General features: G+C 35.6%; 11 protein-coding genes across 28 annotated transcripts in view; 5 read left to right on the top strand and 6 right to left on the bottom strand.

The window, feature by feature from the left end:
- The window catches only part of LOC135688310 (MKRN2 opposite strand protein), an 18,111-nt gene extending 14,971 nt beyond the window's left edge, over positions 1 to 3,140 (top strand). For 2 of the 3 annotated variants that reach the window (XM_089114153.1, XM_089114154.1), the window contains one exon: positions 1,129 to 3,140. The gene's annotated coding sequence lies outside the window, so the exon portion shown is untranslated. The other variant, XM_065205116.2, reaches the window with a different exon arrangement.
- A 2,679-nt stretch (positions 3,141 to 5,819) lies between these two features.
- On the top strand, positions 5,820 to 29,478 carry LOC135688308 (uncharacterized). Of its 5 annotated transcripts, XM_065205108.2 has the most exons (8): positions 5,829 to 6,338; positions 14,484 to 14,583; positions 18,371 to 18,536; positions 20,885 to 21,824; positions 25,437 to 25,748; positions 26,848 to 26,935; positions 27,291 to 27,442; positions 28,282 to 29,478. In XM_065205108.2, exons 4-8 carry the CDS (start codon positions 20,896 to 20,898, stop codon positions 28,421 to 28,423), a joined length of 1,623 nt encoding a protein of 540 aa, XP_065061180.2. In that variant the 5' UTR covers positions 5,829 to 6,338; positions 14,484 to 14,583; positions 18,371 to 18,536; positions 20,885 to 20,895; the 3' UTR covers positions 28,424 to 29,478. The 5 variants fall into 5 exon arrangements, with proteins under 5 accessions (XP_065061186.2, XP_065061180.2, XP_088970277.1 ...); XM_065205114.2 differs by lacking the exon at positions 18,371 to 18,536 and having other exon boundaries at positions 5,820 to 6,338; XM_089114151.1 differs by having other exon boundaries at positions 14,484 to 18,536.
- Positions 29,479 to 32,765: 3,287 nt separating this feature from the next.
- On the bottom strand, positions 32,766 to 44,135 carry LOC135688309 (uncharacterized). Its single transcript, XM_065205115.2, has 14 exons — positions 44,032 to 44,135; positions 42,202 to 42,326; positions 41,590 to 41,654; positions 40,684 to 40,787; positions 39,983 to 40,009; positions 39,241 to 39,460; positions 38,512 to 38,619; positions 37,335 to 37,445; positions 36,786 to 36,879; positions 36,207 to 36,391; positions 35,899 to 35,942; positions 35,478 to 35,542; positions 34,652 to 34,736; positions 32,766 to 34,161 (listed from the first exon to the last, which is right to left on the bottom strand). The coding sequence occupies exons 2-14, from the start codon at positions 42,291 to 42,293 to the stop codon at positions 34,129 to 34,131; spliced, it is 1,233 nt and encodes a 410-aa protein (XP_065061187.2). The 5' UTR covers positions 42,294 to 42,326; positions 44,032 to 44,135; the 3' UTR covers positions 32,766 to 34,128.
- Positions 44,136 to 54,841: 10,706 nt separating this feature from the next.
- On the bottom strand, positions 54,842 to 85,533 carry LOC135688246 (uncharacterized). Of its 2 annotated transcripts, none has more exons than XM_065205019.2 (5): positions 85,323 to 85,533; positions 59,751 to 59,991; positions 58,585 to 58,749; positions 57,832 to 57,928; positions 54,842 to 57,009 (listed from the first exon to the last, which is right to left on the bottom strand). In XM_065205019.2, exons 2-5 carry the CDS (start codon positions 59,987 to 59,989, stop codon positions 56,656 to 56,658), a joined length of 855 nt encoding a protein of 284 aa, XP_065061091.1. In that variant the 5' UTR covers positions 59,990 to 59,991; positions 85,323 to 85,533; the 3' UTR covers positions 54,842 to 56,655. The 2 variants fall into 2 exon arrangements, with proteins under 2 accessions (XP_065061091.1, XP_065061092.1); XM_065205020.2 differs by lacking the exon at positions 85,323 to 85,533 and adding an exon at positions 63,169 to 63,474 and having other exon boundaries at positions 59,751 to 59,989.
- On the top strand, positions 69,741 to 116,149 carry LOC135688242 (DNA ligase 3). Of its 8 annotated transcripts, none has more exons than XM_065205009.2 (25): positions 69,741 to 69,854; positions 72,874 to 73,002; positions 73,863 to 73,969; positions 76,630 to 76,674; positions 79,464 to 79,550; positions 79,779 to 79,858; positions 90,249 to 90,326; positions 91,903 to 92,065; positions 95,757 to 95,846; positions 98,266 to 98,331; positions 98,814 to 98,882; positions 99,575 to 99,717; positions 101,872 to 101,959; positions 102,245 to 102,322; positions 102,568 to 102,603; positions 103,466 to 103,553; positions 103,924 to 104,066; positions 105,171 to 105,245; positions 105,500 to 105,646; positions 106,085 to 106,115; positions 107,264 to 107,445; positions 108,316 to 108,480; positions 108,867 to 108,952; positions 109,628 to 109,694; positions 110,738 to 116,149. In XM_065205009.2, exons 2-25 carry the CDS (start codon positions 72,876 to 72,878, stop codon positions 110,849 to 110,851), a joined length of 2,355 nt encoding a protein of 784 aa, XP_065061081.2. In that variant the 5' UTR covers positions 69,741 to 69,854; positions 72,874 to 72,875; the 3' UTR covers positions 110,852 to 116,149. The 8 variants fall into 8 exon arrangements, with proteins under 8 accessions (XP_065061081.2, XP_065061080.2, XP_065061078.2 ...); XM_065205008.2 differs by having other exon boundaries at positions 107,261 to 107,445; positions 108,319 to 108,480; XM_065205006.2 differs by having other exon boundaries at positions 107,261 to 107,445.
- Positions 116,150 to 116,913: 764 nt separating this feature from the next.
- On the bottom strand, positions 116,914 to 128,213 carry LOC135688241 (leucine-rich repeat serine/threonine-protein kinase 2-like). Of its 2 annotated transcripts, XM_089114114.1 has the most exons (8): positions 127,779 to 128,213; positions 126,506 to 126,906; positions 125,742 to 126,144; positions 124,184 to 124,820; positions 123,451 to 123,643; positions 122,157 to 122,546; positions 120,698 to 120,982; positions 116,914 to 119,969 (listed from the first exon to the last, which is right to left on the bottom strand). In XM_089114114.1, exons 2-8 carry the CDS (start codon positions 126,903 to 126,905, stop codon positions 116,914 to 116,916), a joined length of 5,364 nt encoding a protein of 1,787 aa, XP_088970240.1. In that variant the 5' UTR covers position 126,906; positions 127,779 to 128,213. The 2 variants fall into 2 exon arrangements, with proteins under 2 accessions (XP_088970240.1, XP_088970241.1); XM_089114115.1 differs by lacking the exon at positions 127,779 to 128,213 and having other exon boundaries at positions 126,506 to 127,750.
- LOC135688247 (neo-calmodulin) lies at positions 123,096 to 170,677 on the top strand. The gene is made up of 7 exons (XM_065205021.2): positions 123,096 to 123,221; positions 131,647 to 131,808; positions 164,101 to 164,204; positions 166,718 to 166,751; positions 168,248 to 168,391; positions 168,651 to 168,893; positions 169,686 to 170,677. The coding sequence occupies exons 3-7, from the start codon at positions 164,202 to 164,204 to the stop codon at positions 169,715 to 169,717; spliced, it is 456 nt and encodes a 151-aa protein (XP_065061093.2). The 5' UTR covers positions 123,096 to 123,221; positions 131,647 to 131,808; positions 164,101 to 164,201; the 3' UTR covers positions 169,718 to 170,677.
- On the bottom strand, positions 132,627 to 150,401 carry LOC135688245 (transmembrane protein 26). Its single transcript, XM_065205018.2, has 6 exons — positions 150,266 to 150,401; positions 139,273 to 140,472; positions 138,181 to 138,292; positions 137,281 to 137,443; positions 136,010 to 136,206; positions 132,627 to 134,713 (listed from the first exon to the last, which is right to left on the bottom strand). The coding sequence occupies exons 2-6, from the start codon at positions 139,464 to 139,466 to the stop codon at positions 134,075 to 134,077; spliced, it is 1,305 nt and encodes a 434-aa protein (XP_065061090.2). The 5' UTR covers positions 139,467 to 140,472; positions 150,266 to 150,401; the 3' UTR covers positions 132,627 to 134,074.
- LOC135688243 (uncharacterized) lies at positions 150,551 to 159,913 on the bottom strand. Its single transcript, XM_065205016.2, has 6 exons — positions 158,623 to 159,913; positions 157,173 to 157,350; positions 156,578 to 156,758; positions 156,132 to 156,280; positions 155,321 to 155,638; positions 150,551 to 154,641 (listed from the first exon to the last, which is right to left on the bottom strand). The coding sequence occupies exons 1-6, from the start codon at positions 158,928 to 158,930 to the stop codon at positions 154,111 to 154,113; spliced, it is 1,665 nt and encodes a 554-aa protein (XP_065061088.2). The 5' UTR covers positions 158,931 to 159,913; the 3' UTR covers positions 150,551 to 154,110.
- Positions 170,678 to 174,164: 3,487 nt separating the features above from the next.
- On the top strand, positions 174,165 to 186,840 carry LOC135688244 (uncharacterized). The gene is made up of 10 exons (XM_065205017.2): positions 174,165 to 174,324; positions 177,037 to 177,286; positions 178,447 to 178,642; positions 179,280 to 179,440; positions 180,916 to 180,996; positions 181,340 to 181,428; positions 181,869 to 182,139; positions 183,095 to 183,229; positions 184,506 to 184,680; positions 185,422 to 186,840. Exons 1-10 carry the CDS (start codon positions 174,199 to 174,201, stop codon positions 185,585 to 185,587), a joined length of 1,650 nt encoding a protein of 549 aa, XP_065061089.2. The 5' UTR covers positions 174,165 to 174,198; the 3' UTR covers positions 185,588 to 186,840.
- A 20,265-nt stretch (positions 186,841 to 207,105) lies between these two features.
- On the bottom strand, positions 207,106 to 217,466 carry LOC135688146 (uncharacterized). 3 transcript variants are annotated; one of them, XM_065204869.2, is made up of 7 exons: positions 217,275 to 217,466; positions 214,682 to 214,719; positions 212,155 to 212,328; positions 210,443 to 210,496; positions 210,006 to 210,170; positions 209,188 to 209,301; positions 207,106 to 208,096 (listed from the first exon to the last, which is right to left on the bottom strand). In XM_065204869.2, the coding sequence occupies exons 2-7, from the start codon at positions 214,691 to 214,693 to the stop codon at positions 208,073 to 208,075; spliced, it is 543 nt and encodes a 180-aa protein (XP_065060941.2). In that variant the 5' UTR covers positions 214,694 to 214,719; positions 217,275 to 217,466; the 3' UTR covers positions 207,106 to 208,072. The 3 variants fall into 3 exon arrangements, with proteins under 3 accessions (XP_065060941.2, XP_065060938.2, XP_065060940.2); XM_065204866.2 differs by having other exon boundaries at positions 210,006 to 210,173; positions 217,275 to 217,462; XM_065204868.2 differs by lacking the exon at positions 217,275 to 217,466 and adding an exon at positions 216,796 to 217,239 and having other exon boundaries at positions 210,006 to 210,173.
- Between the last annotated feature and the right edge of the window lie 1,015 nt (positions 217,467 to 218,481).

Raw genomic sequence — 218,481 nt, 5'->3', positions numbered from 1 at the left:
ACTCAGTTATCATCTATCAATTGAAGAAGGACATGGAATAGAGTTGACTGATTTGATGTGAACTTGCAATGATTAAATATTGGCGCACGTAACCTTAAATCACCCTCTCGAACAAACTAACACCCCCCGTAGTAAGCACTTCTTTGATTAAGGGCTTCGTCAAAAATTTCTACTTCCCCATCAACATGGCTGATCGTATAGCAAGTTTTTTTGCGATGGAATACACGCCTCTTCTTGCGTTAAAGGAAAGAAAGAAAGTAAAAACGCGTGTTGTTTACCGGCTGTGCGAAAAAAAAATCAAATTAGAAATTCCCTTTCCTTATTAACGTGTATTTCACGAAAATAAGATTGGTGGTCACTTCATATTATTGTCTTTGTTCGTTGCTATATTTTCATATTAAATATATTTTCTTATTCAATATATTCATTTAAAGTGTTTGTTAGAATTATACTTTGTTAGAAATAGCTGAAAAAGTTATTGAGAACTAGAAAGGAAGTCAAAGAAAAAGATAATTTACAACGAAAATGGAACACAGAAATTATTTGTTAAGGTTTTTTCAATAACGTTCAATTTATTGGTATATTATTTAGCTAACAAATATCCACTCACATGCGAGAATATGGTTTGAAAAGGAAATAATTCAGAGCCTGTCGCTGTGGAGGTGCTTGCCTGAAAGAGTTATTATCGAGGAAGTGAGCTCCTTCCCAGCACTGAGGAAGTTAGCTTAGTTTGAATGGAAATAAATGGATTCTGTTGGGTCAAATCGAGGTCTTTGTCAGCTCTGCAGAAGGACTTGACTGTTTTCAAAGTGACAGTTTTGTAGCAAAAACGGCAGTAATCCCTTCATGTTAGTTTCATTGTCTGGTCAAAAAGAATTATTTTTTCCAATGACTACTTTTCTTAACAGCATTCCAGAGCTTTTTTCATCTCTTAAGGTAGCTTATCATTTAATCCAAAGACTTAAGATATTTGTGTCCCAACCTTGTGTCCTGTTTTATAAATTAGGCAGTTTATCTTGAAGTTATTTGGTCTTAATCGGACGCAAAATTTCATTTCTCGACATTGCCTTATATCATCAGTTTTATTGTTTGATTCTGTTTACTTATTTTTGTCACAACACCTAACAGGTCAGATGGCTCTTCTGCATAATTTTCAAGCTGATGACACTGAGTGGATTTAGGCCTGTTTATTTGTGGTTCAGAAGATACTTTTGCAGTTTGTATTTACTGTAGTGTAACTATCAGAAACAAGCAAGTTGTTTAATATAATACATTGTGAATGACTTTTTACCAGCGTGAGTCGCAAAAACGCTCATCCTGTCCCTGACTAGCTTTTTAGTTTCTGGCCTGCCTTTTCGTCTCGCTGCACAATAAAGAGGGAACCTTTCCTGTCCCAGTATAGAGAAACTACTTCCTTTCCTCGCTGCCTTTTGAAGCATCCCTAAAGTTGCCTCTCGATGGACAGCAGGCAACCGTCCAAATCATTGGTCAATAACGAAGTCACCTCTTCCTCTAGGCACTTGGCCATTTAGCATCTGGTCCCCCTCTGGACGAGTCCTATTGCGTTAAATATTTAGATAATTCCCTTTTTTTAGCGAGGTAATATTCCTCCCACCTTAACTACTCAGCCAGTTCGTCTTTGGGCCTAATTGTTGTTCATCCTATGAATTCTCTTTTTACGTTGTCTGGCAAGGTGATTCTAGCAAAGTCGTGTATTTACCATGCCCCACGTTTGGTGCTTAATTTTAGAAGTTAGCCATAAAATTAGCTTCCTTTCAGAAAAATCTTCTTAAATCTTGAAACAGACTCGAAACTAATTTGCTGGACAAATGCAATTTGTTCGACGAAACCTCAAAATTAACAGTCATCTCTATATTACACAGACCACCACAGTTGCTGTTCCAGTATGGCGCTGAGACAACAGCTTTTCAATGCGTCGTTGATAAGATTTTAAGAGACTTCATATTGACCGAATTAGAAATAATCGCTTTGCTTGCAGGCTTCGGTTTTTTATTGGAAATACCCAGTTTGAAGTTAAGCCCTCAAACGCCATATTATGTTGAGAATAATTTCCTTTCTTATGAGCAATTGACTCGAGATTTCTATTTCAAGAGCGACAATATATGATTTAAATTTAAAGGTTAACATGTTGTGCTCAGTGGTTGGCTCTTCTCAGTCAGTCTGGAAATTGGTGATTTAGCTGCAAAATGCACTTAAAATTCCAGTTTGTCTGCAATATTTTAATATATTTGCAATTAATTATATATGATGTTTCGTTGTTTTTTTGGAGCCTGAGTTCTTAAATTTCAAATTGCAACGAAATACTTTACTGTTTCCTCTCAATTTTGTCATGAAATTTCAATAATGAAATTCTTCACGGGCTTTTAACAGAACAACGCATTATAATTTTTTATGCACACTGTTAAGTGTCAACATATTAGAAACTGCTTCTAACTAAGTGTTATTTTGTTTATTTTAATACTTTTTAACTTTGTATTCTTAATAGCACATTATGTTTTACGAATAAAAGCAGCTTGTCCATAGTTTTTTTTTTGTATTTATCAATATACAATTATTTTGAGAAAAAGCTTTAGTAGGTAAACCGTCGAAGCTTGGCTAGACTTGACGTTGAAGCGCAATTTAGTCGGCTCGGAGTTGGCTTGTCTCAGAAAAGCTAAACACCATATTCAAAATGTAATACTTTTTGTAATGTGTAAGGAAAAATGTCATGTATGATAGAGATTTCTCATTTCAAGGACTCTCGTTTCCAGGACTCTTTTTTCGTTTCTTGGACTCTAATTTCCAGGTCTCTTTGTTTCCCCGATTCTCATTTCCAGGTCTCTTGTCTCGAGGTGTCTCGTTTCCAGGACTCTTGTTTCTAGGACTCCTGTTTCCAGGACAATTTGCTTCCAAGACTATCGTTCGTTCCCAGGACACTTTGATTCAACGACTCTCATTTCCAAGCCTCTCATCTCAAGGTGTATCGTTTTCAGGACTCTCTTACAGTTGTCCCGATCTCTATGGTAAACTCTCAGATCGTTAGCACGATTCCACAAAGTGATTTGGTTTTAACACAACCCGTGTCTCGTCAACCTAATCGTTCTCAAATTTCCCAGCCAATCTTTTACAATTTTGATTTCTTTCAGTTACTCAGTCGCTAACCTTTTCGGTTGAAAGACTTAAAATATATCCCTGAAAGAATATGTGAGTACTAATTGCTTTCTACTTTTATAAGTTATTTGTACACTGATATTTTTGCCTTCTTCGCTGTTTTTTATCACGCTTGCTCTGCACGTGACAATTTTAAACGTAATTCTGTTTTACATCGGATCTTGATCGTAAAAATCACACATGCACATCAATGTGTGAAAGTGACCCATCTTCATATGGTATGAAATAGAAGCAGGACCTGATCGTTTAATCTAAATGGCGATTTGATTTTGGAGACGTTGAATGTTCTACCTAAACTTATCAAGGCAAACACGCAAATGGTTTGGTCTGTTTTCATACCCACCCAGCATTATTGTCAAGCTTCTTTAACTCTAGTTGCTCCAGATCTTGACCTACTATTCAAAATGTGCAAATGTTTGTCTGAATGATCTTGGACAAGAGCGCTTCTTTCTATTAATTGGCAATATTTACTGCCCCCCCTGTTGCCAAGGGTTGGAGCATGTGAAAGTGGCAGATGTACGCAGATTTCCAGTGCTGTGTACTACCCACTTTTTCTTATAACTCCATTTTATACAATATTTTCTTATTGATTTTACTCTGATCCAAAGCTTTCTTATGTATCTCAAGTTTAGCACCTTTCCCCATTTGGCCAATTCCCCCGTTTTTACAACCCTGTCTTCCATGTCAATAATATGGTTATAGAATTCCGTTTTAACGAATTAATCACAATTAAACTGAAATATTATTGCTGCATGTACAGAGGTTTTTTAAAACTTCAAGCATTTTTTGAGACGTATGCAATGGGTTTGCACACAGTTATGAAACTCATGACAATTTTAATTTCGTAAACTGCTTATAAAACTTGAGGAAGATAGGACATTTTGTTGCAGAAAGCCAGACAAACTTGAGCAAAGAAAATCGGTTACGTAAAAGAGCAACAAAGTTTACCTGAAATTAAATTTTGTATCATATTTAAAGAGTAAATTTAATATCATAAATAGCCTCACCCCAAGAAAGGGTATCTCTTTATAACATAAAAAATTTGAAATTTATACGATAAGCAAATGCATTTATTAAAAATCTCTTTCTTGGTTTATTTTGATGGTATGATCTGAAATTCAGAGCTTACTTTGTTACGCCAAACGCTTGTACAAAATTTTGTACGAAATAGAAGTGTCAAAGGGACCGTATCATCTCTGTAGCAAAATGGTGACATGATAAAGCTTAATTTTGATCCCACAGTCTAAGGGGACATCATGAATGTGTAAATTGATTAAAATCCTTTGCAAAAAAACTGTCACGCGATTTTTCTCTTTGTACTTTGAGATTGGTTCTTGAATCTATGAACCAGGTCATTTAACAGTTATAAATTAGTGAAACCCGGGTCTCTCCCTCGTCTTTCAGGTTCTTCGTCGCCTCTTCTCCGCATCGAGGCTCGCTGTGCATGCTCATTACATTCTGACTAAATATCCTATTGGATATTCCAACTCGCTTTTGATAGCAATAAATCAAAAAAAAGTTTCCCACCCCTACACGCCCATTCCCATCTAATTGGGATTTAAGTGATCCAAATTCATAATTTCTTAAAACAGATTTTTGAGACGTCATCACTTGAAAACTCTATTGTAGATTCTCATCCCATTATCAGAACTCATCTTGACATAATTGTCTTCGTTAAATACGCTGATATTCGTTGGCATATTGCCACATATTGCATCTTTCAATTTCAATCTATTTTAGTTAAAATAAAGTCAGCTTAATGCCGTATTTACTTTGTTGATTGCTCATAGTGCGATACGGTTTTACTAGCAAACAGAAATGACCCCTGCGCAGTCGCTGCTTAGTTTGTTTGGCGAAATTTCTACTTCTAGAGCACTGCTCAAAAGCAGTAGCTGTGTAGCAGGACGAGTTTCTTTAGAGGCCATTGAAATTTGAGCTAGCTAAAAAAAGGAAATCAACGACGCATGTTTCTACTTGCAAAAACGTCGTCCTTAAGTGATGGCCTCATAAAAATACATTTTTAGAATTTTTGAACTTCAATCAAATAACCTGAAAAAGAATGATAGAATATCTTTTTATATGTTAAATCAGCTGAATTTGTTGCAAATTGGCATGGCCACAAGAACAAAGACTATTTTCCTATCAAATCAGTGTGATTTTTGTTAAAATTTGAAAAACCAAGGCAAAAACAACCGTAATACGTAAGCTTGGTTTTTCCCTTTCAACGAGTGTTGTTCCAGGTTATGTGGTCAGAATTAAGAAATTATAAACACAGATTATCGTGACATCGGTGATAAGAACCCTCCCGACTCATCTTGGCGCGTGGATAAAACCAGACATATCAAAAGGGACTGATTGGTCAAAATGAATATGGTAATAAAAAGAGACAAATGAAAGCCAAGGGTTGTGATTTGGGCTAAACATATTGATACATGTCTCAGTAAAATCAAAGTAGAAGTAGCGTTGTTATATAAAGCGTTCTCTTTTCATTTTCATTCGAATTATGGCACTTTCAAGGTCGAGGGGCATATCACTCCAGGAAAATCCTGCGCTCCTTTGGCAAAAATCCTTATGTTTTCGAGAAAAATCCCTCAAAGATTCCTAAAAAGCTGATGTTTCTAAAAATCTTGTACGCTGTTTGGGAAGAGTGATACTCTCCTTGGTTAAGATCACCCAATTTTCGCTTATTGAGTAGTAAGTACTGTTATCACAGTGTTGACTAGGAAGTTTCAGAAAAAATCGATATGTTTTGGCAGCTTATTTTGGTAAAAGGTAGCTTGCAAAATTGTCTCAAGCACAAAAGAGACAAATAAAGTTTGTTTTTTGGTAGCATCAAGGGGGATCTTGCCCGATCTCGAAACATTGATTTATTTCATCGTTCTTTTGGTATACTTCATATCCCGTGGCTCTGCTTCACCTTCTTCTTGGTGGGACGTAATCCTACTCTTTAGAAATTCGACCTAATCCGTAAATGAACTATGATGAGCCTCTTGGTTAAGATCTGCAGCCGGTGGTGTTGGGTAGAGCGCAGAATTTAATAGGCCAGTATATTTAAAGCTACAATGTTAACAAGACATTGTCTATGCTCAGTGAAAGAGGTCTCCAGAAATTTCTAAAAATCTATTGCATTGTTAAGAAAGCTGAAATAAAGTAAGAAGCACTCACAAGTAAGAGTTCCTATTTTGCTTTTTAGCTTTATGTTCGGAAGCTCCAAATCAAATGTCGCTTTAGCGTATATTTCGTTTTGATATTTTTTATTTGCAAATCTAGTGGCATAGACAAGGACAGTGGGGAGTTTCGTTTGGGTATACCAGAATATTAGTGCAGTGGGAGGCAAATGATGGAATTTGTAGTTAGAGAGGAAGTTGGCTCTCCCTATTTGGGAAGCCAGCGAACTTTAGTTAATAGTTAACATTTTACCTCATTGTTTTGCACAGAGACTCTGACCTGATGATCAGGAGCGTCGTGGTTTTTAGGGGGAAGGGGAAGCTTAACTAGCATACTGACAAGAGGCCTATCTCATTTTTTATTGACATGATTCGAAGTATGGCAATGTCGAGATCACCAATTTGGAGTTTATTGACAATCATTGTTGTCACTTGTTGAGTATGAGGTTTCAGAGAGGGTTGATAAGTAGCTTATTTTGATAAAAGACAGCTCAAATACAAAACTTAAAAGTAAAAATTGTAACTTTTTGGTATTATTAAAAGGATTGATTCCTTTTCTGAACCCCAATACTACCTTGCAAAGCTATAATATATATTTTGTTATTTGCTGCTAAAAGTAGACAATAATCGATGCTTTATTGACAGAGTGCTTTTGTTATTGTTTTGTGTATTACTACTTTAGTAATAGTTATGTCATATTCAACAATATTTTATAACTTTATATAACTGTTAATTAGTTATTGAAAACAGCTTTCGCGAGTGTTATTTAGAAAAGCATTAGTTTGTGAAAGCGTGTCAAGTTGGCCTTAAGGATCGATTCAATGGAATGGTAAAACGTTTCATTCAAACAAAAATTTGCAAAAAAGTTAGATAAGATACATAACAATGAAATTATCTTAAATAAATAAAGCTTTTGTTTTCTACTTTTTCAGTTTCCTTTTGAAATAACAGATGATTGTGAAAATTGTTTCGTTGGTTTCTGACTCTTGTCGTGGTAAAGTAATTGTGTTAGGTATTGATTGAGAGAACAGAGAAATAAAGTTTTGAAACTGCCGCTTGGTTGGGAAAGATGTCACTTTGTGGGATTTTAAGAGCAGAAAAAGACTCTGGGGTGCCTGTGTAAGCATAGTCAATAGAAGCTATGATGTAAGAGTAAGAAAGTAAGGTCGTTTACGAAAAGAGGCTTAAGAAAGAGCGTTGGGTATTTAGAAAGTCACGTGATTAGATCAATGTTGCTGTAGTAAGAAGAGATTGTTTTTTGAAGTCAAGTTGAAGTCAAAGTTAAAAAGGAAGTTGGGAAAAACCTCAAGTTTCTGCTTTCATGCACCTTTTAATTTTAGCGTGCAAATGTGGTACCAGCTCGTAAGAAAAAACAAAAAAAATCTTGAGGAAAACTATCGCCTCATTTCTCTCCTCCCAATCTTTAGCAAAAATTTTGAGAAACCTATCTATGTGGCTTGTACTCCTTTTAGAAGGAGAAAATCTACTAAACCCCCACCAATCTGGATTCCGTTCAGGCGATTCAGCAATAAATCAACTTCTCTCCATAACTCATTCAATTCACGAAGCTTTTGACTGTGGTCCTACTTTAGAAGTACGTTCTGTCTATCTTGACATCTCGAAAGCATTTGACAGGGTCTGGCATGAAGGGCTAATCTATAAAGTTAGGAGATGTGATGTTTCGGAAAATCTGCTGCTACTCTTTCAAAGTTTCTTGTCAAGCAGTAAACAAAGAACTCTATTAAATGGCCTGACTTTACTCTGGGGCAATGCTGCTGCCGGCGTTCCGCAGGGCTCAATTTTGGGTCCCCTACTTTTTCTAATATACATAAATTATCTAACACAGAACTTGAGGTGTAGGGTGAAACTTTCTGCGGATGATGCATCACTTTTTGCGATCTTACAAGATCTCAATGTAGCTGCTAGTGACTTAAACCATGACTTAGATCTTAGAACATCATTGGCACACGATTGAAGAATGACATCCAATCCGGATCCCCGAAAACAAGCTGTCAAATTAACATTTTCAAGGAAATGTAAGGAAATAGACCATCCTGTGATCCTCTTAAACGAAACACTCACAATAACAGTTGTACAGCATAAACACTTGGCCATAATACTTGATTCTAAACTTTCTTTCTCAGCACACATACAAAGGCTACAGCTTATTCTAGAAAAGCGATTGGAATGTTGAAGTTTACGTAAAAATATTTGACTAGAAGTACGTTGAATAACTTGTTTAAATTGAGCGTTGTTCAGTTAACGGTCAAGGTCGTCGAAGATAGATGCGAGGTATCCATGACTCTGTCTGGCATGAAATCTCTTCTTAATCAGATCCACCTCTCTATGCAAATATCAGCCGACCAAAGTGAATGGAGTTCTCTAAATGAAGACATGGTTATTCCACATAATAGTGTGGTTATGCTATCTGGCTGCCTTTGTCTTCGTTGTTAGATTCAGAAATACACAGGCCTGGTTCAAATGTCGCACTACTCATGTGCCGAACCTAACTCTGTTTGGAGCGACACTTGAGTATGTTTATCGCGACTCCCGTTTCAAACGTCGAACTTAATTATGTCGCGCAAAATGGTTTTAGGATTGTTACATGAAGTATCTTGGTTAAAGCGCGCAATCTCAGATATTTGTTTGAAACGCATGCGCCCTCCAAGAAAGAAATGAATTCTGGGAAGGAAAAAAATTAAATTTGATTATGCATTGAGTTCGGTACATGACAAGTTCGACGCTTGAAACCGTGCCGTGCCGGAGTCGTGCAGCTCAGCAAGCTCTGCCGATCCAAACTAGTCTGCCGCTCCTAACTCAATCTGCCGTACCAAATTGATTCAAACGTCGCGCCCCTCATGTACTTAATTCTTAAGTTAGGTTCGGCACATGAGAAGCGTGACGTTTGAATCAGGCCATACTATCTATTGTATACGTCATATTTTCAGATTGAAAACTCAGTCCAGGTTTCCTGCAAGTAAAACATTTAATCAATTCAAAATGGAGAATTTACCCCTTAATCTAGTTGGGATTTAATTGCACCATCTTTCAGCTGCCTCAAGCAAAGCCAACAGATATCAGTTCCTTTTGGTCAACCCTCGCCTTTCAATTTTGTCCTAGTATCATGAAAATCTAAACGTTGCCCAGGTGCATTGGCTAGCTGTTCCCTGAGACTTTCCTTGGGAATAAAGCAGACCTTCCTTGCTTGGGTGTTTTAGTAAAGAGATGTCCTGTGGACGTGGCTAAGGGATATTGCGTTGCATGTGTTACAACAGAATTTTATATGAAAATTATTCTAATAATTGGACATACAGTATGTTCTTGACACTGGTTTATGACGAGGATCACTAGAAACACCCTGAAACAATGGTTTAATTTTCCAGGATTTCCAACGACGAATCCGGTATATTAATTTGCGGTAGAAATTTAATCCACGATTTAAAACTGGACAGGCTGCATTTTGTGTCAGGTTCCAGAAAACTAAATCTAAACCCTTCTCCATTTTTATTGTAACCAAAAGGAATTTTCATTCAATCGTTTTTAGCTAGACATTGCAACTTGATAGGCACTGATCTTCAATTTTCAGGGAGATATTAACGAAGAATATTATTTCTTAGGCCTACCTAATGCCGAGCAAAGCTTGTTATTTCGTACTAGGCTCATAAAAATACTCTGTTTCTTGTGGCTGCATGGAAACACTAGGCCAAGTTGTAAACGAATTTCAACCGTTCCAAACGGCATCGCCCCTTTCTAACCCATCGTGGCCTTTTATGGACATTGTGCCCTAAAGACAACGTGGCCTAAAGACAACGCTGAAGAAAACTCAAATTTGACATATAATGTTTGATCATAAAATCATTTCAACAAAGAAAACCTTCTTGTGATCGTTTTGATTTTCGAGGAGCGCGTATTTCAATAAGCTTTTTCCCCCTGGAAAACTTGAGCGTGAAATCCCCGTTTTCGAAGAATCGAAAAGGCAGCCATATATCATCATCAGGTATCGTCTTCTATCAGAAGGTTGGCTACCATGACCCTCCAACTATCCTAAAATCTGAGTTTGGTTTGTTGTCATAGTCATAGATAAAACTAAGACATATATATAAATGTTCAAAGTTAGTGACCGAAAAACATGAACTGGTTCGCTAAATTCATCTTCGAGGCATTGACAACAACCACTTTCAAGATCTCAGAAAACTTCTGAATGGGAGAAGCTCTTGCCTTTATTAGGAACAATGGAGGCCTTCACGTGACCAATATCTTAGAGAAATCTTACAAAACTCCAAACTTGTTTGATTGTCGTCGTGATGTGTCTTTGGGCTTGTTTATCACTGTGATGTAATTGAAATCTAATTGAGGCTGATTTATAGCCATGATAACGCGGTAATGTAATAAACCTGGACGACAAAAGACGAAGAACCACCTACACGTTTAAACCAATCTGATTTCAAACACACCAGCTCTTTTAACGGGGCACGATAGTCGTAGCAAAGAGTCATTAGTAGATGCAGTGTTATTTCTCGTGTTTTGGTGTCGGATTACTTGTCTGAAGGTGGAGACATCAAATTGCAGATCGATGTAGTTTATGCTATGTAAGTCATGCTTTGATGTACATCAAAGTGTTTTTTTCAATAATTACTTGTTTGTTATAAATACTTTCGTTATAAGAGCAAACTCTTTAGAAACCATAGAAGATATTAACATTAATGATAGAAATTAGCAGAAAAAAGTATAGTAGAAAAGGCTGCATTCTTGAACCAATATGCGAAAAATCTTAATTCGAAGTGCATCGCCTTCGTGTGTCAGAAGCTTCCGGAATAATCACTGTTTTGAGGATTTTTTACCAAAATTCTCAGCGAGTCTCCAGTCCCCTAAGCCCCACCTAGTAAGCGCCTATGATGGCTACTTGACTTACGAGAACCCCGTGAGAGAGGTTCTTTCGTTCATAGTTCTGAGATTTGGTTCAATGACTTTGTTTTATATTATATTCTCCAGCCAAAAGTTATATACCTTAAGTAAACATTTTGAAATAGCCACTTGACGTTGTTTTTTTGACAATATCTTAGAAATGTAAACACCTTTTTGTGAACTATTTGATAGTCACAAGCTAATAAACCTTTCCAATTTTAATGTAATTGGTAAATAATTGCTGTCTTTTCAAAGTTTTGCCGTTGCCGCTATTAAACATCGTCACGACTTCTGTTCTTTTATTTTTGCGTGTTAAAACGTTCAGATTAACATATTACATCACTATTTGCTTCCTAATCTTTCTGGTTTTTTATTTAGGGACGAATTTTAGAGTTGGTCTTTTCGCTTTGATTGACCTGTTTAGAAATAGATTCGAGGCTATCTGTTACTTTAAATCGTGCACAATTGGTATTTTTGACTATGTACAGTTAGTGACTAAGTTAATGCTCCTTTTGTGTGTTAATTGCTGTATAAATTGCGATCTGACGCCTATAAAATAAGCCAACTAAGGTGTGGTTTAGGCTTGACACGCGAATTCAGGGCCCTCGCCATGGGCGGGGGGCCATGGCTCCCACTTTTTTCGTAAGCAATAATGTTTCCAGAGTTTTGAAGCATCCAAGTTCGACTTATAGAACCTGGCTCCTCCCCCTTGAAATTCGTGGCGTGGGCCCTGGAATTTCCTCTCAATGAAATTTGCAGTCGTGTGCCATCTCTAGACTCGAGACTTCTATCTTTTGGGTAAGGATGATTTCGACTTGAAGCCACTTGACTCCATTTAGTCTTGTATACCATGACATATTCCTTGAAGAATTTCTGCCAATGATATTGCTTGAATGAAAGATAAAGGGTTTCATATAAGATAAGAGTAATGGCATTTCAAATTTATCAGTGACTATTTGCGAAATAATTTTGCAGATGTAAGAGAAAAGTCGAAGGCACATAGAAGCATTTGCAATGACCATCTGATATTGCTGCCTCCCTTCGAATGATTTTATGTGATTCACAAGCTGGCGAAGTTTCATCCAATTTGAAAATCTTCTATCATCCTATTTTCATAAAAGTTACTGACCAATAGTGATGTGATCGCCCATTTTGAAAATTTTCAACTGTTGCCAGGAAAATCGTAGGGAGCCTCACACTATTGGAATATTTTCTAATTTTTTCAATGCTGTTCAGCTGTTTGATGTAAAAGATTATCATTAAAGCACTACTCACAGCGGATCTTTTAATTGCTTGTATAAGGTGCTCTTTCGCAAAACTATGCGCCTATTGTTTCAGCACAAGATCATTGTAGTTGATGCATCTTGATCTCGGTGAAAAGATTAAGATATACAAAAGTCTATTTGAATAAAAAAGTGATTGATGTATCACAAGGTTCAGCTTTTGGGCCTCTGCAGTTTAAAATATACTCCAATGATTCCATATTTGTGAAAAATGCCAAGCTTTGCAAATAAAGGCGTTACAAAACACGTACAGTTTTATATCAATATTTTAAGTGATTTCTATGAAATAAAGTGACATAAAATGCTGACACAACGGAAGAAACGTTGTATGGTACAATATCGAGAACTGAATAATGAATAGACAACTAGTGAAATCATATTATGTTCAACTAATGTCCCCTTCATGTGACTATGCAATAAGATTTAAACCTTTTTCAGAAAAGGGCTTTGCGAATAGCTAACAAGATATGAGATCAGGTTTTGGTGTTACTTGGAGACAATTCTCTTTCAATCTACGCAAGGAATTAACTATTGCTTATGTCTGGAATCCTGCAGACGAATCATGGCCCTAATCTAAGCTTCATGGAAAAGAAATATTCCATGTAAGTTACGAGGCTCCACGCACTACGGGGCTTAGCAAAGATATGATTGATCTAGGCTACATTTTACAATGTCAGGAACTGGGTCAGATGTTCACTCTTGTTTTAAAGCGAAAATCATAGTATCGATGGAGATGTAATTCAGTTTTGAAATATGTAGGTTACTTATCATAGCATTTGTTGCAAACTTGAATACGTCTGGGGTCAGTATAGCTGTTCGTTTTCTTTTTGCTAATTAATACTGAAACTGATGAAGCATTCCAATTCAAAAATTTTTATGTTTTATTTGTTTTTTGAGCACTTTTATTATTGTATCATTAAGTATTCGTAATCTTGGAGCACGTTAATTGGTCATGTTTTAAATTATTAAGAAATGCTGAATACATTTCCATGTTTAGCCTCAAGTGGTTCACCGAAAATATCTCTGAAACTGTTCTTTCCAAAATTTTCTTCGTTAGAATATTGTTTAGTTGTGGGTGTTGTGGAGGAATTAACACAATTCTGCGAGCTGTTTCTTCAACTAGTGAGTTAAACCCATGCCAACCCATGTTTCTTATCCGAATATGAGTTTATTGGAAACATTTAACTTCGAATGCAATGGCCAGGGTTCTTCTGGAAAACGACACATAAAGCTATTTCTGTAATTTTATTAAAGTTTGAACAATTTTTTTGCGGTACAGAATTTGAAAATGGCTTTGAAAAAAGCAAACATTTTACAACATACTAAAAGCTTTTTCGTCTGACACTCCTCAGAGCATAAAACGTCAGAATAGGTTCCGAAAAAACACGATGGAAAAATATATACCCAGTTGTGGATCGAAATAGGCCAATCAGAAAAACGCAAGCACAAGACCGGTATAGTTGACCAATCAGTGCCGCGAGCCTAAAGAAAAATTACCAATGGAGTCCAAGAGAGAAAACGAACTCCTATGTTGTAAAATGTTTGCTTTTTTCAAAGCCATTTATTAAAGTTGTTTCTTAAACCAGACGCCATTTTTAATTAACCTTTAGTGTCGCTACAATGAAACCCTCTGCTGAGGATAAAGGCCAAGGACCTGTAAATGTTGTGTAAGTCGTGATTTCGATACTCGTACGGTTGTGGTTTTCGACCAGGCTCCATTCCTTCTTCCATGCAAGCGCCACTTTAATCCGCTGCTGATACAAGCATCGCGGATGGATTGCCTATACCACAATGCTTTGTGATTTTGCTGTTGTGATGGCGACTGCCGGATGCTGCGGTGTATGTTGTAGAATCCGCTAAGAGCTTTTGGTTTATTTGAAATATTGTTGTCAGACCTAGAGAATTCTTCAATTTGCTTCCAGAATATTCGCTTTTACTGCTTTTCTTCATTCCCTAGCTGGACAGAAAGAGCCATTTCGCACATATCGAATCAAGAGGAACAATTTTGGCGGTAAAGACCCAAGGAGTTGTGAAAAGGAGGCTGTTGTCTTGGAGACGTAAGTCTGTAAAAAATGAGCCAATATTTTATTTCCTATTAATTCTTATTGTTTCACCTTTTTCCGAAATCTAATATTGAGTCGTTTGTCATGCTCCGGAAAATTCACCAGGTAAGAAACTTTTTCCTTTGGTTTCTATGTTCAGTTCAACTGCAAATGTCAATTTTCTATTCTCATTGATTTTTAAAGGTTATATTGGACCTAATGATGATGTTCACCTTAATCATATATTTTGTTCCTCTGGCATTCCCTTTGAGTCGATTGATACCTATTTCACTCTGCGTTTTCTTTACGATGCTGCGCTGTTTCTGTTTTTCGATGTCCTTCAATGTGGACGTGGACAGGAAAGGATCAAGAAGAAATTTTATTGTTTTGCAAGCCAGCTAGGGTCTTGGAGCACTTAAGATCTCTCTTAAGAAGGCAGGGTACGACTAAGTTTAGGAGACTGGAGGAAAGCCTCATTTCATTTTAGTATTTTATCGGTGTCCTGTGAAAATCTCTGAGATTGCCTCCAGATATTCCCACGGTTTACGCCCAAATATACCATGCAGATTTTGAGCTGTTTCCAACTTTCCAAATAGCGGGACTACACTTGGGCCAGAGCTACCCATTTCTTCGAATGTCTCCCTTCATTCCGTGGTTCTCCAAGAGCGAATCCTTTTTTATAGTTAGAGATGCGCCTTATTTCGGATTGAATTTGAGTTGTTTCCAACTTTACTTTAATGAAAGAATCCCCATGTAAACATATACTAAGGTAATTTGTGTCAACAGGCATAATTATACAGCAAAAGCTAAACCTACCTTGATGTAGTTCTCGGTGATCAAGAATGTTTATCATTCTTTCATCCAAAATTTCCAGAACATTCCTATATTTGGTCTTAATCTCGAATTCCTCCATGCGTATACGAAACATGAGGCTCAAATTTCTGAAAAAAATAAAAAACATTTAAGAAAAAGAAAAACAAATAAAGAAAGACACCGAAAATTGATATTTTTTAATGTTTACAAACACAAATGAATCACTTCTATAAAGCAAAGTGTTTTTAAAATCGAACTTTCAAATACAGAAATCTAAATGTCCTATTTAGAAACAATAAAGACACATTCGACGCTTAGATTGCAAAAATTTAAGGAACACCGAGGCACAACTCGTTTGCTTTATATAAAAAACGTGTAGCTGTCGACCCCTTGAAAGCACACATTTTGTCCCATTGCACAGTTTTTTATAAGAATACCTAATTTTTTGCCGAACCTCAATATTCTCAATTTTTTTAATTTTGAGCGTAAGATTATTCTTAAATTATTCTTAAGCGACACAAGGTGCAATTGAGTCTCATTATAGTGTTAATAGCTCCAAGTCCTGATATGTCTATTCTAAAACATATAGCGTGAAACTCGCATTTGATTTGCTTTCTCAAATACAACTCAGATAAACAAAAACTTTAATTGTTGATTAAGCTTTAGCCTTGCATTATTCTTGACTTCGTAACTTTCAGCAATTTTGAGCCTTAATATTCTTATAAATGAAAGTGTGTACACGCGCACTGCGTTTTCCAGCAAAGCGTCACAAATGCGACAGGAGTGTATAATAGTCCAAAACATCAAATTCAACTGTATAGGCAGCATGGAGACCACTGAGGAATTTTCAAACACAGATTTGTATTGTGGTCTTGAGGAGAAATCTGAGTGACGCCTTATTGGTTGTTTCCACCAGCAATATTCTCGTTGTCATGACAAATTAAGGCCTTCTATCCCACATTGTCAGAACGTGTAATCCAGGTGGAAAGCCAATGTAAATTGGACACAATCACATAGAGCCCTGTTCCTTGAATGGCGCCATTCTTTCTGTGAATCAGATATAATTGAGAAAGTTTGAACGTTTAGCCTCGTTTTGATATATTTTTCGCAAGCGGGTTGTGCCCAGGCCTCCAGATGTGCTCTCTCGGGTCACTGATTTTCCGACAGTCGGAGTCTTCAAGTAAAATTCCAAAATCTTCTTCTTCTTTCTCTAGACGAACTCTCTTTTGTCTCAAATTTTGGACTTGTTTTGTTAGAATTCGTCCTCATATAAGAAAACGAAACTGAGTCATTAAGTTTTTAATAATAACCACAATTTTCGAACCAAAGCTTTAATGTTCCGTCGCTGATTTGTTTCATCGCTGATTTTTTCAATGTTTGAAATTAAAATTTTTGAAATAAATTTTTCAATCACAAGGTTCCCCACTGATTTTTATTTTTTAACTTCGTTTGTCTGTCGCCAGTTTGGAAGAAAACAATATCACATGATCTGATATTTGTGCCAAAAATTCTTTATCTTTGTGACGTGGTATCCGCATAATGTTTTCGCTATCCCTTGTAAACAAAGACTTGTCTATATTGCCCCGTAGAAAATGGGTCGGCCATCCAGTTTACTCCAGGGGGTTGGAGAACGGCATTGCTTGTTATGTTTCAATATTTCAGCATAGCATAGAAATTGCCATTTAATTGCTGCTAGTATTTTAATCACCGAAGTTTAGATTGTTATGAGTTTTATAATAGATCACACATCACGAAGGTACAACGTTTGCCCAAAATTTGACCATGGTCCCTGCCCGTGTCGTTTGGATTATCCCTGTTGGTTTCTAGTTCGGGACAATAGTGGGTTTAAGTGGGGGGTGTGGCGAAAAAAGGGAGGGGGGTTGAACTGGGACGCTTTCCTATCTGCTTCTCTAGTTTGCCCGTGAATTGCCCTTGCTTTGCTGTACCCCACTTCATGCCCCAATCTGTTGTTGTTTCCCACGAATTCTATTTTAATAATGTTCTCCATATCATCTCCTTCAAATTGTGCTCTTCCCGCAATCTTTGTTAACAGAAAAGAATGAAGGATAATTATCATCTTTAAATGTCCACAAAAAACAAGACTATATGAAACCATACTGTGGTTTTATCATACTGATCCTTTGATAGAGACCAGCTTTAGTTTCAGTTTTATTTTGCTCTTATCACATGGATTTCTGTACACGGGGGTTTGTTGTGAAATACTATACCATTCAAATGAAACGAAAGGAAATCATCGAATCGCCATTTCGTAGTTTGAAATGAATTAACATAACCAGAATTTAGAAGATTTTTAACATTTACACAAAGAGCGACCTATCTTTCAGTCTTGTTTCATTTGCACTCGTTTTCAAGGTTGATCGAAACCCAATATCATGTAAATTTATTTAATTTACTTCTGCTTGAAAAACAGGAAAAAAACCTTTTCTCGGTGTTCACAGTAAACTCTTTTTGTATTAACAGTATTCAGTAAATTCGAATTCAGCTGACTGTTATTAATTTTTTCGAAAATCTGAGGCTGGATTGTTCTTGATTTGTTTTTAAATTATTTGGGTGTGAGCAGTGCGATTGCTAGCTTTTTCGCTCTAGTGAGGTGTTCAGGACTCATTTGCCAACAAAGTGAGTGAGACAACCTTTATTCGCTGACAAATTTGGATATTAACTGAAAAAGCACCCACACATCGTTAAAAATCCTCGATTTGGAGAAAAACCGATGTTCAAAATTGCATTTTGCAGAAGCTCAGCCTCGGCTTGTTCTTAATTTGTTCTCAATTTTTGACCAATTCTGAGGCTCGTGTTCTTATAAAATTGTTTTTACAAAAAGAAAAGATTGAATTGTTTAAAAACCTTATTTGTAGTCTTGTGAATTTTAATCTACCATTAGCTACTTTGTTTGACATCGATACACCTGTAAATTATTCACCATGCTGTCCCCCGTCCTTGTGCGTGATATACACCCATTCCATTAAAGGTAAGTCTTGAAACGGCCCTCTCAGCCATCACTCAGTCAAAGCTATTGAATTCTCTCCTGTCTCATTGCAAACCAACCCAATCAAACTGTGGCCTCGAAAACAGATCCGCCGGTTGTAGCTTAGGGACTTTGGTACTTGCACTTCGAAAGATTGATTCCAGACATCGTGAGTATGTTTAAGTTTTATTTAGGCCGAATAGTAAACGCTGTCGTAATTGATATAAAAACTTATCTGTTATTTTGGTATGACGGAAGTTTTAAAATTTATTCGAAAGTTATTATACAAAACCATGTTTAGCTAGGCGTTCGCGGCGGGGCCAAGCTTTGGTTCTGCAAATTGTAGCCACATAACCGATTATAATCTAAAGCTCACCCTCTAATGTTTTGTAATTCTTGACACTAAATAAGTCATTTTTTGTCACCTATCAAGTCAAGATATTGATTGCACTTTGGTTTGCGAAAATTTTCGGTCAGTTTTTAACAGAACCATGTTTTTGGCCTAACATATAGTAGAAACAGAGAAATTGTCTAGGTTTGGCAAAATGGTGATGACTTGTAGCTGACACATGTCAATGGTATGGCATTTATTTTGGACAATGCCAATAAAGTAGTGACGGAAGGAAATTGCGTATTTTGATTAATTTCCCAGCAAATTGCGTCAGTGTTTCATGTTTTCGTGGCTGACTAGCTGTGAGTGGAATTTACCGAGGGGCAAATCCCTCCATGAAAATCTCGTACACCTTTCGCGGAAATCCTATCGTTTTATCTGAAAATCCATAGAAATCCTTTTGTGTCTGTGAAAATCCTGTACGCTATATTTAGTGAGTTGCCCCACGGAATTGACTGAGCTGTTTTTATCCGCTGAGAACGTACATCTTTCCCAAGACTTTGAAGATGCCTCTTTGAATAGTTGATAAACCCCGTTGATTAGGATGATTTATCACCAAGCTGAGTTTCCATTCCCCGGTCATGGCCTCTTGTTCCCAGCCTCTTTTCGTGCCGGGAAAATTGTGATTGCATATGGAGGAAAGCAATCGTCCTTTTATGAATAGACTCGGTCAATCAGTTTCACAGAAAAACAAACTTTACCTGCAGTTTCTTTATTTTCATTAGCATAATTATAATGTTGTGAAATCAATAAATGTTTCGAACGCTTCATAGCTGGTGTTTGCAGGCATGTCGCTTATTGTAACGGGGAGCGGTTATTGATTTTTTTCGTACAAAATTATTGAGAGTAACCTGGCAAAATTCAACACTGTTATAAAGAATAATTTCGTGTTCCACTAAAAGGAAAACACAACACTAAACAAAATGACACGACACGATACGATACGATATGTCATTGTAAAGCACCACACATCTTTCCACAACAAAGCTATTGAAATCGACACGACTTTATAATGCAACCCAACACGACACGAAACAATGCAACACAACACGACGCGACACAACCCAACATGATGCAATACAACACAACACCGGGCAACGTAACAAAACACCACAAAACTTAACACATCATCACGTAACATAATACAACACCACAAAACGTAACAACACCATGCAGTGCAACGCAACACAATGGAATGCAGCAAAACGGAATGCAACGCAACACAATGCAACGCAACGCAACAAAACCCGTCGCAACACGAAACACTCGGACCAAGACTCGACTAAACCGCAAAAACTTTCACGCTTTTGACAAATTAGACAAAAAAATGTTTTTTTTTCAATTTCTTTGTTGTTAACAAATCAGAGCATATGTTTCGTCCCCAGACCAACCATGCAACTAAAATGTCTTTCCAAGCTGTCATGAACCGCTTAAGCCGTTTCCATTTTGCCTTCAGCGACACAAGATAACAAAATCAAAAAATCATTACTGACCTTTATGATAGGAAATTATTTAATGGAAGTTTTCCCGCCCTGTTCAAATGTGGTAAATGATCTCTCATTCCACAAGCCTCAAAATGACACAGAAAGAAACAGATAACCTTTCCAAGATTATTTTTTAGTCAATTTTTGTTCATGAAATGACCACAGCTATTCGTGTCATGACAGTGCTTCATACTATCCCCCGTCCCTAAATAAATTTTCCTCAAGTGTCTTTTGCCACTCTTTATGCTCTTTACTGTATAGCTTACAATCATGTTCACGTTTTCTTATTTTGTATTAAACGCTTGCTGTAATTTGAGATTTATTGTTCATTTGTTATGAAAGCAGTTTGTGTTGGCTATGGGCCATTTCGGCCTACAAGCCTTACATGAAAAATATACTTCTTAAAGTTGACAGGTAATGGCAGGGCGTCGCGTTTCATAATGTAAACAGAAAATCATTTTATGAATTTCTTGGTGGTATTATAGAATTCATGATTTTTATGATTGTTCTTGCTGCAGATGGAATTTCCAGCAGCTCTATGTTTGCAGGTGTTCGGTAGCTCTGGCAGCCATTTTTTTATTACTTACCCCACATGCCTACTACATCAAATTTTAACCTCCAAAGTTTTTTGTGTTTGTTTAGATCGGGGAAATATGGATGAGAATGGGTACAATGATGAAAATGAGTCTGGAATGCCACGTCTTAGGACAAAAAGCGAGACACTGGCAGAGCTGCGCCGCAAAGAGAATGGGCAGAAACGAGAAGTGACGAAAGTTGACTACACTTCTCACTTGAAAAAAACGGAGAAACCTGAAAACGTGTTACGTGAAAAAAAGAAAAGTAATGACACCCCAAATTATCTGCAACATTTGCGAAAGACTGACACAGGTGTATCAACCCAGCCAGAGTATATAAGGCTGGCCAAAAATGCTGAAGCCGAAGGAAAACAAAGCGGGAAGAGAGTCAATGCAGAGGATTTGATAAACATGGCATTCAAAAAGGCTGCAGACGCAGAAGAGAGAGATCCTGCGAATAGGCGCGGAATGGCCAACAAATCAGCTGGATCACAAAAAGCAACAAACGCTGTTGGTTCTTTCGAAGGTATCAAAGTTACAAGTGATACGAAAGAGGATTACAGATCCGCTTTAAAACAACATGTGCAGGTCGAGAAGAAAGCAGCTGCAAAGAAACAAGATGAAAAGCCAAGCTGGGCTAATGTTACCCCCAAAAAAATACTTGATGCAGATATCATGTCGAAATCCAAGGAGGTGAAGCAAGAAAAGCCAGAATGGGCGCAGTTTGTGCGAGGCACCAAGAAAAATATCCTTGGGCTGGAACATTCGAAATCAACAGAAAAATCTCAAGCACCGGAATGGGCCGACCTAGCAAATAAAACTGATCGAAAAAGACTGATCCAGCTTGAAAGCAAGAAATCCACTAATTCAGAAGCTCAACCCGAGTGGGCTGGGAAAGCGCGTGACCCGAAAGAAATCCTTCGTGTAGAGCTAAAAACGAGCAAGAAATCAACTGGAGAGGAGTCACCTGATTACAAGGGTGTGCTTCGAAGAGGGTCTAGAAAAGAGTAAGGACACTTGCTTATAAAGAGACTCTCTAAGCTTAGTGCAGCTTTTCCTGATTATTTCTGGAAATCTAAAATTTTAGGTAGAGCTTTCGTCAAATCTGATATAGTCCTACCTTTCTCTCAATCAACGGTCATGAAATGAGATTTATTTAGAAATCAATAGAGTTTCTCCAATCATCAAGAAGTTCTTCATAATTGTAAACGGTTTGTCATAACCGCCTTGGCGATTTCTTTGAATGAAACCCTCAGTTAAGAATGATGGGTAAAAATGACGCCCTTAAGAAAATTGTGCGTCGTTAAGTGAGTTTTTATAAACAGAATATTCGCAGAAATTCTTCTGCTATTGTCGCTCAGAAAGGATTTATTTTCCTGTTAAAATCAAGGATATTTCAGACTCTTAGTCAAAGCTTTGGAAAATGATGATTCGAAACTGCTGTTGAATCTCAGTGTACTTTTAAACTATCAGGAAAGAGGCGTATAGCAAATTCATCTTACCAGGCTCAATTGTACTCATGTTCTCGATGTTTTTTTGCCAAGGTGTTATAACAAACAAATGTTCACAGTGCAAATTTTTTCTTATGCATCTTGTGTCTAATGCCATATCAGGAATAGCAATTGTTGTAATTTAGTTTCAGTTCATTTGCATATTATTCATAAAAATCCAATTTATCAAAACAGTTGTTATTCGAAAACAATATTGCTATTTCTTATTTGCGTAAGTCTTTTAATTTTTCGTGACTGATTTCTGCTTTTTTGCGGTAAGCTGTCTCCATTTCTTGGGCACCGACAACCCCCAATATTTCTGTGAGTTCAAATCTTGTATCTGAAACTGTTTCTTAAAATTTAGGAAAGAAATGTATTGTTACCTATAATACATGCTCTTGTAACAACATACTGTCAAAATGCAATGTTTTAATTTCCATTACGATGTTCAAATCTAAATTAGTAGTTCCTTCAGACTTCCAGGCAGCGAATCTAAAGATCTTTAGATTACTTTATGGATCTCGCTAGTTAGTTGCTAAAATATTTCTATAAGACACTGCAACAAAGTCTGTATATTTGCGTGAATGTAACTCCAAGTTTGATTTTTTGTAAACAATAATTGGTGTTTCCTATTCTTCTGTCACGTGGACGCCAAATGATGTGAGATCACTACTGCGAAGTATGGTTCTTTGACTTTTCATTTTTATCTTGAAAAACAATTTTACCTAAAGGCCCTGTTTGAGGGTATGCTAGTCATTGACTTCCCTTGAAATCTTGAAGGTTTTATTAGTGTGCCCATTGACAGGAATCTATTCAGCATTAATTTTGTACCCACTTCATCAAGCACTCAAAACTCCACAGGCTATCCCACTAGGCCCATTCCACTTTGAGTGCACATTTAAGGCATTTTCGATCAAAGATTGCCTTCATAGAACCTTGTGGTAAACGGCCTTCCATTATTTACTGTACAATTTCCATTCTATCACTAATTGGACCAATGGTCGGTCAATGCATTTTCTATCTATCGTTAAAAGCTCTCCATCTTTAAAAGCTTTCTATCGCTAAAAATCGTTTCTATCGTTTCTATCATTTTCTATCAATTCTCCCTCTTTTTACAACATGACTATTGATAATAATGGGCCTCAGTCTCTTCTACGAGTTTGTGCTGATGTGATCTCTGTAATTTTCATGTGCACTAATTGGGGGCTCCCTCTATCCATATTCGTGGGCGCAGCGGAAGGTGAACGTTCATGGGGAGGGGGGTTAGTATGGATCTTGCCTGAATTTTGTTGCCCGAATTGAGATAGAATTGTCCGAATGGGTGTGAAATTCGACAAACTTTTCAAGATTGAAGGGGGATGTAGCCCCCAGCTTCATGCCTCCGACGCCTATGTTTAAATGTGGCACAAATCATTCTTTCCTTCCTCGATGGACTCTTCTGCTTCGAAGTTCTCCGTTTATTGAGTTCTTGAACGAAACCGTGAGACAATGTCTGTGTTCCATGCATCTAGGCTAAAGGTGTCAATAAGTCATGCATCTAGGCTAAAGGTTTCAATGAGTCTTCTTACGACTTCTGAAAATACATTTTGAATCGGTGACGTCACAATAAGAAATTTTCTACGCTAATATAGAGGTATTAGTTGTTTGTGGCAGTGTATGTTTTTTGTTGAAATGATATCTTGTCGTATGGGTTTGCTCTTTTATATTGCTTCTGTGTGCTAGCTGATGTTCTGGCCATTCCAAGCTCACTTTGCAGTTCTTTTGATGACGTATTAGGGGTTTTCGACTACCTTGGTCCCAGACTTCTGTTCCCAATGTTAATGATTTGCCTTTATTTCAGAAATACAACTGTTGCATTTTCTTTTTAAAACAGCTTCAAAACCATGTACCAATCTGTCATAATTTGTTGTGAGTTATTTTCACAGAAGATATTGGACATTCATAGATAAAAAAATTAGGCTTGACCCCAATTGGTCGCATTTAAGCTTGAGATCAAACTTCATTATTCCAATGTTTTGAAGCATTTTAGAAAAGCTATATTTCTGATCAGTTTTCTCTGGTCAGTTTTCTCTTCTTTTTATGCACAAATATGTCATTAGATATTCCTGACTTCATCTGTTCAGCTTTTTCTCATGAAATCTTAAAGTCATTTTAAACCATTTTCCATTAAATTAAGCTGTATGATAGATTTTAGACACTTTGTAATCATAATCAACTTTCTAGAAAGATAAATTTAGTTTAAGACATACTTCTAGAAAATTTGACCGAACAGAATATCTGACCGTGCAAATTAGTTTAGAAATCTTCAATTTTCTTCTCTTACCCTTATGACGTAGTAAGATTCCTGTGAAAGATTGCATTTTCTCTGTTGAAAGAAAATCAATTCTATTTTTCCATGTCTTGCAGCATTAGCGCAGACAGTTAACGTGTTCCAAAAAGAAAATATTCAAATCCTACAAAGCTGTCCTTTTCTGTCTTTTCTGTCATAAAAATTTTGCAAGGAAAACTGTCTCGATAACAATAAAGTTTAGCACAAGTAATGCTTTTCTACCTTTCGTTAGTATAAAGAAATGATAATAATTTTTAATGCAGACATATGCCTGCATAGATATTTTCAAACTTCAACACTCTTTACGAGTTTGGTGTTGCTGAGTTTCAAAAGTTTTCCCAGTTCCATTTCTTTCTGTCTCATTCTTGAATTCACTAGTCAGCACTCTTCTTAGCTGTTACGGATAACCCAACTTCCTGAAACACTGTAAATTTTTGCTGAGTTAACTTTTCTCAGTAAATGATAAACCACAAATTCCCTCTCAGCCTCTTTTTTCGGGACCATTTAAAATGACGTAGAAAGACTACAACTGGGGTATTTTTGTTAATTTATAATGACAGAATTTGACTAAAGCCTTAACTGCCAGGAATGTACTAAATTTAGTGTGAAATTTATGGGAAATTTCAGTGATTTCCGTCAATGATTCCGAGTTGCACGCATTGCACGATTTGTGTTTGGGTTAAAAAATTCTTTCCCAAAATGGAGACAGCTTGCCACGCAGTTTTTTTGTTAATTAACCAACTCAAGTTTTTCCTTCTGTATGCTTATCATTTTACGTGAAGTATCTCTTCTGTATGCAGGTCGATAACGTTTGGCGAACTGCAAAAAGCTCTTGGGGAGGAAGAAGAAGACAGAAGCATGGGTTGGAAACTTATTGATAGGCTCATGCTATTGGATATCCCTGAACAATCAAAATCAGATAATCTGAATACAATTCATGAAGATTTCTTCGATCAAAATGCGAATGAAGTGAACAAGAGGTCGAATCAAAATGGCCACGATAAGGAAAATGGCGTCAATTCTGACGACGTTTTTGATGAAAAACCGATTCGAAGAAAATCCTCAAGCTTCTATCAGCAAGGACGTCGAAAGTCCAGTGTAGCTAGATTCTCGTAAGTCATATTATTTAAATAAGCTTATAGATATTGATTTTTGCCTATAAATTGAGTCTAAATTAAAGAAACTTTGCAAAAGTGGTTCAGCACAAAAGGAGTTTGATTGTTTTTCAAATGAGCACAAGACCTTACAGCTACGGCCGGAAACAAAAATATATACCTAGTTTGAAATTGAAGTATCACATAAATCACTTCATTAACTTTAATTAAAGCCTTCAAGAAAAGAAGATTCAACCAGTTAGCTAGTTCTCTATTTTGATAGCTCAGTTTGAATAAAGTACCTTAATAGTACCTAACGATAAATAGACGGATTTATTTGTCATGATGCTCTGATCGCCTTCTGAGTAACGTCCGTAAAGTGAGGCAGTAGCGAAAAAGAGTAGCAATAATAATCATTATAATTCATTTTAGTCCAAGGCCAGAACACCATTCCCCCCCTCCCCCCTCCTAGAGCCTGCTTAATGTTAGACTGCTTACAACGTAATACTTAAAGAACAAATTAAAAACAATCCAGCAGCAAATTTTCGAAACGACTCAAGAACAGCCAGCATGACCTTAAATTTATTGGTGCTTAGGAAAAAGGTATAGCTCGAAGATGTAACGTTTTACGACAAAGTGTGGGCCTAACAAAGTGTTAGGATAAATGACGTCATAAGCTGATTTTCATTGGTGAAGAAATGATGAAGAACAGTGTCTTTTAGTTCGTATTGTTTTTTTCATTATGAGAAAACAGCATAAAGCGTTTGGACCCCTTTTAAGTTTAGCAAATTCATCTGAAATACATTTTCTTCGCATTTTCCCTGAAAAATGTTTGAAAAATGCAAATTTTGAAAAATACACTTGTTTGATCGAGCGTATCCGAGAAACAGGAGATCAAACCCCAAAAATTGGTGGTAACACTTGATCAACATGCAAATTTGTAATTTTCGCCCAGAACTACATTAGAAAAAGTTGGTGTCGTAAATTCACCGCCCGGGTGACAATAGCCCCCCCCCCCCCCCTCCAGCCTTTGGACTATTATGTATTCATTGCTTCTGTACAATGCTTTGTGGTGCTGTCAACAAGAGTTGTTATTGTTGTAATTTTCTTTGATTAGGTTGGCCTTAGCTCTGCCTGTCAACCTCAGGCGCGAGGTGAGCACAATGCTGATGGACTGGGCGCAGGAAATAATGAAGGACTATGAGGTATCGTTTTTTCTTGCAATAATCCGCGAGAAATATAGAATTACATTTGTTAGAAGTTGATTCCATAATAAATATTGATGTTAGCAAAAAAGTACAACCCTTCTCTTCTTTCCTTCCTCCTCCTTGAGTGGCTTTGGTTTTTGTGCACCAAATACTGCTTGTACGCCTGTTGGATTCTATCTTTCACAGTTTTAGTGCCGACTTTATAAACCCTTTTGTTATATTTTATTACGCATCTACTATCTAAGATCAATATCAATCTCAAAACAATCAGTTTTCTACCTTACACTTTCTGAATATTTCCGTCAAAACTATAATGTTTTTGATGATCACACGAGACCTTATTTCTTTATAGAACTCTCCAGTAAATGACTTCACGTCTTCCTGGGATGATGGGCAAGCGTTTTGCAACATTATGCATTACTACGAGGATGACAAGGTTCCTGTCAACAAGTTAAACTCTTCGTCGAAAAGAGCAAATTTGATGGTGGCTTTCCAAGTTGCAAGGTATGTATGACGCAGCACATTCTAATGGCCTTGATATGCACATTAAACCTGCTTACCCTCGTATAGAGTTCATTTTAGATGGTGGCAGCCTCGTAAAATTCCAATAGCAGCCTCCTTATCAGTCCATTTCGTTCTTTATTCCCTGCCTTCTGTTATGTGTTCAAATGTGAACTTTTGAAACCTACTCTCATGCAGCATATGGAATGTATTTGTTCCAATTGCTTCGCTCTGCCTTTTACACAAAATTTATTTCTATTTCACTAGTTCTTTTGTTTATAGAACCAAAGAGATGTGTTTAGGTTTAACTTCACGTTGGATATTAGACAAGGCCTAAATCAATTTTTTTGTCAACAAATCAAAGCTATTTTAATTGTAACGGCCCAATTTTCCATTTTGGCATACTAAAAATGCACCATTTATCATTATTTTTTTTCTAAATGGCAAGAATCGTGCAATTGTCTCTTTTGAGAAGCAAACAAGACATGAGCTGAAATTTCAAAGACTTTTATCTAGGTTTCAAGCCTATTGCAGAGAAAAAATATCTTTTGGAAACGTAATGTAATTTCAATCTTAGCTGAGCTCAAACAAAACAAAGCTAGGTTTTCAAGAGGCTGATATTCTAAGAGGGATGAAGGAGCAAATGTTATGTCCACAGACTAGAGTTTTTGTAGAAAATCTCAAAGATTTTGTTTTTGTGTGTCACAATTTTCAGTTGTTGTGATTGATAGATATGCCAAGCCAGAATTTGTTTCATTTAATTATGTAAAGTATGGCTATCCCTATTAAAAAGATGATGCAATAGTTATCACATGGTCTGATACATATTTACCTCACGCTAGCGATGCTGGGATATCTCTGCCAGTCACCGTTGATGAAATGATGAAAAGCAAAGTCCCGGATGCTCACAAAGTGTTCGATGTCCTGCATGAGATATACTCGCATTATCATGGGCCACTCGTTGAATGGGGAGTGTTGGGTTGAAATATAAACAGATTGGATTTCCACAACGATAAACGATATTACATAGAGTCTGTGTGTATGAGATCAAAGAATATAATTGCTGGTAGAATATTGTATTATAGGCGTAAACAGTTGTAATATCTTCGTCTTATAAAAATATGTTGGCCAATTCATTGGCACGTCCAAGAACAAAAGCGCATGCACTTTGCAATAATTCAACTGCAATGGAGAGATTAATACTCGAAGTAGAAAGAGACTGGTGCCTTTCGATCCAAATAAGCAGTGAGTTGAGAGCATTTTTAGAGCAAAAATTAGCAAAGATGTGAAAGTATCAAGTATTGCCAGTGCTGAGGTCTGTCCTCATAGCTAATTTGATCTTAGTTATTTCTAGCACCTTTTTAAAATGAGGAAATAATTTGAGTCAGGTCAACACTGTTGTCTCTCATCGGGTTTTCTGTAGCCAAAACGAGGTTTCGAAAGCCAAAACGAGGTTTCGAAAGCCAAAACGAGGTTTCGAAAACCAAAACTATAGGTTGAGTGAGATTTTCCCTGTCATAAGTGTAAGATTTTAGTACGACTTTGTTATATCGCGGTAACGTTTTCATCGCTGGAATCTTCACTTCACATAACAGATAGGGTTGCCATATTGGGGACTGGGTGAATGTGGTATACATTATGTGAAGCAAAACGTTTCTTGCTTAAAATTCATCCAACCTTCGGTTTCAGTTGTTGTCTATGACTGCAGCTGGGATTTGCATCTAAGTTTGAGAAGCTAAATTTGAGTAGCTGTGATATTAATCCTTATGCCTCGACGTACGTTAGTGATGTTTTAAGAAAACGATTTTCTTTTGCAACAAGTAACGTTAATTCCGATTGTATGGGCTAATTTGCATTAACCAGTAGCAAATTTTACGTATATCTATTTTCGTAGGGGAAAAATATATTTATGGTAAGTTGGTGTTGTTTTAATTGCATCATTAGTGTAGATATAATGTCAGATTTTGTTAATTTAGTTTCTGACATGTATTGTTGCTCAGAGATAAAAAAGTTCAAAACAAACTTTCCGTGAGTATTTACCCAGGCTTTTCTGTTGACTTGATTTTCTTGAAGAAATCTTTTAGTGCCAGAATGAGAACGATTCGGCGTTGAAATCAGGGCTCAGCCGGAACTAACGCCCTGTTTATACTGCCCCACTTTCCCTTCTTTCTTTATTTTGGATATCAAGAACTCCTTTACGCACTGCTCCGTTTTCTGTAGAAAAATCGCAAAAATGTATCCACTTTGTTGAGCTCGATGTGACCACCTTCACATAAATGAATATTTTTCTCTCCGTACGAAAATGGACCAGCGTGAATCGGTCCTTGTAGTTCGTGCTAGTTTTCATAGTGCAAAGGGAGAAAAAGGGAACCGCCCACTTTCAAAGCTTTACATCTGGGAGTTTGGCTGTCCTTTAGGATTTGGGAATCGCACTGCAGCTGCATCATTAATTTAAAAAAGAAACCAACCCTTGGCCCAGTGGGATTGCCTTGCACGCCCCCTTGGGTCTTACAAGTATCCTTTATTTCTTCAATGAATAGGATGCAGTCATTTTCGCAATGTTGCTCTTGGTTGAGCGTTGCCTTTTAAGAAAGTCAAAGCCTTCACTACAGAAGACCCTTTCTTGGCTTTCAAGATGGCAGCCCGTAAACTATTTGAACGTAACTTGGTGATTGAAGAGATTTTATTTCGGATATCATCGGGAATTTCGCATAAAAGCTGTAAGTTTGTTTTTGTTTTTTATACGTAACCAAGAAATGCTCTAATAAGGCGTTCATATGGCCTTGTCAACGCCAGAAACATAAGTACGAAGTGTTTAACCTCTGGCGAAGATTAAAACGAATTCATAAATGGCGCATTGGCTTTGGGAATACTCGTGATTAGAAACAGATAGCGCCTTGTCTGTCCTTAGTTCTGGAATTGTATTATTATGAAGAGTATTATCAGTGCCAGATACAGAGTTTCACCGTTGAAGATTAAATTTGTGTTTTATGCAGTGGCGTTTCTACTGTGGGCTAGGGGGGCCCCAGAAATTTTCTTTGCCCCCTCCCCCCATTTTTTCAAAAGTTTCTATCAAAAATGAAATTTTTTCTTCGAAAGCTGTTCAATCGTTTTTCGACTTTGTTTGGTTGCTGTCTTTATTTTTTCAATGCGATCTTTATTGCATTTATTTAACAAACTAGGGGCTCCGATAAGCGTTTTGGTTTGTAACCAAGGTGGACATTTATGAAATTTTGGCTCCTTTCTGTAGTTACCAAAAAAGTTCATTCTTGACAATCATTTAAATTTTATATTTGTTATTGATCACGAAGATACCCCTCTTTGGGTGAGGTGCGCAAGGTAAGCCCAAACCAAGATTCTCCGCATTCCATTGAAAATTCTTTTCGCTCTGGAACTCAGCGCAGAGAAATATCAATACCATCCCAGTATACCTTGACAATCTACAATTGCTTATTGAAGTTCTATGATTTGAATTTCTGTGTAACAGAATGATATGCTTGATCTCATGGAGGTTGGATATAGGACATAATTACTACGGAGAAATTTTACCAATCGACTTCACAAAGCTATTAGCCTTTAATTTTTAGAAGTATAGTTCTTCTGTTGAAATTCTAATGTTCAAGATGTATTATTGTTAAACAAATAAAAATCAGTGGAATAACATACAAAAGATGTTTTCAGTTAAAGAGCAAAGGGTCCCGAACCTCTAGGGGCCCCCAGCAACAATTTACCTTTGTTTTTTTTCTAGGGGACGTAGCTGCCCGTTCCGCCACTAATAAAACTATTTGACATAATGATAACAGCCCTGATAGAGCTGTACCAAGGACATACTTATCTATGGGGAGCTAAGAACCGGTGCCTTGTACCCGGGGGGGGGGGGGGGGGGTACTCTCATTAAGGCCTGACAGGGGGGTCCAGTCCGTTTGAGGGTCTTACCAAATGGCCCATTTTTGATGATAACTGAACTGCTCAGTTTAGCTTGCGATTTGTTATAGATAATGAACAAGATTTATCTTTTCCGAAACAAAAACAATCAATTATGAAGAAGTTTTTCAAAAAAGAAACCAGGGGAGCACAAAGAAATGGATGCTACCAGGGAAATAATTTCGGTTTTTATGCTACCGTTTGATGGTTTTTGTCAAATATACTACCATTTGAGGATAATTCTTTAAAATGTTAGCGTTGGTCCTCTTTGACCCTGACCGGACCCCCTGTCGGGCCATAATGGGAGTAACCCCCCGGGGGCCTTGTAGCTATTTTGAGCCACCACGCTTTACATTCTACTAGTTTGCAAAGTAATGGCTGGCGTTGGCCCCTATAGCTGAAAGTTTGGCCCCCGACTAGCCCCAGAAATATAAGGCTTAATCCGCCACTGGTTTTATGTCCGTGGAGCCTGAGTCTTACATGCCACCTGCACACAGTTTCATTAGATCAAGAGCATCGTACTCCTAAAAAGTGTCACTTGGCTTACGGATTGTGGTATTTGGTCAAAGGGCGAATGTTTTTACTAAGTGGTGTCATCTAAGCTTGTACTGGGCATGTTCCTTACTACTTGCCGTCATATAAAATGGGACAAATATAAAAAAATAAACGAACAGACATAAAAGGAGCCAAATATTGAAAAGGAAAAATAAAGAAAGGGCCAAATTATAAAAGGACAAATAGAGGAAGACCTGAAATAAAGGGACAAATATAGCAAGGGCCAACAATGAAAAGGGACAAATATAGAAAGGGACAAATATGAAAAGGGACATATATAGAAGGGGCCAAAGATGAAAAGGGTGAAAGATAGAAAGGGCAAAATTTAAAAAAGGGACAAATATAGAAAGGAACAAAAATAGAAAGGGATAAATATGAAAGAGGTCAAAATTTAAAAGAGACAAATATAGAAAGGTACAAATCTACAAAGGGAAACAAATAAGAAGGGGTAAATATAGAGGGACATATATAAATAGGGACAGAACAACGGCAAAACGAATGATTCTGTGCCTTTCCAAAGGCTCGCCTCGAAATTAACATACGTACTCCTGAAATAGCGGTTAAAAATATTGGCTCGTTACTGGGGGGAAACGGGGGCAACAAACCTCAATTGGGAATGGGCTTGAGAAATGACCCCGACAATCAGGTACTTTGCATAGGAAATAACAGAGAAAAGGCCACCCTCGCAAGCAACCCGGAAAATTCCTTTTGATTACCCTGCCGCTCAAAACAACTCACTCAAAACTGCGGCCTCAAAAAACGAAACGAAACGAAAAAACGTGTCAGTCAATTCATTTACCTGTCTTTTGGGCAAATATAAGTACTCCTACAAGCAAGACTAGCCAAGAAAAGATATCATTTTTATTATCAACGCAACAAACACTTATTAAACAGATACGCAATAAAACAGAAACGCTTTTAGATTAAAAAATATCTTAGCAATAATCAGTCAATACAAAAATGGTACGAAATAAAAACAGTTCCAATATGGAAAATAGCTATTTTACAATTCTTATTATCTATAATTCTGCAAGTTACACCAGCAAAGAAAATACGGCGTTTTATGATCAACCCAACAAAACATTCATGAAATGAAACAAAAAGCTTTTCGCAACAGAACTTTGGAGTATATATACTAGAGAATTTAAAAATATCTTCGTCATAATAAGCAAATACAAAACTTGTACAAAATAATTCGAATACCAATATGGCAGTTCTCTTCAACCTAAAATACCAATATGGACGTTATTTCAAAGCCCTTGTGAACCTTTTATTATCATTCAAGTCTAAATCGCTCTCCAAAATTGAACAAATTTTTGAGGAATAATAGTCACCTCTTTAAAAGACAGATATAGTGGTTTTATGAACCATTACTTTTCTTACTGTGATAAAGATAATTTCAATGTAACTTTTAAAACACAAGCAATCTAAAAGGAACCCAAGGAAAGTCGATATTGCTATACCTATATCATACTGTTAGATTTTATGCTTAGTGTAATGTAATTAAACGAATGCAGTAATTTAGACGTTTGTCTGTTATAGGCACAATAATATATTCTATCTTGATTTCTTCGGTGCAAATTATATGAGCATAGTAGATTTACAGTATTATTTCAGACACTCCATCATAAATTCTAACACTATTTTATGGATGATTCGCAGCGAGTTGTTCGAAGATGCCCCTTAAGACTCCCACGAGGACCTGCGAATATGTTCGGATCCGCGAATAGAGATTGTTCAAATGGGTAATGCAGTAGCATAACGGAGGCATCTGGGGCGCTAAAGAAAAAACGGAGACGGAGCCCCTATCTAGGGAGTACAAGAATGTCCCATTCAAGACTATAAAGCGTGTCAAACACAAAAGCAAGATGTAAAAAATGATACTTTTCTTGATAGCTAGCGGGAGATGCGTTAAGCAAGAACTAATAAAGTTTTAGAAAACATGAGCAAAGTCTTAAAATCCCCGTTTTCCCCTTATCCCCGTTATGCCACTGCTAAAAGGAGCTGTATGTGAAGGGCTTTAGCTTCAAACTGGGCAGTAGTTTCGCAGTTATGTATGTTCATAGCAAATATCGTTATAATATCTATCCAAATAGAAATATTTACAAGCATGCGTAGTCTAATAATTTTGAATCTCAATTAATTTTTTTAAAAATACAAACACAAACTATTTAAAAATAAAAGTTGTGAAAATATTGTAATTTTTTCCTTTAATTTTCTTGCTTTTTCTTCTCCTTCTCGCTCTAAAAGACAAAAAAACGAAACCCGGATAAAAAGATTGAAAAGAATTGAACAATTTACGTTTCAATATTTAGTATAATTATTGCAAAGGAATCTGATATCAACAAAAAAAATTTCCATTAGTTTTACTTTCACAGCAACTTAACTTACATTCACTAGCACAAACTTCAAACCAAACATTAAACAAAAAAGCAAACATTTAATTTAAATAGCCCCCTCCGTTCTTCTTAAAATTTGACGCTTTGAAGTATACTTTTATAATCGCTAGTACATCTCTCAAGTTCAGTTCCCTCTGAGTAATAAATGCATTCATTTGGATGGTTTTCTATAGACATCAATCCAGCATTTTGTGCTAAGAATTTGCCACACATAAAATGGTTCCTCGCGAAGCAAGTTGGCTTACGTCTACCTAGCCTACCTTAAAGCAATATAAATACGGTTACAATGAAACTTTCTATGATTTGTCAATAAAGAATGTATGAAAGAGCTTACACTTCGCTGGCTGTTCGTTGGCGTATCAATACCATTTTCTATCGGCCACGATGATACGATCTCTTTCGGGCCCTCGATTAGAGTGCTGGAATAAAATTTGTTCATAATAATGGATTGGTTTCAAACAAACGTGGATAGTATTTTAACCATAAGAACGGGTTTTATAGCGCAAAGAATAATAGGGATCCTAGGGGGGGGGGGGAGCTGGAATAAAATTTCCTTTCTTTCACAAAATTGTTCATAATAATGAATTGGTTTCAAACAAACGTGTATAGTATTTTAACCATAAAAACGGGTTAACGGGTTTTCTAGCGCAAAGAATAATAGGGTGGGGGGGGGGGGGTGGGGCTGGATAACGATCCAGGAGTTGCACTTTATGTTCATAAACTACTTGCAGAGTCAAAAACTAATATTCAGATATAGATAAACGCCATTCAGTTATAAAGATATTTTTTTAATTGATTGAAAATGGTACTTAAATTCTTGAATTTGAAGATCTGCTGAAATGATTTGGACAAATATAGTAATCAAATGGAGAAGTCTGCCAGCGTAGTCATAAAAAGAAATAAGTTGAAGGAAACAGAAGGAAGGGGGGGGAATAATATCAAAGGAAATAAATATTATTATAATATTAATACATTAATACAATTAACAGACAAAGAAAAGTAAAATGTACGAGAAAAAAAGGAGACGGAAAGAGTAGGTTGGTGGAAACCAAAGAGACGATGGTGAAAAAGAAAATGAAGAAAAGGAAAAAACATTTTTTAAATTGAAAAAAAATTGGAAAAACAACCACGACAGATTAATAAAGAAATAATGCACATACATGTAGGGATCATCACCAAGCACCGTCTTTAGTCCTTCAAATTTTTTCTTTGAAGATGTTTTAATCTAGGAAGTGAGTATCAGCTTTAGAGACATGAAATCTAGTACTTTAAAGGCTACATTGCATAAGCATAACATTCATTATAGCATAAAAATATCTCCAAACTTATGACAAAAGACTTAAAAAGCTGTTGACGTCCGTATTTTCAGGCTAAGGCTAAGAACAGTATTACAGGAGGCAAAGTGTACCTAAATTTTCTTGGGTTGCATTAAAAAGGCAGCAAACATGTATTATAACAAATAATATATTACTTTTTCACAAATTTTTTATAATTGTTTTAACGCCTAAAAAAGCTCACAGCACCACGATCAAACTTCAAGCGTTGCTTGTTCATCAAAAAGAATATAAAAATACAACATACCATGAGAAAATAAGGCCCAGAACCAGAAGGTTGCTTCGTATGAACTGAAATGGGAGCAAAAAGTGCTACGATGAGAATTTCATTCCTAAATAGATAAATATATATCAGTATAGAATGCATTTATGTTACAAGGGTATGTTGCTTTGGTATCTTGGGTACAGGGCAGCTTGGATACAGGGCAATTGACAAAAAAGCTATTTCTTTATAACGTATAGAGACAGACTTTTGCTTGAGCTTCTTGTTGGATCCCACAATTGTCTCGTTACTACCTTAATAATATCACAAAGAACTAATAACAGATACCATACCTAGACACTTCTTTTTACAAGGGCATCTTTTCTTTTCTTCTTCTGATGATGAAAGATCACGTCTCGATGACCTTTGTTTCTCCTCTTGTCTCAATTTTTTTGCCTTCCGTTCTAGCGTGGTCCTGTCTCGGCCAGGGCAGGCACATATTCGAACACCGATGGTGCGCCTTCCTAGTACCTCTCCACTGTTATAGACAAAACACATACATTATTCTTATATTAGTATAGAACAAAGATAATCCAAAAAGTCATTAAGATTATTCTACAATATCGCAATGTACTTTCTAAAATGAAGATTCTACAACGTGAATTATAGATAAAACAGACTGAAAAAATAAAAGATCACATTTAAATGTCGACAAAGCAACCCCAAATAATAAAAAATTCGAAAATTCTCTAGTTAAATGTATGACGTTTGACAAGACAATGTTTAGGGTTTACTTTATCTCCAGTTAAACATGTTTTTTATCAAAATTCTGAAATTCATAAGTTAGGATGATGGTGGATGCATGAACAAATATAAAAAATTCTGACCTTGAGACAAATTTGACATTATAGATAAACAAGGAATAAACTCACTCTTGTTCCAATGAAAATATTGCTTCAATTTCTTTTCTGAAGCAAGAAGAGAAGCATTGGAAATTGAGAATCTCGCACTGATAATCGACGCCAGCTGCAAACAGAAAAAGGTTAATATAATATTGATAAACAATAACTTAGAAAGTCAGATTATATTTTTGATGCGTTTGATTATGGTCTTGGCTTGTTCTATTTATCAATCATATTATCAATCAGTCAGATCAGATGAGGCATTTATACTATCTTCAAAGGTTCTTAATAACAATACATTGAAACTTCCATAATTTTACTGCCTTATATAACTGATGATTTTCTGCTCCACAATTAAGCACAGTTTATTCCTTTAATCTCTCGGTAGAACAACTGCTTTAATAAACCCAACATTTTACAATTTAGGCAAACAGTTTGCTTTTTCATTCGTGGCATCACTGAACTGTGTGTAATGTTTAAAACCACGGTATCAGACCACTCACCTGAATATTTCGATTTGCTAGCAGCTTAAAACTGCTGAGAATTATAAGAAAATAGATTGGAATTAAGCAGAGGTACCTTGGCAAGGCAGCAACGGGAAACGCACGGAATGCCGTTCGGTATTTGGGCAAACCCCATATGCAGCATTTCGACCATGGCATTGCAATACGTGTGCAAAGTTTTGGTTTCCTGTCAAAAAGAAGTTAGGACTTGAGAGATGTCTTCTGAGCAATACATGGGCTGTGACACAGGTTGGAAAGTGAAGGGGGGGGGGGGTGGGCATGGGAAAACAAACTCCCATACAGGGGCGCACACTTGTAAAGTATTGGTGGGAGCAAGCTTATTATAAGATGACGTCACATTTTCTCATTGTTTTAAAGGATTTTGAGAAAAGATCTATTATTTTGCAAAAAAGTGGGGGTGGGGGCCGGTAATAGTTATCGGGTAATGACTTGACACATAAAAACCTGTGTCACAGTCCGATCCTGCACAAGGCATTTTCTACGTACACATGCTTAATATGTCATGTAATTATGATCCTTATTTCAAAATCATTTAAGAGAAGAATGTAAACTGGGAGGTCTCGTCTTGATATATACTACAAAATTTGTTTTTATAAATGCTCGACTTTGGATTCGGATATAAGACCAGAATTTAAGACGACATGTACCTTGTCATGAGTGATATTGAATTTATGACGACATGAGATAAACAAGTACAGGGCATTTGATTGGACCAGCCACTCGGATATTAGCCGAAAAAATGTGAAAATTGTATCAAAACTACAAGTATGGCGTTAAATGGTGCTCAAAAATGTCGTAGAATACAACTTGGGGTTATTTTCCAACTGAGGTCGTACATTTGAATAATACAATGTCAATAACAGAAGTCATGACAAGTTCATATCTCTTTCAATTTTTTGCGATACTTTGTCAGTCCCCTTTCCCCCGTGAAATAACTAACGCGTTCGTTATGGGAAAGTGTCAGGAATCTCATAACGACGCTGATTACGAGGAAAATTCATAAAATGACAGAGTTAACTTTGTCCTTCTTTAAGCACAGGAGTTACTATTTTTTAAATGAAGATAATTCTATCATGCGTATGCTTTGATTGTAAAAATAGAGCCTACATGGTGTTTTGAGATATTTTTTCAATTCTGTTTTATGGATCTTTTACACGTAGCTCTTCGCTGTTGTAATCAAAGCTTTTTATAATACGGGAGATATCCTAGGCATAAATGGAATAGAGCCGCACCTTTCTTTCGAAGTTCATCGGCGTGCTTTGGGCATGTAAGAAGTATGTCTGTGTCACTGTTCTTACTGACAAGAATAGCACGAATGTACGCTCCTCTTGGTACATTACCTGAAATAAACAAATTCACTGTTTGAAAAAGTAATATTTCAACTTAGCAGAAAAAACTGTAAATCGTATTTAATCGTGAGAAACCATTTTGCTTTAGAAAAAGCACCTGTAAGATTTTAGAATGTTTTTATGGGTACTTGTAGCACATGTCAACAACACTAGTCATCCATTTTCTTATCTAAATTTTCAATCTATTGACAAATATCCAGAAAGATCTAGGCCTTCAACAAAATAACTCTAAAAACTGTGAACTTATCGTAGTCTGCTGAATAGGACTCATAGTTAATCGTGTATTTCATCGTTAATAGCAATAGTTAACAAAGTAACTGCTTCAAATAATTGCACTTTATTAAAAAAGAAAACTTGGGAATGTTATGGAGTTGACTTGTCTGTTGTTAAATTTTCTAAAAAAATCGAAAACATATAAAAAACCAGAAAAGCAAAAACCTAAAACCAATTTACGACTGTCATAAATGTACTGTGATTAAAATAGAGAATTCCTTATTTCTGTTTTATGTAACGCTAACTAACTAAAGTACTTATCGATAATATAAGCTAACTAGCAGCTTCTAGTATTTTAGCAGAGATTATATTATGAAAAAAACAGCAAAAAACACATGCCTTTTGTTTTGAATTTCACCGGAACACCGATGCCTACTTGACAAAAAAGTTTTGACAGCGATTCCGAGTAGGTCCAAGGGATGGACTTGGAGATCGTTCCAGACTCGTCAAACTTTAGACAAAAGTCGTAAATCCCACTGTAGTCCACACGACTCGGATTAGCTGGCACCTTATTGTGTCTTTCGAAGCTGTACGTCCTTGTTAACGCAGGAAGCATTTGCTGAAATATGACAAAATTTGTTCATGTAAATATCCTTCAAACGGTTACCTTAGTATTGTTTAAGCCTTAATTCGTAACATACCAGTTATATCACACTAAAACGAAATTGTCACCTTTAGAAATTGGTAATGAGGTGCATATAAATACACTGTTCACCATAAATAGGAGGACAAAAAAGAGAAAATGACATCAACTTAAAGCTCGGAGGAAAAACTCAATGTCCTCGGCCTACATTAGCCCTGTGTACAGTTATGGCTCAGAAAATAACATTTATTTGTTATTGCTCTTTGGTGTATAGAAAAGAATGGTTTAAAATTGCAAATCCGAGTTTTAAGCTCAAAGTGGCCATCATTCGCAAATTGTTCAGACTCAACATCTTTCACGACATTTAGTTTTAGTTTATCACCTCATCAATTTTAGTTAATTTCATTCGTTACTTTTCAAGTCTATTTTCTATCAAAATTCTTATTCCGTCTGATATGTGAAAAAGTAAGATGATTTTGGAAACAAAAAATATGATACCTGAAACCCTTGGGCACATGGAGGAAACTGAAAATATAATGTACGATTAATATTTGATGGACAGTTTGTTATCTTACTTCTCACAAGAACAGCATACATGGAAAATAGGCAGGATGAGTGAAAAAGATCAAAATAAAAATATCGTCATAAGCTATAAAATGGAGACGTGATCAAGCTAGTGTTTATGAAATAGTTATGATTTCACAAGTTACAAGGTGGCACTAGAAAATGTTTCTGGTTGCCCTGGTGATGATTTGAAAGGATTTAATAACTTCAGGTAATCCATAACCTAATATTTTAAAAATTTTCTAATATCATTTTTGGAAGTTACAAACTTGGGATGCACAGTCTGTCTTTACCTTTCACAGTTTGGAAATCAAACAGGTATTGATGAAAAATCCTTAATCATAATCAGTTGATTCATTTGGAATATTCTGCATTCAAACCTTCTGAAAAAGTATTTGATGCATCAAAAATACCACTACCTTTGGCTAACTTAAAGACTCATTGCTAACAGTGGGCCTTTGCGAGCGTGGCGACGGTCCAAACAATGGCAGTAATTGATTTTATACAGTCTAAAAATGCATTATGGGATGCTTACGTAGCGCAATGGCTCATTGTTAGCAATGAGTCTTTAAAGGTCCCTAAATGCCTGGAATAAAATAGCAATGGTTGCTATCACATGAAAAAGGCTGACATACATTGTAGACCGAGAAAGGCATTGATTCAGGCGTAGGCTGGGGTGTAAGTTGGGCTGTAGGTTTGGATTCGATTTGTAGTATTGTTTCATGACTGACAGCCGTCTCTGCAAATGAAAGCAATAACATGATCAAAAGAGAAATTGAAAAAGTTTTTCTAAAACAACCAGCAAGCAAATGACATGTTAGAGTGCATATGTCGCATTAACAGTTGGCTAATAAACAAAAGCGTTTGGAGTGGAATTTCATTGTTTTGAGACTTTCCATTTCTTCTTCTTGAATTTTTACTGCCGTTAAAATTTACCCTCGATTCCATTCTTTGTACTAAACAATAGGGAAAATTGTATTGCATTAGCCAATCATGTTCACACATATGCTCTTAAAGATCAAGCAAAAAGCTTGCTTATCTAGTCTTTCATTACAGGTATAATATATTTACACTATAACAGCTTTTCTGTGAGCAATGATAAACAAAACAGAAAGTGCAAGTTGAATTTGGGCTAAATTATTTTTCTATTTCTGAACTTTTATAAGTGATAAAGAATTCTTTATTTAATTTACATGATCAAGATTTCATTATAAGGCATCATAGACACATTATACAGTGACTTGGGACATAAAAGTTTTAGGCCACCTCCCCAACCCATATGCACCAGACTTTCCTAAATTTTTGCACTTTAAATTTTTCAAAAATCTTTTGACTTGGGTAGATGTTGAATCTATTTTGCAAAATAAGTTAGAAAATATCTTTTCCAGGCCTAACTTTAGCAGCAAATTTTGCTTACATATAATGAATTATTGAATGTTAACTTGTTCAATCAGTATTCAAAAGCTTTCCTGTTCTTCCTTAAATTCACGTTAAATGATTAACAACAAGTTGCTCTAGAAAAGCTCAAATATGGAACAAACCTTCAGTCTTCACTGTCCCATTACAGCCATTTTCAAATCGCACATTTGGATGAAAGATGCTGTCTCTATAGAACAAACAAGAGCATGTTAGAAGACAATGACACCCTGTTTACAAAGGGCCAAAACTGAAGGATGGCAATCCTGATTCTCAAAAATGTCTTGTGTAAATGCTTCTTCAGGATTTTCTCCAGTCCATCCCATATTGGAGGCGAATTAGGATCTATGTAAACACAACTTGATCAAGATCATGATCCTACAGGATTGCCATCCCAAACCCAATTTATAAATTATTGCTCTTTGTAAACAGATTATTCAACATCAAGCAAGGGCAAATGACAGAATACATATTAAATAGTTTTTTCCTTTGACATATGGTTTTTAGCTGTCTTTGTTTTTATGCTGTCTATATAAATTTTGTTTCTTATTTTCTTACATATTCTATTCAATATATATATATCAATATCTATAAATACCAATAATTTTTGAAAATGGTACCAAGTTGATGATTTTAACTCATTAATGACTGTAATAGATAAAAAATCGGCTAATGTTCATCATGAAATAGAAAAGGCACCACTTTTATAAGTATTATCCTTCAAAATCGAAAAGTACCCTCTCATCTGATCTCCAAGTCCATTCACTAGCATATCAAAGGCATCATCACTCAAAGGTGCCTCTGTTTCTTGGCTATAGGTTCGCTCCATGGTACATATACAATATCTGTTACCAGGAACAAGCTGAAAAACATCAATTTAAAAACCTTAAATAGATTATTACATTTAAATGATTTGTTTCCAAAATGCATAGATGAGTGGATGAGTAGATCTTGTAAAACAAGGAAAATTCTGTCTCAACAGAAGTTCTTTTCCTCAATGTAATTTCTAGTACCCTTGTATTCAGTACAGTGAGATTACTTCACAATAAAACATCAAATCCAAATTTGTAATAGAAGACCAAGGAAAAGGTTCCTCTGACCAAAATATTTGCATATTTAGCTATATCCTCAAACATGGACTTTTCATCAATTTCGAATAAACACTAGCTCTTGTCTGTATCAGATCCCCCTAAAAAAGCTGAGTATGCCATATTAACTTTACACACAAACACACACAACAGCATCAGTACAGGGGCAGATCTAACAAAAATCATGGATGGAGCAAAAAATAAAGGGGTTGTAGGCCATGCCCCTTGGATCAATTAGTGTGCCAGGCCTTAGGGCCATGCTTTTCCGCTCTTGGATCTGAATGTTTTCCAAAGCTTTATCAGTAAAAACGACTAGCAAAACATGGTCTGGATAATCTAGTTTGCCAAAATTTGAGACCCCAGATTGGCAATCAGAATTTAGACAACTTTGATGTGCAAAGCATTTATACAGCATTGTTTTATTCATCCATATGGTAGTTTCCTTGCCGTTGACAGCCTAATGAGTTAGCAAGAAAAGAAGAGAATCAACAGGATAAAACCCTAACCACAGTATTCTAATACACCTTGGCAATAGAAACCATAAGGCCCTTTATAGTTCTTTATACTTAAGGAGTATGGCCTGAGCAACAACAGTCTAGAAATGATTTGACATATAAATTCACCTTTTTTTCCTTTAGAAACCTCAAAATTTATGCTAAATCTATTTTCAAAGCCCATTTCAGAGTGAAATCTAGTTGCAATGCCTTGAATGGCATTAATCAAACCAATCATAAAGCAATTGTTTGGAAATCTGGTTTGGCTATCTAGCACTTCATTAAGCAAATTTGCTTCAATTGTAGCAAAATCTAGTGATCTGACTGGTTTATGTGATAATGACATATGTCAGCTTGAGCATTATTGCCAAGCCCCTATTCCAGATCAATAGGTGTTAATGAAAAAGAATATTGTTCAGTCACCAAAACAGAAAATGATTTTGAAGTGATAGCATACTTGCTCAAACTTTTCAAAAAACTGGTGACACAACATTATGATTTTTAAAACGTGGCCCTTTCCTCTTTTATCTTCCCATTCTTGCAGGAAATTTATGCATGACTCTAGTCTGGTAGCGAAAAGGAAAATCTTTTTTCATGCCCTGTTGAAAATACTAACTGTAGAATTTGAATAGGCACCCAGTGCTAAGCATTTAAACTGAGTTTCAGTCAGATGTTCCAAAATCGTGAATCGATTATTAGGCTCAGAAAGTTCGTTTAAAACGGGGAAACTGAAAATTCCGAGAAGATCGGTTGAAGATACCTTGGCATTAGACTTAGAGGAGAGAATTAGGGAAGGACAAGTGATCAGAAACACTTACAGAATTAGGGGAGTTTAGTGCCCAAAATTTTGCATCCTTGGCAATTATGGGACTAAACATTTACTAAACATACAAAATGCCGTAAACGCAAGGCCTAACTTATTTATGAGTCAGATGCCTTAATAATCTCAATACTTTAATAAAATATATTTAAACAGACTACTTACTAGTAGCGGCAAGTAGATAAAGCACTGATTTGACTTGTATGTATGTATTGTATTCAAGTTGTTGTTGGATTCAAAACTGAGGAACGTGACAAGAGTGTGGTTATGAGCATGCGCAGCCTCGTCCTCAACAATAATGTAAACATAGAAATGACATCATCTTTGAAATATCCAGCTACACTTTCAGCACTATCAAAGCCCAATTTAAGTTGTGTATTTTTATTCAAGATTTTAAAGTCATAACATAGAACAATGCGGTTGTATATCCCATATTACGTATTTAGTAGAAACAAAAAGGAACCGACAACATTCGGTTGGTTTTTAACAGCACGTATTGAAATTTTAGGGGTTTTGGGGGCTCGAGCCCACAAAGTACTTTTTTATTATCCTTTTCTCAAAAGTTAGGTGATAACTTTTGCCATAGATATAATGCTGATTTAGCTTGAGTTTTGCTTAGAATAGAGAAATAATTAATGGGCAGTTTCATTTAGAGGCTTATCATTCCACAATTTCTGGTTCGCTTTTGGCAAATCCTTTCTTGACAAAATTCCCTAAAAGTCAAAAATTCTGTTGTTCTTAAAATATTGCATACGCTGCTTTGAAAGCGTTATGCACCCCTCGGATTTTGTAATTTCTAAGGGGCCCTTTACATGAGACCCGAAATGAACTCATGCCGGCATGAGTTCGTGCCGGTGTCATATGCGTTTCTGCATGGGCATGCGTTTCTGCATGGGCTGAGACACATATGCGTTTCAAATGTTAAAGTGTAATGGCGGACATGGAGGGCCTAGCTGTGGGGTACACAACGCGCACATCCAATATAAACAATACAAAACGAAATCAAAGTTCTAGTAAAATTAACTAAATATCAAATACTCAAATGAATGAACCTCTTGACATGATAAACTCAGAAAATGAAATTACAATCATGCTATTGATAAGATGAACAACTACCATCCGCTTAGCCCATGCAGAAACGCATAGAGAATTTCAGTGTTATGCGTTTCTGCATGGGGTATCTAAAATCAAAACACGATCGAATTTCATCGCAAATTAATGTTTACTAGCAAGAAATGATTGCAACAACCTGATATAGGTCAAATTTTTCCATGCAAGTAGCATTTTTGAATTTTTTATCATTTTTTGTAGTTTGCCTTAGGCCCATGCAGAAACGCATAGAGAATTTCAGTGCTATGCGTTTCTGCATGGGGTATCTAAAATCAAAACACCATCAAATTTCATCGCAGATTAATGTTTACTAGCAAGAAATGATTGCAACAACCTGATATAGGTCAAATTTTTCCATGCAAGTAGCATTTTTGAATTTTTTATCATTTTTTGTAGTTTGCCTTAGGCCCATGCAGAAACGCATAGAGAATTTCAGTGCTATGCGTTTCTGCATGGGGCATCTAAAATCAAAACACCATCAAATTTCATCGCAAATTAATGTTTACTAGCAAGAAATGATTGCAACAACCTGATATAGGTCAAATTTTTCCATGCAAGTAGCATTTTTGAATTTTTTATCATTTTTTGTAGTTTGCCTTAGGCCCATGCAGAAACGCATAGAGAATTTCAGTGCTATGCGTTTCTGCATGGGGCATCTAAAATCAAAACACCATCAAATTTCATCGCAAATTAATGTTTACTAGCAAGAAATGATTGCAACAATCTGATATAGGTCAAACTTTTCCATGCAAGTAGCAATTTTGAATTTTTATCATTTTTTGTAGTTTGCCTTAGGCCCATGCAGAAACGCATAGAGAATTTCAGTGTTATGCGTTTCTGCATGGGGCATCTAAAATCAAAACACCATCGAATTTCATCGCAAATTAATGTTTACTAGCAAGAAATGATTGCAACAACCTTATATAGGTCAAACTTTTCCATGCAAGTAGCATTTTTGAATTTTTTATCATTTTTTGTAGTTTGCCTTAGGCCCATGCAGAAACGCATAGAGAATTTCAGTGTTATGCGTTTCTGCATGGGGCATCTAAAATCAAAACACCATCGAATTTCATCGCAAATTAATGTTTACTAGCAAGAAATGATTGCAACAACCTGATATAGGTCAAACTTTTCCATGCAAGTAGCATTTTTGAATTTTTTATCATTTTTTGTAGTTTGCCTTAGGCCCATGCAGAAACGCATAGAGAATTTCAGTATTATGCGTTTCTGCATGGGGCATCTAAAATCAAAACGACATCTAATTTCACCGCAAAAGCATGTTAACTAACAAGAAACGATTGTGAGAATTTGATCTAGGTCCAACATTTCCATGCAAGTATCATTTCTTAATTTTTATCATTTTTTGTAGTTTGCCTTAGGCCCATGCAGAAACGCATATGGAATTTCAGTGTTATGCGTTTCTGCATGGGGCATATAACGAGAGGGACGGATGTCTGATTGCAAAACACCATGGACAATCATCGTGAAAAAATATTGATAACAGAGGTTGGATTAATTAGCCTGATTCGATTTAAGTTACGACACAAGTTGCATTTAGTATTTGAAATTTTTAGTTTTCCCTCTATTTTAAATATATGTTTTCGCAATCATCAGCTCGCATAAAAATTGAAATTAAGTAATTTTCACCGAAAAGCAATATTGGTATTTTTATGGAAATCCCTGTTCGACCATTTTGCATCAACTGCTGCATCCCATATTTCTGTAACCCTAAACCTTTTGGCAGTATTAAAAATGTTTGGAGAATTTGTTTTTGCCAGGGATGGCACTATCGAAAAAGTTTTAATGTATTGAAGTTTATGCCTTACATTATTTCTGACAAAAGATATGCCAGTTTTTCAAAAGGAAAAATATAAATAATCGCACAAATTTAGAAAATCTTTTAGAGGCAAAGCAGCCTATCAATGCAGGCTTTTAATACGTTTTGAATAGAGATATATGAGAGGGTTAAACAATGCAAATACCTTATACGGAAAGAGCTTTTTGCAATTAAACATTTTAAAGTCTTCGAAGCATCTCTTCCTGTTCTTTCTAAGGACACTTGCAAGACTTGATGGGGATAATGTCGTTGGGTTAATAAAATGAGGGGCCCACGAGACTTGACCTTGGAAAAATTATAAAAACCATGCCCTTTCAAACACTAAATGTTGTATGTCTTGGTGTTTCTTAACGGTTTAGACTCAAAGATTAGTGATGTTTCTGCTGGTTTAATTTGTGCTTGAATTGGTAAAATTTTCTGTTCCCTTTTAGGTTATTGATAATAATAAGATTCTGAAAGAGGAAAACTTGAATAACTGAAGAGTGCTTTTCATGAGGGTTTTCTATTGAATTTACTATTAAAATTCATTAAGTGTTCCAGAGAATTTCAGCTGAACATCAGGGTAGCATTTTTTAATGAGCTTAGTAATGTTTTTCTTAATGCCGAGGCTATAGTTTCCTAAAAATGGTAAAAAGAACAAGAGAAGCTATTTATTACTGTCAAGGTTAGAGGTTTTGGTAGTAGGTTTAAACTTTTTGTCAAGAAAGACATGGATTAACTTATCAATTCGTATTCAGACGCCTAAACCTAATTTATTTATCTTTAAAGATCGTCACCCTCCACTTTTGTGCTCTAACGTTATTTACAAGTTTACGTTTAGTGGCTGCAGCGCCACTTATTATGGTAAAACATCTCGAAATCTCATGATTCGATGTAGAGAGCACTTGGGAAGGCAGCGCTATAAAATTTTCAAAAAAGCAAATTTGCTTTAGCCCATTACAGAAACATCTACAATTACAAGAACCGCCCTCCTCCCAGGGCCAAATCGAGTATTAATGGTACTTGGAAAAATAGTGCCTCCAAATTGATTCAAAAAGCTGCCACTGGGAGAGGCCAAAATAGAAGAGTGATTAACAGAGTCGTGGCGAGGCAGGCCTTGTTAGAGAAGGGGGGGGGGGGGGGTTGTTGCCTAAAAAATTTTCTGAGTGAAAAGAAATTCCAGCAGTAAAGAAATTTCGAAATTACTTGAAGATGGCCTGGTTTTTTCGATTTGGTACCAACAAGAAATATTGAAACCTTCGCGGGAATGTCATCAGGGAGGGATTTCAGCGGCAATGATTGGGGGGTGTTTGATTGGATTTTGGTGCCACACATTTCATGTAACTGGAAAATGATGGAGAGGCCCATTTTAGAAATAAAACTTCTCTCTTCAAGGTTAAGAAGTTAGGAAGATAAAAAAGTAAAATTGTTCCATTATTTTCTCGCTATTGACTACCAAAAATAGTTTTAACCGAATCAAAACAAAACTTACCAAAGGACACACAAATATTGGGGGGTGGCGCACCTCCTACAGCCCCGTCCTGATAAATATGTCCCTGAATATCATATTAACCAACGAAGTAACAATCAATGCTGATTCTTTATTGATCTCTGAAGACGTAGGGCTCTGAACTACATACAATATTTCTTCCATTGAACTGATTTTCCCCTGAAAATTACTATAAAACTACTATTGGGGGGCTGTGACAACCCAAACCCCACAACCTTTGTTCGAGACACCTTCAGTGATAAGAAGAATAAGGCATCAATCTGAATAAGAAATCGAGCTTTAAAAACATGTCCAACTGTTCTGTAAAACATCTAGTCATGCTTTAACTCGTATTTCAATTTTCATGGAGCCTGAGAAACTAAAACCGTTGATGTCTCAGATTGGCTTGGGTGTTTCGAGAAAGAAATTTGAACTATAAGATAAACTGAATTTAAGAGAGGGGCTTATAATAGCATAGATTTATGATGCTTCTAGCTTTGAACAATTATTCGAAACTGATAGCTCTTTAAGCGTTCATAAATTGAGCCTGTATTTGCTTTTGGTAGACGTCTACAAAACAAGATCACATATATGTTTTAGCTTCATAAAGCTAGCTTTGGTGGAAAAAGTTCCTTACAATCTAACGTCTCTTGATGAACTACAATTGTCAACTTGCCTTGGAATCAATATCAAACGATCATTTTTTTAGAAAAAAGTACGAGAAACACTATGACCAGAGTCGAAAAACTCAGACTCTCTTTAGATATTCAAAATATAAATTTATAAAAGCCCATAAATGTAAAGCTTGCAAAAGCAGATAGTGTAAGATATTTTATTCAAATTTTGGTTTGTTTATTGTAACAAGTATTTCACTAATTTTAATAGTAAATGTTTTCAATAGTAAATTTTATATTTTTGTAAGTGATTGGTAAGCATTTTCAGCCTTATTTATTTGCAAACCTTAAAATATTACTGAAAATAGAGCTGTGGAGGATGTAAATCAACTACTACTGGTTTACTTTTTTATCAGAATGGTAGGAATTCTATACCATCTGTGATTTATTCAAAAATTGCCCAGAATTTGATTCCTTGACCTGTGTAACAAGTTTATCTGGTTCTTTAGCCAAAAGAATAGTCGTATATCAGCAACTAATTTTATATCGTCGGCTTTGAATTATGGGAATCATTTAGGGGAAGCTCTTTGTGTAAATCTGCATAATTTTATCCGTGTAACGCATGATATTATCACATATTCTTCGCTTTATGTTAGCTAGTTGCTGTTTTCTAACTAACAAGTCTAATCTTGTTATTAAGGTTTTGTGGCGATGGTTTTGTGGCGATGGATCATTTCACAAACCTTTATTGAAAGTTGTTAGGAAACGCACATCCGTTGAAACACATTTGTGTCCTGTCTAACGCATATGCGCTTCACGCCATTCACAGCTAGGCCCTGCATGTCCGCCATTACACTGTAACACTTGAAACGCATATGCGTCTCGGCCCATACAGAAACGCATGCCCATGCAGAAACGCATAGTACACCGGCATGAAAATTCGGTGAAATTTGCTCGCCGTTACATGAAACCCGACATGAAACTGTCGAATTCTTTCGCATGATATTCACGTGACTTCGTGCTTCTCAAAAAAGAGCGGGAAAGTTTGAGAGTAAATTTTTAAAATGGCGGCAGAGGATCCAAGGAAACTTCTTTTGATCACAGTCCTCAATTATCTAGTTTTTACAACTGGTTGCATTTCGCTACAATGCCAAATGCTTCTAGCTATACAGGTATTCTTGCAACAGCAAGAAATTAAGGAAAAGTTAAGAGCTGCGGTTGAAGATAAAAATAGCGCCCTTTGCCGATACAGAGCCATGAGAAATAGATTTTTGAGGAAAAAAAGACGACAATGGAAAAAGCCTGGTCGCACAAGTGCATGGTGGTTAAATGTCTGGGATGGAATTTTAAGCGATGGAGAATGGCATGTTAACTTTAGAATGTCAAGGGAATTTTTTCAGACTTGTTGTCAGAATTTAGGCCATACATTTCACCAAATCCAAATGCAGCATTTGTGCAACGGAGGCGATTTTATCACTGATTCCCCCCGATATGAAAAACTGATCTGTTTACACGACACTTTCGTGCCGGCATGAAACTTCATGCCGGCACGAAAAGGCGACATGAGATTTTCGTGCCGGCATGAAAACTCATGCCGGCATGAGTTTCATTTCGGTCAACGCCATGTAATCACAACAGTAGCTCAGACCAGCACCCGACATGAAACTCGTGCCGGCATGAAAACTCGTGCCGGCATGAGTTTCGTTTCGGGTCTCATGTAAAGGGCCCCTAAGACATGCCTTCCAGAAAAAGAAAAGTCGTCCAGTTTTGCAAATAAATTCCCAGGGATAAATTTCAGTCAGTTTTTGTGACAAAGTCCCATTGAAAACGATCTGACATATTTGTTCTTTGGTAACACATTAGCAGGGAAGCATGGTAGGAATTCATATCAACATACAGTAGTTAATCAAAACGGGCAACTATTTGCTTAGGACTTTCTAGAGACAGTTGTAGAGTTGAAATGGAATTTCAATTCCTAAAACTAATCCCATTCTGCATATGTTGTCAAAATGAAATGATTGGTTTTGCAACCAGTTATGGTTAAACTAATCTGGTTTTAATACTACTTGCAAAATTAACCTTTGCTTGTCCTTGCTTTGCCGTCTTCTACGTGTGCGGTATTTAACAAAAACTGCTTATCTTGGACATTTAAAGTTCAAATCGTAGTTAATGTTTTTACTGAGTTCAGCTTACGCTAAACAAAAAGTGGCACGCATCTTGTGTAAAAGCAAAATACACCCGGTGGGACATCTCACACTATCAAATCAAGTGTAGGATAATTGTGTCTGAGGGTCTAAACTGACCTTTATCTTTGATACTTGATTCCAATTTGATTCCTCTTCTCTTCGAAACCAAGGGTAATTTATACTCTTTTTCCTGAAATCAAATAGTTGATATAAGGCCAAACAAAGAAAAATCAGAAACTTTGTTAAGATTCCCATGTCATACATCTTTTTTTCTATTTTCTATTTCCTAAATATGTGACAAAATTGAACCCCTTTTTCAGAGATATTGAAGACACGGGTGCTTACACTTGACAATGAGAGAGTACCCGCCGGGAAAATACAATGCAATGACCACGGATTTAGAACCTTGATCTAAGTTATTATTTCAAAATTGTATTGAAGACTTTACAATAATTCATTTGGCTCTTGGCTTTTAGCTTGTTGAGCCTCCTCCTCCTCTTTCAAATTTTTGTATATTTGACATTTTTATCCTAAAAAAATGGGTCACCCTTAAACAGAAGCTGTTATCTAAGGAAGCCTTCCTATGAAAATCCTCCTTGCATGATAAAGGCAAAGCACTTGAATGTAAAAGAAGCATAATACAATGCACCATGAAAACAAAAGGCTCAAGGGTGAATAGCTCTTTTTCAAACTATAAAGAGAGAATGCAATCTAATAAATTGTTTTGCCCAATCAGTGATATTTTCCAAGGCTCCTAATATAGTTTCATTAAACATGCTTGCAACAACTGAAGTATATTCTTTGCTTTTCAAATCTATTGCCACCAAAAAGTAATCAGATGTTTGGAGCCTATATCCTATCTCTATAACTAATCGACATTTATATCGTGTTGTATTTGTATTGTATTTGTTTCTACTTAGCATCAGAAGGTAGTTTTTAGGACACTTGGAAGCTTATACCTATCGAGCAGTGTCCTGAAGCTTCCTCTCGATATGACGACACCTCGTGATTCCTACGCCTGGAATTGCGAAGAGATCTCCTTGTTCCGGGTAAAAGTTTGGTCACGCCAAGGACTCGAACCATGAACCCTTCGGTCTGTAATCAGCACCGATAACAACTGAGCCATCGACATTTATCACTTTTTTAAAAACTGTATCCTAAAAAGGACACAATATAAGAAAACAGTCGGGACGGTAGGAACCCGTTTACAATTGAGTAGAAAAACAGAATTAATTTTGTGCCTGGTTGTTTGCAATGACTTCTTGCATAACTTCTAAAATTTTTAGGGCTTTTCTTACTGTTTACTGTGGCATAGGTTTGGTTCAGAAGCAGACAAAATAAATAAAGGAGGCTGTTTTTCTTGGGATGGAAATTTTTCTCCAAATAAAAAAGTCTTGGGACGATTTTTATCGATTTGAACAGTTTTTTGGCGGTACAGAACTTGAAAATGCCTGAGTAGTCAATATGATGTAAAATGTTTGCTTTTTTCAAAGCCATGTTATTGATTTCTGAGAACAGTGACCCCAACCCCAAGTGGCATCTACAGGAAAATAAAGAGCATGAAATATTCTTGAGTTCCAAGATACACGAACAATGGGTCCTTCACTTTCTGATGTAGCCACTCCAGTCTATATCAGTTTCTTTGACTTTTAACCACGATTATCTAAGCGATTACGATTGAATATATGTTATTCAGAGAACATTTTACTTAAGCAGATATGAATTGCAAGCCATGGTAACTATGAAAATTACATATCTCCTTCCATCCCTCATGATATATCCTATTTAGGAAAATAAGAACTTTAAAATTGAACATTGAATTTTTATATAACAACAAAGTTAAATGGCATAATGCCAAAAAATCATGGAATTGTATTTCTTTTATATGATATGAGTCAATCAAGGCCCACTGTTATGTAACGTTAGAGCTCGAATCTGTATAACCCAAACATCAAATTATTGTTGATGAAGCATTAAAAATATTAAAACATGCACATAAAAAAAGAATGGAACGGGAAGGATCAGATAAAACTATTATTGCTTTACTGTCTTTAAAGCTTTTGCGCAGCGGCGTAACGCAGTTTGGGGCACCTTAGTCCGATAACTGAGGGTGCCAAGATATTTTTACATCCCTGCTTTTTAAACCTTGCTCAAGTTAAGCTTGTTTTGTAAAGTTCCAAAAGTTCTTTGACTGAATCATATAAGTCAGTTCATCTCTAGTTAACAGAACAATCATCATCTTACATCTTGCTGCACTGATTAATGCAATAGCTACACCAAAGGATTGGACCTTCTAGCAGACCGCAGATAATGGCCTCGTTTCAGAAAGTGCAAGGAAGTGCAAGAAAGAAGCTGTTAATTTTAAAAGAAGGAAACAGGCACCGCGAAGCAGGGGGGCTGGGGGGGGGCTTTAGCAAATTTTTGCAAAAAACGCCAAATATTAAGTATCGAACTACCAGAAAAGCCTCTTTTTATACGGTTTTAGTCCCCCACTTTTTGAGACCCCCCACTTTTCTCAACGCTCCGCGTTGTCTGGGAAAGGAGGAAACACAGTAAGGACTGCAACCATTTTATTATTAAGAATTTGATATTTAACATTTAGCATCTAAGAACGTAAAGGTGGAAAATCATGTTCCTATGTTTGAGTTGACAGGGCCAAAAGTGGATTTCGTTAAATATGATTGGAGATATGATTGGTCTAAGGAACATTGAAACACTGATAGTCTTTGCTACCTTATCTGGGGTGCATTACAGATTATGGTTTGTGGCGAAGTCCAGCAAATTGTTATTGTAGATAAAAGCAGTTTACGATGTTGAAGTACTCGTAAAAGGGTATCATCAAAATATCCATGGATATTTAAACATGCTCTAGAATGAATTCCTGAACTAAAACACTTAACTGTTGGAAAACCTTTAAAAACTTTGGTTCGATGACGGAACGATGACAAAATGTCTAGAGAAGAAACCGAAAACCAATTCGTAATGAGAAAGGCCAATAGAGTAATTTCTAGACAGTCTCCACAAGACGGCTATGTTTAAAGAAGTTTGAGTTGTTTCTTTCTGAGACCATCAGTATTTCTGAAGAGACATGGATCATCTCCCGAATGAAGTGAAAGATGACTGTATTGACAATACTGGGTAAAGTTCTCTCCATGGCTTTTAAACCATGGTTAACCTGTAGTTTGTTACTTTTAAACAGGGAACTGAATGGGTAACAAATAAATAGGGAGGAGGAATATGAATTTTATTCTGCAAGCACTAACATAAGCAAGAATGCAGATATTTTAATAAAGACAAAATGCCTTGGTGGAAATTTCAGAAATACTGGATAATGATTATAACCTCAAAGTAACCAGCTGGGCGAGCTTAAAGGGGATAGAATTCTCATGACCAAAGAAAACACGATGAACAGTTACCGCAAGACATACCATCAATTCTTTTGACAAAATCTTCGCTTAATTCACGTTGCTTCCCCGCAGACCTAAATTGTATCGATTAAAAGATCCATCATGTTTTAGATAAAAACTTTTCAATTAGCAAAACAATAAGATCAACTTATTCAATTCATTTGCTTGACCTAACGGCGAGGCAATCAATCCGCTTACACGGATATTTGTTTCGTTTTCCAATCACTCTTTGATTCTGCCTAACCCTGATGGTTTGTCAATCCAAGGACAGACGATAACATCAATGTAAAATGAGAAGGATATCAGACAAAATTAGCAAAAATGTCCAGATTTGATGAAGGAAATGAAAACCATTATCGGTTGTTAAAATATCTGGAAATTATACATCAGTTCGTTCTCAAGATTACCAACCATCTGTGTCTTTCTATAAAAACCTTTCTAATTAGAGAAAAAAATGCAACTGTTTCGTAATAGACAACTTCAAGGTTCTCTTATCCTCAACTCAATAACTGACTTACAAAAAATCCATCGTCTGCTACCATTTTTTGCGAATCAAGCAGTTAAATTAGGAACATTGATACTTAGGAAAATTAATGCTTGATTTATAAAACTAATTCTATGTACATACAGTTGTGTACCAGGGGATACAGAACAAATCCGAAGGAGGGGCAAGTGATCACAAAGAGTGCCAATGCCAATAAATCGGCGACGAAGATAGATTATTTATTTCGTTTGGATATATATAATGTACACTTCTTAATAACTGAACGAGAACTGTACTGTATAAATGTCATGAACGCCGTTTTCAATAATAAGTTCACTGCAAAATGATCTACGGTTAACTCAGGAACTGACAAAACAACTCTGACTGGATAAAAATAGACTTGCGATTAATCTAGATGAAGGAATTCCGAGGCAAAGCTAATTAAGACAGCCAAACGTCGCCTGATGATAAAAGGCCTGGACATATTTTTGGTAACAAGAGAATAAATGTTATAGAATAAAAGTCAGTCAATATATGTTCCTAAAACTGAAGCTTAGACTGAATGTATCAATCTCCACATCAAGCCCCATTCCCAAAGTTTCCCTTGTCAACCATTATCAAAAGCTTTTTTGCAATTCTATTTATCAAAAAACTAAAAAGACTCATTATTAACAATAAGCCATTGCACTGTGCATGCATCCCATAATGCATTTCAGGCAATCGTGAATAAATTTTGGTCGATCCGTGGAAGTTTACCGCCATTGTTAGGATCGGCGCCTGGATAATTTGCCAAGCATGCAAATGGTTGGTTATCAGGCTAGCAAAAGCTCGTTGTTAGCAAAAAGTCTCTAACAGTCTAGAGAAGATGACTCTTACTTGTAGTTTATAACTGTGAGAAAATATGAACTTTATTTCATTACAGATTTCCAGATAGTCAAAGTATATTGTACAAAGCAGAATTAAATACAGAAGGATTTACAAATTTCGCTGAGGTTATGAAGCTTGCATAAATCTTTAATGGAATACAAAAACGTCACTATAGCTGTAAATAAATTAGACTGCAGTATTTCTATCGAATGTGTCCCAACTTACGTTCTTTAGACAAGCTTTTGAGTCTTCGACAGAGTGACAGAGGGCAATTTACCCCTAGATACCCCAGATATGCATAAAGAGCGTTAGATAAATTCTCTTAAATGTCTTAATGTCTCAAAAACAACACAATTTAGTTTACAATGTAATTTCAGTATATCTTTGAATCTTGTTGCTCAAGGAAACACGAAAATATAGTTATCGTCTTCGATTTTTGCTTTTAACATAAATCAGCCAATGTTACTACGATAGGGCTTGCTTACATAGGGGTAGCTAGTACGGGGATACCCACATAAATAAGAAGGGGGAAGATAGCTACTTTTATGTTTCTATTTCATATAGTAACGGCATAGTTGTATAACATACATATTCGGATGTAATAAAGCACTTTAAAACACGTCTCTTTGCAATAGCCTAGTCCGTACATACTCACGATGAACTCTACAATAGCTGGCCCAGTGACAACGTTCGCAATAATGATTTATTTGCTTTGCAGGAAAAATAAAAGTTGCAGGCCGTTTGAAACGTTCATTCAATGCATGAACAACAATCTGAGAATGATTCTAGAATATCAAATCCAAGGTTAAACTTTATTCAAGTGAAGCAAAATGAAGGAATTCGAAACTGGGTGTCGTTGAAAGTTTTATGTTTGAATTCACCGGTAGTCTCATTGCTCCAGGTTGCCTCCTTCATGATTGGTCCAGCATTTGTCACATGGAATAGCTTGACAGGGACATAGTTGCCATTGAATGTATGTGTCGCGTAAATGTAAATCGCATCATAGCCCTCTCCTTGATTGTGGAATCCCTGAAACCAATGCCATCGGTCAGCCTCAACTCCGTTAACAGTCTCGGTTCCATCGTATGAATAATAGAGTGGAATTTGAAACGGTCCTAATGGCAGCGGTGTTAACTTTTCACATGTCCGTGTTATCCAATTTATCTCATACTGAAAAAAATATGATGCGAAAATAATCAATCTAAATTCAACAACAGATGCAGGAACATTTTAAAGAGATGATTTAGATAATATTTGAAGGTCTCCTCGAGCCTTCTCCACTCTCTTCTGATAAAGCCAATTTCATGACAGGCGAAGAGTAATTTTGCATATGTTCAATTAAGAGAGGATGCATTAAGTCAACTGAACGATTAAGCAACCAGTGCTTTTTTATCATGAATACAAATGCATATTACCTTCTGGAGAAAGTTGGAAGAAACAAGAACGAATAAAAGGTACACAATACAAATTTACAGACCTTAGATCAATGTCAAAAATATTTTCAGCTTTTGAAGGATAGCTTTCCATTTGACTACTCTTTTATTTTTGCCTGCTTGAATTCAGAGCCTACAAAGGGTCTCTAAAAGGAGCTTTTAAGAAAAGATAAAAGGTCTATGGGAAATGCTGGAATAGTTTAAAGCTTGGGCGTGATGACCCACCGGGAGTCGGTAAATTTCCTGGTAGGCCCCTTAAAACTTTTTTATGTGAGCCCCTTGGATTTTTCTTCCCTTTAAGCTTTTATGATTTGTAACATCAGATTTGCGAGAAAAAACTAGTGAAATAAAGTCCTACGCTGCCTCCGCGACACTCATTATCATGATTTTCCCGGCCCATGAATATTCCTACCACGCCCCTGGTATAATGTGATGTGGATGATATGAAAAAATTCATAGCTCTTTAAGATATCGCTAATAAGTAATTTTTTAATTTTAGTCGCGAGAAGACAGAAGTGGCTAAATTCATATGCTGGGTTAGATCGTCCTATTACCATACCTGTGCAACGCCTGAGAAAATCAGCATTGTCGTGTCGATTCCATCTGAACCCAAAATATCCTCCCGGAATCTTCCATTGGCCTTTGTGTCTTGATACCTATAACCGTAAACAATTAGGAATTAGGAAAGCTCTTTGGAACCTTGTGAGAAAATATGAACCTATTAAATCCACAACTGGGTATATTTTTCATCGTGTTCTTTCGGACTCTTATTCTGACGTTTTATGCGCTGAGCAGTGTCAAACGAAAAAGCTTTTAGTATGTCGTGAAATGTTTGCTTTTTTCAAAGCCATTTTCAAGTTCTGTACCGCCAAAAATTTTTCACTATCATTTTTGCACCCCATGTACACGCTCTAACTTCCAATGGAAGAAGGGAATGGCCTTTGATACTAAACTTTATGCTAGACTAGACAACATATCCATGCAACATTACATGTGTTTAGGGGCTTAGGAACAAAAGCTTTAGTCAGGATTGTAAAAAAGAATCTACGCCATGCCTAGAAATTTCTAGCAATTCCTGGTTAAAGGGCAAATCCTGTTTAAGATTGATTAAGCCTTGTTTCACTAACGTTAAACAAATAATTATAAGCTAAGAACGTAAAATGCATATTTATCACCGATATTAATTACCATAAAATAAAATATGAAATAAATTGAATGAAAAACTGAAACAATGAAACACCTCTAATGAAAGGTAGAAAAAGTCACAAACATAAAATCAATATTTTAAAATGAATTTTCGTGAAATGCAAACCTGATGCCTGAAAATGTTGTGGTGACGCATCCCATTGGATTACATGTTTGCTTTTCGCCTGTATATGTCATTAAGTAGGATGTTGGAAACTTCGGCGGAACTTCGAATGGTTGACATGGGTTTTCAAGGCTCTCTGGACAAGCAGGCCCATCGAAGCAGGCACATCTAAGGAAAAATTTAAGTTAGAATTTGAGACATTATCATTGAGAGGTGTGCGAGGATGGCTCAGTTGTTAGCGGCGCTGACTACAGACCCAAGGGCTCGAGTCCCTGACATGACCAAACTTTCACCCAGAGTGGGGAGAGTCGCCAGCTCTCTGTAATTCCAGGCGCAGGAATCACGAGGTGTGGTCACATCGAAAGGAAGGACCAGGACACTGCTCGATAAGCATAAGCTTCTCAGTGTCCTAAAAACTACCTTCGGATGCTAGGTAGCAACAAATACAATTACAATACAAATATATTATCATTGAACTACGAATTATTAGTTATCATTTAAATCTTCTAATAAAATTTTGTCTTTTTACACGAATCAGGTTTCAAACCGACCCATTTCTTGTTTAAAAAATTGTTTTTTTACCAACCCGCAAAATATCCTTAGAATTTTACAGACCACTACTGTGTCCAGTCCACAGTAACGATTTTGTCACCTGAGATAGCGATTTTGCATTTTTTACCATAAAAATCATCAGTCTACACTTAAGTTTAAATATTAAGTTTGATATATTAACCTTAATCGCATGAATAAGTAATCAAGGATTTAATCTGTTTCCTGCATCACTATTCCTGCATCACATCACTTATTCAGTCACAAGAAATCAGAAATTCCAATCGCTGGCGATAAACGGTGAAGTAAGAAACTGTTAATTCCCTATGCATGTCGGGAAACTCGGCTAGCCGGGAAACTCGCCTCCATGTAAACAGGCCCTTAATAACAGCCGAAAAGTACTGGATAATCAGGGCAACTCACTCCATGGAAATCTTGTATACCTTGGGTCGAAACTCCATTGTTTTATCAGAACTGAATATCCTTCTGTTTTCATGGAAATCTCGTGCGTTATTTGCAAGAGTAATTCCCCTTCGCTTGATTAACATTAGGCCTGATGAGGCAGACAGTTGAGATATTTGATTTTTGGCACCAATCTATGATGTAATTTTAGTACATACCTTGTCCCTTCCTTGCATTCATATGTTTTATTGTTGTATGTTCCCGTGGTCGGGTTGATTAGACAGTCATAATACCCGACCAGGCCCTTTTGGCAGTAGTTCCCAGGGGGGCCAGTGGAACAAAAATCGTCAGCATCCTCCAAAGTGTCTTGCTGTGGCAACCAATACGAGGCAGCAAATGTTGACAAGACAGTGACTGCAATACTTAGGAGAACGGGGAAGTTGATTTGTGACGGCATCTCTAAAAAAATTATCATTCATAAAAAATTGCTACATACGTCTTTTTAGTCTATAGTGATAGCAAGTATAGTTTCATCTCAACATTAACGTATTTAAGGGTTCTCTCTACAGGTTACCCCTTTCTCCAGGCCCGTCGCTAGTTATTATGCTCACGGGGGATTTTCAAGTCCCATTTACCAATAAAGTGGGTGAGCCATCCTTTATTTGCTGGCAAGTATGGAATTCTGCTGACTAAGCAGCTATAGATGGCAAAAAACTCACCGCTTTTGCAATTGAATTTTTTAGGGGGTGTCACACCCCACACACCCAACTATAGCGATGGACCTACCTCTAACAACCTTTAAAAGTGTACTCTATGGAAAGTTTCTATGACTAGAAGATAAAAAACAGTAGAGATAACGACATTGACCCTCATTGAACAGGAGTAGCTTATACCTCCTGCAGGATGCTTTGAATGAAATGAGATCAACTTTATCAATAAAAAATCGTCTGATCAACGAAGGATTATCCCTGGTTATTTGCAGTGTGATGTTGTTTGAATAGAAGAATCAGAGCTGAATCACGGTAAAGTTATTTTTCAAGCTTGAAATCCAAACAGGCTCACAAGCACATTCTGTCACGCGTAAGGCGATTAAAATAAAGACAATCATTCTTTAAATGGCGCAAAAATCCTTCAAGATGACCAGGAAGTAAGATCAGATGGCAGATAAAGCTTATCCAGCATATTGCAACATTTGCAACATGATAATGGGTCGAAACGTTAGAGTCAAAATTTTTTAATCAGGATGTTAAAAAGGTCCCTGCATTTTTGTTTGGTACGCGCTCAAGCTCCTACACTCTCTGACAGGCACATTATCCCATCTAATACCAATTAAGACCGCTGTTAGTTACTCTAGTTATTATATAGGACCTTTATATGACTGCATTTCTGCACTGATTTCTATGTTGGGCGCTACCAGATATCGAAGATTCGTCTCAATTAAAGTCTCAATGGACTTCAACACTTTTATTTGGATATATATTTAGATATGAGGTAAAATACTTCCTTAGAAGGGAAAACGTTTTTTTCGTGAAAATCCAGATTCCCGCAGTTTGTAAAAATGATTTCAGATCTTGCGTAAAGGTACCATTCAAGCCCGATAGGTTAACAATACGCGAGAAGTACCAAAGATGGTGCATTTCGAGGGCAGGTTAACGAGAATTTTTAAAAAAACGGGGTTTACAACATAATGTTGGGTATCTCGTCGAACTAAACGGCATCTTTGTTTCTTGGGTAGCCTTTGGCCCTTTGATTGACCACCGTCAGATGGCCCCACGGCCCCACGGCCCCACGGCCCCACGGCCCCACGGCCCCACGGCCACTGGCCGGAGAATGGTTGTAGAAACAAAGAGAAATTGAAGAAGGCACCCAAAAATTTGAAAATCTTTATAGCCCTTAAAATTAAAAAAAAAACAGCCATAAAAAATAAAAAAATCAGAACTGACTTTTAAAAACCTCCTGTTTTTAAGTATGAATATGTTTGCTGAACAAGTTTGCACTGTGAAATTTAGGCATTAACGTTTTATAATGAAAATATTTGAATTGAACGATTTTTTATTAATTGATAAAAGAATTTTGCTTACCACCGGTTTATAGAAATATTTATAATCGAAAAAAAATTTCCAGTGTATCCCGTTTTCCGACCACGCCCATTTTTAACCCATTTAAATGAGGAAGATTTTATAGTACGATTTTCTTGGCCGGAGGAAGGTTAACAACCTTTCTGGACTCTGACCATCCTATGGCCGTGACTGACCATTTGGTTTTCATATTACATTTGTGAAGTTCTTTGTTATGAATAAAACTTTTTTACAATTAATAGAATCGCTTTTAAACAAAATTTCACTCTTATCGAAAGTGCCTCGAGGCTTAGATTGAACTGGACTCCAGAATAGACTTTAATCTCATTCTACACACTCGATGTTATGACCTCGTCTCAATAACCTCCAGCAATTGAGGAAAAATTAGAACGACAAAGGGTTTTAAGGGTGATTACAACTAAACCTAATGCTAAATTTATGTTCTTATACTTTCATCTGAAAAGCGGAAAGCCGCACTTAAGATCTTCCTGAGAAATCAGAAATTAAGACAGGCGTCATGCTAATTTGAATGCCCCCGCCACCCCAGACTGGTAACGCTCTTTTTAAGCACGAAATGACCCAGGTTAGCCAGAAAGCGGCTTTTGCGAAAAACAAAGGAACTTTTAGTTAAAATATCAACTACAAGCAGGTATAAAAAAAGTCTAGGGGCTGAGTTATGCTGTTCTTTTCATGTCCATTTTCAACAAGTTTATTTATTCTGAGATTAAAGCGTGCGTCATTACCAATTCACTCCAGAGACGCGGGAGCGTGGGGGCTCTCAGTGGCGTTAGCTTCCCGATATTCACTTTTTCGACCACTCCCCCTACAATCAGTCAATAGGTTGCGTTTTTACTGAAATCGCATTTATGAAAACAAAATATGGTTGAAGGATATTTTTAATTCCTCGATATTTTGAGCCATTAATGAAAAGTTTATAAATAAAACAAGATTCGACTTATTTCAAGAATGGAAGAGGCGATGGGGCAAACCAGCCCATGGAAATCTCGCACACCTTAGATGGAATCCTGTTGTGTTTTAAAAACCATTCTATTTCGATGGAAATCGCGTACCCAATATGCAAAATTGCATCGCTCTTCGGAAAGAGGGAGACGGAAATTTTGACCCAAAAAATTTGCAATTGAATAAGTAACGTCCAAAATTTGAACAAGAAAAGTCAACTGGCTTGACGATTGATGAACAACTGTGTTCGAAGTTTCATGTGTCTAAAGACCAAATTTTCGAATCAATATGTTTGGCAAAAAACGTCATGCATCTCATTGTGGAAAATCTTGACGATAATTTAAGAACTTGCATGTTTGGTTTATAAATTTGTTTACATGAAAGAGTTAATGGCAGCGGCCGCAAAATGATGCAGATAATTATTCCAGTAATGAAATGATACAAGTTTGCTAAACAAAACTATATTCGAAATGTCGTTGCACAGTATACTTCACATTCTTGTTATTATGCACAAGGAAGGTAAGTAAACAAACATAAACATGCAAGAAAAAGCTCACAGCATCTCCGTGAGCAAGAACGTAAAACATAGTGCGATTACCTTTCTATGACGTGTTGCTCTGCTAAACAGATATGCTAAAATCCACGGGTTAATGTGCGTCTTTCTTCGATAAAGTCCAGCAAATTTCGATGTTTCCCGGTCTACGATTTTATCAGCTGCACCTCAAGTTTAGCATGTCACAATATCTGAGACTATTTGGGAGAACGCGTCTTTTTATACAAGCCAGTAGAGCTGGGCAATGCGCCAAGTTAAATGTTTCCAGACAATTTCTATCTTGTGTTTATTTTGATTGACATGTTAGTGATTCGACGTAATTGCTGGTGAGTTTTTATCGTGAGGTTAGTCGTCTGCGTTAAATCACGCGCGCAAAAGAACAAGCAAACACGCCCATTCAGGGGGTCAGCTAAAACTGTGTTTGTTTGTGTGTATTTGATTGTCTTCGCGATTATTCGAGTTAACTTTGCACGCTCATATTTGCTATCACATTTCTTTATTTGCAATTTATTTTGGGGAAAAGTTCTACTACAAGAGATGATCAGAAAACAGAGATTTGCATTCAGCGCACAAACTTGAATTGTCCACGCTGTGTATACGTGAGAACACGTCGAGAACATCCATACTTTCTTAAAATATATACAATACAACCTGTAGGAACACAAAAGGGCGCGTAGCTCGAAAGCTCCTCTGAGTTATTTCTACATGTCCTTCAGTATTTAATTTTTCCTCACTAACAATTTCATATGACAATTTCAAATCTTCTAATCGTTTATGTTAGCACTATCGTATAGTTGAAGTACTTTTCAAACTGGGCAGTAGTGACATTTCTGATTATCCCCTTTGCGCATATTGTATTATGCAGCTTGGGTAATGTTTACGGGCAGATGCGTCGTCGTGTGTTGTACTGGGCTGGACATGTCCACCCCAATTTTCCCAGAGGTCAATTTTCTAGTTTCTTGAAATCCCTCAAAAAACCTTTTGGGTTGGGGGGGGGGGGGGGTGGAGGGTGGAGGATGGTCAGATCGATTTCAATTTTCGTTCCTGCAAGAAAGTTCTCGTTACAAAAATTCCTGTTAGGGAAGTTGCTTGTGGTTTTTGAAGTAGATCAAAATTACCAACAGGGGGTTTCCCACGTTTTTAGAGGGTCTTAAAGGGGGATCGAGAAACTTTTTTGTCCAACCAAGTTTTTCAGGCTGGCGACGCCACTGGTTACTGGGAGCATTTGCTAAGCAAAGCAAAACAAATTCTGCAGCGAGGGGCATTTCACGTAAGAGACTTCCAACAAAACAAAATGATTTCTAGGGATTTTGAGACAACACATTAGGCTATCAACCGACGGTGAATGAAATTTCTATGGAGTGTTTTACACCTCGTTCTGCATTGTACACCTTTAATTAGAACCAGATAATTTTGACCGAAGCTGGATGTTCTTAAATTCTTGATATTTTGCGGCACGATTCTTCTTAATATTGATCTTATTTCGACATTCATGTTTCTACAATCGCATACTTTTAATGTTCCAAGACTACTAAACAACAGTATCACATGACATTTTTTTAATCAATTCAACAGTGACATATGAAATCTTAATGAATATTTTCATCAGGTCGCAATTTAATTATTGTCCACTTGTATGGTAGAGTTTTATGAATCAGATGTTTCATGATAGAGTTTTATGAATCAGAGCTAGCCGAGTTGAAGAAAAAATATGGAACTATTCATCAGCACAATCTGCAACTGCTAATGATTGAAATATTCAAACGAAAAACAATCTAAATCCAACATTTATGAAAAACATTTTTACTGAGAGAGATATTTAATATAATCTGAGAAGTGAAAATCATTTGCCGTTGCCAAAAATGAAGACAATATCATACGGGATAGAGAATATTCAGTACAGAGGTCACAATTTGTGGCCCTCATTACCAAGGGAAATTAAAGATTCCAACACACTAGTTGAGTTCAAATGAAAAATAAAATTATGGCATGGAAATATTTGCATCTGCAGATTATGCAAAATTTTCATTAATGATCTAGGGTTTTTGTAGGTTTAGTATGGACATCGTGAAGTAAGTTTTAAATTATTTTGTTGGCGTTTATTAGCTTTTTAGTTATTCACAGAACACATCGATTCTTTCTTCTAATTTTTGACAATAGGCTGCTCATACTCTTACACTCTTCTTTATTTTTTCGACTGCCGGTTATTCTTACGAAGTGTGTTTTGTAAGAAAAAGCGTGTATTTGAAAAACTATCACTTTAACAGGTATTAAACTCCTAGATGTATTTCCATGTTAGGTGAAACCAATGACGGAATTCACCTCATTGGGTGCAACACATGAATCTTGAAAATTTGAGTTTAGTTATAAACTAATCTAATTTTGCTAATCATACAAGCGCCAGAGTATTTTCTCTGATAAAGTCCAGCTTTAACGGCGAAAAATCGAAAGACACATTTTGCAGCCATGATCAATGCTTGCCTATAAAAATGATTTACTGTCTCCACCGATAATTCCTCCGAAATGAATAACAGTTTTCATGAATGCATTGCGTGAATAAGGTCATTGGGACCAAGGATCAAAGATTGTATTATGCATTGTAACAGTTTTACGAAACAGACTGGAGCAAAGTCTTTGGTTAAAGTTGCTTTTTAGCAAAACGAAAAGAGCTCAGAGTGAACGCTTGATCTATGGTGACACATTACCTTGAACTAACAATCATTGGATTTCTTAAAAAAATTTCTTTGAGCTCCATATAAATCCGTGTCATATTTTTGCATGTATATCATTTGAGAAAAAATAACCTTCAACGGAACTGAGGCAGCTGCTGATCGAATTTTTATAGAATCCAGAATTTCTTCTGAAAATAGTTTATATCTCATTTACAACTCTTCAAATTAAGTCAGATCCCCATTTTCTTGCATGCATCTCATTAAACTTCAAACTTTTTTTAAACATTGCTGCAGTATGACTCGCACTTATGCTTATATTTAACAGCTGATTAGCAACGTCTGTTGAAAACATGAGAACTTGTGCTGAAATTGCTTGCTCAACAAATCTCATGAAGAAAGTAACAATGATTGGTTCATCTCTTTTATCAGTTTTGGCAGGAGGCTTCCCAAACCCTCATTCATAACAATAACTCAGATCTGAAAAGTGCATACTCCAGTCAGTATTAATCAAAGTACACGCTTTTTATGACACTTGGCTCAAGTTTCAGCCCGGCGTTTCTTATCATGTGTTTCCTATCTTGTTTCTTATTTCTGTAATCGAATTTCCGGGATGTCGCACTTGTACCTGCAGTTTTATCTTCAGCAAGGGAAAAATATTTGATATAATAGGGTCTTCGGGACCCGGGGGCTAGGGGGCTGGAGCCCCCAAATACTTGTCAAACCGTAGCTTATTTCCTTTATAACAGTATACGGAATGAGCAGGAATACAAAGGGCAACCTCCCCAATATGAATTTCGTTCTGAAGGCACTGTATAACGATGTCAATTTTTGTAAGGTTGTCACTGAAACTGTTGTTTTCTAATGCTATTTTGCTGGCCGCTCCCTGTTGTTCTGTTGCTATTCTTTTTTGCAATTTTGCTGGTATTTTATTTCTTGAGTTTTGTCGAATTTCAGCCTGCCTTGTTTTTTATGTTGTTCTTATTTTCGGGCAAATCTCAGCCTGGTGTTTCTTATAAGACTCGTTCTCAAAAAAAGGCGTTTACCTTAGGAAAGATTGAATAATTGGGGCATCATTGTTCGTCAACAATCGTAACGAAAGAAATTTTTCTTCGGCAGCCAAGGTTTATAAAATTTTTTGGAAGGGGTACCAGCCCAACAATACTAGCTTCGGCCATGAAAAGATTTAAGAAATCTGCTCATCTTTTTTTATGATTTACCTGATGTATACACATAGATCGGAAGACATAAATTTGTGAACAGGCTGTGAACAGGTTTTTGACTTAGCCCTGTTATTCACGTTAAAGAATTTTATATAAACATACATACATACATACATGAACTATAATACTTTTTAACAGCGGGCACTGTGGGTACTATACTCAGTGATTAAGGGCCTGGGCCTTTCAATGGTTCCATATAAATTTTCATATTGCTTAATTCGAAACGCATTTTCTCATAAGAATAAGTCTTTAGAAAAAAAGATGAAAATCCCTGAACTTCTAAACAAAATTAGAATAACGCAAGTTAGAATTCATTAAGACTTGGATGCCTTTTTTTAGTTTTTTAAGAAAATCTTTCATGATGAAGCAATATATAAATAAAGATTTGAATTATTTTATTTGATCTTCAGGCGAATTTACATTAGACATGTCGCTCAAGAACATTTAGAAAGAGCAGCCTTGCGCCAGAAAAATAATGGAGAATGTCGAGGCTCTGTAAAAATTTCTATGCAAAAGGGTGCAATGCTTATCTATATAGAATGATGGAGAGAATGATGCTTAAATGCACGGGTAAAGAATGATGCTTCAACTCGCTTGATTGTCGTGTCGCTAACTTCAAATAAACAAATGTCACTTTGTAGGTCACAAAATACCGTTGCACGACGTAAAGTCTCAAAAAAGCAAAGATTTTCCCTTGTTCAAGACATTAGGATGCAACACATCCAAAACAACATAAGTAATATGGGTTGCATTTTACTCAGCGGATATTGCAAACAAAGATTTGAGTTCAAGGAAATGACCAGTAATATATGACCATTCAAATATGTAACATCACTGCCTTGGGGGAATATATGTCATCCTGTTCTGTGAAAGACAGTTGTTCTTTATTTTCCACGCAAATTGTTCCAATACAATTGTAAAACGAATCAAATGCGCCGGCTCAGGCGTCCTTGCCTAAAGCCTTTCAAATAGATAAATTTCTTATTTCGCGTTTGGCAGATTATCACGTACATTTTTTGTTTGTCAGATATTGTAAATGTTTAAGCACCCATCTGTCTCTTACAGTTATAGTTCGATATTAAAGGGTATTTGCTTGAGAAGTTGAACAATAAAAGGGAAAATTTTTTACTTTCCATAAAGACAGCTTTGCATGCACTATTGTCAGAACTGCCGATAAAATTCTGACACCAGTCCTATTGGTTCAAAACAAGTGTGTACTAGGGAATGGATCCCCTATAAAGGATATGCATACGAAATAGATACAGTGAACGAATAAATGAGTGGAAAAGTCATCAACAATTTTTGCTTCAGGGCTAGATGATGAGCTGAAGCAACTGAACAGCTGATTGTGGCGTAAGATGATATAGTAAACAAAATGATGAAATGACAAACTTTTCTATCAGAGTCAACCAGTTTGACATTGATTTGACATTGTAAACTATTTCTTGTTACAGGCTGTCTGTCTTAATAATTAGATTTATGGCTTAAGTTGTACATCTTGCCATAATTCCATAGCATTACCTCGCACGAGGCACCTATGAAAGCAGTATTCTGATGCTGCTAGCATGGTTTTTATCTTAGAATTGACGGTGCGAAAGGATTTGTTTGGTCTGAACAATATAAAAATTGATTCTATAGCTGAAGCTGAAATTTCAGAGTGGTTTATTGTTTGCTCAAGCAGAGGTAACTTCGTCCTGAAAATGCTTAAGTAAGTGACAGAAAGTAAAATATAATTAAAATAAATAAATGCATTGCTTTAAATGGTTGGGTGATTTTTGATAAACAAGAAATCTTTTCTTCAGAACATAAAAAGTGTCCTTCAATAATAGAACGAGTTGGCTCGGAACCGAACGGTTTGGAGTTTGACCACTCCTCCCTGAGCCAACGGCAAGTGCCAAGTGAAGGACCCAATTTTCAAAGGGTCAACTGTCCCATTAATTATTCCTTAACTGGGAAGGGCCTTTTTTAACGTGGCCCCAGTGATCTTCCATTCTTAAAACAATAAGCCATTGCTCTTATCTATTGTTCCTGACAATTACGAAGCTAAAAACATTTGGCTGTAGTTGAACCATACACGCTTATTTATAAGGAAACTACCTCATATAAGGCATAGTTCCAAAAGTTCCTTATTCGTAGACCTCAAATCATCAAATTATAGTACCAAAAGTTCCTTAATAGTTCCTTAATTTGTTTCGATTAAATAAGCCCTTACATTTACTAGAGAGAGGGGCGAGACAGCACATGCGGAAACTACTTAATGAAGCACTTGACACACGAGTAGCAAACAATCCATGCGAGTACTGGCTGCAAATGAATGCAACCAGCATTTTAGTTCTTGATGCTTGCCGTTATTAAAAAAATTTCAAATCGAAAAGTTCCTTAGGGGATTTCGTTTTTACTAGTATAAGTTCTTTAAATATTTCGGCCTTCTAAATGTAAGTTCCTTATAAAGTGGTTCCTTATAAAAAAGCGTGTACACTTGAATCACTGAAATCGCTGTTGATTTTAAGCACGATTTGATTTAGAACTAATGTAAATTCGAGCAGGTTTTTTGGAATGTCCTGAAAAAATCCGAAAAATCTTGTGCAAACCCTGGCATGATTTCCAGACGAACTGACATGCTTCATGAAATGGTTTGATGACGTTCGCGGAAATTCAACACTGTTGTTTATTTCCAAATCCTGGCTTCCTTTGCAAATTCTCGGAAAACCATGGGAATTAGCAGCCCGCTCGCCCCATGCCTTTCGCAGATAAACAAAATATGGCGGTGAATCTGTGGTTACAGTAAATCTGGAAAGGTGGCACCTAGTCTGAAGTTATCGACTAATCCCTGGACAAGGTATTACATTTATTGTCCAAAAGTTATTTACATATTTAAATCGGCCTCCAAAAATGCATGAATTTCAAGCAAAATAGGCACAAAGCTGCAAAAAATAAAAAGTTTCAGCGGTCTGTTGTTTTCGGCCTAAGTGAGAGCGAAATGCTGTTTCAAAGTTGCGCTGAAAACATCGCTCTGACGTCTGTGTTTTCTCTGCAAACTGCAAATTTTAACATCTAAATTATTTTGAATATTCTATTTTTTAACGTTTTGACTTTGAATTCAAAACGGTATGGTTTCACTCAAATTTTAGCACTGTCATTTGGCTGGCCCAATTAGGGGAATTGGACTTTCTGAAGCCAGACCGACCTTACCTATTTTATCATTCCACAGCATGGTTGTAATTAAAGCACTTAAATCATTTTTATAGTAAAAAATAAAATAAAGTGGGGCCCACTCAGTCTACAGAGTATGGCAGTTTTCGACGTGCTTAAAATTGATGCTCATTCATACTAAGAAAGATTTAGCTGCAAAAGAAAACACTTCCTGGGATAAAAATTTATAATTGATTTAGTTTGTAATCTAATTTCTTGCTATAACCACTAAGCAAAATTTAGAGAAAAAAAATATTAAATGATAAAGAGTCTGTTAATGCTGGAAGTTTCATATTTTCTTATGTTAAAGTTTCATATGTTATTTTGCTTTTTATCTGGCTAGACACAAACAAGGATTATTCAGAAAATTTTTTATATCAGTACACTTTACACTTTTTTTCATATTCCACAATGAGTGAAAAACAATATGATATCACCAGTCTTAAATACTGCTTTTCTAAATGTGCCTTGCTAGAGAGGTTCTGTGTTATTTTTCTTGAACAATGGCTTATTATTTCAAACCTACCAAATCACACACATTTAAATTTAGGGAGGCCCACTAATTTATAAAGGAAGATCATTAGAAAGTTCCATTTGATATAATTGAACAAATCATGTAGTACTGAACTTTTAGCAGTATAAACAAGGCAGGTAATAATTTCCTTAACCTAAATTTTATTTTAATACATCTAAAAAGCTATAACAAATTCTATTCCTGGCTATGACACTCTACTCTTCTATTCAAACATTTGGCAGATTAAAATTGTACAATAATTTGTTCCAAATTAAGATGAAGACAAGATGCCCAGGTGATGAAGACAACAAGCACTTTTTCCTGCACTGCCATTTGTTCCAAACAATGTGGAACAAGCTCTTTGATTGGCTTTCTGAAGTCTCTGGACTCAAAATTTCAAGCCTCTACGAAAGCTCTGAACAAAATGTACTTGCCAATAGACTTTTTATGGAGGCCACACTTTAATTCATCAGAACTACTAAGATATTATTTTAATTGAAAAACGCAACAGCAGCTACATGTAAACTTTGAAACATGTAAATAACATAAAAACAAATTTTCTGCAAATTTTTCTAGAGGTACCTTATTTTTAGTTAGTTTTTTTGTTCATATTTTTTTTGATATATGTAGTTTGAATTGAAAATTGTAAATGTCACTCATAATGGAGACTAGATGAACTTGTAGAAAGTTCTTTAAGTAGCTTTGGTTGCAGTTCAAAATCTGAATTCATAAAAAATTAAGATTTCATGGCTATTTATAACCTTGTATTTCTACTTCAACTCAATTATTCTTAAAAGCCTAGCATATCATTTCATTTTAATTTACTATAACTGTTGATAACACTGGTATTCCTAAAACGAAATATTCTTACAAGTAAATCTAGTTTTGTCTGAAATATAAGACTTCTATTTTCGAAATTGTAAGATGATTTAAAGATTTTATTTTCCTACTATCCCTGCAAGACACTTAGTTAAAATTGCCAGAGGGGGATGTAATTAAGACCTAATTTATCTGTCTCTTAAGTGAAGTTGGGCCATCAGTCTTTGTTTCTTTTCTTCTCTGTTTGAAAGGCATTTGGTCCTTATCTTGATATCGATTTCTGTTTTTTGTATAATCCATTTTAATATTTCATTATCTTATAGATTATAGGGTGTAAGCTGTTGTGTACCGTATCTCACAAGAAGCCCTTTTTTAACTGATGATAAATTTCTGTCAAAAAGAGAAGCAATAGGTCTACTATACTTTCAAATAGTTTTAATCCCTATAGAGTGTGTTATGGCATGTGGAGATATTTTTTGATATCATCTAGATTCTTGATCCCATTGACCTTTTTGGTTAAAGTGGTTGGCATACAGGGTCTGCTTGTCTCATCACAAGAGTAAACATCTTGGTTTCTTTTGTAATCTTTTTAAGCTTACAATTTTATGGTTCTAATCTTGTTAACATCTGATATGGCTATTTGTTATCGCCAGATATGCTGCAAATTCAAAGGAAAAAAGAACTGAACTTGCTTAGCCTGTAAAGCTGCACACAGTTTCTGCTTTATAATGCACAAGTTTATTTACTTGTTAATTAAAAATTTGTATTTCAAACCCCTTTTTAACTGTTTTGGGTAATGTTATAAGCAAGAATAACTTTTAAGGCCTTTTGGTTTTTAGGTTAGTTGGTACATGTCAAACTCTTTAAACATTTTCAACGCTTTACGTTGACCAAAACTTTAAATCAGGCAGTTTTGGAGTTTTGAAATAAAAAATGATTTCTTGGCCTAACAAGAAGATGCATTAAGGTATTTTAGATACCGAGGGATATATAGCGGATGTTTGGGCAAGATAGTGGTAGTAACGCTAAATTCCTTGACGAAGCAAGTTGTCATTTACAGCAATAATGTAACGCTGGCAGGCATAGAAAAAGATGATATAAAATGATTTGTCACTGCTTCTGCATTTCTGAGAGCTTTTTTTGCAAAGCCATTGTCAATTTATACATTAATTTCTGCCAGAAATGGCGATGTCAACATAAGACTTCCTAGACACACTCATTGCCAATAAGAGGCGGTGAAAGATTTTCTTTGGTATTTCATTTCTTCTTCCTTCAATTGGTTACTTCAATTTTTCAATTATACTTATACTCGAAGGTTTTACTGTTTCTTCAGAGATGGCCGACAACAACGGAATTTCGTTTGAAGAATTCTGGAAGTTGTGTAAAAGGCTCGCAAATGAACCGAGTTATAATATGAAAACAGAAATCATAAAACAATTTGTGGAGCAAAAGGCTAGTAAAGGTTAGTAATTATGTTTTGTTTTCAAAGTGTGTGAAATTTTTGGCTGTAATGGACAATTTCCTCATATTACGTCAGTACCGCTAGTCTCAAAAAGATAATCGATAGAATATCCTTTTGTTCTTGCATTAAAACACCTTGAGGCATTAGGCTAGCATCTTTAGTGAGACTTCTCCATCCGTGAAATTTGAAACACTTGGACAAAAGCCCCAAGAAAACCCTAAAATGTTAGAGTTTCAAGCCTCATTCTCAGTATAAAAGCTTTTTGGGCGCCATACCTACTGATATTTCTATATTTTCAAATCTAGAAGCTGGAGTTGATGCCATGACCAAAGAATCTGTTGAACTTGTTTTTTCAGAAAGCGAGAATTGTCACATTTCTTGCAAGCATTTAAATATTAAATACTGTGGAGGATATATTAGGGCTGAAAGGTAAGATTGTACTGAGGCCCAATTGGAATGCTTCAAGTCGAAAAACCGTAACCAAAAAAGCAAATGATTAATGACTATTTTTCTCCCTTTATGTTGACTTATTAAAAATTTATATGTTAATGCGATTTATATTGATTGAAAACCCATACGTTTTATATTGATAAGGTAATATCGCCCCATGTTTGCGACATTACTGACCTTCCTTAAGCACTCTCTACTGAATAATCAAAAAAGTAGTAATTTTGCTCAACAGAATGACTAGTGACATGAAATAGGGATGATTGATATGACTTTTATTGTGCACAACGCCCCCCCCTGAAATGAGATATCATGCTTAATAAATTCGATGAAAATTTTTAGGTATCCTGCTCATTGCTTGTATAATTAAAAAAATGACCTGGGTGATGAGTATAATTTCTGCTCTATTTTAGATGCATCACAAGATCAACTTTTTGTGCTAGTGAAGATGCTTCTTCCAGGTGTTCACAAAAGAGTTTACAACCTCAAAGACAAGCAAATTGTCAAACTGTTCTCCCAGGTGAGTGTTGCAGTCTTGATAAAATGAAGTCTTTCTGCTTTTCTCCTGCAGCCCATTTAGATCAACACATCTCTGAATCAAAAATTGGCTAATCAAAATGGGTAATATAACTCACACGTCTATTGATAGGCCAATCGTTGATTGAGAGATGGCTTAAGCCACTTTAGCACCTTTCGAATGCATTTAAGTTTGAGTGACAGACAAACTTAATCTCTCCCTAAAGTGTCCTGCTAATAGCTCATTTTATGTAAATCTTTTCATTACCAAACTTTATGAGTCTCCTACCATCAAACTTTTAAAGTATTTTTTTTTCGCCTAGTACTTGATTCGACATAGGTAGATCTGCACATACTGTAGCGTTCTAGTCTGCAATTCAAAGTGTCAAATCATCATCATGAAAATGTTTACGTATTGAAGTTATCAGTCGAGACACAGTCGCCAAAAAATTATTTCTAAGTATACTTGCTATCAGCTGGAAAAATATTCTGATTTTGCAAAAAAGAGAACGGTTTTTTCTTATGAATGATTTTGCAATCTTTTTCATATAACAAATAAAATAAGCTAATTACAGTTCATCACGAAAGTATGCCGTGAAACACATTGTAACGCCCGAAAGATTCTCATAAGAACGAAAGAACTGCTTTGTGCCAAACAACAACAACAAGAAAGGACAAGAAAGGACAAGAAAGTAAAATTTTAGGGAGTAAAGTTTTTAAAAAGAAGTTTGAAGTTGAAGATGGAAAAATCTTTATCCAGGATAACACAAACTTTAAAGAGAATAACATCTACTTTCTCTTCTTTTATTCGTTAAAGATTATGAAGAAGTTGAGGGCAAAGCAAACATATTGAGTCTGCCTTTACACTAATCATTTTCCATCAAAGTTCAGAGTCATGGCAAACAGCCATTGAAAACAAAGGGTTTTAGATCTAGTGATGTCTGCGCACTGCCCTCCCCGTCAAATATATTAGAGGTCAAAAGGTTGAAAGATGTCAAAGTAGAAAATTTAAATTACATGAAATCCTTTGTCTTTCCTTTAAAACCATAAGAGAATTAATTCATAATACATTAGACGCTTAATAAGATTCGCTCTTTCTTTTTGCATATGAAACCTGATTTAATGGGAAACATTCATCAATTTTCGGTAACGTATTCAACAACAGGATTATCCCTTCAAATTAGAAGGTTGTCTTTGAAAATATGCAGTGATGACTTCATTCATTCTGTAGAAGATTCTGGCTAGAAAGCCAAGGCCAGGTATCTTAGGTGGCCCAAAATAAGGGACCGAAATTTTTATCAGAAATAAAGGAAAATTCCCATCGTTGTTTTTTCCAATATTTTGTTTAATCAATCGTCCACGAATACTAATTATGCTGTTGGTCGTTATGATTCTTAGGGTCCTATTTTGTGAGATATTTAGTGGGATATTGCCGTGTCAAGGGGATGAAAGTTACAAGAGTAAAAATAAAGGCGAATAGTTTGTGAGGAAAAGGCAGGGAATTTGAAGACGGGATCTTGGAGGAGAAAGAGTTGAAATGAAATAGAGGTGGCATCTCCATTCTTGTTATGTCTTGATAAAGAACATCAGTTTGGCAAGTTATTAATATTTTTTTTCAAATAATCAAGAAATTGAAGATAAAGTAGATATGAAGGATCTGACAAAGACGTTTGAAGTTTAGAAAATAAAGAGGATCGCCTAGAACTAGTTTCTTTTTACAACGGTTATGACGTAGATAATTCCCTAATCATGTTTGTTGATGTAACATGCTGAAAAATGATCTGTGCGATCCTATTACGCGTATACAATGACAACGTAATATTAAAAACTTACAAGTTATGTGCGGTCAGCTAATGAGCTCCAAAATCTTTTATGTCTGTTAAATACTGCACACAAACCTACTAGAAATTCTTTTGAAATAAATTATATTTGATTATTTCACGTGGCATAAAACTTCACTATTTGCCTGAAAGATAACTACCAAGGATAGCTTTTCGATGTCTTGCCTTAGTTTCATTTGTTTGTCAAGGCATCTTTGTCTCGCACTATGTACAAATGCATATTTCTTATTATATTTGAAAGGGAATTCTGGTGGCCTCAGGTCAGATTTACTCGATTAAATGAACCGGCCTGAATTATGGTAGCAATTGAGGATATACATATTCCTTTAACATTACAAGTGCCCGATGGCTAACACCTTGTAACATTGTTAAATATTCGTATAGTCATCTACAGTCGTTTCCAGTCGCCAAAAGTCGTCTACGATCGCCTGATGTCATTTATATTTAGGGAACACTTCTTCAGTTTTTTTTTTCATTTGAAGTTTACAAATACGTCTCCAAAATCTGTCTAACAAATTGATTCGAATTCCTCCATATTCTTTAAAATCATATATTTCGTATAGCTATTTCTCATCAGCGGCAATAAAAGCGAGGTGTGAATTTTAAGTGGGAGTTATTCATCAGGAAATCGAAAACGTGAGACAGTTCAAAAAAACGCAGTGGAACATTTTCAATTTAATAAAATTGTTTGCTGCATATTTTGTCCACAAATTAATTTTCCTCGAATTCTCAGCTTTTGAGATATTACCAATCTCTCTTCATCCATAGCAAAATAACTGCTTCAAGTTGCAAGCAAAATGATAACAAATCTGTACTTCTATAGGTGTTTAATATCAACTGTGAGGAGATGGTGAAGGACCTAGAAAAGGTAATTGCTTTATTCTCCATGGTTTCCGTAGGGAAATGGTTTATTACCTGGGAAGGCAAAAGAGAAATTGACGGAGAACCAAAATGAGATTTGGAGTTTGAGATTTTGAATAGAACTGTTAGGGTTTCTTTTCTGTTTTTTATTCTTTGGATAATTGATTTCGCTGCTTGCATACTTTTAGGTTACACTTTGAAAACATGTTTTTAAACAGTTGTGAAATTTGAAGAACCATAATGAAGCTGTAATTAAATGTCCTATTTGTAAGTATTTTTATCGCTACCAACGCAAAACCAGTTCTAATTGCATGGTTTTACACATCCCATTCCGCGAATTTTTTAAATTTTCATTCATTGAACGTAGCATTTGTGAATGGGCTTTTTGGTCTTTCTATCAATTTTCTCTTATTATCTCATCCCCAAATATCTGCTTTATTTCGTAAACATAGTTTTGAGGTGTTAGTACCGTCCCACTGAAATTAGTATAAATTAATCTTATGAAATTTCTTTTTTCTTATGATGGTCATTAAGATTCTTCAGTCCATTCAGTTCTCTATAATATATTACTTTCATTCAAATCCACATTCATGTACTATTAACTTCATTCATTCATTTTATGCCTGGATCAACTTCAGGTCGTAACAATCAATCTTAAAACCACCCTAATAATTCTTCTTATCATGTTATTAACCACGTAGATTATCTATTTCAGTACACTGTTTTTATTTTATAGAAATATTGTTGAGAGGAATGTCAAGGCTCAGAAGCATAAAATTTTTTAAGAATCTTATAAGAACATTTCTCAGCCGCAGCTCGCATATTTGTGTCTCATTTTCAGTAGTTGTTTGTTATGCGATGTTTGTACCAGAGCATCACATGGCATTGACAAATCGTTTTCTCAAAAGGAATGGCTATTTTTCTATTTGAGTTCGAGCAATGTTCCCCTGAAAACATTTCAAATTTGCAAAAATATTAATACTTCAAGAATATCAAGGCTGGAAAAAGTTTATAGTATTCTTATAGAAATATATGCTGTCAGTATTTATCATTCATGCTTTCAGCATTCCTAACTCTATGGACAGACCATTTTTTGTGGCTATATAGCTTTTACTAACCTTTCATATAATTATTTTTGTCTATTCAGACTTTTTCTGATACCTATGGGTGTTTATCTATTGATTCGGAAGCACCTCTCCATCACCCAGACTGACTGAATCAAGTGCCCCATGGCATCTTCCGCCTATTGCACCCATAGCCTGTGGAAAAGCCACTACAACCTGTTCAGCATCGTATCTTTTTTTGGCAAACCGTCTAGAATTAGTAACATCTGATAAAAGCAGTTAATATTCTAAATTTTCTTGTGGTAACCGTGAAATTGTCCTCACTTGAATAAAATGTACGCTTTCTTATGAATTCGTTTTAATGTCTCTTTAGTACAGGTGCCCATGTCCCTGAGATTACATTTATGACCAAGCTTTGTCATCTTAATTTATCGCAGAGAACGAGTTTTCTATGGACTAAAGCTTGAAATCTGGTTGATACCATATAATCCCAAATGATAGTGGTTAAAAGGGGCCTTTGATATGACATTTGGGTAACTAAAGGTTTCAAAGGTACATTGTACCCATGCTACACAGTCGTAGCCTGTATGTAACCATTTAGAGTTATATCGGTGCAGACTCTCCATCCAGACTCTCCATGCCGACTCTTTATAGAGTTGGCATGTATTTCTGTGGCTGCCTCAAAGTAATGAACAACCACTCTAGAAGCGAGCGATTAATTATCTTTACAGAATGCCTGTCTCCAGTCATAAGCCCCGATCAAGCTCAAAACCTGCACGGACTTTGATTATATTCGGCGGATAGACAGCTTGATCATTTCCACAGACAATGACTCTTTATTTGCATGAATGGTCTTGTATTCATTCTTATGATAGAGGCAACTATTTTCTACTGATTTTGGCATATCAAATCCACTCATATTCTACCCACTACCGTATGAGAATTGTAGATCATGACAGTACCACATTTGTTGCTTGACGTTATCCTAGATACAGTAAGCTCATTGGCTCCGTAAAGAAGCCTTAGAATGAGACTGTCTTCCGAATTATAAGCATTGCCGATAATATCTTAGCACTAATATAAATTAGTTTGCCAGTTAGATGGAAAGAAGGATTTCTTAGGACACCGAGAAGCTATGCCAATCGAACAGTGTTCTGGTCCTTCCTCACATCTAATGACTCCTTCACTCGAAACTAAGGGAGCTGGGGATTTTACGATTATTTCCAGGAATTTCCACATCCTAAGTGAAAATTTCCTCATGTCATTCTCTCGAATCCTACACACTTAGATCTGCAAACCACGACCCCCTATCACTAATCCTTTCCTAAACTTTGTGAGAAGTTGCACAAAGTGGTAGACCTTCATTGGTTGCGATCGGCGCTCCCACCTCAAACGCGCGAAGATGCAATTTCGACCTTACTAATCACCCATCTGGGGGAGTATCTCCCCTCTCACTACAATGAGCTACTGTTTCATCTGGCTTCCACACTCTTCCAGCTGTCCAATTCCATCAAGCAACGTTATTCATACATCTGGTGGTGTTTTTCTCGTTCCAAACGAACCTTCTTTCCCTTGACTACATTGCATGCTTTTCTGCTGTTTGAATAATTAGTTTCAAGGAGATTTAAATAGTCTGGTTTCATGGGCATCTTTCTATGTTTGAAATTTCTTATTCTTTCATAGAAATCCTTTTATTTTGTATTTTTGTAAAGAAATCTTTGATATGTAATAGGGTGATGCTTCAAAAACTGTAAAGGACTTTTTCAAAAGGAGCAATGGCGTCATACCCTGCAAAACCAGTTCCCTATCACTCATTGAGGTTAGTGACTTACATTATTGTATTATACGATATCGTTCTTTTAGTTTTAATCACATTACTGGTATTTAATTGTTAAATATTTTATGGTATTATTCATTTAATTTATAATATAATGTATATACTTTATATTAACTCATACAATATTGTATTTTTAACTTATCTTAATTGAACATAATACCGTAATTAGTTTAATATTCATTTCTTATAAGATCATTACTTATTTTATAGGTCGATGAACTACTACATCAGCTTGTTTCCTTAACAAAGGAAGATGAACAATATCCGATATTAAAGAAGATTTCCAAAAGGTAGCTATTTAATATGCTATAGATATTTAGGCTGATATCACTGAAATATCACTAGGTATTGTTTCGTCAAACTCCAGATAAAAAGAGGCTTTTTGATAATCTTTTCCACACTTTATACCGCGTCTATCCTAATGACTTTGTCTTTACTGTCAGAGAGTCCTGTAGGCAAGCCGGGCCATCGTTGGTTTGAATTAATCTTATATTATATTCTTGTAACCATTTTTGCAAGCATTACTTAGAAAATAATGACGAATGCCGGACCGATCTTCAGGCTCATGTTGGGTTTGAAATGGTGTTTTGAGCGGATTAACATGAATCTCAACAGCCTTGAAAAAGGCCTAAATCTATTGAAATACATTCCTATTGTCTGTGATCACTGTTTCGCAGCTGTATATGATTGTAAATACGGGCTTAATGACTACTTGGTTTTGCTTTGTGGTTATTTGGGTATGCAAATTTAGCTGTGAACCATATGATAGTAATATGCCCAAAACGATGTTGCTAAGTTTTATAGTAAGTGCCAACAAGGTCTTCCGATCAGTTCAAAAGTATTGTGGTATGATAACCGCATCTAATTTTAATTGTGCCTATAGTTTTCTGGTTTATCACACGTGGCATCTTTTATATGCTCGATCAGGTGAAATTTTAACTCTAGTTTAGAGACAATTAAGGGGGGGGGGGGTTTCAAGCGCCTTTTCTTTTTCTTATTTTCAAGCTTTATGCGTAAAAGGAAGGCTCTTTGTATGATCTCTGGCATATTTTTGGGTTAATTGCTAATAATGAGTGTAAAAAGAACTGCTGGGACATCGTTTGCCAAAATTTATCAAAACCTCTAGGCACATTTTTATTACTAACCAACGAATCAATATTCTGTCGTTTTCTATATCCCTGCAAGCAGGCAACAAAGAGTTTTCACAAACTCGACAAATAACTCGGGTGTTGTTGAAACTAAAAAACTCGTTATTCATGCAAATATAAAGATTTGCAGATTAGATGTCCCATTTTTTCGAGTTGTTACTTTGTTTAAGGACAACCAGCAAGCTCTTGTTTATAAGTGTCCTGGAAAGTGCTCTTTCTTCCTCTAGACAATATTATCAGGTAATACACTAAGTCAACTTAAGGCCTCATTTTGAAGAATTCTTCAAATTCTTTCGTACACAATTTTTGACCTCAGATTCGGATTAAGAGCGAAGATGTTAGTCTACTTGAAAGTTTTCATTCTGGTATAACCCACGATGTTGATTTTTTGACGACATAAGGATGAACATTTTATAAGGGATTTGACCGTAATAGGCGATTTCTCAAACTTCATTTCTCGGTAAAATCCAAAATACAAGCACAATCTATATGTAAAATCGAATCTAGCCTAAAATTATGGTGATAAAACCAGAGCTGAGCGTAAAAATGTCGCATAATGAAGTTTGGAGAAATTTCCAAAACGAGGCCGTAAGTCGAATTGGTGTATTGGACATGTTCCCTAATGGCCGTTATGACCGTTCGACCGCCATGTTTGCCTGGTTAGCAATTTTCAACACAGTAGCTTATCAGTTCAACGTAGTACAGCACATGCATGTGGCAACATGGCAGTTAGTGAAGCTGCTTTCAGTTCAAATTTAATACATTATAGGACCAAATTGAAGTAAACGAACTGTTTTTTACGCCGTGGACCACCGACCGATTTGGATATCATTTTCTACCTTTTTTGGATCATTCCTAGATTATCAGCAAATACTTTGGGATTCGTATTTTTTCTTTGAGGATTTCGTTCAATGGAATGATGCAAATCTATTCATTGACTTTTCAAGAGCTTTGAGTCCGGTGGCCTGTATTTGCTTCTTGTATGACGGATGATTTTTAGACTAACTGTCACAAAGCCAGGCTCAACTGGTGCTATCTGTAACAAAGCCACACCATTGTACCAATTTATCATTGGATTTCCTCGTTTGCATCCCCAATGAGTGCCTTGCTTGAGTCAAGCAGCACACCAGTAAATCTGATTTTGCCTCAACTTTTTTCACCCTTCCTAACGTCATTCAAAATCATTTGTTTAGAAGATGTGTTTCCAACTCTCACAGCTTACAGGCTGAGCAACCGAACAACTTACTAAATTTATTAAAAAGCGTTTGGACACCGTGGTTTGGATGACATTTAATGTATACGTTCTTTCAAAATATTGTACCTAAAAACTTGTAGCTTTCCAACATTTTACAACTGCATATTGTCCAATAAGGTTTAATAAGGTTCATTAAGCATGATTACTTTTCCTAGACTACATAAACCTTTCCGAAACTGTTTGTTTATCATTTCACGAACGTAAAAGTGAAACCCCGAAATATACTTTCACAATATGTGTATATGTCTGGACAGCGCTGTAGGGATTTTACTTAAAACAGATGAGCCAAAGTCATGACTCATTTTCTTATTTGGTCCTAGTCGCTGAACTCCAAATTCCAAACTTTCTTGGTATATGTTATTAGATGACCCAGTCGGTAATTTTAGCAGTGAATTGAACAAAAATGTCAAGATTTTATGTGGTTAGGTATTTTGGTTTTCTTTTTTTGGATAGATAAATTTTGTTGACAATGTAGGGCAAACCTGTAGCCCAAGCGCCCACGCAGTTAGACTAGTTTTGAGTGAGGTGTTATGTTTTAATTGGCAACTCAAGTGCATAAGGTTCATATTTTCGGTTTCAAGAGTCACCTTACGACATGCATGTCATCGTGCTAAGTTCTTGCAGTTGGAGAGCAAGCTGTCGGAATTCGCGATAATCGAATAACTTGTTCAACGTACTCAAGCGGTGCAATGCTAAGAGGCCCTGGGGCATGAGCCCCCATTGTTTATGCCGAAAAGTAGCAAATTTCGACTTTTGCTATTGTTGTTTGGAACATGTTTTGCAAGTGCATCCTTGTTATTTGGATAGCACTATATCCCAGTCTTATTTTTATGATAGGCCCTATTCAGAAATATCAGAGACAAATTCTGCCATTGAACTAGGCATCGACTCTTTTTTTTGCCTTTATGGTTACAAAAATATTTTTTCAGTGGATTTGTCGTTTCGGAATTTTTAAACCATGCACAGCAAAGATTGGCTCTGTTGCCTTTTAAAATGTTGGTTTAATGCAGAGCAATAATTTGGTTTTCCAAGCGATATGCTTTTGATAATTTTGTCTCTAAACCGTAAGCTATAATGCAAACCTCGTAGGGTGGAGTCACTTGCAAATAAAACGCCCCATAACCAACATCCTTTGTCACAAACTAACCTTATCTGTGCGCCTAAATTGGAGGCATCAACATCAACTGAGCAGGCTATACCATTAAATCCCTGTTTAAAGACGCTTATGCCGTATCAAAAGTATCTGAGGTTTGGTTTATTCAACTTAAACGCTGCTTATCTACGTTTTAAATGCTACAGTTTGCCTTACCTAACCTCAAACAATTTTATGGGAAAGCCTTTTATTTGTCAAAGTTACTTTAGTTGCGAAAGAAATGTCATAGCCTCTCTCGTTTCTTTTAAGATATAGAATTTTGTCACTTGTTGGTTTAAATTATATAACAGTAACCAGCAAAAAACCCAAGATCGTCAAACTTAGGGAAAACTTTTCGTTCTACCGTGGGTCTGTAATATAGTTCGCATTCATAGGAAAGTTTTCAGTTTTGTTCGTATCATCAGCTCGCTTCTATCATGTTGGGATTATAAGAAAGGATTAATGTTTTGTCATTGATTTATTGCACGATCGTACGTCCAGGTTCATAGAAAGTTTCCGGTTTGTCTATTATAATTTGTTTGTTTGTATTTCCCATTCATTAGGAAACTTTTCGGTTTTGTAATGAATTTATTCCACGGTCGTACGTCCGGATTTATAGGAGAATTTCCAGTTTCCGCATGGATCCTTAGCTTGTTTTTTCCCGGGTTATTAGGGACCTTTTCTGTTTTGTAATGGGTTTTATACATAGTCGTAGGTCCGGATTCACAGAAGAATTTCCAGTTTCCGTAAAATCCTTTGCTTGTTATTCCCCCGGGTTATTAGGAACCTTTTCTGTTTTCTAATGGGTTTTCTACATGGTCGTAGGTCCGGATTTACAGAAGAATTTCCAGTTTCCGAATGGATCCTTTGCTTGTTATTCCCCCGGGTTATTAGGAACCTTTTCTGTCTTCTAATGGGTTTTCTACATGGTCGTAGGTCCGGATTCACAGAAGAATTTCCAGTTTCCGTATTGATCCTTTGCATACTTGTATGTCCTTAAAGAGAACCTTGCTGTTCTGATGTAGTTGTTTGTCAAGGTACAGAGGATAGTTTCCAGCTCTTCTGCGAATCCCTCCATATACTCCCATATGTTTCTATTGAATCCCTCCCTCGACTATAGTATCTATTATATACAAAGGTAATGTATTGTAATATCTATTATATATTACCTTTGTCATACCATTAGAATTGTACAGTATGTGCTCAAGAGCCTGACCTGTAGTGGACATGCTCATTTGTGCCATATGGTAATAAAAATGATAAAAATAAAAATAATAATTTCGCTACTGTATCAAGTTTTTATATGACGACAGATTTTTCGTTCTCTTTCTGTTAAAGTTGAGCCAAAAGGGCCTTCATTACGAAGTTGAACCAAAACGGCCTTCTGACAGCCCAGAGTGAATACTCTTATGAACCATTTGATCCGGTCGCATTCGGCTCCCTTTCACTTGCATTGCTTAATTCGATATTGGTTTTTATCTACACCAGTTATTTTCGAAAGTCTTTCTTAACAAACGAAGCGAATTTAATCAAAACGATATTCTAGAACAATGTAATATGTTTCGCGATATGGAAAACCAGAATTTAAGGAAGTACTAAATCATCACCTAGTTTTCCATCAAGTTTATCACTTACAAATATTCTCACTTAATTTTAGATAGATTGTTCGGATTTATACTAGCAGATGCTCAGATGTCAAAATACTAGAGAATTTTCCAGGCTGTTTAAATCAAGATGCATACTGTGTTTTTGGACGTTCATACAAGAGGTGTGGTTTATTTTGCGGAAATTGACTGCAACCCAGGGCCGTGTACTTTAATCGGCTTAATATCTGAGTATCCAAACTATATCGTTGCCGAGACCCTACCAAACTTTCAAAAATTTGATCGTAAGTTCGGAAATCGCTGTTGTTGCCTTTAAATGCAATAAAGAAAGGCTTGCTTTATTGCGTTTAAACGAAATAAAAGAGAAGGGAACGTGATGAAGGCTCGGATGGTGGAAAAATTGGTAGCAGGACAATTAAAAAGAATAAAGAATACACGAATTAAAAAGGAAAAAGTAAAGGCTTAAATAAGATTAATCTGCGAAAAATATTTCACCCTCGTTAAATTACTTCATCTTTCATGGTTTCTTCCAATTTGTCTATACTATTTCTTTGTATGGAGTAGTATAGCTTAATTTTTTTCATGAGAACTTTAGAAAAAATGGTACTGACTTACCGATGAATTATTTGGCGTTCTTATCCTTCCGATTGCTTCTGTTGTTTTGTTTTCTTGATTTCAGTGGCAGCGGTTTGATGTTTCTCCCTTCTGTTCTCTGCGAGAAATGCTTTGATTCTATCGCTGATGTTTACTGTCTGAGTTTTAGATAAAGTCTGCAGCAGACGTTTTTATACAGAAGTCTAAATTAAGTATCCCCCTGACTGCTGAACGCTTAGTGTGTACAGTGTGTAGAAAAATTCAGGCAGAGGACGCTGTTGAATGTCATAGATCTGAAGGAGATCGGTTACTCGTGTACATATAGTTTTTCAGGGGGTCCTATCTACTATTTGTCATCATTATAGAGGAGGTTTCAATCTCTAATTTTAGCTTATTAACGAAATAAGTTGGACTCAAGCCTAATTTTTTTCATCTTAAAATGGAAACATTATTTAATTTAAACAAAGGAATCTCTTTCTCTAAGCTGATTCGTCTTTTTTCTTTAATTTGATTTCGCAATCTCTCCAAACAATGTTTCTTTCTACCCGCGACTTAAAACAGATTATTTAAGCTTTGTTTAATATCTTAGATTTTCATTTGACTAAGTTAGCCGATAATTGGCTATCTTCCAATATCTGATTTTCTGCAAGATGTTTGTTTTGTCTTTATTACAACTTATGTGCCACCCATCCTACTTGAAACAAAGTATCATAAATGTTTGCGTTTGGTTTAGTTTCTTCCCGCCTTTGTTTCGAGATTAAGCTGCAGGACCCGTCGATAAACTTTACTTTGCCAGTGCCTGCCCTCTTAAGCAAATATTCTAGAAGTGAATAATGTCAAGTTAATTATTGCAAACCGATTGCAAATCAATGCATAAATACATTCGCTTTTTTAGACTTCCGTTTACAAGAGGATTTTGTAATTTTTATCTGCAAAAAAAGACTTATTTTTTGACTTGATAGTGATTTTCTATTTAGCATTTATGTTTGATTTATCGTGTAAAGTCTCTAGGGCCCAAATTTCCAACAATTCCGCTACTGGGTTTATCTTTTCTAAACTTTGACAAAATTCCTTCCGTTCATAAGAGGTGAAAGATGAAAATGACGTCATCAGTTGTCAGTACTAAAGATATGCCTATTTTTAAAGAATGCGTGCCTTGAAACAAACCACTTTCTCGAGCCAAGTTGCTTTCAGAGATTTAAGTTTCTAAAACACGTGGAAGAGGAAAAATTTGTTGCCATATTTTTTTTACTTGTTTAGAGGTATAGTTGCTTATTATTGCCTACAATCTTCATAAAGCTCTTCTGACTCAAGTTACGTTTTATAGCATCATCAAGTACGGCCATTTTAAACTTATTTCGTATCATAAGAAGAAAGTGCGGTGACTTTTTGATAGACGATGAGAACGACGAATGTTTTTTGAGACTGATATTTCTGTTAGCTTGGGAGAAAGACTGTTCGAAACCGTTTTGCAGGTTTGCTCATGTTTAAATATTGTAACCTTTCGGTTCGTTTTATTTTGCAATGGGAATACAGATTCAGAGGTCATTTTATTTCTGTCCCTTTAATCAAATTACGTTGCGCATGCGCAGTTAATACAAACATTTTTGGCGCGACAAACGTTTGGACAACTCTTATTTTCGTACCAATAAATTGTCAGACAAATATTTGACAAATAAATTTTGCATGCAGAAAATATTTTAAAAGGTAAGCTATCTCAAACAAAGAAGGAAGTTGTATCGTAAAAATCGTTTTAGGTTGTTTTGAGCTCTTTAACATCTTTTTAGGTGAAGAACGAAATTATTTAGCAAAATTAGGAAATTATGTTCAAGCTATTGTGAAAGAGTTTGTATGAGGCTGTTCCAATTAAAGGAATTATTTTTGTTTCTTTCTATAAATTGCTGCTTTTTTCAGGAAGGGGTTTCAGTTTTAATCCGACTCCATCTTATTTCAGTGCTTTCGTTTTCTTTCTTTTTCTTCTCGTACAAAATTCTCTTGTACCTAACATGACTAATTCATGCCCCTACGATGATAAGATTTCTCCACTTTTTTTCTCAACACTCTGCTAGGGTATAAAATAGGCTGCAAATAGTCCAGGTTTCGTGTTTCATTTATTAGAAAATCTATTAGCCTTTGTTTTTAGGCGACTTGTGCAAGCTTGGTTGTCTGTAATGGCGTTTTATATTCTAAAACTTTTAGGCTCCAAGTTTATTTCGTGCTTGAGAGAGGAGTATTTGTTTTCTTCCTGAGGACTTCTGCAAAGGACACCCTGTGTGTGATCCTGACTGGTAAGTGGTGTCCCAATATCACGCCCTATGGAATCTTTTGCGTTGCCTTTCAATTATTCAACGAGGGGTTTTTGCTAATTCTTAGCCCAAATCTATTTATATCTGGTAAGAATTTTTTTAGCGTATTTAGATTTAAATTCCCTTTAGATATGTAGTTCAGTGCTCCATTCATCACATTTTACCTCCACCTTCTATTTAATATCTAAAGTGCGGTTGGTTTCATGTTTCTACGAGCATTTAGATCAACATTTCCATGTTACCAGATCGTTTGTTGCTAGAATTCTGTCTCGATATTTTCATCAACTACTTGCTCTGTTCCTTGGGCATAAAGGTCAACAGCCTGCAGAAAGCTACGACCAGATTCACCCATTTGCGGCCTAAAAACTTAGTAGTATCTTTCCTTTGGGCACACAATTATTAAAGAAACTCTGCTTATCGCAGTCTGCAGTCCTTTATCAGGTTTCACGAAAATTCTTTCTAGAAAATAGTATTGACTTGATAAACATATTGTTATAACGGTGAATAAGAGTAATGCAACCTCTTATGGTCTATTGATCTGTGAGAGTAGAAACAAATCATTTCACAATTTTTAGCCTAATTTTCAAAATGAATAGTGGAATTCAAACTATTAAGTTTAAACCAGAACTAGCCCATTGCAAAACGATTAGTTTGAAACTATCAATGGTCCAATTGGGTTAAATGACTGCCCTTCTTCAAAGCACCTAGTTCATGATAAGCTATCGCTATCAAAACTTTTAAGCTTATGACGTCAGTTGTTCCTAGTTCCTCAAATGGTTGTACGGAAGCTTTAAAGCACGTTGGTACTTGAGAAACTTTTACAGAAAAATTTAAAAGAAATTGGTTTCAAAATTAAGGCTTCATCCTTTTGTGTTCATTTTAAAACAGACATTGTAATTTTTCTTTCATCTATTTCGTTTTCTATTGGCCATTGCTTCTAAGCCGTGGGAACATAGCCCTTCTAGACTCTACCGGTAATAAAAAGTGGAGTCCCTTCACAATATACCGGTTGAGATTTTCCTTCCAATATATGATGGGATTGGAAGTCTGCCAATAACCTATAATTGCATTCACCCCTCTTTCGCCTTCAATAACACCCCCGTTTATTACTGCTGTGTCGGCTGTTTACAGGCCTAGGTCAAGCAACCTCAATCCAATCATTTGTGGTGCCCATTGCGTTACCATGGTTATAGAAAGAATTGCGTCTGACATAGCCAATTACTGTTTGTGTCCTTCACAGGGTAATAACACACATGGTTTTAGCCTTTGAAAGAAAATTACAAATGTATTAATAACATTATTTGCTAATCCAAGTTATAGAATAATCATAACAAGTTTGGATATTTATAGACAACTGACTGTTTACGTGACACGGATGGCCTACAGAAAGATTTTAGCTGCCGAAACCAAAACTGATATACCACACTTGGTGTCCGTCATTTGGAGCCAAAACATGGTGGAATTAGGCCTAGATTACACAGGATTTGGTCACTGTTACAACTGCGCGACAGAAATTCATTTTGTGACGTCATCATCTCATATTGAACATTCCCCAATATTTACAGGGATAGTAATATCGTAAAGGTGTTGTGTTTTTGTCCTGGTATACATGCTAAATTTCTTGCTGCATCTTGCATCTTACATATTTACAATTTTTGCAGTCTTGTTAATCGGCTACGCATACCGTGATCTTCTTTGGACTTTGCTAAGAAAAGAGAGACAAAGGGAACCAATAGACGCCTAATCTGGAAACCTAGAAGTTGACAAAGCAAATGTATAGGTGTGCTCAAAATTATAGTATAAGTAGTACATAGAAACTAGAAGCCCTGTCTGTAGACAACTGTCCGTAGACAGCTAGTCATTTTCTGCCTCGGACAACCGTGAAATAAAACCCAATGCTTGTGAAAACAATCTTGTAACCAGAGTATTAACGGTGTCACTGATGTTTACAGCTTAATAAGAGTAAATACTATTTGTTTAGATTTGAAATTTTTAGTTTATAAGCATTAATAATGAAGCTAAGGAATATTTTGTCTGTGATCCAGAATACTGTAAACTTTGTATCTTTAGGCATTTAGAAATAAACATACAACATTGAAAGAACCATCCATTGAAAGAGGTTACTTACCGGAATGGTATGGATCGATTTCATCAATGCTCTCAACTTCAGTTTGTTCTTTTTGATAAGCAGTTAGTTTATTACTTAGCAGCTAGGGCTTGAGTTGGATAAATCTTCAGCTACTCCAGGGCCCTTACAAGAAGCTGTAAGCCAATACACCAAGACCCATAACACAGGAAATTTTCTTTTATTTTTTTCTTTCTTCATTTAAAGTTGGTTCTAATCAGAACCTGCTCTGTTCCTTGGGCATAGTTTTGATTAAGCTGCTCTGTCCCCACGCCATCCAGTCGCTCCCAGATCTTTTGCAAGGCTGCGCGGTGACAAAACGTTGGAAAATCGAGAGTCACCGGCACTATCTTAATTAGATTCATTTTCCTCCTTATAAATCTCTTCAAAAAGCAATGCAGCGCAATACCAAGCAGTTACAAACAGAATGGGGCTTTTTGCCAATTCTGTACGTTCCGCAAAGTTTTCTAATCCATATGATTACAATAGCTGAATTCTTATGTTCATATCTCCTAGGTGCACAACGGAAGATTTAAAGTTCATCGTGCGCTTGATAAAACACGATCTCAGAATGAACACTGGGGTAAAACATGTGTTAGTGTTCTTTCTAATGTCCATATTGCTTTTAAATATAGGAAAATATTCTTGGATTCCTTTTCAATAGAATCAGCTGTTATGAATCTAACGAATCTATTTTTCTCCTTACCGTTAAGACTGTCCAAAATGGTGTCATTTTATAAGGATTTCGTGTTATCAAATTGTCAAAATGTTTCTAAAATTATGCATTCGTTTCTCCTATGATGGTGTTTGAACAGCCCGTGAAAAAGTGGGTTGTGAAATTCCTTTAAGTTTGATTAGTACTTTAAGCAATTTATGAAAAGGTTTGATGTGCAAAACAGCAATGTATGACACATGAAATTGGAAAATCTCCGTTTTTCTGGATGCCCCATTGGTTATATTTTTATATCTATCTCATGTTAAATTCTTGCTTTTATGAATCCATATAGAGTAATTTCAGGAGAACATGCTTCTAATAACAGCCCCCTCCAATTCTTATTAGCTGTTGTGATGTACTGATTTTGGTAAAGTGACATTGAAAAGGTCCCCTTTTTGTCGATGCGCGTCATATATGATATATGTATTACAGGTAAAAGGGCTTAATGACGGGGGAAAAGGTTACCTAATTGGAAGAACCATCGTTACCAAATATAAAGAAGTTGACCAGTTGAGCTCACCCCGTAATTAATCTACACCTCTATTTGCATGTATTCCACGGTCCTGCCCTCTCTGATAGGTACAGATTCCTACTAATCCAAGTTTCGCTCCCTTTGAATTTGATATTTCTCTGTTAAAGATTTATTGAAATCTCTCAATAATAGTTTACATCATATAGTGATCTTATGTTTTGTTGTGTGACAAGCAACATCTCGACATGCTTTAGTTGAAATTTAACATTAACTTCGAATTTAAAGTTGTTAATAGCTATTTTCCGTTACTCACTTCAAAATGACGAGCTTGTAAAAATTCGTCGTTAATATTATTAAGACTAAGATTACAAACGATAAATTTTCTTTCTTTCTGCAACCAGATTCAAATGCCTCGGGGTTAAAGAAACTTCACAAAACGGTTTATTGACAAATCTAACTTCTTATAAACCTTCGTCGGGGTTAATATTTTTTTACAGAGCAAGAGAAATGTGATCTTGATCACTGGTTTCCAAATGCAACAATTCTCTTCCGGTCTAATATGAGACGAGCCAATCAGTAGGTCTATAGATTTGGTATGAATATCAATATGCTCATTTTTGTGTATAGAAAGAACGTTTCGAAGTAGCTATTCGAAGTTTCACTCTTAATGCGAACATCAGGCATTTGTTTGCATTACGCATGAAACTTGGTTCGCACAGTTGCCTAAAACCGCATTAACCGTGAAACTCGGAATAGCAACTTAGAACCGTCCTTGTATATATTTATATTTCTGCCTATACTTTATGATAAACTGGTAAACACTAATTTTCATCAATATTGATATAGTCTAATTTTACATACATGCACATGAAGCACCTGAATTTCTTAACTGCAGTAAAACAGCACCATTTCAATGTAAAAAGCTGAGTTAAGCTAAGAAAACGCTACCGATGACTTACTTTGTGTAATGGGATTATTTCTAGGCTCGATGCGTTGGATAAGAATGCCTATGCCGCTTACCAGGCTTGCAGCAATTTACAAGATGTTGTTGAGAAACTTAGCAAAAGAAAAATAGCTGATATGCCTGGTTTGCAAAAATCTTTAAGTATCAAGGCTTCACTGATGACACCTGTCAAACCAATGCTGGTGAGAATGGCTTCAATTAGCATTTTAATGCTGGCTTCTAATATTTCTTCCAAAGTTAACATTTAATCGTTAATGTTATTCATTTCAAAAAGTAGATTTCAGCTCGATGCATTTTTTCATCTTTCTTTTTACCCCTTGAAAAGTATCGTTTTGTTACAGCTGAACTTTTTGCCTTTTCATTCTGTTCATTATTTTCTACCAAACATTTTAGTTGTCAACCAGTTCGCCTGTTTGTGCAGAATATTTAGTTTACTCAATTCAAATCCAAGTCTTTTTTGGTTTAAGGGGACAATATCTTACTGCCTCCTTTCTTTTAATCAAGTCATATCTACATCAATGTTAAACATTAGAGAGTTTGCACTATGCCGTTATATGATCTACAAACCAGAAAGACATGTGATGTGAAAGATTAATCTGAAGTATATTGCGATGCCTATAGCCTGCTCTATTCTATCATTGAATCAATCCCAATCAAATTGCATCTCTAATGCTACTGCTTGCAACACATGTTTGATGCGTACTTTCTGATTCTCTTGTCGAAGACGATCATCAAGATAGAATTAATACTTTGTTGCAGCCGCATTGGTATTTTAGTGACCAGCCAAATTATGAACAATTGGTCACTGACCCTTTTGTTACTGTTGTTTTCACTGTAAGCAAGTAAGAGTGTCAATGTAAAGTACGGCAGGAAGCTAACAGCCATGCTAGCAAGAATGCACATAATCGCTTTGGCGAAATCCTTGTTTGTGTTTTGCCAGCTCGCAGTGTTGCTTGTAGATATGTTTAAGCCTGCAGTCCGTCGAATGAGCTCTCGATATGCCTTGAAGTAGGTTAATGAGATGTAAACGAACATTAGAAATCCATTTAATGTTAGAATAAGGTGTGAGATGAAAGAAAATGAGAAAACCTGGCCAAGGGTAAGCACGGTAGCACAAACGATGCTTGCTGTAAGTGCAGCTAATATATATTTGATCATTCGACTATTTGTGATGATCTGATTGTATCTATGAGGATGTTTCATGTGTACCTGGCGATCGACTGCAATTGCAAGCATAGACATTACCGAAAACTCCACCGAGGCAAAGGCAACGGCCTTCAAGAATAGCTCAGCTTTCATATTTGGATGAACAACAGAAAATGCCCAGGTGATTTCCTCCGCCAACATCTGCATCCCATTGACTATGCCAGTTATTGTATAGCAAAGTATCAGCCTGTATGACAATCTCCCAAGTCTTCTTAGCCGCCTCATTGCGTGAATTAGGAACGAGTTCACTATAATGTTTGTAATACCGACCAATATGAAGGGTGCGATGAAATTTCTCCGTATTTCATGAGTAGAACCCATCGCTTTCCATGCAATCAAATTGAAGTGATTCTTTTCTTTATTTGACCTTTCTTAAGACATTTTCCCTTATGTTTTTTATCGAAATTGCGCGATTCAGTTTTTTCTGACAGCAAAAATCACACACAATCTGTCACCAATATGATCTCATGTTTCCTTTTATAACACGTGCTTGTCCAATCGGCTTCGTGGCGTTACTTCCAGTCTCTTCGCTTGCATTGACAATGTCGGCAACGTAAATTGATTTTGTTGCTAAGCTTTCCAATTTTATTACTCTTTCTAAGTGTCATAATCCTTGACAAACAATATTAAAGTCATTTTTCGTAATCAAGCACAAAAAGCCTTCAGTTTCAATTAAAAACTGCGATGGCCTTGTTTGCCTTTTCTATACTTTTTTAAAGAAAGCAAGCAACGAGAAGTCCTACATAAACATAACTTTATATGTCCGCTATATTTTCTAAGTTTTGTCAGTTTTCAATCCTTGGACAGGTGAAAATCATAATCAGTCAGTGGATACTTGGCTTACCCGGCCAATTGGCTTCCTTTAAAAGCATTAATTTTTAGGCAGCTGTATTAGTATTGCAATTAAAACAGTCAACTCTATGTTTGTAGCAGCACGAATGAAATATCACAAGTATGAATGGCATAATGCATTTTTATAGCCAATATTTAGTTATAATATGATTACTTATAATATAAGAAATAGTGTAATTTATAAAGCATAAAATATTAACACAGAAACATATAAATGACAAAATTTTAGTGTATTATCCTACTAATATGTTAACATATTGACATATTCTCTGATATCACCTGATTACCATACTAACATATAAACTTTAAACATTTTAACACATAACTTTTTAGCATTCTTGAATTTTGAAATTTTTATATTTCAATATATTTACCTTTATAACCTTTCAACAAATTTTATAAATTTTTTGCATATTAACAAATTTACATATTCACACAGTCACATATTAACATATGGACATAAGTAATTTTGCCGTCTTATTGCCAGTATTTAACTATAACTAGAATGAACGAACTTGAACTTATCTCCCTCTCTTTCTGACCCTACCCCCTCTTTTCCCAGTCTAGAGCCACTATGGTTAGGGCATAGCTGTTGGCTTCTGGGCTTCCTAGCATTATCGACTAAAAAAGGAAAACCTTCTTTTAGCTGGTTGCTGATTGACAGGTTTACTGAAGCCAATAAGATGCTTTTACGGGATACCCTTCATATGTCAACTAGCAGAGCAGTGACTTTTGAAATTCAGATGCCGTTAATTCGGTTGTTGTCCCATCTTTATACGCATCCATTTTTCACTTCGTTTATGAATTGTACGATTTTGTCGAAGTATTATAGTGTCGAAGATTTGTCGAAGTGAAAGCAGCATCTTTGTATTATAGCAGAGATCTGGATTCGACGAGCATATTGTACGGCATCAGTGCTAAGATGAATGATCCGTTTTGATTTTCGAGTGTGCTGTGTCAAAGTATTGCTGTCATATGAATTATTAAGCGTTTTGACGGAGTCATAGAAACGGTAACGTGTCGTGCAAAGTCAGTTATAGATAGTGTCAGACCCGAGCTACAGAGATCGGAGTAGGGCTGACGAGGAAAGCTCACTGAATTTGAATTTTGCGTGAAGTGGAATACGATATGCTTGTTAAGATGCATTGGGTGAAAAGTTCTTTTTGACATTGAGATGTACTATTGTGAAGCCTTCTTTTCCACCCTTTCGATATGCAGACTGTCAAACTGCAACCTACGATTACAACTTTTAAAGGCTCTTGCGCAACCGACATGCTTTGCGGTACCTATTTTTTACATGAAGAGCAATTAACTATATTTGGTAATTTTTTGCGATACGATTTTAGGCCGGTTTCGATTATATTGTTGCAAAGCATGACGGTTGTTTAAGAGCCTTTAAGATCTCTTCTGCAAAATTTTAAGCTTCTGAAAGGTGTTTTGTGTGTTAAACATCTACAATAAGCCTTGAAAATTATCGATTTTTTAAATTTTTCCACAATACCCTCCTTGAGTCACCCTCTATATAATCTAAAGTTTGCTAAATGGGTTTACAGTATAATCCTGTTATAACGTACTTTAAGGGACCAGCGTATTAAGTACGTTATATCCGAAGTACGTTGTAACGAGGGTAAGTAAAAATTGACTGAAACCAAGCACACCTTTTGCTGGGACCAAGCACACCAGTACGTTATATCCGAAAGTACGTAATAACCGAATACGTTATAACGGGATTCTACTGTATTCTAACTTTGGATTGTTATTTCTTTATAGAAAGGACATCTAAGTGATCATTATATTTTGTTAATTTTGATGCAGGCTGAGGCATGCAAATCGACGACGTTTGCGATGAAGAAGTGTCCAAATGGAATGTTGGCGGAAATCAAGTACGATGGAGAACGTGTGCAGGTAATTTTTGAAATGTCTTTTTTACAAAAGTGTCAGGTGAAAACATCAGACAAACCGGCAGCCAAATGACTCTTCGTCTCAACTCCTCGGTGCTGCCAAATGCTCGCTGTATAAAATATCTGTATTCTAACTTCATTTCGTTAGTATTGACGGTTATAGATTTTTTCAGAATTTCAGGAAGTCGACTTCAAAAACCAATGCCCCAAGCCTCTACGTGTCTCAAGGATTGTCCCTGGAAAAAATTAACTGTTTTTGCTGTTTTGGGGTTTTTGTCTAAAGTCTTTAAATGCCCTGGCACGATGCTGCTTGTTATCTGTACTTTTGATAAGCAGAGTCCTAAATGCTTAGAAGCACTTTTTTGCAGAGTTTTTGCCAATTAAAAAACATTGAAGGTGCTATCACCTCCTAGCATCTTTTGCCATCCCTCCTTTGGACTAGACCCCTTTGCAAAGTTTTTCTAGTGTTTTCCTTCTTTTTGTTGTTGTTAGGTGCCATTGAATCTTATCTCGCTCTGCCTTTTGAATGGCCCAACTTTCATATCCATACATCATCATGGAGAAAACGATGGCCTTCACAATTCTGATTGGTGTTGACTTTGATATGTTGTTTCCTTCATGACCTTAATCAGCTTGCTCATTGCTGCTCTTCCTTGTACGCCTCGACGTTGAATTTATCCTGCACATGATGTGCATGCCTCTTTTTCTATCTTTGACCCAAAAAAGATGAAGTTGTTGCCAACTTCAACTTCTTCACTTTCAAATTCAAACTTTTCAATATCAGCTGTTCACATCACCCTAGTTTTTTTATTTTCAACCTTAGACCATATTTTTTGCTGTCTTCTTTTACCCTCAGCAATAACAGTTTTATTTGCTTCTCTGTCTCAGCAACCAGAGTTATGTTGTCTGCATACCTGGGATTGTTGATTTTCGCACTATTGGATCATCATAGAAGTGGAGTAAAGAGGAGGTTTCTAGGTATTATATACGAGCTTGAAAAAGAAGGATACATAAGAATCTATACATCCCATCTGTTGACAAAGGAATTTGAAATCGGACAGAACTAAAAACAAGAAACATTCCTGGCAGCTCCCGTTTGTGCAAATCACATAGATAAGAAGATGAAACGAAGTAGCTAAGAAAATTTAGGAATTAATTATGGGGTCATGAATATACTCTATACCCACCTATACTCTATCAACATGATAAAATGTTAGCCTCAATATCAGACAACATGATGAAAGAAACGCTGGAACTTGCAGAAGAATTTCAAAAGAATAACCTCTTAAATTTCAAACCGGACTACAGTGAACAAATGATTATGATATTTTGTAATAAAAAAACAGAAAAGAAATGAAAACCTAATACAGAATGGATAAGATATTAACACAATAGAATCGTATAAGTACCTTGGTGACTGGAAAAAATATAAAAGTAACATGGACCTCTGCATTAAAAAAGATCAAATTCGGCAATGGGGATAATAAAACTCAGTCAAAAGCTTTGCTATATAAAGTCCTTTCTGCGATGAATTATCTCCAAAAGGACCTTGCTAGCATAAAATATAAGTGCAATAGTTCAATTGTTTGCACAGAGTCAGGGATCCCCTTTTTCGGGACTGGAATAAAGACTGGCTGTTTTCATTCAGTAGGCCATATAAATGAATTCCAAATCAAGACAAGTGAAGGTATAAGTTTCCACTCCAGTCTCTCCAGGTGCCTTAATCAATTCAATTGGTATGTATATTAATAGGTAATTTACAATTATTTCAAGAGCCCATTCAAGCTCTGCCTTCGTAACCACAGGTTCTGGCTCAAATTCTCCAGGACAGATTCAATCATTAGCTTACGCCTGATTGATGTACGTCTCTTTTCTCTTCAAGTTCAGTCTCCCTATTTCTTCCCGTTCTCTTCCTGCCATGGCCTCTCTTCTCACTTTTGCTATTTTGATTGTACTGCATGATGTTCACCTTGCTTTATTTTTTCCATTCCTTTTTGAGATAGTGTCTTTTGTCTCCTGGGTCATTATGTCTTCCTACATTACTAAGACATTCAAAGCGGTTTGTGGCTCGGATTTGATACTGTTGTGGAAAGTTGTCCATCGCATTCTTGATCACTGGTTTTGTTTCTTATTTGTCTTTAGTCTTAATATCTCTTTGCAAAGTATTAGCTGATGGTGGTCCGTGCCCCATTCTTATCCAGGAAATGTTTTTACGTCCTATATTGAACTTCCTGACTCATTTTCATTCCCAACCTTGACATTTAGATCACTTATAGCAAATAACATATCCCTCTTGGTGTTGAGTCAACTATCAGTTGAACTTTTCCGCACAATTCTTCGATTTCATCTTCCAGCACCATATCTGTTTAGACTTTCTCCATAAAGTTTTCCTAGAAGTATACAAAGTCTTGATGCTCTTTCAGGTCCATAAAAAAGGGAACAGTTTCGACTATTTCAGCCGCAGTCTTAAACCAGTTCAACCTCACAAGGTAGCTATCGTGAAATTATTTATATCCTGTACACTCTTTTTGTTTTATTCTCTTGTATGTTTTCTTCACTTCTTTGGCATTTCTATATTTTTATCTTTTGATTCTCAGATGAACTTCAGTCAGTCACAGTTTTTATATGAAAATTTATTAACTTGTATGAATTGCTAAAGTTGTTTAAGATTCTATAAATAAATATGGAAACAATTTTTCTAAAGAAGAAGAATTTTAATGTAAAATGCACTTCTTTGGCGACCGGAAACCACATATTAGATAGGGGCAGTTTCTAGATGGAAGTGACTTCTCTGCTTAAGACGCCACGTTCTAGCAGTATTGCTTGTGACAATCATTACTGGAAAAAAACCTAATCGAGCCATACCTACATATGTTTTATTTCATCCCGTTTATCCCTGTGTTTTTATTTTCTTAAATTCATCCACAGTTTTTGCAATTTTCCACTAATAATACTTTTTGGTTTTTTACAGGTGTCAGAAATCAAGCACTTTTTGCCAAAAGCCTGTCCAGAAGGAGATAATCTTATTTTAGATGGTGAGGTAAGAAATTAATCTACTTTGGTGTACAATCAAGACATTTATTACCAATTTAAAAGAGGGTTGTTTTTTCTACATTGTACATCCAAAAAAGAATAATGTATAGAATGAGAAATCAGACAGAGGAAGTACAAAGGGGACAAGGAACAATAAACACGTGGCTGGAGAATCTAAAACTTAGTGATAGGAGAGATAAAATGTTGTTCATCGTGGTCATTTGAAATGGGGATTGCAGGATTAGAACAGGTGTGTTTGGCAATCTCCTTGCATTACAAATATGTACCTTACTGTAAACACACATTTCATGGGCTGACATTCTGTGCTAAGGATAAAAACATTTATGCAGGAATTAATAGAAAATTGCAGCTATCGAATTTTATTGACGATGAAAGGCTAAAGAATAGAAATATGTACGCTTTCCTAACATGGAGCGTCTTGTGTTGCCCTGAAATTTTTTAAAAGCAACGCTCCATTTCAGCTCTGCTGTCTTGGTTAAAAAATATTGACATGTAAAGGTCAAATTTTATCTTTGTTACCAAAGATTTAATTCTGTTTTATTCATTACATGAAAAAAGCAAACATTTTATAAAATATTGGCTAAAAGCTTTTTCGTCTCACTCCTCAGAGCTTAGAACGTCAGAATAAGGATACGAAGAACACGATGAAGAATATATAGTTGTGGATTTTCATTACAGGTTCTTCTGGTTGATAGCAAGACCGAAAAGCCGCTTCCATTTGGAACACTTGGAATTCACAAAAAATCAAAATTCAAAGATGCTACCGTGTGTTACGTCATTTTCGATATCCTGCAGTTCAATGAAGATAATACAATGAAAAGGTTCGTTGCAACTGAGATGTTCTATCTTTAAAAAATTGCGTTGATCGGGTTTTTAGAGATACCACATCTAGCAAGGTAGTAACGCATAAAAACATTGTTGAAGAGAATGAAGTCCATAGATTCTTTGAACTGCTGCTGAATTCTGTGTAGCCGTGTTGCAATTTAATTCAAAGAAACTGCAAAAATGTTGCAATTTGTTTAAGTTTGTTGCTTGTTATTTGCTTGTCAAATTCCCTTCAGTCATCGTCCTTGGCGTGGAAATATTCCGACTCGAAGACTAACGCTGATTGGGTCAACTGCAATGTTGAAAATCAAAAGTCTAATTAGTGGATTACGATTTTAAATTGAACAAACTGCCGATTTCATAGATTTTAAATTTTAATAATCAAAATTAAATAGAATGAATGTGCCTTGATTATCCAGCTTGATTCGAAAAAGACATTAATTGGAACTAGAAAACAGAGAATCTCCTTTTGGGAACTATTGCGAAACCAAATGCACCTAATTGGTGATTTCTGGGCGCGTGTAATTTTTTGCTGCACCACAAACCCGCCTCTTTCTTTTTATTTACCATGTCGATGGCTTATTTTGAGATTATGGGCAATCAATCAGATAAGGTGTCTTACATTTGCACGTAAATCGTTTTTGTGGTGCAGCCTGTTAAACGTAGATATGTTTTTAAGATCTCCTATGAACTGACTATGAACTGGCTCCTATTAATTAAATCTGACATCAAACACGAGCGAAGGAAAAATATCTTTCTTCTTTTCTCTGAAATCGGCTCGGAAAATGCTTTTTTCCCCCACCTGGAAGTCTTGTACTTTGATTTGCGATCTCTGATCAAGCCGCCAACTTGCTACAGCAAATGGTGGCTAATTATTTAAACATAAGCCATCAGGAAATTGCTGAGAGGATAAGTGCTGCAATTACTGCAAAAATGTGTTACGAAGAAAGAGCCTTTTCACACCTTTTCTTTGCAGTACGAAAGAAAAATTTACACGACATATGCTTGACCTGGCAACAAATCATGTTGTTGTTGTTACAAGCGCAAGGAGAAATTTGTCCTTGTCCTGGTAAACGTTGAAGCCTGGTTTCCATATAGCCGTAAGGCTGCCTGCGGCTCCCTGCGACTGCTTTCTGCCATCTTCCATCTTCCATCCCTACGGTATCGCTGGCAGATAATTCTTTATGGAAACGCTTTCTAACGGTACCGCAGGCAGCTGTTTGAAGTGCCGTAAGACTGCCGGGAGAGCCGGGAGAAAGTTGAACGAGTTCAACTTTTCCCGGCTCTTACGGCAGCCTCCCGGTACCGCCGGCAGACAAATTACAAATGGAAACGCCTTGCCTGCGGCTGCCTGCGGCATTTTTTTGTTCAAACGGATCATGTGATGTGCAAGAACCAATTGAAACAGGGCTTTGTTGTTGAATTTTGCCCGCCAGTTTTTCCCGCTCAAACTTTACCTAGTTACTGGCATAGTTACCGATACCACAGGCAATTGAAAACAGAACGTTTCCATTTGCCGGCGCTGCTGTAAGGGTGGAAGATGGAAGATGGAAGATGGAAGATGGAAGATGGCAGAAAGCAGTCGCAGGCAGTCGCAGGCAGCCTTACGGCTATATGGAAACCAGGCTTCTCCTATGATTTCCGTTGTTTAACGTGGATGCAATAAGGTGCCATGGTTTTGGTTCTGGTCTGTAGACCCTAAAAAACAACTTAATATGCATCAGTCAGTCTGTCAGTCGGCCCGTAACAAACGTGATGATAACAAAAATGTTTGAATTTTACACAAATCTGATTTAAAGAACTACAGGGGAAGAGACAAAATTGGGAAGAATTGTAAAAACATATCGAATCTAAAAGGATATGATCAAGGTGCGTGGTGGGAATTGAGGACGCTTTTTAGCAGCAGTGGTATTAAGAGTTTATATAATGATGACCTTGAAAGGACTTGTAACATTAAATTTCTTGTAGCTTAAATTGAATTTTCTGTAAAGTTTCGGAACTCTCGTATCGGAATTGTATCATCTTTTTTTGTTCAATATTTCTTTATTACGATAAAGATTCCCCCCAACTTAACGCAAAAGTCAATCATCTGTTTCTTGTTGCTTTTTAGGTTTTACTCAAAGTACTCTTTACTCACCTTATTTCCTCAGGTCGGTTTTGGAGAGAAGAGATCTTTTGATGAAAAACGTTAAAGAAATTAAAGGGCGGATCATGCTTTCAGAGATGACTCGAATAACGGTAATGATTATGACTGAACATTACTGCAGTTAACAATAGCTATTTGTGACTTCTTCTATCATGAACAGGGCAGTCGCTAGCTATTATACTTAAGGGCGGCTTCCATGTCCGTTTTATGTCCGCTATTTGCCAACAAGTTCAAGAACTTGCCAACAAAACACCCCCAGGTGACAGAAACTCTTCTTCTTTGAAAGTAAATTCTGATACACGCTTCAACCTTCTCTCCATAGTTGCACCTGAGAAATACTTCAAAGTAATTTTTAACAACTTCTCTGTTGTTTTTAGCGAGAATCAGAACTGAAAGCCATGCTTGAGGATGTTTTTGCTAAAAATCTTGAAGGTCTTGTTCTCAAAGATCTAAAGGTAATTCTGAAAGTTGTCATTAAATCTTTTGATCGCATCCTTTTTTTCGCTACTTCTTATCACAAGGCAATTCGTGTGTAATATATCAATGGGAGCTAGTGTTGTAATATTTGTAATGGTAATTCTAATGTTGTAATGATTCTAGTTTATTTTTTTGTCCAATACTAAAGGAAATCAAGATTGTGATTAAGTTAACTTAAACCGCATTAAATATGCTTGTTTATCTCTTAACTGGTATCTTTCAGAGCACCTATGAGCCAGGGAAAAGACATTGGCTAAAGGTATTTATAACACAAAAGTTTGGAAGGTCATTTAGTACCATCTTATATAAAGGAAGCTAGCTAACACGCACTCAGCTCGCCTAATGCTATTACACTTTCTCCACTCCTTAACATCCTCTTTGCCTTCCTCGGTCTCGCTGCCTTTCTACCCTACCTGCAAGAACAAGCCTAGGTAAGAAAGAGGCCGGAAGATTCTCCCATAAAATAACTAGCAAATGTCACTTTTCTCTTCAACATTTCGACCATTCCCATCAAGGATCTTGTCATTTCTTATTTTTTCAATCCAACTTATTTTCTAGGATTCTTCTGTAATACCATATTTCAAAAGCATGTTTCGTTACCATGCATTTATAAACGTTACCGTTAAATAAATACTCAAATCCTTTATATGCAAAGTGGATCAAGTATAAATTCGACAGCCATGTTTTATTTACAGTGTATCCATTTCCGTGCCTTCAGATATCGTATTTCATCTTCCTTTTAGAATTTGCCATGATTTTGCTGTCAATTCTGCTGTTTTGTTAAATTCTATTCTATTCTGATTTGGTTAAAAAATATCAGCTCTTTTTTGTTCACCCTTTTTTATGAAAAAACTAGTTTGTAGCCCATTTTTTAACCAAATCTCGAACGATCTAACTTGTCCTTGTATAGATAAATTAATATTGTAAATGGGCTAGAGTATTCAACGTCTATCAATTATTTTTGTAAACTGTATTTATGTCAAATCAAATATCCCAGAAGTTGGTAGCTTGTTCCGGGTAACATGGTTTAGGTGTTCTTTTGTACTTTCAACTCATTCATAAAAGATAGCCTGGTTTATGATAGATGGCGTATGTTCTGTTTGAATATGAAATTTTTTAAGATGAAAAAAGATTACTTGCACGAAGGAGCCATTGCTGATACTGCAGATCTCGTTGTTCTTGGTGCTTACTTTGGAACAGGAAATAAAGGTAAAAAAATTCTATTATCTTCGTCATGTCTAGCACAAATATAAATTGTTCATATGAATTTGCTTGTGATTCTAATAACAAAAGGCATAATGCTTGGTAAAGGGCGATATAAATTGGCTTTTGGTTTCTGTTGTCCCTATCTTAAAACGCTTTAATTAAATGATAAGATTGTGTCAGAAATTTTGCTTTTTTTGGAGCGCTGTTAACAAAATTGTAAGAATAATTTCTGAAAATTGATCTTTTCTATGGATTTAGAACTCATTTTGTTTTACTAATGACACTGATCTGATGTCATTTAATGATGGTAAGCAAATCTTAAAGAAGACTTAATTTCATTTTTTTTTTATCTTTACATGTCATCATTTTCCAGGTGGCATGATGTCAGTATTCTTAATGGGGTGCTACAACCCTGCTGGTAAGAAATGGGTCACTGTTGCAAAATGCGGAAATGGGCATGATGATAGTACCATTCTGCGCTTACAGAAGGAGCTAAAAGTGAAGAAAATTAGTAAGGTGGATTTGCAATGGCTGCTATGTTATGTTCCTCGTTATTGACGTCAAAACTCTCTCTTTGTTATGTCATCAGGGGTAACCTCGACAAACGCTTGGAAACATCAGAATAACTTTGAAAAGCATTCAAAATGTTAGCGCCTTGTCTGAGTAGATTATATCTAATCAATAAGTAATTTGTTCACAGCTCGCAACGAGACAGCTTTACATTAAGCTAACTAAAGCCAACTATTTACATTAACCTAACTACAGCTACACTAGAAGCTATCTTCAGACTTTGCGGTTTTTCGTTTTGTAGGTTTCTAGCGATAAAATCCTATCCAATTAAGATTTGATTCAGATTATCGACAGTTTTTTATAATTCGATCAAGACCGGCTGGTAATTTTTCTGGTAAACTGACATTGCTTCCATCTTAGCTAATGATTGATCAAATTTGGAGGTGCTATCCTTGCATATGATTCGAGGAGACTCGTTAATAGAACTTTTTCGAAACAAAATTTATGTTTTTTGAGAAATTGGCTATCAAAGGTTTGTGGTTGAGAAAGTCAAAAGCATTTGAAAAACTAGTAGAAATAATTTGAACTTTTCATAAGAACCTGCTGTTAATTGTAGCTTTTTCAGAAAGGCGCAAAGAGTTTTCAGAAAGATATATGGACAAAAAAGAGATCAGAGAGAAAAACATTTCATCACATATTCATAAATTTTGATATTGGGGGCAAGTAAATTATTGGTCGACAGAACCCTTATCAATGAATCTAGCCTCTCAAATCCAGTCTCTACATTAGCCTCTTTTAACTCTTAATAAATTAAAAATGAAAATTCTTCTTAGAAGCAGGGTTGAAGAAAAGCTGCATGATCGGATTTCGGTTATTTTGATTTGGCTCGCATGTTATTTTGATATTTATTCAAGTCAACTAATTCTGAGATTTGGCACAAGATTAAACTTATTCTGATCGTATGCTTTTTATTGTTATTAAAATTAATTTTTACAACACTGTATGATCAAGCTTCAAAGATTTCCTGTATTATGCTTGGCATTTGTAGATTTTGCAAAAGGATCTTTGTCTGAATTCGATTACTCAATGTAAAGTTTATTTTTTGTACAGGAATATTCTAAAATACCATCTTGGCTCGAAATTTCCAAGCAGCTTGTTCCAGATTTTGTCGTTGAAGATCCAAAGGTAAGCCTGCTTTCTTCGCTTAGTGACAGATTTTTAATGAAATATGATTAAAAGAGTTAGTGAAATGTACTTATAGCGATGTATATATTTAGCCTTTTGCTTTTATCATCAACATCATAATCATAATTGATCATAATCGCCAATACAACTCTCAGCGCCATCACATCTCTGCGTTCATCTTTCTGCTAATAATTTTTCATTTTTAAAATAATAGAATTAAGAACTATCATAAAACATGGTTTGTTTGACACTAGACTGCCCCAGTGTGGGAAATCACAGGAGCAGAATTTAGCCAGTCAAGTACACATACAGCCAATGGAATATCTATTCGATTTCCACGTGTGACAAGGATTAGAGACGACAAGGATTGGGAAACAGCTACGGATCTGCCAACACTTCAGGTAAAGGTTAAATGAATTGAATTTTAAAAGAAAGTAGACTTGCTGTATCCTGTCGGTATTTTCTACGTATGTGATAGTAAAGTGGTCAAATCAGTGTTTTATAGTTTGTTCAGTGAGTGGTTTTATAGTTAGAGAAATTTTTAATGAGCCAAGTGGGTGGGGATATATGTTGATGACTGTGCTACATTTGTTCGGATTTATATGCATGAATATACTACACTTCTACACTTCGCTTTATTTTCATTTACAAGTAAAGATAAGAAATTGACAAGAAATTTATCTAACGTGATGGTATGCCTACTGCACTAGAATTTTCTTGGGTTTAGATGCATTACTGTAGTTATTTTAGTTATATTTTGTGATGTGAAATTATCTTGGGTTGTGATAAAGATTTTACTTCACTGTCAAACTAGTAAGTGCTGTTCCTTATAATCATAGAAATTGTACGAAAACTCAAAAGCTGTTTCAGGTAGTATCCTTGATTGATTTTTCATGATATCTTGAATATTATTTAATCAATTCATCGTTGTTTCTTTATTGTTCTTATATAATGATAATTTTGAATCAATTTACGCTATTTTACGTAGTCTTTGGTAAGAGTCCCTTTTTGGCTCTTGATCTCTGTTATATTGATAAATTTCCAAATATTTCTTTCTCAACCAGTTGTTGCCAGCAACTTTCTAAAACTGTCAGTATATAACGGAAACAAAAACCGCCAATACATCGGACAAACTAGTAGACGACTTAATAACAAATTTAACGAACACCGACGAGACATTATGAACAAAAAAGATGACATGTCTGGAGTTGCAGAACATTTCTGCAGCACAGCACACACCATCAACGACCTTGCCATTACACCATCACATAGACTTAATGACAAACGAGAGAGTGTTCGTCGAGCTAAAGAGCAATATCCCATTGACCTGGCGGACATCCTCGCCCCAACGGCATGAACAGAACCACCGACCGTTAACTTTACAAAACAACTAATCATTTATCACGCCGCCCTCACAACCCACACCATGTTTTCCCTACCAGTATCATCATCATCACCACCATTACTATCATCAACATTCCATTGTTCTCAGTTCTATCACAATTATTATTAGTATTGTTTTTGTTTTTTTTCCTCATATTCACAGTCATCATTATCATCTCATTGCACCAGTCTCCATAGCACCACCCACATCCCCTCAAATCACCCACCACCCTTCTCTCCCCCACTTCCATCATCCCATTTTTTCTCCACTGCGCTGCATTCACACCATTCAACATCCACCAATCCGGTATCACCATCTCATATTTCAAATTCATTTACTCGTTCGTTTCATTTACTCTGATGAAGCCCTGTATGCCGGGGCGAAATATTAGTATTCGTTTAATTTAATTTGTTTTGGAAAATGTATCTCACAACATTGGACTCTCGTCACAGTTTTGCTTTGTTTCTGAATTCTATCCTCGTATTTATATTATACTCATTGCAAGATTCACAGAATCCGGCGCACAGCCTATCCTGCGGTTCTTCTTTCTCACACATTATTTAACTTTCTAAAAGTTTTTATTCAATATATCAATATTCACTTTAATATAGAGCTCTTATGATTTTTTTAGAAGATCAGTCAAGGCCAGGAACTAGCAAGGCTGTGGAGATAAAAGCAGATGATGCTGTATATATTGATCGGAAAGATCGTCAAAAGGATCTTGGATATACCAAGGGAGATACTAAGGTAAAGCGGATATATAAAAGAGCCTTGAATGATGACAGCGGTGAAGAGAAAAGCCCTCCCCCAAAGAAGGTCTGTTTGTCAATTGTATGTTAATTCACTTTACTAGTTTGTTAAAGAGTAAAATCCCATGAATATTTCTTGCAGAATTAGAAAAATTTAATAATGCAAAATTTAATAACCTTCAATGATCAGTTTTACTCAAGTCTGAGAGGAAAGCAAACATTGTAATTCAAATGAAGTATAAGAGAAGGATGTTCTTCTGAGCTAAAACTTCTAAAAAGCTATTATCATTCTGAAAATGTCATTATCAACTGTTAAGTTTTCGTATTTCAAGGAGTGATTTAATAAATGAAACTGAAATTCATTTTTAAGCAAAGCATATACAAAATTGTTCACTTGTTCTGAAGATATTATCACTTCTGTATTCTGGTTCTGGAAAATCTATCCAAATAAATTTCTCAAATGGCTGTAAGCAGAGTGTATCCAAACTTCAACTTTCTTACTGACAACAGCAAAATTGAGAGAGTAGTGAGCCAAGAAAATGTTCTTGTAATAAAAGTATTTGGAAGGTTTTTCCACGAATCGTTTTTGAAAATAGAACATTTCTTGCAACGACAACCCATGTGAGTATTTGAGCGGTTGAACTCTCAACTTGTCTTAGTATGACATGTTTCCATTTTTCCTGGATATTTTCTAATTTTGCGGTACCAAATGCTTATTTTGTTATCATATTAGCTTATTTTCATTTGTTAGTTTCGTTTTAAATTTTCTCGTTCACTGTAATTAGATTTTTAGTAAAACTCAAATTTAAATGGAAATGTAATACTTGTCAATCATGCATTTAACACCACTTCTTGGATTCCAATGAATAACATCTTCCATTTATTGGATTTTGAAATTAAGGTATGCAACACTATCTTACAAGAGATTTTCTCTCAGAAGGTCAAACCTCTGTGCAAATACAAAGAAAAGTGTTATCAAAAAAGCAAGAAGCACCTCGAGGAATATTCACACCCTGAGAAACCCTTGAGCTCATTGGCTGAGAGCTCATTGGCTGAGAGCTCAATGGCTTCATCAAATCCATCCAGACTATCGTCACAGAAAGTAAGTAATGTTCTGTTACAGGTATTTTTGCTTTATCCTGAAGAAACTCCTAATTAATATTTCATCTTTTCGTTTTCTAACCGTGTTTTACAAGTTTCAGTTTAACAGCCATCGTTCTGTAGATAATTTTGTTTGTTTTGAGTATCCTATCAGCTGTCAGGTTTACTAATAAAAATGCTAAACTTGTGATGCTAAACTTGTGATGTTGTGATGCTAAAAATGCTGAACTTCTGATGATTTCATACCTGAATAAACCTTAAAATTTTCTACGCCTCGATGACATTTTTTAAATTTTAAGCAGATTACATTTCATGTAAAAAGTTTATCTTTTTGCAATGCATGTAGTTTTCTTGTTGGCCTAATTCATGCATTTTTCTCTTTTAAAGGATTTGCCAGCCATATTCTCCAGTACCCAGGTTTTCATATCAGATGATATATCATCGTTCAACAAATTGAAAAGATATATTATTGCGTATCCTTTCACACAAGCCTTTTCCTCAAAGTATTTAATGCGAATAAACAGAAGTGACATATAGTAGACATCTGTTAATCATATCAAAGACGTAATATAACTTCAATTGGAATATTGCAGCTGACAATTTGCGCTGACAATTTGCAAATTGTTTTGTTTATATTTAAAGATATAATGTCATTGCCTTGGGCTGTTATTAATTTACGCCCAATACAGATATGTTATCATTTTATCGCTTTAGCCATTTTGTAAACTTTTATCATTTGCCCAAGGATATCATACACTCCATGAATTAGCGCGAGAAAAAGGGTATCCCTTAACTAATTTTTGGAGCCCTAGTCACAAACACGGGTGCAAATTAAACCCGTGGTTTTGTCGGGCTAAGAAGATGAAAATGGCCTTATCCAGAGGACTAGCACATCTTGTTCACGCAAAATCCATTTGGTCTCAGAAACAACGTGCGAGGAAGAAACCATACCAACGTAAAGCGTATATGTTGGCACGCTTGTACGCTGTTTCTATGGCATTAATGCTTGAGCATTCCTTTCAAGTGTCAAATAGTAAACATAATAATTAAAGTTCATTCAATGAAGCTTTCATTTTAGCCTCAAACATTTTAGCCTCAAACTGGTCCTTTTGTAAACTGTTACTTTCTTTCTTAATTTCCTGTGCCAGATATGACGGTGACATAGTCGATGAGTTTCATTTGGAAAAAGCAACTCATTATATAACAAACAGCCAGGTTAGTACCTGAAAAAATAGTAGCTCTTTCTATGTTGTAGCTTGTGGTCATTGACTTGATATCAAGGCTTTTGAAGCTTGGGAATTCCTTTCATATTCGGATTTTGAAGCTTCTATCTCAAACAAAACGGTATCTGTTTCAGAGCAAGAGACCGTTGAAACTAAAGTCAAACCGGTAGTATGAATTGTAAGATAAATTGGTATTACGTAAGACAGATTGTTATTTTTGTTAACAGCCCTTTATACAATGCATCGTAGATGATTTAGAGGTGATAAATTCATTGCCACGATGTTATTTTTTGATTTCCGTGAATTAATATCCTTCTGAGTTTAAAAGTCTTCAATGATAAATCATAGCCAGAATCAATCAACCGAAACATTGCAAAATTTTTAGGGAAAAATTCAGATATCGAAAAGGATCTGAACTCCCCCAGTTTTCCCCTCCCCCAGTTTCTCCCCTCCCCCTATTGTCTAAACGTACTTGTCAAAAATGTTAAATTTTTTGTTATGCTATTTTATTGAAAACTCTTTCCAATTCAAAATATACGCTGAAGCTCTTATTTGTGAATTTAGAAATTTTTAGCTTAAGCACTAATAACATCGTTGTAAACATTGATAAATGAATAATTATGGTGATGACAAATCTTGGCAAAAGTTTCTGTAGACAAGTACGCAGCCTTATCGATTTCAACTGCTTCTGTAGTAGAAACGTTCTTCTACCAACAAATTATTTCATTTTGAAGGGAAGGGAGACCAACCTGAAAATGCCAGCAAATATCTAGCTACCGTCTTATCCGAGACCTGTGCCCGGTTAAAATAATTAGAATGGTAAAAAGTAAACGGGGAGACGAGGTTTTTGTTAGCCTGCGTCGCAGACCATATTCTGAAGACGCAGGCTAGGTTTTCGTAATTTCCTCTGACAACGAATAGCGTAGCTGAAGCTTGCTGTTGACAGAGGCTCTACCAAGGCATTCCACTGTAGAGCTGACGACTGCTTAAATCACGTCACCACTTTTGTAATCTTGTTGTTTATTTCTTATTCAGGTCAGCATTTCATCACATAGTAGTGCAATACTTGTAAACGAGGATTGGGTTTGGGATTCAGTAAGGATTGCCGCTTTGCAGGACGAATCAAATTATTTCCCTGGGTCCATGTAGCAAGGTATATTATTTCACAAATGTGCCTGTAATGGAATTAAGTACCATTGCATATCTAAAATACCTATTCTGTTAAGTCCAAAATGATATTCTTTTGCTATGAATTATTAAATAGTCATTGAAATTTTATTTTAATGGTATAATGTTGCATTAGTGTATTTTGTAGTAATTTATTATGCAAAGGAAACAAAAGCAATTTCAATAATCAATAATTATTATTGCTTGTGTCAAAAATGTTGTCTTGACTTTTTTGATTAATGATAAGTATAGTGTGACCTGTGTTTAAAAAAGAATCATTAACTTTGGCCTAGGTGACAAGTGATCAGGAAGTGGGGAAGGGTCCTTATCACCCTTGAATCTACGTCTTACCCTCATCAAAATGGTTTTTATTCTCAAAATCATAGCTGTTTAAGTATTCATGATATTCTTTTTTCACAATTTTTCGTATCAGTAGTATTCGTACCAATCACAATCAAAACCTGGCAGATTAAGAGTGCCTTTGTACCCTTAAAGCTTAAGAAATAAATGATTGTGCTGGAACATTATGAAAAAATGGAAAAGTGATTAATATTCGAATGCAAGGTATTTACCACTTCTGCTACTTTGTGGATTAAAATGAGATATTTGTAAGATTTTGTAATTCTTTTGCCATAAAATTTTCAAATTGAAATTGAAATGCAAGTTTGCAGATTTGAAATTTGTCTGTCGGTAAAAACCATCGGTAATAGCTATCGACAAAGACAATTGGCAAGAGCTATTTACAAGGGCAATTGGCCTGTGTGTGTCATGTTATTTTATTGCAAAAACAATATTACATATAGTTTCTAAATGATTAATTAAAATCCGTAATGCATGATGTATCAAAGGAATATTTTATGGCAAATGGAACACCAGAGGTTTAGCTGATGTGCAACACAGAAGCGCCAAAATCTTGTTTCCAGTTTTTTGAAAACAGTTTTTTAGAGTTCAATACTTAATAAAAAATGAAATCAATTTTTGGATTAAAGATCTGCTATATGCCCCTTTGAATTCTGCTAAAAATTTTCTGTCATAAAAAACTGGAGATGCTGCTCTTGGGCAGACACCGAGATACCGCTGAATGTGATTGATCAAGTTGCCTACCACAGAGGATCAACCCTAAAAAGGCAGTTCACTCTTTTTTATATACGAACAATTTTATAAGAACGCGAGTCTCAAAACTGGTCAAAAGATAAGAAAAAATTAAGAACAAACTGTGGCTGAGCTACTGTAAAATGCTCATCGAAAACGAGGGTTTTTAGTCATGTGTGGGTGCTTTTTCAGTGAGTTTACAAACTTGTAGGCAGAGGAAGGTGGTCTCACTCACTGTGTTGACAAATGAGGCCTGAACATCACCCTCGAGCGAAAAGGCTAGCAATCACACTGCTTACACTCTATTAATTTAAGAGCAGATTAAAAACAATCCAGCCTCAGATTTTCGAAAAAAATTGAAAACAGTCAGCCTGAACTTAGATTTACTGTGTGGAATAAAGAAAAGGTCACGGTAGCAGGCTGCTCGACGGGCTCCAAGGAGTTCTTGCGGCGAAAAATCGATAAAAATGTAACAAATAAGAAAAAACGCAATGCGACGAGAATGAACAGCAACAAACACAGGTAAATCAGTGAAGGCTAATATTTCGCCCCGGCATACGGGGCTTCACCAAAGAAAAAAAACAATTTACTGCTGGTTATAGAATAAAACTGTATCTGAATCAAGATAGGTTAATGAACTGCAAGTGAGGTTTGAGTTTTTCAATGTCCTGTAAGTAGGAATTCTACACTGTTTCATCGACAAGTATTGTTAATTTAAATAACTATTCTAAAAGGACTTCAAACATGCTTTTTGCTTTAGGTGTAGAATCCCAACGTAACAAGAGAGCTCCTCCCGATTGATGCTTAGGTGTCATAAACGTGCAGTACCGAGAATGCATTGCGCATGAATGGCGGCAAAATCAATGTAGTGAAATTGATTAGACAGTTTGCAAATAGATACGCGAAGCTCGGTCAGACAGTTGGGTATGAAAGCGACTAAATATCAGATCCTTTTAGTTCTGTCCAGAAACACTGATATTTCCAGATTACTTCTCGAAATGTTGTTGTGTTACTTTTCAAAACTGAGATAGTACGTTATATGGAATCGAAGAAGAAAACTATTTTGAAGAACTCATGTTTGGCACGTCGAGGTAAGGCGACGTAGGCCTTGCAGCAGTGTCTCACAATTCAACAATGATACCTAAAAGAGCTGAAGGAAAGGCTGCACAAAATGTAAGTTTACGATTTAATCTTTCTTTTTGAGGCAGTTTCCTTGTTTTGATAAATAAATTTCGAAGACTGAGATACGTTTTGTCGGGATATAGTGCCATTGAAGGTAAAATGTCGGGTAAAAAGCAATCGATAAGGGGAGACATGTCCGGGTATTTAATTATCCAAATGGCATGCATGATGCTGATACCATTTGATTATTTGACTTATATCGATTGAAATTTTAAGAAACGTGTGAATCAGTGCCTGAAATGGCTTACACGAAAAGCTAGTTCAGGTGCATAATTTGGACATTTTAAGAAAATGTTGGCCAATTACTTTCAAGGTCAGCATTTAGGAACGGATATTTAGGACCAAAAACTGATTTTGTGAGACACTTTAAATTATCTAGTTTTACATCGGATTAACATCATAAAATAGTTAGCTAATTGGTATTGAGTAATTCTCTTCATCTTAGCTACTACGTCATTGCGGAACCTGACGCCATTTGATTATAGTTAATGTGTCAATAAACAAAAGGAAGACATGATTTAATTCTTGATTCAGCATTCCCGTAACCATATTTGATCATATTTTCGGTCTCAGTGATTGCATGATCCAACCTAACTGATCGCACGATCTTTCTTTATTGACAACATGTTTTGGCTATGAGGGTTACACGATCTAATTCAATATTGTAAAACACACGATGTATCATGATGGAAAAACAATTTGCTATGTCCTTTTTTATCAAATTTACAAATTTTGATGGGACGTTGCAGTTTAAAAAGAATTTTGAAAATGTTTTCGGGATGTCAATTTTCTAGATATCGTTTCTTTACTATTAAAGCTCGATTCCCGATTTTGTTTTGGAGTGCATCATGCGTGACATGAACACTAGGGCGATGTAAATAGTTTTCTTCGCTATGTCATTCTTCAGCGGATTTCCTGAATTAATGCTTCGTATTTATGATAATGGTTGCGCCAAATTGCTATAAATGTTTCAACTCACTGATGCTAAAATAACTTTCACTAGATGTTGTAGTTGATTGGACCCAATTTTATTCGCGAAATTTCAAACTTGCCTCTGTTTCTCGATAGCTGCAACTGTCATGTTTTCATTCTGCTTCATTCTCGAATTATTCAAATGACTCAATGAGTTGTGCCTTCATATTAATGGATAAAAATTTCTATGGAGCCTATTCTGCAAACCCCTTTTCGGGTTCACCATTGTTTTCTTTCATAATCCGGCTCGGCGGACCACTCGATTCAAGCAACTCCGTATCCTGAAACGGAGGTATAGGCCAGGGATATATTCCTCTTACACAATTTATGTGCAGTCATTCTGTAATAAAATGGATGACATCGTTGTTGAACCAGATCGTGATTCGCTTAAGCGGAAGAGTTTCAAAAAAAGGAAGTTACCTTATGTATCAAGCTACTTATTTGCATTAAAGCTTTGAAATATAATTTTAAATTCGAGGTCATGACTGTAAATTTTGCCCAGTGAATACTGCTTTTTTATACAAAATTAATCCAATATGCCCCGAGGGTGAAAACGAACTGACTTGTCTACACAATAGCGGTATTTTCAGTTTATTTGCAGGAAAATTCCTTAAAGAAGATTTTCGAAAAAAATTCACGATAGCTTCTAACTCTCGACTAGCTACCAACTTATGGAAAAATCTCAGAAAAATTGCTTGGGCTTGAGTGGCCCTGGACTAGATTTGGAAGTCCAGAACGAATGATTTAGACCCAAGAATCTGTTTCCCGAAGTACGTAGTGACAGTACAAGAAATTTACTGAACAATGCTTGTGGAAGATAAAAGATTTTGCAATAACTATTTGCGATGCGATAAGTAAGAAAACATTGATATACTTTCAAGTTCCTAATTGTAGGGGGGTACACTCCATTTTTCAGAAATTTTGCATACCCATCTCGTTATACTTTAAACATAATTTCGGAAAATCTAAGCATTTCAATCGTATATGCCCCCTATTTCGGGCTTTTTAAAAAATACCAACCTCCTTATTAGACCCCTTCCCCCCTCTACAATAAGGATCTTGAGAGTACCACGATCAATCCAAATTTATCGTAAACATATAAGCGTTCCCTGGCTTTTAACTGATCACATTTCCTAAGGATGCGATTAAACTAACTGAGATTGCACCAGTGGCGAATCTAGACAAAATTTTGAGTGGGTTCCTATATCGGCGTGGTTCCAGATTTTTCTGGCAACGCCTTTGATTTTCGCCCTAAGTCGGACAACGCCTATTTCGCTTTGGTTGAGATTCACAGATGCAAGATTTAAATTTTAACAAGATGAAATATCATTACAGCCTGATTCCAAGGCATGTAAGAAATATAATTCTGTAATCCAAACCAGAAGCTGTCATTGTGAATTCTAAAAGGAACGATTTCGATTTCTTGCCAAATAGCTGCTACAGCAAGAGATAAACTCACTGACTATTGCAAGTTTTGAGTAAATTCATGCTATACATATTACCAAATAATAAACAAAGTAAAATGTAAAAAAAATCAGCAAGTGTATCTAGAATGGATAACAATGAACAAAGCCTTATATCATATATAGCAAACCAGCCCAATTATTCCAAGTGCAAATTATGGTATATGAAATCATAGTTTCCTAAAGTCTTTCATTGCATCTTGATAAAGTTCTTACCCCAAAGATACATATATTACATATACGACTTCCAGAGTTCTATAAACTTTGCACATCAAATAGAAAATGTCTTCAACACCCCCGAGTTTCCTGCCAAGAATTCTCTCCCGCTTATTGTAACACCTCGTGAACATCACTTTACAAACATCTAGCTTTTCAAATTGACTTTCGTCTGACCCATGAGCAACGAAACTGTGACCTGTCTTATGCAGGTTAGTTGGGCCAGTCAAGAAAAATGAACACCTAGTTAGCGAGGCGTGTTGGAAAAGTACTGTTGAAAATCCATAGGATATATCAACACAGTCCTTAAATTTCATTGAACCTCACGCGCTGGCTGCTTCACGTTCGAATGCTGCTCTCGCCGTTTGTAAGTTGGGTTCCAAAAGGGTCCCTTTGTTTGTGGCACAAACAATGGAGGACAATGGATTGCCATGGCTACGACAGGGTTACTTTTTAAAAGAATACAATATGATACAAAGGGCTACCATGGCTACGACGGGGTTCCTTTGTTTCTCAATACCATATATAGAGAGTGCCAAAGGCTGTAGAACAAGAGCCCATTTACCGTCAAAACTCGTTGCGATTTATTCTAAAGTAAAGGGAAAACTGATGTTATCTGTCTTGGGAAAAATTGACAGGGTTCCAGAACCCTTGGAACCCAGTCTAGATCCACCATTGCATTGGACTGCAGTTGAAGCAGCAAACGGTTTTTATCAACAACTAGTCAGTGTAAATTTGATAGATTCTGACTTTGGGAAACGCAGCTTGAGGATTAAACAAAGAAACAAGTACGGTGACATCCCGGGTGACATAAAACACATCGTGATAGTAGTATTCCAACTTCCATTCTCGTCAATAGAAGTTAGTTGTCCCGTACTTGTTATTTGTTTAATCAATATAACTTTATGTATTAAATTAATAAGTTCTATAAATTAGTATTAGTATTAATGTAAAGAATGTAAGACAAATGTTTTTATTTATCTTGCACAGTTTTTTTTCATAACGCCATTCTCTAATTTGAAAATATATATACCACTTCGTAATCCATCTAAAGTAAATACCTATTCGATTTATTGATTGCAGTTTCATTAAATCATACTTTAAAATATCTACATCTAATTATATTTCTAAAATTCTTTTTAATACATGAGCTGGAAGTGCTTCCCAAATAAGAAGTAAATTGTCTTCGAATTGATTGAATTTCTGTGCAGCATGATGTCTGGCTTTGCTGTTCCTAATTCCTTGATTATGATCTTCAGCATCTTTTAAAACATTGTGTCTATCTTGGCATCTTTTGATGTCATTTGGCCAAATTTTGCCCATATCTAGAGGCCTTTCTGTTTGAGATTCTTTCCTTTTAAACGAAGATTCTGGCTTGTCAGCTGGCAGGGCCCCTGTCAAAAGACACAGGCCCTGATCTTTGTCACAAAAAGCAGTTAGGTTCACCTTTCTACCTGTAGTAACCACAAGCCGTGCGGGGTTCCCACCAGTGTTAGGAAATGAAATGATGGATCGCACTTCCATTTTGTATGGCCTGAACGCTGTCATAAAACAGTGTTGGCCACTACTTTCTATACTGTATATTAAAATATACCCGCTGCCAGTACCAGCCCATAGTGTGTCGTCCACAATACAAAAGCAAGTAATACTTTGACCATATGAATCAATGGTAGGCAGCAGTCGCCCTATTTGCTGCCATGTACTTATTTCTCCTATGTATTCAATAGTGTTGGTTGAGAATATACGAATGGTAGGGCTATTGTAATACGAAACAGCCAACAAATTGTCACATAATGAAACTCCAATCTGTGAGATTGTCTCGTCGTTTGGCTCCCTTATATGCTTAAAATGTTCCAATGCAGACACAGAGTACACGTATAGGTACTTGCCGCAGCCAATAAACAGGTTATCTTCACTTATACTTGTATTTATTGCCGTCACCGCAAATTCCTTGTTTACTGTTACAAGATCTTTGCCTTTTAGTTCTCCTGTTAGGAATTCAGCTTTGCCCATTTTCAAAACGTTGCCATCTTTAAAACCGATAAAGACATGATTGTGACACATTTTCATTGAACTTATCCACCTGTATTCCAACTGATGCCAACTGACATTCCGCTCTTCTTTCAATGAATAGATGAGAATGGAATCAAACTTGCATCTTGTATGCATTGCAATATAATCATCGTTAACTGCATGTATCGATACTACCATGTTAGCATTTTTCAGGTATTTGCTAATAGAGCTTCCTTCAGAACAAAACCGTTTCTTAATACTCGATGTTAATGGGTCAATAACAATTAAAGCTGCACCCTTGCTATCTTGACAGCTGATCCAAACATCTTTGGAGCATTGTATGAAATATAGGTAACAGAAGCTTGCTATACCTCTCAGAGGGATTTTGCCATACAAAAGGCAGAAGCCGGGCGATTTCAGCTGCAATTTGATTTCTTGTGAGGTAGGTCGATTTTTTGCCACTTGTGCCCATGCCTTTGTCATCAGTTCTGTTAACGTAAGCAAGCTGAATTGTGTGGCAATGACGTCATTGATTGTGGGTCGTTTTCCTGCTTTTACTTCGTCATCTCTTTCGAAATTATCTTGGGCCAAGTAAAAGGGCCGTCGTTTGGTTATCATTTCGTAAAGCACCATGGCGAACGAGAACACATCAACTTTGGCATCATACTCGTGCATACCACAAAGTACTTCTGGAGCAATGAAGCCTGAAGTGCCTTTCCGCAACTTTAGGCCAACTGGCGAAACGAGATTTGCGGAGCCAAAATCGGCTAACTTTACATTCACGTGAATGTCACTTTCCAAGGAGAAAACAAGAACGTTATCAGACTTGAGATCCCTGTGAATAATGCCAAGCGAATGAAGATAGGCTAGCGCACAGATAATTTGCTGCGCCATCCGGTAGACAACTATTCTCGGAATTTGAAGCTGCGGGGCTTTTAGCACCATCCTTAAGGAGCCTTTGTTGGCCAGTTCTGTCACCAACATGCAATTGGGATAGCGTAATCCACCGTAGAATGGTATAACGAATGGACACTCTCTGCACCTTGTTAGCATACATGCTTCTCGCCGCATTTCGTAAAGAACTTCTAATGCAAGACTAGGAATATCCTTAACGGTTTTGTACACCTTGATAGCAACGGATCGACACCCTTGCTTTCCACTGTATACTTTCGCAAATGTTCCAAAACCAAGCAAATTTTCTTCCACTGTAATAGTGTTTATATTGTAGCTCGGGTCATTCAAAGGAAGCTCTGGAAAAATGTGACATAGCTTGATATTACGTGGACTGTCGTGATTTTTGCACACAAGGTGATCTTCTACGGACAGACATTCATACACATCAAAAAGATGAGGAGGTTTCATGTCGTAATCAAGGCAGATAGGACATGGAGCTAATTGAGACATCTCGCGAACTGACATGTCCCGATTCCATTCAGTAACTACTGAATATATATGTTCTAGCATAAGCGAAAAAGCTTGAAAACCAATGCTTGAATGGGACACTTTTGTCTCAACTACTTCCCTTGCATTTTCTCCTCTTCGCTCTACGACCGACAGAAAGAGATCTGGATGATTTAAAAGAATGCCTTGACGCCAAAATATGAGCTTCTTCTTAACAATGAGAGCAAAGATGTCAATGTTTTCCTTTTGTAGTTGCTCGTCTTTCTGTTTGGTAGTCTCTACTTTTACATCACCTTTGAAAGGTGCCTGTTCAATATCCAACCAGGAATCCTTAGTTTCTTCATCCTTCCTATTCGAAACAAGGCTGAATATTTCGTTGAAACAGGCTGTGAATCTGCTTATAAGTCGCGTCCAGAACCCATGTGATATACGGGGAAAAGAATGTATTCGTGTAATGGTTCTGCCTGGTTCTTGCAAGCCAAAGAAACCAACAGGGTTCTGTTGAGGCAGTTTTGAGAAGATAAGAAATCGATGCTCGCTAATTGAACAAGCTACTTGGAATCGATGAATAAGCCGTGTTAAATTCACGTATAAGCTGTTATTGGAGAGGAGACATTCGAGGTCTTTGCAATGCAGAATACCATGGCTGTTCTCACATTTGTCGCTGATCATCCTGACTATAAGCTGACAGAGCCAGGATGGATTAATGAAGTACATGTCCCCAAGATTGCTGCAGGGGTCTTCATAATGCAGTACAATACCTGTAACAAGTTAGAAAAATACTGATAACAATTCCGAGGCATGTTTGAATATAATAACGACATCGGGATTTCGTTTTACGATCAAAATTTGTTTGTCAATTGTACAGTAGAGATGATAAAATGGGTCATCAGCAAGCTTTCCAATAAATCATTCAACAATGAAATAATTTCCTTTGGAATTAGATTTGATTCGCCAATTTTCCTCGGGAGTTAAAATTTAGCTAGGAAGTGTAGATTATAGATTGTCATCATTAAATTTGTATATTTCTGTGAGCTTACTCAGGGCTGTTATCTGTCACAATTTAAACGTATGGATAGAGCTATAGCTTGCTTTTCGGTTGGAAATGGCCCATCCCCTACCTTGCCATATGGACCTAAGTAAACATTTGATCAAAGAAACAGAGATTTATATTCTTGTAATATGCTTTATTTCTACTTTATTTATTTCTCAACTTTCAGCGAACGAGGGCCTGGGAGATATAATCAGTTTTCTTTAACCTTCCCGTTCGGAATATCATTTTGGCAATGCAGTATTCAGAAATGCTAGGGGCATTGACAAACGCATTCCTGGTCTTGGAGAAAGAGTCTGCGTGGCTTCTTATCCGATACAAAAGTTCTTTAAAACAAGGGGGCTTACTTGAATTAAACAGATAAATTTTGAAATGCCAGCGTGAAAAATTTGAGAAAGACAAATCTTTTCGATACTCAAGGATATTCTGCATACTAACCTATTTCGTGTAAGAGTTTTGTGATTTTCATTAGATCATCTGGATCGCTGTAATCTTGTGGGTATTTCTTTGAATTATCTTTCAACATGTTTTCGAACTCCGCTTTACTTAGTAAAGGCAGCTTGGCTTCTCTTTCAAGTTCTGTTACTTTTTCTTTAACCAACTTGGGCACGCTTAAATAGCTTTTTGGTATCAGCTCATCCATTGCAATTGGGCCGTATTGGCTTTCACCAAGAGTTACTTCTGAAGCCTTTTCGAATATCAATGTTTGCAGTCTTTTTATTCCTACAAAAGACGATTGGAGCTATTTCTAGGTGACATGCAACATTAAAGCCTAAAACCCACTCTGGAAAGCGATCCGCGGATCGGATCAGATTGGAATGCACGTTGACATTTATCTCCACGGGTTCCTTGCCTCATAACGCAAGTCCTCTATTGTTTAAAAAGTTCTAATTCGATTTTGATCAAAAGAAAACTATTGTACCGGAACGGTTCATAAAAAAGTTGAAATGATTTCAACTTTTTTTCGATCCGTTTCGATCCCTCGCGGATCAATCATGTAAGCATTTTTGCATCCAAAGCGCTTGCGCAACACAAAATCTGATCCGATCCGCGGATCATTTACCGTTTTCCAAGAGTAGGTTTTCGGCTTTAGAAGGAAATGCGATAAAATGTAACTTAGGGTTCACTCAGTAGTCATACTATAGCGTAAGGAAGTGATAGCGTCCGAAAATCTTTTTTTGAGTATTTCGAATTTCAACCATATTTGAATCACTAAAGCCAATGCACCATTTGGTAAGAGATGTCACAGTCGCATTACTGAATAATCTGGCCATTAATGTAGTGCGTTTTCCAAAGAGGTCAAAATTGCTGCCCCCTATGGCATAATTTCAAGTGTTTCCACTGGACTTTTTGCTTGGTTTTGTCTCTTCGTTTATTTACTCGAGTAGCTCTTTTCCGCTAAATTTCAAAACACAAGAAACTATTGCAAGTAAGATCAGCGATTTGAACTCGACTTGTGTAGACAGAAAAAGTTTGTTTTCTTTTATGGAAACTTCACTCAGTTTAGCGGCTGCCGATTGGACAAAAACAAAGGACCAACTAAGCGCGCTACTCCTCCTCTTGCCTTACGTCGCGACAGGAGTCGGATGAAACAAAGATAAGCACACTATGTTTCTATTATTCTGTGCTATCTTGCTATCTTGAATTCCTTATATTCTGTGCATGGGATACCTATGGCTTATTTGCACCATTATTTATCACTTTTATTGCAAAGAGTGTATTAGAATTTCTCAGTATTGGCGTTAATACTAGAGTTAAAGGAAGTTAATGTACCCAAACTAGAATCCTCTCAAATGTTATCATGACGTCATCAGTTATATCAATGCGAGTAAGGTTAGGAAGAGTTTCATTGGCCTTAGAGATTAATCCTTGGTTCAGGCATAAGGAAAATACTCACTTGCTTTGCATTCTTTCACATCTTCTGCAAGTACACTGTTTGTAAGCATTAGCACCATAACGCATTTAAGCCTTTCGTACTTCGACACCAGGTCCCAAACTCTTGAGTTCATCGTATCCTCAAATCCAAGATCTCTTCTACGACCAGCAATTTTATCCAAGTGTGTACCAATAATAATCACATGGGAATAAGGTGCCCAACATTGCAAATTATCAAGCCAAGGCTTTAAACTATCGATTCCTTTGTTTTCTTCATTTACGTTCCATACCGCAAGATACAAAGTGCGTTGAGTGAGGAAGCAGTTGCTGATGGCACAGCAGTCATTATGACCAGCCACATCCCAGCAGTTAAATGCATACTTGTTTATATCGACTCTTTGAATATTTATGCCTTGAATAAAATAAATTATCCATGAGACTCTACTCAAACATGATTAACGATAGACGGTACCACGGAAGAAGCTACAAAGATCACTCAGGAAAGTAAATATTAGCAAGATCGGAAAGATTTTTCCTAATTCTTCAAAAGGCAAGATCTCTTATTGCGAGAAAAAGTTAACGAAAGACCTTATCACACAGGGAAAGCCCTCCTGCATATATACAAGTTTACACATAGACCTAGAGGAAAAATCTTAATATATAAAGAAATTTGTTAGAACAGACGACCAGTTACGAAGATCCCATTTGTTGGCAAAGATGAAATTCCTTCATATGGAAACGATCAATATTAATTACCCGAGTTCCTGGTTGCTTCCAGGGCTAATTTTCTCATCCAAGATCTTTTCCAATTCGCACAGTGCTGAATTAGACTGAATTACGGCAAAGTTTTTTGACTGCAAATTTAAGTCGAACTAAATTTGTGATGAAAGTTTCGTATATACTCAGCACTGTTATTCTTTTTCTTTCTATTTTGTAGCTCCTGGAATGCTTTTAATCCCGAGATCAGCTGACAAGGAAGCTGTAGTTCCTATGTATCTAATTCCTAACCAAACGTGTCACACAGAACTACACGAGCCAAGATGGAAGTTTACAAAAGGTTATCAAATTTTCTCCTTGAACATTAAAGGTAACAGTTTATCCCAATTAGTTTTTTCATGTATCGAGGTAGAAGGTCTTTTTGTCAAGAGAACATATGTTGTCCCCCCCTTTTACTTCTTAAAAAAGGCAGGTGTGGCATGATTGCCCCCTCAGTGCAAGTACTTTGTCCTTATCTAGCTGCAGATATATCTCTTTTACAAAAAGAAAAACTGAGCAACAGATTCCAAAGAAAAATAACAAATAATATCTCAACCTACTCTCAGTCGCATTGTTTTGCTTAAAAGTATAATCATTGTCCAGGCAGTGCATCAGTGTGGTCTTTCCGACTCCGTTCTTCCCCAAGATCATCAGCTTCATGGTATAGAAAGGTTTCGTGTCTCTCAGCTTTCCCATTAGGTAGCTTATGATTTCTTTCGTCGAGCCTCGTTTGCTTTTTGGAGGGTCTGTCAGCTGTTAAAAAGGAGCAGATAATGGTAGCATTGAGAATCACATCTTTATAAAGAGCAGAGCAGCGAAACAAATTAATCGCACGGTAAAAGCAGATAGATATTTGAACTATCTAATAGTTAGAGGAACTTCGAGCGTAAATTTCCGACAAGTTCTCTACAGATTTGGACTTTCAGGGATTTGACGAGTGTCTAAAGGAAAAGAGAAAATAAATACACAATAATTTTGGCATTTACCATTCAACAGTAGTTCAAACAATTTCAAATCTAGTAGCCAAAAAAGCCTTATACCATTGAAGAGTGTTAACTTTTGAGAAGTTGCACGAAATCAATAACATAGCTTGACAAGTGTGTGGGAGAAGGGAAGCAGTCATTTTAGGCCGACGATCATTTCAAACTTCGAAGCTGAAATACCACAAAAGTGGCTGCTAAATATACTCGATTTTATAATAAACAAAGTTTGCGTTCGTCGTTTTCGCTGAAAATTATGGACGTGGTGCCCCCTCATACCTATTTTGTATTTATTTCCTTGATGGAGACATACCTTTACCATGTCTTTTATTTCAAGATATCCCAGATTTTTCAACTTTGCAAGGTCTGGTGGAAGAGCTTCAATATACGAATTGCCACTAAGCCAGAGACTTTTTAACGAGCCTATATTCCAAATACAATCTGGGACATAGGCCAAGCGGTTTCTTGCCAAATTCAATTCCTGCAAATTGGAATCTGCGATTGAATCATCAATTGTTGTTAGTTTGTTGCCGGATAAATTCAGGTATATAAAAAACTTGCTCCAACTGCTAACAGGAGGAAAAGCACGGATTTCGTTGTCTGTCAGGTCAAGCCATCTTAGACTAGGCATGTTGAAGATCTCATGTGGTATTTCGCAGATTTTATTGAATGATAAATCAAGTCTTGTTAATCTCTGCATCTTCAGCAACACTGTTGGAACATATTGTAGCTTATTTTCTGCTAATGACAAATTTTGAAAACTTTTGATTTCTAAGAACCATCCAGAATGTGCTTCTACCAGCAAAAGTTGGCTCCACACTGCACTTTGCTCTTCTTTATCATTAAAGAAATAGTGCAAAAAGTCTTTGACAAGATTTAAGGCACGTCTCTTGATAGCAAACCTTGTCAGTGACCTTTTGAATCTATCGTCAATTGACCTTGCATGTTGTCTAATAAAGAAAGTAAAAAAATGTTATTGATCGGAAAAATATATTCATATTAAGTTATCAAAAAATACATCACATTACACTTTTTTTTATAAGAACCAGTAAATTTATGTTATGGCTGACTGTTCTTAATTTTTTCGAAAATCCGAGGTTGGATTGTTATTAATTTGTTCTCAAATTAATAGGGAGTAAGCAGTGCGATTGCTAGGTTTTTCGCTGCAGGGAGGGATTCAAGCCTGATTTGCCAACAAAGTGAGTGAGACAACCTTAATTTACCGGCCAATCTGAATATTTACCGAAAAAGCACCCACACATGGCTAAAAATCCTCGTTTTTGAGATGAAACATTGTTAAAAATTGCATTTTACAGTAGCTTGTTCTTAACTTTTGACCATTTTTCAAGCTCGCGTTCTTATAAATTTTTCCTATAAAAAAGAGTGTAAATACATTCAGAAAAATTATAGGAGTATTATTTAGATAGGAATTTTAAGCCTGCTGCTCCTGCTTACGATAAAAAATCGTCGTCCATCCTCTGTTGCAGGATGGGAGCCCTAAAACCTTGGACAGGCGGTGTTGAGATTTTCACCCTCCATCTCCAAGTCCAATGTTGATATTTCTCCAGAAACCAATGTTTGTGATTAACAGCATTCAGTGAAATGAAATGAAACGAAACAGATCGAAATTTGTTCACGAATTTGACAAAATTTTAAAGGGTTGATTTTAAAGGACTGAACTGACTTTCAAAGACTTATTTCGCCAGCTCGTTTAGTTTTTTTCTTTGTACTATTTCGTTTTGTTCCCTTTCATTTCTTTTCATTTCGTATCATTAGTTAAATGAAATAGGCCTAGTTTGAATAACGTTGAAAAACAACAAAAGAAACAGAAAATATGCAAATAATTGCAAAAGATGTTGACAAATCGGTACCTAAGGCTATCAAGCATTTCTTTAGTGAAAAATTCCATCTGTGACTTTGAAAAGTAGGTTTGCAGAACAATTTTTGCATGTTGCCATTGGCCATGGGTGTCTGCAGCATCGTCTTGAGACAAAATCATATGCGGCACTTGTCTATCATTTCTTAAAACTGCTATGTGTAGCAGAAAGAAAACTGTTGTCTGTTTCAAAGAAGGTTCTTGAAACATTGAGTTAAAAAAGCGAACTCTGCGGTCTCCATAATGAGTCATAATCCACTCCAAAGAGTTCATACAATTGTTATCTAAAGCTAGTTTCAATGCATCTTCATAAAAACATTCATCATAATCTAAATTTTCTCTCAGAGCTTTGAACTCCTCTGGTTCTTGTTTATTCTGGATGACAATAAGTTTCAATTCTAAAAAAAACGGATTTCAATTCAGATAAGAAATGATAAAATTTTACAATTTTCTATTCAATTTCAGATTTCTAGTATTTTTGACGTAGTAATCTTCCTCATGTAGTAATCTAACTCAGAGTTGATATAAAGGCTCTTTACAAGAAATGTGGCAAAATTATTTAGCATAGTAATTTCATAAAAAAGAGTTATCTGGCATAGCATATCATACTGGGTTGTAGCAAGAGGGAAATTATCAGTTGGTGATTTTTTTATCTAAGATTCTTCTAGCTTCTATACCCTATGGATATTGGGAAGAACATTTTAACAGAGAGAGCATTTCTGCAGCAACTCTTCAGAAAATTTTTCTCTTAAAGCATACCTTCTGTTTTGAGATGCCTAGCTGCTCTGTTTTTCCTTGTTTGTTTTGCAAGTTTGTATGGAGTATTACCAAAGTTATCAGCTAAACTGGTGTCCGCTGAAAATTTCAGAAGTACTTTAATGCACTCCATGTAGCCAAGTACAGCTGATATGTGAAGAGGTGTATATCCCCCTTTTGCCTGTGCATCAACATTTCCACCATAGGATAGCAAAACTTGCAATGCATTATGATTGTTCAGCCGAACAGCTTCGTGGAGTGAAGTATTACCACTGAGGCCAGAGCAGGGCATATTTATAAGCAATTCTTTTTCAGGTTCATCTTTCAGAAAGCTTTTTAATTCTTGTAGATATTTGCTTGCACAAAGTTTATGCAGATGATCACGTCTTTTCCAGTCAGCCATTCTACCAAAAATAAGAGGAAAATTTAGGATTAATTTTTATTGGTATTTACTTAAGATTTTTATATGACTTCTTCTCTGGTGCTCTCAAGGATATCCAACAATGCACTTCAGTACTTGGAAAATTCAGTTAAACTAACTGGAATTCAGGAGTATCATCTTAGAATCAACCAATCTAATGTTGATGAATGTCTTGGCTAAACAAATCATTATTGTTTTTAGCTATAATTGCCAACTGACTATTCCCTGGATATTGAAACCTTGATTTTACAAGTAATATTAAGGGGTAACAGCAATTACATCTAAATTTGCTTAGAATGAGCCATCTAATTTAAACTTGTATTCTTCTGGCAAATTGTGTTATTATTTCTTAAAATATCACGTTTGATTGATATTCCTTTGTTCCCTATTGCAATGATCACATTTGTTATTATCATTAAATTAAACTGAATTATTGAAGCTTGACATTGCATCAGGCTGTGATATTTTCGGATATGATTTTGACATATGGACCATTTAAGCATTCTCATTTTGTCCTGTTTTATACTTCCACAAATTTTCAGAAAGACTGAAACAGGAGTTGTATAAATATGCCACAGCAACTTTTCCCAAATCCTTTTGGAAATTTTGCCTTTTCCCATTTAAATTATTGCTTCTGGTACCCAGCAGAATAACTGGAAGAATTAGCAAATATGAGAACAAATATTGAGTCCCTCCCTACAACACAAAGAGCACTCTGCATCAGTCATTTAAATAACTTCTTTTAACTTTACACCCGTATCTATTCTTCTTGTAATACCCATTTTTTCACTCTTTTAAGCAAATTGATTGATATAAAAAATTATCATTTATCAAACAAGATTGCACAAGGAAAACCTGTTGGATGACTTGCTGGTCTCTTTAGCAAGTAAATATCGATGGCTGTGGCTCTTTACTGGTGAGCTCCTTCTAACTGGAACACCACTTTCAGGATCAAGATCCAACAATCATGTTCCATGATTTGTTTTGATTTTGAATTGAATGTCGTTACCAACCAACATCAAGGCATCAAGTTGCAAAATTCTGCTGACACGTTTGGCATAGCCACTAGTTTGACATTGCTTCCTTCGCTGCCAGAAAACTTAAGTGATAACGCTAGATGAATTCTATATTGACTACATTGAGTTCCTATCTCAAAGCGATTTCATCTATGAACTTTAGTCAAAAATCTCTAAACTTTCCTCTTATAAACAGCAGTTCCAAGAATTTTGTAAATGCTGCACTTCCGCTTTCGATGTCTCTTAGCTGTCAACGCAAATGGGTGCGACGGGTCACCCACTGACCACGAGTTCGAGAGTTTACATTTCACTTGCATCCAGTTGAGCCACAGGGGGGCCGGAGGGGCCGGGGGGCTGGGGGGCGGGGGACCGGGGGCCATGCCCCCACTTTTCTTGCTAACTCTGGGTAATAAACCCTCTTTTTGACCCCCCCCCATCCCACTTTAGAATCGGTGGCGCGGGCCTTTTTGGATGGAGTGGATATGATACGGACTCCGCTGAAGGGAGGTGCCTTATACTATAAACGCCCCTCCCCCTCCAATATGGGCGGCGCTAGAAGAATTTCACAGGGGGATGTCAAGCATCAGGTTGCCTAGAAGAAGATTTTTCAATCAAATAAAATAAAGACAAACTGTGGTGTCGACAGATAGAAGGGACGTTCTCCTCCTTTTACTAATTATTGACTTTGTGATTCATGACAAATTTTCTTATTGTTAGCGTTCATAAGAATTTAAAAGTTTTGATTCATTTTGAAGGTCGGCTCATTATTTAAAACCCTCCGTTTATCCCAGCCCTTAAAGTACCATTCTAAATTATATCTTAATAATAGCAGCCTAAAGCAACATCATAATAAAAAAAATAAAGCTTTGGCTTATATAGTTTCGTTTGACAACATAGTGATCTCAGCGATGAAATAGTAATTAGGCACAGGCACGCAAGGCCAGTCGTAAAAACGAATATTAGACGAGGCTTTCCTTTAATAAATTTGCTTTGATATCCGAAGTGCTTTTCAGTTGAAAAAATCCCGTACACCCGCAAGAAACCCTTTAGAAATGCAAATCCTCTATCATTGCAGACCTGCATTTAAACAATACATTACAATAAAAGACAGTAAAAGGCAATATAACACAATACAAACAATAGCAATACAATCGACCACGACAATAGCAATACGTCGTAGTCCCATTCCATTCCTTAAATTACGTCACAAAAGATCAATTCTAAGAATTTTTGAATTTGGATACAATAACATGACAGAGCACCATGAAGTACCGCTTAACATGAAAGATCAGATGCGGATTGGGTTCGAGATGGCCACGAGCACAGGCTATAATCTGGGACAAAAATAGTTTAGTGAAAAATAACATTTCTCTCCCCCGATTGAATGTTGAATGCATGATTTTGAAGCAAAATTGTCAGACAACAATATTGTTTTTGGTGGAAAATAGTGATTCGAATTTACAGGAGCAACGTAAAGTAGAAAATTGCATTTTGTCTCAACAATTTTGTCCGGAGTAAGGCTAGTCTTTCATTAATTGCAGAGACCATGTTCTCTGTACCTTGCAACCATTTAGCAAAATTCTAATCTTTCATTTGCCACATATAATTCATTTTTATATATTTAACCGATTTTGCTTTTCTTGAAATGTTTCATGGTTTTCTTTTAGGTTATGCAGTCAAAAATAGAAAAATATAGCAATGTAAATTTAAGGACGTCACACATCAAGACGTCAAATTTTTCATGGCGTCACTCTCGAGAACTTTTCAAAACGTTTACTTCGTACTGTTGCTCAATAGTAAGTCATCTCAGCTTCGAAAAGATCACCGATTAGTTTACAATACATTTACACGTTTTAAATGGTATTTAAGAGAGTTTAACCTCCATGAAGAATCCCTGGAAATGTTTAAAAAAATCCCAAGAAATCCCCATCAAATCTGTTCGAAAATACAAAAATCCCAAAAATATCACTGTATCTATGTCTTCGTCGGTAAATTTTACTACTCATGACCAGTAGCGTAGCCAGGGTGGTAAGATTTGAGGGGGCAAAGGCGAGTTGGGACAGGGAAAATTGTGCGTACACACCCTTTTGAAAGCCAGAAAACGCACTTTTTCAAAGGAATTATTTGCCATTGGGGGGCATCCGCCCCCTCTTGCCTCCGCCTCGCTACTCCACTGCCCATGACCCTTTACTCTCCAGTCTGGAGGGTCAAACTTCGCCATTTTTTCCACCATTTCCTACACATCTGAAGCGTTTGGCACCAAAATCAAATCTTTATCTTGAACCATCACAAATTTTCCCGCTAACACTCTTTTCTTCATAAGAACAATTTTATAAGAACACGAACCTCAAAATTCGTCAAAAGATAAGATCAAATTAAGAGCAAGCTGAGGCTGAGCTACTGTAAAATGCAATTTTGAACAACGCTTTATCTCAAAGACGAGGATTTCTAGCCATATTTGGGTGCTTTTTCGGTGCATTTTCAAACTCGTAGGCAAATGAAGGTTGTCTCACTCACTTTGTTGACAAATGAGGCCTGATCCCCTCCCTAGGGCGAACACTCCAGCCGCAGATTTTCGAAAGAATTAAGAACAGCGAGCCTGGACTTAAATTTACTGCTTCTTATAAAAAAGAGTGTATATCAATCGCTGCATATAGGGCCTTGACCGATTTCTACGTGCGGCCTACAAATTTAGCAATTGGTTTTCTGCGGATTGCGTTTTCAGCATAAGATGTCTTGCGTCTTTCGATGTAGATTGGTGACAGTTTACGGCTTTAAGGATCCGGTTGCGATTGCAAGAAATAATACAATGAAGGTTTGAATCAACGCAACAGCTCGTTCTGTGTGTCAGAGGGAGACCCACAAGAACTTTTCATACAGTTACTTCTAGCAAAGTTTCCCTTTAATTTATAAGGGAGTATTTCACTTTTTGTGCCACGGCACATCTTGCCATCACGCACACTTCTTTGCGCTTCATTTCAATGCGGATTCAGGTATTGTTTGGTTGCCTTTTTGCCCGATTTCGCGGCTTTAGGATCCCCTATTATAGGCCCCACATATATCTTGACAGAAATATCATGAGCAGCTGAGAACAACTAAAAGCCTGACGAGTCTCGCTGAAACTTCCTCACATTGAATTTTTTCTCGAATGTTATAATTTATGGCATCTTATTTAAGAAACTCTTGAGAAGGGATGGATGAGTATTGGAATTTTCCTCAGCCTTAAAAAAACGGCTGTGGCCAATCTTTGCTAGCCTGAGCGTATCAAAATGCCGAAAAAATGTACCAAAAATAAACAGCACAGAATTACTTTTAAGTACTTACATATTTAATTTCGGGCTTTCTTGGGTTCTTATGAGAGAAAACCTAGAATGACGCATCATCGTTGAAGAATAAAAGAGAACTTAATTTTCAGCAAAGGCTACCTGTTTCAAGCTGTTGTTACACATTCAATCTGGTTTTCCAGCCACTCGAAGCATTTCTGTTTAACCCTCTAACCGCCTTTTGTGGTTCCTCTACCATCGATCATTCTGTCTTAAAATGATGCTATCAGTGTTCTCCTTTGAAAAATATCGATAAGAGAGAAAAACATTGGATCTCAGGTCGAAACCTTTTAACCAGACCTTAACATGGGGAAAGGTTAACAACATAATAAACGGGATACTGACACATTGTCACATATTGTCAGAATTGTCATCTTTTCACAGATATTCAGCATATGAGTTAGGAAGTGGACTATGACTGCCAGGGAGGTGGGTTCGGAGTGACAAAAGATTAGCGGACATCTGGATTTTGGTCAAAGACTAGCTTCGCCACAAATCAGAACTGCCAAGCATTTGCCACTGCTATAACACGACAAAAATATCAAGGTCAGTTGTGTTAGTGCATATTTTCGATATTTTATTCAGCTTGGCTGAACTTGTGATACGCCCTGTCTCTATTCTTATGTTTACGTATTATTGTCGCGATTAGCAAACAAGATCGCGATTAGCAAACATGATCGCGATTAGTTGGTCGCTTTTCTTCGAAGGAAACGCTCGTCATTATTCTGGTACCCCTCTTCGAATACATTTAGTTTTTTTTATAAGAAACAGGTTATGAGAAACTGTAGGCTCAATTTTTCGAAAGTTAAGAAACAACCCTACTCAAATTGAAAAAAAGCTAAAAAAACTTTTATAATTTGCAGTTTTAATTTTCCAAGTTGACACTCGAAACAGTCTTGACATTGAACATCACCGTATATTGCAACACTACACTTGACATGCAGTTTGCATTCATTCTCAGTAAATTGCACACTCGAGAAGTTTCGGATTAAAAATTTGTTTTGACTTCAACTTGACATTGATGAAGTTCAATGAGCTTAACTATCTCAATAGAGTTAGTTTTTCAAGGAAAACAAAATTCCTTGATCACTTTGTTAGTTTATCTCTAAATATGAGTGAACTATCTACTCTATCTTGGAAGAACATTTGAAAAACTCAAAACCTAAGAAATTTAGGAAACACAGAAACACAATAAACTTTTGATAACAAAATGGCCAGAAAATTTAAGAAACTGCCTACCAGTACCGGACCTTAGTTTCTTATAAAAAAATGAGTGTATTATGTTGGGTCACAATATAAATTGAGTATCATATGAAATCTTTGGGATAAAGGAAGGAAAGATGTTCATGCAATATGAAGACGTATTACGTTTGTGATTCTATTTAAAACATAAAAAGTCATACAATTACAAAAGTTACTTAGTATTTGTTTATGCAAATAAATTACAGGTAATGACAATTTAAGGGCTAGCAACGCGAATGGCATCATAACCATGGCACCATGTACTCATATTGAATTGGTTTACCTATTTACGGCAAATTTAGGAAAATTGTTCATGAAATTTTGTCAAGAAAGCCATGATACCCTACTATTTTTCCAATGATACTTACTTGATTTATGGCAAATTTACGAGAAAGTTCAATGGAAAGTTGTCTAAAGAACCATAATACGATATCACTTTCAGATCAAATTTCTTATACTTTTATGAAAGATCTACGATAAAATTTGAAGGGAAGTTGGCGAGGTTGATTTTAGCTCATTTGCTGACCCCAATTTCTGGTCTTGGAACCAATCTTATAATTTTCTAGGCATATAAAACCAAGGTTACTTGTCTTTTTCTAATTATTGCTACTTTAGAAAATATTAAGTACAGTCCTGCTGTGTAGTTAGAGAGCCTAATAAGGGTAATAAGAATATCGAGAGGGTCATGGAAAAACTAAAGAATGTTTTTAAAACCTTTTTAAAATAAAGTGAACATAATGACACCCTTTATTAGGGCCGTTTTCAGCTTCACATCTACTAAAGGATCTTTCCTGCTGTTTGAGAAATGCTACAGTATAATCCAGTTATAACGTACTTTAAGGGACCGGCGTATGCTGTATCCGAAGCACGTTGTAACCAGGGTATGTAAAAATTGACTAAAACCAAGCTCAGATTGTTTTTGATGCTCTGTATCAAAGTTTTCATTCTTTTATTCAATCGTTTCTGTATGGAATAGCCTGCCAGACAGTATTGTGATGCAGGCAAATTCGGATACCTTTTACAACCTATGTCGAAATCACCTCAGTAAATTTTAAAATTTTTATGTTGTAGTTGACTGGGCAGACATTTGTATGACCCAAAAGGGTTGTTAAATGTATGTGTAATGATGATGATGACACCTTTTGCTGGGACCAAGCACACCAGTATATTATATCAAAAAGTACGTATTAACCGAATACGTTATAACGGGATTCTACTGTATTGATTTACTATAAAACATTATTTTAAAAAGAACATTATTCGCTGGTTACTTGATAAATAGAGTCCTGCTCTACGATTTTCGTTAAGAGCATCCATCATTTCATGATAAATAAAAACTGCTTTGGCTACAAAAATAGTATGATATACCTTACACATATTTCACAACTTTACAAGTGCTGCGTCAGAAATACTCCTCTTACAAAAATGTACATTTAGACTTGCTTGAAGATCCACAGGAGACAGAACACTAGTGTTTAGATCAGGTTATCAATAAGCGAGAGACAGAACGCGAGTTCCTGCGGTACTTTCAAGTTCCTGCGGTACTTTCAAGTAGATTTCATTACTGGCTTCACGATACAGTCTGGGACCGCCTTCCGTTCGCTCGCCGCGATGAACCTCGCAGCATATTTCCAGCCATGACTGCAAGCTGAACGTTATGCAGTTTGCTCGCTGCCGCTTCTTTCTGCAGTTGTTCTTCAGCGTCTTCAGCCTTGCATGTTAAAATGCACAATCTGTAGATGAGAAGAGTGCACACAATGGCATTTTTAGCCAAAAAAAGCATGTGCATTTCTGTGATGACCTTAAACTCTACCAACAACACAAGTCTTAAAACAAGAAACGGACCGTCCTGCATCAGCAACGTAACTAAAATCTGAAACAGCTCGCCGTGAAGTTTACGCATTTTCGTCTGCTTTCGATCGGCTTCTGCATCAAAAGACTGCGTTGATTTATGAGGAGGAGTCTTCTTTGGTGTCCCTGCACTGTCTAGGCCAGAAAATTTTCGGCCCACTGTACTTATGCGCTTTTGCTGTGACGTGTCGAGAGTCTGGGCTCTTTGCCGCCTTATATTATCAATGTATTGTTCCTTTGCACTCATTTCCTTTATCGTACTGAAGTTATCTCGCACAATTGAGTTGAATGAATATCTTGAAGAGCTAAGCACAGAATCTTTCTTCCCTAAACCAGGTGTTTTTCCTTCTGGTGATACCTGCATTAAAGAAAATATTTAATTTAACGCAAATTTCTGGAAAGTGAATATTGAAAAAGATTCATCATGTCATATGATTCTGGGAGCACTCTCTGAGAACGCCTCTTGATTAGAAATGTATCTCGTATCTGATAACATGTCGCAGTACTCAGGGATATTTCAGCACAGTAGCATAAAACAGGCTAGGGCAACTTTATCAAGGCCCCTTAAATTGCTTCTTATCCCTTATTTTAATACTTTGCTCAAATAAATATAGTTTTAAAAAACTTCGTCAACTGCAGCTTCTACAAATCAAGCTCGCCCCAGTAAATAAGAAAAAATCTAGTTTAAATGTTTTGATATTGTGTTTTACAGCGCTGGCCGAGATTTTCTTGCAGTTCATAAATGGGTTTTTTCCGAATCAGTGTTTTTCCTCAGGCACGAGATGTCTCTTTCACACCACTGGTTAGGATTATAAAAATCAGGGTTGCTTCGCTTGCGCTCTTTAAAGAGTGAAATCTTTCTTAGTTTCCATTTCACCTTTAGACAAGAAGTTCACACAAAAACATGTTTAGAAGCAATCAACTAGTTTATTTTTTATCAGTTTATGATCAAAAGTGGCTGTTTGAATGAAAAAAATGAAATGTAGTGTAGTGTAGTGTAGTGTAGTGTAGTGTAGTGTAGTGTAGTGTAGTGTAGTGTAGTGTAGTGTAGTGTAGTGTAGTGTAGTGTAGTGTAGTGTAGTGTAGTGTAGTGTAGTGTAGTGTAGTGTTAGTGTAGCGTAGTGTAGCATAGTGTTGCGTAGTGTAGTGTAGTGTAGTGTAGTGAAGTGTAGTGTAGTGTAGTGTTAGTGTAGCGTAGTGTTGCGTAGTGTAGTGTAGTGTAGTGTAGTGTAGTGTAGTGTAGTGTAGTGTAGTGTAGTGTAGTGTAGTGTAGTGTTGCGTAGTGTAGTGTAGTGTAGTGTAGTGTGGTGTAGTGTAGTGTAGTGTGGTGTGGTGTGGTGTCGTGTGGTGTATTGTGGTGTCGTGTGGTGTAGTGAAGTGTAGTTTAGTGTAGTGTAGTGAAGTGTAGAGTAGTGTTAGTGTAGCGTAGCGTAGTGTAGTGTAGTGTAGTGTAGTGTAGTGTAGTGTAGTGTAGTGTAGTGTAGTGTTGCGTAGTGTAGTGTAGTGTAGTGTAGTGTGGTGTGGTGTGGTGTCGTGTGGTGTATTGTGGTGTCGTGTGGTGTAGTGAAGTGTAGTTTAGTGTAGTGTAGTGAAGTGTGGTGTAGTGTAGTGTGGTGTGGTGTGGTTTAGTGTTATTAGATCACGCATGACTTACTTTATTATAATGACCAAGATTCATACTGATCTTCCTGTTGGTTTTTGCCTTTTCTTCTTGCTCCTCGACGCCTCTGTCCTTTATCGTTGCTGTTGTCATCAGAGTAAACTGCAATATTGCCCAAGTGTACGCGACAAGGACTGCTAAAGTTATCTGTTCCTTCCCGCTGTCTTTTATCTCTGTCTCAACCTTTAGTTCTGTTGGAGATTAATATAATATGAAAATAGCAAAATATGAAAGCATATCACGACATTTTTTTTTTCAACTGACGACAGACTTTTTTTATTGCAAAACAAGAAATTTTACCCTCCTAGTTTATTAAAAACCCTCAACATTTCCCTCACTTGCAAAGATCCTGGACCAAAGATCCTGGACCATCTGTGGTTTCCACGGAAAGGAAGCAACAGAATTAGAGGACAATGCAAAGACTAACGTCGGATATTACACAATAGATGACAAAATATAACAATGTGCTGTTGATATTTGAGTTAAAGAGTTTTTTCAGTTAGGGCCTGATTATATTATATGAAAACGGGCTGGCTCGATAGGCGGGCTGGCTCGATAGGCGGGCTAGCTCGTTTACCGAAACAGAATTTACGTTTTTATTATATGTGTAAAAGAGCTGTTTCGGCAAGCAGGCCAGCTCGGCCATACTTGACTGCAAATTACAGTTCTGCGCATTGTATCTGAAAAGGCAGGAATTATAGAATTTAAATGATGCGGCATTACTACAGTTTGTCCAGGAAAGCGACTAGCTTGTATCTTATTACGGACTGGAAAGAAGTTTGGCATATACTTAGATGATTTTCCGTTATGTTTTGTAGCAACAGCAGCAGATTTCCTGACTTTGTCGGCCATTTTGATTTGCCGAATGATGGCTTTCATGCTTCTGACACGTCGATGAAAAGAAACTGCGCATGCTCCAGTGTGTGTTTTCAGCCCGCTCGCCAGGTTGGCTCGGTTTGATGCGATTACATGGAAGCGAGCCAGCCCGTTTGGCGAGCCAGCTCGCTTGTCGGGCTGGCTCAGTTCCATGTAATAACAGCTCACTTTTCATGTGCAACAGACCATAGACGTGAGCTGGCCCGTTTGTTGAGCCAGCCCGTTTACCGGGCCAGCTAGATCCATATAATCAGGTCCTCTAAACTCAAGTACATTTAATAAGCAAGAAAATATTTCGAGACACCGATGTGCATAGCTTCAATAGAAAGGGAAAGGGTCTGACATTGAGGCAAATAGACTTTGACAGTGTTTTAGACTTATCAACTTACCAACGATGTCTGCAGCAGTACCAACATATCCAATAAGCAATGCCGATAGCTGGTCACGTGTTAATTTGCCACGTGGCATCAGCCATCGCCCAATGATAATGCCAAATATTAGTCCAAGCTCGAATATAAGTCTCCCAACCTTGTCTTTTCCCAACCCAATGAACTAAAATAAGGATTATACATAATCATTTTGGAAAAACTATAAACTTATTTATTTTAATATATACAGCACATTCCAACAGAAACAGAATAATCTATAACAAAGTTCATGGAAAGCAGACGTTTGAATATACCGTATATTCAAATTCTGGCCACATCTTTCAACCTATATGATATATGTTTAAGCATAAACAAGTAATTGCACGGCATCTCTTATTTTGACTAAAAGAAAATATGGAATGTAGCTGCCTGCTATGTTGTTGATTGCTAAAAATTTTAACTTGACCAATCAGAACATCATCTTGAATAACTAACGGTGCAACACACTGTTGCCTAGCCAATTCTTTGTTGATTCGTGGGAGTTGAAAAGCAAATGCTTCTCTTCTCAGTGGTTTCTCAACACATCAATTCAATTAAGCAGCCTCATTTTCAAACAGTCAGGACGACAGCTTCTCCTGTTGCTAATATAGAGATTCTGACGACAGCTTCGAATCTTTTCACCAGAGTTCCCGCGTTGTCGATTTTATGGGGAAGAGATTAATAAAATAGAACCTGCTGTAGAATAAAAAGGATTAGGGTATATTGTAAAATAAAAAGATGAAGGTATATTCTGCGTATAAATTCCCTGAACTACCCACATGTGCTTGAAATTTGACTCATTCTTAATGCGATGGTATTCCCATCTACATATTTACCTATTTTTCTCTATATATAACTGTTTTTGGAGGGCAATTTACTTACACTGATTGGTGGGTCCTTTGAGGCCAGTTTAATAATGTCTAGCGAAGCCAGGTCAAAGATCCATATCACAGGAATTATTGTCATGATGTAGAAAAACCCACTTGGCCAGAAGCTGAAGGAAAATCAATGAAAGGTTTTGTTAGTCTTAGAATAGATAAGACGAGATAAACAGGTACATGCATTGTACAATGAACAGTAAATTACGTCACGTGGTGAGAAAACTAACATAAAGCTTATGTTGTTTTCGAGAAAAATCTGGGAAAATTTCTTAAAAATTTCTGAAAATCCTATTGTTCAAAAAGTTTTTTTGCTGTTTGGAAAGAATGATACACCCCTCGGCGTAGATTACATCATGGGGGTCTTTCCTATGTGGTTTCTGAAAGAAATTCATAAAATGTAAGAGCGGTGAGGTACAAGTAGGATCTATCACCGTAGATTTTGCACGTAACAGAGGATAAGAAACAGGAACCTGTTCACGTGATTATATTTCTGCCAATGTTGGCTGGATTGAACTTTACTTCCATTTGTAAGACTATTTTTTATGTTTTATCAGATTATGTAATCCAAATTAAAAGACATTCTTTTAACGTATAGTTTTAAATATTTTATTACGTAGCAACTTTATTTATTGGAAAAAAGATAAATTGAACCGTCTCCTTGGAGAGTTCCTAACTGTTGACGTCACAAAAATAAATTTTTAAAACTATTGACTTTGGAGAAACCTGAAACTTGAAAGGGCGTCGTGAAATACCTCTAGAATGTGCAAAACCAGTTAAATGTGTCACGAAATGGCTGGGGAATGGCATAGGCTCTTTCCCGCCCCGTCAAACCTCTGCAATTTGGTCTCTGTTCATGGCTTTATAATCAGAGCCAAAATAACAGTAATCCGTTTGCAAACTTCAAATGTTTGACTGGTCATATCTCACTCGATTTTGGAGATATTGGCATGATACTGCAGATTTAGAATTATTTAGTAGTATCCTTATATGTTAAATGGTCAAAATTCAAAAACTTTAAACAAATATTTTTTATGACGTCACACTTAAGAAAACTTTTCTCTTTCCTGCATTGTAGTTGTCTGGAAGCACTTACTATTTGTACTCCTGGCCTTTTCTCCACCATAGCGTGTAAATGGTTTCGATAAGTAATGCTGCCATACTGAGTGCCACGATCCAAACAAGTGAGTTCTCAAAGAACAGTGCACCGAGATACACTGCCCAAAAGCCATGCGAAAAGAACAATATTCTAGTACAAAGTGATTTGAAGATTACAATTGCCTCTGCCATGTTTCGTTTGTTTGCTAATCAAAATGTACTTGCTATCTGCACTGCTGCAATTTTTGGCCACTCACAACAATCGCCCGTTTAGATGTAGAGTCAGGTCAGTTTTTTTCAATATCAGTGTCGTATGAGCGGTATTTCAATGCAGGCTTTGAAATCGAATTTTATTAATCTGTATTGTATATATCGGCATCAACAGTGTATCATCCGCAAAGACTTGTGCCATTAATTTCCAAATTATTATCTCCAGCTGCCCTCATGCCTCCATTTAGTTTGCGATTTTCCTTGGCTACGATTCAAGCTCTTCTCTTTGTTGCTGATCTTCGATTCAAACAACCACTAACTTTTGAAGTCAAAACTAGCTTTCGGTATGATCTTGCCAAATTTCTCTTCAAAATTCTTATGTTGACAGCGAGGAATAATCCAAATACTGGTGAAATCCCTTGTCTGTATTTGAGGAAATCAATTCTATATTGTCTATAAAAGCGACGTTTTATTCAAGAAAGCCTTTATTAAGCTCAGAATTCTGAAGTTTGGCAATCAAAGTTTTTATTAGCTGTGTTCACAAAAACAAAAGCGTACAAACGACTCCTCGCCCCGAACAATACTCCTTGATCAAACTTTAGAGGATTTTCATCCTCTTGACAAAACCGTCTCTACAATACTTGCTTGATATAAGTTTCCACGAGAACCACTTCGCTAATACTTGATCAATGATCGACGATTGCTTAGATTAGCCAGGAATCAAAAGACATTTAAAACACTCCAGCTCAACAACAAGCTTCTGTAGTGATGAAAAACAACCATGATATCTGCAATAAGCTGCCTCCAAAAATTGTTTTACTTCGTTGCTTAGAACGCACTTTCACAACACACCTCTGGAAACAGAGCATGTCACGTTTTACCAATAGATTTTCCTTGTGGGACACATTTGCCAATGATTGTGTCCAATGAAGCATTGCGGTGCCTTTGTTATGCCAGTGTCTTGCAAATGAGAAGTAGGTTGCTTCCCCTAAAGAAAATTTGTGAGAAAAATGCAAAGACAATAGGATTATGCATTCTTATTCAATTCCGCTTTTTATGAAACATTTTCTATTGAAATCAGATTTCCCTTTCGGGTCATTGCTCGCTGATAAAAGCTGAGCTGTTATTTTTTGGGATAAAATACCGACTGGTGTTTATGTAGAAAACAGTAACAGCAAATGCCATAATTTGTGCATATTTTTATAAGCAACACAGTACTCAAACCGTTGTAGAAAGTTTCAAATTTTTGACCTAAAATCACGAAAATACTATCCGCGAAACTTCCTAGAATACGAAATTTGCTAAAGTCTTTTTGCGCGAAATATCTAAAGAACTTTACTGCTCAGCCTCTTGGAAGCTTTGACGAGGAATCATTTTTTCACGAAGATTTAATTTTTTGTTGTTTATTGTTAATAAGTGGAATAAAATAGAAAAAGCCTCAGTTGCATAGCAATGTCTTTGGCGCAAAATTTTGGCGTTTGTTTTGCTAAAACGCAAAAGTATATTCTCGCGAAAGAACGCATTCCCTTCTTTCGCAAAAGTTAATTCAAAAATATTCGTGCTTTTCTCGATTCATGAAACATTCTTCCTGTTAACCATTTTTCTCTCAAAGTGGGTTTGAAGACCAAACATTAACTTGTAAAATGATAACATTGGAAATAGCTATAATGTTAAATAACCAAATTGAAATTACAGGAAATGAAAAAAGATAGTAATATTTATGAAAAGTATCTACTCAGTGGGGACATCTGTAAAGCAGTTGATGTTAAAACCTTTGAAGATATACCTTGCGAGGGAAATAAACCAATCTGTTACTTTTCAGTATCACTTGCTTTTTAATGTTTCAAAACAGAAATTTCAATATGCTGTTTTCACAATTCTTCTTCTAAGTAGTTTTCTAAAAAGATTTTTAAGATTTTGGAACATTATATTTTGAATATTGCATTGTCTAGCTATTATAAAAGATATTAGATGAATTCGATTATATTTATTCTATTGAAAGAAATTGTGACGGGGAGGTGCACGTGATTTTAACAACTTCAATAATTTATGCGATTGTTTCAATACTTCAACCGATTCACAAGGATATCTTACAGTATAAATTCATTGTGATCTGTTTGCAACATAAAGGCTAAAATGGGCTTCAGTTTAATCCAGTTAAAAGCAGGACTCACATTATTGTTTTTTCCAAAAACGTGATTTTCATTCAAGAGCGGGTTATGCTCCTGAAACAATATCAGATTTTGTTTTCTGTGAATTTTTTTGCGTTGGCAACGATAGTTCAATATGCTTTTTCATAGCCCTTCCCTGTTAAATGTTAAATGTTTGTCCAAAGTTTGCTTGCATTAACAAGATATGTGGTTTACACAGGGACGCCGGAGTCGATAGTTTTTACATTTGCAAAAATTGATCATAGAATTGGAATCTTCATGTTAAATTTAGTCTGTGCCGATAATTTCATGTTGTCAGAGCTGTCAGGCAGCAAATTACCCCATTTTCAATGGAAAATGTTGCTGTTGCTCCCAATTTGCCCAACTACAGCAGCAAATTCCGGTTAAAACTAAAGAAATATCTAAATATTTATGTAACTCGCGAGCAAAAAGTCCAAACGACATGAGGTTTTCAGTATAAGCTAAATCCAAGATGAAGATTTCAAATATAAAATTCATTCTAGAAAAAGGCCCGTAGATAGTGAGATGCAAACTTTTTGACATAAATAACTTCAGTCCTCCTTTCCTCGTTCCGTGTTTCCGTACACGACAGCTATTCTGCGAATAGGGAATCTATTGAATGAGTTACCATTTTGGTATTGCAAGATGCAAGTTCATTTTCAACCAACTTTACTTTGAGCCCTTGAAACTTGACTAGGTTACGCTTCAATATATTTGCCCTTTTCTTTTGAATCATTTTCAAATTCTGCTTGGCTATTTGAAGAACGTGTCAACAATATTTGAGCTGTGAACAAAACACGGAACATCGCGTTTCAGCGTTACATTTAATTGTCTCATTATTAATTGAAGCTGTTGTTTTGGTGTGATAATAGTTACTAAGCTCGTCAAGTACCGGCCTTCAACCAGAGTTTGATATTGACACGTTAAAATGGGTTTTTTTAAACTACGTCAAATTTTGAATCTGCAATTCCGCACTTTGATGAAATTCTACAATCATTGAATTTGGCGGTAAATACACACCATAGACCGGCTACAGCAGAAGTTTTTGAATACAAGAATTGGAATTGAATTTGTCATTCAAAGCGATTTTTCTGAAGGCTTTGAACACGGATGTTGTTGAAGAAATAAATAAGAAATAAGAATTGGGGGTGACTATATCATGAAGATAGGGGAAGGAGTGTTTTACTTGGTCCACGAGCATGTGTCGCATTTTTATACCAATTCAAAAACCAGCCTTGCCATGAATTTCCGGGGAATGCAGGGAATTCACTTCCAAATTTGGCATTTGCACGCAGTACGTCCCTTACATAAAACTTCCGGGTATCTTTTCTTACTCCCGCCCGCAGTTGAGCATCAACCAGTAATCGTGTTTGACTGCGTCAACCTGAGTGGCACGTTTCTGAGGGAAATCAATCCTTTTAATGCCAGTATTTATTATCGTTTTTCATGCAGTTGTCTTTTTCAATTTGGATAGCCAGCTTTACTTTTTCTTCTGAATATGAAAAAAAAACCAAAATTAAGTCGTGGGTACCGAAAGGTATTTTAGAGTAAATTGACAAATACTGAAGTGGCTGCAGCCAGCTGTAAACCAATTATTGCCCAATCAACGATTCTTGAAGTGTCTGTCTGGTATTACACTTATTTTTCTTTCACTAGAAACAATAATGAAAGTGCTGTAACCATTTAAGTTAAACAATAAAATTTCTAGCTTCTTTGCAAACATCCAAGTTCGAAATTTTGCTTCATTTCATATATGTTTATTTCTCTTTTTTTACATTCCAATAAAAATTTACAATACAAATTTACTAGTTATACTACCTACAAAATACTTAACGACGCTACGAGGACGATGCCACTGGGTGCAAAGTACCTTGATTACTCCGTGGCATCACGAAAAACTGAGACAAATTACATATGAATTACCAAAAATTTACAAAGAACACTACTCTCTCTCTCTCAAATTAGATATCAGGCGAAAAATGTTAGCGCATAACACCAGACAAGCTGTTTGCTGCAGTTTACGTAATTTTGCCTTATCACAGATCTCACCTCGTATATGATTTGAGACAGACTTTACATATTATATTTAACTAAGTAATTGTTGGCTTATTAGGGGTGGAGGGGGCGAGATACTTTATTCAAAGCGACCAGTACAATGTACAAAACGTATTGTTAACTCAAGGATGCTTCTAATGAGATGGTTTGGAAAATTCTTATCGCCACACAATAAGATTTGCAACAGAACATCATTTGCAAGATTTGCAAATCCATATGGTCATACAAGCAGAGACGTCGGAGCAGGGGGGCAGTGCCCTTTTGAAGAAAATAACAATTTTAAATACAGTCAGTTTTTATCTAAAGATTTAAAGTTAACCACAATTCCCGACGGAAAATATAGACAAAACGCACATAAATACATTCTTATTTTTTGTTTTTGTTGAAAATTGAAAGTACTTTTCAAACATTGGCTGTTTATTGCCTGCTTGTTCCAACTGGGGTAGCATAACCCCAAATTCCTCTGTGAAGGTAACCTTACGGCGCACATATGCGCCGATCTAGCCACTGATGATGCCCTTTCTAAATTTCTGCCCCCCCCCTTGCCCTTTATTGGCTCCGGCGTCTCTGCGTACAAGAGTGTATATTCCAGCGAAGAGATCAGTTCTTTGAACACCTAAAGCGGGTTCATATATGCTCATAAATGTTTATATATGTAGCACACATATTTGCATCAGTCCGTCAAAAATACTGAGGTAATGCACACTTTTTGAACAGTGCTATTGATATACATTTCGTTTTCTATTTCGATTGTATAGCAGCAACTTTATTTCTATCCAGTCCTTCATGTTGGCCGGCCACAATTTTCATTCGATTATCTTTTCATGTAGCGTTACAATTATTTCTCTTTCCTGCAACTTCAAATAGAGATAGATTTCTGGATTCCATAGTTTTTTGAAGGTTGTATTCATTGATAATTTTGGATAGAGTTGAAGATTGACATTGTAATTTGAAATAAGCAGTTCCTCATTCTTTGCTCAAAGCTTAAAAAGAGAAAATTTCATTTCTAATATGTTGTAGGAACTAAATAGAAACGCGTTCATTTAAAACCAAAGTAATTTTAATTTGTGGCGACAAGAGGCCTTTTCTGCATCGCCACTGCGGAAATATCAGTTTCTTTTTCTTCCAATATAATGCCCAGCTGTAAGCTTCCAGTGGTACACAATCACGGTGTCAAAGACTGCAAACGGACTTTGCTGACCAATAACACACATCTGCAGCTCCCATACTGAACTTAGAATGTACTAAATGCTCTTTTCAAATAATCCTCAAGCTGCAGAAGTTTGCAGTTCTTTCTTTTTCTTCTTAAGGTTGTCGACAGTTATAATCATCTCCTTTTCTTAATGGGCAAGATTTTGTGTTGCGCCATAAATTTTGAGATGAGAGAAGCAAACTTTTGATCTTTGATCTTTGATCTTTGATCTTTGATCTTTGATCTTTGATCTTTGATCTTTGATCTTTGATCTTTGATCTTTGGTTTTTGGATTTTGGATTTTGGTCTTTCATTTAAGTCAATCATATTCTATTACTTTCCAAAAAATATCACAGTAAGGAATTTGCTGTCTGTAATTCGTACGCAGTTGTTTCAAATTGCTATAAAGGGTTGTTTTGATCAGTTTTTTGCTTGCAAGCTTCCTTGTGATTACGCTGCCAACCAAACCCTTGGCAAAATGCATTCAAAAGTTGTTGCTAAAGAACAGTTCAAAAACTGATAAGTCTCACATTTGATTTGATTTTTTTAAATGTAATGTTTAGTTACATTCAGAACTATAGAACCTTAAGATTGATTTGGTGTAAAATTACAGCTGCGGCAACTTGAAAAATGATCTCTTTTTTCGATGCTAAACTTTGCAGCTATCATTAAATTTTCATGGACTGTAAATAAAAGAATCTACAGCAATCTGTTTTGCGGTGAAAAAATACAACAACAAAGAAATTTTGTTGTAAAAAGATCTTTGTCATCAACACATTCAAATCGCCAACCTGATATGCTTCTTGAAATGTCGATTATTGCAAATATAATGTCCGAATATCGCAGAATAAGCTTCAATCTATTGATATCGGGCTACTGTTCTCTAAGTTGCTAACCTGTGGAATTTTAGATCGTGACAAGGAATGTGTAGCTCTAACAGCCGCATTTTAGACTTTTTCAACTATGTATTGAATGAAGCTTTAAATACGTATGTAGGATGTGACTGTTTCGGATCGCACAAAACTTTATGTTTATAGATAATATGTAGAGTAGACAAAGGACTTCGTTTTCATCTTAGGACTCCATTGCTAACATTCTCAATAGGCAAGCGGCACTGATTGGTCAACCTTGACAGTCATGTGCTCGCGTTTCTGATTGGCCTATTTCGATCCACAACTGGGTATATATATTTCCTAGCGTAAAGTTTTCGATCTAAGTTCTGACGTTTTAAACTCTGAAGAGTGTCAGATGAAAAGCTTTAGTTTACTAAATGATTGCCTTTTATCAAAGCCATTTTCAAGTTTTGTACCACCAAAAACGGGCAATTTCTAAACCAGTTCTAGAATAGCTTAGTCGCTACCTACGTCAGTTTCAGACCAATCCAAATGAGTCAGCTTGAGTGTAACAGGGTCTAGAGGACCGCTTAATGGTGCCTAATGTTGCGATACATGACACTGTACGGTGCCAGCACCCTTTTATTGAACAGGCTACGAAAGAAGCCATGACGCTCAATTTGTGTTTGATTGGAACCATCTTCATTTACTCGTTTGCACAGCCTTTTCAAGACGACCCTTTGATATTAAGAAATGATATTTGAGTAATCATAATCTATGTTTTGATAAAGCTAATATTTAAACAGGTTGCAGTGTTCGCACGATAGTTAACATTATCTTCACTATTACAAAATTCCTAACTACTGAAGTTTAATAGGCAACGCTAGTGTGAAGTTGAAGTGGAAGAAGAAGAATTGTTCTGTAACAGTTGCTTTTGCTTAATTTTGGAATTTATTTATTGCTGTTTCTGATATGCATCTTGCGGACTTCATGATTTTGCATAAGTTTAGATCAAAAAAACTTTCAAAATTCCCAATAAGTTTATTTTGCAAATGTAGAATAGCCACAATATTAAGGTGGATATTAGTATCTCACAATTTATAAAAACTCTTGTACTTGAAACTAGTCATAAAAAAGTTCTGTTGTTTCTTTAAGCTATTTGAGATAGGTTTTGAAGTTGTTTGTCAGGTATAAATTTTTTTGAATATAAAATCTTGAGTTCACCGTTTTTATGTAAATATTGACCTAGAAGTGGAGTTGAAATTATCAAGAATCGTAGAAAGTTATATCCAAACAAGAAGAAGCGTCAATTTTTATAATAAGTCTAATTAAAAATTTTATTGAAGGTTGCAGCTGCATAAATCGGCAAACGTCTGACTGATTTCCCAGGCTTGCTTCGTTTGCCGTAAAATTTGCTCTGCGTTGGCGAGTCGTTATGTCATGGCAACAAAATCGCCATTTCGGGTGTCCGCTCTAACTAATCATTTTAAGAGATCAAAGAAATTTTTTATCGAAATGTGGATATCTGTGAATGCTTACAATGGTGAAATTTTCAACTATTAGTTTAAAGGTTCAACGTGAAATGAAAAATTTGTACTAATAAAGCGTTGCTTTTCATTATAATTTTTCGTAGTTTTTCGTTTATTTTTATTACTCGCCAAAGTAATTGTCAAATTCAGCTAAATTATGGCAGTCTAAATCACGATCATTGCTTGCTTAGGGGGGCATAAGTTTCTAAAATCATCGCCAACATGTGTTCTATTTCCTTATTAAAAAGCACCTAAGAGGGGGTGACCTTTCAATGTCTCCGTACCCACAGTAACGTAATCAACAACACTTTGTAGCGTCCCCTCGCTTTATGTGTTGTGTATACATGTTTTGTAATTTAGTCAGTAAACTCATCAAGACGCAACAGTCACGTAACATCGTCTCTTGCTGGCTCCGTGTTTTCTACACATTGAACAAGATCATTAAACGACGTCACATTAACAGAAGCAAAATCTAGGAACAAACCAAACACAGGCAATCGTTACTTTAATTGGATGGACAGCTCTATCTTCCCCTTAAATTGATTGTAACTTAACAGAGACAATATTTGATTACTGTGTACATCTACAATCAGGGCCCATGCTACCGGGGGGGCGGAGGGGCCATGGCCCCCACTTTTTGGTAAGCAAAAGCATTTCCATAGAGGCCCTATTTTGCAGCATTAAATTCAAGTTCGATGTATAGAACCCTTCACCTTGAAGTACGAAAATTCTTGCGACCACACCCTTCAGATTAGCTTGAAATGCATATCAGAAAATTTCTTGCAGTCATATCTTGCAGTCCTTTCTTGCAGTCATTTCTTGAAGTCGTTAGTTTGCTACTTGTAGTAAGTTATTTGCAATACACTCTTTTTTGTACGAGCCAGTAAATTTAAGTTCAGGCTGACTGTTTTTTTCGAAAGTCTGAGGCTGGATTGCTGGCGTTTTAACTCTGGGAAATGTTCAGGCATCAATTGCCAACAAAGTGGGTGAGGCAAACATTATTTGCCGACAAGTTTGAATAATCACAGAGAAAATACCCACAAATAGCTAAAAGTCTTCGCTTTTTAGATAAAACGTTGTTGAAAATTGCATTTTACAGTAGTTCAGCCTCAGCTTGTTCTTAATTTGTTTTTAACTCTTGACCAAGTTATGTTCTTATAAAATTGCTTTTATAAAAGAAAGTGTATTGCAAAAGAGAAAGCTGACTACGAGCATTTGGGTGATGCTGTAAAGGTTAGTGATAAGGTAATGATAATAATGACTAAAAATATATATTCATGATAACAATAACAATAATGGCGATCAAATGAAAATAATAATAATGTTGATGATAGTAATGGTGATAATAACGATTATAATAGTAGGGCAAATATGGTGTGAGTTGTGAGGACGGTGTGATAGGTGGTTAGTTGTGTTGTAAAGTTAACGGTCGGTGGTTCTGTTCAGGCCATGTTCATGGGAATGAGGGTGTTCAGCTTTAGCCAGCCCCCAATAAGTTCCAAAATGTACTTAAAACCATACAATAAATCGCCTTGCTTGTTGATTTTAGCATATTCACCCCTCAAACCGTTTTAGCCCCCTTGATCTGTAATATGCTCCGCGATCCTTAGATATGATGCTGCATATAACAAATAACATCTTTTGCGTCAATGTTTGTTAGCTTTAAAATACAGTAAAGCATGTAATTAAATTTTTTAAAGCGTTTTTGACAGGTCTTTCTTATTATGAGGAAGAAAAAGGTTCATGCAGAGGTAGATAACTTCCTATTAGAAAACAAAAATTCATCAGCCATCTGTTTAAAAGATCTGGCCATGCAATAATGACAATAAAAGGTTCCAGCAAAGTAAATTTATATACTTAGAAATGAAAACAGAAGAGGCAAAAAATCATTTTATTTTCTTGGGTAATGCTCTAGTGCCAGCTTTCTTATTCAGCTATCTAAAAGCATTGAAAAACACTCAAATATGCTTGATAAAGCCTCTAATTGTGAATACGTAAACATCAAGAAAATCTTAGTCTTGTCTATGAATCTCTGAAATATCAGATTAAGGATCATCAAATTTTAGTCCCCTTACGAATCTCTGAAATCTTTGACAACAGATCAACAAATCTTAGACTCATTTATGAATCTAAGAAATCTCAGATTATGGCTCATCACATCTTAGTCTCATTTATGAATCTTAGAAATCTCAGATTATTGATCATCAATGGTTCATCTTAGTCCCATTATGAATCACAGAAATCTGTGTCAATGGATCATCAAATCTTAGTCACCTTACGAATCTCTGAAATCTTCGACAACAGATCAACAAATCTTAGACTCATTTATGAATCTAAGAAATCTCAGATTATGGCTCATCACATCTTAGTCTCATTTATGAATCTTAGAAATCTCGATAATGGATCATCAATGGTTCATCTTAGTCCCATTATGAATCACAGAAATCTGTGTCAATGGATCACCAAATCTTAGTGCCATCTACAAATCTCAGAGATCTCAAATATTGGCTCACCATATCTTAGTTTCATTTATGAATCCCTGTCTCATATATGGATCCCGGAAATGTTAGACAATGGATCGCTAAATCTCTGCCTCATTCATGGATCTTGAAAAAATCTCAAATAGCTGTATCAAATTTATATTAGCTTGATTATAACGCAAAGAACGATTCTATGCACGATGCATCTTTGAAAAGGTGATATATCATTTACATGCATATCGAGAACCTCTCTTACTGTATGACACCTTCAATCTGGAATTTAACGGAAAGACAAGAATTTTTAATTAAAGAAATGCCTAATAGTGTTATTGGATTAGTGAACAAAGAGGTGGGGAAGACAGACCATTTCATGTTTCATCTCAAACACAATCCCCGAGCAACAGAAGTGCAATAGTCTGTTCCTTTTTTTGCTGAATCAGTTAAGTATCTCGAACCTATAAATACTTATTTTATTATCAAAAGCAAATGAAACGACAAAGTGCGACTTATGGAAAACTTACCTTGAATCTTCTTGATTTGGCGCACATTTTACTTCAACATTTCAATTGGCCTGGTAACGGGCTTGGTTCCAGCATCGTTTTAGCACAGCATTAGATTACATGCTATAAAACGCCGGTCAATACTTCAGCCTGTTTTGTTTTCGTCCCTTTGTTTAAACATCTATTAAACATCTGTTTAAAATTCGTGTGTGTCTTCAGTGTACACCCGTCTTACAGGAGACTTCAAGGGACTTAGCAGTGAAGGTCAAACAACTGAACGTAAGACTCTCTATGACTATAGTCAAAGGGTGAGGAAGTTTAAACTTTCTATTGGGGGGTGTTGTATGGTGTTCGATGCCGTATTTGCAGAGCTATTCAATCTCTCATTTGCAGAGCTATTCAAACTCTGATTTTCAATCTAAATGATATTGTCATACAGCGATATCAATTGATTCGGCGATATCAAAACTCATTTAACTGTAAGAAAACGTTCCTTTTCTTCTTCTATTAATCATCTGCTTGCAGCAGTGCTTTCTTGAAAGTAACTCGCGCTAAATCAGGGTCAAACGTTTAGCGTAGCTCTTTATATTTGGGAAGCAGGAAAGATATTTGTTGAGCGAGTTAGTCAAACATGTTGTGTCATGTGTTTTGGGTCTCGGCTTTTACTGAGGCTATCCTCTATTCAATTCCTTTGATGATGGCTAATGAGTGCTTAGGTGACATTGGTGTCCATGCAAGTAACTTCTAGATTTGAATTAACCACGACAAAACTTTGGGGTAGGACATCAAATTTATCAATTAAAATGACATGCACACAATTAGAACCTATTTTTGAAGATTTCAATGCTATTATGAATGCTCAGATAGTCACAATGTCGACTGCAATTTCCGAAAATGCAGGGAAATGGAGAAAATAGCATACCAAAAGCACCTTTCGTTCAGTGTTCAGATTATAAACGTCGCATAGTAACATATTTTAGGTAAACAGATTTCCAGGCGTGAATCGAAAGGGAGAAAGAATTACGCCTCTGATTGGTTGTTATTTGACGTCGTTCTTTTAATGTCAAAATATATCAAGGTTAGGGCATTTTGTCTTGTTCGGGAATATCCATATACCTCTTTGTATGGGATTCTTTCTGGTTTTTTCATTTAAGCAAAGAGTATTCTAACCTGTCTGGATTCTTTCTTTAACAAAAGCCTTTTTTAGTGTTTCGTAAATAATCTCAAAGACTTCTTTCTTCCTAGCAGAAATAAGCACAGAGAAATCAAGATATTAACAAGCTGAATGTTTGTCGCTATGCAACGATAAAATAAGATGACATATTACGACAGTTGCAATTAAATATTTAACCATTCTGTTTTGTAAACAACACTGTGGGTTTATTGTGAGCAAACAGAATACAGAATAACTCAAGGAACCTTTTGGGCGTTAACTTTATGCATAAAAGATACTTACAAGCTCGAGGTCTTTTGTTTCTAACTACAACTTTAATCTAACATGTAATTTACATGCTTCACTTTGATTTGGATGCGTCAGAGCAACGTTCACCTGGTATACAATACAGTAACCTTCACCATATAAGAAACTTGACTAAGTCAGTCTGACTAGGTTCTCATATATTGGGTATTTAAAAGGGAATAAGGCTGTTTACGCTCTTTAGTTGGTTTTGGGCTTTCACATATTTCTTTTGTTCCAATTAAAACGTCAAGCATGTTATTTACTTGGGCTATAAGTCTTGGGATTCCAGTGGATTATCAACTCATTTGTGGAAACCCCTACTACATACAAAAGGTGCTGGGATATTCGAGCAAAAAGGAGTCTACCAATGACTTTAAGTGGAGTAAAATAATGAATAGAACAGCACTTTAGCTCGGAAATCAATAAATATTGAAATATTGAACAAATTAATAAATACTACATTAATATAGATATTTTGAAGCATTTATAATATCAGCTAAAGTTTTAATCTCAATGACTAAGCAACTAGAGTTTTACTGTAATTTGGTGTTTTCCACAAATAAAAACCTATTCGGACTCCAGGCTTATCCACTAGTTTCTGTTATGTTATGCGGGTGTTTACTGTATAAGATAATTGCCTTGATTACGCAGAGATGAATGACTGTGATTCCCTTTTAAATAACAAAATTTGCTTCACTATTGAGAAAGGTACGAAACACAGACGAAATTTTGTATAGTGTAGTAGTAAGTGTAATAATGAAACTTGAGGCAACAGTGACCGTACCATTTTCATCTATCACAATGAGTGACGAAAAGGCCCCCGGGCGCAAATGCCATAGCAGAGTAGACTTGTGCACAACCAATTATTGGAAATTCCAAGATTCCAGTATGTGGATATTATCAGCAATGAAGCAATCATCGAATGTAACCATAACGTCAACTGTAATCTTATAGTGTACAGGTATGCCGTACGTATCGCTTTCGGGCTGGGGCACCTTCACATTCCCTACCTCATTTTGAGTGCCTATGCGTTGGCAAATGTCTGGAAAAAGACTAAGAAAATTGCAAAACTTTTCCAGGACACCATTTGTATATTGCACTCTCTTTTGAGAGAATAGCGCTGCAGTGGATGCACCAAACGTTAGATGTTGATTGTAGAAGATTTAATCGTTGATTAGTTGATGTTTATCTTAAGGCAATAGAAAAAATCGGAATTTCAAAGCAAGTCTTCTGATCAGGATCAGTTATTCCGGTTTGTTTAGTATACCTATTTCAACAATTAAGGTATTTAGAGGAGGCGAATTTTCTATAGCATTTTCGAGAATTACCGCCATAAATAATTCTGTCAGGGTTTCTCAGAAAACCAAAGAGATAAATGGTGCGTTTTGATTGGCTAGAACTCTAGTCCCACAAAGCAAAAATGCACCAAAATTTTTGTGTCAGCTGGCCAGCTTGCAAGACCAACAGCTCGAAACTTCACCTCATGAAATGTAAATCTATTTGTAGTGGCTTGTACGTTTAGTTTTGTGAATAATATTCAGTTACTTTCATCAGCGATACATTTTAAAACAAGATCACGTTCAGGCAAACAGATCGTTTTAACGTCATTTTTGACGAAAATGAACTAACAGTAAGATTTCATCTGTAATACTTCGGCTCAAATAACATCATTTAAAATCCTTTTCGATTAGACAAAAACTAAAATATACATAGCTTTTTGTTATAGTTTTTTAATAACATATTCATACAGTGTTTCAAAGATTTATGCCAGTCTTTCCTGAAGTAGTTTAATGTGCAATATATTGTATTTTGAATTTAGGGATGGTAAAGAAAAAGGTCAACAAAGTTTAGCTAACTTTACAAATCTTAAAGGCATTTGACATGCATAAGTACAGCGAATCCAAAAATAACTCGGTTAGAGCACGCGCGTTTGATAGGAAATTCAAACTACTCGCGTGAAACCACTCTAGGATTTCGCCGATTTGTAGAAAGGCGGAAACTGTTCACATGTTTTTCTCTGTGCGCAATTTGATTGGTCAACTACTGGGGGTCAAGTGGCTGTAAGCCACTTTTACCTGCATCGATCGAATGCCTTTAAAGAAGGGTAGAAATACCTGAAAAGTAACATCAGGAATGCTGAATTCAGGGGAATTTTTCTCATTAGTTTTATCATCAAGATCTTATATTTCACTTTTTGTTACTTCTACAAGAATCTTTGATATCAGGATTAACAATGGGCGTAGTAGCTATGGGGCTCAAAGTTGGGGAGCACGATAAATGGGGCATCGCTGCTTATCACAGAGCATGCAAATGGGCAGTTCTCTTCAAAAGAGGGACAAAGTTTTTGTCGTGAGGCAGAGGCAAGTGTCAACAGGTCCTTTAGTTTTTACCCCAATAAAGATGCATCTCAATCATCAGTTGTTGCCACCCATAATCTATAATTCAAGAAACTTAACATAAAGAAGTTCTTGATTGTATAAAAGATAAGGCCTCTATCGAAGAGTCTGTAGTTATACATAAATGCAACTCTTGTGAAGAAGAACGGAATCTCTTGAAGCAACAAAGCTATCAACAATCCACCCATTTCAGTTTGAACAACCTCAATCCATTTGCTCCACGAAGACTGGTCATCACTGTCATCAAAATCTTCTTCAGGTGGCAAAATTTCTGATGGGTACTGCTTTAGATTTTCATCAAATTCAAGATTATCATGCTTTTGCTCATATCGCTTCCTTTTTAAATTCTTCAATGTATCCGAGAGATCTTTCCAATTCTCTTGTGTGATAGACTTCCTAACTCTCTCAAGGCGAATTGAGACGTGGAGGTCCGACTGCCATTTTTCAAAAGCTTCAGCCTTCATTCTTTTTGCGCCATTTTTAGGCTCATTGCAGTTAACATCATATTGAATTTTTTCATTTAACCCATCACTAGCAATCTTCTAAAAAGTAAGACATCAAGTGGTTTGAAAAAATTCATACATTTGAAGGCACAACAATGCCTGGCAGTAAATATTGCATGGAAGCAACTGGCACGTAAATATTGCACGATCAGTGCCGCTCGTCTATTGAAAATATTGCCAATAGCGTTCAAGGGTCAATTATAGAGCTTATTAAACCAATATACGCAAAGATTTGGAATAAAGTGCAACTAAAAGAGCAACATAGAAGCCATGAGCCTTTCGGGATTCTTTCAATGTCTGTCAATACCCATATAGAATAAAATATTTCAGTTTTTGTCAATATAAAATATCAAATGCATCTTCTACCCACGAAAATGTAGTTTTATAGAATCACCAGACCAAGATAGTTTCGTCTAGTGAGTGTAGCTACCTCCTAATGCAATCACTGCCTCGGGGTTTAACGAAATACATAGCAATCCGGAAGTATTTTCCGCAGCCTGTTACAAAAAGCCTGACGAGACTGTTTAAGAATCTTTTGTCTGTCTTTCTCATTTCACCTTGATTTTTCGTGTGTTAGTTCCAGCTTAATGTTGAAACATATATCTCGCATCCTAATTAGAATTAAACATGGAACATTTTGTCGTAACATGTTGGCTCTTCTTTTCTAACCAAAAGAAGACTTCTTCGTCAATAACATAACCCATACCATCCTACTTACTTCTTTGTCATTCTGTTGGCCTTGAAACTGGTTTTCCTTTTCCCAAACCTCTTCGGATTCTTCATAAATAATATCTTTAACAAGCTTTTCTTTTCCTTTTTTGTTTTGCCCTTTCTCTTTCATCGTGTTTTGCCCTGTAGCACCTGATTCTGGCAAGACAGCTCGTCCTCTCCTGCCAACTCTTTGTCCTGTGCGAAACACATCTTTAGCTAGTTTGTCGACGCTTCTCGACATATCTGATTGTCGCATTTTTACAGCTCTTGGCTCCAAGTAGCTCTGTACTCGGTGTTGTGTGAGATTTCTGGTAAGATAGTTTATCTAGAAAAAAGCGTAACAATTAAAAAACATAAAACATTCAGGAAAGAAAGAGAGCCATAGAACAGACTCTGAAACCAATTCCAGAAGGTGCCCTTCCTTCCTCCAGATGATACCTTTCAACTTTGGAAACCTTCCTCAGAGAAGCAAGGCTGGATATAGGTTTGGCAAGTTTTGTGGAGTTTCCTGGAAGATAGTCTTCAGAAGAACTCAGGAATTTCCGGAAAAATTTCCGGAATGAAAATTACTCAGCGCGCATTAGAAAAGGCATCCCGGAAATACGCGATGACCCTTAAGAAAAGGAGGCTCTCAACTTTGAAAGAAGCCATCACTTCAGAAGCTTTGTGAAATGGTTAGAGCTACCATTATGTTGTACATCCTATTTGTCGATCTGTTTCTACCACCCAATGCAACAAACTGATTGGTTTATTTTTGATCGCAATCAACCTGTTATTCTCATATTTAGGTATGCTTGCCATATAAGGTAAAAACCTACCTCCTCTTTCTCAGATTCAGAGTATTCGTACGTTGTGCTTGTTGTGACTACAGTGAACTGCATCAGACTGAGGCTGTATATAACCAACACAACAACTACCACTGTTTTCTGACTGTTAATTTCAGTCTTAGTCAAAAGGCCTACAAACTCTGAAAAAGATGGGAAAATAATTTACTAAAGCATCGCAAAGACACAAAGATAAGGCTCTTGATAGCAATAATCGCTTTCAAGTATTTCCTTTGTAACTAATATGACAATTTCATAAATACATGAAGTGATTTGTGTTTTAACTTTGTAGCATTTCCCTACATTTTAATGTTTTTAAACTTCATTTAATAAACCTTCAAAAAAATCGATATGATGGTTGCTGTTTTTATTATTTTGACTGATATCAATCTAGGCTCTCTTGTCATTAATATCATACTGTATTCACGTCAGAATCCTACCTGTCAAATCTGCTGCTGTGTTCACGTAGCCAATCAGAAGAGCTGACAGTTGGTCACGTGTCAGTTCCCCTCGTGGAAGCATCCAGCGACCAATGATGATGACACATATAAGCCCAAGCTCAGCAAACTTCCTGATGAATTGTTCAGTGCAGTTGAACTGTAGAGCAGGGTGGAAGCAGTTCTGTTGTAGGATATGATGGTTGGCCGATTAGTTCAAAAACATTCTATAAATCATTACAAAAACTGAGATCTGCTAGCAACACGTTCTGCCAAAGCTAAGAATTGTCACAGTTTCTTAAGTGACAACATAGAATTAGTTACAGGCGTGCGAGCGACAATATATTGATGGCGTTAGCCTTATGAGCTTCAAAATGTGTCCAAGTTATTGCCCATTCCTATGTCCGTTTTGCTGATAAATAGCTGTGTAGCCTCAGAAAGTGGAGTTTCAATATATAACAAATAACATAACAAAGCAACAATTTCCCGAATACACTTTTCGGAATTTGAAATAATCTATCATACTGCTGTAAACTTGCAAGGCATGAAATACCAAGCTGCACAGCACTATTACAGAAATGCAGGATCTTCCACTTACCACATACGTATCCGGTTCATAAGGTGGTTTTGTAAGTACAGCAATATTCGCTGTGCCGTTTGAAGCAACTGTTTTTGCAAGATCTGAGTACATCTTCCTCTTTTTAAAGAATGCGTACTCGAGACAAAATATAACAGGTATTTCCGTAACAAGATAAAGAAATCCGCTGAACCATATGCTGAAATGGAAAAGGAACTCTTGAGCAATCTTAGGATATACATCTTTGAATAATAAGCAACCAAATGGATCTATAATTTTACTTTGATCTTCTTCAGCAACTAATGTTATTCGTTGAGAGCCATGTACCTTGGGATAGTATTCAACATTGATCTGATGTGACTACTGCATCGTCTTTCTCATTTTTCCATACTGTCTTCAAATGAATCCATAACCCAATTCTTCATTTCAAACAAAAATGTTGTCTCAAATGAAATCAAGGCTTTTCAACTTTTCTTTTTCCATTTCCATCCTTTTTCTTCAATTCTTGAAAATGTTTTCATTTTTGGCAAATTTAAGTCCCAAGTTTCTTGCACTTTCTTATAGAAGCTTCAAGCAACTTGCCAATTCTATTTCATTTCATTTCATTCTCACATGATAGGTATTGTTATTCATCGGGAATAGATAGGGGTTAGTGCTACAGAGAGTACAATAAGGGTTCTTGCAACAATATATCTTTATTTGTATGTGGAGACTGACTTCTCTTGCTCTGTACCTTATTGGTGTGCCGTTTGTCTTCATATCAATTCTTGAATGATAGGACCCCCGGAAAAACAAAAGGTTTTGTGATGTCTTCATATGTCATGCGTATTGAAAAGGAAATCCTTTTAAAAAGACACGCATAAAATAATGTTTAGGTAGCCGGTAATGTTTTGCGAGAATTTTCACAGTTAGGTCGTTTTCAGTATTTGCTTTATGCCAACAGTTGCATTTTGCCAATTTGTATTGAGAGAGGCTTCGTTTGCCAAACAATGGGCGGTTAGCAAATACTCCTTGTACCTGTCGTCTTGTCTTCAAACCAGTTCAAATTATAGTTTGCAAGAAGGTCAAAAATTTGTGTCATGCAAAGAGGTTTTATCCTGCGCTTTTTACAATAATGTCAAAATGTTGCTTGCAGAATCGATATCTGAATTCAGTTTATCAATAGCATTAAAAAAGACCCCTTTTATGAAAGACCTCAAAAAAGTTAAAATATCTAAGGTGCTTGTTGATTCCTACTCAGCTGCCCAAGATTTTGCATGTGAGCAGCCTACCAATGGATCTAAAACCAGTCTCACACAGATAAACTTGTCAGATTTGCTTCTCTAATACGCTTTTTAGCTTCTTGCCGATTAGATTAACTACTCGATAAAGTTTGCATGAAAAGCAGCCATATGGTAGCAAATTGGGTGGAAAAATGATAACGAAACGAACGTTATGTAATACTTACTTGTAAGTTTTTTGTAATACTTACTGTTTATACTCATGTCCTTTCCTTGCTACCAAAGTGTACAGAGACTCAAACCCAAGGAGTATAAGTCCAGCAAAAAGAGGCGAAATCGGTATCTGCGTTGCAACCAGAATATCTTTATCATTTGCATGTATCGTCTCATATTTCATGTATTTCTCCAATAAACGAACTGAAAGCACGGCGTGGAACACGAAAAAGAAGCGAGGAATAATAGCCAGCGAATATCCCAGGAAAGTCCCCTTTCCGAATTTTTTAACATGGTTCTCGAACCTTTCCTTCGCCTCATACAACCTGTTTCTTATCCTTTCCATTAGGTTTCTATCCAAAGCCAATTTTCAGGTATGCAAGCACCACAAAATTTGCCCAGTGAGTGCAATGATATGCTAATCTATGTTTCAACCTTATTGTTAGCACCAAATACAATTTGTTTACCATCCACAAACGCAAAACATTGGCTTTTGAAGACAGGCAAGCTCAAAAAATCGTCTTTTCTTAAATCATGTATTCAAATTTACTTTTTCCACAGACACGATTTGTAAACATCTTTCAAGATTTTTGCAGCATCCATGAAATCAACACAAAACATAAAAGCGTAGAAAGATGAAGGCTATATTTCGTCAAATCAAATATTCGCGGATCTTTCAATTTTGAGGCAAGAACCAGCTGTACTTTGTTTCTTTATGAAACAAAAGAATTTTTAATGAATGTGCTGTATAACTAAGCTTTTCAAACAACTCCTCTTAATTTTCTACGATAAAAGGCCGACGTTTGCCATAAAGCCGTTCAGTGAAATAAAGTTTGCAAATAAATATGTATTTGCTGATTCCAACGACTAGTCTTACGCAGTCAATACTTTCCGAAAAACAAGTAAATGTTTCAAGTATTGAATGATATGCAGATTTTCAATAACTGCAATGAAATTTTGGGATACAGTTTCAGATTGCCCATTTTGACTTTTATTGCAACAGATGGCTTTAGCATTCATGTTTTTTTTAGACACAGGTTGAAATATGCCGGCTTTTGTTGTGAAAATTGCATCTCTGAACATTATCTATTGTTATATTCATAAACAAAATGTTTTTAATAAAACCTCTCCTATCCGTTCCTATCCTAGCCTATACTATCCTATCCTATCCTATCCTATCCTATCCTATCCTATCCTATCCTATCCTATCCTATCCTATCCTATCCTATCCTATCCTATCCTATCCTATCCTATCCTATCCTATCCTATCCTATCCTATCCTATCCTATCTTATCCTATCCTATCCTATCCTATCCTACCCTGTTCTATCCTATCCTATCCTTTTCTATTCTATCTTGTCCTATCCTATCCTATTCTATCCTATCCTATCCTATCCTATCCTATTCTATCCTATCCTATCCAATCCTATCCTATTTTATCCTATCCTATCCTATCCTATTCTTTCCCATCTTATTCTATTCTATTCTATCCTATCCATCCTATCCTATCCTATCCTATCCTATCCTATCCTATCCTATCCTATCCTATCCTATCCTATCCTATCCTATCCTATCCTACCCTATCCTATCCTATCCTATCCTATCCTATCCTATCCTATCTTATCCTATCTTATCGTGTCCTATCCTTCCAAAGTTGGGGAATATTTTATTTCGTTGGGGATCGAGTTCCATATTTGGCTATATTTATATGACACAGTATTGAAAACAAATATTTTGTAATATGGCTCCTTTGTTGAGTGGTTTGTGCCACACAAGTTCTACGTGCCACACAGTATGCGGTACCAGTCAAGATTTAATGATTGAAAAAAATAATTCAGAACCATAGAACATTTTTCAAGAACTCTTTTCAAACGTAGAAAAGCTTCTAAAAACTGGCAGTTCAGAAAATACAGCCTAGCACTGCTATCAGAAAAACCTTCTCTCCATGCTTGCTGATCACAATAACAGCACATTTTACTTGACAATTCGGCAACTTCCAAGGAGTGGTAACCATTCACACATTCGATCATTGTATGGATTGTGTGACTGGGGACATGACCAAACATATGCCTGACTTTATGAAATACTTTCAAACTTTCAAACAAAGCAACTTGTGGAAATGAACACAGCTTCCAGAAGTGAAGTCTGAAACAGGACAGAAAACATTTGCATTCCAGAGTGCAAAAATGCTCAATAAAATGCCAAAGGAACACATAACATCAATTCTAAAGTTCATAAGTTCTTGCAAGGATTTTTACCTTGAATTTTGGCATTTTTCTTTAGACTTGACCATTTATTCTTTCTTTAGACATAAATAGCTTTTAAATAACATCTATTGTAAAACATATATTTTAGGAACACTAGATTCACCGGTACTTGGTTAATAGAAGCATTCTGCATACTGTCATAAATGTATGCAAACAAGTTTTATGCATACATTATCATTATCACAAATTATAATTATTATGCATATTGCATACTGTCATGAGCGGTTTGGCCGATAGCTAGTAATTGAGATAACCCTCACACTGACAATTTTTTCGAAATAGGCTTCCGTGCCGACATTTCTAAGATTGAAATGACGATAAAACATGAGGATAAAAAGATTATCGAAGATCACTAGAAGAGTCCGTTGGAAGATAATAAATACCAATCATTGACGTTTCTAGCTTCTTTCCTTGTAATTGCTTTAAGTTAGAGATAAGGACTTGAGGCAGTATAACGCATGGATAATTGTTAGCTTTAAAGGTCACAGTTTATTAACTTAGCTTGATTATAGTTGTTACGAAATCGAGATGGATAGAGGCTAGTATGAAAGTAAATTTCTACACGTAATAGATATCTTGGACAATCACGACTTAATACAAAACTTAATACAAGACTGTCTTGCCTTTTTATTAAGAAGACTTGGACAATTTACAAGGCGTGGTTGAGGCTAGGTAATTTTGAGTTTAGTAATTGGTAGGAATCAAGAGTGGAAGAAAATTATTTCATGTTTATCGTTTTGCTATTTTGCTCTGCTTCGTTTTGACGGTTTATTTTCCCTTTGTTGGGAAACTTCGATAGATAATGGCTTTATCCCATCGGGGACCTTAAATGCCGTCAAAACTATATGAAACTCCCGTCGCTACGAGGCTTCTTTTAATATGTTCAATTTCTTATTCTTTATGCACCTAACTCCATTTCTTCCCATCACCCAGACCCTTCACTCAGACCCTTAATCAAGTCCCTTGCACCGAAGACCCTTGCCCAGATCCCTTACCCAGGCCCACTCACCCAGACGTCTCATCCAGACCCCTCGCAAAGATCCCTTACCCAGACCCCCTCACCCAGATCCCTCGCCAAGATCCCTTACCCAGACCCCCTCACCCAGACCCCTCGCCAAGATCCCTTACCCAGACACCCTCACCCAGACCCCTCGCCAAGATCCCTTACCCAGACCCCCTCATCCAGACCCCTCGCCAAGATCCCTTACCCAGACCCCCTCACCAAGACCCCTCGCCAAGATCCCTCACCCAGACCCCCTCACCCAGACCTCTCGCCAAGATCCCTTACCCAGACCCCCTCACCCAGACCCCACTCACCCAGACCTCTCACCCAGACCTCTCACCCAGACCCCGACACCTCATCCAGACCACAGGCACTCTAGATTCGTTATATAAGACCAAAAACACTCTAGATTATTTTTTGCGAGGTTGTCTTGCAGATCTTGTCCACATATAAACGAAAGACCCAGACTTCTTATTTAGACAGAAAGAGCTCATTTCCCTTTTGAACTCTTCATTTCCCTCTTGAACTCTTCAACGTTCAAGAGGTATATTTTGTCATATGGTGTGCTATATCAGGTTTCACCAAGTGGTACATTTTGTAAACTCAAAATCAGAAGTGTCGTGGATGGGGTGCTTGTGCAGCGCTCAGTCCCCGTTGTTAAAATTTAGAGAGATCCAGCGTGGAAGAAGTTCTCAGCCTCGTGAGAATGTTTGCCTGAACGCATTCTGTGTTGATAACACTCTATGATCTTATAGATTTTCCGTGAATGAGAAATTTCATATCAGGCTTTTCGAGTCTATGAAAAGTTGTAATGATTTCATGCATGTATATTTTTATGTGGCCATGGGTGTGGCTTCTAGAAATTGCCAGCAACACAGCCTCTTCCTAGCTTTTTAGGACAGCACCCTTACTCCAAAGCAGTGTGACCAGATCACAATTTCGGAATTATGCCAAAATTGTCATAAAATTATGCTAGATTTACAAAAAAATGCTAACTTTCAAATCAAGGCTATCCTCTTTTAAAAAGAGGCTAGCGCATGCGCAAATTAATTAATTGTATATGTAAAAATAAGGTGGCCCATATTTTTCACTGACAGAGCTATTTTTAAGAAATCATCATTGCCAACTTAGACAGTAACCAATCAGCTACCATCAATTACAGACGTTACTTAAAAACCTTCCTTCCTTGTACTGGTATGTTATGATAAGATGGCGTCACAATTTACTCACATAATAATAGCCACACATACGGGTGTAATGTATTTGCATGCAGTTACGATAGACAGCGGATCACTTATCAATGGAAACAATGATTTTCTTATCAAATATTAAAATTATGCCAGAATTATGCTAGATTTCAAACTATGCCAGATTTTATGCTAAAGGACGATTTTTGTCCAAAATTATGCCAAAAGCATACTAGGTCTGGTGACACTGCTCCAAAGGTTATCCATTCTGCAGCTCTGGAAACAGGTACATTTTGTACCTTTCGAAACTTGTAATTTGTGTCGCTTTCAAAGCGGCTACTTTCGAAACTGGTACATTGTGTAGCGTCCAAATCACAAATCAGCACGATATCTTCCGTCAGGTTGCCTTCAAAACTTACAAGTTTAGGATTTTCGAAACCCTACATGTTGTTTAGAATCACAAATTACACGTCGACAAGGTCGGGAGCCTGGAAATCTGCGATACCTTTTTATGTAAAAACGTTTTTATTTGATTCAATTAAACAAATATCCTGATTGTTTGGGATTTCCTGTAAATCTCATTTACTTTTCGAAAACCGAATGTACATCAACGAGAATTAATAGAAAAACAACAGAGATTGTGAATGCCCTCCTTCCAGCCTCTTGTGAAAAGCCACCAGGTATAGCAGTCAATATTTATTCAACGGTATTCAATGCATCGTCGTTTAGCTTCTACAAATTATAATAAATATGATGAGTTAAACATGCCACTTCGGCATTCTTTCAGAAAGAACAAAATAAGGTATTTTATTGAGGAAAACAAAAATATTTCCTTCCTAAACCGCATATGTGTTGTACGGTAAAATAAAGCCACAATGAGACCCTAGTGGGCTTGTTCATTATCTTGTTTCATTCTTTTCGTTGGATATTGTTGTACACGTAACATGTTTTGTTTCCTTTGTGAGTCATTTATGAAGTTCTTTAGAACAGCGAATCAATGACAAAAATCGGTATAAAACTGTTGTAGAGTTTCGTTATGTCTTATTTCATTCCTACACAGTAGTGTGACGACGCCACAAACTTGAAGCGTGACGTTGATGTCAGTCTGCAACTGCGAAGATCAGTGGGCAATCGCGTACAACACGAAGGAGCAGGAGACAAATGGTAAGTTTGATAGTTTGCGTTGTTGGCCGTTTTGTTTCCACAACTGATTCGTGCTAAAGCAACACCAATAAACTCTAGGCCTATCTTAGGCTACCGTATGCCTTAAGCTTCCTCACAGACTATTTCCGTCACAAGGTAGCTACTAAATGCTTGAATTTCATCGCTGAAAAAGTTAATTTAGACGAGCACATAGGAAAATCAAATTTAGTCAGTCATTTTATTCCATTTTGCAGTGACGTTTCATGAGCAAATTACTTTACAATTTTGAACATAAACATCGATAAAAACACAGTACATCCGAAACGGCCAATTTTGAGCTTACACAACTATCTTTGGGCTTGACATATCTAGTACTTCATTTTCCGCCCTGCTAATTTTGCATCATTGAGACAAATAACTTCCTTTCCTGCAAATTTCGTTTTATTGAAATGATGAAAATAACGAAAAGCATTTTTACGACGAACAAAAGTGGAAAAAGTAACTCTAAATTGATATAATCCTGTATCAAATAGGTCTTTCTTATTGGTAGGGGAATGATTCGATACCCTGAAGATTTCTAAACGTCTCTTTTGATTCCTGAAAAGCTTTTTTGTTTCACTTTTATTGTAAAAAATTTGATTTTGATTAAAACAGAAAGAAGACCAAAGGCAAATTCAATTTTTAATGCAGGTCACATTCTCTTGTTATTTTATTCAGACGCTTCATGTATAAAAATTTGTTCAAGCTGTAATGATGAAAAATGATCAAAACCTGGCTTTTGATCATTTAGAATTTAGAGATGTAGAATTTTTAAATAAAAGTATAACACAGAAGTATTATGAATTACAAAGAACTCCAGCTAGGAAGGTTACTAATAAGCCAAATTTAGCGAAATATTTTATTTACATTTGTTAGTTTCCATAGAAACTATCGCACCTCCGCAGTCGTGGGTTCCGAAAATCAAGGGATCGTTTATGACGGTAATATCTTCGCTCGTTTCTACTAAGGAGACTTTGGGCGCAGTTGGATTACTATATGTGCACTCCCAAAACGCCATTTATATATTACGTCTTTGTAAAAGAAGAAAGAAGGCTTGGTCGATTAAAAAGATTTGAAATGATTGTAAACAAATTCGTGTATTCCTAATTCACCCCTTGTGGCTCTTTATATTTTACGGCTATTATGCTATGGCCCGTGTTCTTTCAAGGATTGTCAATTTGAATGACTAACAACAAGTACAGCGACAAAAAATGAGATCGTGTCGTGATTGTTGTATTCTTACTTCCATCAATGTTCACCCATTTGATAAAATTCAGAATATTGAATTTCCAGTTTTACTACAAAAACCATGAAATTACAATAATGTGTTACCAAAGATTTAATGTATTACAACACAGAGAATATTTTTGTGGCGTCTTACTTTACCAATCTTGTATCATTGTTAATTTCACAATATTTTCATATTCAATTGGGTTGTCTTGATCCTGTAGACAGTTGATTTGGAAGTTTTCCTCTGCAACATTTTCTTGCCTTTATCCAAATTGGGTGTCTTTGAAACGGCGGTACAATGCAGGTAACAAACGAATTTGCTCTGGTTTGTGTTTCTTGCAGTTCATTCCCCTCATTGCTTTGCTAAAATGAAGCGTTTTCTGTACCCAGCGGTACATTGATCTTGTTCAAATGTCCTTCACTGCATCACTGAGCATGCATCAACGAGCTTAATGTTTCCTTGTAAAAGAAAACACATATGCGAAAGCATCTTAAACTTTAGCAGAAAAATTGGTAAAGAGTTTTCGGGATAATTTGTTTTGGAGTTAATGACAAAAGTAAATTTTCATAAAAATAATAATTATATATCGAATAAGGGAGTGCGAGGCTTCCATCCTATGAAACCTTAGAAGCTAATTTTGTGTTCGTAATTGAAGCTATCAGAAAGCTTTTCAAAATTCAGCACTGTTGAGCTAGACTCTGAGATTCTTTGCGAAAAGGAAATTTGTCTTACGTTCAAGCGATTCCTTTGCTCAAAAAGCTTGAGCTCGTGTCCTCTTGTTTTATTTGTACCCAACTTGAAGAAAGTTTTATACTTCCAAATCGACGATATCTTTCATCATAGTAAATCTATCGAAATTTTATGAAGAACCATTTTTTCAATAAATATGAGTGTTTGTATGGAAATATAGTTTGGTTTCTTTGATCAGCTGAGACTTAGTGTACAAGGGCACTAGTAAAAATTACTGGAAAGGATAGACAGAGGATATGTTTGGGTTATACTGAATTAAAGAAATATCGAAAGAACAAAAAATTTCCCCCACTTGTGATTAGCTGCTCGGCATTTTTTGATGTTGTTTTAGAGTTCATTAAATAAAACTATGATACTAGCATTCCTCGTGACGTCATTTTATCTGGATATATTTCCTGCAATTTGAGCTGGTTGCCAGATCCAGGAAAAACTATGACGTCTAGGAACCTTTGTAAAAACCAATATTGACGCGTCATGACTTATCAGCCAATAACTTGATTCAATCTCTTTTTAGGCGTTGGCAAGTATCACAGATTACGAGCTTGAAGGTTGGTCTTTAGCTACGTATATATATATTTATATATATCAATAAATGGATTTAGAAAGAAAAACGAGATCGGGATTGAGAGAGATGTGACGGAATCGATAGAGATCGGAATTGAGAGAGACTGCTGAAAACCAAGAGAAAGGTCTTTGAAAGCAAACAACATCACATCGGTTACTACATTTGTATCGCACAGTGTTTTCAATTTTTTTCTCTTTGGAAGATTTTTATATTTCTGACGTATTTGCCACGATCATAGTTTCCGTTGACAATGGTTATCCCGAGGAAGGATGAAGACTAACTTTAACTCTAGCCTCCTTTCAAGTTTCGTTCCTCTCTTCTTTCTATCAGGAGAAGAGAGTAACCATCTTAACCAACATTGACCCCAGGGGGGAGGGGGTTTAGTTTACCAGCGCATACAATATGAAGATATAGCACGCGAACTCCTATTTTGTTCAAATGTTTCAGCTATTTTTGGCCTGGATTGTAGATGTGACCGACCCATCCGGGACTCATCTCTTCAAATCAATAGCAACAAGAACTCAATAGCTAAAATCTTTCGTCTAAAAAACCTAGCCAAAACGAAAAGTAGACAACGCAAAGTTATTAATCAGCGCTTCTTCGCAGATTTAGAGATTAACATTCTGGCACATAAACATTATCGACCATAAAGGGGAACCATACCAACATGTAACAAAGCATTCTACCTTAGGCCTCTTCTTTACGCGCGATAAGATCCAGTACACTTGTTAGAGCCCAGTCTACAACTAAATGGTCTAGCTTCTCTTGCAATTAGGGAACTTTGTTTGACACAAGGAAACCTTTAATCTTAAAAGAATTGGCATTTCAGGGTTAAAGCTTGACTTTTATTCCACTTTTTTATTTTCCCCAGGTAAAGTAATCAAGACTAGTATGATTGTTGAATTTTTTTAATCACATCAGTACGGGCCCTTGAGTGTTAATCAACTGCTGTTATGCATAATCTAACTCCTAGTGCTGACTTAATTCTTAAAATCAATTAGTTCCTCCAATTCTACTGTGAAGAAGGAGCCATCTGTTTTCATCGTTATACGTCTTGCCACTCATGATGAGCTGAAAGAAAGAATTTTTTTTGATAGCAAAAGTGCCTGTTGAATCATTCAAAGGCAATCACAAACATTTGACTCTTTGAGAGAATTAAAAATGACGGATTATGGTACTAATAAAATTTTTTAAACAGACTTATAAAGCACGATTTATACCCGACCATTGTCCCGTCATCTTCACGCGACAGCCTACCCCTTGTCAGTTAATATTCATTTATACTTTGGTATTTTTCTTTTGTCTTCATAATTTTAGTCGGGGTCCACAAGCTGGTTGGAATGTAAATTTTGTCACATTTCTTGCCACTTGTCACTGCAAACTTATTTTGTGTCTTAACATCTTCTTGCATTGACATCTGAAAATTTTAAGATTAATGTCTGAAAATGTGACGTCATTATTTCGTGTTTCTCTTTTCAGAAATCAGAGAGATGTTTTCATTGTTTGACACAAATCACGATGGTAGAATCACCTCAGAGGAGTTAGGAATCGTGTTGGAAAGGCTTGGGTATATCATATCTTCAGAAAGCCTGAAGACACTTGTGGATGAGATGGACTATGATGGTAAATTATACACGCATTTTGTCACATTTCATAACTTTTGCATCTTTCTCTTTTTTTATCCTTATTGCTTCAACATTTTCTTAGTCATTCATTGCTGTTTTTTAGTGCGCCGGGCCATTTCTGTCGCCACCCCATTCAGATTTTAATGGTATTTGTCACCATTTGGCAAAAATCTTCCTCCATCAAGTTTCTCCTTTGCTGTGACAATAGAGATCTTCCTCCATCAGTCGTCCCTGATTTTTTGGCCTTCTCTTTACAGGGAGTGGCACGATAGAATTGACCGAGTTTGTTCGCATAATCGAGGCAAGGAAGGAGACAGTTAACATTGAAGAAGCAATGATTGAAGCTTTCAGGGTTTTTGATCAAGACCAAAATGGGTTCATCGAGCGACGAGAGTTGAAAAATGTCATGAAGTCGCTTGGAAACAACCTTAATGACAAGGATATTGATAGAATGATGAAAGACGCCGATAAAAACGGAGATGGACGGATTGATTTTCAAGGTAATTACCAAATTATGCACTTTTGATAGTGATAACGCTTTTGATTGGTTTCTCAACTTAGAATTATTCACGAATCGGACACAGCTAGTAATGACGGACATCTGCAAATATCGGACAAAGGTTCTGCTTAAAAATTATTCTTTATAGTCAAAGCCGTGTAAAGCAACTTTCAAACAAATTCACTCCTTTGCTTTGGGGAGTAATTCTCTATCACTGTTGTACATTATTTCGGGTTTTGAATTTAGTCCTTTCCTAATTGTTTTATGCGCTCTTTTTGCTTGAGAATATAGGCTAAGGCATAAGCATCAAAGTCAAAGTGAATAATCGACAGAGGAAGCGAGAGAACGACCAGCAAAAAGCTTAACGGGAATAAAGTATCATGCGTTATGCGGCGCGTGTAAACGACCTAGCATTGCAACCAAAAGTTTGGACTTTTTTATCAAATATTGGTCTTAATCATATATCACCTAACATTGAAAGTGCATAACCGAATAAAGAAATGTTCTACATAACAAGCATTTGTTATTCTTAATCATTAATCATTATGAAAGTGCAAAAAAATTTCATTGCAGAAGCAAAATCTTGAATTTCAAACCAGGAGGGGGGGGGGGGGGCTTAAGTCTAAATTAAGTTTGGTTATGAATTGTTAATAGATATCTTATTCCATTGTGTGGGGACAATTAGCCCCTGCTTCCCTTTAATGGAATACCTAGTTTGTTAGCTATTCTCTTTCAATGTCTCCGCTTAAAACTGAAGGCTTCCATGGCATTTTGATTTTGCAATTTTTTGCAGAGTTCATCAATCTTTGGAATGAGCATTTGTAAAAGATATTGGGTTTAGCGTGAAACCACTTTTTAGCTGCTTCTGTGAAGAGAAAACATTGGAAAAATTAAATAGACCGACCAGTTGATATGAGGTGGAGCATTTCATGTCTGGCTGACCTTGCCACTGATGGAGGTGAGTGACATTGAAGCATATCATAACTTGAGCTCACCAAAATGACTGATTGTAGATTTATATCTAATGATCGCCCACGCATTACAAGAAGTAATATTTCGATTCATTGTTTATAAATAATTAGCCTCCGTGCAGACTTTATAGATAAACTAATCATGATCTTTTAGAATTAATGTAAATAAATATGAAATATTCACTGCATAGTTCTACCTTGAGTAAAAATCCCGTGTATAAGCCTCATATAGATTTAGCCTTAATTTTAAGTATAAATTACATACAAAATTTTGGATGGATCTCAGCATTTTCAACAAAAACTGTCCTCGGTAATGGTCCAGGTTGTGATGGTCCTCGGTAAAACTGCTATTTTGGAAATTCTACCTGACAAAAAAATTCCAATATAAAATACATACATACAAGAGTATGATCAGGATCGCAGTATGAAATATTTTTTAGAGTGAGAAAAAAGCTTAATTGTCCCTGGGTGGCCACTGCACCCCTGATCAAAAGACAATAAATTAATCAGTTGCAACTACACAAGTTCATTTATCTGCCCTCTTCCACACCCTTGCTTCTTTTTAGCTAACCATAACAGTTTAAAGATTACAGTATATTTTCGTCGTCTTGTCTCCAATTTATGCAATAATGTTTTATTTCCAGGCCATAACCTTTATGTAAATTAGTGCTATAACAAATTATGTAAGGTTGATTACAATATGGTACCTTACGATTATTTATAAAGATTTTATAAATGCACATGAAATTTATTTATTTTCTACCTGAAAGTTGCTTATTTTTAATTTGATAATCATTTATTTATTTCTTCTTAAGTGTCTTGCCTTATTTCTCTTGGAGATTTTTTTTACCTCAATACATATGCATGTTTACATTACGCATTAAATAGTGTATCTAGGATGGCACATATTTTCTAGATCCCATTTCAGTTGGGAGGGGCTGTTTGAGCTACGAAATGTCAGACAAAAGACATTTGTAAAAGTCAAAACTACCAGCAATGGTATCAGATCTTACATTTTTCAAGGGACCAAAATTTGGAACTAACTTCCATAACCGACAAAGACAGCCCAAAATATTACCAAGTTCAAAAATTTGATTAAAATTTTGTCCGTAAAAAGTGCTCATGTTCTTTTATGCAGTAAGTAGTCAGTCTTTTGCAATCGTTGAATTGGTTGAGGCTGAGCGAGTAATTTCTGTACGTTCACTGTTGTAATAACATTTACTAATTTATACAGTACAATGTAACAACATTCAACTGTATAAAACTGTATTTTGCACTAAGTATACAACGAGACCCTGCAAATAAGAAACTGTTTTTTCTAATTTAGAAGTTTCTTATTTCTTGGTTTTTCTATTTTTAGGCGAAAAGCTTCTTAAAAGTTTCTTAGATTTTCCAAGGCCGGGTACCATATTTGAAACGGGTACTGCGTGACTTACCATACATAATTGCATTTCAATTCAGTAAAATGTGTATTTAATTTGAAATAAATGTCGTTATATACTTAAAGCTTTACATTATTCGGTTACCTACAAATTAAATTTATTCTTTCAACTAAAAAACGTGTATTTATAAATGCCTTGTTCAAAATTAATCATTTTGGACCCATATATGATAAACTTTATATTAACCTTTAACCTAAAATGTTGTTTATCAATCAGAGCCTTTCAGAAAATATTTGACCCTGAAAGTTTTCTTGAAAGTGGCTTTTTATTTGTGAGGCCTTACTGTATTTGAGATAGATATAGCTTTGGAGAGCGCAGGCGCAGGCGCAGGCGTAGGTCTTTGCCAATGCACCCTTCACCCATACGACATTGTCAAGCGTCAATACTTTAAAATCCTGCTAATGAAAACAATTCTTTGGCATTTGGAATTATAATTACTACATCATATTAACATTACACTATTAGCAATAATCATGGTTCATTCAGTGGTGTAGTGCTATCAGAACAACAAGGGGGCTTTTGCACAAAATGTTGCGAAAGAAAATAGCAAAAGCAAAAATTTGCCAATCTTTGGCATCAACAAAGGGGCTCAGCATTACATTCCTGGTTCCATTCTGTAACGGTATCCTGGGTGTATAAAATCATTCACATCACTGCAAGTATCTAGCCAAAAGGTCTTGTATCGTTTTCCATTTTCTCCAAGAAATTCATCGAAATTTGTCCATAAATTTTTATCAAAGTTGTTTAAAGGCAAACAAAAGCCGGTATGAACAAATCCTCCTTCAGCGCTATCTTACTAAGAGGTAAATAATTGTCCGTAATAGATCTCGAACGCGGCAGCGCAGTGATCTGAGGAGTCTCCCGATAATTTCCAAAATGTATTTAAAACCATACAAAAACTTTCCTTGCCCTTGATTTTTTTTGCATTTTTAGTCCCCTCTTGTAAGTTTTTTTAGTCCCTCCAAATTCTTGTAAGTCCCCTCAATCCGAAATATGCTTTTTGCGGTCCTTGCAATAAATTATATATATTCGCTTTGGACGATTATTTTCAGTAAATAATTATTTTTGATAAAAAAAACTTTAAAATTCAACGTTGGATAACTGCATTTACTGTGCCGAAATTCAAGTGTAAAAAAAGAGTACCGTGCAACAGGGCAATCTGGAAAGATAAGAAATTTAAATACTCGAATCAAAAAAATTTAGAAGCAATGGAAGTCTCAAAAAGTCTAGAACTCAAGGTCAGTGAGTCCAAAAAATTTGTAAAATTCCATCGACATGATTTCCTGGTTCACATAAAAAATTTACACAGCGAATCTCTTCTTAGATATTTCACGATCCTTTCAAAGAATTAGACACATTCACGAGCCCTACTATTTGCAGCTACAACAACCTTCCCCAACAAGTTTCTGTTGGAAAATTATAAACATTATTTTTCTTTAACAAGAATATTTCTTGCAAGAATTTTCAGGATGAGAATCGTCCAGTTTTTAAGAATATTATAAGAAATTGAAAATATTTGCCTCAGCTCGCATAACTGGCATATTTCATTTTTCAAAAAGCGCAGTCTTTATTCAAGAGCGGTTGATCTTCTCCTGTAACCGTTTCAGATTTGAAAAACTAAGAATACTTCAAGAAAAAAATCAGGCTTAAAACGAAAATTTCGCAAGAATATCGAGGTTGGAAAATTTTATAGTATTCTTATTAAAAAGAGTGTACTTCATATTTAAGAAACTCCTAACAAACCAAAATGATTTTAGCTCCTCAACAACCTCTGTACACCTGAACGGCTGTAAGTTTGATGTAAATTCATCTTTGACACGAACAGAGAATCCCCCACATTGTCTCCAGTCTTCCTACCCTTGAAGATGTGGGCTACTATCAGTATCTGGGATTCCCCATTTTGTGGCCTCGAATGCATGCAAATTACATCTCCTTTCAGGACGTTCTCGACAGATGACCACGCGAACGTAACACGTGTTTTGCAACTAAATGCCTTGTTTGTTTTATAAGTATCTAATAATCTCTGCAGCTGATTATTCGGTTAAAATTCCTACTCGCTTTGTGGGTATCCGCAACTGTAACTAACTTTCAAATATATTTCGCTCAAGTTTTTCCAAGGTTTCTTTGATTTTTATCCATTTAGGCTGAAGCCTTCATTGCGGCCTCAAGCCATAAACCCCGGGGTGAAATTCCTATTGGCGCCAATCGAGGCTGACCAAAAAATATTCGTACGATTTTAGAAGTTAGTCCATATAACCTGAAATAAAACTACAAAATACTTCTTTGTATGCTAAATCCGTAACCAATTACCAATTGAACTGATATTGTAACCAATTCAACTGAATTTGCCTCTTTAGAGGTATTTCATCATCTTCTCTCAGTTTATGGAGTCGGAATTCTAGAATTCTAAAAGCATATTTTTAGATGACGTCACTTGAACATTCTATATCATATCAGTAGAATCTTGGTATAAAGACCCTGTGATGAACTATTTTCTCCAGGGTTTTTTATTCCGGGATTTTGCTGTGATTGAATCTAAAAGAAATCTGAATGACCCCAAGTATTATTACACACACTTTTTGAAACGATTGAGTTGGATGTCTTGAATCAGACCCCAAACGATGATGTAACATTAGAAACATTAGCCCCAATTATAAACCAGTATAACTAATCAAAACCTCCAATTAAAAGTTAGAGAAAACTCTGAAATTCCAAATTAATATTTCTGACACCTTTCTGAGTCGTCGGACAGTAAGCAAAAAGTACATGAAGTACTCAACTGCCTGTGGGTGGGGGCCTATGATCGAGGCTAGGGCCGAGGCCGTTTGGTCAAACAGCGAAGTCGAGTCGATCGACTTCTATTGTCATTTCAGACAGAGAATCACGTTGGAAGATGGCGGATACACAACAAACAAAAACTGCCCTAAGAATAAGAAAACTCAGGAAAAAACTGCGACAGATTGAAAATTTAAAAAGAGTGTGTGGACAGAGGGAACTCGCAGAAGAAGAGATCAATAAGGTATGAAATACATTGTAACAGATTCTTTTTTGCACCGAGGAAAAATGCATCTTACCGCGCCAAATCTAGCACTTCTGGCATGATGGCAGGAAGGCCTAGAGTAGACTTGTGTTGGCAAAGCCATTTACTTTTCAGGTCGATCAGCTAGAGATATCTTATTCTCAACTTCCAGAAATTAAACGCCACAATTTTAGCTTAATGTTTTATGTTTCTCAAAAAGCATCATTATTCCAAAACAAGCAGTAAAAATTCAAACGTTTTTTCCCGCAAGGCACCTGTAGCAATGCAAATTGCAAATCAATCAAAGAAATCGCAAATTGCAAGTCTTCTTACCAGGCGAAAAGATTCTTTTTTTGCATTTGCTTGATCGCGAAATTGCTTCTTATCAGTAAAGTTGCTAACCTTTAAGTTTCTTTTTGAAGAGACGAGGCACCCGGTTTATTTGTCTGTTTCAGCTCTGTTAACAAAGTTCTTGGATATGTACTAAAGAATCTTTGGCGCACGATCTTTTAGAATTCCTGATCATTTGTTTATATGGATTTTTCTAATTACAATCACATCGTTCTAGGGTTGAAATGCTTCTAGATGCCCGTTATCGTGCATTTTTTCAGTACCTGTTGGTTAATTTCTTTGCAACCAGTTTTAATTTCCCCAAAAAAACCTTTGTGGTTGAAAGGCATGCTGAAATGAGACCACGATGCACCGAAGAATATGCAGAGGGGTTGTGTTACAATCGTGGCAAGTGATTTGCGTAACTAGTGTTGATTAATGAAAGCACTCATGCAATTTCAACTAGCTGAAAAGGGATTGTGCAGAATTAAAACCACAATTCCAATGCCATTTTTAATTTCCTTTCATCCTTATTTGACTGCCAGGAGAACAATACAATACTCAACATAAAGCTGGGTTTAGGCATAATATGATTTCAAAAGATTAACTTCATATCAAAATTTTATCTACTGTGTTTTTGATTTATTGCAATTTGCTTCTTCTTAAACTGCTTAGATGTTTTGAAATTGTAGCTTTTTAGTGTGCAACATCCCTTTCTAAAACTAAATTTTGCTTTCTTAACAAAATAAGTATTTTTACTAGTTATAAGCTATTTAAGTTCTTAAACTATATACCAGAGAACTAGGCCCAGTTTTTGTTTCTCACCCATCATATGTTGAACTAACAGATGCTGTTAAAATGATGCCAAAGGTTTGCAGGTTTGAATAAGAAAATAGAAGAGAAACTCAGTGATATTTTATTAAACTTCAGAATAGGAAACCTTCTATCTATTTATTGTAATACAAGATATAGTTTTTGGACAGCTCTTTGTTAAGAAAGTATGTCTTGTCAAATTATAAATGCAATTGCAAAAATATGTTTGATTTTCAATCAAATCGTTTTCAGTTAAGGCAGCAAGAACGTTGCTTAGCAAAACATTCCAGATTTAAAATACTTAGTTAGAACATAGAAATTCAACTGTGTCCTTTTTATCATCTGCTTCAACAGCTGCTTCAAGATGGACAGGATAGGCATAGGGTCTCGGACAAACCTTCCCCCCGGTGAACCTGTTATTGTTTAGGGAATCAAACTATTTTGAAAAAATTATGCTACCCTTACAATGGAGCAAGTTACTAGATACCTCTTCTCAAATGTCTTGTACTGCATGCTTTGTCTTGGGACAGGCAAACTATATATACTTTATAAAATTTGGCTTGTCATTAGGGGATGTAAAAAGAAGTCAACAATGCAGTATTGATGGAATAGTGCTTCATTAAACCTCATTTCCAAAGAAAAGGCGAAAAGAGAAACAAAGCTTAACATATAATTGTCCCTAAGCACAGGCAGGTCACATCCTCTATCATAGGCTTGCAAAATAAAGACAATTTTTTTATTCGATTAAGCAAAGTTTAACAACTGAGACAAGAAGAAATATTTTTGAACATTTAAATTGCATACAAAACCACTTTATGCTTGAGACCCTGTATAAAATATATATGTAAGTCAGGTTGCCTGTATCACAGAACAAAAATTACCATTGTTCACTAATATAGCATTTAGTAACAGCAAAACACGACCATGTAGTAACAGCTTAAGTCTCGGCACATAGATTTCACTCAAGCTCCCAACTCTAATTTCATATCAGAATGAATAAGAAACAAAAAGAGTCATTTTTTGGTAACAAACACAAAGTTCACATCAAAGAATGTCTTAATTGCCTCTAGAGAGGATACTTTCTGGACATAGGTGTGCCAAGTTATATGGGTAAGCAAACAAGGGAAAATGGTGTAACTTATGTGGGCCCTTTTATGGAGTCCAAATAGAGGGTATAGAGTGTCAAGTTGATGCTAGAAAAGTACCCTCTTAATCTTTGAATATAGGATTTGAAGAGGGTTCTGAAACCTACAACTTTGCTGGTCATCATATTAAAGGTGGCCTTCATGGTAAATAGGTTTTTTTAACAGGGTCATTTGCTTATGGTGTGATTGTTTTGGTTTCTTGTGATACCTAAATTGGTTGTTGATAACTCGCTATTGACAGAAGCTGTTTTGCAAAGGAATATAAGGCAACTTCATGTGATCATTGTCAGACCCATCAATGGCATTGCACCACAAAACCATGACTCGATTTGATCACTGATTTGATGCCTTTCATATTTATAAGTAAAAGTTTATATAAATGAAAAGAAGCAAGATTACGAAGCAACTTTTTCTTTCTTTGCAGATTAATCAGAGTGATGATATTAGAGAGAAACTACAAGAACTGATTTCAGTGGCTTTGGAAGATGACCAGGAAATGGAGACTAAACAACAAGAAGAGCAATTAACCATTGCAGAGCAGAATGGTGACTGTGATGACAATGTCTCCAAAGAGAAAAAAGAAGCCCAAGAAGAGGATGAGTTAGTTTTGAAACTGGAGGAAAACCCAGATACAGAGGAAAGTGAAACTATAAAAGAAGTGTTGAAGAAAGATGGTGAGTTTTTTGACATTTTGCTACATTGTTGGATCAGTGTGAAAACAGGAACTAGGTTAAGAAAGTGACATAAGTTGTTACTAGCCATAGAGAATCAAGGTTAGAAGAATGTGACAACACATAACTTAATGGCCTGAATGTTAGGGTTTGAATGAATGAAAGGGGTTTGTCAATAAGAAATGTAACTTTGTGTAATCCTGCCCATTCATGTTAAAGGATTTTGTCAATAAGAAATGTAACTTTGTGTATTCCTGCCCATTCATGTTAAAGGGTTTTGTCAATAAGAAATGTAACTTTGTGTAATCCTGCCCATTCAAAACCAGATACCCTTACAGTGCTCACCCTTTCCAAGTCACTTTGCCAAACTCTATCCCATAACTCTTCCTTCCTCCTTGAATCCTGTAAACTTTGGAATGCTCTACACCCTTTCTGCTTCCCAGACTCTTACAACCTGTCTTTATTCAAAACAAAAATTATCAAATTTGATTTTTTCTCCCCCTCTTCTATTTCCACTCATTTCCCTCATTAGGGCTTATTTATATGCTCCTGAGCCTTTCCCCAACATTACCAAACTAAAAAAAAGGTCTGAATAACCCCAGGAGCCAAAGCAAATACCCTCTTGTCAGAACTGTATCCAGGTCTTTCAGTGATTATCTATGTTTAAATTACTACTTTGCCACTATTGCTCTTCATGAAACAATCATAAGGCTTTTTGGTAAACAAAAACTAAAAATTGTCTCTTTGATTTGTTTTTAAAGAAATTATATGATCTGTTGGGTGATGTGCTGTAATTTCTATGAGTGATTTCTCTATACACTCTCAGTTATAACAGATTAAATGCTCTCAAGTTATCACAATATGATAAAGCTAGCATGTTTAAAAATACAGTTTCCAATTGGCTGCTTTTCTATTTGAAACAAAATTTCCATTTGTTTACAGTTGTTCTTTCTTCAATCAGGGCCATGTTAAATTTGGAGATTGGTTGGTAGTTAGATAAACTGCTTATCAATTACTCAATATTATGAAATCACCCCTGCACCCCTTTTCCATAGTCCCATGGACTTCTTTCTGCGTCCCGTCAAGCAGTTTGTTAAATATCATTTTTGGTACAAGCATATGTGGTGTTTCTTTTAAGTGTTAATATTCACTTTATATCTTAGATGAAGCTATGCAAGTGGAGGCCAATGAAACAGATGAAGTGAAAATCATTAAGTCTAAAAAAGGAAAGGGTGTTAAGAAAAATCCATCCAACCCAAAGGAATGCAAACAGGTGCAGTTTTCAGTTGAGTTAGTCGAAGGACATCACCACCCAATTTGCGGTATTGATTTTGACAAGAAGGCAATCATATCTGGAGGGTGAGTAGTTCTACAGTTAGTGAAGAAAACTGTTATGGCGGACAGACAGAGCTCATCACGCTTTGGCGTGTAGGACAAGGCAGGGGCGGACACTTGGTCAAATATTGGGGGGGGCAAAGCTATTGTTTTTATAAGATGACGTCACATTTTTCTATTGTTTTAGAACAAAAGACCATTGCCCTCCAAAGTATTGGGAGGCAACCACGCCCCCTTGCCCTACAGGTGTCCGCCACTGGAACAAGAAAGTTTTAAGTGACTGATATGGTTCTGTCCAGATAGCTGAGGTCTTACAGTTATACGAGCGCAACCTTAAGATACGTTTAGAAGTCAAAACAAAACACAGAGGACGAGTAATTTCAAATGATGTCAATAACTGACTAAATTGCGAAATAAAGGTTGTTATATTTGAAAGAAAAGGACAATATGACAATTTTTAACGTATTAATAGATATTGCAAAATAAGCATAATGCAGGGGACTTGGTGTATATAGTTGTTCCTAATTTAGTTTAGGTTATTTTAATTTCAAACAACTTAATTGATGTCTTCGAAAAGTAGAGCAAATAACAGGCGAAATTGTGTGCTTTCTAGAATATATTTTGACCGAGCAATCCATTACTATTATATTATCTTCTCTAGCCACGATACAAGTTTCAAAATCTGGAACAAAGAAACATATGAAGAGTTATCGAGCCTTGGTGGACATACGGGCAGTATATCATCAGTTGTGCTTATATCAGAAGACAGGGCCGCTACAGGCTCTCAAGACTGTTCAATTAAGATATGGGATGTTAAGAAAGGTAAGAAAGCTAAAACAATCGTGCTCCTTCTCTTATACCTATTTATAGATGGTTTCGTTGTAATAATTATTCATATGTAAAGCACCTGCTGACTTATAGTAAGGAGAAGATAACAAGGAATGTAATACATTGCTAGGTATCTAAATGGCTCGTACTTTGTCCCCTGCCTAAAGATTATAAAAAGTTGAATGTTGGCACGTTATTTTTATTTTGTGTGGTTGGGGGCTGGTTAGGGACATTATTCTGGTTAGCGCACTGGTCTCGCAAAAGGTTCCAGCCTCGAGTCCTAATGAAACATCGTCCACAGTAAATTAACACTAATGAATAGGGTGCTGCTCTTTTCCTATTGTGTAATCTCAATCCGCACCCGGATGTTAACGTTTCATGCTAGATGAATGCTTGAGCTAAAAGTCTTTGATGTAAACGATATTGTACTCTTTTTTCATCTTTCTGAAATTGTATTTATAAATCAGTGGCAGAAATTCAGGCTTTCATTTGGGGGGCCCAGGCCTACGAATTTCCGACAAGATAACATCATATCTGATTTTAAAGAAACTGCACATTTTGATAAAAATAGTTGACTTTTTGACGGGACTCTTTAGAAACTTTGCTGACCATGCCATAATTAAGTTGCAAGAAGAACAATCCATTTATGATTTTTTATATCAAGATCGATATCTCATCTAAGACAATTGGTGATACAAGAGGTCGACCGATTACAATTTTGACAAGTCGTACGTTAATTTTATGCATTTTATCTTGTTTTCGTCAGTGAGAAATACGTTTGAAAATAACTTCTGTTCAGAAGAATCCGATAGAAATTTCGGCTAATCTTTACGGAATTGAAACTAAATATACAATTCACAGGCAGTTTTGATAATATATTGTTTGGTGGATTATTTAGTACTGGCTAATATTTTATAAGCTATGCTATGTTCAAATTTTGCAAAAAGGGCACAGAGAGGTTATAGAGGCCCCTGGGGTAAAAAGGGAAAATGCAGATCACCTGCGAGCGAAGCAAGCAAAAAATTCGGCAATTACGCCCCTTAGATAAGTTTAAAATTCGGCAATTACGCCCCTTAGATAAGCTTAAAATTCGGCAATTACGCCCCTTAGATAAGCCTAAAATTTGGCAATTACGCCCCTTAGATAAGCTTAAAATTCGGCAATTACGCCCCTTAGATAAGCTTAAAATTTGGCAATTACGCCCCTTAGTTCCTTTTCAGAACGATTCTTTGAGGTAATTTCGGTACGTTAAATGGTTGTCAATTATCCGAAGAAAGCCCGAATTTTCCGACGACATCGCTGATTGTAGGGGCCCAAGCCCCCCCCCCAAACCCCCATAATTCCGCCACTTTTAAGAATACTACCCATTTGTTGAAAGTAGTTGAAAGGTCGTCAGTCACTCTTTGTAAGGATAGTTTTAAAAAGTCTTGCTGAGTTTATCTAAGCTGAGTGAATTGTTTTGTTTTCAGGCGAGGAACTTTCATCAGTGTATGTGTTTAATCCTGTTACGTGTTTGGCCCACCAAAACGAACTGCTTGCCATTGGAAATGGTAAGTCAATCCACATATTTCTTTTCTTTAAGCCAACTTTTCACTTTGTAAATGCTTATATTTACAGTGGAAATGCCTAAATGCGTCAATCTACTACAAACTTGAATTTTTATGATTACATGTAAAATTGTGTGAAATTTGACCTTATAGAATAGTGATAAAATATGTAATTTATTGATAGTTTCAATGTTTTTTGTCTTTTGTTGTTGTGTTGTTTGTACTCCGACCGACTTCGCTGGTTACGTTCACTTGCTTTATTCTTCAGTTATATTCTATGGCATTGCAAAATTATCATCTCATACCATATATCACCATTAAACTTTAATTTTCTTTCACTTAACAGAAGGTGGGAAGATTGACATATACGATTTTGTGAAAGGCGAAATAACCATTTCACACAAAGCACACGACGATGCACTCGTGGCAATTGTGGTATGTTTCGATTAATTTTTCAACCATTCTTGTTCCAGAAAATGCCACAACTATCATGCTGTCAATAATACGAAGTTTTAATTCTACATATGCTGTTTTATTGAATCTGAATCTTTGTAGTCACCTACCTCATTTTCTTATAAACTCCTTCCTTTTGGAGTTGTCAAATGTACTTGTCTAATATCAACTTCATATTTTTATGATTGGCCTTAAAAGTCATTATTTGTTGATGAATTTACTTTCCTTTTGCTAGAATAGACACAGAAGGTATTTTAATGGCACGGAATAGAGTAATAATTGTGTATCTGCTAAAAGCCATGCATGTACCTCTAGCAGTCATCTCCGTATGCAATGCTGGATGCTCAGCATAAAAATTGTTTTGTGCAATCCAAATGGAAATACTGAATTTCTAATCGCATCTTTTTCTTTTGTACTGACAGTTTATGGACGATTGCAGGCTTGCCAGCGCCTCCGCAGATGGCATAGTTAAAGTCTTTGAGCTGCATGACAATGAGCTCGTCAATGTAATCGATACCTACGACGACATTTCCACTGTCAAGTCGTTTAAAAAAGATGAAAACGCGGCAGACACACCAAACACTAGCATTTTGAATCTGCCGCTGCGTAAAATCAGCTGCATCGCAGCGTTCGATGATACTGTATTTTGGGGTGATGATGGATTTAATGTTAAGGCATTCAACACAAAAACAGGTGAATTTTTGTGTAATTTTCATATGCCGCTAAATAAGTATTTATAATAATCAGAAGTTGGAGCTAAGAAGTATAATAATCAATTTATATTAAGTTGGCACAACATAGCTTTTTACAGTAAAGTATTCTAGAGCTTATCCAAGCCAACTGTTAAAACTAATACATCGAATAAATACATACAAAATTAAATGGAAAAAAATTCAAGTACATAGTAATCTTTGAAACGGAATAAAAAACGCATGAAAGTCTGAGCTAATTAAGATACAAAAATATATCTATGTTAGTGACGTTAGTATTTCAAACATCCAAGTTGTGGTACGAACGTCCTACATAATTTTCATGTGCAGTCAGTGCCATTCCAGCTTGTAATTTCTTTCTTAAACTCATTGATAGATTGAGCATTCTTTATGTGCTGAGGTAAAGAGAGCCAAAGAGGCTGCCCTCATTATATGATAGTTTCAGATCCGTAACTTGTTGTTCTTAACCTTGGTAGCATAAATTCAATATTATTTCTCAAATTATAAATAACAGGACGTCGTAGTCTGTAATGGGCGTGCATACAACTGTCGGGTATCCGACGTTGATCTGGTTGGTCTCTCAATGAGCTTATAAGGGAAATACTTTGGTCTAGTCAATTGCTGATCCGAAAAACTTTTCATGGAACTGACTAAAGATTTTGTCAATCTTGCAGTTATCTGGTTTTACAAAAGCAAAGCATTTTGAAAAGCATTTAAAGGCGAAGTTTTTAATCACTTTAGTATTTAGGGGCCACTGTCAGGCAGATGGTTCTATTTTATTTATGTCGTCAGTAAACTCGAATGAGAAAGCTCTGTTGTTGAAAAATAAACAACAGGGCAGTTTGCCTTACGTATTGAACGCCAGATACTGAATATTGTTTATTTATTATTTATTATAATACTGTTCGATTTTTTTAATGTGACAAATTTAATTTTAGGTGAAATTGTCAAGCTACGAAACAACCTAAACGAATTCAGTCCAACGGATGCCATGACAGTGTTGAAGGACGGCAATGATGGTTTTCTGTTGTGCGCTGGTTTTGATATTGACAATGGAACAGGTTACATTAACGGTAAGATTACTTCTATTGTGTTATTGTGCGTTATTGTGCTGCATAACGAATCCTCAGTATTGTAGCCGCAATCCTGGAACAAACTGTCAGGATACCTGCACAAAATCTCCGCAGATTTTAAAAGCTGTTTCCACTCCTTCCATTACAATGTTGAGTAATATCAATGTTGCATGATTGTCAGTGACAATATAGCTAGGATCCGGAGCATAAACACTTCTAATTAAGGGATCAACATTGTTATGGGGTATATTCAAGAGGGAGAATTTAGCGAAACCGTGGTTGAATCTTTGGGTTGTCGACTTTGTAACGTGAATATTGTGTTGTTACATATCTTTTGGCAAGGGATGTAGCTGCTTCAAGTTGATCACATGATCACACGAGATCGCATGGTGACAATGTGATCACATGAGATGCCTATACAATACTGACACGTGTTTAAAACACAACAATTGAAATGATCGTTAGCTCTTTTGTCAGGTCCTACATATTCAGATCATGTAGCCTTGTTTTTTCTTCAAGCACTGTAAACGGGCTGGTACTCTGTTTAAATCAAGTTTGAATTGTAATTTTTGGCAACATCATGTAATTTTTTTGATCGGAATTCTCTAAAAAAGTTTTAAAGATAATTAAACTAAATAAGAAATCTTTGTCTTGAAAACGATTCAAAATTTTGAAATACTCTGTTTTAAAAAAGCCTCTAAGAAATGCATGTAAAAGCCCATTTGTTCTTGACTTGTGACAAAAGGTCATCATAGTTGTCACTTTGTGTGTGTCGCTATATTCATAAAATAATTGATGTTGACCAGCTTGTTGACGCGCGAATCAATGCAGCATACAGCAGAACCTCATAAAACAGATTCATAGAAGGGAAAAAGAGTTAATGATATTTGCTGGGTGTATGGATGTTTATTCTGCAAAGCATTAACTTGAAAGAAGAAATTTCCCGAGAAAATCTGGGCCTGTTTTATGACGTCCGCTTTAAAGAGGTGCCTGTTTTTAAGATGGCACCATTTCCTGTAACGAGACATCGTACGTCTACAAAAGATCTAGATTTTTAAATCAATAAATAAATCAATTTTTCAGTTATCTTTGTTTCAAAATGTCAAAAAATGTCACCAGCAATATCTCATCTTGAATTTCATTGGTTCTATAAATAAATGCTTTAAAACTCAGAAATTTCATACGAGTTGGTTCTCTAAATTTATAAAAGCTTTTTCTGCGTCTTTTGCCATTTGTTGCAAACACAGATTTCAATGTATGGCGATTTTTCATACAGTTCGAAAGCTTCCCAGCATGGATTATATTGGGACAATTTCAGATGATGATCTAGGCCACATCAATTGTATGGCAGCTTCAATGAAAGATGGTAAAATACAGATGATCACCGGAGGGTCTGAGCTTAGAGTCTGGAACCAAGTGGCTGCAAACAATGGAAAGAAAAGACCAGCAAGGTGTGTATTTATTCTGTGAAGTGATAAGGAAGCAGTAAATGAACCAAGTAGTTCTTTTGACCATATGGCATATTGCTATTATGTAGCTTATAGGTCCAGGTTAATATTTTCTAAGCTAGAATGAGAATGAGTAGGCAATTTTTGAAGTCATAAAGATCTAATTTTTTGTTTTATCATATTACATTAAAGGGAGCCATATTTTACGGTTTAATAGAAAAAATCAGTTTGATCTGTTGCCTTTTGGCTGCGATTTGGCTACATGAGTACATGCCGATTTGCTTGTAAATTCAAAGTAATTTAATCGTGGTTCTGAAATTTATGAATCTGGCTAAAATAAATTCGTATTCAGATCTTTGAATGAATAAGTCTTCTCCATTTTGCAATAGATTCAGCTGGTTTTGAATTCATAGAGTTCTTTCAGGCATTCATAGTTGGCTTAAAGAGTGAAGGGCTGGCTAGAAAGGTTGACAAAGAATTAAACTTATGCAATCAGGAATTGTTACATCCCCTGCTAAGTTTGACCTGCTTTTGCAAGATACGGAGCGGGCTAAGAATAGAGAGTGGCCGAAAAGAGCTCTACTGGTAGACCTTTGTGGTTTCATCTATTAGGCACTCTATAGAGACACATCTAGACCGTCCATCGACGATTAAAAGTTCTGATTGAATACCTCGCGTTCAATTGTAATTATTAGACGGATACCACTATTATCCCCAAGATTGAATAATGAATTATTTTTCCAGTGACGAAATTGATGAAGTAATTCCATGCAAGTTCATTCGTTCATACAACGTATCACGTGACTCTGAAGAAGACGATTCAGAGCCTGAAGCTGAGGAAGAAGAGGAAAATGTGACGCAATTAGAAGATGAAAAGAAAGCGAGCAAGTCTTGGTGTGTCGTTCAGTAGGCATTCTGTAAGTCTGTATGCGTTTATTATAGTCATATAAAAAGTGTGAACTCTTAGAGTTTAGATATCGGACAAAGTATTGTTTGAACTATAGTTACAGGACAATTATAGGGCCATGTCTAAAAAGCTTTTTACTTACATATAAATAGCATTACTAAGTATCCCTACATGTGTAGCTTTATGAATACAAAGTATACGTATGTTCTACACTTTTTTAAAGTATGTAACGGTTCATAAAGTTAAAAAATTGGTGTCCCTGCAAGTGTGTTCAACATGGAGTACTTCAGAAAAAAAGGGAAATTTAGGCGCTTTGTGGTTCCGTAAGCTCAATTTGTTACCTTATTAGAATCTAATCATTATAAGAGAAACAGAGCTGAGATTCGGAGAAGCTTTTCAAATTTGAAAAATTCAGAATTTTCCTGCAAAAATCTGGTGAACCTGCAATGAGCAATTTTGCTGAATACGAGAAATATTTCTATGTATTACAAATATCATGATGAAGTTTATCGACCAGCTTGATTGACCCTGTCGCATAAAAGTGTTTGGGATCCAAAAAAGCTACAAATTATATATATATATAAACACATATTGTTCCTCTGTAAAAGAGCTGAAGGTTTTTATGGTCGTATTTTTCCATTTGGAGGCTGGGCTCATTAAAAGATGCGAGAAATGTCGTTTTACAATGTCCTTACTGTTGCAGTTTTTTTCGTGGCATTCTCAATGGAAAGAATTAACTTCGAAACTTAACAAAGCGTCTTTTTAGAGCTTTTGGTGTATAGGATTGGACTGTTCGAAGCTGCTTCTCCGAGTTTCATGCTTAATACGGTCATTAGGCAATTGTTCTTTAAGATATTGTGCTACTTCTAAGCCTCATTAACATGTTAATTGTCTTCTTTGGACAAAAGTACACGAGCACCTGTCCGATTATCTAAACTGCATTTAGGGGTGTTGCTGTTTTTATATAACGATAGGTATCGAATACCTTTGGGGTTTTGCTTTAATTTAACCATTTTCATGGATCGTATGACTTTTATCTTAAATAAATTGTCTTCCTAACGATAAGTTTACATAAACAAATTTTAAGCCGCTGTAAAGATGATAAAAGTTGTTTTATAGTATGGAGTCGTTTAAGAGATAACATTGTCTTTTAATGTGTCATATCAAGTTTTAGTTTTCGTCTAAGACTGCTTTACTGTTGTGAAATTATTTCAAAGACCGTTTACAGGGTCATTTCTGGTGAAAAATAAAATACATTTAAGAATCTTCATCGTGTTTGAAAATTCTGCTTTGATATAGCCGTGGTGTTCCAAACAAAGGTATACAAACAAATATCCACGTATTGGGTAAAAATCATACCTAAATTCCACGTCGAATATTTTCTCTTTTCATATGCCTTTATTCTAAGACCATACATGACAAAACAAAGGTAAATTACAAAAGAAATATGACTTTCATTACTGTTTTGTGAACAAATTTGCAAGATACAAAGTTTTGTCATCTCGATAGGTCTTTATTTGATTTTCTGGTTGTATTTTTAAGCAAGGATGTTATCCTCGCGTACTTGAGATTGCAAAATAGACATATAATCTTCCAGGTAACTTCAAAGTGTATCTTGACAAATTCCCAGGGCTGTTCGATGCCTATATAAAAGGACATGGCAATCTAAAAAAAAGACTTTTTCTATCGTAATCGCCAGCCTTGAGAAAACCTAGAGCCAGATTTTGAAATCAACATACCTTATCTAAATCAAAATGAAATAGTCCCCATAGGCTTTCTAGGTCTATTAACAGTAAGAAAGAGATACGGATGAAAAATATCCTTCCATAAACAATAACTTTAGTACGCCTATAGCCTTTCTTTTTGTCATAAAACTGAAAACATAAAAGGCAATTCAATATACCTCCTGAAATTAAACACAAAACAATCTTACTGTAATTTTAAGTCTTGCCTTTTTCCCAAAAAATTGAAGGAGTATAAAGTGAATTTTTATAGACAGTACCTGGTCTAAATGAACTGAAAATGGACTTTTTACGTTTTGAAGGCCTCTATAAATAAGAAAAAGTGACATTAGGTTAAGAAAAAATCGATCAAAAATCGACCATTTTTGTAAGCCTATAGCCTTGCCTTTTCCCAAAAAATTCAAGGAATATAAAGTGAATTTTTATAGACAGTACCTGGTCTAAATGAACTGAAAATGAACTTTTTACGTTTTGAAGGCCTCTATAAATAAGAAAAAAGTGAAATTAGGTTAAGAAAAAATCGATCAAAAATCGACCATTTTTGTAAGCCTATAGCCTTGCCTTCTACCCAAAACATTGAAGGAATATATAGTGACTTTTTATAGACAGTACCTGGTCTAAATGAACTGAAAATGGAGTTTTTACGTTTTGAAGGCCTCTATAAATAAGAAAAAAGTGAAATTAGGTTAAGGAAAAATCGATCAAAAATCGACCATTTTTGTAAGCCTATAGCCTTGCCTTTTCCCAAAAAATTGAAGGAATATAAAGTGAATTTTTATAGACAGTACCTGGTCTAAATGAACTGAAAATGAACTTTTTACGTTTTGAAGGCCTCTATAAATAAGAAAAAAGTGAAATTAGGTTAAGAAAAAATCGATCAAAAATCGACCATTTTTGTAAGCCTATAGCCTTGCCTTTTCCCAAAAAATTGAAGGAATATAAAGTGACTTTTTATAGACAGTACCTGGTCTAAATAAACTGAAAATGGAGTTTTTACGTTTTGAAGGCCTCTATAAATAAGAAAAAAGTGAAATTAGGTTAAGAAAAAATCGATCAAAAATCGACCTATTTGGTAAGCCTATAGCCTTGCCTTTTCCCCAAAAAAATGAAGGAATATATAGTGACTTTTTATAGACAGTACCTGGTCTAAATGAACTGAAAATGGAGTTTTTACGTTTTGAAGGCCTCTATAAATAAGAAAAAAGTGAAATTAGGTTAAGAAAAAATCGATCAAAAATCGACCATTTTTGTAAGCCTATAGCCTTGCCTTTTCCCAAAAAATTTAAGGAATATAAAGTGAATTTTTATAGACAGTACCTGGTCTAAATGAACTGAAAATGAACTTTTTACGTTTTGAAGGCCTCTATAAATAAGAAAAAAGTGAAATTAGGTTAAGAAAAAATCGATCAAAAATCGACCATTTTTGTAAGCCTATAGCCTTGCCTTTTCCTGAAAAATTGATGGAATATAAAGTGACTTTTTATAGACAGTACCTGGTCTAAATAAACTGAAAATGGAGTTTTTACGTTTTGAAGGCCTCTATAAATAAGAAAAAAGTGAAATTAGGTTAAGAAAAAATCGATCAAAAATCGACCTATTTGGTAAGCCTATAGCCTTGCCTTTTCCCCAAAAAATTGAAGGAATATAAAGTGAATTTTTATAGACAGTACCTGGTCTAAATGAACTGAAAATGGAGTTTTTACGTTTTGAAGGCCTCTATAAATAAGAAAAAAGTGAAATTAGGTTAAGAGAAAATCGATCAGAAATCGACCATTTTGGTAAGCCTATAGCCTTGCCTTTCACTCAAAAAATTGAAGGAATGTATAGTGAATTTTTATAGACAGTACCTGGTCTAAATGAACTGAAAATGGAGTTTTTACGTTTTGAAGGCCTCTATAAATAAGAAAAAAGTGAAATTAGGTTAAGAAAAAATCGATCAAAAATCGACCATTTTGGTAAGCCTATAGCCTTGCCTTTTTCCCAAAAATTGAAGGAATATAAAGTGAATTTTTATAGACAGTACCTGGTCTAAATGAACTGAAAATGGAGTTTTTACGTTTTGAAGGCCTCTATAAATAAGAAAAAAGTGAAATTAGGTTAAGAAAAAATCGATCAAAAATCGACCATTTTGGTAAGCCTATAGCCTTGCCTTTTTCCCAAAAAATTGAAGAAATATAAAGTGAATTTTTATAGACAGTACCTGGTCTAAATGAACTGAAAATTGAGTTTTTACGTTTTGAAGGCCTCTATAAATAAGAAAAAAGTGAAATTAGCTTAAGAGAAAATCGATCAAAAATCGACCATTTTGGTGAGCCTATAGCCTTGCCTTTTCCCAAAAAATTTAAGGAATATAAAGTGAATTTTTATAGACAGTACCTGGTCTAAATGAACTGAAAATGGAGTTTTTACGTTTTGAAGGCCTCTATAAATAAGAAAAAAGTGAAATTAGGTTAAGAAAAAATCGATCAAAAATCGACCATTTTGGTAAGCCTATAGCCTTGCCTTTTCCCAAAAAATTGAAGGAATATAAAGTGAATTTTTATAGACAGTACCTGGTCTAAATGAACTGAAAATGAACTTTTTACGTTTTGAAGGCCTCTATAAATAAGAAAAAAGTGAAATTAGGTTAAGAAAAAATCGATCAAAAATCGACCATTTTTGTAAGCCTATAGCCTTGCCTTTTCCTGAAAAATTGATGGAATATAAAGTGACTTTTTATAGACAGTACCTGGTCTAAATGAACTGAAAATGGAGTTTTTACGTTTTGAAGGCCTCTATAAATAAGAAAAAAGTGAAATTAGGTTAAGAAAAAATCGATCAAAAATCGACCTATTTGGTAAGCCTATAGCCTTGCCTTTTCCCCAAAAAATTGAAGGAATATAAAGTGAATTTTTATAGACAGTACCTGGTCTAAATGAACTGAAAATGGAGTTTTTACGTTTTGAAGGCCTCTATAAATAAGAAAAAAGTGAAATTAGGTTAAGAGAAAATCGATCAGAAATCGACCATTTTGGTAAGCCTATAGCCTTGCCTTTCACCTAAAAAATTGAAGGAATGTATAGTGAATTTTTATAGACAGTACCTGGTCTAAATGAACTGAAAATGGAGTTTTTACGTTTTGAAGGCCTCTATAAATAAGAAAAAAGTGAAATTAGGTTAAGAAAAAATCGATCAAAAATCGACAATTTTGGTAAGCCTATAGCCTTGCCTTTTTCCCAAAAATTGAAGGAATATAAAGTGAATTTTTATAGACCGTACCTGGTCTAAATGAACTGCAAATGGAGTTTTTACGTTTTGAAGGCCTCTATATATAAGAAAAAAGTGAAATTAGGTTAAGAAAAAATCGATCAAAAATCGACCATTTTGGTAAGCCTATAGCCTTGCCTTTTTCCCAAAAATTGAAGGAATATAAAGTGAATTTTTATAGACAGTACCTGGTCTAAATGAACTGAAAATTGAGTTTTTACGTTTTGAAGGCCTCTATAAATAAGAAAAAAGTGAAATTAGGTTAAGAGAAAATCGATCAAAAATCGACCATTTTTGTAAGCCTATAGCCTTGCCTTTTCCTGAAAAATTGATGGAATATAAAGTGACTTTTTATAGACAGTACCTGGTCTAAATAAACTGAAAATGGAGTTTTTACGTTTTGAAGGCCTCTATAAATAAGAAAAAAGTGAAATTAGGTTAAGAAAAAATCGATCAAAAATCGACCTATTTGGTAAGCCTATAGCCTTGCCTTTTCCCCAAAAAATTGAAGGAATATAAAGTGAATTTTTATAGACAGTACCTGGTCTAAATGAACTGAAAATGGAGTTTTTACGTTTTGAAGGCCTCTATAAATAAGAAAAAAGTGAAATTAGGTTAAGAGAAAATCGATCAGAAATCGACCATTTTGGTAAGCCTATAGCCTTGCCTTTCACTCAAAAAATTGAAGGAATGTATAGTGAATTTTTATAGACAGTACCTGGTCTAAATGAACTGAAAATGGAGTTTTTACGTTTTGAAGGCCTCTATAAATAAGAAAAAAGTGAAATTAGGTTAAGAAAAAATCGATCAAAAATCGACCATTTTGGTAAGCCTATAGCCTTGCCTTTTTCCCAAAAATTGAAGGAATATAAAGTGAATTTTTATAGACAGTACCTGGTCTAAATGAACTGAAAATGGAGTTTTTACGTTTTGAAGGCCTCTATAAATAAGAAAAAAGTGAAATTAGGTTAAGAAAAAATCGATCAAAAATCGACCATTTTGGTAAGCCTATAGCCTTGCCTTTTTCCCAAAAAATTGAAGAAATATAAAGTGAATTTTTATAGACAGTACCTGGTCTAAATGAACTGAAAATTGAGTTTTTACGTTTTGAAGGCCTCTATAAATAAGAAAAAAGTGAAATTAGCTTAAGAGAAAATCGATCAAAAATCGACCATTTTGGTGAGCCTATAGCCTTGCCTTTTCCCAAAAAATTTAAGGAATATAAAGTGAATTTTTATAGACAGTACCTGGTCTAAATGAACTGAAAATGGAGTTTTTACGTTTTGAAGGCCTCTATAAATAAGAAAAAAGTGAAATTAGGTTAAGAAAAAATCGATCAAAAATCGACCATTTTGGTAAGCCTATAGCCTTGCCTTTTCCCAAAAAATTGAAGGAATATAAAGTGAATTTTTATAGACAGTACCTGGTCTAAATGAACTGAAAATGAACTTTTTACGTTTTGAAGGCCTCTATAAATAAGAAAAAAGTGAAATTAGGTTAAGAAAAAATCGATCAAAAATCGACCATTTTTGTAAGCCTATAGCCTTGCCTTTTCCTGAAAAATTGATGGAATATAAAGTGACTTTTTATAGACAGTACCTGGTCTAAATGAACTGAAAATGGAGTTTTTACGTTTTGAAGGCCTCTATAAATAAGAAAAAAGTGAAATTAGGTTAAGAAAAAATCGATCAAAAATCGACCTATTTGGTAAGCCTATAGCCTTGCCTTTTCCCCAAAAAATTGAAGGAATATAAAGTGAATTTTTATAGACAGTACCTGGTCTAAATGAACTGAAAATGGAGTTTTTACGTTTTGAAGGCCTCTATAAATAAGAAAAAAGTGAAATTAGGTTAAGAGAAAATCGATCAGAAATCGACCATTTTGGTAAGCCTATAGCCTTGCCTTTCACCCAAAAAATTGAAGGAATGTATAGTGAATTTTTATAGACAGTACCTGGTCTAAATGAACTGAAAATGGAGTTTTTACGTTTTGAAGGCCTCTATAAATAAGAAAAAAGTGAAATTAGGTTAAGAAAAAATCGATCAAAAATCGACAATTTTGGTAAGCCTATAGCCTTGCCTTTTTCCCAAAAATTGAAGGAATATAAAGTGAATTTTTATAGACCGTACCTGGTCTAAATGAACTGCAAATGGAGTTTTTACGTTTTGAAGGCCTCTATATATAAGAAAAAAGTGAAATTAGGTTAAGAAAAAATCGATCAAAAATCGACCATTTTGGTAAGCCTATAGCCTTGCCTTTTTCCCAAAAATTGAAGGAATATAAAGTGAATTTTTATAGACAGTACCTGGTCTAAATGAACTGAAAATTGAGTTTTTACGTTTTGAAGGCCTCTATAAATAAGAAAAAAGTGAAATTAGGTTAAGAGAAAATCGATCAAAAATCGACCATTTTGGTAAGCCTATAGCCTTGCCTTTCACCCAAAAAATTGAAGGAATGTATAGTGAATTTTATAGACAGTACCTGGTCTAAATGAACTGAAAATAGAGTTTTTACGTTTTGAAGGCCTCTATAAATAAGAAAAAAGTGAAATTAGGTTAAGAAAAAATCGATCAAAAATCGACCATTTTGGTAAGCCTATAGCCTTGCCTTTTTCCCAAAAATTGGAGGAATAAAAAGTGAATTTTTATAGACAGTACCTGGTCTAAATGAACTGAAAATTGAGTTTTTACGTTTTGAAGGCCTCTATAAATCAGAAAAAAGTGAAATTAGGTTAAGAAGAAATCGATCAAAAATCGACCATTTTGGTAAGCCTATAGCCTTGCCTTTTTCCCAAAAATTGAAGGAATATAAAGTGAATTTTTATAGACAGTACCTGGTCTAAATGAACTGAAAATGGAGTTTTTACGTTTTGAAGGCCTCTATAAATAAGAAAAAAGTGAAATTAGGTTAAGAAAAAATCGATCAAAAATCGACCATTTTGGTAAGCCTACAGCCTTGCCTTTTTCCCAAAAATTGAAGGAATATAAAGTGAATTTTTATAGACAGTACCTGGTCTAAATGAACTGAAAATTGAGTTTTTACGTTTTGAAGGCCTCTATAAATAAGAAAAAAGTGAAATTAGGTTAAGAGAAAATCGATCAAAAATCGACCATTTTGGTAAGCCTATAGCCTTGCCTTTCACCCAAAAAATTGAAGGAATGTATAGTGAATTTTATAGACAGTACCTGGTCTAAATGAACTGAAAATAGAGTTTTTACGTTTTGAAGGCCTCTATAAATAAGAAAAAAGTGAAATTAGGTTAAGAAAAAATCGATCAAAAATCGACCATTTTGGTAAGCCTATAGCCTTGCCTTTTTCCCAAAAATTGGAGGAATAAAAAGTGAATTTTTATAGACAGTACCTGGTCTAAATGAACTGAAAATTGAGTTTTTACGTTTTGAAGGCCTCTATAAATCAGAAAAAAGTGAAATTAGGTTAAGAAGAAATCGATCAAAAATCGACCATTTTGGTAAGCCTATAGCCTTGCCTTTTTCCCAAAAATTGAAGGAATATAAAGTGAATTTTTATAGACAGTACCTGGTCTAAATGAACTGAAAATGGAGTTTTTACGTTTTGAAGGCCTCTATAAATAAGAAAAAAGTGACATTAGGTTAAGAAAAAATCGATCAAAAATCGACCATTTTGGTAAGCCTATAGCCTTGCCTTTTTCCCAAAAATTGAAGGAATATAAAGTGAATTTTTATAGACAGTACCTGGTCTAAATGAACTGAAAATGGAGTTTTTACGTTTTGAAGGCCTCTATCAATAAGAAAAAAGTGAAATAAGGTTAAGAAAAAATCGATCAAAAATCGACCATTTTGGTAAGCCTATAGCCTTGCCTTTTTCCCAAAAATTGAAGGAATATAAAGTGAATTTTTATAGACAGTACCTGGTCTAAATGAACTGAAAATGGAGTTTTTACGTTTTGAAGGCCTCTATAAATAAGAAAAAAGTGAAATTAGGTTAAGAAAAAATCGATCAAAAATCGACCATTTTGGTAAGCCTATAGCCTTGCCTTTTTCCCAAAAATTGAAGGAATATAAAGTGAATTTTTATAGACAGTACCTGGTCTAAATGAACTGAAAATTGAGTTTTTACGTTTTGAAGGCCTCTATAAATCAGAAAAAAGTGAAATTAGGTTAAGAAGAAATCGATCAAAAATCGACCATTTTGGTAAGCCTATAGCCTTGCCTTTTTCCCAAAAATTGAAGGAATATAAAGTGAATTTTTATAGACAGTACCTGGTCTAAATGAACTGAAAATGGAGTTTTTACGTTTTGAAGGCCTCTATAAATAAGAAAAAAGTGAAATTAGGTTAAGATAAAATCGATCAAAAATCGACCATTTTTGTAAGCCTATAGCCTTGCCTTTTTCCCAAAAATTGAAGGAATATAAAGTGAATTTTTATAGACAGTACCTGGTCTAAATGAACTGAAAATTGAGTTTTTACGTTTTGAAGGCCTCTATAAATAAGAAAAAAGTGAAATTAGGTTAAGAAGAAATCGATCAAAAATCGACCATTTTGGTAAGCCTATAGCCTTGCCTTTTTCCCAAAAATTGAAGGAATATAAAGTGAATTTTTATAGACAGTACCTGGTCTAAATGAACTGAAAATTGAGTTTTTACGTTTTGAAGGCCTCTATAAATAAGAAAAAAGTGAAATTAGGTTAAGAAGAAATCGATCAAAAATCGACCATTTTTGTAAGCCTATAGCCTTGCCTTTTTCCCAAAAATTGAAGGAATATAAAGTGAATTTTTATAGACAGTACCTGGTCTAAATGAACTGAAAATGGAGTTTTTACGTTTTGAAGGCCTCTATAAATAAGAAAAAAGTGAAATTAGGTTAAGAAGAAATCGATCAAAAATCGACCATTTTGGTAAGCCTATAGCCTTGCCTTTTTCCCAAAAATTGAAGGAATATAAAGTGAATTTTTATAGACAGTACCTGGTCTAAATGAACTGAAAATTGAGTTTTTACGTTTTGAAGGCCTCTATAAATAAGAAAAAAGTGAAATTAGGTTAAGAAGAAATCGATCAAAAATCGACCATTTTGGTAAGCCTATAGCCTTGCCTTTTTCCCAAAAATTGAAGGAATATAAAGTGAATTTTTATAGACAGTACCTGGTCTAAATGAACTGAAAATGGAGTTTTTACGTTTTGAAGGCCTCTATAAATAAGAAAAAAGTGAAATTAGGTTAAGAAAAAATCGATCAAAAATCGACCATTTTGGTAAGCCTATAGCCTTGCCTTTTTCCCAAAAATTGAAGGAATATAAAGTGAATTTTTATAGACAGTACCTGGTCTGAATGAACTGAAAATTGAGTTTTTACGTTTTGAAGGCCTCTATGAATAAGAAAAAAGTGAAATTAGGTTAAGAAGAAATCGATCAAAAATCGACCATTTTGGTAAGCCTATAGCCTTGCCTTTTTCCCAAAAATTGAAGGAATATAAAGTGAATTTTTATAGACAGTACCTGGTCTAAATGAGCTGAAAATGGAGTTTTTACGTTTTGAAGGCCTCTATAAATAAGAAAAAAGTGAAATTAGGTTAAGAAAAAACCGATCAAAAATCGACCATTTTGGTAAGCCTATAGCCTTGCCTTTTTCCCAAAAATTGAAGGAATATAAAGTGAATTTTTATAGACAGTACCTGGTCTAAATGAACTGAAAATGGAGTTTTTACGTTTTGAAGGCCTCTATCAATAAGAAAAAAGTGAAATTAGGTTAAGAAAAAATCGATCAAAAATCGACCATTTTGGTAAGCCTATAGCCTTGCCTTTTTCCCAAAAATTGAAGGAATATAAAGTGAATTTTTATAGACAGTACCTGGTCTAAATGAACTGAAAATGGAGTTTTTACGTTTTGAAGGCCTCTATAAATAAGAAAAAAGTGAAATTAGGTTAAGAAAAAATCGATCAAAAATCGACCATTTTGGTAAGCCTATAGCCTTGCCTTTTTCCCAAAAATTGAAGGAATATAAAGTGAATTTTTATAGACAGTACCTGGTCTAAATGAACTGAAAATGGAGTTTTTACGTTTTGAAGGCCTCTATAAATAAGAAAAAAGTGAAATTAGGTTAAGAAAAAATCGATCAAAAATCGACCATTTTGGTAAGCCTATAGCCTTGCCTTTTTCCCAAAAATTGAAGGAATATAAAGTGAATTTTTATAGACAGTACCTGGTCTAAATGAACTGAAAATGGAGTTTTTACGTTTTGAAGGCCTCTATAAATAAGAAAAAAGTGAAGTTAGGTTAAGAAGAAATCGATCAAAAATCGACCATTTTGGTAAGCCTATAGCCTTGCCTTTTTCCCAAAAATTGAAGGAATATAAAGTGAATTTTTATAGACAGTACCTGGTCTAAATGAACTGAAAATGGAGTTTTTACGTTTTCAAGGCCTCTATAAATAAGAAAAAAGTGAAATTAGGTTAAGAAAAAATCGATCAAAAATCGACCATTTTGGTAAGCCTATAGCCTTGCCTTTTTCCCAAAAATTGGAGGAATAAAAAGTGAATTTTTATAGACAGTACCTGGTCTAAATGAACTGAAAATGGAGTTTTTACGTTTTGAAGGCCTCTATAAATAAGAAAAAAGTGAAATTAGGTTAAGAAGAAATCGATCAAAAATCGACCATTTTGGTAAGCCTATAGCCTTGCCTTTTTCCCAAAAATTGAAGGAATATAAAGTGAATTTTTATAGACAGTACCTGGTCTAAATGAACTGAAAATGGAGTTTTTACGTTTTGAAGGCCTCTATAAATAAGAAAAAAGTGAAATTAGGTTAAGAAGAAATCGATCAAAAATCGACCATTTTGGTAAGCCTATAGCCTTGCCTTTTTCCCAAAAATTGAAGGAATATAAAGTGAATTTTTATAGACAGTACCTGGTCTAAATGAACTGAAAATGGAGTTTTTACGTTTTGAAGGCCTCTATCAATAAGAAAAAAGTGAAATTAGGTTAAGAAAAAATCGATCAAAAATCGACCATTTTGGTAAGCCTATAGCCTTGCCTTTTTCCCAAAAATTGAAGGAATATAAAGTGAATTTTTATAGACAGTACCTGGTCTAAATGAACTGAAAATGGAGTTTTTACGTTTTGAAGGCCTCTATAAATAAGAAAAAAGTGAAATTAGGTTAAGAAAAAATCGATCAAAAATCGACCATTTTGGTAAGCCTATAGCCTTGCCTTTTTCCCAAAAATTGAAGGAATATAAAGTGAATTTTTATAGACAGTACCTGGTCTAAATGAACTGAAAATGGAGTTTTTACGTTTTGAAGGCCTCTATAAATAAGAAAAAAGTGAAATTAGGTTAAGAAAAAATCGATCAAAAATCGACCATTTTGGTAAGCCTATAGCCTTGCCTTTTCCCCAAAAAATTGAAGGAATATAGAGTGAATTTTTATAGACAGTACCTGGTCTAAATGAACTGAAAATGGAGTTTTTACGTTTTGAAGGCCTCTATCAATAAGAAAAAAGTGAAATTAGGTTAAGAAAAAATCGATCAAAAATCGACCATTTTGGTAAGCCTATAGCCTTGCCTTTTTCCCAAAAAATTGAAGGAATATAAAGTGAATTTTTATAGACAGTACCTGGTCTAAATGAACTGAAAATGGAGTTTTTACGTTTTGAAGGCCTCTATAAATAAGAAAAAAGTGAAATAAGGTTAAGAAAAAATCGATCAAAAATCGACCATTTTGGTAAGCCTATAGCCTTGCCTTTTTCCCAAAAAATTGAAGGAATATAAAGTGAATTTTTATAGACAGTACCTGGTCTAAATGAACTGAAAATGGAGTTTTTACGTTTTGAAGGCCTCTATAAATAAGAAAAAAGTGAAATAAGGTTAAGAAAAAATCGATCAAAAATCGACCATTTTGGTAAGCCTATAGCCTTGCCTTTTTCCCAAAAATTGAAGGAATATAAAGTGAATTTTTATAGACAGTACCTGGTCCAAATGAACTGAAAATGGAGTTTTTACGTTTTGAAGGCCTCTATAAATAAGAAAAAAGTGAAATTAGGTTAAGAAAAAATCGATCAAAAATCGACCATTTTGGTAAGCCTATAGCCTTGCCTTTTTCCCAAAAATTGAAGGAATATAAAGTGAATTTTTATAGACAGTACCTGGTCTAAATGAACTGAAAATTGAGTTTTTACGTTTTGAAGGCCTCTATAAATAAGAAAAAAGTGAAATTAGGTTAAGAAGAAATCGATCAAAAATCGACCATTTTGGTAAGCCTATAGCCTTGCCTTTTTCCCAAAAATTGAAGGAATATAAAGTGAATTTTTATAGACAGTACCTGGTCTAAATGAACTGAAAATGGAGTTTTTACGTTTTGAAGGCCTCTATCAATAAGAAAAAAGTGAAATTAGGTTAAGAAAAAATCGATCAAAAATCGACCATTTTGGTAAGCCTATAGCCTTGCCTTTTTCCCAAAAATTGAAGGAATATAAAGTGAATTTTTATAGACAGTACCTGGTCTAAATGAACTGAAAATTGAGTTTTTACGTTTTGAAGGACTCTATAAATAAGAAAAAAGTGAAATTAGGTTAAGAAGAAATCGATCAAAAATCGACCATTTTGGTAAGCCTATAGCCTTGCCTTTTTCCCAAAAATTGAAGGAATATAAAGTGAATTTTTATAGACAGTACCTGGTCTAAATGAACTGAAAATGGAGTTTTTACGTTTTGAAGGCCTCTATAAATAAGAAAAAAGTGAAATTAGGTTAAGATAAAATCGATCAAAAATCGACCATTTTGGTAAGCCTATAGCCTTGCCTTTTTCCCAAAAATTGAAGGAATATAAAGTGAATTTTTATAGACAGTACCTGGTCTAAATGAACTGAAAATGGAGTTTTTACGTTTTGAAGGCCTCTATAAATAAGAAAAAAGTGAAATTAGGTTAAGAAGAAATCGATCAAAAATCGACCATTTTGGTAAGCCTATAGCCTTGCCTTTTTCCCAAAAATTGAAGGAATATAAAGTGAATTTTTATAGACAGTACCTGGTCTAAATGAACTGAAAATTGAGTTTTTACGTTTTCAAGGCCTCTATAAATAAGAAAAAAGTGAAATTAGGTTAAGAAGAAATCGATCAAAAATCGACCATTTTGGTAAGCCTATAGCCTTGCCTTTTTCCCAAAAATTGAAGGAATATAAAGTGAATTTTTATAGACAGTACCTGGTCTAAATGAACTGAAAATGGAGTTTTTACGTTTTGAAGGCCTCTATAAATAAGAAAAAAGTGAAATTAGGTTAAGAAAAAATCGATCAAAAATCGACCATTTTGGTAAGCCTATAGCCTTGCCTTTTTCCCAAAAATTGAAGGAATATAAAGTGAATTTTTATAGACAGTACCTGGTCTAAATGAACTGAAAATGGAGTTTTTACGTTTTGAAGGCCTCTATGAATAAGAAAAAAGTGAAATTAGGTTAAGAAGAAATCGATCAAAAATCGACCATTTTGGTAAGCCTATAGCCTTGCCTTTTTCCCAAAAATTGAAGGAATATAAAGTGAATTTTTATAGACAGTACCTGGTCTAAATGAACTGAAAATGGAGTTTTTACGTTTTGAAGGCCTCTATAAATAAGAAAAAAGTGAAATTAGGTTAAGAAAAAACCGATCAAAAATCGACCATTTTGGTAAGCCTATAGCCTTGCCTTTTTCCCAAAAATTGAAGGAATATAAAGTGAATTTTTATAGACAGTACCTGGTCTAAATGAACTGAAAATGGAGTTTTTACGTTTTGAAGGCCTCTATCAATAAGAAAAAAGTGAAATTAGGTTAAGAAAAAATTGGATCACAAATCGACCATTTTGGTAAGCCTATAGCCTTGCCTTTCCCCCAAAAAATTGAAGGAATATAAAGTGAATTTTTATAGACAGTACCTGGTCTAAATGAACTGAAAATGGAGTTTTTACGTTTTGAAGGCCTCTATAAATAAGAAAAAAGTGAAATTAGGTTAAGATAAAATCGATCAAAAATCGACCATTTTGGTAAGCCTATAGCCTTGCCTTTTTCCCAAAAATTGAAGGAATATAGAGTGAATTTTTATAGACAGTACCTGGTCTGAATGAATTGAAAACTGAGTTTTTACTTTTTGAAGGCCTCTATAAATAAGAAAAAAGTGAAATTAGGTTAAGAAAAATTGGATCACAAATCGACCATTTTGGTAAGCCTATAGCCTTGCCTTTCCCCCAAAAAATTGAAGGAATATAAAGTGAATTTTTATAGACAGTACCTGGTCTAAATGAACTGAAAATGGAGTTTTTACGTTTTGAAGGCCTCTATCAATAAGAAAAAAGTGACATTAGGTTAAGAAAAAATCGATCAAAAATCGACCATTTTGGTAAGCCTATAGCCTTGCCTTTTTCCCAAAAATTGAAGGAATATAAAGTGAATTTTTATAGACAGTACCTGGTCTAAATGAACTGAAAATGGAGTTTTTACGTTTTGAAGGCCTCTATAAATAAGAAAAAAGTGAAATTAGGTTAAGAAAAAACCGATCAAAAATCGACCATTTTGGTAAGCCTATAGCCTTGCCTTTTTCCCAAAAATTGAAGGAATATAAAGTGAATTTTTATAGACAGTACCTGGTCTAAATGAACTGAAAATGGAGTTTTTACGTTTTGAAGGCCTCTATAAATAAGAAAAAAGTGAAATTAGGTTAAGAAGAAATCGATCAAAAATCGACCATTTTGGTAAGCCTATAGCCTTGCCTTTTTCCCAAAAATTGAAGGAATATAAAGTGAATTTTTATAGACAGTACCTGGTCTAAATGAACTGAAAATGGAGTTTTTACGTTTTGAAGGCCTCTATAAATAAGAAAAAAGTGAAATTAGGTTAAGAAAAAATCGATCAAAAATCGACCATTTTGGTAAGCCTATAGCCTTGCCTTTTCCCCAAAAAATTGAAGGAATATAGAGTGAATTTTTATAGACAGTACCTGGTCTAAATGAACTGAAAATGGACTTTTTACGTTTTGAAGGCCTCTATAAATAAGAAAAAAGTGAAATTAGGTTAAGAAAAAATCGCTCAAAAATCGACCATTTTTGTAAGCCTATAGCCTTGCCTTTTTCCCAAAAAATTGAAGGAATATATAGTGAATTTTTATAGACAGTACCTGGTCTAAATGAACTGAAAATGAACTTTTTACGTTTTGAAGGCCTCTATAAATAAGAAAAAAGTGAAATTAGGTTAAGAAAAAATCGATCAAAAATCGACCATTTTGGTAAGCCTATAGCCTTGCCTTTTTCCCAAAAATTGAAGGAATATAAAGTGAATTTTTATAGACAGTACCTGGTCTAAATGAACTGAAAATGGAGTTTTTACGTTTTGAAGGCCTCTATGAATAAGAAAAAAGTGAAATTAGGTTAAGAAGAAATCGATCAAAAATCGACCATTTTGGTAAGCCTATAGCCTTGCCTTTTTCCCAAAAATTGAAGGAATATAAAGTGAATTTTTATAGACAGTACCTGGTCTAAATGAACTGAAAATGGAGTTTTTACGTTTTGAAGGCCTCTATAAATAAGAAAAAAGTGAAATTAGGTTAAGAAAAAACCGATCAAAAATCGACCATTTTGGTAAGCCTATAGCCTTGCCTTTTTCCCAAAAATTGAAGGAATATAAAGTGAATTTTTATAGACAGTACCTGGTCTAAATGAACTGAAAATGGAGTTTTTACGTTTTGAAGGCCTCTATCAATAAGAAAAAAGTGAAATTAGGTTAAGAAAAAATTGGATCACAAATCGACCATTTTGGTAAGCCTATAGCCTTGCCTTTCCCCCAAAAAATTGAAGGAATATAAAGTGAATTTTTATAGACAGTACCTGGTCTAAATGAACTGAAAATGGAGTTTTTACGTTTTGAAGGCCTCTATAAATAAGAAAAAAGTGAAATTAGGTTAAGATAAAATCGATCAAAAATCGACCATTTTGGTAAGCCTATAGCCTTGCCTTTTTCCCAAAAATTGAAGGAATATAGAGTGAATTTTTATAGACAGTACCTGGTCTGAATGAATTGAAAACTGAGTTTTTACTTTTTGAAGGCCTCTATAAATAAGAAAAAAGTGAAATTAGGTTAAGAAAAATTGGATCACAAATCGACCATTTTGGTAAGCCTATAGCCTTGCCTTTCCCCCAAAAAATTGAAGGAATATAAAGTGAATTTTTATAGACAGTACCTGGTCTAAATGAACTGAAAATGGAGTTTTTACCTTTTGAAGGCCTCTATACATAAGAAAAAAGTGAAATTAGGTTAAGAAAAAATCGATCAAAAATCGACCATTTTTGTAAGCCTATAGCCTTGCCTTTTTCCCAAAAAATTGAAGGAATATATAGTGAATTTTTATAGACAGTACCTGGTCTAAATGAACTGAAAATGAACTTTTTACGTTTTGAAGGCCTCTATAAATAAGAAAAAAGTGAAATTAGGTTAAGAAAAAATCGATCAAAAATCGACCATTTTGGTAAGTCTATAGCCTTGCCTTTTTCCCAAAAAATTGAAGGAATATATAGTGAATTTTTATAGACAGTACCTGGTCTAAATGAACTGAAAATGGAGTTTTTAAGTTTTGAAGGCCTCTATAAATAAGAAAAAAGTGAAATTAGGTTAAGAAAAAATCGATCAAAAATCGACCATTTTGGTAAGCCTATAGCCTTGCCTTTTTCCCAAAAAATTGAAGTTATAAATATTGAATTTTTATAGAGAGTACCTGGTCTAAATGAACTGAAAATGAACTTTTTACGTTTTGAAGGCCTCTATAAATAAGAAAAAAGTGAAATTAGGTTAAGAAAAAATCGATCAAAAATCGACCATTTTGGTAAGCCTATAGCCTTGCCTTTTTCCCAAAAAATTGAAGGAATATAAAGTGAATTTTTATAGACAGTACCTGGTCTAAATGAATTGAAAATTGAGTTTTTACGTTTTGAAGGCCTCTATAAATAAGAAAAAAGTGAAATTAGGTTAAGAAAAATTGGATCAAAAATCGACCATTTTGGTAAGCCTATAGCCTTGTCTTTTTCCCAAAAAATTGAAGGAATATAGAGTGAATTTTTATAGACAGTACCTGGTCTAAATGAACTGAAAACTGAGTTTTTACTTTTTGAAGGCCTCTATAAATAAGAAAAAAGTGAAATTAGGTTAAGAAAAATTGGATCACAAATCGACCATTTTGGTAAGCCTATAGCCTTGCCTTTCCCCCAAAAAATTGAAGGAATATAAAGTGAATTTTTATAGACAGTACCTGGTCTAAATGAACTGAAAATGGAGTTTTTACCTTTTGAAGGCCTCTATAAATAAGAAAAAAGTGAAATTAGGTTAAGAAAAAATCGATCAAAAATCGACCATTTTGGTAAGCCTATAGCCTTGCCTTTTTCCCAAAAAATTGAAACAATTAGTAGTGAATTTTTATAGACAGTACCTGGTCTAAATGAACTGAAAATGAACTTTTTACGTTTTGAAGGCCTCTATAAATAAGAAAAAAGTGAAATTAGGTTAAGAAAAAATCGATCAAAAATCGACCATTTTGCTAAGCCTATAGCCTTGCCTTTTTCCCAAAAAAATGAAGGAATATATAGTGAATTTTTATAGACAGTACCTGGTCTAAATGAACCGAAAATGGTATTTAAAGGTTTTAAAAGCCTCTAGAAAAAAGAAAAAATTGAAATTAGGATGAAAAAATATAGGTCAAAAAACGTCCATTTTGCTAAGCCAATAGCCTTGCCTTTTTCCCAAAAAAATGAAGGAATATATAGTGAATTTTTATAGACAGTACCTGGTCTAAATGAACTGAAAATGGAGTTTTTACGTTTTGAAGGCCTCTATAAATAAGAAAAAAGTGAAATTAGGTTAAGAAAAAATCGATCAAAAATCGACCATTTTGGTAAGCCTATAGCCTTGCCTTTTTCCCCAAAAATTGAAGGAATATAAAGTGAATTTTTATAGACAGTACCTGGTCTAAATGAATTGAAAATTGAGTTTTTACGTTTTGAAGGCCTCTATAAATAAGAAAAAAGTGAAATTAGGTTAAGAAAAATTGGATCAAAAATCGACCATTTTGGTAAGCCTATAGCCTTGTCTTTTTCCCAAAAAATTGAAGGAATATAGAGTGAATTTTTATAGACAGTACCTGGTCTAAATGAACTGAAAACTGAGTTTTTACTTTTTGAAGGCCTCTATAAATAAGAAAAAAGTGAAATTAGGTTAAGAAAAATTGGATCACAAATCGACCATTTTGGTAAGCCTATAGCCTTGCCTTTCCCCCAAAAAATTGAAGGAATATAAAGTGAATTTTTATAGACAGTACCTGGTCTAAATGAACTGAAAATGGAGTTTTTACCTTTTGAAGGCCTCTATAAATAAGAAAAAAGTGAAATTAGGTTAAGAAAAAATCGATCAAAAATCGACCATTTTGGTAAGCCTATAGCCTTGCCTTTTTCCCAAAAAATTGAAACAATTAGTAGTGAATTTTTATAGACAGTACCTGGTCTAAATGAACTGAAAATGAACTTTTTACGTTTTGAAGGCCTCTATAAATAAGAAAAAAGTGAAATTAGGTTAAGAAAAAATCGATCAAAAATCGACCATTTTGCTAAGCCTATAGCCTTGCCTTTTTCCCAAAAAAATGAAGGAATATATAGTGAATTTTTATAGACAGTACCTGGTCTAAATGAACCGAAAATGGTATTTAAAGGTTTTAAAAGCCTCTAGAAAAAAGAAAAAATTGAAATTAGGATGAAAAAATATAGGTCAAAAAACGTCCATTTTGCTAAGCCTATAGCCTTGCCTTTCCCCCAAAAAATTGAAGGAATATAAAGTGAATTTTTATAGACAGTACCTGGTCTAAATGAACTGAAAATGGAGTTTTTACCTTTTGAAGGCCTCTATAAATAAGAAAAAAGTGAAATTAGGTTAAGAAAAAATCGATCAAAAATCGACCATTTTGGTAAGCCTATAGCCTTGCCTTTTTCCCAAAAATTGAAACAATTAGTAGTGAATTTTTATAGACAGTACCTGGTCTAAATGAACTGAAAATGAACTTTTTACGTTTTGAAGGCCTCTATAAATAAGAAAAAAGTGAAATTAGGTTAAGAAAAAATCGATCAAAAATCGACCATTTTGCTAAGCCTATAGCCTTGCCTTTTTCCCAAAAAAATGAAGGAATATATAGTGAATTTTTATAGACAGTACCTGGTCTAAATGAACCGAAAATGGTATTTAAAGGTTTTAAAAGCCTCTAGAAAAAAGAAAAAATTGAAATTAGGATGAAAAAATATAGGTCAAAAAACGTCCATTTTGCTAAGCCAATAGCCTTGCCTTTTTCCCAAAAAAATGAAGGAATATATAGTGAATTTTTATAGACAGTACCTGGTCTAAATGAACTGAAAATGGAGTTTTTACGCTTTGAAGGCCTCTATAAATAAGAAAAAAGTGAAATTAGTATGAAAAAATACCGGCCAAAAAACGACAATTTTAGCCTTGCCTTTTCCCCAAAAAATTGTAGGAATAAAATGTGAATTTCTATTGACAATACCTGGTCTAAATGAACCGAAAATGGTATTTAAAGGTTTTAAAAGCCTCTAGAAAAAAGAAAAAATTGAAATTAGGATGAAAAAATATAGGTCAAAAAACGTCCATTTTGGTAAGCCTATAGCCTTGACCTTTTGCAAAAAAATGAAGCAATAAATAGTGAATTTTTATAGACAATTCCTGTTCTAAATGAGCTCAAAATGGACTTTTTACGATTTGAAGGCCTAAGGAAAAAGTGAAATTAGGATGAAAGAATATCGGTTAAAAGTCGACCATTTTGGTAGCCTATAGCCTTGAATTTTGCCAAAAAATGGAAGTGATAAATAGTTTATTTATATTGACAATACCAGGCCAAAATAAGCTCAAAAGGTATTAAAAGGTTTTAAAAGCCTCTGGAAAGGTGTAAAAAGAGAAATTAGAATGAAAAAATATCGGTCCCAAATCAGTCATTTTCGTTAGCCTATAGCTTTACTTTTTTGGCAAAAAATTGAAAGAAAAAATGTACATTTATATTGACAATAACTGGTCTAAATGAGCTGAAAATGGTATTAAAAGGTTTTAAAAGACTCTATAAACAAGAAAGAATTTACATTGGGATGACAATCAGTCATTTTGGTAAGGCTATAGTATTGCCTTTTTGACATTGCTCCTTTGCCAAAAATATAAAACCACAAAAACAGAAATTTTATGAATAAAAAAGGAACAGAAACTAACGTCAATTGTTTAAAAAAAGCTTGTATTGACAACAAGTAGAGATTTGAATGGAAACAGTTTTCCTATAATCGCTAATTTTAGTAAACCTTGTCTTTTTACAAAAAAAGAGAATTTATAAAAACAATATTTCGTGTTGAAAAGCAGATCTCTTTTGGAGATTCCGAACAGATGGTAAGAAATAGATTGTTGATGCAAGTGCGAATGTAAGTTGGTGCAAGTTTCAACAGTTATCAATAATAGCTGCTTTTGCAAAAGGAAATGACTGATCCACTAAAAGAAGTAGGACAAATTGAAATGAAATCTCCCAGACATTTGTTATCAAATTCATTGCTAGGCAATGTACCAACTAACATAACTTTATGATTTATCCTGCAAAGTCTGTACCCTCTGTTAAAATCTTCTTTCTATGTTCACTAAAAATAAATGCTAAAAGATGTAATTAATATTTAAGAGTTCAAGCTAGTCTAAATAGAACTAAGTGCGTTAAGGCTGCTTCAGGAACTATGTTTACTTTATAAAAACCAAGATATTCTAACTAATTGAAAACTATTACGTTCACGTTCATACAAATACTGACTATATCGTTATTCTTTTACCGAGAAATCTAATGAAACAACACAAGCGATGGTGATGGTGATGGTGATGATGATGATGATGATTATGATGATGATTATGATGATTATGATGCTGATTGATGATGCTGATTGATGATGCTGATGATGATGATGATTATGATGATGATGATGATGATGATGATGATGATGATTGATGATGATGATGATGATGATGATGATGATGCTGATTGATGATGATGATGATGATGATGATGATGATGATGATGATGATGATGATGATGATGATTATGATGCTGATTGATGATGATGATTATGATGATTATGATGTTCATGATGATGCTGATTGATGATGATGATGATGATGACGATGATGATGATGTCGTTGGAAGTAGTCATGACAGGGATGGTGATAATGCTGAATGTCTGACGATGTGATGACATCCATGATATTTTAATGATACTTAACGACACAGAGAACAATTTTTTGAATTTGTCCTCTGAAAATATCGAAGGCTTTTGAATTTTATGGTATGGTTTTGGGTTTCAATGTGCCATCCTATGTTAACTTTACATTTTCAATGCATACTTTACTTTGTTTTTAACGTCTTTAGTTTTTATAACTCAAATGAATAATAGTTTAAGGCTTCGTTCACAATTATTCTTCCAAAAGGCCTATGTGTACAATGGCCATATCAATTTCGTTTTCTCTTCCCGCCCTGCAGAAGAAATCAAAAGTATTATGATCTGAATCAAAAGTATTCTCGTTTGAATTTTTAAACTATCTGAAATAGATTGAAACATGACGTGAAATGTCTAAACGTTTGACAATAAATGGCGAATATTTCTACTTCAATTGAGAAGAATAACTGGTGCGGTGAATGACAGGTATGGAAAATATGCAAGTGGGGCGTTTCAGGAAAGCCTCGTGCCTCTCCTTGTAGACACGATTCACGATGCTGGTGGGTTTAAGTTGCATCCCCATCCCAATTCACTGAAATTTATTTGACTTAAGACTCGATGCTAACAACGAGCCATTGCGCTACGCAAGCATTCCATAATGCATTTTTAGACAGTCTTAAATCAATCTTGGTTAATCTGTAGAAGTTTACTGCCGTCGTTTTGATCGTCGCCTGGACAATGGGCCACCCGCGCAAAGGCTCCTTGTTGGCAAGGAGTCTTTAAGCATATGGGTCTAACTATTCCAAGGTCAAAAACCTTCGACTATATCTCAATACAACAGTCAAATTACAAGTAGCCGTCTGAAGAATCTAAAGGCTAGTCCAGTAGCGAACACCTTGGGGGGGGTGCGAGAGGGGGCGACCCCAAATACTTTAGCAGAGGACAATGGTCTTTTGTTCTAAAACAATGGGAAATGTGAAGTCATCTTATTAAAACAATAGGCTTGCCCCCCAATATTTGACCAATGGTCCGCCCCTGGCTAGCACTATGAGTCAATTCCTGCAACTTCCTCAGTAACTGTTCTTTTGAACCATTCTTTTGAACCATCCCTTGGGGCTTTTCTATGGCAACGTTCTACAAAGCTATTCTGCAAAAAACATTCTACAAAACTGCTTTAAAAAACTGTTCTAAAAGTTATCTCAGAACCGTTCGCTGACACTGTTTTCAGGACTAATTTTCCAGTACAGTTCTCCTCACCCGTTCTTAGGGATTGTAGCCTGGGACCATTCTATAGATATTTTCGGTGCCCTTCTCGACTTTACTATTCAGCTTCATTTTCTTGTTGTCTTCCATCAGGTACAGCAGTTAGTAAATTAAAAATATCAACTAAACTTTTAAAAACACTCACCTTTCCACTTTTTGGGGTCGCTTTGGGAGACGAGCTGGCTCTTTTCAGTGTCCGTTTTCTGTCCTGCGAACGAGTTCTTCCCAGTGATCTGGTGCCAAGCATCTCACGGGCCTCCTGATGATAATTAAAAGAGCGAGAACAACGTTAAATATGAACAGTATAACTAAACAAAAAGATACATCAGAAACAACAAACGAAAACAACAAAATATTTGCAAAAGGATTAAGTTAATAGCATACTATTCCTTATGATTTTGACATCTAATCTTGTTATGTAAGAAACATATTTATTATATATATGACATATGAACGATACATTCTAGAGCACCACATTTTAACGGAAGTTTCAAGAGAAAATGCGAAAGTACTATTTGGTTTGCTTAATTGCGCAAAAATCGGATTTGGAAAGCTCATGCCAAGATATCAAATAAACTTGAGAAAAACAACAAATCTGAAGATCATACAATCATCTCATGTGAGGTCCAAAAATTACAGATTGTATTTTCATCGCAGCAGATTAAACTTGGCAAACGGAACTGCATCTAATAAATGTTTGAGACAATTAACAATAGCAAATCTCCAAAGAATCTAGTACTTTGTGAAATGAGTGAACTCTACACAGAGGCCTGATATTACTGTTAAAAGGAGGAATACTCTATAAAGTCCTAGGGCAAGAGACTTGAAAATGTGGTCTTCTGGCTAATTATTTTAGAATCACAATATTTTGTTTTCAATTAGCGTATAAATGTCACCTTCAATTAATGAGCTCTGCTCTGAAAAAATTTCATAAATTGTGATAAATTGAGAGACACCACTTACTTTAAGAGTAGCATTAAGGTTAGGTGTATTTCTGGCTGGTGATTTTAATTCTTTGCTTGTAGAGTCAGGAGTCATGACCTCGTTGCTTACAAATTTTTCCTCATCTTCATGTTTCATAGCAACTGCTTCATCATTCTCTTCTTTACGCGTCCCTTCAGCTGGTATCTGCTAGAAAAATTGCCATGAAATTTGTACTATTAGGAGTAGTTTAGCCAATGAAATGAAAATATCTGTAGCAGTATTTTGCTTGATATCTCTATAAAAGCCGACTGTTAAAAATGAATTAATTCATTTCAATAAGACTCCACATTAAATATTGATATTGTTTCCATGCATTAAAAGTTCTATATCGTTTTAACTACTTACCATTTACATCTCACCTTCCCTAACTTGCCTCGTTTCTTTCTGCTGGAATGAATGAAAGTGAGGTTACTTACCACCTCAGGAGCCTCTGATTCCGTGTTGGCGTTGGCCTCCTCTGAGTCACTATCCTGAAAAAGAGGTTGAATTTCAGGCAAATTCAAGCTTCAAAGTAGCACATAGACTTAAATTACATTTATGCGAGAGATGAAAAGTTGAATAGTAATATACCACTATTGACCATGAAAAAGTAACAACTGGTGACATTTTTTCTTATTCCACAAGAAACCAAATTATATGATTTTGCCATCAGCAAGCAATCTGCACTTTTTTCAGGCAAAGTTTTTAAAAACATAACAACAAATAAAACAAGGTTAAATTTACAGTTTTTTATAAGAGAACAATATATAGGTGTCGCTAAATTCAATGTTGGTGGAATAAAGAACTTGAATATTACAACAACAGTGTTCTTAAGAGTGATGTCATAAATCATATTGTTTCTAGAATATCATACTCTCTGCCACCTAAAAAAAGACAGCACTGTGAAATACCTTTGAAAAAGTAAAGCCACTTAATTTTGTTAGAGATTGCTTGATATATGGATGATTTGGAGCCTGCAAACTGATTACTGTAATTTTGGCTTGGCTCATTTACCGAGACCAAATAGCAGTGATTTGAAGGGGAAAGAGCCCCTGCCTGTGAAGACATATTTAATTGATTTGCACATTTAGAGGCATTTCATGATGCTGTTTAAGGACATGTGGTGCGGATTCAAAATTTCTAATATATATTTTTAAGAGGGCTCTCCCTCTTAATGGAACAAATGGCAATTTAGATAAAAGTTAAACTTTTAACACCAACACAATAAATGGGAAATAATGCAATTCTTTGAGTTTTAGTCGGCCTTGTTAACTTACTGTTCTTGTAAATAAAATGTCTTGTAGACTATCTGCAACCAAACTTTCTTACAGTTTCAGCAAACAAATGAACGCTAGACCCAATTTTTATTGCTTTTCATTCTCTTTTGGTTGTTTTTGTGTCTTCAGCATTGAAACAAAAACATTGATATTTTCCATTTCTCCCTGACATTTTGTTACTTTTCTATCATAGAAAGGTAGGAAATAAATTGAAGTTGTTAGGAATTGCTTTTTTTTGCTGACGCTATTTCTAGAATCCTGCCAAAACAGCAAGATTTGTTCAATCATTGTTAGAATTCTAGTTTTGGAGCTGCCATTTTGTTATTCATCATCCTAATACTTTTGTCACGTTTAGTGTATTACATTATTCAAGATCAAAAATCAAAACATGTTATTCCACCACCAACTAGATATACTAGATAACCAACATTATGCCAAAAACTATAGTGGTGACATGTTTCTGATAATAGGTAGAGCCTGGTTGTTATTCCATCTGGCAGTTTCAAAATATATCTACATAAAAGCGAAAAAATTGGGCAACTGTTGATCATGTTGATGCATTTCTGGCTGGCCTATTACACTCCATAGCAGGGTATACTCTGCTATTGATTGAAATAGGCCAAATATTTCCTAGATTAGAGCTTTGGATCTATGTTCTGACAATTTATACTCATTAAGAGGGTCATATGATCAATGGTTTGGGCTAGGCAGGTTTCAAAATGTTTGCTTATTCAAAGAAAATTTTAAACTTGAAAATCTGCAGCAAAGTCAGAGATTGTAATCTTTTTGCTTCAGCTTATTAAATCATCTTAATAACTTTGATAGACAATGTAAGAATAATATGACTAGTAAGTTATTGAGCAAAGATTTACCAAAATGACTAGTTGCTGATCCTTCATTGAATCCTCAGAGGAGTCTTTCTGCTCCTGAACAGACAGTTCATCATCAATTACAACAATGTTTTTAGATTTCTCTTCAATTGTCACATCTACTAAATCATTAGCGTCTCCTTCGAATCCATCTTTGGCTGCAATGTGTTCAATGTCCTAAAATAGCAATTAAAGCTATATGAATATGGGCATGCCTTCTAAATTCAAATTGCTTCAAATTGCTTTAACTTCAAATTATACACTGAAAATAATTTGATACCATTAACTAAGAAGACAACAATGAAAACATTTTCCTTAAAACCTTTGTAAAATGCTCTGTGTTGTTTTCTACAAAATTATGAGAAAATGTCACTTTCCAGGCAGCAAATAGTTTTATCAAAGCACAGCAATGTAGAAATTTTATAAAACCCAAACACTATGTGTCTTTTTATCATTTAAGAATGAGATATTTAAGATATGTTCTGAGATGAACATAATTCAAGCTAAAGAGTAGTATGAAGGTCGAGCAGAGGACATACAAAAACAAAGAGTGGGGGAATTTTGATGATCAAATTCTATAAAGAGAAGAGACAACAATATTTTAAAAAATTAAACTGTAACATTATGCAGGAAAAGCAGTATTGTGTTGGAAATTTTTGTTTCAATTTTTCAACAAATTATGAAAATTTCAATACATTGACAACCAACAGAAAAACACATGACAACCTCCTAACTGCAATGCTACCGATCATGATACTACTGTAAATGTGAAAACAGCGCTAAAAATGGGGACACACAGAAGCAAAAGGCCTAAGCTGGCAGGTTTTTAAAACAGAAGTTCAGTGTTAAGAGGGTTATGTGACAAATGCTTTTGCCACAAAATTTTTTGCGTATTTTCAATGGCTCTTGAATCAAAATAAAATTGAAAGATTAGCTTACTGTTTTATGGGCAAAATGCTAGGGAAGCGTCAGACCGGTGCTTTAGAAAATTTCTGGGATTCATAAAAAATGGCTCAAAGTACAGACAAAATTTAATAAGCATAAGATAATTTAATTAAACTTGGAACTTAATATGTGCACCTTTGTTCTGACTTAGAATATACACTTACGTTCAAAAAGTATTGGGACGAATTCGATAAACGAATTATGGCGTTGCGTTGGATTTGGTTTTGCAACGGAAACTTTTTCAGATTTAGGCAGTCTTTCTACAAATAATCTAGGCCCAAGTATCCCCAAAATGAAATAAAAAGTTAACAAAGCTTCAACTTATGAAGAATAACCAAGAAAACACAGGATTCTTTCGATTTACCTGATTATAACAGCAAAATATGCAGAAGGGCTGAATGGCCTAACAATGGCAAAGTCACATGACCTTCCAAAAATTTTAGAGCTGTCCAAACAAATACAACTTTTTAATTTCACCTTTGCATAACAAAAAATATTATTAAAGAAATTATAAAATCAAACTTTTAAGCTTCAAAAAAAGTTTACTTCATCGACGAAAATGCTACAAATTTATTAAATTATTGCATTTATTCAAGCTACTTTTAAAATTGCATAACATTAAAGGAGAAGCCATTGTACTCATCGTCGATGAGTAATTTTTGCTTTGAGAGAGCATTTTCTTCTTATAACGCTGGAAAATTTTTTTTTTTATGACTTCTATAGCCATGTTTTTGCTTATGTTCCAAAAATTAGCTTCCTTTTACACGACAACATAATATCTAGTAAGGATTCAAACCTATTTCTTCGCAGTTCCCTCAGTAAAGACCTGTCGTCCCTAGGCGTCGTAAACTTCTTTGGTCTGCAAACCCTTGGTAAATTTTTTTCTGTTCTTGTACGGAAAAACTTTTTACACACCAGAAAAGCTGCACTCATTGAGCAGCCGAGAATTGATGCAATATCGCAAAATCCATTTACTTTATTATAGTAGAAAGCAATTTTTAAGCGCTTCTCTTAACTCAGTTCTTGAGTTTTCAGAGCTTCCATGTTTTCGTCTCGAGACCTATAGAAATTTTATGGTAGATGTATTTTTAATTTTTTGGCGTACATAAAAGGCTTCAAAATATCAACAATGTCTTGTAAAAATTTCATGGAAATAACTGCCGTACTTTTTTAATGAGAAAGATTTTAAAAAAGTCTTTCCGAATTTGTTGCAGAAAATGTCTTCGAAGTTTCGAAGGGTGTCCCAATACTTTTTGAACGTAAGTGTATATTCCCGCAAAGCAACCATTCATTAAATATTCTTCTAACAGTAAGTTGAAGAAATGGCAAATGCATTTTTCCACCATAACCTATCGTTTCCAAGCCCCTCTTCACCCAATAATTCTAATTTTGAAATTTGGTAGCTTAGGCCTGTGGTCACTGTAAGCTACCATTTTGACCTACCGTTTCCATACTTTTGCAGCCCCTCATATATAAACATTCAGTGACAAAATGGAGAAGTGAAGTTTGCCTTTAACTACAGAGAATTTATCATAGAATTGTTCAATTCCAAATGAATTTAAAAAATATATTTATTATCTCTTACCACTGCACTCATGTTTATTTCCTCCTGCTATTGATTAACTGGAAAAAAATGAAATTCAAATGTTATGTTTTTTTTTCATTGACTTTCTTCAGATCAATTTTTCTTCCACCATTGGGTGGCAGTGGCATTGGAATAAATGAAACTATAATGGCTGGGCATGTAAGACAGGAGAAGGAAGGAGGTGGGGGAGGGGAGGGGTCAAAATATACTTAGTACACTTTGCTGACAGAATGTGCACGTCTTTCCGGGTATCATTTCCAGCAATTTATTCTGAGGCCGGGTGTCTGTTCAACTGATAAAATCTAAAGCTGGTTGCCTGATCTTCGTTTTTTTTCTCAAGCCAGTTATTTTTTGATAACATGCAACAGAGCTGATTTTTTCCCAATCATTATTTGCAAACAAAACCATCGGTATTGGCCTCCATGTAACCAGTGATGTAACATGATTTATTCAAAAACAACAGCAAAGAGGCTGTCCTCCCTGTGTTGTTCTGGTGTTCTGGTAACCATGGCACCTGGCGCCAAAGTTTTCCTTTTTCTTTGTTCTGTGTGACGACTTAGTGATGGAAAAGAATAATTTTGCTACAATTATACAGATTGTGGAACGAAGAGTAGCCAAACATCCTCAACGGAGACCAACAAGAACACCTCAAGAAAGAGCGGTGAACAGAGCAGATTTTGAGGGCATTGATGGAACTGTGAGAACTGCTGTTACTCAAGAAATCAGCTATCCTGGGACTTGGCATTCTTCAAGAGTTAGAACTGTTATTGTCAGAGACTCCCTTTAGGCATCTAAGCACCACATCAACAGTAAGATTATACTTCTCCCCTACTAGATATTAGGCTGCAAATTTTCAGAGGAAATTTTATTTAATTGTCAAATCACTCTCAATCACTCCTAATTACACAGGGCATTATCTAGAACCATATAAAAGCTTCATGCAGGGAAACATTGGGTTTTAAACAACATCCCAGCTTATTACCTTCTATCTGAGTGGTAGATTTTGATCTGCATACATAGAAAATTCTGTTCAAGTTTTAATGTCAAAGCTAGTCAGCTCAAAACCATCAAAGTATATATAGATGTTTTTACATTTTAATTTCAAAATACATTTATGTTGCTTTTAGATTAATAACTTATTGACATGTAAATGCAGAGGTGCATGTTAGAGGGATATGGGGGGAGGGGGTGAGATGCCCTAAGTACTTTGTGAGTTGCTTCAAATTTTTGTTTGGGGAAAGATTGGTGCAACATAAAGTTTGGATGATTTGAGTACAAATATGAGAACAAACTTCTGTAACAAAATTGCCAAAATTTACATTGTCTTGATTCCAGCAAATTATACCCCCAAAAAAACTTTAATATGAGCCCCTATACAGATCATCAATGTATTTGCTTTACTATGTAAATATTCCAAGTTTCTTTTTAGTCTTCTACATTTTACATAAAACTTCACATTATTATACTAGCTGTATTTAATGAAAGAACATGGAAAACCAGAAACTGGCCATCTTTCTTGATAATTTCTTGATACTGTGAAGTATGGTTATGGGTATGTTTAAAGGATGATTTTTGAGACAGTCTTTGAGCATTCTGTGAACTCCCGCCTTCATAAATTTATCTAATATACAGTAGAAATGGAGTTTTGAGTGAATCTAAAAATTCCAAAGCCGGATATCATTTTTAGCTTTTTTTTCTAAAGCTAGTTCACAAAATCTTAGGAGTGCACACCCCGGGATAGTGACAGAGCAAAAGGACCGGAATGAAAAGGAAGCATAGGATAGAAAAAACAGAAGAGTACCATCATAAGTCTGACTACAGACATGGAAAAGTAGGCCTCTAAACAAAGGATATGGTGATAATGATGATGGATGACGATGATTGTGATGTGACGACGATGATGAGAGTCACAACTCTCAGCTTCTGACAATTGTACACAACTAGGATAGCTTGATCATACAAGGGACATTGCTCAAAGACTAATTGCACATTTACATAATTTAGAGAACGCATCTTGGACCACACAGCAGGAAAATAGTTTAGATATCTGTAAATAAATGTCAAATGATTAAACAATTCAAAGAGATAAGGCAAATTCAAAAAAGCAACAAAACCTTGGTGATTCTCAACTGGTGCTCACTGCCTTAAATATCAAACACAGCTGAATTTTTCATTTTATAAAGCTATTGCCTTGAAATGAACTTCCTGAAATGTGTTAATGACATTTTGGGAAGCAATTCTGAGGGCCTACAAAGTTAGTGTTGTTGCTACCTTTGTTCACCTATTGCGGTTCTTTTGTGCTTAACTTCAGCTGTCTAGTGAGTGTTTGGAAGGTTTAGCTCAAAGAAAGCTACACCATATGTGATCAATTGACCTGTTTTATGCTAACAACGAAATCGGCATTGTTTTATGCCGCACGAATTTTGAGACTTTAGTTGCTTCAGCACTAAAAGAACAGTGGCCAGCACCGCGATTTATCGGCATGTTCGACTTGAAACGAAGCTATAAGAATAAATATAGGAAAAAGCAATTGAAACGAATTTACATTTTCTCCTAGAAGAGACAGGCTTGTTGAAAAATTTTTGGTACTTGCCTCGCCGCAACACTGTATTTTCTTGTCCACTTGCAGCATCAAAATAATATCGTTTTTAACAGCAACTGCACCGCAACAGGAAATCTGTCCTCATTTCAAAAGGTTAACGCAAGACAAAACTGCCAGCGACCATGGGTTCTGGGGGTTCTGAGGTGCTAGGAAACTTACGTAAGTGGTTCCACTATCCAGGTCACGTGCCTGCCAAAACATTGTGCATAATTACTCATATTACGCAACAATTGGGGTCACAATAAAGGGGGCGATCAATGTCAGTTTCAGAGGGTCCAGGGGCTGCGGTCACAGGCCCTGCGCTTAAAATAACCAGAAGAAGCCCTGCATCTAGGAAAAAAATAAAAAATTGTGTAGAATAAATGTCCGCAGATGTTTTTGGCCCTGGGCCCCACATTCCCGAAAACAGCCAATGGGGACGGAGGGAACAATTTAAACTAGTAACATCAGGCCCACCGAGACACAAGCTACGAGCCATGGACAACCCAGTTGTTAAAGCCCCCCCCCCCTTTCATTTGATGCCATTAAATGCCTGGATAATAAGATTGGGGGCATGGGGAGGCAGGGGAAAACTTTGCAGGATTCAATTTGCTGCCCGCAGTACATACTGCACAAACAAGTGCTAGAAAACTTTCAAACATCAAAAAGAAAAACGTAAAATGGTTCATATTTTGGCATGAAAATGTTTCTATGTATCCATACACTGTGAATAGATGCATGTACCACATCCTCACCAGGATTGGCTTGTATACACAATTTGTTTCAATCAACGCTGCTTTTGCTTCAATCTTTTTATAAATGTCTTTTTCAATACAAATTCTTAATCCATTCGAAAAAGTTAAATTTTGAATTGCTACCTCAAAAAACCTAATATCACCACTTGCTTCCGAGAAAAGAAGCCTATTAACTTGAAATTTGTAATCAAACTTGTAATCACGAAATCCTTTTCTGCCATCCTTATTCTCTTATTGCTAAAAGTATAGACTTTGGGAAGTCTACTAAAAGTATCACTTAAGTGGAGGCTAAAAACAATGATCCAAGGAGCAAGGCAACTTTTTGTATAGTTTTAAGTAAATTTTGGTAACTATTTGGGGGGGGTTCTGCAGTCCCTGTAACAAATACCATGCAGCCAATATGTGCATCAAGAGCAAGTACATACCAAATAAGAGGGACACAACACATATATACATATATAGTA

Source organism: Rhopilema esculentum, chromosome 19 (genome assembly GCF_057945365.1).
Source record: "Rhopilema esculentum isolate cy_ngs chromosome 19, ASM5794536v1, whole genome shotgun sequence".
Classification (NCBI taxonomy): domain Eukaryota; kingdom Metazoa; phylum Cnidaria; class Scyphozoa; order Rhizostomeae; family Rhizostomatidae; genus Rhopilema; species Rhopilema esculentum.
This window is presented reverse-complemented; position numbering and strand designations above follow the sequence as displayed.

What these genes read in the sequence shown, in the direction of transcription:
- LOC135688308 (XM_065205114.2), top strand. Translation starts at nt 20,896, where the DNA reads ATGGATGAGAATGGGTACAATGATGAAAATGAGTCTGGAATGCCACGT. An exon ending in TCCAGTGTAGCTAGATTCTC is followed by an intron (nt 25,749 to 26,847) that starts GTAAGTCATATT and finishes TTCTTTGATTAG; the next exon opens with GTTGGCCTTAGCTCTGCCTG. An exon ending in GTGGCTTTCCAAGTTGCAAG is followed by an intron (nt 27,443 to 28,281) that starts GTATGTATGACG and finishes ACCTCACGCTAG; the next exon opens with CGATGCTGGGATATCTCTGC.
- LOC135688309 (XM_065205115.2), bottom strand. Translation starts at nt 42,293, where the DNA reads ATGGAGCGAACCTATAGCCAAGAAACAGAGGCACCTTTGAGTGATGAT. An exon ending in CGATGAACTTCGAAAGAAAG is followed by an intron (nt 37,446 to 38,511) that starts GTGCGGCTCTAT and finishes TCTTTTTGACAG; the next exon opens with GAAACCAAAACTTTGCACAC. An exon ending in TTGTAAAAAGAAGTGTCTAG is followed by an intron (nt 35,943 to 36,206) that starts GTATGGTATCTG and finishes CTCCCATTTCAG; the next exon opens with TTCATACGAAGCAACCTTCT.
- LOC135688246 (XM_065205019.2), bottom strand. Translation starts at nt 59,989, where the DNA reads ATGCCGTCACAAATCAACTTCCCCGTTCTCCTAAGTATTGCAGTCACT. An exon ending in GAATGCAAGGAAGGGACAAG is followed by an intron (nt 58,750 to 59,750) that starts GTATGTACTAAA and finishes ATTTTTCCTTAG; the next exon opens with ATGTGCCTGCTTCGATGGGC. An exon ending in ACAACATTTTCAGGCATCAG is followed by an intron (nt 57,929 to 58,584) that starts GTTTGCATTTCA and finishes TTACGGTTATAG; the next exon opens with GTATCAAGACACAAAGGCCA.
- LOC135688242 (XM_065205006.2), top strand. Translation starts at nt 72,876, where the DNA reads ATGGCCGACAACAACGGAATTTCGTTTGAAGAATTCTGGAAGTTGTGT. An exon ending in TTGTTCTCAAAGATCTAAAG is followed by an intron (nt 102,323 to 102,567) that starts GTAATTCTGAAA and finishes GGTATCTTTCAG; the next exon opens with AGCACCTATGAGCCAGGGAA. An exon ending in ATTATATAACAAACAGCCAG is followed by an intron (nt 109,695 to 110,737) that starts GTTAGTACCTGA and finishes TTTCTTATTCAG; the next exon opens with GTCAGCATTTCATCACATAG.
- LOC135688241 (XM_089114114.1), bottom strand. Translation starts at nt 126,905, where the DNA reads ATGGCTGACTGGAAAAGACGTGATCATCTGCATAAACTTTGTGCAAGC. An exon ending in GAAATGCTTGATAGCCTTAG is followed by an intron (nt 124,821 to 125,741) that starts GTACCGATTTGT and finishes TTTCTTTATTAG; the next exon opens with ACAACATGCAAGGTCAATTG. An exon ending in TGTGAAAGAATGCAAAGCAA is followed by an intron (nt 120,983 to 122,156) that starts GTGAGTATTTTC and finishes CGTCTTTTGTAG; the next exon opens with GAATAAAAAGACTGCAAACA.
- LOC135688245 (XM_065205018.2), bottom strand. Translation starts at nt 139,466, where the DNA reads ATGGCAGAGGCAATTGTAATCTTCAAATCACTTTGTACTAGAATATTG. An exon ending in CAAAGGACCCACCAATCAGT is followed by an intron (nt 137,444 to 138,180) that starts GTAAGTAAATTG and finishes TCCTTATTTTAG; the next exon opens with TTCATTGGGTTGGGAAAAGA. An exon ending in TACTGCTGCAGACATCGTTG is followed by an intron (nt 136,207 to 137,280) that starts GTAAGTTGATAA and finishes AATCTCCAACAG; the next exon opens with AACTAAAGGTTGAGACAGAG.
- LOC135688243 (XM_065205016.2), bottom strand. Translation starts at nt 158,930, where the DNA reads ATGGAAAGGATAAGAAACAGGTTGTATGAGGCGAAGGAAAGGTTCGAG. An exon ending in AAAGGACATGAGTATAAACA is followed by an intron (nt 157,351 to 158,622) that starts GTAAGTATTACA and finishes TTTCCATTTCAG; the next exon opens with CATATGGTTCAGCGGATTTC. An exon ending in CACAGCAGCAGATTTGACAG is followed by an intron (nt 156,281 to 156,577) that starts GTAGGATTCTGA and finishes CATCTTTTTCAG; the next exon opens with AGTTTGTAGGCCTTTTGACT.
- LOC135688247 (XM_065205021.2), top strand. An exon ending in CACAGATTACGAGCTTGAAG is followed by an intron (nt 166,752 to 168,247) that starts GTTGGTCTTTAG and finishes TTCTCTTTTCAG; the next exon opens with AAATCAGAGAGATGTTTTCA. An exon ending in TGGACGGATTGATTTTCAAG is followed by an intron (nt 168,894 to 169,685) that starts GTAATTACCAAA and finishes AATTTTTTGCAG; the next exon opens with AGTTCATCAATCTTTGGAAT.
- LOC135688244 (XM_065205017.2), top strand. Translation starts at nt 174,199, where the DNA reads ATGGCGGATACACAACAAACAAAAACTGCCCTAAGAATAAGAAAACTC. An exon ending in AGAAGTGTTGAAGAAAGATG is followed by an intron (nt 177,287 to 178,446) that starts GTGAGTTTTTTG and finishes TTTATATCTTAG; the next exon opens with ATGAAGCTATGCAAGTGGAG. An exon ending in GGCATTCAACACAAAAACAG is followed by an intron (nt 182,140 to 183,094) that starts GTGAATTTTTGT and finishes ATTTAATTTTAG; the next exon opens with GTGAAATTGTCAAGCTACGA.
- LOC135688146 (XM_065204866.2), bottom strand. An exon ending in AATCAGAGGCTCCTGAGGTG is followed by an intron (nt 210,174 to 210,442) that starts GTAAGTAACCTC and finishes CAATTTTTCTAG; the next exon opens with CAGATACCAGCTGAAGGGAC. An exon ending in CGACCCCAAAAAGTGGAAAG is followed by an intron (nt 208,097 to 209,187) that starts GTGAGTGTTTTT and finishes TTTCTTCTGCAG; the next exon opens with GGCGGGAAGAGAAAACGAAA.